We start from the raw sequence: 288358 nt of genomic DNA, 5'->3' as shown, positions 1-288358 counted from the left end.
TGCATTTTGAGGAGAAATTATTTTCTAAATAAATTTGAGCGAACAAAATTCTTCTTCTTTGCTATTATCCATATACACACACAATAAGAGCCCCTCTCGCTCGATTGATAATGACACCACATATTTGCAAGAGTGTTCTAACGTTTTTGGAGATGCCCGTTACCCACCAGCTGACTGCACAGCTGGACTGGCCATTGGCCGATAGTGATTTTTTGTTTTTATGTTTGTTTGTTTTTGTAACAGTATAAACTATGAAGGTTGGTGGATTTGCAAAGGGTCAGATGGACTCTGGACTCAGGCTCCATATCCTGCTGAATGAGGCTGTAGTTCATTGGAGTTTCTTTTTTTTTTCTTACCTTGATTGACCTGATCTATTATTTAAAAATAAAAAAACAAAAAGCTGAATGAGAAAGAACAACACATCGATTTTCTATAAAAGAACAAATAACTGCCTTGAAACACATGAACAAATAAATGCTATTTAACTTGTCTGAGACTTTATTGTTAAAATCAAACAAGACGCTGTTTCCTCTACATTTTTGTGATATTTTAAATATTACTGAAGAACATACACATTTGGAATGAGTTATGAATCACTGTGTGTAAAAGCCCCACATTTAAAATTTTTATTATTACTACATTTTAAACTGATTTTTATGATTTATTATGAGATTTTTAGTTATGTCTTCCCCTACCCTCTTTTATATATCTCAAAGAACCTTCCTTTCTTGCCATAGGGAATCTGGTGGTAGGCAAAAAGCTAACCTTTTTGTTGTTGTTTTTTTTTGGTTTGTTTTTCTTCTCTAACTGCTGGCAAACACTGAACAACCAACATTTTTTGTGATACAAATACTGTTTAATTCATTTGCAATTTACACATAAAATGTCTGCCCCTATAAATCTTTGTGACACATTAAATCCTGTGAAAAAGTTGCACTGTTGTGTTGAAAAATGTTCACTTTGTTTTTTCTTACAATTTTGAACATTAACAAGCTTATTTATTTAAGTATAAGTTTTAAATGGATTGTTGTGATACATGGCATGAAGCTTAGCTTAATCTCTTTACCTTCTTTGTTTTCCACAGATTACATGGATTGCGCACTGCCTCTTGATCAGGATTATGAAGGTGAGCAAAAATTCTAAATAAAACAGAAACACAGATGTGTGTTTATGTTCTATAATTAAAGTGACTGCCTGTAAACACTGAACAAAACATTTCTGTAGCACAGTTACTGTTTTAACTTTTTTGCAACTTTAACGTGAAAAGTTAATTCTTTTTTGTGATATTTTAAATCCTGCTAAAGAACTTTTAGCAGGATTTTAATGACTGTCTAATGACTAAAGAAATTAGTCATTAAACAGTGTAAAAAGTAGAGATGGACCGATCCAATATTACGTATATGTATCGGTCCGATACTGATCTAAATTACTGGATCGGATATCGGAGAGAAATAAAAAAATGTAATCCGATCCATTAAATATCAAAAAAGCACCTCACAAAACTTGCGACACGGCGTAACTCGGCTTATAACCGTAGCACGTCGGAGCAGTGTGGTCACGTGATAGAGCGGCTGTGCGTATTTGTAGCCTGCTAGCAAACATTTCATCTCCGAGGAAGTTTTCCCAGAGAGAAGTAAAGCAAGTGTGTAAGTTCATCTCTGAATGTTTGTAAAGCATTCCCGCGTTAAGCTTAACAACCGATATATAGAGCAACTGCCTCTTCTCTCTCTCTCTCCTGCTGCTACTTCAATCGTGAAACTGCTTAATGATCAGCTGATCGGCTTTTCTGTCGCGAGTCCGTCTCTCTTCTTTGTTTTTGGCCCACTTTGCACCAGAAAGAGGAAACCAGCGGCTGAACAACAGCAGCACGTTTAAGCTTGATAAGCTGTTGTTAGAATTTATTTAATATTACTTTCTACACCAGGATCTTTTTCTATGTAGCTGACGGCTGGTAACTGTGCAGGGGCGGATCTAGCAAAGTTTAGCCAGGGGGGCCGATAGGGCATGAACAGGGAAAAGGGGGCACAAAGACATACTTTTCTTTCTTATTCTCATTTAAAATATCTAGCTTTTAATTATTTAATAATTATCTGAATCTTACACCCAAAGTTTTAGTCTGATGTAAAATGTATAGAAGTCCATTACTGTATATAGTAACTGTTAAGTCTAATATACCCTAGTAAGCTAGTACTTTTTCCTTTGGGAAAGTACCATCTGTGAATTCTGCAATTCTGTTGAAGAAAGATGTTGAATCTATTTAATTATTCTTGAAAAATAATTTATTTCTGTGAATTTTTTTCACCCTGCATCAAATTAAAGTTGATTACATTGATTAAGCATCATGAGGAAGAGGGTGGTTTCCTATTTTTTTTTTTTTTTTGCTGGGAGTTTGCAACCCTATTAGTTAGGTTGCTTAATATTTCTGCTAAGTACTCTGTTGTTGTTGTTTTTTAACTTGAGTATGAACTTATACAAAAAGCAGCAAGATATTAAAAAAACAGTTTTATTGATAAAAAAACAGTTTTATTGATTAAAAAACACACTATATCGGATTCATATCGGTGTCGGCAGATATCCAAATTTATGATATCGGTATCGGACACAAAAAAGTGGTATCGTGCCATCTCTAGTAAAAAGCCACACATTTAAATATTTTCAGACATTTCAACAATCTTATATTATTATAGTATAGTATTATAGTTATTACGTTGAAGTCTCGAAGACACAAAGGTTTCAGTTATTCTAAAATGATGTTTACCTTACTTATCTCAATCAGAAGACATGCCTTGTGCTAAAGTTAAATTTAAAAGCTAAATGCTATAGAAACAGTGTTTTTTTTTTATGAATACATGGCTGTAAACACTGAAATAACTATCGCATTTTTGTGGAACAGTTGACATTTACCTTTTCCTTTGTAGTCATTAACAATTTGCCCATGTTAAGTAGTACTTAAGGTGAATCATTTTATTACCATACAAATCCAGTTTTTAGTAGTTTCATTTCTTAATTCTCATGTCAGAAACATTTACTATTTATTTTAAAACCTTGAAGTGAAAAAGTGTTTTTAGTGTTGTGACAAATCTTTTAAAAAAAGAAAAGAAAAACGGAACAAAGAAGAAAAAAAACCTTTCCAAAGGAATTGTCCTACATTACAAGTTACAAACCATTGCACTGGGTGACAGTTTACTTAGTTAAGACCCCCACATTAAGTGGAATTGGAGGGCTTTTATTTGCCTTGTTTTAGACAGGCATTGTTGCTCATGGTCATGGATGTGGATTTCTGTTTATTGTAGAGGAATGAACTTAATCAAATGTTCATCATATTAAAGGAAGCTCGTATCAAAACACCAAAATTCGATGTAGTATGCATTTAATAACAGTAAATTGATCTATATCAGGGTTTTGTTTATCTGCTCTCTCACCAGCTTGTAGCTACAAACCTAGAAATAAGGCTGACAGCAAGACAGGGGTATTTACTCAGATGAAGAAGATACTAAGTGACTTTTGGAAATCTTGTAAGACGGTGGCTGATGGTGCTCTAAAATCTGTGTCCGAAGGTAATGCTAGATGTAAGTAGATAAATCCAATAAACTATCAGCTTCCATCATTTACAGAATGTCAGACATTTGTAGTTGGCTCATCACATGCATGTGTAGTGTGTGCTAGTGGATTAGGAAAAAGAAAATAATAATGTGAAAATATAGTCAACAAAAACTTGAATGAGGCATTTAAATATATTACAAATGTTTCAAAGTTTATGGTGGTTTATAGATTGCTTTATATTGTAGACTTTATGTCTTCACATGTAGAATAATTATAATTAGGTCCAGCTTTTGTTTCATCTTTGGTTTTTCAGCTTCTGTGTCTGAGCAGCAAACCAGAGATCCTTTGCTGCAGTTAGTCTTCCTCCAGGAGGCAACTGGCAAGTGGTTGCTTGATCCAGCTCTGCCTACTGCACTGGGAAAGACGAACGAGGAGGTGGAGAAGTCAAAGCCAGTATTGGTGGGTTGCTGTAAATTTAAATCATTACATAAAGTGATAATATAAGATTTCATAGTATGAAACCTAATTAAAAATGTTCATATATAACACAAAGTTTTTGGGTGCCGTCATGGAAGGGACTGTACCTGGAGACATTGTGAAAGGAGTGATTGGGGGGAATGGCCTGTTTGCTCTAAATGAGAATGATGTTTTGTTATTGGACTTCTGTACTAGGTACAGGTTGGCCAACCAAACAATATGTTTAAGTGTAAGGTTGATTGTAAGTGTACTTTGTGCCAGAGCAAAAGGTCAGTGGTTGATTTTGTTTTATCTGATCAGAGGCAGTATGTCTTGCACACTTTGGTGGAGAGCAATGCTGTCAACTGACCACCTAATGGTGAGTCAGACTAGTGGGCAGGGAGGACTGCTAGACAGTCCTAGAAAACCTAAATTGGTAAAGAGGGAGGTTTTGGACCTCCCACGGGATGCAAGAGTAATGAGAGAGGCTGTAAAGGTTGAGGAGTAGGCTTTCTAGACTAGGTTGGCCCAGGGATACTCCCGAAGCAGGTATTGTGGGGCCAAATGGGGTTGTGGCTTCAACAGTTGAACAGAACTTCAAGCAAAAACCTGGGTGTGGGATGAGTTCAGAGAAGCTATGGAGGAGGACTTTTGGCAGGCATCAAAGAAGGTCTGTCAAGCTATCTGAGTACTCAGGAGGGAAAAGCTGGGTTTGGCCCAAACCATGTTTAGTTGGGGAGGAGAACTGCTGTCCCGTGGAGGAAAAGGCATGTTGTGGAACTCTAAAACCCAAGCAAAACGTTCCATATGAAGGAGGGAGAGCCTGAACACTTGGGGTAAGTCTCACCGGTTACACTTGCAGACGGTCACCAGGATTGTTGAGAAGCAGGCAGGAAGGGTTACCTATATGTGTTTTTAATGTTTCATCTGGGACAGTGCCTGTGAAGTGGCAGTCCAGGGTGGTGGTTCTCATTTTATTATTATTCTAAGAAATTATTGGGGTATTACGCTGCTTAGCCTCCCAGGGAAAACTTAATTCAGGGTATTTTGAAAAGATGTTCCGTCCAATCATCGAACAGGAGGAGGAGCAGGAAGGTTGCCTGTTGTTTTCGATCCTATTCTAAAATTTCAAGAAGGACATCTGCTTTGGGAATCTCAGAATAACATCTGTTTTTTTGCAAATGAGGTCTGTCTGTCTGTCGCAATTAAGTGATATATGGTTGGTTCTGTATGCTTCATTGGAGCATGACCTTCTGTGTTACATTAGCACACATCTATTCCATTCAACCACTGATACTTTTCACTTCTCGTATCCCATGCTTGTTATTTCCTTTTTTTGAATAAAGTAATGATTAGCAACACAATCTGTCTTGTCTTCCCTCTGTCATTTACCATGGGCCAGCTTGTGACAGTATCCACTGGAGCAATTTGTCACAGTTTGAAATGGTTGGTATGAGAGTCAGCACCTCCAAGTTTGAAGTCATGATTCTTTGTTGGAAAGTGGTGGGATGTTTCCTGGATTCTTGTGGTTAAGAGAAATGCGAGCTAAAACGTGAATCTTTCAATTATCCAGTCCATTTACATCCCAGCCCTCACCTATGATCATGAATATGTGTAATGACCATAGAATATGGTCGTGACTGCAAGCGGCTGAATTAAGTTTGCTCCGTGGGGCTCAGTCTTATAGATAGGGTGAGAAGCTCTGACATGTAGACAAATCTTGAACTAGAACTGCTGCTCCTCCATCTCAGAGCAGGTCGAGGTAATTTAGCCATCTGTAAGGATGCTTCCTGGGTGCCTTCCTTTGTGAATATTTAGAGCATGACCAAAAGGGAAGAGACCCTGGGAATCTGCTGGAGAAATTATATTCCTTGTCTGGTCCTGGAATGCACTTGGATCTCCCAGAAGGAACTGGAAAATATATGGATTAGTTTGCTGCCACTATGACCTACTTCAGATGAGCATAACATAAAGATGGATACAACTATAACATAAACAAATTACATTGAAGTGAGCAAAAATATTTATTATCAGTCAAAAAACTCTTATGAAAGTATTTCAGTGCCTTCTTTCAGATTATTTATGTTTTCAAAGTGGTAGGAAACAAGATCATAATCATTGGGTAGCATTTTCCATGTGAAGGATTGTGTTCTGTCTATATCATTTGATTTTGTTTGATTTGGTGAATTAGGCCAACAAGGAAATTTGGGCTACCATTCTGGCTTTGATCTGGCTTCATGATTTAAAGATGGATTCAAAGAATGAGTGGGATCTTCTGGCTATGAAGGCTGCCTCATGGCTCCGTGCTCAGAATGGTAGTAATCCTTATGAAAGTGCTAAAGTGCTTTTTAACATTGGTTGATGCTACATTCAGCTGTCTTTCTTTGTTTTGTGTTTTCAGCACCATGGGTGACAGAGTGTGTGGAAGCTGCAAATTTACTGTTGGGTTGCAGCGTGACGAAGAAGCTCTGGGACTCTGAGGGATTTCTTATGAACCCTTTTCCAATAGTACCTACTTGATTTGGGTCAGCACGGCTCAACTCTGTTTTTAGCCTTTTCCATTAAGTGATAGTATCTGGTAGTGGATAGTTTTTTAGTACCTCCTCAGCGGGGTTCCAAGCGATCCATGCAAGTAGAAAATGGGACATCAACAGACTGCGTGCCACAAATTGATTGGTCAGTGGTGTCACCGATGACTCATGAGAGCGTCTCACTTAACGACTAACAACTAACTAAACTGTAATTTTTGAAACCTAACAACAAGGGAAACGGCTACACTAAACACAACACTGTGATCACTGACTCTGCCAAAAAGCCACAGACTGAGCAACAGGTTATAACACTACCTTTGTTTTCTGGCGTTCGTGTCACATACAAATGATATTACAGTCATGCCTGCTTACTTGATGAACAGTTGTATGTATGTATGTTTCTTTTTACAGGAGCAGAAAGGTGACAGCAACAGGTTGCATGGGCTTTTGGCCGTGCTGATTTAACCTTTTAATTGCACTTTCTGTGTCTGTGAATTTACCAGCGATGTGTTATTCATGACCTTCACTTATGTATTAATCACATTATTTTGTAATGCCTTGGTGCCACTGGATTTTAACATGTCTGACACTCATACTTAAGACAAATGGTAGGGGGTGTAGTAAGGATGTTGGGGAAACCAGAACTCCACAGGACCAGTCTTTTGTCTCTTTGAGGACTCTGGGAAGTAGCAAGGGAGTGTGAACCTTAAGGTGTGAAACAGCTGTGTACTGCCTTTTGTTCCTGGAGAAGGTATTTAACTGAGAGCCATGCTAGGCTCAGAGAGACTCTGCTGACCCTGCCCCGCGGTCATGTAGGCTCTCCACAAGCTTGGTTATCTGTTCTTTGTGTGTTTTGAATTAAAGAATGTTAGCTACCGCTCACCGCTCGTCTGCAGGCTTATTTAAGTGGAAAACTTCCACAACAATCACAAGGTTTAAAACTACTTATAAACACACACAAATTAACTCCACAGAGTGCCAATCTCGGTCACTTTTGCCAGTCCAGGCCCGGATAAAGGAGCAGGGTTGGAATTGTGACATTAAAAAATAATAATTGCTAAAAGAAATTTAATTTGTAGTTCTAAATAAATTCTAATTCGTTAAAGACGTTTTTTTTTACTCACTCTATGTCTCTTCCACGATGTTATTTCTCTCTCCAACAATGTAGGTTACAATTACATTAGCATGACCAATTACGCAAATTAGGCGATGACGTCATTTAGCAACTTCTAGCGACTTTTAGGACAGCCAATAGCGATTTTCCTTACTGAGGAGTTGGCAACACTGCTGCACACTGACACGAAAACCTTAAAACTAAGGATAGCAATCTGGATGCTGTCACATTGAAGTTCTTTATTACTTTTGTTTATATGTTTTTATCGTGATAAAAGAAATGTGGTTGGGCTGCAACAGACAACCGCATTTACAGAGAGACATTTGGTGTGTGTGTGTGGTTGGGGGGGGGGGGGGGGGGGGGGGTGTTGCTCTTTATTTTTAATTCGATGATGCAAACAACAGGAAGGAAACCAGAAGGTGCTTCAGGCTAGCTGTTACCTGTCATCAAAACAGTGGTATGCGGTGACGATTCCGCCCACCTCACCCACCACACATACACTAAGAAAAACACATTCCTCCACCATGTAACGATTTCACAACATAAATTGGACCAGTTTAAAGCACTATTTATGCTGCCTGTCTGCTTTCAAACATGGACATCTTAAGCCTAACTAAATATCTACTATAATACCAAGATTATTCACTGTTAGCTGACAATGCTGACAAGTGATTTTATTATTATTATTATTTATTTAGGACAGTGCATGTTAATGAACATAAATGTAAAAAAAAAATTACATGAATGTAAACATGCCAGATTATAGCCAAAGCTAATTTCCACCTGTTGTCCTTAAACATAAAGAAATAGACAATAATTCATAAAAAATCATCATTCATTCATAATAAAAACTCCATCACCAAACTACACATACACACCATTCTGTACCAAATAAAACATTAAAATATACAACTCATACATGATCACACACTTGATTTGTCCATACCAGTTTTTAACCTTTGCTTTAAACAAATTGAATGTCGAGCATTCTCTAATGGGTTGAGGAAGACTGTTCCACAGATGGCCACCCTTAACAGAGAGGACGTTCTGCCCAAATGCTGTCCGTCTGTGGGGTATAAACAAGTCTCCTCGGATTGTAGCTCGAGTGGTCCTGTCTGAGCTTTCTTTATGCCTGAAACTGCTTTAGTGGTGGTGGAGCAAGGGAGTGTAAGACTTTATATATTAAACACACCTTTTAAGTTTCACTAAGTTATTGAAGTTCAGTAATTTATGTTTTTTTAACACATGACATGGTGGTGGGAAGTCGGTTTTTTGTCAAGTAGTTTTAAACTTCTTTTATAAATGTTTTCAATAGTTTTAAGTTGTTGGACAAGCAAGTGACCAGGACGTCAAACAATAGTCCATATGAGAGATGATCATTGAGTAAAAATAAGTTTTTGCAACATTCATATTTAAATTATTACGTATATGATTAAAATTTCGATTATTAAATTTAAGTACCTGGGACACTTTATTTATGTGACTCTTGAAGGATAATGTTGGGTCTAGAATGACCCCAAGATATTTAAATTCTGGAGCTAATTCAAGCTCTACTCCATCCAGGAATATGTTTGACTGCTTCAAGTTTAAGGGGCGTTTTGAAAAATACATACAGACAGTTTTTGAGGTGTTCAACATTAGGCATGAGTCCTCCAGCCAGCTATGCATTAATGCTAAAGCAGCTGTAAGATCTTTTGCCCCCTGCTGGACACTATTTGCTTGCATATATATAACTGCATCATCCTCATACATTTGAGCAAATATATTTGGACAGACTTCAGGTAAGTTATTGATAAAGAGAGAGAACAATAAGGGCCCAAGAACAGATCCTTGAGGAACCCCTGTATCACAGTCTAAATATGGAGATTTAACCCCATCCAACACCACACACTGTTTCCTGTGTGAGAGATATGAGGCAAGCCACTGAAGAGCCTGACTGGAGATATTAAACTGAGTCAATCTGGACAACAATATCTGATGGTTTACAGAGTCGAAAGCCTTCTTCAGATCTAAAAATACAGCTCCAACACAGGGACTCTTGTCCAGCAAGCTCTTCAAGTTCTCCACTAACATACACAGGGCAGTATCTGTGGAGTGATGTGCCCGAAATCCAAACTGCAATGGATGTAATGAGGGTTGGGTGTTTTCTAGGTGAGCAGTGAGGAGTTTAACCACCCACTTCTCAGCTATTTTAGATACGACCGGGAGTATGCTTATGGGGTGATATTAGCAATGTCAGTCTTCACACCTGCTTTGAAAATTGGTGTAACTGCAGCAATTTTCCAATCTGTTGGAACAATGGAGTGTTTGAAAGACATATTCAAAACATGAGTTGTTGGACGTACAAGCAAATCCATATGTTCCTTTAGGAAATTTTGTTAATACCATATACATCAAGTGCTTTTGATTGTTTTAAACCTGTAATTAGTTTAGCAACTTCAGTGTCTGAAATACGAGTGATGGTGAACAAATTTTGACCAACATTATTCACATTATCAGAGCATACGACTGAGTCAAAGCTCTGACTGATCTCCTTAACAGATGAAATAAAGAAAGTGTTTAAGTTACTGGCAATAGATAGAGGCTCTCTAACAATAGAGTTATTTACATAAAGTTCAATTGTATTTTTACTTTTTGAATGACGGCCAAGTAATTTATTTAAGTGTTGCCAGATAATTTTACCATTACCTTTGGCTCTTTCAATTATTTATAAAAAATTTGCTTTGGCCTGTCTCAAACTTCTTGTTACTTTGTTCCGCATTGAAGTAAATCTCTGTCTATCCAGAGTTAGACCTGTTTTCAGGAACTGTTTTAGTAATTGATCTCTTGTTTTCATTAAATTCTTGCACTCTTTGTTTAACCAGGGCAAATTAGATGTTGTCTTTATTTTTTGTCGACCTCTAATGGAGTATGTTGATATAACATCCTTGACAATGTCAGTGAAGTGACTGCTGCAGAATTGTGGATCATCACTACACAATAAAGGCTCCCAGTTAACTGATGCTAATGCTTCTGCTACATTTTGTCGCTGACTTCTTGGTATAAATTCATAAAAGGATCTCCTATTAGATGAACTTTGAAAGTCATTCTTAACCCATGATTTTATAAGTTTTCTAGAGAATAATATAAAATTGTGGTCTGAAATACCAGTGATAAAATTATAAGATTTAATAATTCGCTCGGGCTTATTACTGAAAACCAGATCTATTTTAGTTTTAGAGTGTCTCGTTATTCTTGTGGGTTGTTCAATATGTTGCGTAAAGTTCAAAGTCTCCATTATGTCCTTGAGTGTTTTTCTGTCCTTTTCACAGTCCCAGTTGACATTAAAATCTCCCATTACAATTATTTCATTAGACTTATTATTTATAGTATGATATTTAAGTAATCTGTAGTTGTTCATAAAAAATATTCTTTGCGGAAGGAGGGCGATATAAACAGATCAACGTAAATGACATTTCTGGGGAAAGAGTGATTTTAACAGAAATATGTTCTATTTCGACATCTATTGGTGAACTAAGTAAAGAGCAGTCCAGGTGTTTTTTTACATACACAAGTATTCCTCCTCCTCTTGTTCCAATTCTATCCCTTCTGAATACTGTGTACTCTGGAAAGACAACCGCAGACTCAGGAGAAGAACTTGTGAGCCAAGATTCAGAGATACCCAAAATAGAAATATTGGAATTGCTTAGAATATGTTCCAGTTGCTCATGCTTTGGTAACATACTGCGAATGTTAATGTGTCCACATAAAGCCCCTTTGGTTTATTTTTAGTGTCCCAGATTACTTTAGCCTGATTAAATGTCTTGCAGATCTTTGTTCCTCTGTAAATTTTAATAGCAGGATTTCTTGTCCTTTTGTTGACAATGCTATGAGCATTTAATGAAGAGAAACCCTTTACCGGAGACTGTAATTTGGGTAGAGCAGGTGGGGGCCCAGGCAGCCGAGATGGGGGCCCAGGCAGCCGCGTTGGGGGCCAAGGCAGCCGGGGTGGAGGTCCGAGCAGCTGAGATGGAGGTCCGAGCAGCTGAGATGTAGGCTCAGGCAGCCAAGATTGACACCCAGTCAGCTGAGGTGGAGGCCCAGGCAGCTGAGGTGGAGGCCCAGGCAGCTGCGGTGGAGGCCCAGGCAGAGCGGTAGAGGCCCAGGCACGAGGTGGAGGCCCAGGCAGCCGAGGTGGAGGCCCAGGCAGCGAGGTGGAGGCCCAGACAGCTGAGATGGAGGTCCGAGCAGCTGAGATGTAGGCTCAGGCAGCCAAGATTGAAACCCAGTCAGCTGAGGTGGCGACCCAGGCAGCTGAGGTGGAGGCCCAGGCAGCCGAGGTGGAGGTCCGAGCAGCTGAGATGGGGGTCCGAGCAGCTGAGATGTAGGCTCAGGCAGCCAAGGTTGAAACCCAGTCAGCTGAGGTGGAGACCCAGGCAGCTGAGGTGGAAGCCCAGGCAGCTGAGGTGGAAGCCCAGGCAGCTGAGGTGGAGGCCCGAGCAGCTGAGGTGGAGGCCCAGGCAGCTGAGGTGGAGGCCCAGGCAGGTGAGGTGGAAGCCTAGGCAGCTGAGGTGGAGGCCCAGGCAGCCGAGGTGGAGGCCCAGGCAGCCGAGGTGGAGACCCAGGCAGCCGAGGTGGAGACCCAGGCAGCTGAGGTGGAGGCCAGCGGAGGCCGAGCAGCTGAGGTGAAAGCCCAGCTAGCTGAAATGTAGGCCCAGGCAGCTGAGTTGGAGGCCCAGGCAACTGAAATGGAGGCCCTGGCAGCTGAGATGGAGGCCCAGCCAGCTGAGATGGAGGCCCAGGTAGGCCCAGGCTAACTAGGCTAATTAGTTGTAGCCAGTCCAAATCACTGTTGTTTGAATTAGGTCCAGGATTTAGTTCTATATCACCAGCCAAAAGTAGCATCAGAACAAGTTTCAAAATCTCCTGCGACAGTTGTGGTATATTAGATTGTTCATGTTTACCTGGGGGTGGTCTAGCGTGACCAAAATCCAAGAATCTTGTGAACAAAAGATGTTGACTCCATTTGGCTGGGTAAGTGGTATAATTATCCAGTTTTCTTGGACATGTCGAACTCCACAGAAGATAAAAATGTATAAAAACAAAAAGACAAGTTGATGTCAAGATCCAGGGGTTTTTAGGTGGGTTTTTGGCAAACGCACAGGACCTGCCAAGCTGTGTGTCTGCACCCTAGCAGCCATCTTTGATTTCTCATCAAAGGTTTGTATTTTCAAACCATTCCTTTAGGAAAAGAAACAAGAAAACAAAATGAAAACACCTCACTATGAATAAAACTGTATGACTGGAAAACTGTGCATAAGTAATTCAAATTAATAATGCAATTAAAATCTAACTAGCTACTAAGATGTTCCTATTAGCATTAAAATAATGTTCTTGGTTCACAGGTACAAGGATGAACTTCTCCGGTCTGCTAACTCTCCAAAAGGAACGAGGTACTGATACAAAGAGACTTCTGTTTTCTCTCTGACCACTTGTGGATTTTGTAATACTTTAATGTAACTGGTTACTTGTTATAATGGCACATAATATCTTGCTTCACATATCGTTTGTGATAGAGATAATATCTAATTAAAAACAGTATTTGAAAAGAGGGACAAATAGCAGAAATACAGCCCGGAATGTGATACATTTTGTGTTTGTCTTTGTGTAATTATTTAAAAAAATGAAAAATTAAAGTATAAAAACTTTGAACTACAAAAATCTAGTCTTTCATGTTAATTCAGTTTGAATAATATTACTTTTGAATAGTCAAATGAAAGTCTGTTTAAATTCAATGTGACTTCCAGAATAAACATTAAAGAAAGTGATCTTATATAGTTAACACAGTCAATGAAAAGTTATGATTCAACTCCATGAAGGATGAAAGCAGTCTTAACAACATTATACCAGTCCTCATGTTTGGTATTGTAAATAATCTTGGATTGAGTTTATTGATGTCTTTTTCTTCAAAGGGGATCAAAAGATCAGACAGGACCTAAAAACACAAGTATTTCTAATAAAACATTTAAGTCTGTATTGAAAGCATACTGCTCAAAAAATTAGCCAAAACAATTGAATGATTTTTAATGTTGATTGTTGGTGTGAGTTTGAATCCATTGTAAGCCTGCATCGTATGCACAGTTGGGCACACTGCAAAATGTTTGGCATGCAGCATGTCATTGCATTTCTGCCAGACATAAAACACCATTTAAAAGCATATTGTAGAGAATAATATCATGAACATTAAGAACAAACTTTCAAATGAAAAGGGCACTTTACCACTACAATCATAAGAGTATATTTTAAAACATTTTAAAACAGTAGTTTTGACACTTTGACCTTTGTCACTGTCAGCCAAAACCTTTTTTTAAGTATCAGCTGGGTAAACAGGTAGAATTTCCTTGTAAAAAGAAGAAATAATCCACGAGTCAACTCTTTGTAAAACATGTTTAGTTTATGTGTGGCGTGGGTGTGGTCTCTGGCCAGCTGCAGAGGAGGGGTGACGCAGTGAGCTCCCAGGACGGTGCAGGGGCGGGGTGAACAGGTGTGCTGGGATCTGACAGTGATTGTGTCTCTTTATATGTTGGCAGTGACAGTCGGAGGGGGAAGAGCGGACGTGACAGCAGAGAGAGCGGGAGTGTCTGTGTCCCAGTAAACGAACCACAGTCAGTGTTGGGAAGGTTACTTAATGTATTTCATTACAGATTACAGAATACATGTCTCAAAATGTATTCTGTAACGTATTCCGTTACTTTACTCAATGAGAGTAACGTATTCTGAATACTTTGGGTTACTTAATATATTATCATGCTGTTTACAACTACATGAATGTACTATTGCTGTGATTTATTACTGTTACTGAAGGTCCGCGGCTCTGAACCATAGTAAAGGGACCTCTGGCTAATACGGTGGGTTCTGTGTCGGGCTCGTAGCCGAATACTAGCTTTACTTTGTTGTCTGGGTCAACTTTGCTTGCGAGAGACAGAGAGAGGCGTTGAACGGCTGCTCCAACGGAACTTATTGTTTTTGGAGGAAAACACGAACACGGTGTACAGTTGAGTCTTAATAGCGTACTTACAACTGGGCTCATCAGGCACTCTTCTTGGCTGCAGTGGTTATTATTATATTTACATGCTTCCAGCTCCCGTTTCTGCTCGATGACAGCTCGTACTTTTCCTTTTTCTCCCGCCCTCGCTCACAGACACATAACGTGTATGGCAGTCCATTCTTCCTGCAGCACGGACTACACTGCCTATGATGCTACATTCTTTAGAGCTATACCGGTAGCACTCTGTGTAAATGACCCAGATTATTTATCTTATTGATATTTTTCAAACAGTTAAATCCCTGAACGAATTATACCGTATAATATAGATTCGACTCTTATTTTGAAATTCGGAACGGGCAACTTCCAGGAAGATCGTACTGCTACTGCTTGCCATAGAAACGGTTAATGAAAAAGTTACCGTTTTCCATCCATCTTTAAATTAGCATCTAGCTGGAAGGCGAACAGGTATGTTTGTTTGTTGTACTTGTTGTTTACATTTTGGACAATTTGTATATGTATTATTTGATTGTTAATAAGTTTATGAGTGATCTAGCAGGCTGATGCTAGCACCTCCTATGCCTTTTCAGTGAATTAATTAGCATAACGGAAACGTGAATCAATCTATCAAGTGAATGTTTATTTTGTTTTATGTCATGATTACAGCTCTTACGATGTGTCTATGGTAATTTGTGAATAAATGGGTTGGAATACCCCACCATGGTCCATCCGTAATGATCATTGAGTGCATCGTCTGAATAAAGTCTGGCTGGAATGCTACACTCTGCCTATTAGCTTAGCACAACAACAACAAAAAGGCCTTTCTCACCCAGGAAACATGCAGAGAGAGCGTCACCCTGTAACCATGGCAACCGTAATGCTGCCGCCTGGAACAACAGAACATAGCTGTCAAACAAAACCCAAACAGGCCTGACCCGCCACAATATGAAACAGGGAAGTACCGCCGTGTAATCCATTTATTTCAACAAAGTAACTGTATTCTAAATACCACCTTTTTAAACGGTAACTGTAACGGAATACAGTTACTCATATTTTGTATTTTAAATACGTAACGGCGGTACATGTATTCCGTTACTCCCCAACACTGACCACAGTAATAAATAAAAGTTCTGCTGTCATCATATTCGCTCCAGCGTATGTTTCTTGGGTCCAACATTACATTATGTATTCATGGTGATTCTGTATTACTGTCAGTTCCTCTGAAGAGCATTGAGGTGGAGCTGGAGGTGAGGGACCATGTGGCTACAGTGGTCTCCACTCTGAACTACGAGAATAAGGAGGACAAACCATTAGAGGCTGTTTTTGTCTTCCTCTGCCTGGAGATGCTGCTGTCTGTCATTTCAGTGCTAAGATCGGACAGACACAGATTGTAGCTGAGGTGAAGGAGAAACAGAAGGTGAGCTGGACAGTAAATATAACCTCATTATAAGTAAGATTCAAAATAACATCATCTGGGCCTCTCCTCAGCTCGTTTCCCGAGAGAGCAGCATGGTTGCCCCTCCGTTGGTCTTCCTTGGTCTCTTGTGCTCTGAGGGCCTCTGAATGTCTGGATCCTGGATCTCCTCCATACCTGCTTCATGCCCTGCTGGACGGGGCTATGGCCCCCCAGACCCTCTAGCAGATCATTACATGAAGGAACCTTTTAAATACAAGCGCACTTATGCTCACAGGTGTACACACGGGTGCTCACAGACACAAACTACACCCTTTTTGGCTCCTACCTCAAAGCACAGTGTGTGCTGTTGATCCTATGTGCTGCACAATAATCTCAACAGGTGGGATGGTCCATTTGGTCACGTAAAATCCGTTGGGCATCTTTCTTTGCCTTTAGACAATAATTCTGATCAGAAAAGAACCAAACGGGACAGGCGGAGAAAAAAAAAGATTCAAAATAACAATAAACACAGTGAATGTCACTGACATGTGTCACCTGTCCTTCAGGCTCGTGAGGATTATGATGATGCTCTGAGCTCCGGTCAGCAGGCCTTCCTATTGGAGGAGAGTGATCAGAGTCCAGATATATTCTCTCTGAGTGTGGGCAGTCTGCCTCCAAGAGAGAGCGCCTCCATCAGGTTGGAGTACGTGACTGAGCTGTCTGTGCAGGCTGATGATCGTCTGAGGTTCTGTCTGCCTGCTGTGCTCAACCCTCGATACCAGCCTCAGGGTAGGAAAAGCAGTTGACATTTTAAATGTCAAATGTGGAAATGATTGAGATACAACATGGATTTTTCTGCATGTTTACTGGAAAATAAAATTTTTCTCATAATTTTGTTATCGGCTATATAATATATAAAAACTTAAAGCTGCAACAAGTCTGAGTGGTGTCTAAAAAGATGTGGGCTTTATAGATTTATTTATAAATATATTATTTATTATAAACCCCAAAAAGTCACGCCTCTCCTGTAGAGCTTTTAAACCAGCTTCTGATTTGGGAGACAGACACTGTCTCTACGTTTAAGATTAAGCTTAAAACTTTCCTTTTTGCTAGTCTTTTGTCCTGTCTTATTCCCCTCACCCCAGCCGGTCATGGCAGATGGCCGCCCCTTCCTGAGCCTGGTTCTGCTTGATGTTTCTTCCTGTTAAAAGGGAGTTTTTCCTTCCCACTGTTGCCAAAGCTTTTTCTTTTAGGTACTGTAGGTCTGCCTTACAGTATAAAGTGCCTTGAGGCAACTGCTGTTATGAGTTGGTGCTGTATAAATACAATTGAATTGAATACAGGGCTTATTTATAATCAGTGTCATTTGTGTATAGATTTTGAAGGTGCAGGTGTCCAGGTAACTTCTGTTCCAGCCTCTCTTTTGTTTTACCGCCTGTCTTTCTCTGCCCGAGTGTCCTCTCCTCGCCTAATCTCTAAAGTAGAGTCCAACTGTTCCCTGGACCCTCTCCAGTACCTCGACACTGATCAAACCCAGGCCACGGTAGGTAGCATGCTAATGTTTCTGTTGTGTGTGGTTGTTACTTATTACTGAGAATTAAATATGAATGTGTCTGTGGTGTGCCGGTCAAGCTGGCTGCAGAACACAAGTTTGACAGAGATGTTGAACTGCTGATTTATTACAAAGATGCTAACCAGCCCACTGCTGTGGTGGAGGCAGGACAGGCCTCTGCTGAGCCGGGTGAGTGGAAATGAGATTTGCTGTTTTGAATTTTTTTAAAAAAAAAAATCATTATCCGTCTTATTTAACTCAGTAGTTAAAGATGTTGGAGTAAACAGCAAAAACAATTTTTGGTTATTTTTCTGTCCCTAATATTTCTCAGGCTCTCTGATGGGTGATTCAGTGGTGATGGTGAGTCTGTACCCTGAGTTCTCCCAGTCTGTGATGTCTTCAATGGCTTCATGTGGAGAGTTTGTGTTCTTAATGGATCGATCTGGAAGTATGAGTAATACTCGGATCCGCAGTGCCAAGGTATCTGTTCTTACAGTCATACATTTTCATCGTGTTCCTCTCACACGGTGGACTCACCATCTTTTCCCTGTTCTCTTAAGGATACTCTACTGCTCCTGTTGAAGAGCTTACCAATGGGATGCTCATCTATGGTTTTGGGTCCAGATATGAACACATCTTCCTGTAAGGCTCAGATCTGTCAGCCCAACAAAATTATTCCTTTCATGTTTTTGTGTCTTTTGTGTTACATGCGTGTGTATTGGTGTCTGTGTGATGGCAGTAAGAGTGTGGAGTACACTCAGCAGACCATGGAAGAGGCCCTGAAGAGCATTGAGCAGATCCAGGCTAATCTTGGAGGAACAGAAATCCTGGAGCCCCTCAAACATATTTACAGTCAGCCGTGCATTCCCAGTCAGCCTAGACAGGTAACACACACACGGGCTTGGATTAGTTTCCTCAAGACTTCCTTGAAACTTAACCTTACTTACCGCTTGCCTAACTCTGACCTTAATAAAAGGATTGTGAGGACTGCACAGTGTCTCGTCTTCTGGTTTTACTATACTGGCAGTTAAGTTCTGTTTTTCTGACTGTTTATCTTTTTTCTCTTGTTTTTTCTTTTTGTTTTCGTCTCGCCTAACTGCTTCTTCTTTCCAGGCCTGGAAGTATTGTGATTCTTGCGTGCGTTTTCCTTTCCTTTCTTTTTTTTTAAGTCTTTTGTCTCTCCTCTTTAGGAGCCTCCTTCAGCAGTGTTAGCGCTGGGGGGCTGCATTTCCCTTCCCAAGTGGGACATTTTGTTTTCTTAGGATTTCTCCATCTACAAGCACTGATTTGTCCAGCGCCTGGACATTTCTTTTCTAGCCACTGCTTGTCAGCAGTGAGTTGGTGGGCTGATTCCCCATGTCACAGAACTGCAGAGCCTTCTGGTACTAGACTCGGGGGTGGTGGCTGACACGCCCTTCTACTCTGTGCTATTCACGGAGCGGTGTCAGTTTTATGAGGCGGAACTCAACCTTTCCCCTTTGTCACCAGTACGTGGGCTTTTGCAGGATACACAAAGATGGAAGTAGTTCAGCAGTTTATTTGTGCTGTAAAATCAACTTACTTTCAAAACACATATAGACATAGACATTCGGGCGTTTTTATAATTTGTCACGAAGTACTTTCAGCTACTTCTGAAACCAGTCTAAACTCTAAACCCTTGCGGCGGGTAAGACCTACTGCGTTCTTTATTTATACAAGCTTGTGTGTGTACAAAGGTAACAAAGTTATTCTGGGAACTCAGAGCTGAGGTTCCTCTTTTCTAAGTCTGTTCTCAGAAAACAGGAAGCGGTTAGTTGCTAAATAAGTTTATCACACAAGAGTTTATGTGAAAAGTCACGTAGACATGTGGATTGCTTAGTGATCCATAAAAAGAGCACATTTCATGTAGCTGATCACACTATGTACAATTTTCCTTTGACAGAAACCTAACTCAGCTCTCAGAACAAGCTGCGGGTTTCTGGGTCTGATGTTATGTCTTCATGTGCCAACTCTCCACTCTAGCTGTTTGTCTTTACTGATGGAGAGGTGGAAAACACCAAAGAAGTGATAGATCTGGTAAAGAAGCACTCAGATTCCCACAGGTGAAACCACAAACCCAAACTATATCTACACAATACATGTCCTCTGTGTACTTAAAGAAAACTGCTGTATTGCAGGTGTTTCTCTTTTGGGATTGGGGAAGGGGCCAGCTCTGCTCTCATCAATGGGATGGCAAAGGAAGGAGGAAGTCACGCTCAGTTCATCACAGGGACTGACAGGATACAAGCAAAAGTAAGACATGAAACACAATTAGAAGTCACATTAAACATCGCAGCAGATACATATTTGTTATATGTATAGGATGTATATTTGGAGAGTTTTTCATTATTTTTTAGGTGATGCAGTCGTTGCGATTTGCTCTGCAGCCGACTGTGGTCGACATCTCAGTCACATGGGACTTACCAAAGGAAGTGTCTGTCACTGTCCACCAATCACTGCACTTTTTCAGGGTCAAAGGTCACTGATTTATGCCCAGCTCACTGGACAGGTAAGAGCAGCACCTTCTCGTTTTGTTGTTTAGGTATTTGATGACAGTAAATAACGTGACTTCTAACCCTGTGATTCTGTGTCAGTGCTCAGAGGCAGCAGAGGGCTGTGTGACGGCGAAGTACAGCCTGGCGGGTCATCCCTCTGAGAACCAGCTGCACTTCAGTCTCATACCTGCAGAGGACACTGGGTAAAACAGTTTAATAATGACAGCACCCTTTTGGTTTTGTTTACTTTATTTAAGATGCACAAACATATTACTGTGCATATCTTTGATATTTTTATGACCTGGTTTTACCACATCCTTTTTTTCCATCTATACATCATTAGAGACAATGATGAATTACAGTGTATTTCTATGTCTGATATTCTGACAATAGCATTTACTCATTTAATATTCCAGTTGCAGCCATTATCTGCCCAAAACCAACTGGCTTCATTTCCTGTAGTTCAAATTTCATGATTCAGAAAACACAGGAATTAATGAAGCTGTTTTAACCAAAAATTTAAAGGGTAATTTAACTCTAATATCTAAAACATCTATTATTGCTGAGCTTGATGATGAGTGTCTAAAAAGTAAAAACATAAGAATGGGGATACGTCATTGGCCTTTGCATTTTTTTAATTCCACGCCATTTCCACTGTGTTCAATGGAATATAGCCAAATTTTCAAACATGTTTCTTTTTTTCATTTATTTTAAAATTTCAGTCTGAGTTCTTGAATGAGCTTTAATGGCTGAGCTAAAGGCATACATCCACTATCGAACCTCGTGGCCGATTCTGTCCCATTTGAAACCCATTATAAACGCTATTTTTCATACCACCATTATTTTTTACAACGGTTAATGTGATTGTCTCAGTCATGGTTCCATTTTGGAGTCCGGACCTTAAACTTGTAATTTTTTTCATTTGTCCATCAGATGGCGCCCTTTTTTCATATTTCAAGCAATGAACGAACTTCAGCAGCCAAAAATTAAAGATTGTGTCGTGTCGTTCTGCAACACAAAAAATGAAAAGAATTGGTGTTTGTGTGTCACTATCAGTGTTGAATATGATGTTGGATAATAGTAACTGTGCTTTTTTAAAAATATAAAGGCCTTTATGTCTAAACAAAAGAAAAAAAAGAAAGACACAAACACACTTTTTCTTTCAAAAGTATTTCTCTCAGACGCCCACCAGCAATGTAACAAATTAAATAAAAGCAAGGACCAAAAATTACTCAACTAAAAATTATTATTTTTACCTTGAAATACAATTTTTTAAAACTGCTGCGGTTAAAATCACCTATGACCCGGAAGTAGTTACTGACCGGAAGCAATTTGGTGCGTTGTAAACAAAGCGAGCGAGAGACACATGTGGGAGGAGACTGTTCAGAAGCGGTTCACAAATCGGTTAGCGACACAACCACCTGCAAATTGTGAGCGGAAGCGGAGATCCGAGGAACCGTCCACGGTGGAATTTCGAAAAAACTTACGGACAATGGCGAGGCTGGCCAACGTTATCGGCGCGCACAGGTAGCCATTTGGTGACACGGCGCACGGAGAAGGTGGCGAAATCTTTGGAATAAACACCTGCTCGCAGTCGGGACTACGAAAAGTGCTGATCTTTTCGTGAGAAGTTAAACGTAAGTATTGTTACATTATTATTACGGAAAATTATTAATTTTTAAATGTTACGATGGCCGTGAAGTCCTTCCGATGTTATTTCTTTGTTACTATGCATGTAAACAAATAAAATCCTCTAGTTTTATTGTCCTACGCAGCAGATTACTTCTAAACGCTGGTGATAAGGCTGCGCTTGTGATCTTGGGCACCCGACCCCGGCCGTCCGGCTGCCCGGTATCCCGTGTAGTCTCCACGGTGGCGGGCGCGCAGCGCGGGTCAGGCCGCTACTCAACGTGGCAGCATAACAGAGAAGCGCCATTCGGGGGAAGCGTAAGGAACTTTTTTTGACACATTTCACTGCGTGTTGTACACTACGTGTTGAACTATGCATGTGACAAAAAAAGAATCTTGAATCTTACTATTCACATGTGCTATGTCGTGCCAAATTAGACGGCGCAGGTTTAGGCTCGCGCGAAGAAGTGTCTTTGTTTCGCGAGAAGCAAAAGAGTGAAAAATTAGTATCGTTACATTCAGTTTGGGGTTACAACAACAAAAAAAAAATTGTTTTCACGTGGTGTCGGATGTGTGAGCTGGGACACTGACACCAAGACCCAGACCATCTCCTGGCAGCGGGGCAATGGTGCTACTCGTGACGCGCAAAGGTGCGCCTAGTGGGCTGCTGGAGGTGTTGCAACGCCCCCCCCCCCCACACACACACAAAACTTTCTCTGATTCCCCAGTAACATAAATGTTCATGTTCATCCTTCTAAAATAAATGTTTTTCTGATTCAAAGTGATCTTGTATGTTATTTAATACAATTTCTATTTTATTTTAGAACAAAACAAGGTAATAAGCATTTGGTGTATGCAAAAAATGATAAACCTGATATGGCACTATATGACATTTAGTGTGCTCCCTGCCACAAAAAATAATAATGGATCAAAATGAATTGTTGGTGCCAATGTTTGGACCATCCAAAGGCCTAATTATAATAACAATCAAATATTACTTCAAATGTATTTTATGAAAAATATTTACGTTTTTAGTTTTATTCTGTTAAAAAAAACCAGGGCGCTCATGTACCCAAACTGGTATTTAAAGGGTTAAAACAATGAAAATATAATTAAAACATGATATGGATATTTTAAGCAGAAGTAGTTTTAAAAGACTGACTCGTTTAAAGTGAAAAGAAAATATTAATATACAACATTTTTAGAGCACTTTTTGGGGCGGGACCAAAAGGATGGATTTTTTAAAATGTGCTCCTGCACAAAAAATAATAATGGATCAAAATGAATGTTGGTGCCAATCTTTGGACCATCTAAAGGCCTAATTATAATAACAATCAAATATTACTTCAAATGTATTTTATGGAAAATATTTATTTATTTATTTTTTTCTGTTAAAAAACAGGGCGCTCATGTACCCAAACTGGTATTTAAAGGGTTAAAACAATGAAAATATAATTAAAACTTGATATGGATATTTTAAGCAGAAGTAGTTTTAAAAGACTGACTCATTTAAAGTGGAAAAAAATATTGATATATAACATTTTTAGAGCACTTTTTGGGGCGGGACCATTTTCGGTCCCCGAGGACCACGAAAGGGTAGGACTTTGAAGTTTTACAGACGGTTACCTAAAGTTCATGAATGCATGCATTTCAATGTATGTATGTTTGTATCCGTGTATACATTGGATCACTCTACTGTCTTCAGATAAACTTGGTATGCTATCATTGTGATTCTTTCCCAAAGTGGTGGATTAAACTTCACCTCTGTAGGACCCTGAAGAGGATGCAGTGGCATAGACAAAGTTACTGATAAGTTAATCTAGTAAAAGGATAAACATTAGAACAGGAGATGTTTTTTTGTGTCATGTCTGCAGATTAGCAGTCCACAGGTTGGGTGCTCGTACTCTGATTCGCTCACTGGAGAGAGAGAGTAGAGGACAGCAAGATGGAGAAGTGAAGAAAAAGTTGGTGCGGCTCAGTGTCCAATCAGGAGTGAGCAGTGCTTTCACTGCCTTCATTGCTGTCAACAAAGACAACAGCAAGGTGATCCAAGGACCTCTTGTGCGCAGAAATATTTCAACACCCAGTGAATTTATTTTAAATCTCCAAACTAAAACTTCAGAGCTGGCTGAAAGATGGCTGAAAGATGGCTGAACTTCAATGAGGTGAATGTAATGACTGCTTTAATTGCAGAATAATAGAGTTAATTCTAAATCCTAAAAAACTTAACTTAAAAACAAACCAGTTAGGTAGTAGTTGCTTGTTTTCCAAAGTGATCTCCAAAGATCAGAAACTAGCAAGAAGTAAAAACCTGAATGAAAGTACAACAAACCATTTTTGCATTTCTTCCTGTCCGATCCGGACCTCATACCCTCACTCTTTTTTTTTTTTTATCTTAAAATGACACCAAGATTTGAATCAGCATTGCTTGCTCCTCCTATAAGAAGAAGTAAGTACAAAGTAGAGTTATTGGCGTTGGAAGGTACGTGTGTGCATGGACGTTTGCTGCATCCCTGAGATTTAACACATGTATACCTGCAGCTGAGTGAGTGAAAGCAGGGCAGTGATAATGTTAAGAGCAGAGAGACACGGCAATATCGCAGTATTTTAAAAATTAGCAATCAGAAGATTTTAGTTTTATTTTGAGTATGAAGAGTATTAGAGGAATTATACATTTGTTACTACAAAAGCAAAAACTAATTGTCACACACAACCTGAAGACAAAGGCGGATGAAGATGAATAAAAGTACTTCAATGATAACTTAGAGCAGAACATTAGAACCAGTTTAGAGGTTCCTGAAGTCAGAATCCAAAAACATGCCAGTTAAAGCAAAATGTGGCTTGTTTTCTTCAATGTTTTCTTCTAACCCTAAAAAAGAATCAAAAATGCTGATAGGAAGAAACTAAACACAGAAGAACAATGAAAATTAAACAATCTGACAAATCAAGCATGGTGATCAAGCTTTGTAAATACTGCAGGGACCATGGAGGTAGGTGAGCAAGCATCCGGACTGACCACATGAAGATCCCATACATTTAATTACTGTTTAAATCAATGACATGAAAAACGCCCTTTGAAAAAATTCTTATAAAATATTTTAATCTCATTTTTTAACATCCTAGTTGGCTCCCCCAGGGCAATGTGTTCAATACCAGATACGTGTAAGTAAAAGCTGAATGTCAGTGTAACACACATCTGCACATCAGTGCATTTCTAAAAATAAATGTTTTTCTGTTTTTACTCTGTTTAACAGAGCTCTATGGACATCATCAGCAGTATTTGCTATCATAGTCATTGTATTGGGCTGTATATAATGTCTGTTCTTTATTTGTTCTTTTTCATTTACGATTATGAAATTGCTGACTCCATGGTTTTCATCTTGATTTCATGGTAGATGTAAAGAAAAAACGTAATCCGTGGCGTGGGGGTAAGTAAAGAGTGAATGGCAGAACACCACACATCTGCGCAGTAAAATCACAATCCAGTAATTGTTTTTATTTCTTAATAAAAAACTGAAAAAAGAGGAAGATGATCTACATTTTAGATACTATTTATAGTATTTTAATGATTTTTCTGTATCACCAAACAATGTAAAAAAGTCATTAGTCAGTAACTTTTTATGAAATTGCTCACCCCATGTTTTTCATCTTGACTTCACAGCAGATAGTTTTTGCGATCATTCCCTGCATGACTGTAAGTAGAAGATGAATGGAAGTTTAAGACAAGCTATCTAAAGTTCTAAAATGAAATGTGGGATGGGTAACTGGTCAAAACAAGTTAAAGGATTTGAAATGTCTCATTTTTATCTACATTTTAATACTGAGTTCATCTTCCGTGATTCCACCTGTGTGAAAGTCATTTTCTTATTTAGTCATATTTTAAATGTTAAATTGTTATGTCAAATTTAAGATTGTGTTAAAACTGTGATTTCAAATCTGAAACTTGTATTTCCAGCTGCCATGTCTTTGTGGGATTTAGAGAGGATTTAGATCATATGTGTACACGTGGGCAGTAGGAGGTGTTAATGTGTCACTTTATAGTTTGGAACTTTTTTCTGTATGTTTTCTGTTCTTTACGTTTTTTTCTGTAAAAAAGAGTAAAAACTATGAAAGTCCCTTTAATTCCCATTAATGACAAATTCTTCAGCAAATGTCTTGACCCAATTTTAAACATATTTGAACAAATTCAAATATATTTTAAATATACTGTTTTTATGTAAACATCATGGTGATGAACACCTACCTTGCAGTAAAATCTATGTTGGGTACGTGACTGTAACAAAAAATATTTGTTCTATAAATATGGCTCATATAATACCCATAGAGGAAATTATATGATCCACAGTATGTGTGTGCGTCATCTCAAATCTACTTGCTGTTTACATTCAAAAGCTATTGTTTGATAAAAACATTAAAATTATCAACCTATTTGTGGTATACACATTAAAAAAAATAAAGCTATCTTTTATTTCTTTCCAGTTTTAGTCTTTCATCAGTTTCTGTTTAAAACTCTTAATTTGCTGTGTGGAAGCCTTATGTACACTGTTTGTTACATTTTTGCTTTCCTCTGTCATGTAGAATTGTGTTTTCTTATCTATCACCATATTGAGGTCTGGTTTTTGTTTAATCTTTGATTTTCCAGTTGCGTTGCCCAAGCAACCACCCAGAGACCCGTTCATGCACATAGTCTCCCTCCAACAAGGAATCTCCTTGTTAGATTAGTTAGACACCCACAATTTGATTTGCCACTGACAAGCAGAGGGAAACTCCCATGCTCCCTGTTTATCATGAAAACATGATAAAAGTTAAAAACTCGGAAGGAAAAGAAGACCTGGACAGATTTTGCATGTGATATCAAAGAAAATAAGATGCTTTGTAAACCATTTGGAGCATCTCTTACCAGTAAAAACACATCAAAGCTTTACACTTTATTCAGCTGATTAAAATCTAATGTAAACTATATCTACTATAATCTTATAATATTTAGCTGACCAAATCTGAATTTAGACGGCTAAATTATAAATAAAAATAAATGTTTAGTAAAACGACTTACTAAAACTAAAGCTTAATCAACATTTTCTGTCAAAGTTAACACTGGCTGTCAATTTAAGTAATAACACAAAATGATAATATGAGATTTAAAACAAAATTGATTGGATAATTTGATCAAAAAAACATAGGACGCAATTAAAAACATGGGAGTACAATATAACAAACATAACAAAAAGAAATAAACTAAATGTAGCCCCTGCCTTGCTGCATGAAAACAAATCTGTATATATTAGAGGATAAAATATTGGTTGTAATGACTCTCCTAAGTATCTACGGAGCTGCACTGCAAAAAGTGTTTTCTCATCAGTCAGAACTTCTACTGAACACATTTCAGTGCCTTATTTTACTTTATGTTAGCAAAGTTGTAGAAAGTGAGATCATGATTTTCATGTGTTCATTTGATGAATTAGGCCAACAGTGAAGTGTGGGCCACCATTCTGGCTCTGGTCTGGCTTCATGCTTTCAAGGTGGATGCAAAGGATGAGTGGGAGTTTCTGGCTATGAAGGCTGCCTCATGGATCCATGCTCAAAATGGTAGGAACAATGATAATATCAAATAAAGTATTCTTTTAAATACTGTTTGAAACCACAAAAAAAAAAATCATCCCTCTCCTTAATTGGATAATAACTTACGTTTTCATTTTAGCACCATGTGTGTCAGAGTGTGTGGAATCTGGAAATGTCTTGTTGGGTTGCAGCATAAAGGAAGAAGCTCTGGGACTCTAGGTTTTCTCGAAGTGGATTCACCTTCAGGATTGGCAAATTATGCCATATGGCTTTTAATTCATTATTGTGCTATTTACCCTATTGTAATTATTATATAATCAGAATTGTTTCAAAAAACAAGCAGTTATTATGGCAACTCATTTAAATTGTATGTTTTTATTCCTGTTTTCCATCACCATATGGTGATGTCGTTCATAATTTGTTACTTTTTACTTGTTTTTATACATTCCACTTCATGTTGTTCTTCTGAAAAAGGTTCTAATTCAAAATGCTTGTGTTACAGTCCCAAATCAAAGTTAACTTTTTATGCCTACTTCTAGACAAAGTCCTAATTTTATCTTATAGCGCTGTTTATATGGTCACATTGAAATTAAACAATATTGATGACATTTTGTTTCTCTTACAGATTTTTCCTTTTTATCCACAAAATGCTAGCATTGAGCCGATATATGCTAATTGATTAGTTAGGATGATGGAACAACCAGGGGTTTGTTTTTTTTTTTTTATCTGAAGCAAAGGAAAAAATATACATCGCCAACCCACAGGGCCTGGCTCAAGTCAGCAATTACAAAAGATAGCATTTTTATTATTTAGGGGAAAATGGCACCAGCAGTGTTAGTGGCTAGGTGTGGTTAGGTAAGAAAGAGCCAGTGGGCCCATCACTAAAGCTGTGGGGATTATGGCTTACAATTGGAAAGAGTGCAATGCATGTCATATCAGGTGTGCTGCAGTGTCGCCTGTGTGCCTAACTATTCATTTACCAAAGCAGCAAATTTAATGATTATGTGAACATAACATTTTGCTTTTTCCCCTTTTAAGTTGCAAATACTTTTGAAAAGCTGAAAACAGTGGAGTGAATGTTTTATTTACAGGTTTTGTCATATTTTGTAATCTGGTTTATCTGTCTGCTTAATGTTTAGATAGAAATGCTATGAAATCTAATGCAACTCAATAAACATATATATTTCTATAATCTGACAGACTACTAAATGTTTGGGAAAAAGTGTGTATGTTGAATAATAAAAGGTATGCACATGAACATTTTAGCACTTAAGCCATATTGCATAGTACAGGCAATATACCCAATTGCCCAGGTCCTCATCTACAAGGAACTAGCACAGTCAGTCTGTGATTCATAGTGTAAACACTGTTACAAGAACAGGGACCTGCAGTAAAACTGTCCAGATAATCTTTCTGGCCCTGCAGGCCAAAAGCGCAGAATCTTTTCAGTAAAGTTTTAATAAATGGAGCTAATGGATTGAGCTAATATTTGCCATGGGTCCTAGAATAAAGTGTCACATAGTATTGGGTGGGTGCACAGTCACTATGTTACAAGAAGAAATATTGTGAAAAAAAAATTTATAGTAAAGTTTGAACATGTGCAATGTTTGCAGTGAAACTTTAGTTTTCAATAAACGCGCGCGCGCACACACAAACACACACACACACACACACACTATTTCTTTGCACATTCACATCTGCAGCAATGTTTGAACACGAATAGCTCAAAGACCATTAAAGATAATAGCCAGACATTTTCAATGTTCTTTCTTACAAGCCAAACGAGCCTCGCTTGTGAGTTTGTGGTTTCTGCGTAGACTGTGTGGTTGTTGTATTTTCTTATCTAACTTCAGCAATAAAGCCACTTTTGATTTTTACATCTTGTTTTCAAAGTGGCTTAACCTTCAGGGCTAGTCAACAGAAGCAGATCTAATTTCACCATACTGCGTTCAATTCGTGTTGTATTAAATACCCTGTTATGAGTGCTATATAATCAGAATTTACTGGAATTTTCTTTTAAACAATTTCTACATCTGTGAGCCAACTAAATGTTTAGGGGGGAATTTATGCTGATTAAAGATATATAAAGATATATACAGTAAAAATTAATTCTCTTTTTTTTATTGCCTGTTGACTTTATTATCTTTTTGATGTTGGTGTTCTGCATTGTTTACTGTTATTGTATTTTTATTTTTAGTATATATATTCATAAGTAAGAAAAGGAATCAGTGATGTTTCATCAGTGTACATGGGACAAGTAGTTTCAATACTGTTGGCTGTCCAGCGGACTGACGATGCAAGACCACTAAGATTGGTGATATGCTCAGACTCAAGTTCATCATTCGTTAGTTTGCAAGACAGTCACTCAGATTGCAGACCTCACATTCTGATAGAGATTCAGCAAACATTATATAGAATTACTATGATGGGGCTTATGGTCACCCTCATATGGGTACCAGCGCATCATAGAGTTAAGGGAAATGATTATGGCAGACAGAACAACAAAGGAAGCTACAAAGAGACCATTATGGATATGGAAATCAGTGTTAGTAGGACAGCAATCAAGAGTAGAATATGGCACAAAATAAAAGAAAGGTGGCAAAAGCAATGGGAGGAAGAGAGGAAAGGGAGATGGTTTTATAAAATACAAAGGGAAATAGAAAAAAATGAGAAGCACAGGGAGGAACAAGAGAAAGGAGACAGTTATATCGCGATACTCCACACCAGTTGGTGGCGATAATGCACCATTTTGCTGTTTGCCAGCCGCCACTAAACAGTATAAAGAGGAAGAAAACGAAACCTGTCAGGATACACACGTCTGTTTTCTACAGTCATTGGTCCGTCCATTGAAGTAAGCTTCTATCGCACGTCATTCTTCACTAGCGGTCTCCAGCGCCACACTTTCATATCTCACAGGTTTATCTTAACCATTCCGTTCTTTATGAGTTAGTTCATTCCTAATGTCGCATCATCGTTTTTTATTTCCGGATTCATTATTGTCTTTTTAAAGATGTTTTCGGATCACAGTCAAAAACACACAGTATAACCTGTGCAGTTTCACAAAACGGAACGATTAAAGTGTCACATATAATCGGGTGGGTGCACAGTCACTCTGTCACAAGAGCAAAGAGATGCCATTCATCGTCGGGACGAAGTCTTGAAGTTAGCAGAGGGTCGGAGAAGTCCGCGGTGCTGCCGCTTAACTGGTTTTCGTGTTTTCTGGTGGCGTTTTCCAACGTGTAGGCCCTCAGCATGAAAAGGAACCGTATTGTGCATGCCCTCCAAGTGAAGGAAGCTCAAGCCAAACCCAGTATATGTTGGCGAGATTACATTTCTGGGCTGGCATTTATTTTATACTGAATGAATGATTTTGTTGTGTAAAAGATACAAGTTTTATTATAGAAAAATATTGTTTTGTTTTATAAAATATGTAAATTAATTTTAATGTTGCAAAATTAATAACGATTGTTGTTTTTCTTTGGATAAAATTAATTAGATAAGTAAAATAATTTGTAAAGAAACATGTTTTGATGCTATAATAAACTTTCTTCTTCCAATAAATTATTGTTGGTGTCCCCGGGGCCTCAGATCAGTCATCTATGTGATAAATATGTTGTTTGGAACGAGGGTTACATAGTGTGATGTAGATATCTTTTCATCAGACACCAAAAAAGTGGTAATACGTATTTGAGATAAATTGTGTTTGCACAGTTGTTTCATTTGATTGTCTTTGATTTGTTGAATTAGGCCAACAATGAAGTGTGGGCCACCATTCCATCTCTCTATGGCTATGCCATGTTATCTGACTTTCTTTGAATTTTCTTTTTAACTAGTTCTATAATCATTGAGCCAACTAAATGGAGACAACCTATTAGTGCTGATTAATGAAAGCTTGCATCATAAAATAAAGAATAAGGAGGAGGAAGTACAATTATTTTTAGTGTAAGAGTGTGAGCGTGAGACCTTTCAGGACTTCAGAGCTATTGCAAAGTAAAAATGTACACCACAGAAGGAATTCTAAAAAAAAAAAAATCAAAAGAAAAATGTTTTGCAATTTGACGCTCCGCCCACCCAGTGCATATCGGTTGGTGGAAAAAACAAGGAAATGGGACGTACCCGGTAGCAGTGACTTTTTTCTATAAAGTCTGCTGTTTGTGGCGTAAACATTGCTACAAGAACAGAGGAGTGCAGTAAACCTATCACGATACACCCGTCTATCAATAGAGGTAAGCTTCTATTGCGCATCATTCTTCACTGGCGCCCATATTTTCATATCTCACGTGTTGATTTTAACCATTCCATTTTTTATGAGCTTGTCGGTCAGTTCATTGTCACGTCATTGGTTGCTTTTTCAGTTTTCATTACTGCCTTTTAAAAATGTTTTCGGGTCCCAGACAAAACAGTTTCAAAACTATTCAGTGGCACAAAACTGCATAATTTTGTGTGTAGTGAAAAAGAACTATTGCCTTAGATTCTGAAAGTGTCACATACTAGCAGGTAGGTGCACAGTCATATCAGAGCGTAGAAGTCCCCGGTGTTCCTGCTTAACTGGTTTTCGTGTTTTCTGATGGCGTTTTCCAACATTTCACTGCCTGGTAACATAATCCAGATGTTTCTAGTGGCAGATCACATTAATGCGAATCTTTGTAGATGCCAAGATTCATTTTTTTTTGCGATACGTGTGTCGAGTCATTAGAATTATGTTTAGATGATTTAAAGGATGAATGATATTTTTATTTTTAAGTAACTTAAACGGGTTCTAATTGCTGACCAAAACAAGTTTAGCCTGCGCGCTGCCCTGCATGATGAGTCACAGGCACACCCTGTGCTGACAACTACAAGGTGTATTCATTGTTATTTGTGTGCGGATTATCGCTGAATGAATTCAGATAAATTAGTAATGCAGTGTTTTCTTCTTTAAAATGCAGAGCTCATACAGAACGATAGAAACAAAAGAGAACCACTCCCTAAAGCATGCACTCTTTATAACGCACTCTATTGTGTTGGTAAGGAGCAGGTTATGTTCAGAGTTTGCAGTTTTTAAATTCTGCTGCTAACACAGAACGCACTCAAGAATACTAATTTAATCAACACAATGATCAATTTGGTCAATTTTATTGATTGAATTGAGTATTTCATTGATCTATTTAAAACGTATTGATTTGATTTGTTAACAAATCGAAGCGTCTACAGGTTAGTAATGTTAAAATGTTTAATGTTTCAGAGTTCTAATATGCAGATGTGGCGTTAGAAATAAACAGCAGTACTGAGAGCGCACTCAGCATTAAAATAAAATAAAAAAAACTAAAAAAAACCTCAATATTTTAATTTCAACATTGTGTGTAAAATGAGAAGAAATTTTCTGCACAAAGAAGTATTTCTTTATTTCCAAGTATTCGTGTCACTATCATATTCTGATTTTTAATCATCTTCACCTGATTAAATCTCTTAATGCGCCAGCCACCCCGTTTTTATGAGCGCGCACAGAACAACCGCGGTCAAGTCAAACCAGCCGCCTCTTATCCTATCGTAAAGCGTTGGATATCTTCTTGTTCGCTAATCGAGACACCCACACAAACGCACAGAGGAAGTTAAGAGAAATAAAGCTCCAGGACCATTGTTTTCCCCAGTCATGCTGTTTGTTTTTTTTTAATTTTTCTTTTCACTTTCGCTGGTAATGTGCTTCTTAATTCACAATTCAGTGGAATCTTAAATGTGACCGTACCCACACTCAGTTTCATCTCAATCAACTGCAAAATTCCTGAGAAGTTAAAAGACAGTTACTCAAATTCAACCAGGGCTGTAGGTATAGATTATTAATCTATCGATTATTCCATTGAGTAATCGGATAAGAAAATACTTTGTCTTATTAATGAGAAATAATAAATATCGTAAAGAAAAAGAAAATAAGTGTCTATCAAAATGAACTGCTCACTGTTTTCTATTAGAAATTGCATTTTTCTTTTCGTTTCATCCGTCATGTTTCATTTGTCAGAAAAAACAACAACAAAACAAATAATTTGTATTTACATCCCATATTAAGTTTTATTTTCTTAAATGCAAAATTATTTATAGAGCGAAAGTCTCTTTCTCCCCCAACTAATGGCTCCGCTTCTTTGCTCATTCGGTGTGTAAACAGTTGATGTTTAGGATGCATAGAGGAGGTATTTCCTGCATGTCCTACCAGGAGGACGTCTTAGGGCAAACCCCACAGATGCTGGACAGATTGCATTTCTGGGTTGGATGGTTGTGTGTGTATACTTTAGTTCTTTTATGTGGCATCAAAATAACAAAGGGTAGATTTTGTCATAAATACAACATAATTAATATGTACTTGATATTGTTGAAAACTCACATTGTGTTCAGAGGATAGTAAATAAGCTTTTGAGTAAACTACATTGAATAAAAGTGCAAGCAACAAGCAAATTAATTAACATGTTTTATAACTTTGCAAAATGAATGATATTTTGTACATTATGCGTAACATCAGATTTCTGTATGCTTGCATGACAACCTTAGGGTAGTAATATAGATGGTTTCACAATGATTTATATGTATATGATGTGATTCCATAAGCAAAGTCTGTGTGGCTACAATTAACCATTAAATCTGAGATATTCATGCTGTTTTTAAACTCGGTGAGGTTGATCACAGGAAGAAGATAACGAGAGTGAAAGTAATGGTTGGTTCCAACTTGGATTTTTGAGAGGAGGTCCTGCTGTCATTGTTTATCATTGTGATCAGAGGAAAACTAGGTGAAAATTTTAACCCTCAATCAATAAGTATTAAAAACAGTTATAATACTGGAAGTCAGATCATCAAAATTTGTCATGGCCATAACCACAATATTATCTGATGAGATTAATTTGGAAATATTCCTATATATATATATATATATATATATATATATATATATATATATATATATATATATATATATATATATATATTTATTTTAGGGGTGCAACGATACTCGTATCGATATTGAACCGTTCGATACAGTGCTTTCGGTTCGGTACGCATATGTATGAACAATACAAAATTTTTAATTTATTTTATCAACTTTCCTTCTGACGGTGCTGTCTGTGTTGAGCGCTCAGTGGATCTGCGCTCGACAGTGCAGCCTAGGCGGAGTAGTCACTGAGCGCAGGGCAAGCTAGTGAGACAGAAGTTAAGCTCTCCTTGCAACATGGCAAATTGAACCTCCCCCACCCTCATTCAGATCTGGCGTTTGGAACTATTTTGGTTTTCATGTGAGTATGACCCTGAAGGTAAGCGAGTCATGGACTAAAGTAAAACAGTATGTTGGATGTGCCACGCAATGCTCAATTTTTGGTGGGAAAAAATTGGTAGGAACTAGTGTGTTAGCGCAGTTAGCTCGTTAACGTGTTGGCCGTCCAGCCCCACGCACGGGGCGATCCGCGGTAGCTCGTTAACGGAGATTTGCCGTGTTGTGGCGTTAACGTCATTTCAGATTTACGCTGACAGCACTAGTGGGAACACAACAAATATGACTGCACATTTATGCCGACATCATCCTAGTGCAAAGACAAGTGGAAGCAGAGAAAAACAACAAGCAGGCATGCTACAAACTTTACCCGAGTCATTTAGACAGCCGTTAGCACATGATTCTCCTTATGGGGACCTGATATGTTTAATATGCTGCTGAGAATATAGCCCAGAAGAAGCGTATAGTATAGCTTTTATTTTGGAAAGAGCCATTTCTCTGTAATAAACTCTCTTTTCCAAAGATGAGTGATTCCTCAATCAGATACAGCGATTTTTCCAGTCGGGCTACCAAAATCTCTCTGCCCTGCCCGTCGGCCTATCGTAGGAAGGAAAAATCTATGTCAATGCTTTTGCATTCTTTCGGAAATGTAGCTGGGCAATTATGTCATTGGCATCGGTGAGCCACTGTCAATGTGACATATTGAAATCGCGTTTCAATTTGCGCTTGTTTTTTGCTTTCACTTTGCAATCGCGTGAACTGTGTATAGAGAGCGACAGCACTGATTGGTGAGTGATGATAATTTGCGCACCAATTCCTCTGACATCGTCTTATCAATCATTAGCTTACTATGCAAACATGACAAGTGAAATCTCCCGCAGCTTAAACATGTGAGAGGTTGATCGCGCAGAGAATCGCTGAGCATTAAGTGAGTGCGTGTGTAAAAGCAGCAGGATATATATTTTAGTTCTGCTGAGCCAAATAAGACAGGTCAGGGTGAAGCAGTGACAGCCAAAGAAAAGCTTACCACAAGTTATGACAAATCAGACTATAAGGCAAAAAGAAAGTGCAGCTTTATGGTTTCATGGACAAACGAATTTCTGTGGCTGCAATATGACGAGCTAAATAACCAGGGCTGCACATAAGTGGTCCGCAGGTGCACATTCGCTGTCAAAATAAAAAACGCGCACAAGATAAGAAGTTGCAACTCCTGTTTGCGTATATAAGATTTTCAGGAGGAGGACAGACATTTGTTTAGAACTCTTAAAGATGTCGAAGAAGCTCCTTTAAGCAATTACTGTGATGTACCTCCGCCTCCAAAGAAATGTCAGAAGGAGTCCGAACCACAAAAGAAGCGTGTATTCTCAGAAAAGTGGTTGCAGGAGGTGAGCTGGCTTCAAACAAATGATGAACGCACAGAGATGTGGTGCAGAATGTGCCGTGAAAATTTAATAAATGACAAATTAAAAAGGCATGAACTTTTTTTTTTTTTTGTATCAAAAAAATATCGAACCGTGACACCAAAGTATCGAACCGAACCGAACCGTGAATTTTGTGTATCGTTGCACCCCTAATAAATATATATATATATATATATATATATATATATATATATATATATATATATATATAATTAATATAGCTAAAGACTGTCATAGAGCACCGATGAATGTTATTTCAACACTAAGTCCTCAGATGTTTTTGTTTCACAGGTACAATGATGAACCGCTGTGGTCTGCTAACTCTCCAGAAGGAACCAGGTACTGACAGAAAGTAAAGGGGCTTCTGTTTTCTCTGCAGCCTCTTTTCATTCATCTAAAAGTCAAATGTAAAGACTTTTTTTTATTTGTAGTGGCTCATAATAATAAATGATTATTTCCCCATGACTGAGACAATACTCAACAAACCCATTTCAATAGCTGGATGGTCATTTGCTCTTTAGGTTATCAACATGAAAATTGCATTGAGGTTCATGGCCATTTTCACCTTCTGCTGACCAAAGTATACATAAGAAAATCTTGTGCTTCTCCCACACCCACTGGTGAAAAGTTCTGGATGGCATCAAGCTTACTCTGTGAAGTTGATCATATGCATCTTGGACAGTAGTGTACTGCTGCATATGGCTACGATTAATGCAGAGTATAACCTTGTGATACAAAAGCACAGAAGAAAAATGATGGATACAAGAAACAAACAAAATAAAATAAATGAATAATAATATAAATAAACAAACAAACTTTGCAACACTGGACAGTCATGTTTAAGTACCAGCTTGGTTTAATGGTTAACTTTTGTGTGGCTGAAATGTAACACAAGTAACAACCATTTTTAAAACTGTGCATGGTTTATGTATTTATGATTGTTCTGTTTCTTTTAGTTCCTCTGAAGAGCATTGAGGTGGAGCTGGAGGTGAGGGACCATGTGGCTACAGTGGTCTCCACCCTGAACTATGAGAATAAGGAGGACAAACCATTAGAGGCTGTTTTTGTCTTCCCTCTGCCTGGAGATGCTGCTGTCTGTCATTTCAGTGCTAAGATCGGACAGACACAGATTGTAGCTGAGGTGAAGGAGAAACAGAAGGTGAGCTGGAGAGAAAATATAACCTGATTATAAGTAAGATTTAAAATAAAAATAAACACAGTGAATGTCACTGACATGTGTCACCTGTCCTTCAGGCTCGTGAGGATTATGATGATGCTCTGAGCTCTGGTCAGCAGGCCTTCCTATTGGAGGAGAGTGATCAGAGTCCAGATATATTCTCTCTGAGTGTGGGCAGTCTGCCTCCAGGAGAGAGCGCCTCCATCAGGTTGGAGTACGTGACTGAGCTGTCTGTGCAGGCTGATGATGGTCTGAGGTTCTGTCTGCCTGCTGTGCTCAACCCTCGATACCAGCCTCAGGGTAGGAAAATCATCCAACACTTATTAATTTAGTTAAATATTTATCACAAAACAATCATGCTTGTAACAAGCATGAGTCCCAGTAAAAATGTACCACAGTGATTTGCAACTATCTCTAATGTCAAGTACAGGTAGTGAAGGTGCAGGAGTCCAGGTAACTTCTGTTCCAGCCTCTCTGGTGCCCTACAGTCTGTCTTTCTCTGCCCGAGTGTCCTCTCCTCGTCCAATCTCTAAAGTAGAGTCCACTTGTTCCCTGGACCCTCTGCAGTACCTCAACACTGATCAAACCCAGGCCACGGTAGGTAGAGTGCTGCTGTTTCTGCTGTGTGTGGTTGTTACTTATTACTGAGAACTAAATATGGATGTGTTTGTGGTGTGCAGGTCAAGCTGGCTGCAGGACACAAGTTTGACAGAGATGTTGAACTGCTGATTTATTACAAAGACGCCCACCAGCCCACTGCTGTGGTGGAGGCAGGACAGGCCTCCGCTGAGCCAGGTGAGTGAAAATGAGTGAAGTAGTTGGTCTGCAAATACAGATTTTATTATCTATACTCTTTAAGTTTTTGAACAAACAATGAAAAGCAAATTTAGGTAATTTTTAAAATTTGTTTATTTTTCAGGCTCTCTGATGGGTGATCCAGTGGTGATGGTGAGTCTGTACCCTGAGTTCCCCCAGTCTGTGATGTCTTCAATGGCTTCATGTGGAGAGTTTGTGTTCTTAATGGATCGATCTGGAAGTATGGGCTGTCCTATCACAAACAGCAAGCAGCAGGAAACTCGCATCAGCAGTGCCAGGGTATCTGTATTAAGTTATTACAGTCAGAAAATCTTTCATAGTGTTCCTCTCACACAGTGGGCTCACCATATTTTCCATCCCTCACCATCCTGTTCTCTTAAGGATACTCTGCTGCTCCTGTTGAAGAGCTTACCAATGGGCTGCTATTTCAACATTTACAGTTTTGGGTCCGGATATGAACACATCTTCCCGTGAGTCTCTCCCTCATATCGGTCAGCCCAAGAAAGGCCCTTCTGTCTTTAATATCTGAATGGATGTTTTGGTTATGTGTTTATGTGATGGCAGTAAGAGTGTGGAGTACAGCCAGCAGACCATGGAGGAGGCTCTGAAGAAAGTTGAGCAGATGGAGGCTAATCTTGGAGGAACGGAGATCCTGCAGCCCCTCAAACATATTTACAGCCAGCCCTGCATTCCCAATCAGCCAAGACAGGTAACACACACAGTCCGACACTTTCCTGGTTATGGCTCATGTTGGGGATGATCTGGTGGTTCGATCACTGGCTGCACACCAGTGTGTTCTTGAGCCCCAATGCACATGATGCAGACTGAGTATGTGTGCGAGTAAATGCTTGATAGAAAGTGCTTGGATATAGAAAAAGATCCTGGAGCCCTTCAAATGTACTTACAACCAGCCCTGCATTCCCAGTCAGCTTAGACAGGTAACACAGACACTGGCTTACATTAATTTACTGGAGACTTTAGAAACATTAGCTAGAAAAAAGTGCTTTGACATAGAACAAAGTGCTTGTATTCACCCATTTTTGTGAATATGTGAAAGAGACATGTTGTATGAAGAGTTAAGTTCTCAAGCAGAGTAGAAAAAGCACTTTAAAAAAAAAAAAGCACTCTTCTCCATGCCTGATTCATGCCCTGGGGGACGGGGCTATGGCTCCCCACATGCTCTAGCAGATCGTTACATGGAGAAACCTTTTGAACACAAGCGCGCCCATTCACACAGGTGTGCAAACGGGTGTTCACTGTTCACAGACACAAGCTACACCTTTCTTGGCTGCTACCTCAAAGCACATTGTGCGCTGTCGGTCCTGCGTGTTGCACAACAACATTCAATATTTAGTATTTACTGTTATTTACACTTAGCTAGACTAAAGCAATGGTGTTTTGTTTATTATGTTTTTCTCTCTCTCTATCTCTCTCTCTTTTTTTTTTTTTTTTTTTTTGCCAGTTGCTTGTTTTCTCTTTTTTTTTTTTTTTTTCTTTTTCTCTCAACAGGTAATCCAGGAAATTTTTTTTTTTCTTTTTTAAGTGCCCTTTCTCACTGTCCCTCTTCCCCTCTGTTTTTCTTTTCCTTCCTCTCTTTCTTTCTCCCTTTCCTATCTCCCAGCCATGTCTGTCCCGTCTGTAACAACTGAAAATAAAATAAATAATAACAACAAAGGTCAATCAAATGGACCAATATGGCAAAGCCGTGATGATCCACTTGGATAAATCCGTTGGGCATCTTTGTTGGCCTTCAGACAACAATTCTGATGGCTAAAGAATCAAATGGGACAGGCAAAAAAAAAAAACCTCTAATAAGATTCAGTCCAATTACCATATCTGAAACCTAACTCAGCTCTCAGAACAAGCTGTGTGTTTGTGGGTCTTTTGTTTATTATGTCCTTTTGTGCCAACTCTCCTCTCTAGCTGTTTATCTTTACTGATGGAGAGGTGGGGAACACCAAAGAAGTGATAGATCTGGTGAAGACTAATTCAGGTTCTCACAGGTGAAACCACAAAAACACAACTATATCTACACAATTTCCAGAATGTCCAACATGTGCACTGTGTACTCAGAGAAAACTGTTGTATTGCAGGTGTTTCTCTTTTGGGATTGGGGAAGGGGCCAGCTCTGCTCTCATCAATGGGATGGCCAAAGAAGGAGGAGGTCACGCTCAGTTCATCACAGGGACTGACAGGATGCAACCAAAAGTAAGACATTTAACACAATTATGAAGGAGGATAATAACACTATATGAAGGACTTACTAAACATACTTCACCAACTTGTAAAATATATTACATCATCTTATTTTGCTGGTTTGACTAATGGTAATAAACTTAATCCAATATTTTTGTTTGACACCATCAGCAGATTCCTTAATCTCCCTCAATCTGCTTCCCCTGCCATGTATTCCAGTGACTGCATCAAGTCTGTGTGTCTTCAACTGACTCAAATCTCTTGATCAGTTCTCTTCTCAGAGTTTAAACTAATTTTCTCAACATATCTCCTTGACATTATTTCACACACTTTTGTCCCATAAGTCCCATTATTGCACACGTTTTCCTGCCCAGTGGACATTGTCTGTCCTAAATTCATTAGCAGGTTCTACGTGTCATCTGTCCTTGGCTTTTCTCTATTATAAATCATTCCGTTCATCTTACCCAGCGTCTTTCCTCTAGGGAAGACATCCCTCCTTAGATTCCACTGTTTTAGGTCATTATGGGCCAATTTCCAAAGTCTTTGAGAAAGTTGTTGCTTCTCAATCTGGTATTGACAAAACCACAGCACTGAAACAACTTTATTAAAAAAATAAATTAATTAAAAAATTGCTAATGGTATTCTTATGCACTCGGATAAGGGAAAATATTTCATTTTAGTCGTGCTTGACTTATCTGCAGACTTTGATACCACTGATCATGCTACTCTTATCACCAGAATACAAAACTAGATGGCATCACTGGTACTGCTTGCAAATGGTTTTCTGCATATTTAATCAATGAATTCATATTAATCAATGTAGAGTGGTGTGAAAATGTGTTTTCCCCCTTCCTGATGTTATATTTTTTGTCTATTTGTCACAGTTAAATATGTCAGCTCATCAAACAAATTTAAATATCAGACAAAGATAACACAAGTAAACACAAAATTAAGTTTCTAAATTAACCAGTTTTATATTGAAGGGGAAAAAGTCCAAACCTACATCGCCCTGTGTGATAAAAATGATTGTGATAACTGGTTGAGCCACCCTTAGCAGCAACAACATTAAACCCAGTGAAGAGGTGGCAATATTAATTTTATCAGAACAAAAAGAGAAGCATTCCTGATATTTTGTTTAAGGAGTTTACACTTTACATGCATGAATGAGGATTTATCTATGAATGAGTTTCTGTGAACTTTTGTGTTTCTATGTTTTTAACTAGATTTTTGCATCTTTGCGCTCTTTTAATGTTCCTGTACTCATATTAGCTTTTAATTTGTATTTTTTATATTAAGTTATTTGCATTTTTCTGTACAATATTGATTATGTATCATGTTAAGAAATGTTGGGATTTCCCGCCCCTTCCCTTTTAATTTGTAGTGGTTTAGTCCAGAATCTATTTTGGCTGTAGCTTAACCAATGAACCAATACCACCTCGTTAATGTCAATTGGTCAGCTGGTTTATTTGTTGAGTTGTAATTGGTCCACTTGGAAATTCTTTTCTATCTTTTTCTGTTTCCTCATTTTTTCTTTATACATTAACTGTTGGACATTTTGCAACAACCCTGATAAGGCCACAAGACAAAACACGTTGTTCACTTAATAAAGTTGTTCCCTAGAATCTTAAGCGTCGCTGGAGTCTCTGTGTCATCAGATCTTTGTCTTCTCCATGCACTTTGGAAGTTGGTGAAGTTGTGCCAGAAATATTTGTTGCTATCACTGTTCACCAGTGTCCCGTGTTATTGCCATTTGTGGATAATGGCTTTTACTGTGGTTCGCTGGAGTCCCACAGCTTTACAAATGGCTTTCAACACTGACAGATCTAATTACTTTGTTTCTCATATGTCCCTGAATTTCCTTGGATCACAGCTTGATATCTGGCTTCTGAATATCTTTTGGCCTACTCCACTTTGTCATGCAGCTCCTATTTAAGTGATTTCGTCATTAAGAACAGGTGTGGAAACAGAAACTGAACTCAGCTTTCCAAAGATGTGATACACAGCAGATCATTTCTGGGCCGTATAGGTTTTTTTTCCTCTCTGACTTTGAGGTGATCATACTTTTGAGGTTGTGGTGCCCAAACCCTGGAATAGTCTTCAGCTTATCAGGAATTTTTGTAATTGTTTTAAACGACTGATGAAAGCACATTTTTATTGGTTAACTTTCCCTTAATCTTTTCCTCTCTATTTTGGGCCATAGTTTGTATGTTGGAATAAATGTTTGACTGTAAGGTTGATTATGTGTCTGTTTATGTGTATGTTCAAACATGCATAATAATATTTAATATGTGGTTGTTAATCAAAAACTGAAGTGCTATACATATAGAATAAAAGTAATGATGTCAAGTTAAACACTGAAGCAGCAAATTTGGAGAGTTTTTCTTTATTTTTCAGGTGATGCAGTCACTGCGATTTGCTCTGCAGCCGGCTGTGGTCGACGTCTCAGTCACATGGGATTTACCAAAGGAAGTGTCTGTCACTGTCCTCTCTCCACCAATCACAGCACTTTTCCAGGGTCAGAGGTCACTGATTTATGCCCAGCTCAGTGGACAGGTAGGAGCAGCAGCCTCTCATGTTGTTGTTTAGGTATTTGATGACAGTAATTAACGTGACTTCTAATTCTGTGTCAGAGCTCAGAGGCAGCAGAGGGCTGTGTGACGGTGAAGTACAGCCTGGCAGGTCATCCCTCTGAGAACCAGCTGCACTTCAGTCTCAGTCCTGCAAAGGACACTGGGTAAAACAGTTGAACACAAACAGCACACTTCTGTTTTGAAATGCGAGTGTTGAATTTAAAACAATATTTTCAGAAACATAACTCTATTTACCTCTGCTTACTAGAAAACAGTTAATAATACACAGACCTAATGGTTTTTGTCTAGTTTTAAACATGTTTCACTTTTTCTAATCTTATTTTCTTGGATTAGGGGTATCATAATATCTAATAGTATATGATTACTGATCACAAACATTTAGACATGACAGAGGAATCTCAGTCCGCAGTTTCTGGGAAATCAAGGAGACATTTTTTGACCTTAAGTGAAAAAAGTACTGTGCAACAATCTGCCATTTTTACTGTAAAATACACGAAGAGCAAACAGCTTGACCCACACAGGTACCTCTCCAACAACAACTAATTTGTGCCCTCAGTGCCTCATTTTGTAAAGCATGACAGTCATAGTGTTTGTTTAGAGAAGAAAACATAGTCTGTCTGACCTTTAGAGGCAAATCTGTCAGAAGCAAAAAGGAATCTATGCAAGATACTGTTAGGACTCCTTTAGCCTGATAACTGGGGTTAAGTAGAGAAAGACGCAGTACATCTGTCTGGACTATTGATCACTATCCTCTGTCAATGCGAGTGATATAAACAGAAAATATAGCACAAAGGTAAGTGGTAACTTTATTCCATAATAGATCTTGAAAATATAGCCACTGGCAATACTGCTTCATTATCTTTAAAAAGCAATTTTGGACTTAAATAGCAAAATAACACCTACATTTTACAGTAAGTTCAACACACTGTTATCTATGTTTATCAGATTCTCTTTAAAAATCTTAAAATTTCTTTTTGCTTTCTTAACATTGTCTCCATGAAGCCCAGTGACACAAATCAATAGATCAAACTACAGTCATGTCTTTAAGACATCAAGACCTTGGTGAACTCTAATTTCCTGCTTCTAAATTCAGACTAAACTGATGTTATGAGATAGCCTTTATTTGTCAGTTGCAGGTCTTTTGCCCACAACCGAGATGACAGACCTTGCCGACCGTACATACAATACACAAACATCACATTGGGGAGACAGGTCAGGCTAGGTAGCGAGAAAAACAAACAACATCGAATGTGTAACACATTGAATGTTGTTGTTTTTTCCTCGCTACCTAGCCTGACCTGTCTCCCCAATGTGATGTTTGTGTATTGTATGTACGGTCGGCAAGGTCTGTCATCTCGGTTGTGGGCAAAAGACCTGCAACTGACAAATAAAGGCTATCTCATCATCATCTCATCAATCTTCGACTGTGCCTCCAGCTGACCCGATGTCCACATCATGGGGGAGGTAAGCGTTGGAGGTGGCGTTGGATAGGGAGGGTGATGCGTCAGTGAGTGCTTATCAGTATCAGTATATGTATGTGTGTGCGTGTCCATAGTTCAGTTGAGACAGTGTCCTTTGCCCCGCCAGGCTAAGTAAACGGTCTTCCAGCCAACCCAGGTGGCCTTGTAGGGAATGGGAAGGAACAGACTCAACACAGTCGTTATCAGGGAGTTTTTGTTCAGCTCCAGCCTTGAGCCCACAGCTGGCGCCAAAGGGGTAGCCGGATTATGATGGTGATTTTTCTTTTGCAAACAACTCATGAGAATTTCAAGCTGTTTTTAACACTCCGACACTGGTCTCTCAATCTCCCGTTAATAGCTGCGAGTTTCTCCATGATGTTATTAGCCGTCTATTCCGTGGTCTTGTCTCTCTTTTGCTCACATAGCAGGTTCTGAGACCTCACGACCACAGCCAACTGATCCGAGATGTAATCCAGCTTCCGCCCAGAGATGTTGTTCTGAGTTGATTCTTTCCTGATGTAATCCAACATACATACGCTCAGAGGTGTTATTCTGAGCATTCACTGCAGTCGTAAGCGCCTCCAAGCTCTTAACCATGCTGCCTTCAGTGAGCCCTTTCTGAGAAGCCGCACCTGTCGTTCCAATCCCAGCGTGCAGCCTTGTAGGGGTTTGAACAGCCGGTTCCGCTCTCTTAATTCTCTGATAAGCCAGGGCCAAGCCAGCTCCGATCAGCAAGAACCTTGTTATCATGATTCCGAATAGGTAGATATCTTCAGCGTCCTCGATCGACAGTCCCGCCAGGCACACGATCCTCTGCCACCCGTCCATCATGTATCCGGCAGGGAAAGTCCCTCCAGGGCACTCGGGCTCTCCCGAGCCCAGACTTCTCGTTAAATGGTGTCAATAGCATTCAGAGACCAGTTGATCAAATCCATAATTCTCTTTTAGGTTTTAGACACAGACTGTGAGAGAGTGTTCCAGGGAAAGTAATACAAAAAAGACTTGAGACTAGACAAGGACATAAGAACTAGCAGGGAAGATAAGGGAGAGGAGAAAAAGTGCGTCCGCCTCCTCCGAGAGCCAAAGAAAGAAATAGCTTTGTCTTTGACCCTAAAAATCTTTACAACATTGTGTCTGACCAGATATTTAATAGCTTTACTTTGAGCTACAGCAAGGCTGTGAAGAATCCTGGAGCCAGTTTTGATCTGATATATCTTTTAATTGACATGTCAACCAAATATTTTGCACTATTTTCATTTATTTGTGCAATATGTCTAAAATGAGAAACATCCTGTCTCAAAGTGATGCTGAGAAATTTGTTAATGAAAAAAATTAGAGCATTTATTGCTTTAGGTTGGACTATTGTAATTCATTATTATTCATCACTGCAAAAGCTCCACAAAAAAACCTTCAGTTAATCGAAAACACTGCAGTGAGAGTACTAAAAGTACTAACTCTCACTCTCTCTCACACTTTCTCTGTCTGCCTCCTTCTCACCCCCAAACAGTCTCAACAGACGATTGACTCTCCATGACCCTGGTTCTGCAAGGTTTATTCTTGTTTAAAGAAAACTTTTCCTTCCTCCTGTTGCCAAGTGCTTGCTCATGGGAAGCATCTGGTCATTATTTTTTCTCTAATATTTTTAAGCTTATATCCAAATTGAATTAAATTAACTGGCTAATTGCAAATTATAATAATTTATACTGCCTATCAAAGTGACCTTGGGGATTTTTGCTAAGCTGCAGCCTTTCTTTACTATAACTCCTGTTAAAACTATTTTAATTATATCTATATCCAAAACAAATACTACAACACTGAAGTCTAGGAAATGGGTCCAGTTTTTGTTTTAACTGAAGCAAAGCTCAGGGATCTCTTAAGCTGATTTATTCTTTTTGTACTTCTCAAAGTACGAAAAAAAAATGTTTCCAAAGTAACTTCAAATTTCACACAGCCAGTAAAACCAAGCCCAGCTCAGTGAATACATGGGTAACTCCATAAAATCAACACGGGACTTCTGCCTATCCGTCTACGATTTTCATAAAAATGTTATGGTGTGGGCACATATAATGAGTGCTGTGAAAATTTCACTTCAAAATTGAAGTACTACTCAAGATATGTTTCTTTGAAAAATGCTCTGTCAACCCTGGTTTTTTTTTTTTCTCTTTTTTTATGTGAAACGCTTAACCTCAAAATGAATCAGGATCCATTAATCTTGGATTCAGACATTAAAAATGTTTGAGTATGCTCTTTAATTTTACTTTCAAATTGGATTGAGCAAATACGACCGGTTGTACTACTAAAACAAAAATATCACTAATTGTCCTGCACAGATAGAATATATGCATATTTTTCAAGGTCCTGAAAACATGCATACAATAGTATTGTTAATAATCAACTACCAATGTAATCAATGTTTGACTCACTTCCAGCTTATCGTAGCTTTCCTTGACTATAGCAACTTCTGTGCTGCAGCCTGAGCTTTTCTAAATTTCTTATGATCAAATTAAGGCGACCGTGTGGAGTATTTTGCCACAGCTACTTATCTGACTCAAAGGTACAGACTCCTTTCCCTCAACAAAGCAGCAAAGTTAGAGTGACACAGAGACTAAGATACACAGATATGTCTGTGAAGGTTCTCAGTCATCCAGGTCGTCGAAGGAGCTTGCAAAGAAAAGCGTCTGGACTTCTTTAAGTTGCTTGAAGACGTTTCACCTCTCATCTGAGAAGCTTCTTCAGTTCTAAGGTCAAATGGTGGAGAGTCCCAGATATAAACCTAGTGGGAGTATCCCCCCACAGAGGGACAAAAGGACCTCCTGATGATCCTCTAATCGTCTGAGCCAAGGTGTGAAACTGGGTGTGGGTCCCAATCAGCCAGAGTTTCGAGTGAGTTCATTGTGAAACCTGGCCCCACCTTATCATGCGAATTCCTGAGGTCAGATGGCCCAGGATGTGAGTGGGCGTTAAGGCATCTGGGGAGGGAACTCAAAACTGGATTATAGATGGCAGACAGTTGGTGTTGCAAACCACCACCTCTGTTCAAAGATGGTCGCTCACAGTGGACATAGATGGCTTCTTTCACTCCTCTTTCAAACCATCTGTCCTCTCTGTCCAAATTGTAAACATTGGCATCCTTGAAAGAGTGTCCTTTATCCTTTAGATGCAGATGGACTGCTGAGTCTTGTCCTGTGGAGGTGGCTCTTCTATGTTGTCCCATGCGCTTGTGAAGCGGCTGTTTGGTCTCTCCAATGTAGAGGTCTGGGCATTCCTCGCTGCACTGTACAGCATACACCACATTGTTAAGTATGTGTTTTGGAGTTTTGTCTCATAGAGATTTGTCTATGTTGCACATGGCACAACATCTGGGACTCCCCACCATTTGACCTTAGAACTGAAGAAGCTTCTCGGATGAGAGGTGAAACGTCTTCAAGCAACTTAAAGAAGTCCAGACGCTTTTCTTTGCAAGCTCCTTTGAATACACAGATATGGGTATACCGATTTGGTAAATTTTGTTCATTCTTCCAAAAGGACATTTGTTAGGTCACACATCGATCACGTTGAGTTCAGGACTCAGTGCAGGTCAGTTCTCACCAGTCTCGCTCATCCATGTCTTTATGGACCTCGCTTTGTGCACTGTTGCACAGTCATTCTAGAACAGCGAGGGGTTATCCCCAAATTGTTCCTGCAAAGTTGGGAGCATGAAACTGCAATTTTAGGAGAAATTATACTTTTGTTAGCTTTGGCTGGTTTTGTCACATCACAGTACTGTTTGTTTGAAAGGTAAACGTGAGTACAAAGTTGTTCTGAAGTGAAGACTGAGAGATTTGTTTGACTATCCCGACTGGGCGTGGTTTAAATTTTCTTTTGTGGTGATATACTATTTTATCCAGTACCAAGCTGTCTATTAGCAAATGCACTTGCACATTATCTTCGGCAGGAGAGGTCCTTTTATAAAGGAGATAAAATTACAAAAAGAGATATATTAATTACCAAAAACACAGATAAGTCTAGGTAAAATCAGCTACTAGTAGAGGATGAGATAAAGAAGGAACATTCAAGGAACTATGTCAATTGTGGTGATGCCGAAAAAGTTTGTTTGTGTTTTAAAGTGATGAAAAGGAAATGGATGGAAAGGAAATTATTGTGGTTCTGTGCCTTCTTGTCTGCAGGCTAACAGTCCACAGGTTGGGTGCTCGGACTCTGATTCGCTCCCTGGAGATGGATGAGAGAGAGAACAGAGGACAGCAAGATGGAGGAGTGAAGGAGAAGGTGGTAAAGCTCAGTGTCCAATCAGGAGTGAGCAGTTCTTTCACTGCCTTCATTGCTGTCAACAAAGACGACAGCAAAATGATTCAAGGACCTCTTGTGCGCAGAAATATTCCAACACCCCGTGAGTTTATTTCAAAAGAAAAAATAAAACTCTGTCAGGCACAGACTGAAGATGAAGATAGACTTGAATTAAGGGGTACAATGATATATTGAAAAGCAGACCATAAGAGTCACAGACAGTACAAATATAAAGAAAAGTTGGTTAAGGCAAAAAGTAAGATTCAGTAGCAAAAAAATGATGCAAGGAATCAAGATTCCAAAATGGATGTTAACACCAGGGACCCACACAGCGTTCAAACACAGTTAAATTGTCTTTTACACACACACACACACACACACACACACACACACACACACACACACACACACACACACACACACTATTTCCTCCTCTGCAACTTGACCACCAATCCTCCTGTTCGGCACCTTATGTTTTGCAAAAGCTTGCAGCTGGCCCTCTCTCTGCTGCTCCCCAGCATAACTAAAAATGTGAGAGTCTCCGTGAGCCTAATTCCCTCCACCTGGACTTCAGCCTCCCTGGGACTGGCCCTGGAGTCTGCTGCACCACCCTTCCACTGCAGCGGAGCCATAGACCACACCCCTGCCACACAATCCCAATGTCTGACTGAGGCCCAGGCCGCATCTGGCTCCCCCTGTGTAAACGGGAGAGGAAATTGTCCATGACCATCTGTGGCCTATGGACCACCTTGAACTTAAAGGGCTGTAAAGTCAGGTACCACCGAGTGATCCAGGCGCACTGTAGCGGGGCGTGGTCTGAGCAGAGTGCGAACGAGAGCCCCAGGAGGTAATAACGAAGGGAATTGACCGCCCACCGGATTACCAGACAATCGTTCTCCAACATGCTGTATTTTGCTTCCGGCTGATGTAAAGAACAAGGCGGTTAACCCCTCTTACCTGCTGGGACAAAGCGTCCTCCAGCCTTCTGTTCGAGGCATCCGTCTGCAGGATGAAAGGGAGGGAAAAGTTTGTGGAGAAGTAGCTCCCCACAGAGAGCCTTTTTCACCTGCACAAATGCTGCTTGGCATTGCTCCACCCACTGGATCAGATCTGCGGCACCCTTTCAGGTGAGATCTGTCAAAGGACTGAAACTAGGCATGAACTGGTTATGGTACCCCACGAGGCCCAGGAACTGCCTCACCTCCTTTTAGGTCTTGGGGCGCGGGGAGGATACAGTGGCAGTTGTCTTCTCCATCTGTACGTGCCTGCCCACTCCCCAAGTGCTAACCCAGATGCTGTACATCCCTCCATCTAAATGCACATTTCTCAGGGTTTGCCCTGAGCCCTGCCTGCTGCAGAGTCTCCAGGACCGCAACCACCTGCTGCACATGTGCACCCAGGTGTTACTGTGAATGATAACATCATCTAGGTGAGGCCGCCCCACCCAGTCCATGGGGGACTGGAAAGTGGTTGGGGCTTTGGGCAAGCCAAACAAAAGTGTGAAGAATTGGTACAAACCATACACAGTGGAGAAGGCTTTTTTTTCCCCCTTAAACTCTGCAGACAAGAGAATGTGCCAGTAGCCCTTGGTTAAATCTAGCATCGTGCAGAATTTTGGCAGTGCCTAACTCGTCCAGAAACTCGTCGACCCAGGCCATGGGGTAGGCCTCAAACCGTGACATTTCGTACATTATGTGCCGTGCAACTTTTCTATTAACCCCATTTTCAGCATCTCGGTGGCTTTTAAGCACCAACAACTGGGTGTGTTCCTCCTCTGTGCGAGTGTCACGGCTCTCTCGTTCAATGATACAAAGTACGGGTAGGGCCACAAGGCTTTAGGGCACACCAAGTGACCATCAATTACTATCTTGGTCAAAGGCTGAGCGTAGGGTGTCGTCACGAGACTGCTCCAGTGGAAAATCTTCTGTGGGGCGAATCATCCACTCAGGCGGGGCCTCATGAAAAGGACCCACCACTTCTTCTCCCCAGGAGTCAGCGTTGGACAACCCCGCGTCACCACTTAGCACCACGCAGACACTACAAGCTACTACTGATCATGATCACATCCTGACATACTGGCCCAAAAGTTTATTAAATCTCAGCCAATTCATCCCCAAAGTCAGGGATGCGACAGATGCCAACTAACTGCAGCCTTTATTCTATGTGTGTTTCCCTTAACTTAAATACGCAGCGGCACTATGGGATATTTGTGGCTGTCCCCATGCACACATCTAACCTCCACCCGCTCCGCCTCCAACAATGTGCAAGGGGAAACCAGGGCTTGGTGGAGCAGAGTCTGCGTGCGGCCCACGTCCACCAAAGCCTGGCGTATACCCCGGAAGGCTCAGAGCTGCTGTCTGGCCCTGTCGTCACAGTAGTGACTGCCACCGCTGTGGCCCAGAAGATTTCCAAGAACATCTGGGGAGTCATCATCACGGATCCACACAACGTTCGATCACACATGATGCCTCCTAATCAGCAACTTGACCACTGAGCTTCCTGTTCAGCACTTTGTTTCCCAGCGCATCTTGCAGCAGTTTTTAAAATTTTGTTTAGTATGTAAATCAATGCCAATGTATGCTCAAGCAGCCATGGGTAATTAAAAGCATGCAATCTGGCTCTTAAAGGATAATAAACAAGTGCTATAAATGCTGCAGCGACCAATAAGACTAAGCTTTACTCGCAGACACATTTGGGAGGTGAGAGTAATAAGTTCTGAAATTCCACAGTATTGTATTGCATCGCATCACATCACAAATACTGTTTGTAGTGTTTGTGTTATATTTCTACTTCCCTAAAATAACATCAAGTTCTTTTTAACAAATTCTTATGAAATATTTGACTTTTTTTTTTTTTTTTTAACATCCTAGGTGTCCTCGCCATGGCATGTAGTAAGTAGAAGTTGAATATCAGAATAACACACATCTGCACATCTATACATTTCTAACAATAAATAGAAACAAGCCAAAATATTTCTGTTTTAACTTATTCGAAATGTTTTGTTATATTTGGAATATTAGTGAACATCTTTAATACTTACAATACTACCTGTGAGGCTCTGCAGTAATATTATAATCCAGTAGTAGTTCATTCTATCTCCCATGAAAACAGAAAAAAACAGATTAAACACATGAAGATCTTATATACTTTAAATAATGCTAGTATTGTTGTAGTATAGTTGTAGTATTTGTATTATTTTTCTGTATAACTAAACAGTGTAAATAAGTCAGTACTCAACTTTTTATGCAGTTGTTGACCTAATGTGTTTCATCTTGTCTTCATGGGAGTTTACACTTCAAAATAATGGTGAACATATTTTACACTTTAAATACGACTTATTACTGCAGTGCTTCACAGGTAGTATTATATCAGAATTTAATTATTTTACTAGTTTAATTATTTATTATTGTTGGCTAATCCTCTAGGTTTTTTTTTTTTTTTTTTTTTAATTATTATAATCTGGTGAAGTGAGGCTGAGTGATTTTTGTGGCACACAGTGCTTGATGCAGAATGACCACAAAATGAGAAAAAAATTAACTGGAAAAAAAATCTAAACACTAGAGAACAAATTGGAATTAACAAGTTGTATAAACCAAGGTGTTGAGCAAGAGGTAAATACAGCAGGGATCAATCAGACAACAGGATGCAGGTGAGGAAACTTATGTTTCTTATGTAGAAATGTCAGGAACGTTACGACATGAAAACGGAATAACCAGACTGAACAGATAGGCATTGTATATATTTTGAACACTGTTTGTACTATTTGTGTTGCATTGGTATATCAGCCTGTGAATGTTAAAAAGTATGAAATTAAATGTCTGGACCTATTCGTTTGTTTACATAATAGGGAAGATGGCCAGGCCAATGTGTGCTCGAGTGCCCATGAGTAAGTAAAAAGTGACTGACAATACACCACATATTTGTGCGTTTTTAAAAAAAAAAAAAAAAAAAAAGGACTAAGTTGTTAACTTTTTTGAAATATTAGATGTGCAATACTGTATGCAAACAGCTGCAATATTTGCTTGGATAACCTTTGTAATGGGCTGTGTCCCAAAGTGAAGGCTTTTATCTGATAACCTCAGTCTGTTTGATTGACTGATTGATTTATACATTTTTAAAGCAGTGTTGTTCAGACTGTTGTAATCATTCACCCTGATTTTTTTTTTTTTTTGTAAATATAGTGTGCATGGATGCTGCTCCATCCGCTATTAGTAAGTAAAAGCTGAGTGACAACACACATCTACACACATACACATTTCTGAGAATAAAAACAAAGAAACCAACATATTTGTATTTGAACTTATTTGAAATGTTAAATGTCAAACATTAACTACACAGTTGCTGCAGTATTTGTTTTGACAGTTGTTGTAATTGGCTGATTCCTTAGTCAGCAATTAAAGATGTGCAAGCTTTTACAGTGGCTTGCAAAAGTATTCGGCCCCCTTGAACTTTTCCACATTGTGTCACATTACAGCCATAAACATGAATCAATTTTATTGTAATTCCACGTGAAAGACCAATACAAAGTGGTGCACATGTGAGAAGTGGAATGAAAATCATACATGATTCCAAACTAAATAACTGAAAAGTGGGGTGTGAGTAATTATTCAGCCCTCTGAGTCAATACTTTGTAGAACCACCTTTTGCTGCAATTACAGCTGCCAGTCTTTTAGGGTATGTCTCTACCAGCTTTGCACATCTAGAGACTGAAATCCTTGCGCATTCTTCTTTGCAAAACAGCTCAGTCAGATTAGATGGACAGCGTTTGTGAACAGCAGTTTTCAGATCTTGCCACAGATTCTCGATTGGATTTAGACACCAGACAGGTCAGGGATAAAGTTATTGGGAAATTTAAAGCAGGCTTAGGCTACAAAAAGATTTCCCAAGCCTTGAACATCCCACGGAGCACTGTTCAAGTGATCATTCAGAAATGGAAGGAGTATGGCACAACTGTAAACCTACCAAGACAAGGCCGTCCATCTAAACTCACAGGCCGAACAAGGAGAGCGCTGATCAGAAATGCAGCCAAGAGGCCCATGGTGACTCTGGACAAGCTGCAGAGAAGAATGGGCAAGAATTCCAGTCTCTAGATGTGCAAAGCTGGTAGAGACATACCCTAAAAGACTGGCAGCTGGAATTGCAGCAAAAGGTGGTTCTACAAAGTATTGACTTAGGAGGCTGAATAATTACGCACACCCCACTTTTCAGTTATTTATTTGTAAAAGATGTTTGGAATCATGTATGATTTTCATTCCACTTCTCACGTGTACACCACTTTGTATTGGGCTTTCACGTGGAATTCCAATAAAATAGATTCATGTTTGTGGCTGTAATGTGACAAAATGTGGAAAAGTTCAAGGGGGGCGAATACTTTTGCAAGCCACTGTACTTATAGTACAATTTATGACAAGCTGCAAGTCACGATAATGACCTCAGAAGCTTAACTTGACTTACTGATCTAAACAGCAAATGAAATGTCTAACTTTCACAACATTTTCATACAAGCATCATAATCTAGCTGCGATTCCTTCCATGTGAAACGTATTTTTCTGAATTAGTAAATAATTAGAAATCTAACTTATTAAAATGTGGCCCTATTAAAACTGTGACAGATACCATCCCTTTGTGAGATTCAGAGAAGGCCGTATGTGTATGTTTGGCTCCTTCAACAAAGCAGTGATTTCTTCTTCCCTGCACAAAAGAGTAAAAACAATGAAAGAGATCATTTAATAAGTCAATGTGTCCAAAATTTGAATGTTTAAATGTAGGTGATGTTTATCAGCATTTAGATTTAAATACAGTTTAAATATTGTAGTAATGTTTTAACTTGCTGTGAGACTTAGTATGATGTGGAGACATCACATGTTAACATGAAATATTAACCTGATTTTCTCATGGTAATTTGCTTTCCTTAAAGATAAAGACCGATGAATGTGAATAAAAGGACAGAATATCTGAGTCATGTTCAGATTATCTAAAAGCAAAAAGTGAGGTTGACTTCAAAATATTTGTTCCAAGAAATCAAGATTCTAATTAGAAAGGTTACAATGATATACACTTAAATACTTTTATACTATTTGTTTTGTATTTGTATATCAACAAATCAGCAATTTAGTGTTCCTTAGCAAATTCTTATGAAATGTACTAACTTTTTTTTGTGTGCGTGTGTTAAATTCTTTCTTTTTTACATTATAGTGTGTAACTCCATCTCCATGGCGAAGTGTGACAGAACTACCAAGGGTAAATAGAACCTAAATGACACATTTAAACATCTATGTAAATGTGTAGATGTACATGTGGAAAAAAAACCCATCATGTTCTTTTTTTTTTTTAAACTTATTTCACATGTGAAATATGCAGTACTTTATGTATAAGACCATTATTACTGCCGGTTATAATGGGCTGTATCTTTAAAGTGAAAGTGAAGGTTGAGTCATGTATTTTATTTTTTTTAATTTGTGTGTGTGTGTGTGTGTGTGTGTGTGTGTATATATATACGTACGTACGTACGTACGTAGGTATGTATGTGTATATATACATATACATACATATGTATGTGTCACTAAACCTCAGAAGCAAGAAAGTTGATATTTCTTCTTAAGTAAATCAAATGTAATGTCTTCATCTCATGCCATCCTCTTTTGTTTTATGATTTTAACCTTGTGATGTAGAGTCTATCTCTCGAGGAGTTGTACATGACATGGGTAAGTAAAACACATTTCTATTCATACAGTAGTAATCACATAGTGTGTTCCTCCATGTGTGTATGTGTATAAGTAACATATGTATGTAGAGAGAGTACGTAGTCTCAAAAGGGTTGCAAATGCGTATTGATGTACAGATGTACGCATTTTGAAATTAGTTTTAGGTGAGGTCAGATTGCTTCGTATTTGTGTGTGAATTCAAGCTGGTGTGAGTCTTCAAAAGTCACACCCAAGTCATTGTACACACTTGTGTGGTTTAGGCTTGGTTTAGGCTTATGGATCAATCCTTTTGAACACATTTTTCTTCATACATATGCATCAGTTAGAGGAGCAAGCAATAAAAAGAGTAAATACAGAAAAACCAATTTTAATAAATGTAAGAATCGATGTTTTGTACTTGTAATTTAGGCATTTCTGTGAATACACAAACGGTTAGACACAGAGGAAATTATGAGCTGTTACATGTAGGAGTTGGTATGGTGGTCTGGAACATCATGTATATCAAGGTTTGTTTGTGCCTCTGGAAATTATTATTTTCTTAATGTGTGTGAACCCATCAGTTATAATTGCAGGGTTAGAATAAAATAAGAAAAAAAGCATGTATATTCTTGGTAGACATGAAGGGAATTTAACATCGAGTGGAAGTGACTGTACAATGTTTAGTTCAGTTGCTTAGATAATGAGATCCAGTTTTCTGCCATTGAATAATTAGTCTTGTATTCCAATAAATCAGATCAAAACAATTTAATTCATTGGCCATATATTTTCTCTGTTAAGCATGTGAACCGCATACTTTACATCATAATTTATCAAGCTTTCAACTCCCTTACTTTCAGATGGTATTCATTAAAACCTCGGTAATTGATGGCGTGTTATTGCCAGCTTTTATTTTTCTTTAATAAGTTCACACTGTTGAAAACTTTTTATTTGTGATGTTGATCTCAAATACATAAATGTTTATTTGTTGCATAGTTTACAAGAAGGTGGTTTATGCACTGGTTTATAGAGTTCTGTCTTCTCATCTAACACCATAATCGGGTCTAGTTTTTATTTCATTTTTGGTTTTCCAGTTGCTGCCCCCGAGCAGCCACCCAGAGACCCTTTGCTGCACTTAGTCTCCCTGCAGGGGGCGTCTGGCTGCTGGCTGCTTGATCCAGCTCTGGCTACTGCACTGGGAAAGACCAACAAGGAGGTGGAAAAGTCAAAGCCTGAAAAGGTGGACTGTTTTCATTTTAAATAATAACACACTAAATGTTAGTTATTGTAGGGTGGCACGGTTCCCCCCCTTTTGGTGGTCCTCCTCGGGTCCTCGTACTCTGGGGCCTCTGGATATCTGGGGCCTGGATCTCCTCCATACCTGCTTCATGCCCTGGGGGACGGGGCTATGGCTCCCCACACTCCCTAGCAGATCGTTACATGGAGAAACCTTTGGAATACAAGCATGCTGATCCACACAGGTGTGCACACAGGTGTACACACGGGTGTTCACAGACGCGGACTACACCTTTCTTGGCTGCTGCCTCAAAGCACATTGTGCACTGTCTATCTTGCGTGCTGCACAATATCGTTTAATATTTAGTGTCTACTGTTATCTACTGCTAGCTAGTTTATTGTGATGGTGCTGTTTTTATTATGTTGCTCTTTTTTTGTTTGCTTTCTCTTCTGTTTTTTTCTCCATACAGGTGATCCAGGTGTTTTGTTTGTTTTTCTTTCTTTCTTCTCCCTTTTCTCACAGTCTCTTCTCCCCTCTGATTTTCTTTCTCTCCCTCTCTTTCTTTCATTCTTTCTCCCTGTCCTATCCCCCAGTCATGTCTGTCCCGTTTGTAGCAACCGAAAATAAAATAAATTCATAATTATAATAAAGGTCAATCAAATGGACCAATATGGCAAGGCCATGATGATCCACTTGGTAAAATAAATCCACTTGGCATCTTTCTTGGCCTTAAGACAACAATTCTGATGGCTAAAGATCCAAACGGGACACACACACAAAAAAAGGGTTAGTTATTGTAAATCGGATGCTTCGTGCTCATGTTCCATGATTTGAACAGAAACACATGATGTAATTAAAAACACAACAAAAAACAAATGACAATAAAGTCAAACTAAATGTAGGCCTTGAAAATAAACATCTGTATATCAGAAGCTAAAACACTGGTGGTAATCACACGTCTAGACAGAAATTCCTTTGGGATTACATCAGGAACAGCATCCAGTGTAATAATCTGCCAAATCAAATATGCAGAGCTACACAACTTGGTGACCCCTTGTGACTAGTAAGCAGCCAGGAATAACTAATACTACTGGTTGTAGAAAGTAAAATCATGTAGCATGTTTTTATGTGTTTTATTTTATTGTCTTTGATTTGGTGAATTAGGCCAACAGTGAAGTGTGGGCCACCATTCTGGCTCTGATCTGGCTTCATGGTTTCAAGATGGATGCAAAGGACGAGTGGGAGCTTCTGGCTATGAAGGCTGCCTCATGGCTTCGTGCTCAGAATGGTAGTAACACGCTAATTAAAGAATAAAATGTTTTAAAAATTGTTTCATGCTACAATCTACTTCCCCCCCCCCCCATACATTCATTGCTTTAATGTCTGTGTTGTGTTTTCAGCACCGTGTGTGAGAGAGTGTGTGGATGCTGGAAATGTCCTGTTGGGCTGCAGTGTGAAGAAGGAAGCTCTGGGCCTATGAGGGTTTTCTGAAAGTGGATTGGTGAACAGAAGCATTTCTACTTACACCATACTGGATTTGACTTGGTGTTGCTTTGTGAAATCTAACATTTTATAATTGTTATAAAAACAGAACTGTTCTTTGACTATAAAATGTTATTTTACATTTGAGCCAAATTTGACTTTAATGTTCAGAATGATCTGAAAACCCATAATATACTGTAAAGATTAGAAATCTACTGTGTGTGCGTGTGTCCATTCTTTTTCTCTCCCACTAGATCCCACCCACTGCGCGCACAAACACATCCTCCAACCACACACACCCATATTTTGCTCCACTGCGGTTTATTTCACACCTCAAACATTTAGTAAACAATTAAGCAAATACAACTAATCTGCAGTAAATTACAGGTAGTAATAAAATAAACTACTAACTCCTTTACGCTACGTCCACGCCTGCACGGGTATTTTTGAAAACGCAGCTGTTTCGTCCACACGTAAACGGCGTTTCAAATCACCGAAAACTGCGATTTTTTTTTTTAAAACTCATTTTTTGCGGACGAGGAACAGAGTTGGTCACGCAACGTCAAAGGTATGTGCCTTTTTTCACGTCACGCTGTGCGCCACATTGTTTACATGAGATGAATTGCAGAATGGGAGATGGAGACAAAATACTGTTAATCTGACTGATCTTCAGGTTTTACACGCTTACACGCAGTTACTGTCCCTCCATTTAGAAAGGCAGAGGTGGTTTGTTTTTGTTTTTTTTCTTCTTTTTTTTCATGTGTAATAATATTCAACATTGCTATCAATACATTTTTCAAAAAATGCCTCTCTGTGCAAAGTGGGTTTAAAAACATAAACAGCTGTGGGATACTGTTTGTCCGTGATTTGAAGAGCCCAATGCATGCTCCCCGCGAAGGGAAAACCAATTCTGCTGAGGACACCTACCTCGGCACTTGCGCAGGTGAAACCAAAGGGAAGATATGCTTCACCATATTTTCTAGTCTTTGGCTTAGAATGAAGTTGGTTTGGAAACATATTCAGCGATGCTTCATCTCCTGCTTTGCGTTTCTGTGGCCGCCCCGTGCTAGCAGTGTCCAATAGTGATGTGCGGATCGATCCTGAAATATCGATTCCTCCGATACCAATCATTTATGTTCTAGAATCGATTCTCACATTAAAATATCGATATTTTAGTAATTTAGGGTAAATTTGTAGTTTATCATTAACAGGAACACAGTGGAAAGAAACAATAACATTCGGATTGTCTACATTCAAAGGAACTACTTCCTCTTCCGCCTTTCATAGTCATGTGTGAAATACGGCTGTATAAATGTCTCGCAGCCCTTTGGCGTGCGCACTCACAACAATGGCTGAGCGTAATTGTGCGGACGTATTTTACCAGGGCCGTGCAGAGAGGTTTAAAGCGGCGGGTGCTCAAAGTTAAAAAGGGCACATTGAACCAGGCTGAATAACAACAACACACATTCATCAAGAATCTAATATGGGCAACAAGGCAAAGCAAACGTAGCCGATGCTTTACCTGATGGGTACAATGTTGCTGTTGAGGGGTTTCTGTGGATAGTGCTGGAGGGCAGGGCTGTGTTGATCTGAGACTGTAGACATTAAAAAGTCCATAGGAGAGATGGGAGCTGATTAAACAAGTGTCATGAGATAATAACAAAATGCAAAGATTGGTGACAGCGCTTGGAACCATAAGGCAACAAAAAACTGTGAGAAATAAATTAGGCTCTGCCTGTGAATCACTCTTTGCTCTTTGCTTCTCTTCTTCCTTCCATCCCATCATTTCATATATCACTCTCCACTTGCTGTCTATCTGAGAACAAGGCACAACTTGCTATTGCAATAAACTATAATCTAATTATCCACACCTAACAACTCTTGCACTTAATCTATAATAAAATGATGACAGAAAAATGTTATAGCACTGCCTTTAGTAGCCTCACACAGCTCCTACTGTTTCCTCCTCATGTCCTTACCAGCCATGTCTGGACAATGTTATATCATGAGTAATAATTTTTAAAAAATCCATATACATAAAACACACACATGCACGCACACACAGTGACGTTTTAGACCTTCTTCAGAATACGGTATATACTATGGGCATCACGGTGCTGATCCAGAATCCTTACATTATTATTTATTACTAGAGCTACAATAATAAAGCAATGAGGAGGGGGAAGTAATAAATATGAAATAATGTATTTATGATGATTCCATTTGTTTCACTAACCACTCTGTGCAGGAGCAAAGCTTATTACATTTTTAAACTGTAGAGATACAATAATTTTACTGCTGTAAAATCCAAATTTTGTCTTATTTAAAATATAAATCTAAAATAATTTGCTTCTTAATGTATGTTCTTTAAAATACAGTGTGTGTTTTTTAATATATTATAATATAATAATGTATAATTATGTGGACATGCATATTAGATCGTTTTTTAGTGAAATATAATCCCTCCAGAAAGGCAGGAAAAGCCCTGTAACTTACTTTAAAACTAAATATGTTCTAAATACTTTAAAACTAAATATGTTCCCTAAAACGGTGACAGAGCTACAGACTCATGACAGCCTTACACAGGTAGCCAGCAGCTATGACCAGCACTACTTGTGCAGTTAATAAAAGGACAGGTAATGTTTGTCACGCTGTTGCACACACAGCACGTTTGTTTGTTTCAGTTCGTCAGTTGCAACAAGACAGCTTACCAACGTGTACGTAATAAGCTAATACTCCTGTGTGCTATACACTACAGTGTACGCTGTACACCTACTTACTGGTTTTGTCGCATCCGTTTGTGTCTCTGAGTTAACTTGTGTTTCTCCTACAGCTCCGGACCGCTAACAATGCGCGTGCTCTTTGTGAGCTCGTTCCCGGCTCGTAACCAGCGCGTTCTGCCGTCAAGGGCGATCATTGGTTAAATGTGATCATGTGACTGATGCAAGCCAGATCCTTTTATTTAGCAAAACTGTGATTAATAGTTAAATATTATTGTTGAGGGGCACAGACAGGACTCTGCACGCCCACACAGATAAAAACAAAAATAATAATTTTTTTAAAAAAGTTGCCTCAACAAAAGGGCACTTTGGGCACCCATCAGGAAAGGGGCGGGTGCTCAAGCCCCTCTAGCCCCCACCCCCCCCCCCCCCTCTGCACGTGCCTGATGAGGAGTGTATGTTGAGGCGAACTGAAGAGGAGGACAGGGACAGGTGCTGCTAGGGCGAGACAGACGTCTCTCACGGAGTCCTTTAGTGCTGCAGGCAGGCAAGGTGTTCAAATAGGCACAACTTCAGTTTTTTTTTTTAATTTCTATATGATGAACCCTGCATTATTAAGTGATAAGAACAAGTAATCTGTCCTGATGTCCTGTGTCTGATGCCCTGTAATCATTATGACGCTATAATTTGAGATACAATAAATAAAATACGTTTGTGTACAAAGTATCGGTATCGGATCAGTATCGTCGATACCACCCTGAATATTACTTGGTATCTGAGGGAAAGGAAATCAGTGGTATTGCACATCACTACTTTCCATGTTTTTCCTAGTTAAATTCACAAGTCAGTCTACATGGCTCATTCAAATATAAATACAGAGACCTGACTGTAAAAGACTTTGTTTAGTGAAACTACTTCTATCTGACACTCCTCTTGTCAGCTGTTAGTAGAGATGGACCGATCCGATATTACTATCGGTATCGGTCCGATACTGACCTAAATTACTGGATCGGATATCGGAGAGAAATAAAAAATGTAATCCGATCCATTAAATATCAAAAAAGCACCTCACAAAACTTGGCGACATGGCGAGCCGGAGCAGTGTGGTCACGTGATAGAGCGGCTGTGTGTATTTGTAGCCTGCTAGCAAACATTTCATCTCAGAGGAAGTTATCTCAGAGAGAAGTAAAGCAAGTGTGTAAGTTCATCTCTGAATGTTTGTAAAGCATTCCCGCGTTAAGCTTAACAACCGATATATAGAGCAACTGCTTCTTCTCTCCCTCTCCTGCTGCTACTTCAATCGTGAAACTGCTTAATGATCAGCTGATCGGCTTTTCTGTCGGGAGTCCGTCTCTCTTCTTTGTTTTTGGCCCATTTCTCACCAGAAAGAGGAAACCAGCGGCTGAACAACAGCAGCACTATTAAGCTTGATAAGCTGTTGTTAGAATTTAATATTACTTTCTAGACCAGGATCATTTTCTACGTAGCTGACGGCTGGTAACTGTGCAGGGGCGGATCTAGCAAAGTTTAGCCAGGGGGGCCGATAGGGAATGAACAGGCAAAAGGGGGCACAAAGACATACTTTTCTTTCTTATTCTCATTTAAAATATCTAGCTTTTAATTATTTAATAATTATCTGAATCTTACACCCAAAGTTTTAATCTGATGTAAAATGTATAGAAGTCCATTACTGTATATAGTAACTGTTAAGTCTAATATACCCTATACTTTTTAGTAGTAGTACTTTTTCCTTTGGGAAGGTACCATCTGTGCAGTCTGCAATTCTGTTGAAGAAAGATGTTGAATCTATTTAATTATTCTTGAAAAATAATTTATTTCTGTGAATTTTTTTCACCCTGCATCAAATTAAAGTTGATTACATTGATTAAGCATCATGAGGAAGAGGGTGGTTCCCTATTTTCTTTTGCTGGGAGTTTGCAACCCTATTAGTTAGGTTGCTTAATATTTCTGCTAAGTACTCTTTAAAATACCAGAATAGGGAGGATGGGGTAAGTTTAACTTTATTAGATTGATCAGTGTTGCTGATCTATGAAATATTTTGGGTGCAGTGTGCTTTACATACAGGTATAACAGAATAGCTTTAGTGTTGTTGTTGTTTTTTAACTTGAGTATGAACTTATACAAAAAGCAGCAAGATATTAAAAAAACAGTTTTACTGATTAAAAAACACACTATATCGGATTCATATCGGTATCGGCAGATATCCAAATTTATGATATCGGTATCGGTATCGGACATAAAAAAGTGGTATCGTGCCATCTCTAGCTGTTAGTGTCAGTTGTTCTAAACTCATCTGGTTATGACACAAAATGAGTACACTCCTCAGTGACAGCAACACTAATGAGGTCTTAAAATGAGACCTTACAAGCAACTACCAGAAGAAAGTCATCAGTTGCCTACAACAAGCCATGACCACCCATACTACCACCTTTACCTCAGTAAGACCACACTTTGTATATACCGACTTCCAAAGATCCAGAGGAGTCCCACTCAGACCTATTGTTAGCAGTATGAACCAGGCACGTGCAGAGGAGGGGGGCTAGAGGGGCTTGAGCACCCGCCCCTTTCCTGATGGGTGCCCAAAGTGCCCTTTTGTTGAGGCAACTTTTTAAAAAAAATTATTATTTTTGTTTTTATCTGTGTGGGCGTGCAGAGTCCCGTCTGTGCCCCTCAACAATAATATTTAACTATTAATCACAGTTTTGCTAAATAAAAGGATCTGGCTTGCATCAGTCACATGATCACATTTAACCAATGATCGCCCTTGACGGCAGAACGCGCTGGTTACGAGCCGGGAACGAGCTCACAAAGAGCACGCGCATTGTTAGCGGTCCGGAGCTGTAGGAGAAACACAAGTTAACTCAGAGACACAAACGGATGCGACAAAACCAGTAAGTAGGTGTACAGCGTACACTGTAGTGTATAGCACACAGGAGTATTAGCTTATTACGTACACGTTGGTAAGCTGTCTTGTTGCAACTGACGAACTGAAACAAACAAACGTGCTGTGTGTGCAACAGCGTGACAAACATTACCTGTCCTTTTATTAACTGCACAAGTAGTGCTGGTCATAGCTGCTGGCTACCTGTGTAAGGCTGTCATGGGTCTGTAGCTCTGTCACCGTTTTAGGGAACATATTTAGTTTTAAAGTATTTAGAACATATTTAGTTTTAAAGTATTTAGAACATATTTAGTTTTAAAGTATTTAGAACATATTTAGTTTTAAAGTAAGTTACAGGGCTTTTCCTGCCTTTCTGGAGGGATTATATTTCACTAAAAAACGATCTAATATGCATGTCCACATAATTATGCATTATTATATTATAATATATTAAAAAACACACACTGTATTTTAAAGAACATACATTAAGAAGCAAATTATTTTAGATTTATATTTTAAATAAGACAAAATTTGGATTTTACAGCAGTAAAATTATTGTATCTCTACAGTTTAAAAATGTAATAAGCTTTGCTCCTGCACAGAGTGGTTAGTGAAACAAATGGAATCATCATAAATACATTATTTCATATTTATTACTTCCCCCTCCTCATTGCTTTATTATTGTAGCTCTAGTAATAAATAATAATGTAAGGATTCTGGATCAGCACCGTGATGCCCATAGTATATACCGTATTCTGAAGAAGGTCTAAAACGTCACTGTGTGTGCGTGCATGTGTGTGTTTTATGTATATGGATTTTTTTTAAATTATTACTCATGATATAACATTGTCCAGACATGGCTGGTAAGGACATGAGGAGGAAACAGTAGGAGCTGTGTGAGGCTACTAAAGGCAGTGCTATAACATTTTTCTGTCATCATTTTATTATAGATTAAGTGCAAGAGTTGTTAGGTGTGGATAATTAGATTATAGTTTATTGCAATAGCAAGTTGTGCCTTGTTCTCAGATAGACAGCAAGTGGAGAGTGATATATGAAATGATGGGATGGAAGGAAGAAGAGAAGCAAAGAGTGATTCACAGGCAGAGCCTAATTTATTTCTCACAGTTTTTTGTTGCCTTATGGTTCCAAGCGCTGTCACCAATCTTTGCATTTTGTTATTATCTCATGACACTTGTTTAATCAGCTCCCATCTCTCCTATGGACTTTTTAATGTCTACAGTCTCAGATCAACACAGCCCTGCCCTCCAGCACTATCCACAGAAACCCCTCAACAGCAACATTGTACCCATCAGGTAAAGCATCGGCTACGTTTGCTTTGCCTTGTTGCCCATATTAGATTCTTGATGAATGTGTGTTGTTGTTATTCAGCCTGGTTCAATGTGCCCTTTTTAACTTTGAGCACCCGCCGCTTTAAACCTCTCTGCACGGCCCTGGTAAAATACGTCCGCACAATTACGCTCAGCCATTGTTGTGAGTGCGCACGCCAAAGGGCTGCGAGACATTTATACAGCCGTATTTCACACATGACTATGAAAGGCGGAAGAGGAAGTAGTTCCTTTGAATGTAGACAATCCGAATGTTATTGTTTCTTTCCACTGTGTTCCTGTTAATGATAAACTACAAATTTACCCTAAATTACTAAAATATCGATATTTTAATGTGAGAATCGATTCTAGAACATAAATGATTGGTATCGGAGGAATCGATATTTCAGGATCGATCCGCACATCACTATTGGACACTGCTAGCACGGGGCGGCCACAGAAACGCAAAGCAGGAGATGAAGCATCGCTGAATATGTTTCCAAACCAACTTCATTCTAAGCCAAAGACTAGAAAATATGGTGAAGCATATCTTCCCTTTGGTTTCACCTGCGCAAGTGCCGAGGTAGGTGTCCTCAGCAGAATTGGTTTTCCCTTCGCGGGGAGCATGCATTGGGCTCTTCAAATCACGGACAAACAGTATCCCACAGCTGTTTATGTTTTTAAACCCACTTTGCACAGAGAGGCATTTTTTGAAAAATGTATTGATAGCAATGTTGAATATTATTACACATGAAAAAAAAAGAAGAAAAAAAACAAAAACAAACCACCTCTGCCTTTCTAAATGGAGGGACAGTAACTGCGTGTAAGCGTGTAAAACCTGAAGATCAGTCAGATTAACAGTATTTTGTCTCCATCTCCCATTCTGCAATTCATCTCATGTAAACAATGTGCCGCACAGCGTGACGTGAAAAAAGGCACATACCTTTGACGTTGCGTGACCAACTCTGTTCCTCGTCCGCAAAAAATGAGTTTTAAAAAAAATCTCAGTTGCCTGCCCTCCAGCACTATCCACAGAAACCCCTCAACAGCAACATTGTACCCATCAGGTAAAACATCGGCTACGTTTGCTTTTCCTTGTTGCCCATATTAGATTCTTGATGAATGTGTGTTGTTGTTATTCAGCCTGGTTCAATGTGCCCTTTTTAACTTTGAGCACCCGCCGCTTTAAACCTCTCTGCACGGCCCTGCACTTTATACACAGTTTGTCTCAGGAAAACAAATTATTTAGAAAGCAGAGCTGTGTGTTACGAGCCTGTGGTTTAGCTTGTGAACGGGAACATGTCTGTGCTGTGCTACAACAGGAGCTGCGGAAAGCGATTTGACCCGGACAACAACCCCGACGGTAAAAACGTTAAACAGCCAACTAAATTATACCTGAGGATTTTGTGTTTTTCTTTTACATGGGTAGTTTACCTTTATTTTAAATTGCATGGTAGTAACTGACAGCGGGCCATTTTTTATGTTATAAGATAATATAATTAGTTATATCAAAATTGAAAGTAACGACTTATATTCGAGGCGTTTACATGGTGATTTATAGGTATAAGGCTCGTTAGTTAACATTTGAATCTTTAGGTATCTGCGATTAAAGCAGTTTCTATTCATTTGTTGGTCTTATTAAAGGCTCAGTTAAAAGACTCCTAAACCCTGCTTCGGTTCTGTCATCTGTGACAGTAAAAAATAGAGGTGGGAATCACCATACATCCCTCGATACGATATTATCACAATACTTAACGCACGATACGATATTATTGCAATTTTTTAAAATATTTTGCAATATTCAGATTCTGTACATAAAGGTAAACTTTATCAATATTCATTTTATCTAATATCAAAGTCTCACACTCAGTCTTTCTCTCATTTCAGTTTTATTGTTGACAAACTGAACTGTTTGTATTACAGTCTAGTCCAACTTAACTGAACGCAACCATCTGGTACAATTATAGCTATTCTGAACTATGCAGTTTATGAAAACTATGCAGCCCCTTCAGCAACTGAAGAATTTGAAAGTAAATTAAAACAAAATATATTTTTACATTAAATAAAAAAGTTTTAAACTTAATTAAAATAAAACATGTTTATTGCTGCCAAAAAAAAGTTAAACACATTTGGACAGTGAAGGAATGTCAGGATTCTTGCTCAGAAAAAGGATCAACATGCTCTGAAGTCAGAGCATGTTCCAGTCCACGAAAAAATTTGTAACAGAATCTCGATTTCTGCTGTCCCTGTATCGATACATTATTAGCAAACAAAATATCACGATACTACACAGTATCGATTTTTTCCCCCACCCCTAGTAAAAAATTGGTTTGCTGTTACTTTTCATTTTAGCTATCAGGTAATATACCTGTTAAATATTGAGCTCTAACAAAACAGTAGTGCAATTTTATTAATGGTAATTATTCGTGATTTGATCAATAAACATAATAACTAAAGGCCGTTTAGATATATCAGTGCTTGGTGCTTTGCTTTCATTATGACATTGGTGACTTTGTTATAAAATGAATAAGTCGAGGCGTGGAGTGTTCTCATATCTGTTTCTGCACACGCAAATGCTTGCCTCTTCCATCGTTTCATGATGCTCTCAAGGTAAGCTGGGGTCAGCCTCTATGATACTGTATGCTAAATGCATACATGGAGTGTCGATTCTCCATTAGCCTGCTTCACTGTATTCCTGGTCATTTTTTACTTGCAACTGTTATAAGAGGGCAACTTTAGCAACAGTTTTTTAAAATAAGGATGTTTTTGATGCATGACACAAACACAGAGAGAAAGGGTTTGCTGTTGTGTTTTAATAACTTTGTTTCTGTTACAGGGTTGGTCCTGCTGCAAGAGGTGCACCACAGACTTCTCAGGCTTCCTGAGTATTACAGTGAGTACAGTTAACAGAAAGTTGCAACACTGTTCCATTTTTTTCTGTAGGTTTGCATGCTTTGGTGTAGAACCCAACCAACTTCTAAATTGAAGCACCAATATTTGGTCAATATTCGTAATTTGCTGATATATTGGTTTGAATGTCGATGTTGCACAGTTTGTTCACCAGAGGGCACTCTGCAGCCTTGCTCTAATGCACTTGTTTAGAATACCAGAAACACAACAAACCAGTGCATACTATGAATAAAGTTAAACAGAGTCAGGATTTTTTTCTTCTTCTTTGCCTTAGCGGGCTCGACAAAACATAACAAGCTTCACAATGGTGGTTATAATTATTTTCTGTTAAGCAGGGCTTTCTGCTTCAGGCTCTGAGCACGCTCACGCAAGAAAACCAGGATGTTTCACATTGTCTGAATGTCTTATGCCTTGTTTTCCCCACCAAATGATCCCTGTCAGTGCCACCTACTCCAAATGGAAATGTTATCAGATGATAATGATAATATGGTCATAAAAATCTATAAAGAACATGAACAATACAACAGTAAGTTCCAACACTATCGCAAATAAGATGAGAATAATGCTGCAGAAAATCCATCTGGGGATTCAAGTTCAACTTAATTATTTCAGTATTTAGTGCTGCTGTTTATTCACACAGTTGGTGTTCATGGTGTTCTAAAACTTTGAACCTGATACATTTAAACAGTAGAGGGTTACCGTTCCACAGCCTAATAAAAGAGATATGGAAATCACTTTAGTTTGTCAGCAGATCAAAGTGAGATAAATTTTATTGCCTGAGCAGGTATTCCTGGTGTTTGTTCTGTGTTCTAGTAGCTGCAATTCCAGCAATATAAAAGAGACTCAACATCAGATTAGAATCTAGTAAAACAGCATTTATATAGTTTCTGCATCACCAGATTAATATGCATATTCTGGTGACAATGCAGTTCACAATTTGAAAAAAAAATCAGGAAGGTACAGTTTAACAACTTGCACATATGAAGCATATTTCACCAGCAGAGAGTCTGTTTTGCACTTAAAATGTGTTCTAATTGAAAGAATCAGTCAAATCGTGCTCTTTCCAGGTGATTTTACACCACAATTCTGAACCTGCTCCCAACCTGGCTATGTGTTCAGGATAAATTATGTGTTCAGGAAAAACTTAACCTTAATGGCACTAAATATTCTTAAAACAAAGGTAAAAAAAACAAACAAAAAAAAACCTACTTTAGTGACACATAAAACTCTTTTTAAGGTCAGCAGAGCTCACCTACCCATTAATCTCACTTCATAGTACACTCCTTAGCTGATCCGAGCAGTCAGGCAAATTGTAAACAATGTATAACAAATGTTATAGAAGTCTTTTTATGTTTAAGGAGAGGGGAAAGGAAAGAAAAGGGGCAAAAATAATTAGATTTTTATCCAGGCCAATCTTAAAAATCCTGTATTCGCCCTTTGTGTGTATAAAAGGGCTGCAGCCGGGGCCCCCACAACAGTGACAAACCAGCAGAGGTTTGTCACGTCACCTCTGACGTCAGCCAGAGGTGAAGACGTCATGAAAGATGAAGGAGATCGGAGAGGAGCTGAAACCTCGAGGAGACCCTTACATCATTCAAGCTCCTAAACCACAGGAGCAGGTCCACAGACCGAGGTCGGCAAATTTGTTTCTCTGTCATCTCTAATTTGCAGAGTAAAGAGTCCCTCCTGCAGCTGTTTTTGGTTTCCTTGTGTCCAAAACTAACTTCCTGTAAAGTAATTAATACAGATGAATATTACGGAAATATTCACTGCTGGTTGACTAGTACTTTTAATTGGTGGCCACCTAAAAGTTTTTCAACTTTAATCAAAGTTGACTGATCAGAAGGAGAATCTTATCATTTTACTTACCTGTCTGCTGTGTTGATAATGAATCACTTACACTTTGTTTGTGTGTGTTTATTTATTTCAGAGATGAGACACCGCTGGTCAGATTACAGCAAAAGGTGTCCCCTTCACTGAAACAGGCTCTTGAAAAACCTAACCTTAATGGCACTAAATATCCTGAAAACAAAGGTACACACACAGATTTAGATGTTATTGCAGAGAGTTAAAAAAGTGTAAATGGTTTTTGAAAACTAAGCTGTCTTTCTTTTTTCTATACAGAGGAAGAGGGAGAGGAGGTGAAGATTGGTACTTCTTGTTAAAATGGAGGATGCTCTAAGGTATGCTGCAGATTTATCTACCAGGCAGTCTCCTGTGCATAGTATATTTTAGGCAGTTATATCTTACTGTGAACACAGTTTTCTTTCTTCTATTCTTCTCTATAATGTGTTTTGAAATATTGTTTGTAATGGTAATTGATGATTTTAGAAAAAAGGTTGTTATGACAGTTACATGATGTCTGACTGACTGTTCTCTAACAGTCTTACTTTGGACCAGCAAGTGATGAGGAAGTCTGCACTCACCACCCTGGAGTTCCAATTTTCCATGAGGGGTAAGAAGACACGCAACATGCTGTGTTACATTTAGGAAGGTGTTCATTCGGGTTATTTTATTGTGGAGGTGCTTTTGATTGGCTGATTATAAAGCTATATTTGTCTATATTTCTGCAGTATGAAGTACTGGAGCTGCTGCAGGTGTCACGGTCGGACGGTCCTTCCGGACGACTCTGCTTGTGTGTATGTTTTCTGTGTGTGTTTGCTTCTCCCTCTCTCCCTCCCCGGTCCTCGGGGCTGTTTACGGAAGTGCGCGCCGTGGGAGAGGCGTGTCCTGGCGACTGTCGTCATTGGGAGTCCCTCTTCGCTGTTGCCGGCCACCTGCAGCTGATTACCTGACCAGCCGTTGGTAATCATTCCTCCCGGCTAGAAAGAGGTATTTAACGTGGACTCGCAGCGACAGTCGACGTGGGATTATTACTCCGAACTGGTATAGTCCGTGCGAGCAATGTGAGCTTGTTATTCGGCGAGCGTGTGGCTAACGGTGGATTTTCCTTCTTCCTCCAGGAGGGGCGAGCGGAGAAGCGAGTTGGGGAGCACACACACTAAGGGAGTTACAACACGGAACGCACTGGGAGCAAGGGATGAGCACGATTGGAAAATTGCACTTTTGAGTGAATTGTTGGACTTGCCTGTCTGTTTCACTGTAAATAAACGCACTGTGTTTCTGTGAAGAAGAACTGCGCCTGGGTCCCTCTTTTCCGTGACAGAAGGAGGAAAACATCAGACTTCAACAACTTTCTGTCCCTGCAGGGCTGCACTACAGGAAGCCACCTCTGGAAGAAAAACAATCAGGTCTGTTAGGGAATTAGATCAAAGTGCAAAAATATACAAATATAAGAGCACATTATTATAATCAACACACAGATCTTCACTCCACTTCATGACTTATGTATTGCATGCACAGAAAGGGCATTTGTGTCCTGTTCAATCCCCTCTTTAATTTTCCTTCAGTAAAAACATTAACGTACTTACATTTTCTTAAAGGGGATTATATTTAATGTCATTGAAAATGTTGTGAGTAGTGTAAGGCAGAAGAAGCCTTTTTTCTCATCTTGTAGCCACTGAAATGTCCCATTCTTGTCATAGTGTAATTAACAAATGTTATAGTGTCCTGATGATGATCATCTTGTCTTTCTCTGACTCTCTCTATCTCCAGGGGACGACGGTGATGCCGTGTAGATTTGACTGGCACCAGACCGGCAGTCAAGTTATCATCTCCATCTATGCAAAGAACTCCTTGCCAGAGCTCAGTTATGTCGAGGCCAACAGCACCATGGTAGAAACCACAAAGACATGTTCTACCTCTCACATATACACCCCATCATATCTCTAATTATGACTAATGTTGGTAATAAGTAATTCTCTGATTGTCCCAGGTGAACATTCATGTAATGTTTGAAGGAGATAAAGAGTTTGAACAGAAGATCATTTTATGGGGGGTAAGTGACCACCTTGTGTTTCATTATAAACTTTGTTTGTGCTTTAATATTAAGCTGTATTGCATGATCACTGTTGATTTTACTTTGACTATTGTTAAATGATTAATATTAATATAGCAGCATGTGTTTTTGGAAAGTTAGGCCTTTGGCACCCTCCAGTGGTAGTAACAATATAAAATAGAATTAAAAGCCTAAAAGACGCCATCCCTTTTCTTGATCCTATCAGGCGGTGGAGGTAAAAAAAACAGTACGGTGAACCTGATGGCTTCTAAGATGGAGGTGTCTCTTAAGAAGGCTGAACCAATCACATGGGCCCATCTGGACCCTGCCACAGAATCAGGAACAGGAGGACAACAATCACACATACCACACTCGGATCTCACTTCCAGCTTGTTCCCATCTTTAGTCTTTTGTCACCTGTGTGTCTGTCCTCCCCTTCAGTAGTGTCACTGTGGCAAATCTGATTTCTTGCACTTGACCTCCTTTTAAATTAAATGTTTAATGTCAGACCTTTTATTAAAAGTAAACAGATGAAACCTCAAACCTTACACAAGTCTGATACAGGCACTAACAGTGGCAACGTACTGTAGCTTTAATGAAGGCTTAAGGGATATAACTGTGGTTAGGCAGCTTATTTATGTAGCTACATGGATGAATCAATTTTAGTCTTAAGTTATCTCTTTGATATTTTTCTCTAATCCCAAAAAGGTTGATTCTGTTCATCTGGATTTAGCGTTTTTAGTGGCAGAAACATTTCAAGTCACTTGGATAAGTGACTTGACACTTATCCAAGTGACTCGAAATGTTTCTCCCACCGGATTTCCTTACCTGGATGATTGAGCATGCATCAAGACATTTTTCTATAATGAGTATGTGTTGTTGTCAGCCTCCACAATATGGAATTCATGTGTTATATGCATTCTCTTTAAGTGTCCTTATATAAAAATCACACAAAGAAGTCACAAAAGATATTTATGTGTGTAAGAACACCAATGTTGTTTCCAGTTAACACAGTATCAGATTTATTACTATAAATCTGTATGGATTTTATTTTTTATTATTATTTGTGAAATTATTGTCATATTTTTGCCTTTACACTGTAACTTTTCCTGGGAGCTGGAACACCTGATTGTCACTTAAGCTTTTTTTTTTTTTTTTTTTTACAACTGTTGTTCGAATGTCTGGGCTTCATTGCCTCGTAATGTCATTCCTTGTATGTCATAACTTTGACAGCTCAGCATTTTAAACATATAATAAATGTTTGACAGTGTTTCCACAACATGAGATCATTTTATCATGCATTAAACTTTGCTGTGTACCTTTCATTTGATTAAATTTGTCAAAAAATCTGCGTGCATAACTAAAATCTGTGATCTTTGTGCCCACATGTGATGAGTTGAGTGGACTTGTAACCACAAATATTATTACAAAACATTAAAAAAACAGATTTATTTGTGGAGCCACATCATAAAACAGAAACCTGAAAAAGTACAAAGATTTCTCAAGATTTGATGAAGCATTTCACATTGTTCTGCAGGTCTAGATGTTCTGGAAAACATCCAGATAAACATGGATTCTCATGTGTGTTGAACTGGAGATCTTATAATTGTCAAATTAATTACATATTTTTATATTGTCTTCATGCAGGCGGTGTGAGGGTCATGGCAGCAGCGTGGACAGTGAAAGCTGCTATGCTGATCTGACGCTTGACTTCCTCCCAGGCCTTTGCTGGGTCAGCTGAGTTCTCAATGTCAAATAAAGCATCATAGATCCCAGGGAAAGACTCCCCTGCATATTTATTGTGGCTGCTGGGAGCAAAAATCACATGCCTGAAAATAGAACAGATGAATTAAATGGAAGTGTATCGTTAGGGGAATGCACACACTGGTATTTCAAGAGAAATACATGTGTGCTATTTCTGAAAAAAAGAAGTTCAAGAGTGGGAACAAGTAAAGAGGACAAGAGTCTTGACATCTAGTGCCTCTCACAGTCAGCTGTGTTTTCAAATGTATAAATCTGAGAAGCAGTCATGCATACAGTTTAAAAGGATCAAAATAATATTTAAAATTTGTTTCAGGAGCCAAGAGTCTGAAGGACACTGTAGTTATCGTGTAATTATTAAAATATAATTATGAATGTTTATAAAAAGAGTGACAGCTGTCTGCACGAAAACATCACATGACAGAATTTATAAATACTTCTAAAAAATCTAGAAACTACTACACAGTATTTGTGCCATTTAGCATTTTCTTTTTACTGTTAAATGCACACATAGGATGACTAAACCAAGGTAAACTTGGCTAGTCTTGGGTTTAAAATATCACATTTAGAAAAGAGTAAAATTTTCTAATGTACAGCATAGATAGAGAATATATTCAGTGACAAGGACTGCAGATGAAGCAGTTTGAAAGATTATCTGTCTTGTGAGGTACCCAATAGCACAAGTGTTTTATTGGAGACTCATATGACATAGGAGCCCATCCCAAAGTGTACTTTGAGACTGGATCGGTAAACTAAAGAGCTGAGCTGCACTATGTTTAAATTCACAGAAATAGAGGGTGAAGTGGACATCCTAGAAAGCCCAATGAGATGCAATGAGTGTTACACTTTTCTCATAATAGCCGTTTTCTCAATTTAATGCTTTGTAGTTTCACATGTTATGCCTTGTAAATGTAAACCAAAGAAATAAATCATTCTGTTCTAAGCAGCCACAGTAAGGTGGCGACAACACTAACAAGGCTGCTCAATCTTGAGAAGCTGCAACTTAAAAACGTTGCTACTGCTTTGTGATGTATTAGTTTTAAGAAATCTTCTTTTGGCTGCTTCCTTTAGGGGTGACAACAGCAGATCATCTGCCTCCATCTGCCTCCATCTCTAGTATCCTCATCTGTCACACCACCTCACTGCATGTCCTCTTTCACTACATGCTTAAATCTTCCCCATCATTCCTCTTCTCTCCAGAGCATTGCGTCCACCTGTCCAGGTATTCTCAAAGAATAATACAACGCTACAGACATGTTTTGCAAAATTTGTGAAATTTAAAAAAAATGAATTAATCTAGATCAATCTTACTGCTCATAATAATGCTAACTCAGTCCATGCTGCTAACTAATGGGCAGTATGCTGAGGTGTAGCTGTAAAACAATACAAAAAAATAGAAAAATGTTTTTTGTGTATGTTTGTGAGAAACTAACCTGTAGAAAGGTCTGCCAGGTAAGCCCAGAGGGTCTATAAAGGCTCTCTCCAAGTACATAAGCTGATCATTCATGATCCGTAGCTGAAGAGGACTGCACATACACAAAAATACTATTACACCTCCATCTGAATTTCACTACTATTTCAAGGAATGTATACAGTAGAAACATGCAGATAAGTATAGTGAAGCTTTTGTTTAAGACGCCTGAAACTTTTAACACGTTAAACACAATTCGTACTCCGCTTTGTTGAGAGTCTGAAGGCGCTCGTGGAAATCCCTGGCTGCAACAGTGAAGTTCTCGACTGCAGAAAAGAGGGAATCTAGAGAAAATAGATAAAATTAAAAAGTGTGCACCACATATACTGTGACAGCACTTCTGCAATCTTTGGGTCATGACATTATTATATTAACAGTGACCATAACTCACCAAATGACACCTTATACGTCTCCATCTCCCTCAAGTTCTTCTGGGCCAGCTGTGCTATGCTCTGTGCATATTTTCTCAGTGAATCTGCATACTCATTAACATCCAGAGGGAGCAGCTGGGAGTCAGCCAACAGGAAGATGAGTGCACCTCTCACCTGGGCCACCGCCTGAAGCCTCTTAAACGAGGGGTCGTAGAACTTCTCCACGATCTCGAAGGTTTCATACACACTGTGATAGACTGGATAGCTACTGTAGCGCTCTGTTTTCTGAATGGACACATAAAATACTTCACCATGAGTCCATGCTTGCTCACAGTTACTTAACCTCTACAATAAAGACCCTTCAGTCTGTTATTCTTATTCGCCTCTTATTCTCACTAAGATACTCCACCCTTTGGTAAAGCCAAACTTTCAATAACATCGATCTTGAATAAAACACAGTAGATTTACATTGTAGTAGAAAATAAAAATGCAAATATAAAGAACTCTGGATATACAAACGCTTACACTATGAATACAGCAAAAGCACATAGCCATATACCTTAATTGTGGTAAAAACAAATAACTATATGGATAGATGTGGGAGTGCAGCATGTCTCACCGCGTTCTTGGTGTATCGAGCTCTGCCTGAAGCAATTCCCAGACGGATAAAATAGGCCTCGAAATCACTGCCTGACCCAAGTTTACTGATCCTACGAAACACCAGGATTGAGCCATATAAGTGAAAAATGAGCGAGACTCTTCATATTCAAAATTTAACTTAACCTCCTAAGACCTGAACTCTTCCATGGCATGCATTTTTTTTTAATTTGGGCATATTGGGACCCAATGTATGTAAAAACAAAGAATCAGCAGATTTTTTTTATCCTGATTTTTGTTTCTAAGAAAAATAAGAGCCGCATATGAGGATATTTGTTTTAAATTTTGATAAAACAGAGGCAGTATAATGTCCTTGTAAATGGATATCAGGCCCTTGTACTGCAAAATTTAGTATTTTGGTCTAGACAACCAAAAATGTGATGTCCACATATGTGGTCCTAGGAGGTTAAAGCTAACTTACAAACACTAAAAGACTGGACTGAATAGATACGGCTCTTAAGTAGAATGCATATGCACTCGTTGGACGTTTTATAAGGTACACTTTGCAAAGTACTCAGTTTGACCTTCTGTCTTCAGAAAAAGTTGCTTTCTAACATGGAGTGTTATCTTTCTGGAATCAACCGTCAGAATCCCTTTTTTTATTAGCATGATCAATACTCAGGTAGACTGTGGTGTTTAAACGATGCTCTGTTGGTACTGAAGACCCCAAAGTGAAAAATAATGTCCCCCACATAATTACATCATCACCAGCCTGAAATGTTCACAAAAGGCCAGATCAATCCATGATTTCATGTTTTTAATACCAACTTCTGACCCTACCATCCATCCAAACAGCCAAATTTAGACTCATCAGACCAGCAAACGTTCTTCCAATCTTCTATTGTCCAATTTTGGTGACCCCATGTTGTTAGCTAACATGACTCACATCTGGTGTGGTCTTCTGCTGCCGTAGACCATCTTCTTTAAGAAAATGGTTCTCTGAGTAACTGTAGCCTTCCTATCAGCTGGAAGCAGTCATTCGCCTCTGATCCCTGCAATCAACAAGGCACTTTCTCCCAGAGAACTCCTGCTCAGTACATATTTTCTCTTTTTGGGACCATCCTCTGTCCCCTAGAGATGGTTGTGTGGGAAAATCCCAGTATATCAGCAGTTTCTGAAATACTCAGACCAGCCCATCTGACACCAACAAACGCACCACATTCAAAGTTAAACTTTGGAAGGTTGTCTACATGCCTAAATGCATTTATTTGCTGTACCTGTTCTGGCCGGTTAGTGCGTCTTACACAATGTGCCCAAATGGCAACATTTTTTACTGTTGCTTATTAATAATAATGCTTATTATCCTATTTTGTCTAACTTTGTAGCTTTCTACCTGGGTGCATCACGGTCATTTGTCCAGTTGTCCCTCTTATGCCAGCTCTTGTACAGAGATACTCCCTCTTCACCTTCTTCTGGACTGGGTATCTGCTCCAAAACATGAAAACAGATGACCTCAGGGTCGACAGAAGAAGATGCTTGGACAAGCACCATATACTCAGATCTGTGGTAGTTTAAATCTGCCCACCTGCTTCGTGATGTCATACACCAAAGTATGCAGTGATGGAGTGCAGTCAACCCTCAGAGTGTACATACCTGGAGTTTAAAAAGACATGCACACATACAAATAAAACCCAAAACAACCTGGCACTAAGTAATTTTTTCAATATGTGCACAGAAAAGCATTCTCACCCTCTATTGCAGAGTCTGCATTGATGTAGGCCACAGCTCTCTCCTGCAGAAGCCTGGCATTATCCTGACGAGAAGGGTGAAGTGAGATAATTCTGTGTGTGTTTTAAATATAGTGTGTGTACGTTTGCATATATGGTACCTCTGCCCATTCTGTAGATCCCAGCAGTCCAAACTCCTCTGCATCCCAGCTGGCAAATATTATAGTCCTCCTTGGCCTCCAGCCTACACACACAAACAGATGTCAATGAATCCTGAGTATTAATACAGATATTATTTCATTCACTCACTGGGAAAATCATACCTGTACTTAGCAGCCTGCCAGCACTCCTGACAGTTTCATGGACCACTGCTGCGCCAGACATGGGATCGATTCCTCCAAACACCCAGGCATCGCGGTGCCCTCCGAGAATCACATACCTGTCTACACAAACCCACCAACAGCACATGTAGCAAGAGATGTTAAATAAAAAAGACACTAAGACACTGTTTTAATGTCTCTGAACAGACAAACAAAAGTCAAGCTGCATTTTCATTCCTATATATCGTACTGTATGCAGACATCAAATTTGTTTGTGTATCCACGCTGCAGTCTGCACGTCAATGCTAATTGTGTGATGCAGAATGAAGGGTTTCTGGTACCTGGCTCCTGAGCTCCTCTAATCTTTCCAATGACGTTGTAGATTCTGGTTACCTGGTTGTTAGTGTGGATGTTCATATGCACCTTCCTGAGATAGGCAGGTTGAGGAATGAGTGATCCATGCAAAAGTATTACGACACAAACAGACCAAAATAATTTAACAGGAAATGACTGGTGCAAAAACCTGGGGATCATGCCTGGGGTATAAGTTTCAACACACACAAAATGCTATTATTTAAGTTTGTTTTATAATGAATGGCCTCAGAACAACTTTAAACTGCAGCTCAAAATTTAGGTCTGCTAGGAACAGCTGATTTGATTTGTTGTGTGCATTTAGTTATGTCTCTCACACACAGGCGGTACAAAGGCCTCCATTGTATTTTAGTTGGCTTGATGCCACTGGGTCACAGAATGTGAACAAGAGCAACAAAAAGAAGAGACAAACACTAAAAACAGACTGGAGACTGGACTGAAGTGGCAGAGGAAGAACAGCCAACAGGAGATGAAAGGGGTTTAGTATGAAAATGTGAAGGATTTAAGCTTTAGACAAGAACTTACTGGCTCTTAAATTCATTTGTAAAGCCTGGGCCAATCCTATAGGAGACGTTCAGAGCTCCCTTCCAATTGTTGGGTGGAATCTCTCCTCCCATGTTACTGTAACATGAAAAAATATTTACAAATTCACTAGCAATGTCATCCAGGGGCCTCCAGTGAAATGTATTATTTGTTACCTTAAACTCCAGATGAAAGTGAAAGTGAAAACAATGCTCTAATAAATTGGTCATTATTACCAAGTGTTTGAAATGGAATTTTTTTTTTCATACTTCAGAAGATGAATAGCATCGTGGAAGCCAATTGGATGCACAGGGATGTTGGGAAGTCCTACTCCATCCTCTGGGCTGAATCTGTAGGTGTACTCTGTAGGAGAGGAAACTATGTTGTTAGGTAAACTCTATGTAGAATAGTGGTCAGAAGTTTACTTATAGTCTTCATGGACATAAATATTATGGTAATTTGGGGCTTTGAATGATTTCTTTGAACAGTTAACAAAAAAAATAACTATGCACAAGTTTTAAAATATCTTGGATTTTTCTAATCTAATCTAATCTAGTCATAAACTCAAATTATACACATAGGGTCAAAAGTATATATGCATCCCCACTAATATTTGGTTAAATGTTTCTTAGCAAGTTGTTCCTCAACCAGATGTGTTTGGTGGCCATCAACAACTTTCTGGTGTAATTCTGGCTCGATATTGGTTGATTTCTTGGCACAGACTCTGCCTTTAAGCATAGCCCATACAAGAAAACCAACTAATTTAACTGAACTTGATCAGTTCTGATAAGAGAGTGGTCAATTATCCAGTCATAAATATGGCAGAAACTTGTTGACGGCTACCAAAAGTTTCTAGTCAGGGTCCAACTTATGCAACAGTTAATATATTAAATACTTCTGACCCTGTACGTGAAAGTTTGAGTAACTGTGTGAATTAGAGAAAAATTCAAGATCACTTAAAACTTGTATACCTAATTCTTCTTCTTTAAAGTCATTAAACGTGCTTCAAAGAAATCATTAAAATCCCCAAATTACTATGACATCCATGCTCATGATGAGAGTACAGACTCTAGCGCATGGCAGCGCCCACCTTTAGCAGGGTACCCTGGTGTGAGCGGGTCTCCTGCTCCATTCAGGTTGAGAACATTTCCTCTCTGAGCTCCTCCGCCAGGTAGGTTCCAGCCGTCGGGGTAGGGCTGCAAGTAAACAAATTTTAAAATGATAATTGTTCCATTTTTGTCCTGACGTACCAGTGGTCAGGCTGTGATTTCAAGAAAAGGTTAATCACAAATTAATTGCAGTTGTTTGTAGATACTGTCACTGCATCGTGGCTTTTTAAAATTCCCACCTGGATTCCATCAGCCCAGTAATCTGCTGGGTCTGAGAACATAATGATCCCCTTTGCTCCGGCTAACACGGCGTTCTTCACCTGGCAGACAGAAGGGTGAGAGGGAGCTGTGGGTTATTTTGAAGAAAAAGTGTCATGTTTGTTCTCAACCAGTCATCACATAATCAGATGACTGATGTGACGCTGACAGAGTGCATTAATCGCTTAAAGATGAATGAAAATGTAAACATTTTTGGCATATTTTGAAATTTACCAGGAAAGACACTTTTCTTACCTTATTGCCTCTGAATATTTTTCCATATCTGACAATGACAATCTTCCCTGTCACATTGATTCCCATCTCCCTTTGTAACTGAGAAAAGTCTTCTGTGCGACCATAATTGACATACACCAGGTCCCCCTGAGGAGAAACAAACGAGAAGCAAAGGCCTCGGGTGCCTGTTTTAATATTATAATTGTTCGTGTGTACACATGTTTGTTTACCTCAGGCTGTCCTTTGGCAGAAAAAGCACTGTATGGAGGTACGATGTTGGAAATATCTTCATAACCCTGTGGAACCGGCTCAGCCAAGGAAGTGTTAAAAACCTGAGAAAGTAAAGACAGACGAGGCTAAACTAAACTGGATTAGAACAACTGAGGAAACTCTTTCCTCGCTTCCATCAGAAGCTGGTCAGCTGTGAACTCAGCTTTGATCTTGTCAAAAAGTAAAAACACACGACAATGGTTGTCTGGACTAGATTGCAAAGCATCTAAAAAGGGCAGAGTTAACCAACACAGAAGCAGAAGCCTCCCTTTGATGTATACCATAAGCAAATACACCAACAGCAGAAAATAAAGGATGACAGTATAAACTGGATGCTTTTGGGTCCTTACTTATATAGAGCACAGGACCACACGACTCCTGCTTGTTATGGTGTGAAGCACCTCTGTCGTATGCGACCAGCCTACCTACTACACACAGATCCCCACAGAGTTGAGCGAAAACATTCAGCAAGCTTTCCATTATATACTGCCTATTAAATGTCTAACAGCCCCCTTCAAGGCCAGTCTGCTGTGTGAAGCCACCATATAAACATAGAGATACAGCTTTCCCTGAAGTCACACAGAGTTCAGTTCCTAAAGCATGGGGTTACACTCACTAAGGCACAAAATAGCAGTAGTTTTTTTTCCACTCCAGTTACATGCAGCATATTGCATGAAGTTCAGGTCACACTGAAGAAGATTATCCCTGGCATATAAAATTAAACTTCAGATTATACAAGGTGGGATTCATATATGTGACCAGGTTAACTGACAGTCGTTCACTCTGGTGTATAAATCTCAATTATTCCCGATCTCCCTGTCATAAGTGTTCTGACATGTGCAGCACTGATTTTAATTACAGATTAAAGGTACTGGCACTGCATTGGAGGGAAACACTGTTTTAATTTAACTACATCTGATAGCCAAATCTACTTTATAAATTAAGGTTAACTGATCGGTTACAATACTGAGAAACCATTTTTAAGATTTGAAGTTTCTTTTCAAGTAAAATGCCAAACACTAAACTTCTTCTTTTCTCATCTGAGTTTGGGGGGCATGCTATATCTGTGTGATGAAATGCAGCTCAAGCTGACTTCCTGAAATAATTTCCAGGCTTCAGACATTTAGCTGCTCGGATTGCTTTTAAACTCCTTAATGCATCCCAACCAGCTGATATACAACAGTGCACCAATACTGTTTTTCTGTGTTGTATCATTATCAGACACTCACAGAGGTTTATCTCACACGAGACCTTAAAAGGACCTTGGACTCGAACAAGTAAGTCTTGCATTTCTGTAGTGAAGACTATCAGAAGGGTGGGGGAGGAGGGGAGAGGAGAGGGGGGTTGAAGTAATATGTTACTGTGTGTCTTTTCTACATACAGTCAGCAACTTTATTACCTCTCCAGATACAGTGAGAAGTAGTAAGAGGTCTGAACGTTCAAATGCATGGGAAAATCACAAGAGGCTTTTTATTCTTGAGGTGGTGAAATGGATTAGTGTCACTAAATGTGTCCCACTGTGTGAAGTACAAATAAATCCAAAGTGGTTCCACTATCTGAACACAAGACATGAAAATGGTTGTTTTACAGACTATGAAATGACATGGTTATGACTTCCATCCTAATGCTATAAAAATATTGCACCAGACACAAGTAGAGGTTTGGGGAGGTATGCATCATATAGAAAGGTTGCACAACAATTTGCATGCTGTCTTTTTGAATCAATGTTGCATCAACATGCACTTTCAGTACACATTTTTCCAGCACACTGTACCTCATTGCCAAGGTGATCAACAATTGAGATGTAATTTGGTTGTGACTCATTGGGATAGGACAAGAGGACATCATACGGCACCATCTCCACTGAGTCTATTCCAAACATCTGCCACTCTTTCATGATCTGCTCCGCATACTTCAGGTTCTGCTCTGTGCCTGCCAGGTGAGGAAGTTGTGTAAATTTCCTGTGGAGAGGATGCTGATGGTTACAGTGGCACTGTTATGTGAAGAATAGCACCTTGAACTGAATACATAAAAAATAAATGTAAAGAAAATTATTACATGCATTCAAGGCTGATACATGATTTCACTTGAATGCAACATGATGCACATGCCCAGATGTTTTCACTCAACTGAAACAGTTCATGTTGCTATAGTTCACCTTCAGGTTCTTTGGATCAAAACTAGACTTTACAATAAAATCAAAACTAAGTATTTAGTAACCAGCATGATTTCAGTACACTTTGCTGGAGTCCTCAGAGGTCTCAACAAACCACCTGGCACACCATGTTAGATTTGGGTGAGTCAGTGGGATGTCAGCACCATGACTAGCACTGCTGTGCGACTACAAACATTGGAGCAGAGGGGGTCAAAAAGTCAACAGAGACCACTCCAATACAGATTTACACAACAGATTTAGTATACTGGTGATCACTTTTTACCTGAGATGTTCTCTGATCTTATCTGCCTTCATTTCCTCCAAAAAATCCTTCAGGTAATGGCTGGAATCCTTTTGGTTTTGTGTGTTTGAAGGCTTTGCAAACCAGCCTACACATAGACAATAGAGCACAAACAACCATTGAGTGAGTTGCAACGGCATCACTTCTCTTAAGAAGCGAATTGTTACCACACACACTGTTATGTGTTTAAAATTGTTATTTTAAAGAGGAAATAGCAGGCAATAGATGGACTATACTGGTTGTATTGGTGCTTGACAAAAGGTTGCCAATGTTATATTGTAAGGTTCGATGGGTTTATGGAGTGAGTGTTAACCTGTTGTGAGCATAAAGACGTGAAATCTGTCAGTATGGTGACACTCAAGCTCTTCAAACTGTGCCATCACGAAGGGCACTAAGTACTTTAACAGTTCACATTAATCCTTTTAGAGAAATTCACAAAAACAAAACAAAAAAAGCTTTATCTCCTTAAGCAGTGTATTTATTTAAGTCATTTAATTAACTCTCTCTGGTTTCTTCATTAATATACATATCCAGGACAGCTATGCTGTTGTTCCCCCAATACCATTAGAGACTTCATTAAAAAGAAACAGAAAAGCACGCAGGCAATATCAATCAGTATACAGATAAAGCTAGGGTTGGCTTTACACGCTTACCTATGCAGAAGCCCAGCACGAACAAAACTGTCACAATCACAATCCACTTGATCCACCGAATCCACCTGCTCTCTTTCCTCATTTTAAAACGGCACGGCTCCAACTTTTCCACACGCAGACACAACTGACTCCACAGGGCTCGCTTGCAGAGATAGTGATAGAGAGTAATTTGTTTGAGAAGTGCACAGCGGGGGAATGGCAGAGTGAGGTGGAGTGTGATACACAGAGAGGGAGGGAGTGTGGTGGCTGACTGAAAGAGGCGGCGAGTGAAAACTTGGACAGGAATGCAAAGAAGCAACTAGTCATTAATGCTTGGCTTTGCCTGTGAGCTGATTGCTGTGCTGTGCACCTTGGCTGTTCCAGTGCTGACTCAGTTATTACTCAGTATAAAACAAGATAGCCACTCTGGATACTGTTTTCCTAGTGGGGGGTGGGGGTTAATGACACTAGTGGAGAAAAAAAGCAGAGGTTGGGGGAGTGAAAATGGAATAGCAGATACTAAATCACTTTCAGTCATGGGGGAAATTTGTAGGGCACTGAACACTTCTAGTCAGCAGACACTGATCCAGCTGAACAAACTTTAGCCCAGCATGCTCTTTCTGAACTCTCTCATAACCTCCACCAAAGCACCAAACCTGAAAATGTCTGATATTGGCCTTTTTAATAATAAAAATGTAATTAATCTCAAATAAAAGAAATAAAAGTACATTTCACCAGCTACAGAGGCTTTTATTTAGAAAGGAGGGATCTAACAAATCAGGTTAGTGAAACCCATTTCTGTTACACAATCAAAGGTATGATAGCTTTAATCCCTTTTCTACACATTGCTGAAATGTGAGCCGAGCTCCTACAGAGGGAAGCAGGTTATTAAGCTCAAGTTTATTTACTTTAAGATCCATATCAGCTAAAATTTCATGATTTCCTATTAGACCACTGTCTGTTGCTATTGATAGTCATGCATGTTTTCCCACAGCAAAGACTTGCATGCTCTGCTCTGCTTGACCCCTCCTGGCTCTGTGAACAGCTGTGTGGTGTATAGGATAGCTCTTTCATGCAGTTGGCTGAAGCGTGAAGTGGGGAGGAGGCTTTCTGCCCTCAGGAATGTGAGGAGTTCACAAACCACAACAGTGACTCCTCAACAAGCTGTTTATCTGGGAATCAAATTTAATTAAGTTATCAGCATTTAGATGTTGATTTTTTTTTAAATTTAACTTGTTTTTCAGGTACAATTAATAAACTGTAAGTAAGAAAGTTTTATTTGTATAACACATTTCAAGAAAAACATCACAAAGGCCTTCACAACAAAATGCTGAAAAACTGAAAAACAAAAAGTCTAAAAAAAACGAGTTTTTATCTGTTTTTGAAAGCGTTCATCAAACCCAAAGATCTCAAGCTCAGAAGGAGTTTCAGAGTCTTGGAGCAACTGTTGCAAAAGCGCTGTCTGCTTTAGTTTTCAGCCTGGTGTGATACACAAGGACCTGATCACATGACCTCAGAGACCTCTGGGGACCTATAGGGTGTAAATGTTCTCTGATGTATGCTGGTGTTTGTCCATGCAAAGATCTAAAGGTCATAATCACAATCTTAACATGGACTCTCACATGCACCTCCCCAAACAGCAATTCTTAGTTTGTTAGCAAAAATTCAAATCAAACATCTAATATCTTTCACAGTGATTAAACAGTTATAATTTTAGCAATAATTTCTCTGTGGTCAACTGTCCTTTGGTGTTGGGTCAGGAAGGCCATCCGGTGCCAAATCAAACATACAGAGCTACCCGATGTGAAGACCCCTCGTGAAGAGGGAGCAAGCCGAAAAGTAGCTTCATCTCAGTGGTTTCTTATTGCATAAACAGCACATTAATAAGTTAATACGTTTAATTAGTCTGTGTTAATAATTTTCTTGGTAATATAAAAGTTATTATTATAGTTCCACTGTGTGTGTGTGTGTGCTAAAGCGTAAAATCTATAACTATTTTTCAATTATTGCACTGTTAACGTCATGCCTGCTAAAATTGTCATAAAGACTACAACACATTAATTGTTTACCTTCAAAAAATTGTCGTGTATTTTTTTCCAGACTGTTCGTCTGTTATTTAAAATGTTTGGTTTAGTTAAATTGAATTTTTTAAAATAAAATAATTGTCCTTTAAAGTCAGGCAGGTTATTCGACCTACCAACCCCACTTCAGATCAGACAAAAGAAATAAATAAAATAAACTTCAACTTGTGCAACTCTTTGTAATTAAAAAACACAATTAAAAATGTGTGATTAAAAGTGTAAGTATAATTTTTTAAAAAGTACCTGATAGGAGTCAAAGATTGAGACTTCACGGGGATACGCTGGTCTATAGCGCCCTCTAGTGGGCCAGAAAGACGCAACAAGGAGGCGATTAATCGAGTTTATTGTTCCCCCCAGTGTGTTTGTATATTTCAATGAGTTCGGTCCTGTGTATTTTTATAAATTCACGATAGTTTTAGGGGAAGCTGCTGTCCTTAATGTCCTTGCGTGTCGTTCATGGGGGGGGACTGGTGAGAGGGGCAGAGAGAGAAAGAGCTGTGGTGGCTAAAAAAAGTGAAAATGCACTGTGAACGGAGGAGTTCACTGGGAGGTTGACTGAGCAGGCACCGCTGCTCTGTGGACACTGCAGTCTGGCCACAGACTGAGGCAGAGCTGCAGGGAGGAGGACGAGTCTCTGAGATCTTGACCGCACCGGAGCTTTGGGTGAAAAGTTTGGGCATCTGCTGAGCCCCTGAAAGGCATCATGGTTGTGTCGGCGCGGAGCTGGGTGGCCACGAGGAGGGAAGCACTTCGTCCTGGTGGGGAAAGTTTTTGTCTGACATTTGAAAACCTCCCATCTCCACTTAAATCTGTTAACTGACTCGTTAATATATCTGTTATTTATCTTTAACTTACACAATTCTCCAAGAACGCTCAAATGAATTTGTTGCTGCTCAGTAGTTACTCTGTTGAGTACATGTTGTATCCATGCAGTCTGCTTGGCTATTGTAGAGCAGCTGTGGCCTGAACTCAGATACAGATGTGCACGAGACTTTTACAGGCAGTTTTCTTGTGCTGTTTGTGATGATGTGTTTCGTGTGTGGTGTGTGGTCGGTGTGTGTGTGTGTGTTGTGTGTGTGTGTGTGTCTGCGTGTGTGTGGGGGTAGATTCTGTGGCTGGGCAGTTAACACCTGGCTGTTCATCAGCACCTTCCTGCTCTACTTCACTGGACAGCAAATACCACTACCTCTACAAAGATGCCTCGGGGTGAGACCTGATACATTTACATGCACTTTCTAGATGTGTTGTGTTTGAACCAAGCTTAAAAGAGAGGAAACAGACCCTTTACTGAGCCCTTACAGTCAAACCCTTTCTTAGCTGCATATGTTTGATTAGACATAAACAGATTTTTCAAGATTTTTGTTTTTGTACATCTTGACATGTGAGACAGGAAAAACTCATCAGTGACCCTGAGGGTCATGATATTGTTGATGCCAGCTAACCTTTACAAAAGAAAACTGAAAATAACAAGGTCACTCTTAATGATATAAGTAGCAACTGTGTTTTGACCAGCTGTGAGAAATGTAGTGACTTTCGTCCACCATATCATTTGATATTAGTTATAAATCATGTACCTTCATAAGGCCTACAAAGTTTAGCTCCATGATGTAGTGATTCACATATTTTGGCTGATAAGTGAAAAATTCCTGGTTCTTTTGAATAAGGGAACCGCTGACAGTAGCTTTATTCAGTAGACCTACAGTGCTCTTCATAATTCCACAAATAAACAAGGTTGTGTGTGACTTTTACACTATTTTCTGCTAAAAAAATTGATTCTTATTGTTGTTAAGGAAGAAATAAAAGCACCACTTATAGTGGCTTGTGATTGTGACCTCCAGAACCAGGCAGCAGGGACATGAGCTGGGTCAACCAGTCACACACACATAGAATCAGGTTTAGATTTTAATGCCTGCTCGCTCATGTGGTGTAATTTTTGTCACAAGGTCTCAATGGTGTCTCTGTGGGCGTGGGTGTGTGAATCTCGATGCATGCTTGTGTGAGTGAAAAAGTTCCTTGTCTTTGGAAATAATAATTGCAGTCATTGCTTCTGCACCAGATCTGTGATTTTCTCCCAAAAAGCACATTTTTATGCAAATATAGCAAAAAAAAAAAGAAGCCCTCACCTGGATTCTGTGTTTAAAAATATATCAAATTGTGCTGAACAAACTCCAAACTGATAACTGAAATGTGCCAAGAACAAAGTTTAGCACATATAATGCAGTACGAGTATTTGTAAATGAAGTTGTTAAAGCACACAAAAAGCTAGTATGAAAAGCCAGCAGATGAAAAAAACAAAGGTAAAGCTGGAAGTGATAAAATTAGATGTGGCAGCGAGCAGCATGTGCGAGCTATTGCACTGCGTGTACAGTGGATAGCAAAGGGGAGAGAGGGGCAAGTGTGGGCACGCTGCTGGCTTGACTGAATGCCTTACCAGAGGGCTTAAGCTTATGTGTGTGTCTGCACGTGTACGTGTGTACATGCAAAGACGGAGATGTATTTTGAAGGCAAACTGAATCCAGCTCAAACTTCATATATCCAAATTTTCTCCTTCACCTGTGTAACTCGGATTTGGGGATGTACAGAAAGCAGGGAGGATATCAGACCTCCTGCTTGGTTTTGGCGTCAGCTGTTCTTAGTAAGGTATGCTGAGTGAACGTGTGTGTGTGGGAAGTCTTTCAAAGGTGTAGGCGTCTGATTTATAAGCATGCTGGTCTTCCCCCATCATCTGCTATATGTCGATTTTAACTCTTGACCAGTTGTTTCACCACATTCTTATATTTCAGCATCTGTTGTACAGCACACTGTTACAGCTAATCACTTGAAACTGGTGACTGACCAGAAGCTGCTGCCGCCTTAAGAAATCGCATTGTTTTAAGCGCACTTCCTATATTATGTTGCATCTCTTACAGCCATCACAAATCTTTACCGCTATTTAAATCCCCCATCCCTTCAAAGGCTGGACTCCAGTTTCAGACGCGCTCTCCGTCTTTGATCTGTGCTTACCTTCATCTCTCACACCAGTCATTTCAGTTTCTTGGGGATAATCAGAAGAGACGGCACCTGCAGCGCACGCTCAGGCTGCCAAGAAAGTGTTTAAATGTGCTGTGTTTACAAGATGCCAAAGGATGTCCAGCTTTTAAGCTTGAAAACAGCTTCGATTGTCGAGCTCTAAGATTAAGATTTGTAAAACCACATTACACAGACGTCCCCCCTGTGTCGCTTCAGGTAAACTGTCCACTTGTCATCAAGTTGTTAGGGGCCTCTACTTAACCTGCTCTGTACTGAAAGGATGACAGACTGTAAAACTTGCAAGTGGTGGCAAAACAGTGGTGTAGTCAGAAGAGTCTTTGAGTGTATACTTAGAGAATAAACAGCGTTTTCCAGTCTTTTTAAATCCCTTTTTAAAGCCAAAAACTGGATGACTTCCAAAATAAATGAATGTCTTCCATTTAAAGACTAACAGACTCCTAAAGGGGTCCTTAGCTCTCTATTCTGAGAAAGACAAAGATAGTTTTATCTAGCACTACGAGCTATTCAATAGGCCATGATTGAATAGCTCATATCTGAATGGGAATAATCAAAAATGTGCACCTTAATCCACCAGGCCACTTTACACCCACCAAATGAGGCCCAGTGTTGGCAATTTGCCTAACAATGTATGTGTGTGTGTGTCTGTGTGTGTGTGTCTTTCCCAGCTAGGATTGTGCATCAGCAGGGCATCTGCAACTGTGCTAAACCTGAACTGCAGCTTGGTGCTTTTGCCCATGTGTCGCTCTCTGGTGACCTTTGTACGAGGAACACGGATGGTAAGAAATACTACAGCTCGGATGGATCATTGGAGTTTTTAGGGACGGGAAGAAGAACTTCCAAGTGGGTTTGGTTGTATCAGTGAAAACAGGTTGTGGGGCGTATTCTGTAAAAGTGACTCATATATTGTAAAAGAACTGCTGAAAAATACAGAGGCAAATATGAATATAGAAACATAATAGGATTGCAGTCTTGATTAGGGTAGAAGGAAGAGGATTAGTTGGTGTTTTCATTACCAGCCACGTGAATAATACTATTGTCTGTGTGACACACACACTGATGCAGATATCAAGCAGAAAGACACGCAGACTGCTGGACAAGTCCAAGACCTTTCATGTGGCGTGTGGCGTTGCCATCTGCATCTTTTCTGGTAAAAGCTGTCACTCGTCACCCTGCCTCATATTCATTCATGTATCACTGTGTGCCTGTCTGTGTTAGTCTGTGTGCTGAATGTGTACACATGAATCCACGCTGGCTCAGCATTTCTGCTGAACCAGCTGTGATGCTCTTCTTGCTGTTTGTGTTTCTTTTTACTGTCTACGTGTCTGTGTGTATGTTATTCTTATGGGTCTCCTCCTATGACATCATGGGAGCCTCAAGCAGCTGTGGGTCCAGTGGCTCTCTTCTTTGGAGGGGTCTTCCTCTTATTCATATGTTTCTGGGAAGCCTGACCGGCATTGCTGTTTCCTATAGTTACTTGCATGTGTCACAAAAAGCTGAACCACAAGTGAAGTTAGTGGTAAGCCACATGCTGTGAGCTTTCCTGCAGCAGAGATTCAGGCATTGTAAAAAGGTCCTGCCTCGCTCTAAATATCTGACTAATTAATGTGATTAATGGTGGTTGCGGAGAAGAGCTGGCCAGACGATGATTGTCAAAATTATGCATTACTGATTACTGATAAAGTGATAAATAAGGCCATTCATTCATCAGCTGAGAGTGTTTAACCAATCAAACTGCGTTACTTGATTGCTTATTAAGCAGGTTCATCTCCATGGAAGAGAAAGACTGATGTTCACCAGCTTACATTCATACATCAACATGCTAACTTGCATTAAATAGAAACAGAATGCCTGTATTTTCTTCAGAGCACATTGTATCACGGCCCATATAACAGTTGGAGTGACATTTTACTTAAAACCAAAATGGTCAGCAAGAAGCAATCCATTATCTGGGGACTGGGAACGTCGGTTAAAATCTTCCATTCTGTGGTTTCACGGATATTCTAGCCTGGGTTGATCGGCTGAGATTTTGGCATCAGAATGACAGAAATTAAAAAAATGAAAAAAAAACTTCAAGTGCTGGCATCTGTTCTTTGCCATTGCATCACCTGTAAACTTAAGTTCTTCTTTTATCTTCATCACCACTCACCTCTCAACTCATTAAACATTACTCAGCAGTTCCCTACGCCTACATATGCGTCACCCCGCCCCCAACCCCGGGGCAAAGTTCTCATGTGCTGAAAAACAAACCTCAGAGACAACAAATGACAACAAAGGGAGGCAGCGGGAGAGACAGAGACGGAGAGGAGGAAGAAAGAAAAGAGAGCGATAGAGGAGGCAGTGGGAGTGACGAAGGATGTGAGTAGGGAAAATAGGACCCTTGTGTCTCATGATCACACCCTCTAATTCCATCAGCTGTTAAACAACTGCGTGGTTTGGCCATGATGTCAGCTAGGAGTGTGTGTCCTGTGTGCGTGTGTGTGTGTGCCAGCTAGTAAGTGGGGAGGTTGTTTTGCTGAGTTTTTGCTGAATAGACAAAGAAATGTTTGTACGAGTTTCTGAAGGCAGTTCTTTTGAATATGTATAATTAAGTGAGAGCGTGTCTGTTTGAAGTCTTGTATGTGCGCACTAAATGTGTTTTAAATCAGCACAGTGTAACGCTTTGTTTCTCCTCTAGTTATGCACGTTTCTGCCCACCTGGTTAATGTTGTCAGATTCAGTGTGAGATACTCAGAGGACTTTCCGGCTCTCAATTTGGCTCGCTACAGAGGAGAGGTGAGACTCAAGCACACCCCCATGAACTCACCATCACAGTGACACTGTCAGGGTTCCTGGGTCATCGACCCAGTGCTTTCGGTTTTGTTCATGTTCAGTTTATTTTGTCACTTCCTGTTTGTTCCTGTGTCAGCTCGTCTCGTGCCATTAGCCAGATTATGTTCAGCTGTGTACTCACCGGTCTCTCATTATCATCCTCATCAGTCTGTGTATTTAAGTCTTCTGTTTCTACTCGTTCTTTGTCGTGTCATTGATGTTTGTGTGATGTTGTCCTCCCCGTGTTCTCTCAGTCAGTCAGCCATTCAGTGTTCCAGCCAGTCAGTGTCCGTTCACCCTCTGTTCCTCCACTCCTTATAATAAACCTCCACCAGTCTTCACCTACCTGTGAGTCCTGCGTTTGGGTTCCTTGTTCCTCGCCTCCACACAACGCCTGACAGACACGTCCCACCGCAAATCCTGTGCTTCCAGTTTCAAGACATGCTTGAAACCTGTTGTCTGACCACATCTGGAGCACATGAGCAAAACAGTCCTGCACACCTGGTCATTCACAATGTAAAACATCCACTAAAAGAAAACATAATTGCTGGATTGCCAGATGTTCAACTGTCTTTTATATCAAAGCTTAAGCTACTGTTATATAATCAGAGAAGCATTCATTGTGAAGCACACTAATCTCTAAATCTGAAAGCATCAACCTGTTTGAGCAAGTGAGGGAAATATCCAAATATGTCCACACTTTTAGCCAAAGCTAGTCGTCTGGAGATTTTGTCTGCTGATTAGCTCACCTTCAAGAACATTCTAGAAAGTCACCAGCTAAAGTGATGTGTTGGAAAGAAGCCTGCAGACAGTTTTCTCTCCAAAGCACAGACTTGGCTTCCTCTGTGAGATCAAAAACTCTTCATTGGTCCTCACAGAAACGGATGCAGAAGAGTGAACACAATTCTTATTTTCTGCTTTCTTTCCTAGGACCCCATGCTGATTATTCTGACCACAAGTAAGGACTACTCTTTGTCATGCACTATGGTACAGATTAGTGGCTTTAGAAAGAATAGGAAGTCATGTTGTGTTTTTGAAATAACTTCAGTTTTTATATTAAATTAAATGGCAAATATTGCTTTAAACATGTGAGCAGACAATTCCCTTATGTGTATTTTTGTATGTATGTTTGTGACCCCCTAAGTACTTTGTTGGCTTTGTCTCCATTCTGTAACTGAGTTATTGTCTTTAGTCCCAGGAGTCACTGGTGTGCTGCTGGTCCTCATCCTCTTCCTGATGTTCATATCCTCCTCCTACTGTGTACGGTAGGCTAAATCAGACCACCATTATAATAGTCATCATAGTCTTTGTATCAATAGAAGCGAGGAAAGAACCCTCATAGGCTTGATGAGCAACTGTAATTGGGATGAATTGGAGCCCGGCTCCACGTCTCCGCTCCTCAGTACAAACATGATTTGTATTTATGTCTGTCTGTCAGACAGAAGGCGAGACATCAGTATCTCTGTGTTGTGTTTCTTCGCTTTTCTCTTTCTGTCTGAGCTCATGACTCAGTTTGTGTTAGTCAAAGTGAAATGTAAGCTGGAGACCATGAGGAGGCACAATAACAGAAGGTTGTGGGAGAGAAAATCACAGCTCTGTCCTTATTCAGGTCATAGTGGGTCACTCACTATACGTGTATTAGTCTTCCGAACGGCCTCCCTGATTTCCTCGGTAATTGAACAGGGGATAAGAGGCTTTTCCAGACCACTTAAGGCTTTAGATAAGAATTTGGCTAAGTGGCTGGAGTGGTGGGATGATGGCGGCTGCACAGCAGAAGAATACCTGCTTAATGAGTCAGTGATCCACGGATATGAACTTTAAAGTCTCCAAGGTTATTTATGTTTTACGGATTGCAGTACCTTCATGTCTGTTCCCTGTTGCCTTTAACATTAGAAAGTGTTGAGTTGTGAGAAACTTTGCGTTACGAATGCCCATGGAGGAGAAAATGTGTGCTCTATGGGCTCATCTAAAGACTTTGAAGAGAAGCCCACTTTTACAGCTTAATGTATAAAAAAGAAAAAGTCACGGGCCACAGTGTTTAATTTTTTTCAAGTAAGAATATGCATGAAATGAATTCTGCAATATTTTTATGTATTTATTTTTTGAAATGGAACTTTCCTCTCCAAAAATTCCTTCCACTTTCCCAGGAATGTTAGATTGGGATAGCTTGAGTAATCTCTTCTAGCATTATTCCACTTCATGATCAAGTACAGTTAACTCAGAGAAACAAAAGAGCTTTATACTACATGCCAGAGAGCAATACGTTGCTCTAATAGTTTCTCTTTTAAGTTCTTAAAAGAGATTTATGCTGTGTTTAGTTGTTGTTTCTGGAGAATGATTGACAGATTAAGCTATGTTTTGGTTAGTACAGAACCAGAAGAATCATATGACATTGTTGGGTGTAACAGGATATCTTAGCCACGTTGTGTATATCTTAGCTACCATTAAAAAAGAGCTGCATTCGAAAAAGGAGAATACAGAGCTTGGTTGTTGTTTGCAGTGTTTATGGGGGGGTTGTTCTGTGTAACGACCTCTTTACTGATCTTTGATGTTCTCCTCACTCAGGCTTTGAGCTGGGAGTCTGTACATCATGTCCTTAGTAAACTCTGATCGTCTTGTAATTTATTACAGCTTGTCCAACTATGAGATCTTCTGGTACACACACAACCTCTTCATTGTTTTCTACGTCATCCTGATGATACACATGGTTGGGTAGGTAGCACTAACAGTGCATGTGGGTGTTTGGGTTTCCCCTCTACACTTATGCAACACACAGAGTCATTTCTTTTTCCAAGGAACTGAAAGTCTTTCAGGTGAAATTCAAATGCAGGTACTAGTCATCCCATTCAGCCAAGTGCTTGTTCGCGCCTGTTTTTTCTTCTGTGTGGTTGAACTCTCAGCCCCTAGTTTTCATTTTAAACCTATTTTGCCTGAGTAGTCTTAAAAGAGTGATGAGTAAATGTGCTAAAGTGTGACTGATGAAAACATTATGTTGTTTTCATCAGTGGAGCTCTAAAGTATCAGACCAACATAGAGGCACACCCCCCTGGTTGCTTCAGAGCCAACCAGAGCAGCACCGAGCAGCAGGGAGATGAACTGGACACGAGTGAAGAAGAGGAGAGGCGATGCAACGAGGACGCTCACTTCCAGCCACATTATCCCCAGGTCAGAGTGTGTGTGTGTGTGTGTGTGTGTGTGTGTGTGTGTGAGTGGTCCAGGCATGTGTGTTATGAGCATATTTACATGTGTTTGTGTTTCAGTTTGAGTTGAAGGAAATGTTTGTTTACGTCTTTGTCAGCATTTTGGGGTTTGTGGTTGGGGCTTTTGGGTGAATGCGGAGTATTTGGGAAGTGTTGGTAGGAGCTGGTCCCTTTGAGCAGGGGTGTAATACTGCTAGGGAGGGGCTGCATCCTTTCTCTACATCAGGGCCTGTTTTTGTGTGCGTTTCCTCCTGCGTGTGTGATGATGTGTTTGCACTTGGTCGTTAAGCAACGAGCTGGTTCCATAAATCCCCCCATAAGTACAGTTGTGCTCCCAGGGCTTTACTGAAGCTGCGAGCAATTAGTCTGTTACAGGTAACTGCCAACAGAAAGGAAGAGAAAAACCTCACACTGTGATATCAGTCGATTTAGTATTTATTCTTGTGAGCGTACTCTCTCCTTTCAGCTGGATTTGATTCAGAGTCTCCTCGGGTTATTGTGATGGGGAACAGGCTGATGGAATTACAAAGCTTTGATAGAAAATACCTGGTACACATTTCTGTACTAACATTCGCCGACTTACATACATTCCCGAGGGAAAATTCGGCTGCTGTAGTTTGAATGGCCGTGATTATGCAAAGTTTCAAATCGCCAAGCCTCATGATTCAAACCACTTTTCAAATACTGATGCCACCAGAACAGCAGCAGCAGTCATTGGTTTGCTTACAGTGCTGCGCGAAAGTATTTGCCCCCTTTGTGGGAGTAAATACAAAATGCACTTTTTAAATAAAGACTTAATTGACTGGGCAAAATAAATGAAATCACTCTCTGCTTGTTAAATCGTGAATTAACTGCAATAAAGCAGAGTTTCTGGAAAGCTAGCCTCACTCAAGCCTGATAGCTCCCAGACCTGTTGAATCAAGAAATCACTTAAATTCAGCCTGTCTGACAAAGTGAAGTAAAGTGAAAGATTTAAAAAAAATGACACATCATGTCATGATCTTAAGAATCTCAAGATAAACAGCAAAGTCACTGATATCTTTCAGTATGGAAAGAATTACAAAGCAATTTCTAAGATTTTGAGAGTCCAGAGAACCACAGTGGGAGCTATTATCTACAAAAAAGACCAAACAAACTTGGAACCAACAAAACTTTTTCTTTCTGTAGTCCACTCGTTTCAGTAACCAGGAACTGTGATGGATCATGAGCCACATGAGCTATTAAGTCATTGATTTGTCAGATCTTTCCTTTTATGTGACAGTGTTGGGGTCACACCAGAGTAACTGCTAAGATCTTGTAACATAGTGACATCGCAAAAGAAATAAACTCAGGAGAGCAACACACATGACATAAAGCTGTCTTTGTGAAACTGCTTTCATTATCTATCCCATATGCCTGGTTTGTGCTGTGTTGTTTCTGTGTGTGTAGACGTGGCTGTGGGTGTCTGGTCCTCTCTGTCTCTACTGTGTGGAGCGTTTCTACCGCTACATCCAGAGCCGTGACCCTGTTACCATAGTGACAGTCATCAGGCACCCTTGTGATGTTGTGGAGTTGCGCATGCTGAAAAAGAACTTCAAAGCTCGACCTGGACAGGTGAGTTGGTCAAATATCCGCTGCTTTTTGGAGAGAAGGGAAATTCCACTCGTTTGATTTGATCTGATGATTTCTTTCTCTCGACATACCCCCACTCTAATCCCCCCGTCCTCCTTCTTTTACATCCTGCTGTCTCTCTGCGACTTCCCGTCCTCCTCTTTTTTCTCAGCATATTCTTCTTAACTGCCCAGGTGTCTCCTCATTTGAGAACCATCCCTTCACGCTCACAATGGTAAGACCTACTGCAGCTCGCTTTAACGCATTCCTCTGTCGTGACACAGTGCAAGCACACATATATTCTGTATACACATGTGAATGCAGATGTTTATTAGTAGATACTCAACACACCCTCTGCTGATGACTGGCACTTGACTGACACCTGGGCTGTGCAGTAATATTGTGTTTCACGCTGTGTATTGATGCTTACGGGATTAGTTCAGATTCCATGATACAGTAGGAGAGGATAAAGAAATCCCTGTATGCTCGCACAGCAGGAAGGGATGGAATCATTTACACACACACACACACACAGCCACATACAAAACCCACTGATTCCCACAAAGGAGCACAATAACTGTGCATGCCTATGCCTGGTGTGTTGTAGAGCTTTGAGGAGGAGGGTAGAGAATCACTCTGACAGAGAGCAGACAGACCCCTGAGGCTAGTAACACTGTCTGCCAACAGGAAGGCCGTGCGTGTGTCCATCAATGTGTGTGTGTGTGTGTGTGTGTGTGTGTGTGTGTGTAGATTGTTAAATTTAGTGAAAAGAGCTGTAGCTATGTATTGTATATGTGCTGATCCATGTGTTTGTGTGTATGCCAGTTTTTCTAGTGTTAGCTGCACGTGTCTCTGTGTGTTAACGTGTGTGTTTGTATTTTGAGTAACTGTCAGCCCTTTAACTCCTCACAGTGTCCCACAGAGAACAAGGAAACTTTGGGCATCCATCTGCGAGTTGTGGGAGACTGGACTGGTGGGCTCACACACACACACACACACACAGAAAAGAGTGACACACAGTTTCTATTCCCTATCAAAGCTGACAGGATGGAAGCTGTTTTGTTTTGTTCTCTCTGCTGAGGACACATTTCCGAAGAGCTGCATTTTGATGTGCGTAATCATCCCCTGTTTTTTGTGTGTGTGAGTGAGTGTGCAAGACTCCCTCTTTACCTCAAGGCCAAGATTGTTCCCACAGGTTCATCATCTTTCTAGAAGACCTTATTTAATGGAGTTCAAGAATGTTTAAAATGGCAAGAAGGCAGTTTTTACCATTCTTGAACTCCATTAACTAATAAAACCAGAACGAGGACTTGATGTCACTTGGACACAGTATGTGCAGTCTGTTCAGGAAAAAGGACTGGTTTGCAGCCAACTTAAAGGAAATATCTTTTAGTGGAAGTTCTGGCTAAAACACTTACTGTCCGAATACGAAGTTTACGTCAGTCGGACCCAACCGGTGTTTTTGAGTGGAAAGATCAGTACTAACATTCATGAGTTAGGACCTGTAGCCTATGATGCTGGAAATGTGTTAAAGGCCAATTAATTTTCAAAAATTTATGAACTCTTACTGGGAATTTATGCTTCAGTAGGAAATTCATGCCGTAGCTACTTTGTAACTGCAAACACTTCTAAAACCCTATAACCCTACCTGCAACCTAATCTGACGTGCAACTAACAACTATTGCAACCATTGATTCTTCCTGTCCATTTCTGCCTTCTTATTCTCAGTTTTTGAATAAATCGGTGAAAGAATAAGGATATTAGTGCATTACAAGGAATAATAATCATAGCATCAATATAAGGGTTTCAAGGGACTCGAAGGGAGCTGTGATCCCTTAGAGACAGGATGAGGAGGTCGAACAATTTAGAGGGCATCAGAATAGAGCTGCTGCTCCTGCACATCGAAAAGAACCTGCTGAGTTAGTTGAGGGATCTGACTAGGATGCTTCCTGGACGCCTCCCAGGTGAGGTATTTGTAGTATGTCCTAGTGAGAGGAGACCCCTGGGGGCAGAACCAGGACTCACACAGCTGGCGTGGAAACAATTCTGTGTCACTCTGGATGAGCTGGAGGAGGCTGAGGTGATGCAAGTCTGGGCTTCTCTGCTCAGACTGATGCCCCTGCAACTTGGACCCAGATAAGCAGTAGAAAATGAATAGATGGAAGTTACATTGACAGAAGCATTATGTATCTAAATATTCTAATAGGCTTGAGAGTATATGTGACCATTAGGAGATCCCTCTGGTTTTTTCACAAATCACACCATGCCTGAACTATCTCCTCTCCTCTGTCCTCAGAACGATTCACACAGCTGCTGCTTCCTGAGCCAAGGATAGACATGGAGATCCTTCCCATGGCCCAAAAGAGGAGATACCCCAAGTACGTTTCTGTGTGTGTCTGCTTAAATAATGTGGCTGACTTGATTTCTCATGAAGGCTCAGAATCCCAGAATGGCTTAAGGTTTCAACCTTTTGACCTCTGACTCAGTGCTCTTCCTGCTCTGTGTTTGATAGACAGTCAGATGAGTTAAACAAACCATCAAAGGGCCAAACCCCCTTGGTCTCCTGTGTTGGAACAAATTTCATTTTTTTAAATAACGGAATATATTTTGACCATGAATATAAATATTTCAGAAGTGTTACAGATTCCTGTATTCATGATTATGTGACAGTAATGGCAAACCACGCCTCGTGTGGATGGCCCTCATGTTATTTATCTTTTATGTAGTTTCATGTGTGATATCTTCTCAGTATTCTGTGTTACGTTGAGTTAAGTTTGTGTCTAATTTTTTGTGTGTGTATTCTTGATCACACAAGAGAGCGAGCAGCTGTTGTGGAGATATTTATGTATTTGGGGGATTGCTGTCTATTTGTCAGTTCACACACACCAAAGCACAGACAGACAGACAGACACACACACACACACACACAACTGCACCCAGACTAGGATTTCAAATGCAGGATGTTTATGTGTGTTTGACCCAAGGGAGAAATATAATTGCATATGTGTATATTTATCTTGGTAGCTTCTCAGCCAACGAGCTTTTGTTTTCTTTGTGGTGTTATTTTTTTTGTCCGCATTGTATGTTCAGAGTTTATGTTGATGGGCCATTTGGAGGTCCGTCAGAAGAGGTATTCAACTATGATGTCAGTCTTTGTGTTGCCGGCGGAATAGGAGTCACCCCGTTCGCCTGTGTGCTGCGGGCGCTGCTGTGAGTTCTTACAAAAATATATTATATGCTTATAAATGATGCACACACTGGGCATTTATTAATGGACTTCTTCCTTCCTTCCTGCTGTACACCTAGTGATGGCTGGATGGGTTTCAGGTTGCAGAGGTTGTATTTTGTGTGGGTCTGCAAGGAGCTCCAGTCCTTTTACTGGTTCGCAGAGCTGCTGTGTGCTCTGCATCACAAGGTCAGGACAAACTCTGGCTGTTAGAACCTTCATGTTATATTAATCATGCTGGAATTAAATGGCAAGCTATAATTCAAGTTTTCTAAATGTTTGTGGCATTCGGCAGACGAAGGTGAGAGGTTTATGTGTCTGTGAGACAGCAGATTTATAGTTACAAACATTAGAAGTTGTAGACTTGAGCAAAAAGCCTCTGTTTTTGGTTTGCTGGGTTTTGTCTCACCTTTGTAGTCTCACCTCTGCTTCTTTATGTCAGAAAAACCTAGAAAATAAACGCTGCATTTATATCCTGTATCGTATTTTATGAATGAAATCAAATACACATCAGCAACACTACAAACCATGTTTTTCATTTAGCTCTGGAACGAAAACAGACCGGACTACTTTAATCTGAAACTGTATATCAGTCAACCAGACAGCTTGCAGGTAATTGTGGCACACAAACACGCACACACACACACATCAGTGTTTCTCTTTGCTAATCTTGTAATTTTGTTGCTCTTCTCGGTTTATCTTTTGTTAGATTTTAAGAACTCCACCCACTAGAGGGCGGTGCTTTACAAACAGAGAGAAGCTACAGCGCACAGTTTTAAGTGTATCTGTTGCATGTTTTCCAGACTGTTCCATTAAAGCAAACGCTTTTGTTCTTTTAGGCGATGTAACAGCCAGCCAATATAGAGAAGATAATTCTGTTATATTAGTTTATTGAAAACATTTTGAGGAGTTTTGAACGTATTCGTGCGACTCTCGCGGTGGACGTCTGATTACGAGATTTACGTCAATCGGACCCTTGCTTATTTTAAACTGTCCGGAGCCTCGAGTCCTCTGGGGTCCTCTCTGGTCCGAGTAACTACTTCATTCATTTTTTAAAATTTTGTGACCTCGGTGACTTGTGTGCACCGAGAATTTACATTACGGTATAGAAACTAAGCGTGCGGCCCGAGCGGCGAGCTTCAAAGACGTATAACAGGAAGTAGTTAGCCGTCGATTCTGAAGCTAGCCGTGTCCGCTACGGGACATATAATCGACGTATTGCCATAAATATACATTACAAGCAGGCATAACGTCACATTGACCGACTTCTGTTTTTGTGTGGCATACGCCGAACTCTCGCTATCTCCTCGTTAGTATAGTGGTTAGTATCCCCGCCTGTCACGCGGGAGACCGGGGTTCGATTCCCCGACGGGGAGAAAAAGTCTTTTTATCCGTTTAGCGTCACACAACATCGCTGGGTGTTCCCATCAGCGTTGGGGTTACTCAAAAATGTTTGGCACATTATTCATTGCTTTTCTCAAAAATAACAGGATACATTACTTAACTACTTAGCTATGAAAGTAATTTGTTAAACTACTCTTTACATTACTGTGGACTGTGGTTGTTGCTGTCCTGGACGCAGATTGCATTTGAATTGTCCTTTGTTGCAATAAAAATAAAATAAATGTCCAAAAGCTCCAAATTTCCAACTGTGTTAAGGTTCACCAAACCAGCCAGTTTATTGGTTGATTCCCATTTCATTTACATTCACCTTTTTGTGACTAAATTTCCTTTGCCCTACTAACAGTAGACTAACACAGCTATGTCCAGCACTGGTGGCCCTTAAATTTGATACCACATTATTTTAGCCTCTAGGAGAAAATAGGAGAAAGAAACAGACTTTTTCACTTTTTTGATTTAGAGAGATGTACACTTTATCTGATAGAAGTCTCAAACAAAAAATGTTTCTCATAAACAGCATAAATGTTTCTTTGTTATGTTTTTTTCTGTAGTAGTAATAGCATTAACTTTATGTAACATCTAATGCAAATGTGAATTCAAAGCATCCTAGTTTTTTATGCTTTTTTTGCAGAGCATGTCTGAGGAGAAGTACCGCCCACTCACATCAAGGATGCAGATTGGTCGGCCCAGGTGGAAGTTACTCTTTGATGAAATTGGAAAATCCAACAAACAGTGAGTACAGTGGGACTATCCAGTGAGTCTCGCAGCTGTAGAAACGTGTGTATAACATTGTTGTTAAAATTGATTTCTCTGTGGTTTCAGTAAACGTGTTGGTGTTTTCTGCTGCGGACCGAAGGGCATCTCCAGGACTCTCCACCGACTGTGTAACTCACCTCAATACAATGGAACAACATTCGAATTCAACAAAGAGTCGTTCAGCTGATTAAACTTTAGAGCTGGTGCTACACTGTCAGGGCATATCAGTAGAAGTCATCTACTTTGGGGTGGATGGCTTCTCATTCAATCATGGGAAAAGTTTTTAGTTAAATTAAAGTTCTTAGTACCTTTGGACAATCATGGTTGCTTAAAAAAATCTTGGATGGATTTTCATTTGATATAAATACTGACTGTAAAGTTAAATAATGATAGACTATATTTATATTCAATCTCTGTACATGTTTTCTAAAGGTCCGGCACATCGAAACAGCCTGTTGGGTGCTTTAAATAAGCTTCAACTTTGGTTTGTGACCCAATCAACATGTGAGAAAAGCTTGGAGTCTCCTGAAGCTGCTGTATCATCCCTGCCCTGTTGCACCCCTCTGTGGAGTAAAATTGCATTCTCATGTTGGAGTCGAGTGTGAGGAAAAAGGTGTGACTCAGCCCTAAAATGCCCTCAACCACAAACACAACAAGGCATTAACCATGAGGGAATTGCTCTGCAGACCAGCGCCTGAAACATCACTCAGGGATGAAACAGTTTTTATTTAGGAGGTGGCGGGCTGATAAACGCAGCCCAGTGAAACAATGTAAGCAAATCAGCTGATAATCAAGGGATTTCGTTTGTTGTCAACTTCCAGCCAGACTTTATTTGACCTTTACTCGACTGCAGACTCACACAAGTCAAGCTTGATCTTATCACAGTATTAAGAGACTTAAGAGCCAAACCCCACCTAGTTCTAAATATCCAAAATATATGGATATCTTCTACATCCAGAATCAACTGGCCCAACATTTGTTTTGTCAGCATCTAAAATATACTGCTTTACTATTTTTTGATACTTTTGTAAAGCAATAAACCTGAAAATGAATGGATAATAACAATAATTATATTTTAGCATTAAAGGTATTTCTATTAAAGAAGCTGTGCATACTGGTGAATCAACTATTACAGCAACATAAAAATGATTTTAGTAATTACCAGTGCTGTTAATTTAGGGCAACTGTGGGCTAAATTTACACTGGGGCAATGGTCGAAGAAAATTGTCAAGCACTGTATGTTTAGCACATTTAAACGCTCAGAAAAGGGGGCAAGGATTTTAGGTCTCTGCAGATTGTTACGGGTCTATGTGTTTCTCTCACTGTGGAAGGATTTGTAGACAGCCTGGAAGGAAGTGTGACATTTGACAAAACTAAGAGGCAGAAAAAAGTATTACAACACTTATCTCAGAGTCTGAGACAGTGTGGTTTAAAAATGGGCACACGATGATGCAGTCTTTACACCACTACACCTCAAGCTTTTTTTTTTTTTTTTTTAACTTTTTTTTGTTGCTTACTTTATTTATATTGTTTAACATAAATTACAATCTGACATGTCAAGGTTCTGCAGGATTTTGGCAATCTCATATAACGGAAGCATATTTCAGGTTATGATGATTTACTGGTTTACTTTAGTATTTGTCATGTTTACAAGCTCTGGTTTTTTTTTTGAGTGCCACAAACTGGAGAATGGAGGTTTCTACAAAGAATAAACATCTTGATTTTTTTCTGATCAACTGAGTAAACATTGTAATTATAATTTGAAATTTTTGACATTTATCTAAATCTTTAAGATCAACTTTCTTTTTTGGCACAAGTATGAAATAAATGGTTTATATTTATTACATCTTTATTAAATGTACTGTTTTCAATCATTGAGTGATTTAGTTTTACATTTATTTATAATTGAAACAATACATTTCTAGTCTTAATGACCACTCAAACATCGCACTGCAGTGCAGTAACTGAACAGCCCAGTCAATCAGCATTACATGCAGATTTCTGCCACCATGCTGCAAAACACACAATCTCCTAGTCATTTTTAAAAGTGGTTATCAACATTATTGCATAAAAAATAAGCAGCAAATTTGCATCAAGTTAGATTTTTAATGAAGCATGTACAGACTCATGATTCATCTTTGTAAGCACTGTAACAACTACAGTTAATTTGCTTGTGAGAGGATTGCAAGCAAAACTGCACGCTGTCTTTTAGCATCAGTTCAAATACAGTACATTAGTACAATAATACAGTACATTAGAAATTTAGTCAGTGTTTTCTCTGAAATCATATTTTTAACCACCCAAACTAAAATGTGCATTTTTTACATTTATCGCATTTTTCACAAAACCCCGGAAGTTAAAACTACATCAGAAAAACTACTTTGAGCCTTATTTCCTCAAGGAATCCCAAAATAATTTTTCTATTCCGAATGTTTGCCGACTGAATGCAAAACATTTTAAGGTGATCCTCCCAGTGGCAGCTCCCTGCTGTTTGCTCATAGTCTCTTTTTAAATGGTCTCAAATCTTAAAGGTTTGGTTCACCTGTCCCCATCACGCTAATACAAAGGAAGTTGCTTCTTGTTGTCTGCCCTAATTAGATTAGACAAATCCTGCAAACCCATGTAAAGTTATTTTTAAAACCTGTAACTGTCTGCATGGACAGCTATGTTGCTAACGTGGTGATTTATCAGTGCTATCACCACTACCCACTTCCTTTCTGTTGATTCCATAGTAGATACCTGCAAGACACTGAGGTGTAAATATGTTTTTTCTTGTTTGGATGAACTGCATTTTCCTTTTTTTAAAAAAAGTTGCTTCACTGGCTCATCTGTACATGAATATATTTAAAAAAAAACATAATCAGATTCTTGTTTTTAATTGGCTTCATAACCATCACAGGGTTGTGCAGTATCTGTGTTACAGAGTGGTCTGATATGAAGATGATCCTTCCTCTGAGCTGCTATGCAGTAATGGCTGTCTCTCCCCGTAGCTTGATGCTCTCTTCTTCCTCTGATTGCGCTTCCATTTCCGTCTTGCAAAAACAATGATTACTGCAATGATTGCAGCAATCAGAGCTCCCAGAATCCCGGCACCCACGAGCCACTGCCAGATCTGTTGTGCCTCCTGGAGGTAGGGGTTCAGGAACTCCTGAACAAACCTCTGACCTATGGTGAGACAGATAGGATAGGACAGTAAAGCTTAAAGAAAAGGTCATTTAGGAGGTATGTTTACAGTTATGCACTGACCTGGGTCCAACAGATAGGCATATTCATATCCAAGAGCCTTATTGGACAGGAAATAATCTCCGTTTCTATAAAGAGGCAGGAAGGGAACCATATAGTAGCCATCATTGTGACCAATAGGGGCATTGGTACGTGGGTAGCTGTTTCGTGGAGGCTGGTGGTTCCTGAGCCAGCGCTCATAGATACTAATGAAGAGAAGAAGTTAATAAGAAGAGAAAAGGGACAGAAAGAAAAACTTGCATGAAAAAATTGAATATATATCATGATTCTACATGATATGCAACTTTTCATCCTTACATCTTCTCTAGGTCTCACTAGTTTTATCTTTCTCACTGCATTACACCCAGTGTGTGCAGTTTACCTTTTGCCAGTAATATGGGCGGATAAGTGTTACTATACCTGTCAATGAAAGCATGATGTAGCAGGAATATTGGGTCATTAGCTGAACCCTGTACTGATGACATGGAACCGTTCATGAACATATGCAAGGCGTTGTGCAAGGTGCTCTGGCCTGACACGGCCATACCCGTCTGTGGACTTGCAAAACCTGCAGAAGGTGCATGATACAAGAATGGCAACAATGTTTACACAAGAAGATAATGCTCAGGGATGAATTTAGTAGTAAACAGTTTGTAGGTTTATATGAGAAAAGTGTTTGTGCAGAGAAAAATGTGAGCTTGGTGGAACAAAAATGAGAAGGAACTGAGATATATTACGACTTAAAAGTCTTACAGCTCACCTGTGCGACTAAAAAACGTAATTTACTATAATTAATTTCAAAAGTTCTCTGAGACAACGGGGGAATCATTTTCATATTAAATACATTTGAAGTTTTAACAAAATTGATGTCCTGATGAAAGAATGTCCTCTTTCACACCTCGTTCATATGCACTTGATATAATTTAATTCAGGACTCCTTCAGCTTAAGGGACAGCCTGTGATTTACAACAAAACTGGAAGCACGTCTAATGATATAACGTGTGCAGGATGTGTTAAACTCCAACAATAAATACATAAAATAACTAGCAGGTTTTAGTGTCGATGTCTGCATTAGAGTTTGCAATTCCTTGTACACACACTGGTTTGTATCTACCTTTTGCTTGTGAATTGTGCTCATTCACAAGCTTAGTAAGATTAAGCTGGACTTTGGTGATTAAACATGAAAGAAGAGAGGACTAACACAAATGTAAGTGCGTGTCTGCCTCTCACTCCTACCCTCTAGGACATTTCTAAAGCTCATGTTGGCAAATCGGTCCATGGGTCCTGTCTCGTACTCGGGGAGGCCCACAGCGAACTCCACATCATCTGAATTGGGAAGTCGTTGCACACGATTGGTATCATGGTTGCCGGGATTACGTAACAATGGACCCTCCCCCGTGGCATTACATAATGCTTCTCGGCTGTTATACTCCTCTGACTGGGTGCAGATAACCTATACAAATGTATAAATGTAAAAGTGTAAACATACATGTTTTCCTGGGCTGTTATAGTTCACAAACCTGCAGGCCTCCATAAGGCTTTAATATGGCTTTCTTACAAATAGTGTGGATCCTCTGAGCAGCTTTGAGCATTAATAGGCATTAGTGAAAACTAATGGAACTCTCTGAGTATTCAGAACAATGCTGCTTTCAAAAATCACAACTTTTTAATAAAAATCTCTCAAATAGTTGGATTAACAGGATGAACCAACTTAATCCTGTGGGCTTGTTTTTACAAGAAAATGAACATTCAGTGAGTTAATGTATAAAAACTGTTTAAAGGACCACATATAATCAAATATGGGTATTTCCACTCTAAGACACACTGAAACCCAGGGCATGAGGATCAATTTTTCTTACCTTCCATGATGAGAAGACAGAGGCAGGGCTGATGAGGTTGGGATTAAGGGAGTTGCGTCCACCCATCAAGGCATCGGTACACACGTCACAGGTCTGGGAGTTCCTCCAGTCCCAGTATGGGATGGTGAAATTAAAATCTCCTGTTAGCTTCCTGATCTCATTCTCCCAGTGAAGCAGGAAGACTCTGTGCCAGGGCAGAAATGCTGCAGATTCATGAGCAAAATCGATATCTTGCCATACATTCCCTGGTCCCCCCAGGAGGGCGTCTCGGGACACATAGTAGTGCATCCACACAAAAAGGTCATAGGTGTTGATGTCAGAGAACATCGGGTTCTCACCATTTTCTCCCATCTGTGCCCTTGTACCAGTGGCGATGACATAGTCACGATTGATGGTGTTTTTACCCAGGTTCAGATAGGAGATGAACTTCTGCTGTTCAGCAGTCGACATAGTCAGGATGTTCCTGCGCACTGATTCCCTGTACTCAGCACAGTTTGAACCCCAGTAACCAAACCTACACTCGCCACAGTTAAAACCTCCATAGTTTCCAGCACAGCGGCACGTCCGGTTGAAGAAAGCTAAAGGCCAACGCTCTCTGTCATCGATCCCACTGTGAGGGTACTGGGGTCCATGTGGCTCGTCTGAAATCACCACGTCTGTGCAGAAACCGCGGCCTGACAGGGCACCGCAGGCTGAGCCATCTCCATCCCACAATGGACAGCACTCTTTGGTCCGCATTCCTTCTGAAGTGGCACAAGGGCGAGGAAACTGGCTCAAACAAGCCCCAATCAGCTGTAAGAAAACTAAAGACATACACAGTCTTCTCATGGTGAAAAGTCAAAGGCACTCCACTCAGGGGGAATAAAAATTCTTGTTAAAAGTGTGAGAACCTCTTGTCCTCACAGACGGTTAGGGAGAGCAAAAAGCAGCACCAGCAAATAGATTCACTTACAAAAAGTTACTTCCAGTTAAGCAGAGAAATACAGGATCACACATTTCCAACTTTTGCTGTTTTCCCCCCTTTTTTCTGTTTTGTAATATCTACTCCTCTAACCTGCCATCTAACTAGCTACCAAACCTCGCTCAACCCTTACACTCATACACCCAGCAAACAGCCCCTTGTTCTCTGCCTACTCATTGAGCTGTTTTAGGGGGCTGTCCTCTGAAAAGTGTGTGATCTCACACAGCATCACATGCTCAGGATAATATTCTTATTTCACTTTGTCTAGAGACCAGCTGACCTCTACTCCACTTCACCTCGGGCAGAAATGTCTGCTGTGTGTGTGTGTGTGTGTGTGTGTGTGTGTGTGTGTGTGTGTGTGTGTGTGTGTGTGTGTGTGTGTGTGTGTGTGTGTGTGTGTGTACAGTACTCCCCTCCCTTGGGCAAAGCCCCTCCAGGAATTTATGCATGATCAGATGTGCTACAGAAACGTGTGACAGAAAGGAGAAGAAGTTGAGGAGGTGGGAGAGTGATACCGGACAGTGTATTAATGAAAGCCAGGCTTGAATTTAAATATTAACAGTGTGTTAGGGTGGGATGAGTTTGTGCTTCTACTTGGTCTTTTTATGATGTTAAAGAAAGCAAAAGTGTAATCTGCTACCTTCAGCGATTATGTTTAGTACTGTCTCAGAATATCTCAGAATATGTGCTCTAATAAAATGGGTACTATTAAAGTTTAATATATTAAACATTACATTTTATTCAATCTGCCATGTTATACCATGACACATCAAACCTCTTTTAGAAAAGGTTCGATTGAGCTTCACTATAATTCGACAAAATAATATAACGGTCTCTGTCACAGAAGGTGTTTTAAACTCTTTTAACTCATAATGAAGAATGGGGGAGAGGGAGGGGATTATTTCCTTTACAGACCATTATGAGTTAAACGTGATAGGATTAAACATAATCATAAGTGTACTTTGTGGTGGTTAAATACTTTCACACACTGATGTGGCAGGTAGAGCAGTAACATTAAGGACTATGTTGACATTTCAACCTACATTAAAACCAACACTAATGCTGAAGAAATCCTTGCTATTGTTTAGGATCTGATAATAGACTAATTCTACCCTTTATTTTTAGGAAACAAGGCCATTTTTGTAATAAGCATACAAATAATATTTTTTTCTAATATATAAAGATTACCTCTGTGACTGGAATTTTAGTTCAGATGCATACAGGCTGCATAAGAGTCATGTGTGATATTTTATTTTGACCTAATTTCATGCCCCATCAATAAGAGTGAAAGGGGTGAATTGTTTTTCTGTTGCACAAATATACAGGTTATTACTGACACTGAAAACACTAGTTCATCCACATGGAATCATGAATGAAACCTTTAATGCTGCTGCTGTTTAACAGCAATCATGTTGAAAACTCAACCTTTTAGTCAAAAAGAGAAAAAGTACAGTAAAATTTTTACAGTTGCTTTGCTTTTCAAGTCTTTAATTGCAAATGAGATGGAAGAGTGAATAGATATGAAGTTGTAGTCATACTTTCCACCAAATGATTAAGATGCTTTGTGTAATAAATACAGCGTATTAATTGTTAATATATTGACAGTGCATTAATAGTATGTAGAAGTTTATAGCTGATAAAATACACTTAAAGGCTAATTGCATAAGAAGTGAAATGTAATAACGGGTCTTTGTCAGTACACCACATGGTACACCCCACATGGTGCATCGTGACGATCAGCTGTACGTGGAAACTTCCAGGAGGAGAAAGAGAGAGATTTTTTCTCCACAGGTTCCGTTCAGACTGGTACAGTACTCAGGGTAGAAAGTCATCTGCGCAAGCTTTAGGATCACAAGCCGGTCACATGCTACCGTAGCCAGGCACGGGATGCAGCTTATCTCGCCGCAGGAGCGCAGTGGAGCACACAGGAATGACCATCACAGGATAAACCTGCCCGCAGGGCTCCTCTGAGAGAGACAAGGGCACACATAGAGTGTTTGAAAAATTACTTTTATTTGAACTTACCAAGAATTTAACCTGAAATTACAACAGTAGGCTTCAGTAACTCCTGAATAACTCGGAAACCACGTGACGTCGAGTAATGGTTTCGGATTGAGACGTTCCCATAAAACTTTTTTTTCCCCTGTTTCATCCAGACACAAGAGGGCAGCATGAGCCATTTGAAGATAGACCACCAGGGAAGTTGCCTGTCACAGCACGATTACTGCACGCAGTCAGAGTCCTCCTCATCATGCGTAATGAGATAACAGAGGAGGTAGATGACGGCTGATTTGTCTAGCTGGAGGGGATTCTTACGGTTGTTTTACGTTTGACATCTCACAAAACTCCCGCAGGCTTTTAAAAGCCAACCTGTACAAAACTGACCTCCACAGATCAAAGAGGAAACTGTCTTTTTTTTTTTCTTTTAAAGACATCTAATGTGAACTTGAAAATCTGTAAAAAAGAAGAAAAGAAAATTACAAGAAGAATTTCAGCTCAGTCTTGACAACAGACCTAACTGTACCTGTCGCATCTCATCTGTGTGTGTGTGTGCGTGCTTGTGCAGAAGAGATACTCAAAAGCTATTATTTTCATGAACTATGAGCTCAAGCTTCTAATCTTTATACAGAAACAGTTTCTATAAATGAAACCTCAAGTTGTGGAGAACCCCCCCCTCCTTTTACTTGTCTTCCTTTTTAAAATGTGATATATTTTTTTTAATATCTTTTTATATTTTATAAGTTTTATTTTATTTCTGCAGGGCAAAGCTAACACAGAGCTGCAGTCTCCCCAATCTCTGTGCCATCCCTGTTATCACAGCGTCCTGGTAGTCAGAGACACTGTGACAGCTTGTCAACCTGTGCTGACAGTTTACATCGACACTGAGGCTGCTTTTCAGAATGTACACACCCAGTATCTGGAACAGCCTGCCTGCAGACTTGAGAGCAACCTCCTTGAAACCCTTTAAAATTTAAATTTACTTTTCCCTTGATATATTATAAAAAATATACACACCATTTTGATTTATTGCATTACCAAACCCACAGTGACTGCAGTGAGTTTTTTCTAAATAGATCTGCCAATGATGTGAGACTTTTTCTTTCTTACTGGTTTTTCACTCGTTTCAACTTTTTTGCAGAACTTCTCCACGATGTGTAAAGTACGTGGACAGGTCTGTCTTTTGTGCTTTATGTGCTTGATGACAAATCTGCAGTCTACTTAAGTCATATTAAAACCCACTCTCCACTTGTTCAATGAAACAGCAGCCACATTACGTTTCATAACTGACGTCCTCATTTCTCTTTTGGCATTGTGCAATTTGTAGGTTTTTTTCCCCTCTATTTGTCCTACTTAGAGTGGGAATATCACAGAGAAGTGACAACCCTGTAAATCAGCTATGTGTCTATGGCAACCACGGGTATCCACTGTTATTTTGAAATGCCATTCAATAATTGATTTTCCGACTGTGACTGTGAGTCTGTTGTGCTTGTGATTTGTGGAGGAGTGTCGTTAAAAAGACTTTTACCCTATAGATGTTATATGTGTCTAATGCACAGTATTACACACTGATTACACAAACGCACATACAGAGTGCAGGTGTGTTTTGCAGGGTGAATTTTTCTTGGGATGATTAATTTGTCACTCCAGTTATATTTTCTGTCTGCTCTGTGCACCCACAAACTCTGTTGAACAGTATCAGGGTCAGAAAAATGCTCCAGATGATTCAGTGGATGATTTTTCTCCATCATATCATTCAGTCCAGTTCTCCATCATTTGACACAGTTCATCCTAACACATGTCATTGATTTGTCTCAGCTTCATCAATATTAATTCACTTATTGATCCAATCTTGCATCAACAGGTTTTAAGTGTCTCTGCGAGTGATTAACGACTTTAATCTCTCTCCATATGTGCGTGCGCGTGTGAAGGAAAGATTAGTTGGCATCAAATGAGACAAGCTGAACTGATCAATTAGATACTTGTTGATTTTCTGTTTTACTATAAAAGTGAAGGGTTGCTATGGAAATGGCATCTGAGATCTGCCATCCATACAATTAAGTGTGAGATCCAGTGTTCATCTATCTTGAACAGGTCTGTTAACCTATTGAGGTGACCCTAACATTAACCTTATGAAATCAGAATATCGACACATCTGGTATGTGTGTGCCCAGAGTTCATTAAATTTAACATTTTACATCAAAATTGGAAATTTTGAATCCAATATCTTGTATCTTGGGACATTTTTTTTTAGTGTGCTTGATTTTAATTGAGTGCTACCCGAGGCATTGGATATTTTTGTTTTTGTCCCATTGTGCACAGAGATTTATCCAAATTCTCTGAAATTATTTAAAATATTACGTACTGTCGATGATTTGACGAATAAAGTATTTGCATTCTGAAATTGTTCCACAATTTGCAATCAGTTTATGAGGGTTTTTTTAAAGAGATTGGCAAACTGTTGTCCATATTTACTTCTGAGAAACTCTCTAAGATGCTCTCTCTATACACAGTCATGTTACTGACCTGTTGCTAATTAACCAAACTAGTTGCAAAACCTTTCCCCAACTGTTTCTTTTGTTGCCCCAATCCTAACTTTTTTGAGACATTTTACTTCCATCAAATTCAAAATGATCTCATATTTTTCCTTAAATTATACATTTTCTCAGTTTATAAATCTGACTGTTGTTGATAAAATAAGGGTTTATGATATTTGCAAACCATTCTATTCTGTTTTTATTTACATTTTTACACAGCATCCCAATGTTTTCACAACTGGAGCTGTGCATACAGTTATTGCAATCTGTCTCCCATAGGCCTTTTGCACTTAGTCAATTTCTTAATGCTGTATTCAGTGATTGGTAACCAAGTGGTGTTTATCACACTGGTATCAATGCAGTAACTGGAAAATGTATGACACATCTGGTATGATTGAAAAAGGAGCAAATGTTGGACCTCAATTGCAAATTGTTATCATTAAAGAAGTTTACTAAGTGGTAATTGTATACAGCAGAACCTATTAGACACCTGCTTGGCTAATTGAATAGCCTGACATCCACATTTAAGAACCCAATACAAGACTAAAAAAAAGAAGAAAGAAATGTGACATCTTCCATTTTTATTTTCAGTGACAGATTTGATTTTGGTCATGCATAGATATTCTTCCAGAAACCGTTTAACTAGGTGCAGCAGAACCTTCCCCAAACTGCAACCTCTCACCCAGTTCACTGGTCCTCAGCTGCCCATCATCATTCTGGTCTGCACCTGCATCTATAAACATTATTTACACATTTGGGGTTTTGGTCCTTGTGCACTTATAAATGCCATCTGTCTATGCCAAATATGGCCTCACATCAGAACACTCCTACCTTTGTGTTTTGTTCTTGAACATTAGCCATAAAGGTTGAATTCATGCTGAGTCCTTTTCCCCATTCAGAAGCCTGCACTTACTCATCTGTTTTTAATACATGCATGCACAGAAAATTGTGTTTTGTGTCATTTTTATAAGGAAGGGCAAACACCACATCTGCTGCACTGCTCTTCCTGTACCTGCTACTGCTGCAACTGTGAAGTCTCACAGACTTGTTTCTCACATATTCAGACAATTTCTTATCATTTGTAAGCCATGCTGCATCTGTTGCATTGCTCACAGGTACCTCCACTTTTAAAGGTAGCCTCCTTCACTTGATTCATTAGATTAAGCACACATTTTCCCAACTTGAAAATAGAAACATTGTAGTAGACAAAGACACCATGCAGTTTTTAAACACATCTACAGTGCTACACAGCCTTGTAGAAGCTTTGAATAAATTATATATTCACTAGTGTCAATGGAAGTTTGCATTCGAGTCTTGAGACAGTTGTCATTTATGGGGAGTTTTACCCATTTTCTGATCCTTGGAAGACTACAAACACACATAGATAATGTGAGAGTCTGTTCATGCGTGCATGTGAACTCTTATGTTTTCCTGTCAGCCCATGTGCTCATGTCAAAGCAAGCTTAGAAGGGTGAGGAGGAAGTGAGAGATAAAAGTCAGTAAGGCTATCACTGCAACATCTAAAGCCTGTCCAGCCTGCATGTGTGTGTGCATGCTTGCGTGTATGTCTATGTGCTTTTAATGGTCTACTAATCCCAAATGCATTTGGCTGGCAAACTAATCCAATGCTTGTCTAGCCAAGCTCTAAAACCCACTTCTATCCCACACTGCCATCTCCCTGCCTCTCCCCTCGATCCCTGCTTCTCTCTATCAACATCTATCTCCAGATGGTATCTTGGAGGTAGGTGTGATAGAGAAAGCGGGAGAGACAGACAGACAGAGAAAGAGAGGGCGGATGACCTCAACGGAGCCTCCTCATTGGAGCGCGTGGCGCGCTAGAGAGAGAGAGGAGAGGGGGTTCATTTGTTGCCATAGTGAAAAAGTAGATTAACCACCGCGAGCACAGTGCCCTGACGGACTCGTGAGGGATGCTGTGTTTCTCTGGGAACATACACCTGTCCCGCAAGCAAAGGTAGGCTACAACTTCTCTTCTCCTTTCGTGGACAGAGTCAGACATAGTGGCACGAGAACGGCGTGGATTACCTCATGAATTCTCGTTTTTTCTCCCTAAACCACACGACTTTTGTGTCTCAAAGTGCGAGGAGACGTTTCCTCAAACGACCGGCTTTCACACTAATAGGCCCATTTATGAGAGGAAAGCCAACACGAAAAGAACAGCAAACCTGTCTTTTATGTGAGAAAGAAAGAGCCACATTATCAGATGCATTTTATTGTTATTGTATTACCTACAAGCATATATTGATGAAATCATAAAATTGGGTTTTATTTTCTATAATTTATTGAATCGAGATATTTAAAAGGACTCGCAAACTTAATTTAAATTCAAAGATGCCATTACAAATACAAAATTAGGTTTTCTCTCTAAAGCTAAAATCGGTTAATGGCAGTGTCCGTGTTAAAGCCTGTGCCCAGAGACATTTGCAGGAGAGCGCGATTTTTCTTTTACATTTGTATTGATTTAGTTCTAATTTTTAAATCTTTAAAAATTTGATCTCCGTGGGTCTTTTAGGTGGACGCCAGCCAAAGCAGTAGGTTAATGGCTCTTTACTCATCTGACCGCTATGAAACTTCAAATGCTATCGATCTCATCCAGAGTGCCGTCGTCTCAGCCCACAGTGTCACCTCTGAAGTCTGTTTGATCAGAGAGGAGACAGACTCTCATAGTCTAGCCCATCTTCTTCCTACATTATGTGGCAGTGCAGCTCACGGGGCAAAGCAACCCAACCGGGGTTTTTGTGTTGCCTACTTTTACTCTACAGTATCCGGGTCTAATTTTTGTTTGTAGGTGGGCAATTAGAGATGCGTGGGAGTGAAGGAATTAAGAACGAAAATAGCGACACACGGAGAAAACACGTAGGCTACATGCGACATTAGACAGTGGGCTCACAAAACCAGTAAGCTCCATCATCGCACTGATCAGTGTTGTACTCGTGGATTTCACTCGGTCACGTCCTCCCCGTTGCGGGATGCGCGCTTTGGTGAGAACAAAGTTGGACAGTGTAGTTTAAGTTTTAAAGAAAAACGTGTGTGTGTGTGTGTGTGTTTGTGTGTTTGTGTGTTGGGGGGGGGGGGGGGGGGGGGTGGGGGGGTCAACTCTTCTTTGATCTGCTGGATTACACTCAAACCTACAAGGGTTTGAGTTTTCCTCTCAAGAGTGTATTTCAGTAACTTTAGGCATTTTGTAACTGCTTATTTTGAAGGTGAGGCTGGACTGAACATCCACTGTCACCTGTAAAGGTTGTTGGTGGCGTGTGTGTTAGGGAAGGAAGAAGCTGGAATCAATCAGTTGCCACAGAGGAAATAAAACAAATTTTTTAATGCACTGTTTTATACTTTCATACTGAGCTCACTGAACGCTGCTGTAGTAACAACAGACATTTGATTGATTTATTCTGGTTTAATTCTGGAATTGTGAGAAGAATGTTGAATGCTCACGACAGACACTGATTAAATAATCAGTGTCTGTCTTTGGACATTTCAACTTTAAAACTGAACTCTGAGGACCTCAAAGGTGCTCAAACAATACATTGTTGGGTAGTTTTGCTTATTATTCATAATATTACTTAGCGCTAGCAAACCAATAGATAAGAGAACACAGAAAGGATCTCTTTGGGAGTGCCCAATAGAGTTTACTGAATGCTTTAAAAATGAATCAAAACATCACAATGTATGGAGCAGGAGAATGCCCATTGGATGGATGTTAAAATGAAACATGCCTGAACAAAACTGTCATTAGCAAAATTAGTTCAGATCTTTTGGACGTCCATGATTTGGGCTTGTTCCAGTGTATCCCAAAGATCATGGTCGGATCTGGTCAGTTTTCGTTGTCCTGTTCCTGATTTTTCCCTAGCGGTTTTTGCAGTTTCTCCAAGCATATTATCCTGCTTGGGGAGACTGCTGCAACATAACCAATTCTGTTTCATTCCAGCTCAGAGGATGGCTTGTTTTTGGTGGGATATAGCGTTCATGCCTTGCTATGGTTACACAGGGGCATTGCTTGTGTTTTAACCAGTGTTGGGACTAACGCGTTATTAAGTAACGCGTTACAGTAACTACGTTATTATTGTGGTAACGAGCACGGTAACTAGTTATTATGCCAAAATCAGGAACGCGTTAGTCGTTACTGGGATTTAGATACGGTCGTTACTCGTTACTTTGTGTGGTGGCTATCGCGGAGCTTCCACAGATTCTGTAACATTAGCAAGTGGTGGAGGCAGCAGGTGGATGAGGGAAAGGGGACGCAGAAGGAAAAGAGACCCGAGGCGGCCGCCGGTCCAAGTGTGAACTGAACTTCAGGCAAGAAGTTATGACCTGCAGTCTATCTGGGTCAGATATAAACCAAGTTTAGGTGGAGTTTATTTTCGTTATTCTGACTTTTTCCGTACTGCGTACTAGCTAGCATGACGGAGTTTCTATACAGCTGGGTGGGTGCTATGAAGTTAATGATGTTGAACTTTATTTTGTTCATAAGTTATTAGAGTTGGCAACCGTCCCGTCTGGTATTCAGAGAAAATATTACGCGTTTCTTATTGAGGTGAAAAGGAACAATTTGTCCCGTAATTCAGCTACAATGAAAAAGACAAAGCGGGAGTTATTCTGTGTCTTTGCTGCACAGCTGCCTCTTCTTCTTTCATTCCCCTCCCTCTCCTGTTTCTACTTCAATCATGAAAACTGATCAATGATCAGCTGATCGGCTCTCTTGTTTGTTTATCGCCCACTTTGCGCCAGAAAGAGGAAACCAGCCGATGTCGCGCTAAACAACAGCAGCACGTTTAAGCTTGAGCAGCCGTTGTTAGAATTTATTTAATATTAATTTCTAGTATCAGCTGATGTTTGCTGGAGCCACAGCTGCAAAAAAGCTGCTGGTCATAATATCGGTTTGGTGATCTGGTGAGAGGGAAACATGAAGATGAAACCAGGAGATGTCCTTACTGAATCAGAGCTGAACAGGTGATGGAGAAACAGGTTTACCTTTTAGGTGACATGAATGAGTTGAAGGGAACTTATGAACTGATTCTGAGAAACAGATAACACCAGGATCCTTTTCTAAGTAGCTGACAGCTGGTAACTGTGCAGGGGCGAGTCTACCAAAGGTTTGCCAGGGGGGCCAGGTAGGGCATTAACAGGGAGAGGGGGGCACAAGGAAATACTTTTCTTTCTTATTCTCATTTAAAATGTCTGGCTTTTAAAAAATAATTATCTGAATCTTACAACAAACGATTGATAGATTGGTGCATATATACCATCAAAACAGTGAACATCACTGTCACAACAGCGTTTGTTTTCATTCAAAGGCTTTATGATTTTTCCTATAATGGCGGGCCAGTCTCAAGTCAAAGTGCCCGGGCCAATTTTCTGTCCCAGTCCAGCTCTGTATGCAGCTCATCTGCAGTCTGGTGTTGCCTACATCTTCCTATTCAGAAGGCAGAATTTCCGAGTTCTGAGTACAATCAAAGCACCACGACTGCAGTTTTTGTGTTGGATGTAAAAGGCGCACATGACGCTGTGACGTAGGCTAGAATCATGGCATTCTCTCGTGGAAATATGCACATTATCTTTCCTTTCTATTGGTAGGTGGCACAGTGCACTTGTGGCAAGTAAGCAAGCTAGAAGACTGGCAAAGTTATGGAAGCAACACATTAACAAGAGAATTCTGAGTAAAACCAAAGTTACTTTCCCTAGTAACTAGTTACTTTGAAAGTAACGAGTAACTTGAAGTAACTGAGTTACTTTTGATAGAAGTAACTAGTAATGTAACTAAGTTACTATTTTAAAGTAACTTACCCAACACTGGTTTTAACAGAGCTTTGCTTGTTAATCTAGGAAATTTCCCACATTACCAAAGTGTGCTACGCCCGTCAGGTACAGTACAAACCGTTCATATTTTCAATTATCCAGGGCTTGATTTGTTCCCATTCCAGTTGGAATAGCATGGACCAGGACCACTGTGCATCAAAGCTGGGCACATGCCAGATCCACTATGTTAAAGCAAAAACAAGAAAATAGTGATCAGAGACAGTCTTAGCGGCAGTTTTACAACCATAAGATAACATAACATTTCAGGTTGTGAAAATGTTGTGTGCAAATATGCACAAACCTCTTAATTGGAGGACGACCCCCCCCCCCCCCACACACACACACTTTGGCATTAAAAAAATACTACCCTGTGATGTAAATGGATTAGCCTAACAGTTGTAGGATATTGTCTTACATGAGAATGAAATAAAACTATAAAGCTTTGCAGATAAACCCCGACACTCGAAGGATTACTCTACCGTCTACAGTACAGCTGTACAGTATGTCTATTATTCACAGCAAGACTTTTGCGATTTGTCTTAATTTTCTCCACATCAGGTCAATGGGAGGAGGGGGCAGGATGATGTGGTAAGATGGATGAAGTGAAGAAAAAAACATGAGAAAAAGAAAGTGAATGACCCATGGGCACGCTGTCTCAATCATAAACAGCAAAGGGATGGGAGGGGGGAAAGAAAAGTGGAGGGAAATGGGGAAGTGGGTGTTTAAGTACAATTGGATATAGGGAAAACTGCAGAAAAATGGTGGCTACATTTACAAAGATGGAGAGCAGGAGGGGGCAAAGAAAGTGGGGTCTGCGGGGGATGAGATACGGGGGAGAGAGGCTGAGAAGAGGGAGGAAAAGGGGGCGGGATGAAGAAGAGGTGTTTGGAGAGAGGCTCAGGTGTGCGTGACTGGAAAACGGAGGAAGCTCGGAAGCTGCACAGCGACCAGAGGCAGCTTGACATTGGACTCCACATTATTAGCCGCGTCTTTGCTCCACGGTAGGAACTTGCACACCGGTTATCAAACGGGACCGTGCCAGTGTTGTCGGAGGGGCACGTAGGCTCCTATAGGTAAGGCTTGATATCCAGTTTTTGCATGCACATAGCCTGTATTCTGCTCAGACTCATATTGTCGCACTTTGTTATAACCCACTGTTCTTGCAGTATTCCTGAATGGACTTGCAATTACACGTGGCTTACTTATCCTTGAATTACACGGGTTCGCTGTAACCTAGTTAAAGAAAGCAGCCAATTGCGCTGATGTATGGGAGAAACAGGCATGCCACTGAGACAGAGGACGGCCAGAGAGGCAGTTTTCACCGGCGCGTGTTGTAGCTGTGCTCATTTCAGACCGTGTCTCTTTCATGTTTCGCACCTTTCGATCTCTTTTTCGGATCTGTGCAGATGATGGACTCTCTCTCTCTCCCCCCCCCCCTCTCTCTTTCCCCCCCTCTTCTTGCGGTTAACGGATGCAGCGCTGCGCCAGTCGATGTTGTTGTCTCTGGATTTGATTTCTCCTTGGAGAGACTCAGTTTGAGCAGACGCTGTACGTGCCTGTCAGCGATTAAGCACTTGCAAAGCGTCACATCATTCAATTAATTACTTTAAATTGATGGTACAGGAAGACCAACGAAACCACAAAGGATTAAAAAGGACATAAATAAATAAATAAATGCACCTGGCTGAAAACTGCCGATAGTCTTACTACTAATGGAGACTGCGAGTCCCAGATAAGTGCTGTAAGGTCACATCTTGTTTTGGGGGAGTTGTGCAGGCGCCTTGTCTCATGTGGCTGCAGCGGTTTAAGTCTTTACTGTCTAAGCCTTGTTGGCGTGACGATGCATGTGTGATATTTGTATCCCATTAATACCGGGAGCTTTTTGGTGATCCGTCCTCAAAGGCAGGCCTGCACTGACATACCTAAAATGCCCATATAAGCTATGTCACTGTGGTGCACTGGAGTTATAGAGGTTTAATCCTGTTTAGTGGTTCTTTTACTTAGTGGGTGTACTGGATGTTGCAGACAGGTGAAACGTAAAATCAAAAAGAGTGTTTGTGTCTCCAAGCCTTGGTGCTTTTCTTCATTAGAACATCACTCATCTGTGGCACTGAGATGATTCTATAGCAAGGCAGCAATTACAAAAATAAATCTTTAGTCTTCTTAAAACCTGCAGATGCACATTGTGTCAAAGGGTTTGTGCAGAAAAAACTAAAAAAACAACAGCAACAATAATGAGCATCTCTTTAGCTGGGAATAGGAGGCACATGGAGAGAACCATTGTTACAAGCCCAATCAGCAAAAGCCTTCCTTGCATAAGTGAATGTGCACACAACACAGAAAAACAACATGACCCATTTCAGATACCAGCAAGTAATTTGAAAAAACACCATTATGCCAGATCATTTGTCCGTTCCTGTTGACAGTTTATGTTTCATGTTATTATTTTATGTGGTATGTTGCAGTATAGTATTGCAGCTCCTGTTTCTCTCGGTTGTATAAAAACACCTTGCGAGCATTGAAGTAATTCTTTATTAATGTCAGGATTACGTCTGGTGAACATTTCGTTTTTCATACAAAATGATTCAAATTAAAGACTTCTGATAACATTTCAGACTTAAATGTCATGTTTACTCAAACCTTTTATAAAGGCTGCAAACACCCCAAAAATATTCCCCTCAAAATGTTTTACAGGGGGATATTTTGAGAGAACCTGTCAAATATTAGTTTTCTTTGACCACCAATGTGCTCAGAGAAAAGGCAACAAAACATCTTTTGTGTAGATATCCATTTATCTTGACACATGTCACATGACACATGTCAAAACTTGTATGCCGTTAAATGAGCGCGCTGGAGAAATAGGGTATGTGGGTAAACGCACATCCATTTGTATTTGGCACACTTCATTTGACATGATATGTGTCTCTCTGTGGGATCGTGTGTTGTTAATAACGGCGGTGAGCTTACTGATGTACATCTGTCTTAGGATGCTTTCTTCTTCTCCCCTCATTTAACCTGTCAGAATGTGCAGTCAGTGGAGAGCTTTTACAGTCAAACGCAAACTGCTCAGATGATGGAAAGCACAACTATAATCTGTTCTGAAAACTCCAGACATCGCCCCCTCACCCCATCATTAAATGCAAACACAAACGTCTGTGCGTCATACAGGACAAGATAAAGAGGATAAATGCATTTGTCTACAAGCCATGCGTCTAAATTTAGTGTAATTCTTAACGCCCCTGTTTAATACGCAGTAAATTAAATGCTTTCTCAACACATAAAGCAGTATGCGAGGCGCGGAGGGGGAGGGAGAGTGTTTGTTACTGCCTGTGTTGTGTGTTTCTGTCTGTGTAAGAGTTGATTTGGATGGTTTTATAATGCCCGTGTGCATAGTTTGGATGGAGCTAGAGATATAAATGCCTAATGGCGTGAGCAAGATGTTTGTTTAGGGAATAAGGATTTGACTTTCTTTTCAGTTTGGCCAACAAGAGAATGATACGGGGGGAGGGACAGACAGACACAGTGTATGTGTCTGACTGAGCGTGCAATGCAGAAGCAGTGGATCATTCAAAGGAGGGAGAGAAATGATGAAATGAACGTGGTGAAGCGGTTTTGGTGTGGGGGTAATGTGTGTCTGCTGTGCAGTGAAATTCTAGGGAGAGATTCTTCTATGAGGATTCTTCATCTTCATCTTTGTATTAACGTGTCAGTAGAAAGACAAAAGAGGAGGCCAAGAAAGAGACAGAGTTGCGTCACTGATGGAGAGGGAGCGCATGTGAGACAGAGCAGAGTTTTGTTTGATTTGTTCATTACTGGAGCAGCAGTTAGCCCTGTTGCCATCCTGACACTGTCACGTTAATTACGTACAGAGAGACTCTGTCCCCTGGTGCCTCTTTTTTTAATTGTTCATGCCTTCTTCCTCTATCCCCTACTCTGTCTCTGTCTTCCTCTACTTTCTTCAGCATACACTCTGTTTCTTCCTCCTCATTTCCTCTCCTTGCAGTGTTCCTCCATCTGCCTTTTTTGTTCGCTCGTTTTCTCTCTCTTCCCCCAAACAGCAGTCTGCTAACCGCCCAACATCCCTGCCATGACCTTGATCCTGTTTTGCATAAGCAGTGGATGCCATCCTCTGCTGAACTGTCCCAGCTCCCCTGCTGTTTACGGTCAATTAAATTTCTCAGTTGCAGTGAAGGAAAGTATTTGTGCAGCTTCAGGGTTAGGCAAATTACAAGTCTTACCCATTAATGCAGAGGGATGGCTACTTGAAAGTTTACCCAAAGGATGAAACTGATGCCCCCGCACTTGGCTGACTGTTAAACACAGGGCGCTTGGTGTACATCGCTTAGCTAGATATGTCCCATATGCTGTTTTGAATCATCCACTTAGTAGCTGACTTGCCCACGTCTTGCAAAAGGGGATTCTTTGCTGTTGCCTAAACTCTGCACTTCATTAAAGGAATCCTTTCTATAATTTATAATAACAAGACACATGGAGTACTCAGCGTTCTTTGCCAGAACAAAAGGAATACAAAATACCCCTGAAAGCACTGCTTTTTTGCCAGAAGGATGTATAGCAGTCTTGGTACAGTTCGAAAACAATTTAAATTGTAATGATAAAAACACAACGGGGGCTTAGTTTAGAGAGAACACCCAAAATTCACAATTAGAGTAATACCATTAAAGCAGCAAGAGAATTAGCTATAACATGCCCTCAAATTTGATTTGGAGAGAGTCGGGGGGCAGACACTTGAGGATTGACTTGTGGTATGCTATGTTAATGGTTTTACTTGGTACTCATCATTGGTTTCAAACAGTGCAGCTAATCTTCAAGGACCAAAAACATAAAAAGGAATTAAAGAGAAAAAAGGGACCTCTAATGGGTTTATGTACACTTGTTGGCATTGTGGTTGTTGTGCACTGTGTAAAACACCTCACAGCAGCTGTGAGGTGTGACACAGCTGCTGGCAAATGCAGTGATCAATATTTTGATTTTATTTGCACAATTTCCATTTATATTAGCGACGAAATAATTAGAATGACAAAAAGTGAGGTAGATAATACAAACTTAGGTGCTAATGTCCTGTTTTCTGGACTTTCCCAACAGTAGCTGGAAAAAAGCACAACATCACTTAACATGTGTCATTCAAAAAATGCAATATTCAATCTGAGCTCAAGGACCCTGAGCCAGTACTTGCATGTTCAGTGCTGTGAAAAAGTATTTGACCCCTTCCTGATTTCTCACGTTTTTTCTTATCTCACTTATATATTTCAGATCATCAACCTAATTTTAATATTAGACAAAGATAACCAGAGTAAATACAAAATACAGCAAATCATGATTCACCTGGCTCTGCGTAAAAAAAAAAAAAAAAGTAATTGTCTCCCTATGTTAAATCGTAATTACATACCTTGGAAAGTTCAAATTCACAAGCCACACCAAGGCTTTTCCAGGCATCTGTTGGTCTGGAAAGGGTTACAAAGCCATTTCTAAGGCTGAATACTAACTTAACATAACCATAGTGGGAGCTGTTATCCAAAATTGGAAGAAACTTGGAATAGTGGCGAGCCTTCCCAGGAGTGCCAGGATGACCAACACGACTCCCATAACTCATGCAGGAGGTCACAAAAGAACCCAGAACAAGATCTAAAGAACTACAGGCCTCACTTGTTTAGGTTAAGGTCAGACTTATGGTTTAATAATAAGAAAGACATTGGATAAAATGGCATTCATGGACGAGTTCCAAGGAGAAAACCATTGCTGACCAAGAAGAGCACAAAGGCTCGACTCACATTTATCAAATAACATCTTGAAGATCTCCAACACCTTTGAAAATATTCTGTGGACTGACGAGACAAAAACGGAACTTTTCTGAAGGTTTAAGTCCTGTTACATCTGGATAAAACTAAAATCATTTAATAAAAGAATACCATACCAGCTGTCAAAGATGGTGGGGGTAGTGTGATGGTCTGGGCCTGCTTTAGTGCTTCAAGATCCAGACAACAAGCCATAATTATGCTCTCTACCAGAAAACCCTGAAGAAGAATGTCTGGGTTATGTAGCAGAACATGGATCTAAAATATACAACAAAGTCCACCCTTCATTGGGTAACGCCCCCCCCCCCCCCCCCCCCCCCCCCAAACATAACAAAGACTTTTGAGTCCAGACTTAAATCAGCTTGAGATGGTTTGGCATAACCTTAAACACGCTGTTCATGCCTGCCTTAGTTTTTAGGTTTAGAAGGCAATTACTTTTTGATATGGCTGTAGGTAGCTTTGGATGGCTTATTCCTTTTAATACATTCAATTGTATATGTTACAAAGAAATGGTGCTGTCGTAAAGCAAAGAAATGTGTCGGCAAAGCTCCTTGGCCTAACCATTGTTATTTAGTGAAGTATGGCAAGTGTGGAGTAATGTATGTGTAATGTGTTTGCCAGTAAGAAGGCTGTAAAACTGCCGATGATTCAGATCTCTAGGGTGAAATAAACAGTTCAGACAACCACTCTCATGATGTGAAGCATTCTTCACTTTAACACAGTGCTTCCTGGTACAGTGAAAAGCTCCTATTTCTGTCTTTATTCTGTGCAGTTTTCTCACTTTGCAAAACTATCCATTTGTACCAGGTTGGACCATTTTTGTCACCCATTGTAATTTTATTCAACCACAAGTTTTATGAATACATATTAAAGACCCAGGTTATTATACGTGATGCTAAATTTCTAGCTATATTTTATGCCCATAGCTTTACATAAACATGTCTGTCTATCACTGATTCCTCTGCCTTTTAATTTGACGATCCAGGAGTTATTACAGTCAGTGGGATTTAACCCGAATTTTCTTTTACATTTCCCAGGTTGCACCGCTGCACCTATACCAGCCATTGCAGTGATGGTCCCACCTTGAAATCCAGACGGAGCAAAAACGAGTCAGAAGAAAGGATCGTTCTGAGATCTTCAGTTTTCGTAAACTCCTCCATGCCACAAGCTCATGCCATGGCCAGGAAAACAGTTTCTCGGAAAAGTAGTTCCCTGTGACGGATCCACAATACAAAGTTGAGGTCTGCTTCTTCTTAGTAACCCAAAAGGACCAAGATGATGTTTTGGCTGCTGCTAGTTCTGTCCATTTGGCTGGGTCCCAATCAAGCCGACTCTGCTCAGTCCAATGAACGGCGAGTTGTAGCACACATGCCTGGTGACATAATCATCGGAGCATTGTTCTCTGTCCATCACCAGCCTCCTGCTGATAAGGTAAACTGAAGTGGTTGTGTGGTTAATACTGGTATAAATGAATCATCTGTAGCTAAAATGATTACATTTTACTTCAACTGACCTTGTGTAATTATTGCTGGATTTCAGAGAAACACCATGAAATGTGGAATGTCACCTCTCTGGTGGGGAAGGAGCCTGAGTTAGTGCGTGAGGTTGAGAGGTACCGGCTAGATATAGTCGGGCTCACCTCTACGCACGGCTTGGGCTCTGGAACCAGTCTCCTGGAGAGGGGCTGGACTCTGTCTCAGTCTGGAGTTGCCCCTGGTGAGAGGCGGCGGGCTGGGGTGGGTATTCTAATATCCCCTCGGCTTGCTGCCGGTACGTTGGGGTTTTTCCCGGTGGACGAGAGGGTTTGTTCCCTGCGCCTTAGGGTCGGGGAACGGGTCCTGACTGTCATCTGCGCTTATGCGCCGAGTGGCAGTTCGGAGTACCCAGCCTTCTTAGAGTCCCTGGGGGGGGGGTGCTGGAAGGTGCTCCACCTGGAGACTCTGTTGTCCTGCTGGGAGACTTCAATGCTCACGTGGGTAACGACAGCGAGACCTGGAGGGGCGTGATTGGGAGGAACGGCCTCCCTGATCTGAACCCGAGCGGTGCTTTGTTATTGGACTTCTGTGCTAATCACAGTTTGGCCATAACGAACACCTTGTTCGAACATAAGAGTGTCCATAAGTGCACGTGGCACCAGGACGCTCTAGGCCGTAGGTCGATGATCGATTTTGTAATCGTATCACCAGACCTGCGACCATATGTTCTGGACACTCGGGTAAAGAGAGGGGCTGAGCTGTCAACTGATCACCACCTGGTGGTGAGTTGGATCAGGTGGCGGGGGAGGACGCTGGACAGACCTGGTGCACCTAAACGCGTAGTGAGGGTGTGCTGGGAACGACTAGCAGAGGCCCCAGTCCGCGAGATCTTCAACGCACACCTCCGGCAGAGCTTCAACAGCATTCCGAGGGAGGCGGGGGACATTGAGTCCGAATGGACCATGTTCAGCGCCTCCATTGCCGACGCTGCTGCATTGAGCTGCGGCCGCAAGGTGGTTGGTGCCTGCCGTGGTGGTAATCCCCGAACCAAATGGTGGACACCAGAGGTGAAGGGAGCCACCAGGCTGAAGAAGGAGTCCTATCGGGCTTGGTTAGCCTGTGGGACTCCGGAGGCAGCCGACAGGTATCGACAGGCCAAGCGGAATGCGGCTCGGGCAGTGGCTGAAGCAAAAACTCGAGTGTGGGAGGAGTTCGGAGAGGCCATGGAAAAAGACTTTCGGACTGCCTCGAAGAGGTTCTGGCAAACCGTCAGGCGTCTCAGGAGGGGAAAGTGGTGCTCTACCTGCACTGTGTATAGTGCTGGCGGAGCGCTGCTGACGTCGACTGAGAAAATTGTCAGGCGGTGGAAGGAATACTTCGAGGACCTCCTTAATCCCACTGACGTGTCTTCCAAGGAGGAAGCAGAGTCTGGGGATGAGGGGAATGACCCGCCAATTTCTGGGGGCGAGGTCACTGAGGCAGTTAAACAACTCCTTGGTGGCAGAGCCCCTGGTGTTGATGAGGTCCGCCCCGAGTTCCTGAAGGCTCTGGACGTTGTAGGGCTGTCCTGGCTGACACGCCTCTGCAATGTTGCGTGGAGATCAGGGGCAGTACCCGTGGATTGGCAGACCGGGGTGGTGGTCCCCATCTTTAAGAAGGGGGACCGGAGGGTGTGTTCCAACTACAGGGGGATCACACTCCTCAGCCTCCCCGGGAAAGTCTATGCCAGGGTGCTGGAAAGGAGAGTTCGTCCGCTAGTCGAACCTCTGATGCAGGAGGAACAATGCGGTTTTCGTCCTGGTCGCGGAACACTGGACCAGCTCTTCATCCTCTCGAGGATACTTGAGGGTGCATGGGAGTTTGCCCAACCAGTCTACATGTGTTTTGTGGACTTGGAGAAGGCATTCGACCGTGTCCCTCGGGGTGTCCTGTGGGAGGTGTTGCGGGAGTATGGGGTGTCTGGCCCATTGTTACGGGCCATTCGATCCCTATACAACCGTTGCAAGAGCTTGGTTCGCATTGCCGGCAATAAGTCGGACTCGTTCCCGGTGGGTGATGGGCTCCGCCAGGGCTGCCCTTTGTCACCGGTTCTGTTCATAATTTTTATGGACAGGATTTCTAGGCGCAGCCAAGTGGCGGAGGGCTTTCGCTTTGGTGGCCTCAGGATCTCATCTCTGATTTTTGCGGATGATGTGGTTCTGTTGGCTTCATCGGGTGAGGGCCTCCAGCTCGCACTGGAGCGGTTCGCAGCCGAGTGTGAAGCAGCGGGAATGAAGATCAGCACCTCCAAATCTGAGGCCATGGTTCTCAGCCGGAAAAGGGTGGAGTGCCCACTCCGGGTCGGGGATGAGGTCCTGCCCCAAGTGGAGGAGTTCAAGTATCTCGGGGTCTTGTTCGCGAGTGATGGGAGAAGGGAGCCGGAGGTCGACAGACGGATTGGGGCTGCAGCTGCAGTAATGCAGACGCTGCACCGGTCCGTCGTGGTGAAGAGGGAGCTGAGTGTAAAAGTGAAGCTCTCAATTTACCGTTCGATCTACGTCCCTACCCTCACCTATGGCCACGAGCTGTGGGTAGTGACCGAAAGGACGAGATCGCGGATACAAGCGGCGGAAATGAGCTTCCTCTGAAGGGTGGCTGGCATCTCCCTTAGAGATAGGGTGAGAAGTTCGGCCATCCGGGAGGGGCTCAGAGTAGAGCCGCTGCTTCTCCACATCGAAAGGAGCCAGCTGAGGTGGTTTGGGCATCTGGTAAGGATGCCCCCTGGGCGCCTCCTGGGTGAGGTGTTCCAGGCATGTCCCACCGGGAGGAGGCCCCGGGGCAGACCCAGGACACGCTGGAGAGATTATATCTCTCGGCTGGCCTGGGAACGCCTTGGTGTTCCCCCGGATGAGCTGGAGGAGGTGGCTGGGGAGAGGGAGGTCTGGGCCTCTTTGCTTAGGCTGCTGCCCCCGCGACCCGGCTCCGGATAAAGCGGATGAAGATGGATGGATGGATGGACCATGAAATGATATAGAAATTAATACTTTTAACACAGCGACAGAAAATTGATGCATTTTGTCCAATCTCCTGTACCAAAGGTTATAATGTTGCTCTGGTTCTGAGACCCAAAGAATGCTTTCAATTTGTAGAATGGGTAGCTCTCTGTGAGTCCATCGACATTTAAGTTCCATTAGCTGCCCCGGGAACCAGAAGTCACCCACTGACATTTAAGCTTTTTCCATCTCATTAAGGATAATTGCAAACAGGAAAAATCAGAACAAGGCAGCTATGTGAATACAAAACCAATATTATTCCAACAGTGAAGCACCTGTGTATTAAAAAGCATGGTCTCTTGCATTCATATGGGTAAAAATAACCATTTATAATAATCTAAATGTCACTTCACTTTGGCTTGATTCCTATCTCCTTTGTGTTGTCTAATCAGGTGCATGAACGCAAGTGTGGTGCGGTGCGAGAGCAGTATGGCATCCAGAGGGTGGAAGCCATGATGCATACACTGGACCGCATTAACGCTGACCCGCACATCCTTCCCAACATCAGCCTGGGCTGTGAGATCAGGGACTCCTGCTGGCACTCGGCTGTGGCTCTGGAGCAGAGCATCGAGTTCATACGCGACTCGCTGGTCTCCTCTGATGAGGCCGAGGAGTGGGGCGGCGGAACTTCTTGGGGAGGCGGAGGAGGGACCCTAAAGTGCTCAGACCCCTCTGCCACTCCAATGCGGGGAAAGAAACCTATTGTGGGTTTAATTGGACCTGGCTCAAGCTCAGTGGCCATCCAGGTCCAGAACCTGCTACAGCTATTCAACATACCACAGATTGCCTACTCTGCCACCAGTATGGACCTCAGCGATAAGGTGAGCTCTGTTCCTTGTAGACGAATGCTACTGAAGCTCTACAGATGCATACAAATAAATATTATATAAGAATCAATTACAGAGAAAATCTATTACTGCCACATTTAATTATGCGAAGTTATTCATTACTCACCGAGTTGAATGCCCTGCATGCTCCTGCAAAACACAGCTTGACACTCTTTTTGTTTCTGTTGTTCCAGAGCCTTTACAAATACTTTATGCGGGTGGTGCCTTCAGATGCCCAGCAGGCAAGAGCTATGGTGGACATTGTCAAGAGATACAACTGGAGCTACGTGTCTGCAATACACACAGAAGGTACGGTCACCCACGCAGACTCTTATGTTTTTCTTTTGTCCTTTTCTCTCTTTTTCTCTGTGTTTGCCTCATTATACTGTGTTCTTGGCTCCTCTTTATATTTATTTGCCTGAAATACCTTCGAACGCAACCATGTCCAAGCTGAAAGACGTCTGAAATCTGTGATGCCTCAATAAAAAAATAACAAAAAACCAGAACTTTCTCATAAATTCCAGCTAAAAAGAAAAAGGGGTAAAATTGTCTTTGAAACAAGGCAAGGAGTTTTATCAGCGCAAGGATGTGAAGGAAGAGGGGAGTTGACGAGATCAGCCACGGCGTAGCAACGCTGCAGCAGAGAGCGAAGGAGAAGTGGTTATTACAGAGATGAGGTTTTGACTTATGAAAGGAAATGTAGATGGGTTAAAGCTACCTCTATGCCAAGAAGCTGATGGAGAGTAGATCAGAAGGTGATGACTGGAGGACAAAAGGGTCGTGAGAACTAAAAATGATGCTAGAGATCGAACTCTCAAAATAAATGCCTCCATCCTCAGTGGAAAACAACAAGGGAAAAGCACGTGAAAACCTGGAGGAGGATTGTGTAGTACAGACAGAGAGAATACTTACAGGATTTGTGTGACTCATTCATTCACTCTCTCACCCTGAAGTTATTGGTGAGTTGAGTCACTTGGTTCACTGGTGGAAGATGCTGAAGATAGTGCAACAGCTACCTGAACTGCAGGACAATGAGTACCTCTGTGCCCGCTGAGAGAACAGCTATTGAACCTGAAAGTGTACGATAAAGAGCGATAAGCACACGCACACAAACACATATCAAGGACTGTTGATCCGGGCCTCTGGCTTTGCCTCCAGCTGCTGCAAGAGCTTTTGAATTTAGGTGTAATGAGTCTGTGTGTGTGTGCGCGTAGGTGTGTGTGTTAGTGGTGTGCAATTATCTAAGAGTATATATGTGTATATGCATATAGGTTTGTGTGTATAAGAGAAATAAGTTTATGTGTGTATGTGAGAAACAGCAGATCTGTTCATTTGAAGAAATAAAGCTGCTGAGTGTTTTGTACCCTGAGATTTGCTAATAAGTGCCACAAGTCAGCACGAAGTAATTTGCGCTAGTGCGCCCAAATGACTTTCATACACTATAAATTTGTCTCACAAACGCTTTCACTGTAGAGCTGTGCGATAATAAATGTTTAGTTAAAACTGATTGAGCGTGAGTGAGCATATGACTCACTGAACCCTGGTAACATGGATTGATTCTAGTAAAACATTGTGAAATTAAATCCTTATTTGCTTTAATTCTCCTCCGGTGAAACTGAGAAAGGGATTTGTTCACAGATGTTGAGACATATTTATAAATCTTGTCTGAATTTGTTTATTTAAATGAAGAGCTACAGAAAGATCAGGTCACATATTTAGAACAATATAGTGCATATGTGTGACATTTTTGTTTTCTTTGTAATAAGAGTGTGCCTGTGGGCTTACCTATAATGTTATAACAGCATGTATACAGAACAGCTACAACATTAAAACCACTGTTGGTTGGATCCCTGGCTGTTCTGCATGCTTAATATCCTTGTGCAAGTCAAAAAGGACTAAAGCATAGAAAAAAGTGCTTGTTTGGCTGTGAATGGATGATTGAGGAACATAAAGTAGGAAATCACTGTGTAAGCACTGTTTTGTGCAGAAGCCTTGGGTCCTGACATCCACATGGACATTACTCAGGTGTGTACAACTTGGCAGACTATACAAGAGCCCCTGATGGCAATGGTCTTCTCCAGCAGGACAGTGTGTGTCTCCACCCTTAAGCACAGGGCAGGGAATCCAAATTCCAGCAAAACATTGATCAAACCTCCAAACTGCCTACACCCTGGATTTATCTAGAATCTACTGAATGGACTGTAATAAACCCACTTCACAGAAGCTCGACTGCGTGTTCCACAGGACCCAAAAGATTTTCTTTTGGCATCCTGGTGCCATACGATGCATGACACTACCAGAGTCCTGACACTTATAGCAGCACATGAGAAATGTGCATGATATTATCAACATTTCTACAGAAATATATGCCTTAGAGTATTTGTCTTAGCTTAAATGTTCAGAAAATACTGGTCTTTTCAATTACAAAGACTCAGCTTAACCTTGAAACAGGTTTTCAAGGTCAGATTCTGCCTTATCAAACGCAAAACATGGCAAAAACAATTAGTGTGACAGAGAGAATGAATTAAGATGAAATGTAATGGATGGAAAAGAAGTGGAGACTGAAGGGAGAGGACGTATAAGGTGGGGGTGGGGAGAGAACTGTAGGAAAAATAAGGGAAATGAAGGATTATTTTTTTTATTTATTATTTATTTTAAAAGAACCAAGATAAATTGGGAATGGGGAACAAGGAGAGAAGAGAGAATGCAGGGAACCGATGATGATAATGCCAGAAAACAACAGAAGACAGAGTACAAGGTGTGTCTGTGTGTGTATTAGGATGTGGAGTGCTTGCAGTAGATAAGAGAGCGTACAGGAGCTGAAGATTTGGAACAAGATTGGTAGTGGTGGTGCTGCTGCTGCTGCTTCTGTTGCTGCTGGTGGTGGGGGTGTTACAGAGACTCATTAATTCTCTGCATTAAAATTTTGCATCTGGAGGCAAAAGACGGGGGAAAGTGATATGCAAGATACTGGAATACATGGAATATCAGCAAAGTCATTACACTGAAGTAATGAAATACTGTATTATTTTTTTCACCAGGAGGATATAAGGTACATGCATGCAATATGTTGATGTTATTACTGTTTCTTGGTTGTGTAACGCAGACTGTCTGGGCCTGACAGAATATCTTTTCAGCTGTGACTGCTAAAATTGATGCCTGAGATGGACGTAAGAACTCTTGAGCCAAGCACTTTCCCACAACCTTTAATGCAAAGTAATAGGTTCTCTCTGTAACTCGCAAATATGTCAATGTCTAATCCTCAAAAAATCAAAAGTCGATTTAAATGTATCACATAGGCCACTACTATTAACAGAGAATTAGTAGAATATCATTATATAGCTTTCCTTTGGTCACTTTAACCACAGATGCTAAAGGTGAATTATGGCAGGAACTGTAACGTAATGTAACACCTCAGATATATCATGTTCCAAGACATTTGATAAAATTGCATCAAGAGAATTGAAAGGTCAGTTGCATGGAGCATATATTAAAAAAAAAAAAAATCATAAATGACCTTTTAATTTAGGTGATGTCTGTGGGACAGTGGCAGAAACACTGACAGTTCTTGGAATAAAGCCTTTGTAGAGCACCTTGGAGAGACCTGCTTATAGCTGAATATACTTATCTGCATCACTAAATGCTGTGGAGGGAAAGGGACCCTCTCTTTACCGTCAGCATTTTCCTAATGCACCATCACGTGTTTCTACCACACGGTCGATCACAATAGGTTGCGAGTCCAACAACTCACTTACTGTTCATTGTGCGACTTTAATCAGCCAGAATCATCATTATCATTCTCCACCACACCGAGTTTACCATTTCTTTGTTTCACTCTCTCTCTGTGGCCTTCCTCTCCCATTTCAATCTGTGTTCCTCTGTTCACCTCAATCCAATTCAGCTGAATGGGATTTATTGGCATGATATTTGACATGTGTCGCCCCAGCATGCTGAAACAGAAGTTGATCAATGTCTCAATAAATCAAGATGTCAACTTTCCCTCCACACTACCGTTTTGTCTTTTCTCATTTCTTTCTCCTTTTGGTCTTTATTGACTCATTTGATCCTAGCACTGCAGATTCTCCCTCTGCCTCTCATCCTCTGCGTTTTGTCTTTCTCTCTGTTCTCGTCGTCCTCCTTTCTGCCATTGTGTCTCACACTCAGACTCTGGGACAAAACATGGTCCTTGTCTATTTAACTCCTGTGCCTTTTTAGGATTGAGGAAGAGGAAAGTAGGAGGGGTTAGAAAGGGCAGTGTAGAGAAAGGTTTAATGAATGGACAAGAAGGAAAAAAAAGTGTTGCCTAAGGGTGAAGATTCAAAGAAGGACAGTTTCTGGATGGGTCCCCAAACAACAACAGTGGCTTGTGGTTTAATGAGCATGGGGTCACAAGACTGCATCTCCTCAAATTGGCTTGTCCTCAGGTTTCAGAACTCATGTTCGGGGAATCAATTTAATGGCTTCTGTTAAGACAGATAGTAGTTTGCCAAACATCCTGCAGACCAGGCGCTAGAGGGACTAACTGCATGGTCATTAAAGGGGAGACATGTCTGACCTATTGTTATGCTTTTAATGGGAATTAATGATTGTTATGTATGCAACAAAATGAAGCTGTGTATGAGGGAAAAGATGCATAACATTTCCACTGACCACAGGCAGACCTGCAGACCCAGATTCCTGATGAGAACAGCTTTTCCACTTTCCTAGGTCATGTTCACATGTGGTTTCTTCTTTGCATTATAGAGCTTTAACCTGGAGTGTGGATGCCACAGTGAATTGTGTTTAGACAATGATTTCTGGAATGTTCCATAACAGAATCATCCCTGTTTTTTATGCAGCGGTGCCTGAGGGCCCAAAGATTATGAGCATTAAATATGGATTTTTGGGGGTTTGTCCCTTGTGCACAGAGATTTCTTCAGATTCCTGGAATCTTTTGATGATATTATATGCTGTTGATGATGAGATATTATAAGTTTGTACAGTTTTATATTGAAGATTATTATTCACAGTAGGCACAGCTGTTTGCAGATTGATGATCCTCTGTCCATCTTTACATCTGAGAAACCCTGCCTCTCTAAGATGCATTTTTAATCATGTTACTGAACTGTTGACAGTTAACACAATTTTTTTTTTGCACTATACAATTGTTGTTGCCCCTGTCCAAATTTGTGTTGCTGCTATCAAACATAAGCTCCATCACTCCATCAGAAGTGATGCTAGGCTTGGAATCAAAATGCATGCCAGTGATGGCCAGAAAGTTTCCCTGACAGACAAATGAACTTGGGAACCAGTACAGAGGAAGAGAAGACTGCTACCAGTTGCAGCCCTTTTATGCGTGTGGGCTGGCTTTTGTTTAGGAATGGTGGGAGCAAAAGTGTGTTTGTTTGACAGTGTGTTAGCATTGTTGAGTAGAACCGAGAGAGTGAGAGGCAGAAAAAGAGAGATAAAGAGAACCACGGCAACTTTACTGAAAGAGAAAAAGTGAGAGAGGGCGAGATGTCTCACACATAAATCCCTGTTGAGTCCTGAGTGAAGTAGGTTACAAGCTTTATCGATTTTGATGATGGTAACTGTGTGTGTTTGTGTGTGCGTGTGTGTGTGTGTGTCTGTGTGTGTGTCAAAGGATGGTCTGCACCATCTGTCTCCCACTCCTCTCACTGAGACACTAATTACAGGACTTTACACTTCACTCCACCACACTGACTGGCCTGACTGTAGACAGAAACATGCACACACACACGCACACACACACACACGCACACACACACACACACACACACACACACACACACACACACACACACACACACACACACACACACAGAGCAAGATCCACAGTGGTCTGGGACTGTGGGACCGCTTCTAATTTCTGTATAATTTTTCTCTTCCTCGTTTCTCCCTTGACCTCTTCTTTTTTCCTCCTCATCAATTTATGTGCTGCACAGATCAAAGATGCGTAATTAGGTTGCATTCTGTTACAAACACACAGGAAGAAACAAACATTAGATAAAAAGAGGGGGGGTTTGATCTTTTCTTCAATCAACATTGAGAAGGGAAAGAGATAAGAGGAAAGAGGAGGAAAAATTAAAGAGGGGAATCCTATCATGTTCTTTGCCAGTGTGTACAACCCTTCATTAGCATAAATTCCAGGTCACCCACTTTCTCTGGCAAAGAAAGGGGTGCCACAGTGGGGAGATGCTTTCTCTGACACAAATTTCAGCATGCAGGCATCTATCTGTCTACAGTTAAGTCCACAATTTGTTGGACAAAGACAATTGTTGTGATTTTGACTTTGTACACCACCACAGTGGATTTTAAATGCGACAATCAAGTTGTGAATGACAAAAGTGAAAACGTTTTTAATCAGGATGTAGCATCAAGCCAGTTAAACTAATGCAATATTTATCTGGTCAGTTAAGAAGGAGGGGTAATTACTTTCAGCTGTTGGTGTTAATGAAATTAAGAGCAGGTACACTAGAGGGGCAACGGTGAGACAACCCCTAAAACAGGAAAGGTGTTACAGCTGGAGGCCACTGATGTTTTTTCCCCTCCGCCTCTTTTTGGACTGGTTTTTCACTAGTTTTAGCTTTTAGCTAGAGTCAGTGTCACTACTGGTATCACAAGGCAATACCTGGATGCTACACAGGTTACACAGGTAGTACAACAAAATGTCTCTGACCAACGAATCAGAAACGGACTTCATCCTATAGGGAGCCCTGTACTCACTGACCGGCAGTGTGGAGTCTGATTAGCATTTGCATAGAATACCAGAAATGGCAGGTCCACCGCTGGTGCCCTGTGCTTTTCAAAGATGAGAGGAGGTTCACCCTGAGCCATGGAGAAGTCGTGGAGAACGTAACACCGCTCAGCATTGATGGTATATCAGTGATGGTCTGGGGAGGCATATCCATGGAGGGACGCACAAAACCTTTTCTAGCTAGGCAACGCTACCCTGGCTACCATTAGGTATTGGGATGAAATGCCTAGATCCATCGTCAGACCCTATGGTGGTGTAGCAGGTCCAGGGTTCCTCCTGGTGCACAACAATGCCCGGCCTCATATGATGAGAGTATACAGGCAGTTCCTTGGGAAACCATTGCTATTGACTAGCCCCCATGATTGCCTGACCTAAATCAATGTTTCAGTCTATTCAGTACCACCGGACTGGACCTCAGACTGGAACAGGGCACCAGCGATGCCATTATTAGTCTAAAAAGCCCAAAATAAACCCATCGGATAGACGGGAAAAACTTAATGAGTGGGAAAAATCAATAGTCTGGTACATTTTTAAATGGAGGCAATGAAATGGCCAGCTCAGCAACATCAGGTCTGAAAGGTGCCAAACTCTGTCTGTCTGCTATTGAATCCGATATTAAGTGATCTTTAATCATCACTGATCTGCCGATTCCCTACCACAAAATCTGTGTGATGGCTTACTCTGTCCATGCAACCCATTATTTCACTTGGATTTCCAGTAGAGAGAAACTATCAGAAGTGGACTCTCAACTGCTGTGAGATAAATGTGAGAAAGGGCAACTTTGGGCAATGTCTAGACTTGATTCTCCTGACATTTTCCCAAGTTCCTGTGTGGAGCAGTTCATCTATCTCTCTATGTGCTTCCATCTGTCGACACAGAGACATTTTCCTCTCCTTTTGAAAAAGTTGTTTAAGTAATTCTGCCTCAAAACTGAACTAATTAAAAATGTCACCTTTTTTGTGTGTTTCTAGGGAACTATGGTGAAAGTGGGATGGGGGCGTTCAAGGACATGGCAGCCAAGGAGGGCATCTGTATCGCCCACTCTGGTAAGAGACGCAGGTCAAACAAACCACAGTGAAGTCAACTGTATGAGTCATAAACATTGTTTAAAAAATATTAGATGGGAAAAGGCTTGCTGGAATTTTAGTTAGTATATAGTTTAGTACTGATTCAAAAGCAATAGAGCAGAAGTGCATTACCCACATAAAGTGCTGCTTAGCATTAGGAAGGGCATTACCATCTCTACTGTGTCGTACACCTAATGCTGTCAACACAAACAGCCTGTTAAACAAAAGTTAAAATTACTTTAAAGTACAGCTTAATTCTAAATAAACAGGAATAGTATTTTTTTTTAAAGAAGGTGAGATTGTAAGTCATTGTGTTGTTCATTTTTTAATTTCTTCTAAAATGGTTACATTGTGAGTACCACATGAGAATCACAGAACTGTGTTTCGATTTGTGTGACAGGGAAAATCTGGAGCAATGCCGGAGAGCAGAGCTTTGATCGGCTGCTGGAGAGACTGAGGGCCCATCTGCCTAAGGCTAGAGTAGTGGCATGTTTCTGTGAAGGCATGACTGTCCGAAATATCCTCATGGCTATGAGGCGCCAGGGACTGGTTGGAGAGTTTCTTCTCATCGGCAGGTTAGTGGGGCTAAATATGTACTCTATAACATGCAACTCCTCTGTGTTTTTGGTGCTGGGGGTTCAATTTGTGCGGTTTGTATGAAAATAAAAGCCTTAGGCCACAATGCAAGCTCAAATGAGAGTGATATTGTTTTTCATAGGCCTTTTAGGTTTATTTGCATTCACAAACTGACCAGTAGACCGATGAGGAATTTGTGAAAGAACTACATGAAGGCTTAAAATAGTATCTGTTTTCAGTCAGCAGAGTAGCCAGTGGGTTTGCAGATTGCAGTGTTATTAAATCAATTAAAAAACATTAGCTGGAAAATAATGAAAAAAATCTGTCCTTACAAGGCAGATGCTGTGGCTTAGTGCTCTTCTCTAAACTAACCCTCTCAGTCTTTGAGAATTGCAGACACAGCTATTTAGTTGATCAGTCGATAACTGGATCAATGTTTATTTAAACATTTTGTTAAAAAATAATATTTTAAAATGGTAAATGGTAAATGGCCTGTATTTATATAGCGCCTTACTAGTCCCTAAGGACTCCAAAGCGCTTTACATATCCAGTCATCCACCCATTCACACACACATTCACACACTGGTGATGGTAAGCACTTCTTTCTGGAAAAATGCTTAAAATCTGAATTTGAATTTGTTTTGTCTGCTGGTAAAAGAAGACATTTAGTGATTTCATGTTGCACTGTTGGATGGTTTTGTGATGGTTTTTGCATGTTTGGAGGTCAACTGACTGATGTAACTGAAACTAAAAAAAATAATCAGAAATGTAAGTGTCAATAACAGCTATTATAGCCACAGTTATGAACATTTAATAAGAGCCCATCTGGTAAATATATACTTTCAGCTAGTCTCTGCTCTGTTTTTTGTTTTTGTTTTTTTTTGCATAAAATGTGCATGCTGCTGCTGATGAATAGACTTCAAAGCCCAGTCTGTGCTTCAAAGTAGCATCAACCTGGTTTTTGACTAGCAGTGCTGCACACATCCCCAGCTGGTTGTGACTGATTGAACTGTATTTGTTGGATATATCTATAATAATAATAATAATAATGATGATAATAATAATAATAATAATAATAAATGAATGTGTCCTTTGCAATTTTGAAACATAAGCTTAATGGACACACCAATTGCTGTAAACAGCTGAGCTGAGTTGGACAAAGACTTCGTTATAAAATTCTAGAAACTGAAATAAAAACTGATGCATTTCATAAATGGAGATCTGTCTCTGCCACAGATGGGGGTGAAGGCTGCAGGAAATGATTAGATAATGTAACAACCATTTTCTAAGTCTTGTTTGAGGTATTCCTTAGAAAAACTGCCTTCATTTTTAAATAAAATAATATCTTCGGTTAATAATGAATGAACGGACAAACCCAAAAAGCCAGTTTATGGAAAAGCTACATTTTTTGCATCAGGAGTGGTGATAAACACTCAGTATTACAACTAGAGACATTGTCGTGGTACAGTATGCACTAACATTTGGTTATATGAGGTCGTTTTCACATAAAGCTCCATTTCTGTGTGGATGAATTGATATGCAGAAAGAAAAACTTTCCAAATCAACAGTTTTTACCTACATCTGTGTATATATGTGTGTGTGTGCGTGTGTGTGTGTGTTTGTGTGGCTACATACGTCTGTATGAAAGTTGCTTCTAAACCTCTCGAGTTACGGTTGCCATGCCAACTGTTGATTAACATAAGATGAATAATGATTTTAGCACCTATGCCAGCCAGCATGCGAAGAGGAAAAACAATAGCTTTTTGCATATACTGGAAACAACATGATGGGATTGCCTTTAAAATGGCACAAGTGTAACTGGTTCCAACTCTGTTCTACTTTTCCCCCCAGTGATCTCTGCTGTTTCACTAAATCATCATGCCCTGCATCATATTTGTTGTCATCACCACCTTGATGCTCATTACCATCTTACTCATCATCATCATTATCCTCCTCCTCAACATCATCATCATCATCGCTGTCTATATGAGGTAAAGTCTACTGTACTCAGTCTGCAATTAGAGATTGAAGTGAGAGAGAGAGAACGATCATGAAGTAGGCAGACATTTTCTGTCCTCACAGAATTAAAGGACTTAATCAGTCGTAACTTTGATGCACTGTCAGGGGAGAAGTTCTTTGTTAGGTCTGACTATGTATGATATAAAGAGTTTAATGGATAATTTCCACAGAACCTCCAGGGGAAAAAATAAAATTAACAGTGACAAAAGGCCTCATTCACAAACTGTGCATGCAAAAGTTTTACATACAAATTTGTGATTCATCAATGTTTCCTTGCCTGAATTTGGTCACACTCTGCTGGATATCATGAGTATTCACAAATGATAAAGTCAAGCTGATTCACAAAAAAGGTCTGAATTAAACCACCTCATTACTAGTGCATTAAATAACAATGAAAATGACCCATTAATCCTAGCGGGATGTTGTCATTGTGACTATCCGGTTGTTAAGTGATGACGTGACGAGTCCTACTTCCGGGCCTAAAGTAGTCTGCGTTTAATATGGCTTTTGTGTTGTTAACATGTTTAATGTTTTGTATTTTCTTCTATTTAATCTCAAAAAGCTCCTAAAACAGTCAGTGATCACTGTTGACCTCCCTCGGCTTTTATTACCGCTAATCATTTATTTAAGCTCAGTTTTTAAAACCTTAGGATGTAACTACAGCCCAGCCCATGCAGCAGTATAATAATGACTAACCTCGTATTGTGGATGGATTATCTCAGTTGTTCTCCTGGCTGAAGTTTGGTCCTTTTACAGCATCCTGCCATGCGATTACATTTGTTCCTGACCACTGAGAACACTCACGTTAACTTTTATCGAGTGGAAAAAAAGTTAACTTGTTTATCTTATGCTAACATAGCTGTGTCGCTTGCGGTCACGTAGCACATCATTATATACCAGCTAGCCAAACTTCAGTAAATTTGCACAGTTATTTTATGTACAAAAAACAAATTTCTTTCCACATTAGTGAATGAGACCCATCAATTGCAATGCATAATGAAGTGTGGGAAAAAAGTTAGCTGTGGGACATCACTATGTGTCACAATTACATTGTCGTCATCTCCGTTTTAGTAACGAAAACAGAAGAGTTATTCTTCACTCAGCAGAAGTTATCAGGACTAAAAATCAGCCAGTCTGTTTTGATTTGGTCAATTAATTAAAAACCAGCTTTCCTTAGGAATCACTTTCATAAATGAACTGTAGTTGTAAATTGGAGATGGTCATGGGTGGGCGCCCTGCTAACTGGAGGTCTGTGAAAGGAGCTTCTGATTAATCCAGTTGGGGAGACAGGTGTATAATGCAGGATAATTAGATTACCGCAGAATCACAAAGATGATGATAAAGCAGGTTTATGGAGGGCAAATGAGCATAGAATACCACAAGATCTCTGGATCTCCAGGGTCCATATTTATACTGTTTAAATAAGCCAAGTGCCACATGAAATACAAACATTTAATCTGAGTAAATTGGTGGTCTGTAATTTATCACTCACTGTGCCCTTCACATTTTAAGACTATTCTACATCTAGGCTCGGCTCCTACATTAACAGTGTAACAGTGTTGCACGTAACATTGTATTTGTTACATACTCCTCAGTTCAGTAGTTTTGCAACAACTTGAAATTTAGATTTTGCTGATTTTATGAACCCCCAATGGTTGCTTTGTTTAAGTGCTTTTCTGATTTTATATTTTTTATCTTCTTCCCTCTTGAAATAATCTTAACACCCAAATCAGGTCCTGGGGCTCACTATCACATCGCAAGAAAACTAATGTCTTACACACACGGACCCATAGGCAGCATAATGTAGACCCAGAGATTCTCCTTCCTGCATCTGAATATGTTTATTGCTTCTCTTCTATAATTCCTTATGGTGCCAGAGGGCTACAAGCCCATTAATGAATAGCTGGGCTGAGATAAATATCTATATCCACACGGGACACGTAGATACCCCCGCACACTCAGTGCAATAACATAAATGCAAGTTCTGTCATAGCACCAGTTTTTCTCTCTGTCAACTTAATAGCCTCCTATTTGTCTTCAAGTGAAACACCATCTTCTTTATGAAGTCTGATGAAGTCTTTTTAGTGACAGCGAGAGATAAATCAGTTTCAGTCGCCACTTTAGTGAGATTTTCTGCATTTTATGGTCGGCTATTATACTTTGATATGTCTCCTGCTCAAGCACTGCTTCTCAGTTACCTGTTACGCCACATTTCAGGGACGCGTTAGTAACAATGTGCACATTATTTCTCACAAAGTAAATGTATTAAAACCCATAGAGAACATTGGTTAGAAAGTAAAAAATGCAAATGCTTCAACTACAAAATGTGTTTAAAACCAGTAGATGGAAATTTTTGAAGGCTTGCGGTGCTGCAGGGAATTACTGTGTCAGCCAACGTGTAACCAGTGCTGGTTTGTCTGTATTTCCATAAGAGGCAGACTCTCTGACTCTGCTGAAGAGGCTCATATACTGCTGAATGAATTGAAAGTGAATAGTTTGAATCAAAAAGTCAAAAAGCAGAGTCTCTCTGGAGATCATCCCGCATGAGTCTGCACCCCTTCTGCCTGCTGTTGCCATGGAAATATCCCCAGCCATATTTGGATGAATCCAGCATAGCAGCTGGGGTGATATGTGGCGCAGGCGCATGTGTTTATGTGAATGGCTATGTGAATGTGTGGGTGCATCTATATATGTGTGTGTGTGTGTTTGACTGTCAGTAAATGTGTTTGTATTCTGAGGTTTTCTGTGGCCCGACATCATCTCTGCCTCTGTTGGAAGAAGGGCTTATATATATGTATTTATGGCTATTTTAGTTAATTTCTTACACACAACGCTTTGACTTCCATACATCTTTTGTCCAGATCTGTCCCCACAGGTCTAAATACTCTTTCTCCTTTCTTATCATCTCTCCATTCACTCTTTTTGTACCACCAACTTATGACTCTATCTTGTCATCTCTCGTTCTCTGCTGCTTTCTTTTCTTCCCATGAATCCAGCTGCTTGCATTTTTCAGAGATTAACAGCGTGATGTATACCTGTCAAGCAAAGCATTGTAACCACCTGCCCAATATTGTGTACCTCCCACTAGAGAACAGCACTGACAGTGGTATCCTTTGATATCCAGCACCAGGATGTTGTGAGAGGCGTGCATGGTCTGCAGTCAGGTTTAGTTGGGTGCTGCATGGTGCTGGTAACACCAGGACCCAAGCTTTCAAAGCAGAACATTGCTTTGTAACAACATGATCAACTATAAAAAGTTTTCAGTGATTTTTATGTTGTGGCTTATCAGTGCATGGAGGCCCTGCAGTGTCACACTTCACACCCCAGCTGTGGGTTAAAGCCCGACATGCCTGTGTTTTAGACTGAGAGAAATTGGAGAAAAAAAAATCTCATGGTAAAACGTTTCAGTGACTCAAAGCAGCCTGCCTTCAGAATTGGTTTTTAGTGGGTTGTGCACCTGTATAATCGTGAGATGAGGCCAAAGACATAGTGAGGGCAGAGAAAGGAATCAGACCGAGGAGGGGAAAAAGCAATTCAGAAAGAAGAAGGGAGACTGTGATTGAAGAGAGGAGAGATTAGCAGATCAGGGCAGAGAGCAGACAGTGTGTGTGTCACATTCGCATATCAGGGTATAAAAGATTTGTTGTCGCACATAAGAAGCAAATCTCTCAGTAGGAATGTAATTTACGCATCACTGCTGCGCTTTGGATACATCTGCCCTTACAAACGCACACATTTACATGTGGACACCCGCAGGTGCCGATCCGCACACTCATACCGTACAAGTGCAGGTTTCAGTCTGTTAGTGGTTATGGAGCTGTGTAATGTTTTCTAGTATCATGTTAATTAACCCTTGATTAAAACAAGAGCCGTTTCATGTAATTTAATTGGCAAAATGATAGAAATGAATTCTGCAGTTTCTTTTTAAAGCTTTGCAATAAAAGACGGATGACAATTAGGCACGAGGGAATATGTTGTAATGAATGATCGGAGGATGAAAATGGGGGAGAGGGAGAGAAAGAGGGACCTTTTGTTTTTTCGTGTGATTATGCGTCGTTAGTGTTTATTTTCCTCCGCTGTGTGTAAATGTGCATGCGTGCAGCTGCGTGTGACAGTGAGTGATCTCCCTGTGGTGTACTGACGGTTTCCGGAGGTTCACTGATAGATGCATTTTAACTGAATATACTGTAGGCATGTAAACACGTACTGTGTGTTCTTATAACCCAGTGTAAACTGTTGGCATGGGTGTAAATTGGATTTAAAAATTTAACACTGGAAAGCTGTGCTAATGACTCAACATTCGAGGCATCAGGAGCTTCTAGCTTTGAATTAATCTCTATCAGACACTTTTAATTAAAAGAATAAACTGTTCCTTGGAGCAGTGAAGATGTCCATCTGTATATGAAATGTGAATCTTTAACCAGTGCTCTAATTTCAGTAATTTGAATTTGCAGAAAACACTAAAAGCTTGTCTGTAGAGAGCTGAGGCCTGGTTCTCTCTTCCATTAATTTGTTATTTTATGCAGTTTGTTCTTGCTGAACATTCAGTTCAATAGGTTTTCTTAAAAAAAACAAAAAATCTGTGCATACAGTAATGTGTAAAAGTCTTGAGCCACCTTTCATTTCTTTGTATTTTGCTAGTGTTACGGATTCAAATATTGAGGATGGATATGGGAGGAAAACCAAAAATAACAACACTGGTCCGGCCGGGTCAAGTCAAACGATGATTTAATGAACACACGCGTGGGAGATGGACACCATACAGCAGACAGCATCAGATCTCAAAATGGTGGAGCCTTGATCAAACTCTTATAGCCTCTAGTGGCCCCCACCTAATCATAAAAGCCTAAACATTCACATTCTTTCTCACACACAGCGCCTAAGCTACGACCTTGGCTCCCTGTTTATCTGCTCCTGGTGAGATGGGGCAGTATGCTCTGTTCTCTTCTAACCAGACAAATAAGGCGATGACTTTCTGCAAACAGTATTTCTTATAACTCACAGTATAATGCATCATAAAACAATATCATTCATTCACAATAAATCAGCAGTCTAATGTAATGCAGATCAGTTTACCAAATGTAATAGTTATCACCTTCTTCTAATTCAGGAGAATAATGCAAACTAAAACTACATAATAATTCACAATCTTTAATTAGGGGTCTAACATGGCATAAAATAATATTATAATCCGACACTAGGAAAACGAGAAATGGTTGCAGTGATTCATTGAAATGCAGTAGATAAAGCAAAAATAGAGATGTGGAATTCTAATGAGCTTGAAAGTCAATATTTGGTATGAGCTTTTGTTAGACTTGGGAACATGGCGTTGTTTTTGTAGCCATTTTTCTAGTTTTAAGGTTTTAAAAGTGGCAGTTTTGATTTTCGTAAACGAGACGCTCTCATGACTCATGGAGTGACGCTACTGACCAGCCAATTGGTGGCATGCAGTCTGATGACATCACATTTTAGAACCCACTCAGATCGCTTGGAACTCCAAGGAATTAAAAACGTACCTGCTACCAGGTGGCTGAAAACCGTGGCAAAACGTGCCGGGTCAATCTGAGTAGATAGTAATGGAAAAGGGGATACAAAGATCCCAGATTGTTTCCATAATGTTGAGGTTTGGGCTCTGTGAAGGTCAATCCATGACTGATAGTGATAGAAATTAAACTGCTGTCAATCAGATGCTTTCCAGATAGTACTGCATAGTGGTTTAAAATCTGATGGTATTTTTCTGTGTTCATAATTCCATCAAATTTGACAAGATTCCCAACACCATTGGTTGAAAGACCCATCTTGTTTTACAGATGACTGTAGAAATCCACTGTTGTACCTTTCTTCTGACCTCCTCTGTACTTACTGAGCGATTGTGGCTCAAGAGTTGGCAGTTCATCTTGTAATCGGAAGGTTGCCGGTTTGAGTCCCGGCTCTGACAGTCTCGGTCGTTGTGTCCTTGGGAAAGAGTCTTCACCCGTTGCCTACTGGTGGTGGTCAGAGGGCCCGGTGGCACCAGTGTCCAACAGCCTTGCCTCTGTCAGTGCGCCCTAGGGCAGCTGTGGCTACGATGTAGCTTTCCATCATCAGTGTGTGTAAATGGGTGGATGACTGAATGTAGTGTAAAGTGCTTTGGGGTCCTTAGGGACTAAGTAAAGCACTAGATGCATTTTATGTCCAGTTCTCGTGTATGTTTCCCTTCCTTAAGAATGGCTTCTTGACAGCCACCCTTCCACTGAGAAGTGGGAACAAATGAGGTGTTTTTGCAACAGGCTGCTAATAACAAACCTAAAGATATTATTTAATTTTTTTCCTAAGTTGTCTGTTATGTGCAGACATAACCCTGCTTCACTCCTCATGTCAGGTGCCTATTATATTAAGAAAAAACTGCTGTCTTTGTGACTTTTACATTAACAGTAGCTAGCAATGGTTCAGGTCTAGCTAACAGGTATTCCTTTAATACCACTTAAAAAAGGAATAACAACAATAATCCACACAGCTTGTTATTGGACAAATATGCACATTTGTAGAAACATCCTTCACGATATTTGAATTTTTTAAACAAGCATCCTGTTTTCATCACTGTTCCTGACATTCTTTTGTTGTACCACATCAAAAGTTTCCTTGTGAATTTGACAATGGAAGAAATTCATAAAGCAAAGAGCCTTGGATCTTTTCATTCAGTGGTGTCAAAAGTGTCAACTACATATCAAAGAGTTCTGGCAGAAGGTGTATGACTTCACTTTATAAACTCCAATAAAACTCTGCCTTAGCTTCCATTTTCTGTTGTCAGTTTGGGTGAAGTCCGCTAAGACAGCCGATCAAAAGGCTGTTGCATGAAACTACCAGACATCACAGAATTCTTTATTCATCTCACACACTGTTCCCTGTCTTTATCTGTCTGTCTCTACCTGCTTCTTCCCTTGGCCGACTTGCTTCCTTCCCTCTTTGTCATGCTCCTCACTTTTTGACACTTTCTTTGTGCCCTGCTTTTATATTCTCTGTCTGGGTCTTTCTCATGAATGAATTTTGTGAGTTGAGTAGAAACACTTAAAGCCATATCAAGGACAGCAGCTTCATTGTTGTTCAGTATGACACCTGAAATTGAAAACCTGCCATTCTAGGGACATTTTGCAGCCACAGACACACCCAGCCTATTTGCAGTTATTCGGCTGTGATGCAGGGTGATGCTTCTACAAAAACAAACTTGACAAGATTGAATTTTTACTCGTGAACTAATTCTGATTAGTGACAATCTACACTTTCTGCTTTTACAATTTCACCCACTGAAAATTACAGTCTGCACCTGCTAAAATCAAAAGCTGTCTGAAGACTTTGCACATCGCTCTTTTGCTAATAACAGAGGAAAAAAACAGAAATTTACCACACTAGCTGATTTTCCAGCCACTGTGTCAAAACAGATTAATTTACTACTGCATACATTTTCACACTAACATTCAAATGTACAAAATTCTTGAAGTGTATAGCACAGGTGTCTCCAACAGAAAGAGGGAAAATATAGTGACATACCCTGAACGCACAACTTGTCTAACCTTGATGCAGGTGGACTAAACCAGTGGAAGACCACACCATTCCTATCAGTTAGAGGAATTGGATTAATTCAATAATGCAGACTATAATTTACACGGTCTCACCAAAATTAGACAATAGAAGATTGGAAAAATGTTGTCCTATCTGATGAGACTCAATTTCTGCTGCAGCATTCAGATGGTATGGACAGAATGTGGTGCAAACAACATTAAAGCAGGTATCCATCCTGCGTTGTATGAACAGTTCAGGCTGCTGGTGGTTTAATTGTTTGGGGGTTTCTTGGCACCTTTTGGCCTGGTCTGTTCCAGCTAAGCATTGTTCAAACACCACAGCTATACGAGCAAATTTCTGGGGACCTTGTTGAATCTATGCCATGAAGAATTAAATCAATCCTGATTATAAAAGGTGGTCCAACCCAGTACCAGCGAGGTGTAACTAAAAATAAAGTGTCCAGTGAGAATAAACTAATCAGAAATAAGAGCAAGACTAAAACCACAAAAACCCTTTAAAGGATCCCCAAGAGAGAAGAGGAAGTGAAAGAGGAAAAAGACCTAAGGAAGCAGCTTTTATTCATCTGTGGTAATAATTCATAAACATAAACCACATAAAAACATAAAACACATACATAAGAGCGTGTTATGGGATTTGAGTAGAACATGGCAGCAGCTCTTCGTGGCAGTGTGACGGTATGAGGGATTAACATAATAGCAACTTGTTATTAACAGTAATAAAGAATTCAGTATCTGTGACTTTTGTATATGTTTCAGTTTTAGTGCAGCATTCATAGGGATTGGTGCTATTGGCACAGCTGTTATTGTGCTCACTCCCTTCAGGTCAGAGCCTGCAGTTAGATTTTAATTGTGAATTCTTCTTGATGTGATGTCGAGTTTGCTGAAATAGCATTACATCATGCATCACCAAAACCTCGTGCTACGTCTAATGCTGCACTGACCTTGTACCAGTGGTCCATGGCAATTTAGCAGTAGGTTATTTTTAGCAACAGAATTAAACTCCAACAACAGTAGGGAACAATGGGTGTAACATCAAGTAAACTATCACCAACAGTTGAATATTTGTGCCTATATTTTAGGTAATTTGCTTGTCTCACCTTCAGCCACCTTTAAGAAAATTAGGTAGAAAATAATGGCTCTCAGAATTTAAAAAATGTTATATCCCATTTCCATCCTCAGGCTGCCATTGCTTTCAGTCTCCACAATTTCAGGTGGTTCCCAAGACAAGTGACCAGTGTCATTAAACATATCCCATGACACCAAGCTTGACATTGGTTAAATCAGTACAACAGCATTAATCCACCCATGATGCTCACTTGTTAAATTGTTTGCCCTCTTTTGCTTTTTAGACTGAATTTTTAGTTTTTAATTGACTAAAAGCTCTTCCGGTGCCAGATAAATCAGTCAGTTCAACTGAATCAAGCGTTCTTCAAAATATAACCTAAATATAAACTTTCCAGTCACCATCAATGTTTCTGCTACTATTTCTGGTTTCATAGTAGAAGTTTTGAGTGCATTAGACCGTTCAGAGGCTTCATGTTTCGTATTTTCTTTTCTCTCTGATCTTACTGATTAATGACTGCTAATGATCAATGTACAGTTAGAAAAAAGAAAAAAAATAAAAACATTAAAGGATTGGATACAAAGAAGAAAAAAAACAGGAATTGCTGTGTTTTTCCAATGCGTTGCATCTCTTTCAAGCGAATGAAGAGGGTGGAGCCTTGGGCATGTTGATGCTCACACAGACACATCAAACATAACAGGAAAAAATGATATTTCACGCATAAACAAGCACAGATGGACAGCTGTATACGTCAACATCCTGTGTCAGTGGTGCATAGATTGACCAACATGTGCAACATACAAAAAACACACTTCTATGTACACACAGTCACGGGCATAAGCAGACACACAAAGAACACCTACACACACATATTCATCCTCTTATTGCTCTCCCATGGAATGGCCTTATCCTCTTACAGCACTCCAATGGGAAAAGTGCTTGGAATTAGAGAGGCTAGGAGGGGAAGACAGACTGACAGACAGGGGAAACAGGGAACGAGTGATAGTAGGAAAGGGAGGGAGAAAGAAGGTAATCCAGAGTTGATATATATCTGCCCTTGTGTGTGTGTGTGTGTGTATGTGTGTATGAATCGGTGTGTTGGTGCAACAAACAGAGTTATTTGGGCTGTTAGTGTGTTATGAGCTCTCCGTTCTGTATTTTGCTGCTCATTTCTGAGATTTACACCGAGGGATTAAACCAAGTGTTACATCACGTCCGCTCATGCACAAATACACACACACACACACACACACACACACACACACACACACACACACACACACACACACACACACACACACAGAGCAATACACACAAAATCCTTTTTATGGTTGTTAGAGTAATCCACACTGGAATCTAACAGGTTTTCCTCTTCGTTTCTTTAATTTCATTTATGTGACTGATATGTGACTGCTCTGAATATTCATCTAACTATGTGCCTTTTCACACTGCTTGTCACGATGACACAAATCAACACCAACAAAGATCTCACCGTGACACAAAAAGCACTAATGTTATCTCTCTGTATTGTTCATTTCATTTCTGCACATTTCTTTTGTTCTCTCTTGACTTCATTTCCATAATCAGCAGGAACTTTGTAACCTCCTCCTCCTGCCTTTCCATCTATTCATCACACATTTGAAGGGCTATCTGTATATGAATTGCCTTCTATGTCCTGAAGTGCCTGGACAGGAAATTAATTGGCCCTTAATTTAGCTCAGACTCTGAACCAGGCAAAGGTAATTAAGAGAAATCTGAACTGAGATTTCTCTGAGAAATGGCTCCAAACTCTTGGTGAAACGTAATGTACAGAGTAATAAAACAAAATCTAGAGAAAGTGAAGCTGTTTAGTGTTTTGTGTGATATGACATGTCTTTTTTTTCATGGTTTGTGTGAAGAGAATTTGAACAAATGAGAGCAATTAAAGAAACTGGATTGCATAACATAATGCAGCTCATCCTTGGCATTTCATGAACTGTTCTCATTTCGCATTTTATTCAGCTCTATCTCATATGTTTAGTGAAGCAGATGCTTGTATTGATTTACCACATTTGTCAGTTGGTTCCGTTGCCTAATGTGTTAATATGTTACAGCAAGAAATAAGCCATCAGATTAAATGGAACTGTTAGATTTGTATTGTTGATTGTCATTTATGCTTAGAAATATCTACTCATATATGCTTAGAGTTGTATAATCAATGTCATGTTGGTAGAGGTTTGCTCCTTAATAGTCTGCAAAGACTTTGTGTGCATTCCAGAGTGCTCTGGCATTCACACCCACATCCTGGGAGCATGGGAGAGGTCATACCTTCTCTTATTGTTTTGTGGTAGGATAAACGTATCTATATCTGTTTTAGGCTAAGTGCCTTTTGTTTAGATGAACTGCTGGACTTCCAGGCCAGCAGGTTCACTTTAATATGTCACTCTGCTTGAATCTACTTATCATTCTGTTTAGAGTGTCACCAATTACTGATAATGTACAGTCCAGTAATGATTAAGACAAGGTTAATCATACCATACTAAAGCAATCGCTATTATCATACATAATCAAGCAATATTTAAAATGCTCTGACTCATGAGCCATTACCGTGATCAACAATTACGCTTTTGTTGGGGGTCTTTATGAACGTGTCAGATGATCTGATTGCGCTCGATATCAAGCCTTTGTCAGACAGAAATCTGCAGGTGGTGGCCAGGTTTAGCATCCACCAAAGAGGGGGCCAGATTACAATAAAGTTTGCAGTCATTACCTATTAAGCAGACTCCGGCAAACACGCGCGCCAGACCCTCATCGCCCATTTGTCTCTGTCTCTTTTGCTTTCCCCTCTCTTCCGGTGAGCTCAGTTCGATGGGTGTGATGTGTGCCGCATCATAGCCCCCGCACAGCTTGTTACCACGGCAACAAAGGAGACAGAAGGCAAGAAAATTATAGAATGGCAGAGACCGAGTGTGTGAAAGAGAACTTTGCAAGAAAGGGATCGGGATGTTTACTTGTGTACTATATATACACTGTTTTTATTAATACTGTAAACCAAATGCACAAAGCAATACCGAGACTAGGACTACACAGTATATGACAATTCTGCAACTACATTTTTATAAACTTCCTTAAGCACAGTGAAACACTGTTTAATTATCATTGTAAGCCAATCAGTCATGTCCATCACATTTTTTTACATGGCAAAAAGTGCAGCTAAACCTCTAAAGAGAATTGCAGGAGATATCAATAAAAACAAATGAAACAATAATGATAGCTTTTAATAATACTAAAAACACACACTTGACAGACACTGACATCTGGAAAAGTGTTAGAAATACATAATTTGCCAAAACCAAACAGTGGGTGAAAGTGGAGGTGAAAAGGTGAAAAGTAACCAAAAACAAAGTTAAACAAAGTGCAAAACCAAGCTCCCAAATGCGACACAGAGAAGAGTAACCTGGCAGAGAAACTCCACTAAATTGCTGCCACTCTGTTTTTTTTGTTGCTCTTTAAAGCAGCGCTGTTAGCTCACATTCTCCAGTATTGCTACAGTTGGTGTCTTAAGGCACCAGTGACAAAGGACACCTTTTCTCCAGGACACCAGCGGCTTTTGACAGAATTGCAGTATTTGACACCCTTGGATAAAAAAGTACTGGCACTAAAAAAGCCAGAGAATGGCCCAGAGGCTAGTTCTCACACAACAGCAACAACAGCACTATACACAAAGAAACTGGCACCGGTCTTAATTTCTAGTTAACAGTGGCACTTATTAATTGAACTAATAAAAATCCATAAACATGCACAAACACCATGGACATTATCTGGTTTTCTGTAAACTGGCTGCAGAAAAACATTGCTACCCAGAGACCAGACTTCTTAAATATTCATAATTAGGATATGAAGGATAAGCAGTTTACTCTACTCTGTTCAATACAAACAGGGCAGAGACTTAAGTAAACTGTGCACATGGATATCTGCATAAGCTTACATACATAAACAATCTATGTTTGTTTGCACACTTACAGTTAGCTATTGATGTTTTGCAGACACATGACTGCTAACCATGTAACATTAACATTATTGCTAAAGTTAAGTCACACAGGCCTACAGACTGGTCAGTGAGCCCCCTTTTTTCCTAGTAACCCACCGGTCACTAGGAAAAAATGAGTTTTCCCTAACCAGATGGGCAAAAACCTCCTTGTGATTGTTTTGGACACTAGCATATTGCTGTGTTTGCCCATAGCTTGCATGGAAGTGACGGACCTGTATAGAAATACTGCAGAAAGTTGATTGCGGCTCAGAGTCACAACTTTTGCATACAGCCCAAATGATTACCATCTCCACTTTCTGTTTTACTTGGCCTGCTCAGCTAGGAGTTAGCAAATATATGCAGACAAACATGAAAAACTACACACAACTGTAGAAGTCTCCAGTGTGAGCAATCAACTACCAGGAAATCAGTTGAGCAATATACAGATTTCCATAGCAACCAGTGGTGTCATGTCCAATATGGTGGACAAATCTTGAGCAATGTCCGCACGACCTTATATAAGAAACCTCAACATTTTCAGTTTAATAATTTTTCATTATTAGGTTTGTCAGCATTGTCAAATTGTTCAAAATGCTGGTTCAAATTTGCAAAAATGGCCAACTTCTATGAAATAAGGAAACAAAGAGGAGAGCACTGGTTATGGCATGGGGTACCAATGAAATGGGAGAAAGTCATTAAAATCCACAGTAGTGTGCAGCTAATTTACTGTAGATCCATCTGGTAATCTCTCCCTTCAGCTCTCTTTTTCTTTGATACACACACACATATGTGTGCACACACACACACACACACACGATTCTGTGGGCGATAAGCTGGATGTCTCGTTACTGGGCATTAGCTGCACCTCTCCTCACTAATCCCTGCTGTCAAGCAGACAGACTGGTTGTGTATGTGTGTGAGCGCGTGCAGGCCCAACCAGTATAATTATCACCATCGTGTAAAGCAGCAAAAACTCTGACTACTGCTTCTAAGCCACAGGCCCATCATTAGGCTACACAAGATTGTCTGTTAATGGCTGTGTGTCCGCATGTGTGCAGGGAGGAGTGTGCATTTTTAGAAACTTGCAACCTCTCTTGCAGAGTGTACCTTAAATGTCGGTGTCTCAAATAAAGAACCACATTTAATAAATATTAACAAAATGAATGGGTATTGTATGTTAGACTGCTTTTATTTTTCACTGTAGTTAAATGTTATAATCCAGAAAAAAATGGCATGTAAATCTAAGTCCATGTTCATGTTATACTCACAAGTCATATGTGCATTAAATTTCCTCAAATGGAGTTTTGTATTACTACTGTCTTTTACAATTTAACACTATTTCAATGCAAAGTCACTTCACGGTATGGTCTCTGGCTGGGCAATTGCTGTTAAAAGTCAGTTAAATTCCTTGGATTTTGCACAGATATCTTTAACGTAGAGCTGGAGACCTGGAGGGAGTGCTGAGGAATAAGAGAAAATGATAGAGAGGAGTTTGGAAGAGCAGAGACGGAAAGGGGATGAGAGAGCCAAAGACCAAAAGGCCACCGTGGTGATAAAGATAAGCAGAAATAAGAAAGACGGAGAGGTGGGGGGAGTAATGTTACCTTGGTGGTGTATTACCTCAGCAGGTGATATTACAATGTCTGCGGTGCTGAATATGAGAGATGACACTTTTATGTGTGAAGCAATAAAAAGTGATGAGGTGAGACCAGGAGGAATAGGCAGAATATACAGCCTCTGTTTTTCCTCTATCTCTTTCACCCTGACACCATTCCCATATTTCTCGCTCCCTCCTTCTCCTTCTCTCTCTTTCCACCCTGCTCTAATTCCCAAGGACCCAAATTCTGCTGTTGTGTCAAAGTTGCTGAAGTCTGAAAGTCCTTTTGTCTTTAGTGCAGTGTTACAGGGTCACTGCAATGGCAAGATTGGTCAACTCATCACATATAGATGCTCTTTCAGAACTCTTGCTGTCACATTTGAATGCACTGGATATCCTTAAGCATCATTTTTCAGGATGTGGGGTTTATTTTTAGAAGACCTTACTCAAACAAAAATCTTCTTCTGAACCTTAATAAAAAATAATTTGCAAGCAAAAACAAAGGAAATCAGACAACCTATGGCTTGCCACCTCCACCTTTCCTGCCTCCCATAAAGACTTTGTTCCTAAAACAGGAATGCTGGTTTTCGGTATCCAACCTGGCAGAGAAACTCTACTGCCACTGCCTTTTCCTTGTACAGTGTTTAAAGCAGCACTGTTAGCTAATGTTATCCAGTACCACTGCTGCAGGTGCATCAGAATGCAAACGCCAAAGGGCATCTTTGTATTTCTTTGATAGCTTCTCAAAAAATTGCAGCATTCGATGTCCAGGGATGAGACTTTCTCCACTGCACAACTAGGGATGGGTACCGGTGGCACCGGTTCTGACATAAACGGTAGTAACCAGACTGAAAAGCAGCGCACATTTCGGTGCTTTATTTTGGTGCTTTTTTTTCGTGAGACGTCACACACTTTGGATTTTAGCCAATCATTTTACCTTTCCAAGGACAGTAGGTGGGCCCAGGTACGTACTTACGTTCTTTTAGAGCAGAGCTACAGATTAGAAATGCCCAAGGCGAAGCGGTCAAAGTCTGGCTGTACTTCACAGCAAAAGATGCAAACTCAGCAGCCTGCAACAAGTGCTTTAAGGTGATACTGTGATACTGTCAAAGGAGGTAACACCTCGAATCTGATGAAACACCTGGCGACCCATAGCGTTTTTTTAAAAGCTGAGAAATGCACCATATTTGATAGCTTGCTGCGAGACCTCACACTGAGCACATCTACTGTGGGTGTGGTGCCTGTCATCGGAGTTAGCAACATCCCCCAAAAACCCGAAGAGGAGAGTCCTGGCCCCTAGCCCTGCCAGTGTAGCAGAAATGATGACGGATGATGATGGCAGCAGCAGCCGTTCTTCTCTGTGTGAGTAGCGTAATGTTGTTCGTGTGTAATTTATGTTGAGTAGGCTAACCACGTTATTAAATTAATGCACGTAAGGCGAACTAGCAAACACCATCGTAGTTACATGCAGCTGTCTTCTTGTTTGATGGCAGATACTCCCTTCACCCTGGCATAAAAGACTAAAATGACCAAAGAAAAAGTGGAAAACAGTTAAACATGAGAGGTTTTTGGACAAAGTTGGTGTTTTTTTTTTCCATTCCTTAAGCACTGCTTCCAGCCAAGAGTGATACCATATATGCCCCATAGCTGCAGAAAAGGCTAACATTGTTATCTTTTTACAAAAAAACAGCTAAAAATGAGAGGCTTTAGGACAAAGTTTGTGTTCTTCATTCTTTAAGCATGGGTTGGAGCACCATTTAAGCACCGGCAACAGGTGTTGTGCCAAAAAGTGATTGTCTGCCAAAAACTGATTTCTAATGTTTCTGTGTATTTTTTATGTGTAATATCTTTACGTATGTTCGTAAATAGACTTCGGTGAACAGGGTTTACAAAGGGGTTATATAGAGAATTAAAAAATTATTCGTTTTTCAAGTATCTTTACAACTCTGTGTCTGTGAAGGTTCTCAGTCATCCAGGTCATTGTAGTCAAAGGAGCTTGCAAAGAAAAGCGTCTGGACTTCTTTAAGTTACTTGAAGACGTTCTTGGGCCATCTGACCTCAGGAATTCGCATGATAAGGTGGGGCCAGGTTTCACAATGAACTCACCTGAAACTCTGGCTGATTGGGACCCACACCTAGTTCCATACCTTGGCTCAGAGGATTAGAGGATCATCAGGGGGTCCTTTTGTCCCTCTGTGGGGGGACACTCCCACCAGGTTTATATCTGGGACTCTCCACCATTTGACCTTAGAACTGAAGAAGCCTCTCGGATGAGAGGTGAAACGTCTTCAAATAACTTAAAGAAGTCCAGACGCTTTTCTTTGCAAGCTCCTTTGTTTACAACTCTGTGTTATTGTACTTACATTATAACCAATCCGGTCCTTTATCCCCACTTAAAATATTTTTACAGAACTATTGTAATATTTGCTGCCATTTCTTCTGTCCTCTTGGCCAACTTACTCTTACAAAAGACATTTTTAATGTTAATGAGATTTTTTTTTAACTGCATAAATAAAGGTTATATAAAAGTCACTGCCAAAAACTGATTGCTACCTTGTTACACGAATGTTGTTTGTGGCTCAAGATGACTTTATGTCATCCATGAGGGATGCATTTGACATATGTTTCACATATTATAGCCCAACAACTTACTTATAGCAGTTTAAATACGAGCAATCAGCTTTTGCCAAATACCGAAAATCAGTTTTTGGCAGACAATCACTTTTTGGCACAACACCGGCACCGTTTCAAAAGTACCGGTTTGGCACCGGTATCGGATAAAACCTAAACGATACCCATCCCTATGCACAACTCAACTGTTTTCACCTCAAACATTACTGCTCTTCTTCTTCATAACCTTGCAAAGCACACACTTATCCACCTTACAGAATGCTGCTAGCTCCTTTTTGATCCTCTTTTCCCTCCACTCATTCTAGCTCTTCCCTAGAGATCATATCTGTGTCACTTTATCCCCCCACCTCTCTCTTGTTCTCTTTCTCAGCTCAGTGGATTTTATTTTTTCACGCCTTCTGGTATTTCAATCATCGGTCTCATTCTCTCTGGTTTGCTGTTTATTGCTCCCTTGTACTTATTTTCCACGTTTTATCTTCTCTGATAAAGTTTGGCAAACAATACTGATTGATAAACAAGAAGTAGGTGATCATCCCAAATACTGAGATTTCCAAAAGTCTTTTTCACTCCTAGTTACATGCGTGCACACCTTTCACAGCAGATGAGATTTTTAGTGAACCGGTAACTATGTACATCTCTTGACCAACTGTGTGTGTGTGTGTGTGTGTATTGCTCTCACACCTGACTGCATCCAGACAAAGACCACAGCTGGAGGGGAATAATTTCTGTTATCTGCACTCATCCATTTTCTAACCTACCTTGTACTCTCATTCTGTATCTGTCTCCGTTCATGGCAATGCTCCATTGCAAGTTATTTTCACTCTTTGCACCTATTTTCACTGGATCTCCGGCTTTTTTTTTCTTTTATGTGTTTTTATTCAGTGTTTCAGTTACTAGAGCAAAGAAAGGAAAATATTCTTCTTCTCCTTCTTCTTCTCCTCCTTCTTCTTCTCCTCATTCTTCTTCTTCTTATTAGTATTATATGCGCGGACACACCATGGTGCAGTGGTTAGTGCTGTAGCCTCACAGCAAGAAGGTCCTAGGTTTTAATTCACTGGCTAGCTGGGACCCTGGAACTGGCTACAGGCTCCAGTGTGGACATTAAGCTGACTAATAGGAATCCATAGGTTCCATGGTTTAGATTACCTTAATAGTAACCGAACCGTGTAGCAACATATTAATGACTAACCTCACTTTGTGGATAAGTCATATCGGATGCTCTCTTTTTCATCGACCAAACATCCCATGTCGTATGATGGTATTTCAGCCTCAACAAATACTTTTAATAAGAAAAATTTAACCCTTATCCTTTAACTTCCCTGTGCTATTGTGCTTATAACCTAGTCATCGCTTTGTTTCTATTATATGTAAGCTATCCCCTATATAGTTTTCCATTTTTGTTCACATCCAAAGTTATAGCAGCATATTGTACTTAAAATCTTTCAGTTAGAACATGTTGGAAACTTGCTTGCTAACTTCCTCTCTTTTTCATGGATTCCTGGACTTTAAACTTAATTGCAACACTGGGGAGAGAACAGCCACACTGATCATTTTAATATAACTGAAAGAATTTATACAAAGTCTCAGTGGAGCCTGAGTTTGTTTAATTTTGGGAAGTGAACCAGCCTTTGGACCCAGCAATAGATAATGAAGTCAGACTTAAACAGGCAGGATGAATTACAGTTAAAATCTGTACATATGTGGACAGAGACCACAGTTGCATCCAGATTTAAATATTCAAAATGTAATTATGATGATGTGTTGGTCCTTACACACACACACACACACACACACACACACACACACACACACACACACACACACACTGTACTTAATTTCAAGAATTCAGCAGAATATTTCTAAAAATTTAGGGCATTAGTAGAGTCATAACTTAATTAAAACTAAAATAAAGAAATTAAAGTAGGTATATAGAATGTCTGCCAGTATTTAAACTGAAATACAGTGTCTACTTAAATTTGCGTTTGCACTCTGCAGCACAGTTAAAGTCAAGTAAATTAAATCAAAGCAAATTTGAGAAACCTTTTGTTATAATCACACAACAAAAGAGCTTGGTGGTGTTTCTATTGTTATTATTTTTGAGTGTAAATGCAAATGTGAGCTGTCATTTGAATTTTGTTTTTCCATGTTTATTCTGCACACATTTGTTGCATTAGATTTTTTGAGATTTAGTTGTCACCGGGGATACACTGATCAAAAATACACAAACTCGTAGTGGTGGATTTTGTGTGGTACAGCAGTGGTTTGACCTTGTGTGCTGGGTATTCGCAACACGATCAAAACATTTCTTCCTTCCTGTTGTTTTATTTCTAAGGACAGCAACTCGGTGACAAACGGTATTGGAGTACGTTTCAATAGGTCCAGATGGTCAGTGGTATTGTGGACGTTAACATGCTGGAAAATGGATAATACTGTCGTACTGCAGTAACAGATTTAAACCTTCATTTTTCTCCATTATGAAAGTACTTTTGGTTTGTTTCCATCACTTCTCCTTCTGTCCAAGTGACCTTCTCTGAGCTATAGTGGCTGCAGTGTGTCGGTCCAGAATGAATGAGAGTGAGCCAAATGGGCTGTCTGAACATCACTTTCCTCTGTAAAAGCAACAATTGAGGCATTATATGTCCAGGTTGTCTGTCTCCATGTCTCGTTCTCATGAACACAGTCTTACTTGAATGCATTGAGGGAATATGTCGCTGTGTCACACATCAAATCAAGGGAAAAATAATGTTGCAAAAATCTATATGCCTTTGGTGCTTCTTTCTGTGTCTTTGTAGATATCAAAGGTAATTAATTATACACTGTCAATAACATAATATATAAAGTTGTGACCATTGTCTGCAAATGCAAATGGAGTCTATATATTTTTCTTGTGTTTATGAATATGAATCTTTTGTGCATGTGCTTGGGTCTGTATCAGGCATTACTTAATTGCTTCTTCTGGAAAAATATTGGGAATAATCTCTCAATTTAGTTTTATTCTTGTAAAAAAAAATACAAATGCTATCAACTGAGAGACATCCCTCAGCAGTAGAATAAAATGGAAATGTGAGAAAAATAAATAAATTGTAGTGCTACAGTATAAGGTTAGGATAAGTTGAAAGTCCACATGTAGTAAAAAAGGCAAACAGGAAAAGATGAGAGGCAAAAGAGTGTCAAAGAAACAGAGACAGAGGGTAATGAAGTGTGGCATGAATAGATGAGTAAAAGTGAACCTGCTGCCAAGATAAGCAGGTGTGTGTCTGTGTGTGTGTGTTATTGAATGATGGGCGTGTAAAGTGGTCCGATCACTCTCAAAATTACACAGTTGGGCACACACATGGAGACTGGCCTCGCATCTTTCTCTTTGTCTCAAACACATAAACACACACACGCTCAGACTTTAGCGCCGCTGTGTCTATGTGTGAGACAGTTCTGACATTTGGCTTAATGAGTTTTGCTGTTGTAACTGTGAACTTTGACCTCCGTTTGGCTGAGGCCATTAACAGATGAGCCGGCACAGCTCAGGAGTGGCTACCGCTTTCAGTTGAAGTCATCAGAAAGACCAGCCAAGGGACGTCATCTCCCCAGCGAACCCTGGGTCTACCCCAGGCTCTCCTCCAAGTGAGACGTGTCTGAAACGCCTCATTTAGCAGGCATCCAGGAGCCAACCTAGTCTGACTCCTGAACCACCTCTACTGGCTCTATTCAACGTAGAGGAGCAGTGTTTCTCCTCTGAGCCCTTCCCAAATGACTGGACTTCTTGTCCCCTCTATAAGACGGAGTCTAAAATGGGAAGCTTATTGTTCTTTTCTTATTCTATCCATAGTGACCCAAAGTTTTTAGGTCAGGTTATTAATGTAGATTGATGAGTAAATTAGCAGCTTCACCTTCAGGCTAAGCATTTTTTTTTCTTTTTTTCTACAACACACCGGCACAGCGTCACTGAACCAATCTCTCTCTTTCCCCAGCCTTTTCCAAGCGCATGCAGGCTTTGTTGGTTAAACTCCCATTCTACTCCATGCCTCTTTGTTTGTTTGCTTTCTTCTGATAAATCATACCAATAATAATGGTGGAGTCAAAACTATACCTCTGTGGGGAAATTACAGCTATCTTGCATCCGCTATTTAAGTCCTCACACTTAAAACTTGACGTGAGAGACATAGCTGCTACTTTTGTGATTTTCCTGTTTGGTTGAAAAGTCTCAGATTGCTGTGTGTACTGACAGAAATTGACACTTGTTGCTGTGTTATTGTGCATGGGGAGCCTTCAACTACAATAGCAGCAGCATTTTAAAAAGATGAAGCGGCCAAATTCAGTGACTTGGATCCTTTTGACATCTGCCTTGTTTGTATTCTTACTTCAAAATTAGTGAATGTAAGGCTGTCGGATGTTGGACCACCAGCTTCCGTTTTACAATTACTTTCCAGTTGTAAGCATCCACAGTATCTAGGTGTAGTCACGTGCTCAACTTGTCTGTCCAGCTAATTAAAGCTGTCATATGTTGCTGGTGGACCACTGATGTGTGTGTGTTTCTTTCTTTATGCGTGTGCGCACTCTTTATGGTTGTAAGCAGCAGATGCTCATCTAGAATCTTTGCCAGGTTGCCATGGCAGCTAGAGAGTGGGTGGGTTGGGGTCGCGTAGCATGTTATTATTGAACTCAGACATTAATTACTAAAGTGACCTATTGGCAGCACAACCTCAGATCAGATTCAAGTATTTTGCCAAAGCAAAATCTCTGACCTTATTTTCCTGAGCCTAACCAATTTTACTACAATGATTGGACTGATATCCAAATTTCTATATTAATAAAGTGAGACTGGGAATTAAATTCGGGCCCCATTGGCATCCATAGCTGTATTGTGACCAACTGCAACCACAACTGAGGTCAAGAAGAAGCAATAGCATGGATGAATTTAAAGTTGTGGAATCACAAATGCTGTGTTCCATTTACTCATTTTAATTTGGATGAAGTGATTAACAAAGATATGTTTTGGGGTGCAATGATACAGCCAGGTCATGATTTCACTCACAATAGTTTCAGCTTTAAACCTTTCCAGTTTCACCATATCTCAGTGAGTTTGTACAGTCCCTGCAGTTTAGTGCAGGGCTGCTCAATTATGGCATAAATGATAATCACAATTATTTTCACTGAAATTAAGATCTCGATTATTTGATGATATTTATTTAACAATAACAATGTATTAAATAATGGCTTTAAAGATTGTCAAAAAATAATATAAAATAGTGTGCAAATACTGATAACAGTGCAAATGTTTGCAATATAAAAAATAAATGAAAAATGTAAACATCTATGTTTAGTTGCTCTGTGGTGCAGCTACAACACCGTAGAAAAGTTTACGAGAGAGTAAAGCACGAGGGAGGTGCTTATAATCAGCTCAGTCATTTTTAATGATCGTTGAAAACCCAGATCGTAATTTAGATTAAAATTTGATTAATTGAGCAGCCCTAGTTTAGTGTAGAAGTTCATTCATCACACATGTTGTGTCATGCATTATGCAAATGCACCTTTCTGCTCTGCTGAAATCCTGTGACTTACACTCATGGCATCTTTGTTAATTACTATTGTCTGTTCGTAAATGCAAATATCAAATCAGCCAATCATATCGCAGTAGCTCGGTGCTTGGGTAAAAACAATCCACTGAAGCTCCAAGTAAGCATTTCCTGCACATCTCTAGGATTTACAGAGAAACTGTCTGAAGAGAGTAAATATCTAGTGAGTGTCAGTTCTCTGAGTGAAAAAGCCTTGTTGAATTCAGAGGTCAGAGGAGAATAGCCAGACTGCTTTGAGCTGACAGGAAGGCAACAGTCTCTGAAATAACCACTTGTTACAGCCAAGGTATGCAGACAAACATTTCTGAGGGTCAAAGTTTGCCATAAACAGCATGAAAGCGTCGACTCATCCTGCCATGTATCAACAGTTCAGGCTTCTGCTGGTTTAATAGAGTTTTGGATATTTTCTTGGCACAACCTGGACTCCTTAATACCAATTGATCACCATTTAAATGCCACACTCTTATTGAGAATCATTGCTGATTATGTTCATTCTATTGTGATTACAGTGTAATCATGATGGCTGCTTCCAGCAGAATAAAATCCACCATGTCAGAGAGCTCAAATCATCTCAAACTGGGTGTTTTTAACATGAAAGTGAGTTTATTGTAATCAACTGGCCTCCACAGTCAAAAGATCTTAATCCAATAGGGAGATTCACATCATCCAAGTACAGCTGATTAATCTGTATCAACTATGTGACGCTATCATGTGAATATGGAACGAAAGGAATCTTTCCAACACCTTGATGAATCTCTGAAGGCAAAAGGGATGCCATATCACAAAAGAACCATCTAAAATCTGTGATTACTAGCCAGAAATGAATGACTATTGCTGTTTCGGGTGATTAATAGACATATGTGTATCTCAAATGACCAAATAAAGATAACGGTTCAGGATCAAAATGGGCCAGATCATCTTGTCTTTCTTGCACATCTTTTCACATCTAAAACTGAATTGAATTTGAAAGATAAGAATGGCTGAATTGAGAGAAATCAAGATGCAACAGATGGAGACAGCAAGTAGAAACAGGTTTTTTCTAGGTGCAAGGATTACATACATGTTGCTCATGCGTGATGTATTTCTCTGTAAATATCCATTTGGAAAAGAAACACAAATAATTTAGAATGAACTATATTTAAATTGTCTCACGTAAACATTATGTGTTACGTTACTTTTTTTTTTTTGGGGGGGGGGGGGGGGGGGGTTTGAACCTCCTGGTCAGCTGAGCCCCCCTTGTTCTCAGTCTGCCTTCATGGGTTTTTTCTGGTTTCCATCCACAGTCAAAATCATGCAGAATAGGTTCTTTGATCATTCTTCATTGACTGTAGATGTGGATATGAGAGTGTGGTTGTCTGTTTCTCTTTGTGTTTGACCTGTAATAGACTGGCACCCTGTCTAGCATACACTAGACAGGATGTGTGTCCCTCTCTCCTGCTTTATGTCAGCGGAGAGACGGCTTCAAGTTGATCGATGGAAGGGTAAATTGCTTTTCCACATGAGACTATTTTCATAAAAATCATTGTTAGTGTGATGGCAAGGGGGAATACATTAAAAATATTTTTATTTTCATTTGCTCATTGTGCTTGGTCCACCTGGAAGACCTCGCCTGGAACTTAAAGAGTTGGAAACGCCTGGCTTAGATAGATTTCATAACCAAGAAAGAGCCGACTGAAAATTAATAATAATTTGCAAATGAGTTCCAGTTTCTATTTATACTCTGAATGAACAGAATGGAAAGGCAATTGCCCCAGGCCTCTGTATGTAGAATTGGTTTTTAAAAGTTCTGCTTAAGGTGGTGCAGTGGCCTACAACACTGGCATACTGTACGGTTATGCAAATAGCATTTCCAATATTGGTAGAGATGGGGCGCCTGATGTTAATTGAATAGCGAATAGAAAAGTGTGTGTGTGCGTGTGCGTGCGTGCATACACATAAAATCCAGTGTGCTTCTAATGAGACACAAAGTACAGACGGCAGGTTGAGCGTGGGCTGGAAACCATGGCGACGGCCTTCGGCTCCTAGACATGTGGAGAGAGGCAGAGCGAGGATGTCATGTAAAACAGCCATTGTGATCAAAAATAGAGTGATTGATCTGCCTGATGTATGATGACACATACTACTGTGTACAATTACTGTCTCTTTACAGATACATCTACAGGTATGCACATAATCAGTTTTTACTCTTCATATGAAGCACACACATATATATATATATATATAATATATACTCATACTCGTAAAAGTTAACCGATACCATGAACCGATACCAACTTATTTCATTAATCAGAGGGTGGCATGTCATTTCTGTTGTAGTTTGTTAGATTGGCCACTAGGTGGCTAATTATTATTTTATTTATTATTTATTTTGTAATAATTATTTTGTTTGTTTGTTTACAATATGGACACTCTGCAATAATTTAAAAGTTTAATTTATTCGCAAACCTAATTTGTATTTATTTTATTCCAAACAGAAGTGTTTATTTATTATTCTGAAAGCTTGAGACAGTGCCAATAGTTCAGGGATATTTTGTAAAATTACAATGTGGAGACTCTGCAATAATTTAACAGAAGTGCTTATTTTTCACTTGAAATTTTTTTGTGGTCATTTTTATTAAGATTTTACTTTTTATCGGCAGGGAATATAATAAAACCTGTCTTCCAATTCATTGCATTTGTGTGTGTGTGTGTGTGTGTGTGTGTGTGTGTGGTAGAAGTATCGTTTTTTGTACTCTGTATCGGCAAGTACTCAGATCCAAGTATCGGTTTGGAAAAATTGGTATCGTTGCATCCCTAATATATATATATATATATATATAAATCTCAGGGTTCGGATCAATTTTCGGATCAGCAAAAAAAAGAAAAAAAGACAAAATTTTAACATTTACTTATTAACTTATTTAAGTCTTTTTTGCCTATTAAAAACATTCAACTCAAGACTCATTCCACGCAATTATATAAAAACAAATTAAGATGCAATATAGGGCAGTACAGGGCTTTGTATCTACCACTCCACTGTGATATAACGAGCGGTCACGGTCACGTGGCTTTCCGCTGACCTGGAGGTCCACCCATTTGTAGTTGGGCAACAGAAGATGCCTGGGACAGTTCAGCCATAACTTTAAACTTTTCCTGTTCATACATGCCTGTGTACAATCTTGTCACTAAAGTGGACGCGGAACGAGATGTCATAGCGTGGCTCAAGCACGTTCATCACAGTTTAAACTCCTTGTTTTGCACAACGGAATACGGCCTCCCGTCTGCAGCTGAACACCCCAGTAGCTTTTGTAATAGCTTTAGCCCGATCGGACTGGGCAGCAAAGGGCTGCTTAAATGCCGCAAACTCCTCTGCTCCTCCACTTGGACCGCTAGCGCTGGCCATAACTATCGCTTGACAGACTGACCACGCGCACCATAGACATACTTTTTTTCCTTCTTTTTCGAATCTTCGGATCACGTGCGTGCCGAACCGTGGAGTAGGATCAGTTTTGGATTATGGATCAACCGTGATCCGTTGCATCACTAATATATATATATGTATCTATCTGTCTATCTGTCTGTCAGACACAGACAGACAGACTTGTGACGCCACCTGCACAGTTGCATCCTTGTGTTTTTGTTCAAAACTGTAGGCTTTAATCATTTTTTGGCAAGAAAGTAAAGAGTACAAAGCTTCTTTAAATGCATAGTGATGACAAACCTCACACACCTTTGGTGGTTTTGTGATTGGAAGCATGCAGCTTGCCTGTTGTGCTCTCACAAATGAGGTGGGAACTGAAATGAATCAATTACCATACATTAGCAGTGGGTGTGCTGGAAACTAGTGTCAGTCATCACATATCACACCAACTTTCAACTCTCATGCTTTGTAGAACAGTGTGGTCCATGCAATGAATCGCTGGCACTTTGTACCTGAACAAAGTGAGTTCACTCTATTAAAGGATCCTAATATCCTTGTTGAAGATGTGCAGGTTTGCTTCTTTGCATGCTGCAGCTCCTTAGTAATCAGGACTCCACAAATATTTAGCAGACTGTGAGTAATTTGTATTTGAAACATTCAGATTAACACATTAATTATATGTAGGTGCTGTACAGTCATTTAAAAAAGAGCTATTTCTAGCACGTCCTTGTCAACAACGTTACAGTTTGCAGTGTGAAAAAGAACCAAGATTCCACCCCGACTGTGCCTCCGCCTACAGCCTACCTTGATACAAACAAGTCACCAAGATACCAAACAGGCAGTGTTACAAAAGTATCACTGCACCACAGTAAAATTGAATGTGACACATTTCACATGTAAGGCACCTTAAAGCAGTCTAATGCAGGCTCTGTATGTGAACTCAGTCCTTTATTAATAGTCCCTACTTTCAGATTAAAAAATGCTACTTAATACATAATTAGCTAAGTGATATTGCATATTGTTTAAAGAAACGACAGTTTGCACATGAGCACAACAGTGAACTGCACGTGTGAACAGCCGTAAAACGTTTCAGTGAAAAACTAAAAATAGGAATCTGGCATTTGGATGAAAATGTGTTATTTGTGGAGACAACTTCCATTTTCCAAAATGTGTGGGAGTCATCTAGCCATCTGAGAAACTATTATTTTATTTATGCAAGACAGAGAACAGAGCAAATATCATTTGCAGCAATTGTACTGGAGAGCTCACAAAACATATTGCTTTCTGAAGGGCCCAATTAGAAGTTTGTTGATAAATCACTGCAGATCTTTGTTTTCTATTTTTCCTCTGCAGTCATTAGTGTGAGTGTGAAGCCAAAAGTTAGGCTGGTAGAGCAATGAAAGGCTGGAAAAGTTGTGTTATCCTATTATTAACAGGTGAGCAATGTGATTGAGTATTGGGTATGTAAAAGGACATTCATGAGGAAATAATGAGTTTAGCAGTTTGAGGATAAAGTGTGATGCAAAACAGCAAAGAATTTAAGGGTTTTCATGAATTACAGTATTCAAAATTCATATTTGAAATTCAGAACAGAACTCAGCACTGCGTTAAACCAGACAAGTTCACTCATCAAAATAGTTGAAAGCAAGCAAACTTTTCATTTTACATTTTAGTTTTCCTCATTTTGGTGCTAGCAGATGCTAGAGCACATTTGCAGTAAACCATAGGAGTATGGAAAGCCAGAGATTTTCCATTTTTGTTTTGTAATACATGGAGAATGTGGACGGGTATTTTCTGGGCCAAATTAAAAGAAAAAAAAAAGTTGTCATCTGGATGGCACCATACTTTGCCCCAAATCCTGGATTTATTATTCAGCATTAATGGGTGTGCTACCCATGCCGAGGGGCATTAATGCACCCCCATACAATCATGAATGCTGCTTTTTTTCTTGCTTATAAATATGGGGTGTATAAAAGAGAATCATCTGATTTCAACGATTTAAATCCACAGCTGAAGCACGTCCTCTTAGAAATAGGGGATTTGTGAGTTTCACGTGGTTGGCAGTAGGTAGCATAACAACAACAGTGGCTGCAGTGAAACTAGACATGCTACCAAAAGCATAGGGGAAGTTTGACTATCTATCATGTCTGGATACATGCTGTGCACTCGGAAGGGGAGACATTGAGTATTTGTGAGCATTGTAAGTTTTCTACGCAAAAACCTTTAAAATACATACTTAATTATAATTAACCACAAGTTTCCATGTCCATTACTTAACATTGGAGGATGATTAATGGAAGAGTGTGCATGTTGCAAATTTTTTTTTGGGAGCTGCAGGTGTGACCTGGAAAGTTACCAAAGTGGTGGCAAGTTAAAGAAGGAAAGGAGGAAAGTATAATTGCTAAACATGAAGAATAATGAGAGAAATGTGCCTGTGTATTAACAAGTAATTATGTATTGAAAGTATGGGCGTTATCCATGGAAAGAAAAGTAAGAAAATGAAGTCGGTGAGGCAAAAAAGGCATAAAAAAGAGAGAGTGAGAGGCACATAATTACAGATGGCTGCAGTGGAATGTGACAGAGCTGGAGAATAAAAAAGAACAGGATAGAAAAGCAGAGCAAAGGGGCTCAAGGGAAAGCTGAAGGTGAGGCGATAATGAGAGGAGGCAAGAAAAAAAAGACAGATGGGGGAAAAAAAAACCTGTGTCAGAGAAAAAAGGAGAAACCCATTGATGAGATGAGGATTAGATGGTGCTGATTAATGATCATTGATTGTTTACCTCGGCATGTCTCTTTCTACTTCTGTGATTTCACTCGCCTGCCTGTCAGTCTCTTCTTTCTTTCTTTCTTTCTTGCTCTCTTGCTTTGGAACCTGCTGTGTGTCATAATGTCAGTACAACACTATGTTAAACAAAGTCCAGGAGGAAAAATCTCACATAAATATCCCAAATCCTTTCATTTCATGCTGCAGGGGAGCTGTTCATCGATCCCTCATCCTCTGCATGGCACCATAGACAAACATTTACTGCAGTCAGCGGCCAAAATTTTCAGCTCCACTGACTTTCACTTTTTATGGAGTCATTTTAAAGACACATGATCTCAAATAAAGTTAAAATGTGATGTTTACAACAATCTGGTATGAAATTGGTAGATATTCCATGGCTGGTTATTCTGTGCTTCACTGGAAGTTTGATTCATTTATTTATTCATTTATTTTGATAAATGAAAACCAACAAACCATATTTCAATGGAAACGGACATCAAACAAACATCCATTGTTTTGGTTAATGTCATATAACCACAATAATAACTAGAACAACTATAATAAAAGCATTAAAAGAGGTTAACAAGCTTTCCTCATAGAAGCACATCAACCCCCAGCCCTTTCATGCCAATAGAACACCACACATTGCACCCTTGTGCACTTATATTTGTAAGTTTAATGTCATGGATTGCAATCTAGAAATGTTTCTACCTTGATTTATAACAACAGCCACATGGCAGGAGGTGACAGCAACAACAGAGAGAATAAAAAAGGGGAATGCACTTGATGACAGACAGACGCTGCAAGGAATGCTGTTGGAGAAAATGAGTTTTGTTCTCTGGAGGCTCAGAGAGAGAAAGAAATAAGAAGGGAAGAATGAAGGAAGGAAGAAAGAAAGAAAGATCGTTGTCTTGCTTGAGGCCTTGTTGGGTGTAGTTGTGAAAGGACGAGGGAGGATTTGTCATTCACATCCACTTCTCTCTCTTTATCTTGCTCTCTCACACACACACGGACACACTCACTTTGCCATCTGTTCCTCCTTGAGGAACAGTAAACCCAAATCTCCTCCAAAAAATGCAAAATGCAGCGATATGTCTCCACAGTTTATGCATGTGCATTGTGAGGAAGTTATATTCGTCTTGCTGGTGTCTGACGAGGCATTGCTGCTGAGCTGCAGCCAAAATACTCCATTTGACCTAGATCGTCTCTGAGCCCGGCTAGCGTATGCATGCGTGTGTGTTTATGTGTCTGTGCATCCTAGTTCTGTCTATTTCTCAGCAATAAAATGACTTTTGGACATTGTCCATAATGATATAAGCTTTCCCTGCCTCCCTGTCATCTGTCTCTCTGATAATCGTTGGGTTTGTGCCAGCTTTAACGGCAGTTCTCTTTTTTTATTTCTGTTTCTCTGACTTTAGTTTGATTTCCCATCACTCTGTTTCAGTTTTTTTTCTTTTCTTCCATTCCTGCAAGGGAACTGGGAAACTTGTCATCTACAGTGTCTGCGTGTGGATGTGCGAAAAAGGGTTTATTTGTTACAGTGACATAGTGCTGACCCTGCGCTTTACCTCTCAAGCTAAACCTGCACACCGCTAAGTGTTTCCTGTATTTTGAGCTGTGAAGATATAATAAAACTCGAATGGCCCACTTTGCTCTGCGGTTGCTGTGAAAAGGTACCTTGGATTTTAAGCAAACCCAGACAATCCCACAATTTGACCCTTCTTCCCACCTTAGTGAAAGTGAGAAGAAGAACTTCCTCTTGACAGGAAGAGACTTTCAGCTGAACCACGCTCAGACATGGGCAGCCATTTACTGTGAACAGTCAGCGGAGAGAAGTTAGAGGCAATACAAAAACTGAGGGAGAGAGTAAACAAAATGAAATGATGTAGGCTGAGTAGATGGGGCACATTTGGGAAGTTGACATAAGCTGACAAGAAAGACTGTACTACAGTTTATTTGTTGGGGTAGCGTCTGGTGAAGTCAAAAGCCTATGGTGGAGGAGTTTCTATGAGGATGTCAGTCATGGTTCTATTCGGCATTAAAAACACTAGAGCTTGGTGCCAGTTTAGCTCAGTGCACTAAAAGGGTGGCCACATGCCGTACAGCTAAGAGCGGCCGGCCTGGGTTCGAGCGCAACCCACAGTCCTTTGCTGCATGTCTGCCCCTGCTTTCCTGGCCTCTCCTCACTGCGTCCGACAAATAAAGCTGAAAAAGGCCAAATAAATAAATAAATACACAGGAGCTCAACTACGAGGGGAAATAAAGGACCAGTATAAGATTTGTAGAGGAATTTCTTTCACTAAGGTATTAATCACATTATTTCATTGTTTTAACATGTCTGACACTCATACTTAAGACAAATGGTAGGGGGTGTAGCAAAGATGTTGGGGGGAAAACAGGAACTCCAGAGGACCAGTCTTTTGTCTCTTGAGGACTCTGGGAAGTAGCAAGGGAGTGTGAAACAGCTGTGTACTGCCTTTTGTTCCTGGAGAAGGTATTTAACTGAGAGGTTGACTTTGGCTCAGAGAGACTCTGCTGACCCTGCCCCGTGGTCATGCAGGGGCTTCACAAGCTTGTTTGTATGTTCTTTGTGTGTGCTTGGAAATAAAAGAATGCTAGCTACCGCTCACCGCTCGTCTGCAGGCTTTATTTAAGTGGAAAAACTTCCACAACAAAATGGCGCTGCGAGCAGGGTGGTCCGTGTGGTCGCTGAACAACGGTTCCGTGAACGGGCTGATCACCCCTGAGGGAAAAGGTACCTTTGTCCTACCAGCTGTTGAAGCAAAGGAAATGGAGGAGTCACGGAGCCGTGTGTTTCAGTCACCACCGAGATCATCGATTTTGAGGGGACTTCTGCAGATGGGTGAGTTGTAGCTAACTTGTATACAGTCATGGAGAGTTTTTTGTCTGGCCGAGGGGGAGAACGCTGGCCGACCCCGGAGTTCGAGTCTCCGGGAGGAAAACCTGGTGGTTTGAGGCCCCAGGCTTGTGTTGGGTACGGCTCATCACAAGGACAGTGGCTCGCGCACGTTGTTGGGGAGAAGCCGGCCCAGACCTGTGTTCAGTCCAAGTACGTCACAGGAACGGCGGTTCGGGTACACTGTCGGGATCCATCTCTGTGTACTATAGTGCACGGAGTGGCGGTGTTCGTTCCTTGGTCCGTAGAAGGCAAGGGCCTCACGGGGGACGCCTCGTGTAGTAAAATGGGATCTAGATCCAGTAGATCGGCAGACGTTCCACCAGGCGGCCAGAGACAAAACTCAATATGTGACTGTGGTAAGAATTGAGTAAATGTGTAGTGTGTAAGATTGCAGAGAATGGTTGTGTGGGAAAAGTTGATGTGTGTGTAAAAAAAACAGTGAGAAACGGGGTTACAAAATGTTGGAAATGGGGAACAAAGAAAAAAAAAAAAAAAAATAGAGGAGTGTAGAAATGTGTGTAACAGTTGTTTCCAACTAGAGGGAGAAGGTGGTACTGCAGGCCACCAGCTCCCCTAGGGTGGACACACACAAAATTAGCAAAATTGTTGATAAAAATAAGCAAAATAGGAAGAGGGTTTGGTGTTTTTCAACGTAGAACAACTACAATCTCTCTGGGTTTTTAAGAAAAGGGAATTCAGAACCAGAGAGGGGAGAGGTGTTGTTTTAAGCAATGAGAAGAATGATCAAAATGTCTCAGTGTGTCACTTGCAGGTGAAGAACAGACCTGGATCAATTTTCCACGTGCAGCAGTCGGAAGAAAATTATAGGTTAACACCATTAGAAACACTCAAGCCAAGCTTTGGCTAAATTGTTTTACAGCTTAACTTCCATGTGTTTGTCACCCTGAGAACACAAGCTCCAAGAATCTCTCCCTGAAGACAAGAAATGCAGTTCCAGAACAACGAGATGGATCTCAAGAGCTCACAGCAGCATCCTGAGCAGTGAAGAAAAGGTCCAGCAGCAGCAGCTGTGCAAGACAGCGACAGCAAGGAGAAAAATGGCATCATCATGACTGGATGGATGGATGTGCATTTCCAACGAGCTGCACCTTCACTGTGTGTGAATGGACTTTTGAAAAGACTGCCTGAGTTGGACATTTGCCACTTTCGGCGCAAAAATGGCAAAATGACACAGTGGAAAACAAAGGACAAAGCTGAAAGACAACTGACTCTCACTGGACTGCTGCAAGGGGGAGAGATGAGATGAGACCACAGTCAAAGGAGAAGGGGACAACATGGAGGAAGGCTGTTGTAGTGTGGGAATGAAATTTGGGTTTAGGAAACTGGGAAGGAAAAACGACTGCCTTGCGTGGAGAATTGAGAAGTGTCTGGAGCACCGCAAAGAGGAGAGGTACACAAAAAATAACACAAACAGAAAAATGCATTAATCCTACTAACACAAACACACATGCAATGAAGCTCATGAAGACCAAATAGCATTTTAAGCATTTCTGTTACCATCATCTTGTCCAGTTAGCTTAGTAGGTTAAGAAGTGATACATAGACTAGTGAACTAGTATTATTTTTGGGGAAGGATGATTGAATCATTGCAGGGGTGAACAGAATGCTGCGGGAGGGTCAGATGAGTGGGGACTAATAGATTATTGAGTTTCTGGTTTCTGATGTGTGAGGGAGGTCTTATCATGACACACATCTGGGTACATGGGGAAAACAAAAACTCATTTTCTAGTAGAATATTGCTGTTGTGTGAGGTGTGTGACTGGTGGATGAAAGTTTTTGGGATTTACTGATGCATTTTCTTTTGGTACCACTTTGAACCTGCCAATTAGTTTTGTTTTTTCATCATTCTAAGGAAGTATGCTTAGACAACTTCTAAAACTAGGCCTTCATATTTTTTGATTTTTAACAGTGCACTGAGATTTTTTTTGTTTGGCAATTTTCTCTTTTTCAAGCAGGCCTGCAAGATCGGAATCGAAAGCGCTACACAACATGTTGATCAATCGCAAGTGAGCTTCTCCAAAATTAAAATGGGCTCAGGAGAAAGCCACTTATTTGGGACAATCAGAAAACAAGTCCCTGGCAAAAAGGATTCAGCGAGGTAATCCAGTCTAAATTCTTTTTTTTCCTTTTTGAAATTACGTCATTGCTGGCAGTAGAAACTTATTGCGACACAAGAGGTTCTGCTATCAGCAATAAACACGGGGATTGACTGGACTGACAAAAACCTGACTGACTTGACACCAATATGCAAGATTGCACCTCCACCCAGAGAGACAAAAGGGTGGATGTATATATGTATGTTTCTTTTACAGGAGCAGAAAGGTGACAGCAATGGGTTGCATGGGCTTTTGAACGGTGCTGACTTAACCTTTTAATTGCCACTTTCTGTGTCTTTGTGAATTTACCAGCGGTGTGTTATTCATGACCTTGTATTGTTTACAGTGCAGAGGTCACTGTGAGAAAGTGTGCATACAGACGCGCTGCGCTAACATCTATATCACTTTCTCCACAGCAGAGGGCTAATCATATGATCTAATCACATGATTTACAGCAGGACACACCACTGGCTAATGTTTTTTTTTCCTTACAACAGGGCCTGGAGTAAAGCTACTTCAGGGGAGAAGCCCTGAGAATTTTTAAGAGACAATGCACAACTTTATTGTGCATGTCTAATTGTGTTAAGCTAACATAGGGCAAAAGAGGGTTTTTTCCGGGGAAGTTTTCATTTTTAAATTGCAGGAACCGTGACATGAAGGATATGGAAGGATTGACTGAGGCGCAGATGCAAACTGTGACTAGGAGAGAACGCTTCAAGTGGACCAGTGAGAAGCAGGGACCATCTGCAGGACAACAGACAAACGACAGTGGGCTTCCAAAGGATTATCACGAGGAGATTTTGAACAGCAAAATCTTAAAAATAAAATGAAAGAGTTTCGACGTTGACGCTGAGGAAGACAACTAAGGTGTACGACGTGCTCTGCCTTAAATCTACAGCTGCGTTGGAACAGAAATCGAGGGATGGAGAGAGCGTGCTAAGCTCCAAAAGTGACAGCGCAAGGAAGATCAGCGTTGGAGTTATGACTCTGTAATGGCACAGACGCCAGGAGCCATGACTGTGACAGAGAATGACCACCTAATGCTGTTTCACTTTGCCATGCAAAGTACTTTGACACTCTGGAGAAGACCTTTCCTCTGTATCATTGTTGTTTCCATTTGCATGTGAGAGCTTAGATTGTGGGGAAGATTAAAGATGAACAAAGGGTGGTGGGAGAACAGTGAAGTGTGGATACACAGTGTGAAACTCCTTTAAGTGTACAATAATGTTGATGTAATATGCAGAATGTCAGGAAAGAAATTCTGGTTTAATGTGATTCTTGATTTTAGAATCAAAGGGTGGGATTGTAGAGGAATTTCTTTCACTAAGGTATTAATCACATTATTTCATTGTTTTAACATGTCTGACACTCATACTTAAGACAAATGGTAGGGGGTGTAGCAAAGATGTTGGGGGGAAAACAGGAACTCCAGAGGACCAGTCTTTTGTCTCTTGAGGACTCTGGGAAGTAGCAAGGGAGTGTGAAACAGCTGTGTACTGCCTTTTGTTCCTGGAGAAGGTATTTAACTGAGAGGTTGACTTTGGCTCAGAGAGACTCTGCTGACCCTGCCCCGTGGTCATGCAGGGGCTTCACAAGCTTGTTTGTATGTTCTTTGTGTGTGCTTGGAAATAAAAGAATGCTAGCTACCGCTCACCGCTCGTCTGCAGGCTTTATTTAAGTGGAAAAACTTCCACAACAGATTCATTAGAAGCTTCCTTGATAACACATGTATATACAGTTAGATTTATACATTTTTGGGCAGTGAGACTTGCCTCTGTACACCACCACACTGGATTTTAAAATCAAACAATCAGGATGTAACTGTGCAGTGCAGAAATGGCCATTCACTGTGTGATTTAATGGAATTAGATGACATGAAAAACTGTCCAAACTCCAAAGTGATTGTGGGAAATAACTCTGTGGTAGTATTGTGATAATATCAACTACTGACATTATTTTCATTTCTCCTAATATTTCTCCTGCAGTCTTGCATACTTGAGCTGCATTTTGGCTGTCTTGGCACAAAAAAATGCACCAAATGTGGAGATATTGTACTCTACAAGAACTCCTCCTCTGCTTTTGTGCAGTATTGTGGTGTTCCTGCAGGGCCTTCTTGCTTGTCTGTTTTGATTTTGATGTTTGACGTTGGTCTTCTCTCATATTATTGACATCTGTTACCCAAAAATTAAATCCTGTTTGGATGTGAAAAAGTGGGGCACAGATAATTGGACTGAATTAATTCTAGTCATCATTTTATTTGTATCTCTGCAGTGATGGATGGGCGGACAGGTATGATGTGACAGATGGCTATGTTAAGGAAGCGGCCGGCGGGATTACCATCAAGCTCCAGTCGGCTGACGTGAAATGGTTTGATGAATACTACCTTAAACTTCGTCCAGAAAACAATCACAGAAACCCTTGGTTTCCAGAGTTCTGGCAGCATCGTTTTCAGTGTCGACTAAAAGGTCACACCCAGGAGAACAGCAAGTACAACCGCACCTGCAGCAGTAAGTACAGACAGAAATAGAAATCCAGTCAAAAATAGACTGCCGTTATTGCACTTGAACATTTTTAATGGTAGAGTTACTATAGTTTACATTAGGTTTGTTATTGGTCAAGTCCCTTTACTCACATAAGAGATAACACCAGAAATTAACAGCTGTGCTTGAATACTGAAAGAAAAGAGGCTGACAACATATATTGTTTTGAGTGTGCATAACAGGCCACAGTACCAATCTGCATTTCTATTGATAGGTTTTTGTAATGGCTGCTGTTAATGCAAATAACAAACAAAGAGAATGTGTGAACACACAGTCACACACCTACACACAGATCACATGGATGCACAGAGCTTTCCAGTTCATCTGCAGCCATCTCGTGTGGCTGTGAGTGAACCCACCCTTTATTTTCAGCTTCTATCCGCCCCCATGTCTTTCTCTCTCTGTTCCTTTCCCCCCCATTCATAGGCAAAACAGTGTGTGAGCGTAGCATCAAAGGGACCCGTGTCTCATGTATTCTAATGAAATGGGACGTGAAATACAAATGAACAGGACACAGACAGAGACAGAAAGAAAATGAGACACGGAGGTGGAAAGTAACTGATGAGGAAGAGGAATGACAGCGGTCTTTGATGTTTGGGGGGGGGGACAGTTTTTTCATAAAACCTAAAGGGGATATTAAGTTCTCTGATATGTTTGCCTTTTTTCTACCTACTGTTCCTCACTAACCCAACTGTCCATTTCCCCCAACTCTACCCCTTCACCTCTGCAGAGCGAGAGTCACTTCGGCAGCAATATGCACAGGACACTAAGATGGGATTTGTCATTAACGCCATCTACTCAATGGCATATGGCCTGCATAACATGCAACGGGCACTCTGCCCAGGTTACAAGGTAGGTGCTGCTCTGGTGGATGAATAAGGAGGGGTACACTAAGACATGCTACAGACAAAATGAGGGTAATGAAGAGATGGAGAGGGAAAATAGCAGGACTTACAGAGCCTAAGTATTGATGCCATGGTACAGTCGCCACGCGGCCCATTTTTGACTTGTTATCACATTATGTAAGTTGGTATCCAAAAGTCTGGGAACACCAGTAAAGATCCTTCTCCAAGGTCTTGCTGAGATTTCTGAAGGGTTTCAACAGTGCCTGTGGAGCAGCTACTTTACTATTTTCAGACTATTTTTTGAGCTCATTATCTGTGACAGCTGTTTTCCCCAAACATATATTTATTTCCGCTGCAAAAGTAAAACATGTTACAGGAGCTTTCACAAACTCCTGCAGGTTAAACTGGGCTGATCGAGCAGTTTCTATGGTGATTACATACAAGAGACTCTCAGCAAACTCACCAAAACAGACCACCAGCTTAGCAAGACTAATGCTAGGGAAAGAGGGTAAGAATTAGATGTAAAATGGTTACATTTTAGGTCCTGTCCTAGTTTGCATTTGATATAAGCTCTAAAGATTTGTGCAAAAAATCCCATACTCTAACAGGTAAAGAAAATTAATTAATATATTAATTATTTCCTGTTTGCATCTCCACACACAGCACTGTGTTACTGTGATGAAGTTACTTTTTCATCTCTTAGCAAACAAAGCTTGTTGTGCTGATGTTCTGACGATGATGTCCTGATTGTGCACTGGACAAGACAAATCCAGTTTCTGCAAAGCACTGCCATACACCCCCTCTCAGACCTCAGGTCTAGCCATAATCTAATGCACACTTAGTCTTTCTTTGCTTACAATAACAGTTTGACGTCTGACGCTATCACTTAGTTCTGATGCCACGATTCCAACTTTCAGCACACTACTTAGTAAGTAATGTTTTGCTTGAAAATTGAGGCGCAGCTAATAAAAGGTGAAAAAAGCAAGTGTATTTCCTTGAGCAAGCCTCTAGCTGTCATGTTTCAAAGAAAGGAAGAAACCGAACAAGGAAAGCTGACCTTTTTGTAAGATTTTATTTTGGGGCTCTTTTTAGGCTTTAGTTTTGACAGGACACTAAGTGGATAGGAGAGAAGGGAGGGAGATACTTGAACCAAGGCTCCTGCAGTAGCATTTCAGAATTTGGCACAGCTGCTCAAACTTGGGAGCTACATCACAACCCAAGAAAAAAATATTTTTTAAAGAGGTTTACACGGAAATATAATAGACATTGGACCCCGCTCCCAGGGGGCTGGGAGGAGGTGCTGGCCGTCAGATTGGGGTCTGGGATGCGGGGCCTCCCTGATACTGCAGATAAGGAGGTGGTCTGCTTGCCTCCACCCCAGAGAGAAGGGTTACATCTCCTGGGTTTAGGTGCGGCTTGCCCCTCTGGGGGCGGGGGTACCTGGACCTGGGATATAGAGTATGTTTGGGGAGTGCGGCTGTCTGTGCAGTGTCTATTTGTGTATGTCTACACGTTGGGTGAGTGCTGAGTATTTGGTTGTGCATATGGGGTGGCAATGCACGTTTGTGTCCGCGTGCGCCTGTTCGTCTGTGTCTATATGTCAGGTTGGGTCTTAGACTCAACCTCTCTGGGTACATCTCAGGCCCTCCAAAGTACGGAGGCCTATCTCCCCTCACCACACTCCCTGCCGGTGGCTGATGCCCTCAGACGTTGGTGTTCCTTGTCGTCTGGGGCTGGGCGCTCATGTATGTACCAGCTCACTCCTGGTGGCCGATTGGCGGGGCCTGACGCCTGTGGCCCGGCTGGGCCCCTTCCGGGGGATGGGATGCCCTCAGGCCTCTGGCCTCTGGGCCTGAAGCTCGGTCCTCTCTAGCACAGCTGGCTGCTGGCAGAGCCCGCGGGCACGCCACTGCAACCCCCTCTGGCCTCTGCAACCCCCTCTGGCCTCTGCTCCGTAGCTGCTGGGTGACCTCTTGTTTGGGGCTCTACTCTTCCCAGGAGGGTGGCACGGTTCCCCCCCTTTTGGTGGTCCTCCTTGGGTCCTTGTACTCTGGGGCCTCTGGATATCTGGGGCCTGGATCTCCTCCATACCTGCTTCATACCCTGGGGGACGGGGCTATGGCTCCCCACACTCCCTAGCAGATCGTTACATGGAGAAACCTTTGGAATACAAGCATGCTGATCCACACAGGCGTGCACACAGGTGTACACATGGGTGTTCACAGACACGGACTACACCTTTCTTGGCTGCTGCCTCAAAGCACATTGTGCGCTGTCGATCTTGTGTGCTGCACAATATCGTTTAATATTTAGTATCTACTGCTAGCTAGTTTATTGTGATGGTGCTGTATTTATTATGTTGCTCTTTTTTTTGCTTGCTTTCTCTTCTGTTTTTTTTTTCTCCATACAGGTGATCCAGGTGTTTTGTTTGTTTTTCTTTCTTTCTTCCCCCCTTTCTCACCGTCTCTTCTCCCCTCTGGTTTTATTTCTCTCCCTCTCTTTCTTTCATTCTTTCTCCCTGTCCTATCCCCCAGTCTGTCTGTCCCGTTTGTAGCAACCGAAAATAAAATAAATTCATAATTATAATAAAGGTCAATCAAATGGACCAATATGGCAAGGCCATGATGATCCACTTGGTAAAATAAATCCGCTTGGCATCTTTCTTGGCCTTAAGACAACAATTCTAATGGCTAAAGATCCAAACGGGACACAAAAAAAAAAGAAGAAAAAAAAGACATTGGACCCCACTTTGCATTTATTCAGGAAAATGTAAATTAAAATGATGCCAAACACTGATAGTATTTGTCAAACTTCATATTTACTTAGAAATTCAGGAAAAAAAAAAAGCTAAATGTAAACCATTTTAAGTATAGAGCAGCACGATTCTGTATTTTTGGCACCAAACCCCCGTTTCTGCTTCACCTCTACATACTTTGTGGGGATGACTTAAAATTCATTAATGCAAAAATGTCAACATGGGCTTAATTTTAACTAAACCTTATGAGATGATTGTGAAAATGTTGCACTGTTTGGCTTGCATAGAATAGGCACTGCATAGGAAACCATACTGCCACGCTGTCCTTCTCACTTTTTCTAGAATGTGGCGAGCCGACTCACCTCAACAGCTGATTGGTTAAATTTTATCTTTACATTGTGTTGCTTCCAAAGTACAGTGAACATGTTTTGAGAATAATAATTAATTGAAAGGCCAGTTGTACACAATTTATTTCCATAAAATTATGGAAATTTATGTTGTTAAAGCTGATGGTCATAACTGTTTTTCTGGGTGCGACATGACCATCTATGCGTTTTAAGGGCCTGTGTGATGCCATGCGACCCATTGATGGGGCTAGACTTCTGGACTTTTTGATGAAAACCAACTTCACCGGTGTGTCAGGGGAAGGAATCTTATTTGATGAAAACGGAGACTCACCCGGCAGGTAGGTGCTTTAAACTGTGCAGAGACATCATAGATCTCTTTGGAGTGCAAACAACCTCTCACTGTTGTTCAATGTGCACCTTTTGTTTACAGGTATGAAATAATGAACTTCAAAAAGATGGGGAAGGACTACTATGACTACATAAACGTCGGCAGTTGGGACAACAGAGGCTTAAAAATAGATGATGATGAAATCTGGCCCAGCAAAGAGAGCGTGATCAAGTCAGTCTGCAGTGACCCCTGTGACAAAGGGCAGATTAAGGTAAGATGAGTAATTTTCACACAGTAGACCCGGAATTAGATTAAAATAACTGAATAATAAAATTATTAGTATGATGAGTGTTTGAGGAATTTTCATTATCATCACAAACTGATTTGTATCATGTTTACGTTACCAGCCTACACCTCTTTCACCTCAGCCTGTATTCTACTTTTATACCAGACCTCTTTGCTCCTCCTACAGATCATTTATGTGACATGACTGAAAGTAAAGCTTCACATTAATACAGTGGCTTTGTTTGAACTCTGCTTATGCCGTGAGTGCGTATTCTGTCTCCTTCAGGTGATCCGTAAAGGTGAAGTGAGTTGCTGCTGGACGTGCACCCCCTGCAAAGAAAATGAATTTGTGTTTGATGAGTATACCTGCCAAGCCTGTGAGCTGGGCTCCTGGCCTAATAATGACCTCACAGGTCGGTATCTTTACCTGCAATCTCAGAAATACCCCAGGGATCATAAAAGATATAAAGAATATTCACATGATGGATTTTTTTTTCTTAATCCAGCCTGTCAGTGTGTATTACATATTAGCATCACACAGGAAATCCTAGAGAGAGAAAGTGAGAGGCATCCATTTACCATACCCTCCTCTTCCCTCCTCCTAGTTTTTTCTTCTCCACTCCCGTTTCCTCCCAGCCACTCCCTCTCTCTCATATCGTTAATTTGTTACCAACATGGTCACTCGTGTTTTAATTATTCTGCAACGAGAGCGGCTTGCCATGCAAATACACTTCAGTTGCAATGAAAATTTATTTCCTCTCCATTGCGTTCGAAGAGGTTGCCTATTGCCTTGTTGTTCTTTCAGCTTCTCATTATACTGCACGCTAGCTCCTCACCAAGCTCAATGATTAAAACATGAATTGAGACCTGCTGAAAATTCAGAGGGAGCTTCGCTGTCTGAGACAGAAGAATCTTTAAAAACTGAAACAGGGAGTAAATCAGTGCGAAAATGATCACCAGAAAGCTGACAGTGGAGAAAGAAGATAAAGGAACGGAGGCTTAATTGGGGTTATCCGTGTGTTCGTTAGTGTTCGTGAATGTGGGCTCAGAGTGTGTGACTACATGCATGTGTCTCGTTTCATCAACAATAAGTGCTGCGTGTCCCCCTACGGGGCTATATGGAACAGTAATAATGAGGTGTAAACAAACTGCTTGCCCTGTTCCACCAGCAGACATTTTGATCTTTCTCCTTGAGGCCAAAAGAAATCTGAGGAAAAAAAATATTAAAGATAAAAAGGGGAGGGGGAAAAAGGTAAAGGAGCAGAGGGAAAAGGTAAAGCAAAGTCTCAGCTGACAAGGACAGAAGTGGGAGCGAAAACCATTGAAAGGATGTGGAATAGTTTTTCAGACAGCAGTGGAGCAAAAACAAGAAAAGACTGGGAGAGGAAAAAGACTTAAAAAATAAAGTCATGGTGAAAGTGGGATAGATGATGAATAGAGGCTCCATTGTGAGCAGCAGCAAGGGAGAGTGAAAGAAGGAGAAAAAGGGAGGATTAGCTATGGGATTTGAGCCTCTTTGCTGATTGGTAATGTTCCACAGTCTGAGTCTGAGATTGTTTGAAAAACTTTATTTTCACTCTTCCTTTCGTGCACCAGTTTGGTTTACAGTCAAGCGTTGCAGCATTTCCTGCAGGTTCCATGAACTAACTAATTATCAAATTGCTGACTTTGCAAATGCTTCCTGACTGCTCTGAGAAAGCCCACGAGGAAAAACACTGATCTGGGATTTCCCACCCAGCATCTAGATTAATTGGAGCTAAATTTCCACCCACCTTACGTTGTCATTAGTGGGTGGTCTTGAGCTTGTATGACTGGAAAAAACAGGTACTGTAGTTATTGTTTTTGAGTTTGTTTATTATGTGGAACAGCTGTATAGGTATAGATTTAACAGCATAAACATAACATCATAAATATTCTTAAGATGAGAAAGAAACAGATATGGATACATTAAATTATTTTAAATTGTATTTCAGAAAGATTTTAATTTGTTTTCATACCATTAATATTTCACTTTGGGCTTTTCAGTCATTTCAGTCTGAAAGTCCTGCCTGACTTTGCTTCTCTGTTTGTTTACTGGCCCTTTGGCTCCCATTTATGCTTTTGTTTACGCCCTTAGACCTAATCTCATTACTGATTTAATAAACTTTGTTAACCATGTTAAATACAAAGTTTATGGATTTCTTAAGTTATTTCTTTAATGATCTTTTTCTCTGTTTGCATGCAGAGAAAATGGAAGAAACAAAGGTTAAAAAATAAAATGTACAGGGGGCAGAAAGATAATTAGAAAGAGACTATTTGCATTTCTTCCCTCTAAAGTATGTCTAGACTGACCAATAATTCAGCAAGCATTAAGACGGCTCGTAATTAGAACTGTCCCTTTAATTAATGACACTTTATCTCCTTGCCTATGAGGAAGACAGAGATGGAGGTAGAGAATTACAGGAGTAGGTGGGAGGTATGAGGATGAGGAGAGATAAGGAAGATATTCAGGGAAATAGAAGCGGGCAGAGTGATGGATGGATTATTACAAAGAAATGGTGAGCAACAGGAGACAGACAAGAAATGGTGAATGACAGGGAAGGAGGAAGAAAGACCAGGAGGATGGATAAGAAGAAAAAAGTGAGGTACAAAGACGTATTTGTAAAGTATTATTAGAAGTAGTATTCCAAATAGCAGGGAAGGAGGTGCAAGGGAAAAAAAATAAAACTGTAATTTGTGATAAATAAAGGTCCCATAGTTCAATAGTGGAGAGATTTCATACTGATAGTAATTAAACAGTCATAATCTCATTTGGGCACCTACACCAACAACCCCCTTCCTTCCTCCCTGTTTGCTTCTCATGCTTTTTATACTAAATCAGATCCACATCTGTATACAAAAGTTGCATACTTTGCAGGCAAAGCTCAGCACAACGGATAACTCGCAAGCGTTTCTTGCCTGGAGGTCTAACATGTACAACTCTAACCACGACCTGTGCGAGCTGTTGGACCTTTAGAAAGCAACCGAAGTCCAATTTTATTCAGAATGGTTAAAACTGGATATAAGAAAAAGAAAGTGTGAGAATGAGCATAAAGTAAAGGCTGAACAATAGTTTGCCATTGTTACCTAAATCTTATTATCCATATATATTCCTGTGTGTCACATGTCAAATAAACTGATGATCAGTGAATAATCTTTTCTGAACAAATACATTAACAAACTGATGTCCCCCACGTCCCCAGGCTGTGACCCAATACCAGTGGAATACCTTCGATGGGGAGACCCCGAACCCATTGCTGCTGTGGTATTTGCCTGCCTCGGTCTAATGGCTACATTTTTTGTCACTGCAGTCTTTATTAGGTAACATATCCCTTTTATTTCTTAAAATCATTGAATTTTTGAAATTGTTTTCCTTCCTGTTTATTTAAATTCTTGCTTGCGTGTGTTTATGAATGTGGATATTCAGATTCCGGGACACTCCAGTCGTGAAATCTTCCAGTAGGGAACTGTGTTACATAATACTGGCAGGTATCTGTTTGGGATACCTGTGTACCTTTAGCCTCATAGCCAAACCCCACGTCATCCATTGCTACCTCCAGCGACTGGGAATAGGCCTGTCACCTGCCATGAGCTACTCTGCACTTGTCACCAAGGTAAGGCCTGAGTGAAATGGTGGGTCCACAAGTTGTGAAAAGTGTGCAGTTAATGTGTTTTTCATTGATATGACTGCATAATAACAGTGAGTGCTCTGTAGGAACGGAGAACGCAGATTGCAGCATATTCAGTATGTACTATATGTCCTGACGATGTTTGGAATCTGACCCCAGACAAACCGCATTGCTCGGATCCTGGCAGGAAGCAAGAAGAAGATCTGCACAAAGAAACCTCGCTTCATGTCTGCCTGTGCTCAGCTTATCATTGCCTTCCTCCTCATACTGCTACAGCTGGGCATCATTGTGGCTCTCTTCCTCATGGAGCCCCCAGAGGTAGGCTCTGTGTGTTTTAATAGAAAAAATATCATCAGAAGGAGGAGAGAAACCAGAAGATTAATAAAATAAAACAAAATAAACAATAAGCAGAGGATGTTAAGTTTGAAATATAACAGATTGCAGATTTGCCCTATTAGAAATTAGGAGAGTGTCTTATTGGATTTTTGTATTTTGAGTTCTGTTAAATGTGTTAAACTACTTCACCGGTTTCACATGTTTCCTCAGGTGTTACACTGAGCATCTGAATGTCAACAGAAATTTCACTGTTAATAAATTATTGATTTGATTGGCAGATAAAAGGCAGTAAGAATTCAAACAAGACCAAAGCTTAAAATGTTAGTGTATACCCCTAAATGGATGTAGCCTAGCTGCATATTGAGACATCTACTTGTAAGTCTGTAGTTGTTCAATTTAAAATTTTCTGACAGCACATATAATTTGTAAAGTTGATTATCATCACATTTGATTCTTATCTGCTGAAATGCCTGAACTCCTTTTCAATAAACCAATAAATATTGTGCATCAGAAGTGGGCAGCATAAACATGAAATGTCAGTGAAATTACTTCCATAACTGTAACGTTACATTGACTTACTACGGTTAAAGACGTGACAGCAACAGTGTTGTCACACTTTGGATCACACGCATGTCACATTTCCTCTGGTGTCTGCAGGTCATCCACGACTATCCCAGCATCCGCCAGGTCAACCTCATTTGCAACACCACTAACCTCGGCGTGGTTGCCCCGCTGGGATACAACGGCCTGCTTATCCTTAGCTGCACCTTTTATGCCTTCAAGGTACGAAATAGTGTTTGTCACTTTTTCCCATTACCACTTCAATATCAAAAATACCTGTGACAATTTTGCATTAATTCTATAACACAGTATCGAACACGACGGAAACATGATGTTACAACTGGTAAAGCTGCCAGTTAGAGGTGGTTTAAAATCCAAAACTCTAAGCGCTGTTGACATGCAATAAAAGTTCAGTGTGTTGTTATCCGTAGAGAAACTCTGTATGAGTGTCTCTACATATGAGGAGTTTACACAGTCATAATGCAAAAAAAATTATTAAGCCACTGTGGTTTTGTCTCTCTAAAATCTTTTGGCGGCAGTAAATGAAATTATGTTACCCCAATCAAATTATAAAGTCAATGTTGTGATTATCCATGACCAGCGGCCATCCATTTTCTGCGGAGTATGAGAGCAGAATTGTAAAAAGAGACAGAAGATAAATGCACTGCACTTCAAACAAATAAATTAACCGAGTTTTAAACACAGCAGCTGAGTAAACCAATTTAACTTTGGAGGCTGAGGGTAAGGACCAAATGCCTCACCTAATTCACTTTAAGAGTGTGTATCGCTGTATATACTGTAAAGAACGTCTACATTTGCTTTATTTTTCTTGATCACAGCGAAATGCACATCAGGAATTGGGAAGGGAAATGAAGGAATGTTTACTTATGCTTCTCTTTCTCTTTCCCTCCAAGACCCGCAACGTCCCAGCTAATTTCAATGAGGCTAAGTACATTGCCTTTACAATGTACACCACCTGTATTATCTGGCTGGCATTTGTACCCATCTACTTTGGCTCTAACTACAAAATTATCACCATGTGCTTCAGTGTCAGCCTGAGTGCCACTGTGGCTCTGTGCTGCATGTTTGTACCCAAGGTAAGGTTGCTTTGCTTAAATTGCTTTTCATTTCATTCTGATTGCTTGTCTGTTGTTTTTATGAATATTACCTGAAACCGACTATAGTTGTAATCTAAATCTGTGCATAAACTACATTAAGCTTCATTGCAACCATTGCAACAGAGCTCACTGTTGGTCCCCACCAGTTGTGAGAATTTGAGTCAAATATTTGAATAGATAAATACTAAGATTCAAGAGAATGTCTCTTTTGATATTTTAATCACAGATGTTTCAGCACTTGTAATATCAGGATCTAGATTTTCTTGTACACTGTCACTACAGTAAAAAAAACAAACAAGAAATTCAGTCAATCAAAACTTAGCAGAAGCTTCTTTTGAGAATTTTCTTTTTATAATATGTTTAGAATATTAAGGTGAGTCATGAGAGGCTTGATTATTATTCTAAAAAAAAAAAAAGATTAAAAGACCAATTTGTGTAGCCAAGGCAATCAAAGTCTCTCCAGAAATTTGCATAGTGCCGTTTATCTTTGCAGTAAATGACAACAAGTAGTCACTGTTCATATCTAACCGTTTCCATCAGGTGTACATCATTCTGGCTAAACCAGAGCGTAATGTGCGTAGTGCCTTCACCACTAGCACGGTGGTGCGCATGCATGTGGGCGATGGCAAATCATCCTCAGCTGCCAGCCGCTCCTCCAGTCTGGTTAACCTGTGGAAACGGAGAGGCTCCACTGGAGAGACACTCAGGTATTTCTGCGTGTGTGGATTGTGTGTACCCAAGAGGCTTGTTGACCAGGTTAATGCCGGGTTGCTCTTCAGTTATATTCCAAGGCACCATTTCTCCAATAGCCCACTCTGAGACTATTTATGGTGTGTGCATGTACGTGTGTGTCGGTGTGTTTAAGCTCTCTAAGAGATTGATTCTCTGAACTCCATCGACTCTGTCTGACTGTTCTTCTGACCCTGACATGAACTGCAGACAATTGCCTAATGGAGATACAGCAAAGGAAGAGATTGGAATGAGCTGAAGAAGGGTTAAGGAAAATACTAAAAAGAGAATTATAAATGGAGAAGAAGATGCATAGAGAGAGAGATGAAGAGGGGAAGTGATAAGAAAAGAAGAAAAGAAAAGGGTAAAGGAGTAGTTTGATCAAAGAGACATAATAGCTTTCACACCCTGCTTAAGGCCATCCACAAGTCATCTACAGTGACAAGGAACCAATCAAAAGACACAAAGGGAGTGACGCAAAGCCACTTGCCCGAAATGAAAAGGGGAGAAAAAATAGACAAGAAATATTTTTGTTTGTCAGCAGGTTCCTCCAGCACACCCCGCTTGGCAAGCAAGATTTCAATCACACTCTTATATGAAATGTCACAAGTGTTTCCTTCTTCATTTGCTTTATTTTGCTCTTCCCCTTTTCTCTTATGGCCCTGTCATCCTCTGTGGGCGGTGATAATTGGCAGAGGGCTGTCTGTCTCTTCGGTGCAGGGCTGGAAACTGTTGCCTTTGAGGTGCTGTCATTGTGTAAACTGAACAGACACATACAGACATGAGTCCAGCAAACCCGAGGAAAAAGAAAAGACATGTTTGACTGATGTCTGAACTGTGGAAAAATACTGGATTTACCTTCAGGACATTCTCAGAAATTAAGGGAGTAAACAGACCTTAACAGGGTTCATCGACTTGTCCCCATACATGAATCAGTTTTGTTTTCTGGTGGAAACTTTTATAAATGTTCTACCTGGAATCTGTTCAGTGGGTTCTGATAAATAGTGATAAACCTGAAATCTTCAGTGAAAGGTTTAAAGTTTGGAAACCAAACATTAAAAGTAAGAAACAAATGTGATTTGAATTTTATTCGTCTCATTTTAAAAATCATCACAGGAAGCTAAATCTGGCAGTGGCAAGCAGCAAGTGTGTTGTGTGGTCAAACTATTCCTGCCTTGTTCATTGCACTGAGAGCAGGTGCATGATGGCTTGTGGTGTTATGGGCCAAATGTTCTTCCTCGGATGCCCACAGATATCACAGTAGTAATATGTGTGGTGAAAGTGACTGTAAGAGTCGAATTCAAGGTGATTATCCAACAAAAAGAAGATGAGTACATTCTAGGATGTGGTCTTTATCCAGTGCCCTTTCTTTGGAGGCTTGGACACAATGGACTATTCCAATATAAACTGCCGTTACCTCTGTGGGTAGTAGTGTGAGACCCAGCTCTCATCAACAAGCTGATTCCTTCATAAAAAAAAGTCAGTTTCAGATAAAAGTTGATGTTTGCTCTCAATCTTTAATTTAGATTTTTTCTAATTCATTCTGTGAAATTTGTGATCTTTCGTAACTTCTTCTTAACAGATCAGAATTCATATGTAATAAATTGATCTGGGGTTTTTGAATTTAAATTTAGATTTCCTAATATTTCAGTGAGTACCCAGTAAAGGGTTAATGATAGATGATCACACTTTTAGACAAATGTGTGAGTAAGTGTGTGAACAAACCTGTAAGGGTGTAGGTATTGATCATAATTGAATTGCAAATTCCAGCGGAGCTGCAAACTTCACTTGCTTCAGTGCAACATCACCACTGGTGATGCTCCACTAGTTTCAAAGCAAATATTTGTCCTTTTGGTGGCATGGATGGATCAACTTCTGTTTATGATTCTTAAAGTGGTTTCTCTCTTCTTGTACTGGCTCTGGTAGAACCGTAGCCCCTCAAGAAGCCTTCCAAAACCCCTATTTCTAATAGGATCAAATTTAAGATAAGATAATCAACTCTTTCTTGGCTTTGTCAGGTTTGCTCAATCAACATGCATGGCGTATGGTTTGTGTGTGTGTATGTGTGTGTGTGTGTCTGTGTGTATGTGAGTGTAAGCATCACAGCCTGTGTGTGGGTTTGTGTGTCTCCAGAGTGATTTCAGTTCGTTTCACTCCCAGCCATGGCGGTGTGACTTTTAATCAGGAGTTCAACTTTAGATTAATCACACTAATTAACCTGACAAAGGGATGGAGGTGGTGGTAAGAGGGTGGAAGCGCTGTGACTGATGTGAAGCGGGGAAAAAAGTAAGCTGGAGGAAGAAATAAAAGCAGGATGAAAGAACCTGACAGAACACTGAAGAACAAGCTACTGATTTTATAAGCTTTAAATTACTACGCTTATAAAGTCAAACTGGTTTCTTTGTCCGAGTAAAGGCTCCATTTGGATACGTTTTTATATATAGTATTAACTGACAGTACTAATCAACATAGACATGTGATAAAGAAACCTGTGAAGTACTAAATGCACTCTATGATTCAATAACTTCACAATTTTCTATATGAGTTTTCTCAGATCGTCTTGTGATTTGTTCAGATGCAACTTTGTAAAGTTGTGCTTCTATGTTGTTTTTAGAGAAGGCAAACCCTTCCAAACAAGCTATACTTGTTCAGTCTGTTTCTACTTGCGGTGTGATTAACTTTAACATTTAACATGTTAATTGAGGCCTGTAGAGTCTGAGATGTAGCTCTTGGATTTTGGCACAGATTCACCTTGCCAGGGCATTTATTCCTGGGAAGACTGACAATTGTTTTGAATGTCTGTTAGTTCTTCTTCACTGTGGAGGACTTCAAATTGTTTGAGAATGGTCTCTTTACCATCCCAGATTGAAGGGCACCAACAAATGTACAACTAAGAGCATTGCTGATGATATTTTCCTCCTTGACAATGTGCTGCCAAGACTTCTGTTTTAAAAGAATTGTTCACAATGGTTAATGATCAGTTAATCAAGTGCATTTGATTAGCAACACCTCACTGCTACTTATCATCTTAGTTCCTGTGGAAGCAGTAAGGGTGTACTTAGTTTCATACAAGATCTACCTTTCTTTTTCACATGACTGTTAACAAGAAAGACTTAAAATATTAATGAACAGCATAATGAGTCGAACTGTATTGGATAAACAAAAAATGAATTTAGCAGTACTATCTTGGGTTTGAAATGATATACAGTGTTGTGTGCCATACAGTAATAACAGAACCACAAGCAAATCCTCTGAGTAGAATATTAAAATACCACTTATAATGCCAGAAAAATGATCAGTTCAAAGAAGTAAGAGAAATGTTTGTAATCCGTTAGACAGCCTTATGTCAAACTGTGTGCATGCACAAAATAAATGAAATCTTTCCTCAACACTCTCTTGTCTCTTTTTCATCCTTTTCTGTAGCTCCAATGGTAAATCAGTGTCGTGGGCACAGACAGAGCGCAGCAGTTCACGTGGGAACCACCTGTGGCAGCGTCTGTCATTCCACATCAAGAAGAAAGAGAACAATCAGACTGCTGTTATTAAGCCTTTCTCCAAAACCCCTGAGGAACATTACTGCAGTGGGGCTGACCTGCCACCACATGTCCCTCTGCCCTCACTCCCGTCCATGTCCTCTCTCCCCACTCATCCTGACAATGTCACTGACAAGACCCTGTATGAGCTCTCAGAAGCAGAGGAGCGCTACTCGATCACATACCGACCACAGACGCCTTCACCGATCAGCACAGTCAGCCAGAGAATAGGAGCGACTTCGGGAGAGGAGCCTCAGATGGGCAGTATTCCAAAGTATCCGAGCAGCATCTGCAGCGCCGGCAGCGGCAGCAGTTGCGGTCCTCCCAGCAGCGGCTCTATTGTTACAGGGAGTGACGGTAGATTGGTTATTGTGGACGATCGCCCAGGGGAGCCCCAGAGTTCACTGATGGATCAGATCAGCTGTGTGGTTAACCGCTTCACTGCCAACATAACGGAGCTCAACAGTATGATGCTCTCGTCCTCCCCATCACACTCACACATGCAGAAACACACACCTCCATCTCCTCATCCCACCGACCCCTATCTGTTACCCCGTGAACTCCAGATGCCCCCGACCCTCACCACCTACGCTGATGTCCAGCCGCTTCCTCCTGTTGAATCAAGCTTTGGAGGCCGGGGTGGCTGTCCCATTCATTCTATGCCTCATTCACCATATCCCCTACCACCCCCTCACCCCCAGGCCTCCCCGTCCCGCTCCCCCATGCGAGGGGATCGGCTCACCTGCCTCACCGACTCCCCTCTGAGGAGGGCAGAGTTGGAGGAGGAGCTAATTGCTTTGACTCCTCCGTCACCTTTCCGTGACTCTCTGGCTTCCAGCAGTGGCTCACCTGTCTCTGAGACAGGTCTTTGTCTCCCTCCAGTCCCGTCCCACCCTCCCCCCTCACCCCCTTCGCCCAGATACACCAGACTGACACTCAGAAACTACAGCCAGAGTTCATCCTCACTGTGAGGCAGAGATGAATCACAGAAATGAAGAAAAGCACTCAAAAACAACACAGCTTGTAAACAGAAGAGATAATGGGTAGACAAATCCATTTGCCCGAGAAATGTAGGACAAGTTTGGTGAAGACACCAAACTGTGTTTGTGTTTACATGTTTGCAGTGAGTTGCGAGTCTAAGAAACTTGCCCATGTTGTATTTTCTTGCCATTTCTCACGAATGTGGATGGAAAACTGCAAAATTGGCCACTATAACTTTGAAGTGTTTTGGCACCAGTAAGGCCAGGGATCATTTGTGAGGGTCTGAGGCTACTCATCATTGAAGTTTGGGTAGTGGCCTTAAGGTAACTTGGCTATCAACTAATTAGAGAAAGAGTGTGTGTGTGTGTGTGTGTGTGTGTGTGTGTGTGTGTGTGTGTGTGTGTGTGTGTGTGTGTGTGTGTGTGTGTGTGTGTGCGTGCGTGTGCATTTTTACTGTATCTTAGTTAATCAGATGTGATGGCAACATGACAGCAAACAGTATTGATGAATAAAGACTCCTTCAGCCTATAAGAATTGTCAGAGGCTATCAAGAGCACATACATTGGCTCGTAGGCACATTTACACAGGTGCACATTGACAAACACAACTGTGGGCACATTGATACAAATACAATGTAAGGGAAACACTGTAAATATGTATGAGGTTACAGATTTTTCTTTGATTATTAAATCCAACACGCTTCTGACAAAGTGCATTGCATCAACAGTGTTAACATATACAGGCAGTATGTTAAGAACCACCTTTTCATTTATTCAGCTTCCCAATCTGCTCCAAGCTATTTATGTCCCTGGTCCCTCTCTGTCTCACGGCTTTCTTTTATCCTGTGATCATTTCAGTATTTTCTACTCTTCCAATTAGTTTTCTTCAGAAGTTTGAATGTATGTTTTCTACATGACTCCTGAAGCTGTTGGGACCAAACCTTTTGTAGCTTTCTGTGTGTGACTTGAGAAAGAGGACGACAGAGGGACTGAAAAGACCAGGCCTTGTTTTACCATAAACATCTTAGTCATTAAATGAGGTTCAGGTGGATCATTGGCAAACGTCTGATCTCAAAGCTGAATGTTGATGTGTGACATTTAACACTGCATTTTGCGAGGCTTAGCTGGATCCCAGTCATGACATTTTCTCTATACAATACGTCAGCAAGACACAGTCGCTCTGTTTCATCACAGACAGCACTCTGAATGGGTTTAATTGAAATCACGGCAATCTATAATGTCAGTGGGTACAAACTGATCGATTCAAGCTGGGGAGCGTCCTCCTCAGCCACTATGAGGTCCATCTGTTGCTCAGGTGCTATGATTTTTATTTTTTTAAACAAAGGTGGCAGAACAACCAAAGATGTTCACAAAAATTGAGCATTAGGTAGATTTTTTTAAATGTTAGGTTTACTTAATACACTGCTGCCACATAACTGTTAGTCTCACAAGACCATACTAGTTGACTGTTGATGATGACTGACATCCAGTATAGCCAAATAAAAATGTCAGTGATGCAGATCCAGGAAAACACAGACTTGAAAATTACCCAGACCTCAAGTAGTATTGACTTAAAGGAATACTTCCTTATTGTGGAAAATTGGCTGCGGTTACAAGAGCAGGCAATCGATACCACTCTCATGCTTTATCTGTCAGGTAAATGTAGGAAGTCTCTGTTAGTTGCCTGGCAACCGTGTGGTGATGACAATACTTCAGGAAGTCATGGTTAAATAGAAGCAAGATGCAAATGATCCCCTACGAAATAGCAATGCGTTTTTGAGATTTGACATTTTAATTATTGAATTAAGACCAAGACAATAAGGCTGGTTGTTTCTTTACCGCCTATAGCTTCATGCGGTCAGTATTCTCACTTCAGTAAGAATTTAAGTCCATTGGTTTAGTCTTTAAAGTCTGGCTTCGTGCCATATATCCTAGACTGAGGAAAATGTGAGTGAACTCAAAGTGTTTGGCAACAGTAGTTCATATATTTGTAGGAGATCAGATTTGGCTTTTTAAGATTTTGGGTATGCCTTTAAATAGAGTGTTCTTATGTATATGTGCCAACGCCTGTACCTGGAGGAAAAATGTGCCACTGAATATATTTACTAAGATGCTTTTGAGAAACAAGGCCTTGGCTTTGTTTCAGCTCCTTCAACCGAGAAAATCAGTTTTTGCAAAGCAAAGCAAAAAACACAAATACAAAAAAAATTAAAACCAGGAGGTTTTCAGACACAACACGAGCAGTTTTTTAAATACATTTTATTTTTATGTGGCGTGTATACAGTGTGCACATACCATTAAAGCGATTACTAATTGAACCGTTGATAAACACAACACACCAAAAATAAGTGCTGCATTGTTGTCCATCATGATAGTCCACAGTCTGGTTCCTCCTTTTTGAGTTTACTTACGAATTTGTGCTCTACAGTAGCCAGCAAGAACAAACTCAGACAAAATGACTCTGTAAATACTAAGGGCATGCAATGACAGTTCTGTTTTGTTTCAGATGAAAGTACGTTTATTTACATATCAGCAAATGTTAAAAAAGAAAAAGAAAAAAGAGATCTTTTTGAGCTATCTTATAACATACAGTACCAATATGTGTTACGACTACAGAAACTGTGTTACTACTCTGAATGTGTGAGTGACCATTCCTATTCAAATGTCTTGTATACATACGATATAATAATATTAATATGACTATTGTGCCAAAGGGGTTAGGAAGGGTCTAGCTTACTCAGTTGTGGGTAAATACGTGGTTTCTTAAAAAATATGTAAATGTAAAACTATTTATATTGTTTTGGATATTTTCTATATAAATACTCCACATTTTCCAGTGTAAAAGCAATATTATCCATCTGTACACAAGGTGCATATGTTAAATCAAATCAAAACACTGTTTTCTGGTTCTTTTTCATCATTCTTTACTCGGTGGAGGACAATTGAACCTTGAGGAGGGTGGAGAGATTAGTTGAACATTTTCTTTGCATTTTGTAATCTATATTGAATGAAATTAGGACATTTGTTGATTTCAAATAATCAACAAATGTGGGGTAATTTCCTATTTTTGCAATGTTACTTACTCAGTTTAGAGTCCAGTTTGTTTAAGACATGGCTGCAGATTTAGATCAGTAAGGACATTAACTGTTGGTGCCATCATTTGTTGTACTTTTTTGCTGCTTTTTGTGTGGGGTGAACAGGTTTATTAAGTCATAAACCTGATGTCATGTCTCCTTAGTGGTATGCATCCAAGTCAAAACAAGAAAAAAAAAATTTCTTTGGTTCCCAAATGGAAAAATACACACATGCACACAACAACAATCTCAGATTATTGCTCAGAGGTTTTTGCATATGAGAAAGAATAAATCATCTAAGATTTTCTAAATATAACTTCAGACAAAATTCGCCCCTCTTCTTCTTCTGAAACTGCTGCATCACTACTGCTATAACTACTCATTTAATTTTAATAATCTGTGTCCTGACCTGTTGTTAAAAATTAACCTGCCCTATTGTTGAGCATTTATTTGGGAGGAGCCCGTTAATATGCTGTATAATGCGCCGATAGGGTAACATAGAGTTTGCTTCAGCACTTCAACTGCGTGTTATCCACCCCCCTTGAAAAAGGCAGAAGAGCTACCCCTGCAGAAAAGACAGGATCAGTGCTTGCATCAGTTGCTATCTTATTCTTTTTAAGTTCTGTGACATCATCTTAAATCTACAGACGTGGGTTTTAAGAGTATGTTGTAATTATTACACAGTAGGAAAAGTTCGCATCATGGGATTTCTTTTTCCAGGTGAAATTGGGAAACTCTAATTCACAACAAATGCAGAGCAAGCAACAGAAAACTAGACCTGATCCTGCCTCCTGAATCCCAAACATGATGGCTCATAATAATCTAGCATGAACTCAGTTAATGATTGTTCTTATGATAATGGTGATGACCATGTTCAGCAAAATCTTGATTTCCTGTTGATGTCCCCCCAAAATGTGTTGACTAAGTCTGATAAATGCACTTTATAGAATTGGACTGATAATCCCTGCGCTTAAAAATATCTTTTAATCCAGATGCGGTCAGCTGTTGATCAAAATGACACACAGTCATTTTTCATGCCTTTTGGATGAAAATATAAAATCAGTCGACCTGTTATCAGGATGATTCCTGTTGCTTCTCAACCCATATATTCTGATATAGAGCCAGATATAAATATATATATAATAATCTCCTGTGATGCTTATTTTCCTCTGTTGATCATAATGTGAGGAAAGCCTCGATTTTAAACGTTTGCTACTCTACTGAATTGCTACTGAACGGAATAAGGCTATCACTCTATGAGGTCCAAGAGTGGTGCATTTAAGCTGACCCTCACCACTGACTCTTGCAGAGGGAGGGATGAGAAAGAGCGTTATTTCTCCATTAGGGATGAGTTTGACTGGGAGTGCTGTGTGGCGGAGCAGCCTCTCTCACTGCCTTGCTAGAAATGTTATTTAATTTGGTAACAGGGGGGAAAAAATGAGTAATGTTTACTATGTAAACACCACACAGACTTTTGGTTGTGTACTCTGACAGGGCATGTCCAGAGAGGTTTGCTTTGTCATTATAGTACTTATATTGTATCGTGATGACCACCCGTCTGAGTGCAGTTTAGTGGATGTTATAAATAATTTAACTCCTAAAAGTGTTGGTGAAATCTTTTCGAGGCAGAGAGCAACAAAGCCCTCTTCTCTTTTTCTCATAAGCAGTTATATAGTTATAAGTAGTTCTATCTGCTCTTTATTTTAGCTTTCTTATTGGAAGTCAGAGATATAAATTGATACTGATTATTTCAAGATAATTCTCAGGCCTGCAGTAGTGTTGCAAAAAAGAAACATTCCTCAATATGACTGTATGATCGACCAACTGAGTTGAAAGCTAGATTGCATTTTCAGGATAAAATAACAGCATTTAGACTCTAAACTGTGCTGTACAAAACATTACAAGATGAATATCATCATCCTGAATGTTGGCTTTTTGGAAGCGTTTCATGAAACTACTTTTGCTGCAATCGGCTTACTGAAAACCGAGGCGCTGAAGGTGGTAAATTAGATGTCTTAAAAATCAGTGACTGTATTTTTGTATGTTTGTCTGAAGCTGCTGGTCTCATGCTGCTTTTGTTCGTTTGTCTTTTTTTTTTTTTAACTGGAGGATGTGCATTTTGATATTTTGGTATTTAGGTAGTCAGTGTGGGTAATGTTGTTCCGAGTATAGAGGAATAATTCATACTAAGAGGTTAGGTTGTAATATTATACTGATAAGAAATGAAAGAGAAGTTTGAGTATTTATTTATGTGGCTTAAAGATTTGTAAGGAAGTGAAATACATTTTTAACCAGGTCAGTGTTGTTTTTAGAGCATTAACGTTTTACATGCAGAGCAGGAGGCTGTGGAATTTATGAAATATACTTCTTTACACCCAGAGAATTAAACCAAGCTCTGAATAGCACACCATGTGACGGTGACTTCCTCTGTAATTATTGTGTTTTTTATATTCCTCATTTGTGTCAATCTAAGCTTGGATCACCGCAGTGGACATGAAAACACAAGTAAAATCCTTGTTAATGCCCCTGCTTCAAATTCTGATGAGGTTCTATTTGCAGTAGAGTGTGTGACACTAGAGCGTTCGTGACATAAATAGGATGAATGTTGCCTACAGAAGTGACGTTTACATTTTTACTGCTCACTTGAGATAGTTGAGGCGTTGGTGTCTGATTGCTGACTGATTTGTTGTAGTGACTTTTTACAAGCTTGTAATCCAGTATAAACATTTTGTGTTTTTCTGGAACACTGAGTCTGATATTCTGAGCAAGAAAAATACATTTCATTTACTGACAAAGGAAGCTCATCTGCATATAAATGAAGGGCCTGTGTTGCGCTCAAGTCTCTTTACATCCCAGATTTATCAAAATCATTATTCAGCCAAGCTCATCGGAGCAGTCTACTTTAATCTTCATTTTGATAAAGAAAGATGATGGGTTATTATAAATGGAGGAGCCGATTTATCTGTACTGAGTATATAGAACCAAATATATTTTTTCTATATATACTGAGAGGTTTTTAGGTAGTCAAGATGAAAAAATAGCTACTAAAATTAAGATTTATGATGGATGTAAATTAGTTTTCTTATTTATTAACAATATATGAAGGAAAAGTTGAGCTTCAGTTGCAATGTAACCCCAGGTTCCTCACAGCACTATTCATTTGAGCTTCTCCACTCAGTGCCAACTTTTTCTCATTGTATTTTTTTGAATGGGTGGACAAACACTGCGAAAAATCTGACTAAACCACAGTTACATCTGTCATTGGAAAAAAACACCAAGAAAAGTTTTGATAAGCTCTGTACCTGTGCCAATATCTTGATATGATAACAGTGGATCAAACTGATCATTTCCTAATGGAAAATGGCAGTGTTTATCCTCCCATGTGGTTTCGATTGTTAGTGGAAAACTTTTAAGTGTGACTTTATTTTTGCTGTTTTGTTTTCATTTAACTCGTGGTGTTAAGAACTCTAGAATGTAATTCAATGCTATGTATGTAATGAAAGATGGTTTTATCTTTGGATGGTTGACTATCATTATTATTATTTTCATTCAGTTGTGTAAAGTGTCAAATATAAGAATATGTGGTTCAGGCTGTTTGGAAAATACAGTTTGTTTCTCAGTGGCTTTGTTGTGGGTTAGCGAGAAGTGATGTGAGGAGTTTGTTCATGTCTGCTTATGGCAGATTTTATTACTCAATTAGTTTTAGCCCAGCCTCAGACGCAACAAACACAAAGGTTTGTGGGACTGGATTCCACACTTGTTTGTTGCTGACACTGGAGCTTTTTTCATAGGCTTTTTAGAGGATCCCAGAAGACCTGGAATAGATTTAGCCAAAGTGGAGTTTTTCTCATCTCCCAATTAATTCATCTTTATGTCTTCTTCCAATCGGGCTCACGATTACTCTCATGAAGGCCTTTCTCTGGGCTGATCTTTCACCACTGGGGAATAGAAAAAAAAAGAACAAGGAGAGTGGGAGTGTTAATCAGTTGTTTCTTGTATTTTTTTTTTTAATAGAACAAAAGATTTTTCGTTAAAGGGTATAGCAAAAAAAAGAAAACCACAATAAGGGAGGTCTTTTTTTTTTTTTAAGAATAGCCAGGGGGAGAGAGGCTTCAAATTGACATCCAGTGTGGATGAATTTTGTTGTTGTTTTTGAGCAATAAAAAGCACAGTTAACATTATTTGATCGAATCATTAGCCAGTAAGTTCCATTTCAAAACCACTTAAATTTGGCACAAATCTGGACACACCTCCTTAGAAATATGTTCACATTATAGGTGATCTGTGTTTTAAGAGCACATGCATCATTGTCCTGTGCCTCCAATTTTTCACTGCCGTTTTGCTCTGCTTACTTTTTTTTCTCCTTGGTGCCATAAGTGGGAAAAGCTGAAGAACAAAGATGAGTTGACAGGCAGGAAGTGCAGATGCATTAAAGGGATCACCGAAGAATCACAAGCATTGAAGCCTGTGCTTCCGGGAAGCGACGTGAGCTCTAGCAGTTAGGTCAACACAAGGCAGCTGTAAACTCGCTGCACGTCCACATACCAGAAAAATATCTCTTTACTTTACGTTACTGATGGAACGTACAAATTCACGTTTTTGTTATGCATATCTCCTCTCGGCAGAAACACTGTGCTGCCACAGTACTTTGGCATTAACTGGTCGATTTTTAAAAGTCACCAGTTTGACTCACTGTAGTCAAACGCCCACCAGCTGGGCACCAAGAGACAGCCTGAGTAGCCAGTTCAACATGGAAAAAATGCACAGAGCAGTCTTTAACTTGCACATATGAGTCACATATGGTTTGTTTGGTTTTTTCACTGGGCTATAACACATGTATTTTGGTACCTTTCAGAAAATGTGACCACCATGCAGCAGTGCTGTGGAGTCCAAGAGGAGAAGGGTTGTGGTGTGTGTGTGTGTGTTGGGGGGGATGACAAAAAAAAAGTCTTTCTTTTTATGCCATTGATAATCATTGTGTAGGTGTACTACAAAGTACCTTTGAATCAATATTGAAATTGTTATTAAAAAATATGACTGACTTCCTTGTATCCTCACATTTTTTTACATATATTATTTTGGATTTACAGTTTGTACATATAATATGAAAGATGTGAGGGAAAAAATAGTTGTGCATTAAGTGAAATAATTACTTTTAATTAAAGGGGTCACTGCAAGATAAATAGTGAAAAGTCAGCAGGCCTGTTTTTGAAGATAAAATAATATACCAACAAATAGTTTTTTCATTGGTTCAAAGTGTCTAGAAGGTTCCAGGTTTGCACCGGCATGGTGCCTGTATGTTATGAGTGTGCATGTTGTTTCCAGGTGCTTTGACTTCCTCCCGCAGTCCAAAGACATGCATGCTGGGCTAATTTAAGATTCTAAATTGGCTGTAGGTGTGGACGTGGGCACAAATGGATGTTTAATCATATCGTTTATAGACTTACAATACTCACAGCAGTTTCATCGATTTTACAGAATTTGTTGTGAATGTGCAAAGTAATGAAATAAAAAGTAATGAATGAAATAAATGAATGATCTGATAAAATGGATAAAAGGACAGCAATAACCTCAGGTTTAATCTTCTTTAATATGAAAGGTGCACTAAAACTGAATCTCAGCATCCAGCAAATATGGAGCAAATTTATGACAAATAGAAACATATTCATATTATTATGATTAAAAGCAGATTGATGCAATATCAGTAGGTATTCTGACTTTGTTAAACACATCAAATATCAGTCGTGACATAGTCAGCAAACATTACATAAAGGTCTTTGGTTTTTTTGTTTAGTCACTGTTTATTTACTCACGCTTGGCTGCCAACTTAATGCAGTCTTACATAAACGTCCCTAATGAGTTCCTCTCGGTGAGGTTGTAGTTTTTAAATCTGGGGAAAATAGAGCACCGGTATTGGATCATTGCCTCCCAACTTGTAAAATGACTATCATTCTGTCTGCTCATTGCACTGCAGTCAAAGTATTAGGTAAATAATAAATATCATAACAATAAAACAGAAGAAGTAAGGATCCGTCTTAGCTTAAGTAGAGAAATTATTTGTTATAGTGCACATCTGAGTTGGACAACCAGAGTTTTTACCAGTCCGCATTAATGTGCCTGAACTACGGTGGCCCCTAGAGACAAAGCACGTACAAACTCCAAAACACTTGCAAACTCCAAAACACTTGCAAACTCCAAAACACTTGCAAACTCCAAAACACATGCAAACTCCAAAACACTTGTAAACCCCAAAGCACATGCAAATTCCAAAACACAACGGAAGTGCTCCAGGACGCTAGGGGCAGTGTTGAGCTTTTGTTACCTAGTAACTACACAAGCCAGGATGTAATGACCGGATTTGGGGTCTGCAGCCTTAAAGTCCGCATTTTAAGGCCGATTACGTCACAGCGACACGACGAAGCCTGTCCCAATTCAAAGGCTGCTCGAAATGCGGCCCTCAAATGCGTCCTTAATTTCCCTGAATTTTAAGAATGGGTCGCTGTAGCCTTCATGGCCCAACATATCCCAGATTTCATAGCTCGCCTGTGGTGTGGATAATTTTGCCGAAAAAAACGGCTGAAGCGGAGCCGCCAAGAGTAAACTTTCAGAAGTAAGTACTGAATATTATGTCACTTATTTATGCGCAAATGTTTTTTATAATGAAGAACATTAAAACATTACTGTTGGCCACATGTCGGGAAAGTTATGTGACATTAGCGATGTTTGTACTAACTTGGTTTTAAAGCCTTTACTCCAAAATATACACCGTTCAATAGTTGACTTTAATCTTACAGAGAATGTGATGATTTTATGGATAATTAAAGTCAGTCATATATCCACAAACACAACAGGCTGAAAGTCAGTGATGCTGCTCGGTTTGCAGTCCTGAATATCATGGCACAAGCAGGATTCACTGCACTGTTAATGTTAGCTATGTTATATTGCTGCCACTGTTCGGTGGTGTCGAGCCAAACGGACTTTAACGTGTGTTTGAACGAGCTGACGGTTCACTCGTTAAGCTGAAAGAAAGGTGCTTTAATCACAGGAGTCACACACGTGTCCACTGTACCATCTGGGAACTCTTCTTGTTTCGTAATAACACAATCCTCCTTCTTTTGTGCTGTTTTGTAGCAGTGTATACACATGAGGCTGTCACCTGTCTGTCTGTCCTGCACTCTCTCTCTTTTTCTTTCTCTCTGATTGTGTAATAAAAGTATGAACATGTATTTATAAGTTACATTTGTGTTTGAATCCTGCAGCTTATCACGCATTTGATTTCCATGTGTGACAACTGCAAGTGTCCAGAGTGAGGACAGACTGAGGGACTCACTGCTGCACATCATCTGTGAGGCTTTGCACCCCTGATGATCCACCAGGACTCAGCAGTGTGTGAGGAAGAGGAGGAGGAAGAGCCAGCAGCAGCTGACAGATGGAGAGAATAGACAGACTGTTCCCTGTTTGTGAAGGACTGCTAGGAAAGTTTAACATAACTAATTGTCTGTCCTGAATCAGTCTTATTAGGTAATGTTCAAATAATTTTATCATTCCAGTGTTTGCAGTGTGGGAGAAAGTACTCAGGGCCTTCAAGTTACACACTATGAAAGGAAGAAACAAGTTTAATATTCAGAAACCTAAAGTATGTATCAGCAGCTGAATGGACCTAAAAATAAATGTTTGTTTCAGTTCTATGAAGCTTTGAGTATTTTGGATTAGTAGCAGTGCTGTGTTTGTTGCATCATATTGCTGTAATTGTTTATATGCTTTATATATTCTGAGGTAAGTTGATCTATAGTGTTACATCATATTCTATAATGATGCTATGTGTTTTGTATACTTTCTGCCCAGTTTGACCCATTTAGCAGAAGTCAGCCTGTTTAAGGCTCTGATATCTATTCTGTATGACTTAAAGCAGTTATGACATGGTCTGATTTTCTCACCCAATAAAGGAATATTCAATATATCAGTCTACTCTTCATTTTATCAGAAACAGTTATCACAGCTCATATAATTTCTTTTTACACACGTATGTAAGCAATGAGCCAAATTTAGTAATGCCAACATACTGAAGGAACAACATTTCTCTCTTATATATGATACACCTATATATGCACTGTCAAGATACTTGTCTTTGAGTGAAGATTTAAGGTGATAAGACCTATAAATAACTGCAACTTGAATCTGTACTGTGGCTCAGTATTTGACACAGAGTTCATGTTCACTGCTGTAATAGCTAATAATGATTAATATAATAACTATAATATTGGCCATATTATATTTACATTACCAAAGTGATATGACTTTAGTCTCATGAACAACATTAGCTAATTGTTATTACTAACTAATCTTAAATGACTGTTCAGTACAGAAATGAAGCCCAAAAAACCATGTTTTACTGTCCTGTGGTCTCAACCTCAGATACTTATCAAATCACACAAAGCTCTTGTAGAAACAAACAAACAAATGAACAAAATATGTTTTCCTTCATTTCTGTCAAACAAAGTTGTATGACACGTTTCCAGCGGTTAGTATCATGGTTGCTAGGCAACCTGGGAAGCGCGACAGAGACTAGACCGTCCCATACAGACAAACTTGCCGTTTATTTTGCAAATCGAGCTCAACACTGCCCCTAGCGTCCTGGAGCACTTCCGTTGTGTTTTGGAATTTGCATGTGCTTTGGGGTTTGCATGTGTTTTGGAGTTTGCAAGTGTTTTGGAGTTTGCATGTGTTTTGGAGTTTGCATGTGTTTTGGAGTTTGCATGTGTTTTGGAGTTTGCAAGTGTTTTGGCGTTTGCATGTGTTTTGGAGTTTGCAAGTGTTTTGGAGTTTGCATGTGTTTTGGAGTTTGCAAGTGTTTTGGAGTTTGTACGTGCTTTGTCTCTAGGGGCCACCGTACTGAACAGTTTGTGAGACTGGCATTAATTTTGAACACAAACAGTGGAAGCTGCTAGACAGCACCTTGACAGCTTCTGTGATATTTGCTTCCCCTTCCATATCCTTCAGTGTCACATAGCAGCCAGGATGGCTAAGTGACACAGTGCAGCTATGAATCAGCCTCCAAAAACATTTTATTCATTTAACTGAAGGCATGCAGGTCAAGGCAATGAAATTACCCTGCCACCTTTCATTCTTTCTCAAAATCTCCTCCAGATCTGCCCAGTTTTGTCCTCTGTATTTCCTTCTGTCACTCTTCTTCACTCTCTTTTTCTTTCCTTCTCTCTTGGCCTCTTAGCGTAGAAATTGCTGTCTCCAAAATGAAATTTCCAAATTGCTGCAAATGGCTTGCTATTTGTGTAAATGGATGGGATGAAAAGGCAATAATAATAACGGCCAAAATACAAAAAATGGGCAAATGAAAATGGCCAAAAAAATAGATTATGGCTTGTTTTACAATGGAGGCAGTTTAGGCTGAGGCATGTGCGTAATATGACAGCAAAAACATTTGTGTGCTCCGCTCAGTCAAAGATGCTTTTAAAAAACTATCATGAACATTTCCTTCTATAAGCTGCTTGAGATGCTCTTATATGTGTTTACAATAATTACAAGTAATAAGTAAATAAAAGAATAAGTAATAAAAAATGAAATTTGAGACATACAGACATACAGATGCAAAAACAGGATGCTGTCATGCCCGTGAGAGCCTGTATTATTTTCTATATTACTATATTTTAGCTGCTCTCCTATTCACAGGGAGTCTCCACAGTGGATGGCTGTGGGGGTTCCTGAAGCAACCCCCAAAGGATTTGTGTCTCCTCCAGGTCTCGACCAGGGGATCTTTCACAAGTTAGGGGAATGTGTAAACCACTACACGACACCATTATTAATAACATAGTGTTAATAAACTTGGAGTACAGTAAGTGCATTAGTTTGGGCATGACATTAAAAGCAACATAAACAAATAAATAAATTTTAGTAAAGCAGCAAAACCTAAATTTACTGTAATCAGTGTTCTTAGTATATTTGATTTGGAGAGACAAGGATAACATTAGAAACAAAGCTACACTGAAACTGAAGTAAACCTTTGTAATGTGGAAATCTAGTGTAGTGTATTAATCTTTGAGTGCCGCATAATATTTTATTGAAAAAAAATCATGTTTTAAAAACTCAAAGAAACAAAGTGTTTATGTCCCCAATGGAAACAAACTAAAGCTTTTCCATAATTCATGTGACCATGACCTTTGACCTACGACCTTGAAGCGTTATATACCAAAACTGTGTATTGTATTATCTTTACCCATATGATTGGAGCAGAATTAGCTGAAATCTTTGGCTTCTTAAGTTGTAAAAAAAACCTTGCGATTTTAAGATCTATTCATGCCGTGCGGGATTTTGTGAAACTTTATTTTGATGTCATATTGAAAAATAAAAACCATGTTGTACAGCTCTTGAAAAATTTTTCAAGGCCAACTTTGATCTTGAGAGTTAACAGTGACAGTCAAGGTCAAATGCTTAGCCAACTCAGATACTGTCACAAAAAAACTGTCAACACTAGACTGCTGACAAACAGACAGATAGGCAGGAGGAAAAGAGGAACATCTCAAAGAGGTTTCATGGATGTGGTGTAGGAGGACATGCAGAGGGGTGGCGTGACTGAGGAGGACGCTAGTGATAGGGTGAGATAGAGGCAGATGATCTGCTGTTGGACCCTCTAAAAGCAATAAGCCAAAAGCAGAAGAAGTAGTGACATTTTGTGGTTTCGGCTTAGTCAGATGGTCCCCACATGAAATCTATGTGGGCAGGGTGTCATGATAGCGTGTTCATGTCTGTGCTTGTACATACAGACATTTGCTAAGCATATGCATGTGTGGGCATGGACATATGCACTAGGAAGGTGGTAACCTGCTTTTGTGTGTAGGTGTGGTAACTGATTGTCAAGCCACTCCACAGGACTTGCAATCTAAATGCAAAGAACTTAACATTAACACCACCAGGCCTAAAAAGCTAACCCCACTCTGTGATGGGAGAGGCTCCACCCACACCTCCGAGTTAATGAAATACTTTTCTTGCATCCTTTTTGTGACTCGGTATCAACGCACAAAAGCAGCTCTAAGCTTCTGCTAAGAGACGCTATTAGGCACAATATAAATAGTAAAACCCTCTTAGCTGATCAAATTATCATCAAGCTCCCATCAAGTGGAACTAAAACAGCGGTAACACAAGCAACATTAGTAGCCTAATAGCGTTCAAACAGCATATATATAAATTAGGGAAATATATATCCCTACATATATATAAATTATTTATATATATATAAATTAGGGAAACTCTATTTAGATGTCATCAGGTACTAAACAGCTTCAGAAATGACTTAACCATTCTCAACTGAGAACTGGACCAAACATTACATTTCAGAGTGTATATTTGCATAAATTTAGTGTCAACTTTTACAGTAATTTTTTTTAAAAAGTAGGTCTGTGAGAAACAGTGCAGGGAATGTGATGAAAGGTTTAGCTCGAGGCATGCATAGGCTCACGCATGCTGCGTACCTGTTAATACACACACTTGCAAGTGAGGCAGATTTCAAATGAACTAAATTATTGTTTATTAATTCTATTTTTTATGATATTCTGTAGTCAAAAAGAAAATCAGGGAATCAGGAAATACACTGGAATTTTTTTTTTTTAAATGAACGCACACAAGCACGAAGCATGTAGAGCAGCAGCCAGCGGATGGGAGACTGAGAGCAACATACAGAGACCGTGAAAGCATGGCAAAAGAAGAAAAAACATGATCGAGGGAGCGAGGAAACCAAGCAAGCAGAGAACAAATTTGTGGGTGCCAATAAAGCAGAACTCTAAGTCACTTGAGTTTTAATTTCCTGCCAGGGGAAGCGAGAACAATATCAAGATTGAAACACGACTTTCAATGAGTCACTCTCAGAGGCAGCTCAGTGGGATCAGGCTGTTAACATTCGAAACATCATCCCTCCGTCTCTCTTCTTCCTGCTCCTCCATTTGCGTTATTGCATAGGAGCACATGCACACAAACACACTGGTATGCACCACCGCACATGGGCCCATAAATGTGATAGCGTACACATGAGCCCTCAGTAACACGCACAAACACACTCACACACAAACACAGTGCAATGGCACTAATGAGAGTGCATGACTAATACCTCTTCAGTCCTTTCTTCAGATGAGTGCTTATTATGGTCTGTCAAGGAGATGAATCAGTTTATGTCACGGTTACTATGGTGATCAAAGCCTCCAGCACTTCCCTTAAGTGCCTGCTAGCTAAAATAAGCTATTTTAACCCCTTTAACTACAGGCCTATCAGTGTACAGTGACACCCACACACAAACATGTAAATAGGCGAGCTGACTCTCTGACCTCTCTGGAGACAAGTGAAAACCCACCTGAGGGACTGTTTGAAACCCCTTTATACACACAACAGGCAAACAAGAACTAAAAAAACAGACTCAAATTAAGGCAGAAATAAAAGATAAACATGATTTTATGACATAAATTAACCAAAAAAGGGTGACTTTCTGGAGCAATGCATTTTTTATTAGGATCACCCCAGAGATCAAACTGTCATTAGATGTTTTTAAACCTTACCAACTTTACTGCGAGTATGTGCAGCCATAAAATGTAAATGCGTTAAGCAGACTTGACAATCCTATGAAATGTACCCAATCTGCATTTTTAATGGCAGGCACTTTTTTTCAGAATCACAATTTGGTTAACTCATTCTCTAACAGCACTTCTGAGATATCAGATAATAACTAGTTTTATCAGTGCTTTCTGCTCATTTTATGTTTTGCTAGGCCTTTATTTAGTTCTTTGAGTTCCTCACTTTCTGGGATTCACAGATTGGATCTCGCTGTAGCTTTCAGAGTTAGTATATTTTTTTATAAACTTTGTATTTCTCTTTCTTGTATTTGTTGACAGGTGTTTGTGTTTAGATTAAGATTGGTCTCCTTTGCTTATTTTATGTTTTACTTTGTGAGTTTGTTTTCAGTTGTATCTTCTTTCAGATTTACTTCCCGTTGGTCTAGCTTTGATTCCCTTACTATGTTCACTTGTTGTTTATTGTGTTCAACTGTGTCTTGTTTAGCTGTTTGTTCAGTCCCTCCACCAGTGTGTATAAACAGTCCTGTCAATCCATTTGTTCGGTGCTGTATATCCCTGGCTATGCCTGCTTTGTATTTTTGGTTTCATGCTCTTTGTGCATTTTAGAGTCTCTGTCTTTTTGTTTATGTGTACTCACATAAATTCAAAGAGTTTGGACTTTGTGTTTATGCCAGATAATCAGCAATAAAAGCATATACCTCTTCCTTTTGTGTCCTCAAAAGCAAAGGGTCACAGATGAGTTATATTATATGGCAGGAAATACCATTTTTTGTGTTCCATTACAATAAATAAATAAAAATATTTAAACAACTCTTTTTGGGGGAGGTGGAGGGTTAATCAGTAATGTTTATGATTAAATCACCAGAAAGATGCATCAACTACTGTTTTTTTTTCTGCCTAATTAAAAAAACAAATGCAATAAACAAAACACAAATCAGGTTCTAACACAGAACGCATCCTAAAACTGTGATATTATTTCTTGTCAGTGTTAAAGATTTAAGTAGTTTAAATATTTTTACCATCCTTTTATTTTATTACTTATCTTTTTGGCATATTTCTAATATTCAAGTAGCAATGTTATGAAAGCACAATTTTTAGCAACAAAAATAACTGTGTACTCACGTGGTTTTCCCCGCTAGTCTTTCCAATGTCTACTGCGCATGCTCTTAGCTAGGTCATATGACAAGGAAATCGAAACTAAAGAAGTGGACTATGAAGCAAAGATCAGTTCAGAGCAAGAGATTCAGATGCAAGCAGTTCCTTGTTTGTTAGACTAATTATGCTGTATTAAAGTCTCGATAAGCTACTCACAGCGTAATTACATCTTCCATGCGTGTTGGTCACATTGATAGAAGATGAGCTTATGTTTCTGGAATGTGTCATATGTTAGCATTGATCTAAAAATAAGAACAAAACTAACATGTTTGTTTAACTTTAGCCGATTGGCTGTAGTGCTAGCTAAATCTGCGCGTGCGCATTGTGCTGATAGCAGAGCGCTATCTTGACACGGCAAGTTATAAATCTGCGTCTGTGCAGAAGTTTCAGTGTGGATAGGTAGCTCTTTGGGGACTGGTTCGCAGACAAATCGTAGTGGGACAGTTTGCAGTTAGTCAGGGTAAACTTTTATCTTTTTAAGAGGAGCTGCTCTAACTGCGTAGGTTTTATTTGTGTGGTCCGGTAAGCTAGCTGTGTTTGAAGATGAGGCTGAGTGGAGTGCTCGTGTGTTTGTTCCTGCTTTGTGTTGAGAGATGCTGGAGTGACACACCAGCAAACTGCACCTACGAAGACCTGGTGGGAACATGGGTGTTCCAGGTGTCCAAAGGAGGACACGACAAGACGGTGAACTGTTCCGCTGAAGGTAACCCCCCCCAAAAAAGCACACCATATCTAAAAAAAAAACAAAACAAACAAACGGTCACACAATATGGGGTCACATGAGGAGGAAATAAAATAGTTAGCTTTTTGGAAATCATGTGACAGTCTTATGATGAGGCATGTGTTAAGTTCCAGGAAGTTGTACTTTGTTTAAATTGTATTTTTAAAACTTGCAGTATTGCACAAGTAAAACATACATTAAAGAAAGTAGTAAAAATGGTCCAACAAAAATTTGGCTTAACTTTGTTGTAAAGAGTTGATAAAGTCAATCTAAAGGTCGACTTTGTTCAGGGGATTTTTGCTGCCTTTCATTGTGTGCCGTGTTCCTCTACAGCTGTAGGTGAGAGCACTGTGACTGTGACTCTGCAGAAACTGTCTGTGGCCACAGATGAGCTGGGGCACACCGGCTTCTTCACCATCATCTACAATCAAGGCTTTGAAGTGGTCATTAATGGGTACAAATGGTTTGCCTTCTTCAAGGTAAAAGATGGCTGCGACTAATTTGTGGATTTGAGTGATGTCTTAAAGTTCATGCCATGTTAGAGCTGCACATGCAATCTCCCAGCTTGCTGAGTTTTCCAACCATTATTGAAGTCGTGCTGTTTTTTAAGTATTTTATGCACTGTTCTTTTCTGAAGCCAGTGATAAAAGACTTGATATGTCAAAGTTTGACTCATCATTTAAAGCAATTAGAACTTGAGCTGTAAATGAATTTCAATCGTCGGTTAACCTTTATCTAAATATCTAAGAGTTAACTCTGTCTCAATTTCCTCTTTCTTTACCTCATTTAATCTTTGAATTTCATGTTATTTAAAAGCATCAGTTTCAGACTTCAGAATCTTTTGGCTGTGTGTGTGTGTGTGTGTGTGTGTGTGTGTGTGTGTGTGTGTGTGTGTGTGTGTGTGTGTGTGTTTCTTATCAGTCACATGACAGTGAGCTCAGAGACATGTCATAGCCACAAGTGTGGTCCACTTCGCTAATGACCATTGTCTGGTTCTTGATTTATACTGTGTAATTAAACAATCTAATTTAATCTAAACACTCTTGTACTGTATTTTCAAACTTTAACATCAACGGTTACCTGAATAACTTAATTAAATATGAGTTATACTAGTTTAACTATCTGATTTTAATTCAGTTGCTTTTAAAAAGGTTCTTTTTATTGGAGTAGAACGATTTGACTGAATTGTTCACACGATGTCCAGCTTTAATCTGCGTGTCTCTTCAAACTTTCAGTACAGTCAAGAAGGTCCTAAGGTGACCAGCTACTGTGACCAGACCCTACCAGGGTGGGTCCATGATGTCCTGGGGCGTAACTGGGCATGCTTTGTTGGAAAGAGGGTAAATCCAGTACCACCCCGAACAGAATACAAACCAGTCTTCAGCAGCAGGTACATAACTATACAAACCTTTTTTTGTTGTTTTTTTTTTTTTTTTCTGTCACAAGATCTTTAAGATGATTGGGTATAAAAAGAAGTTGTCTGAGAGGCTGAAAGAAAAATTGGTGTGCAAATGGTTCAAAGTTTTAAGAGCAAAATTGCTAATAAATTGGATATGTCATCATCTTTGGTGAGTAATAACAAACCATTCTCAGAGTTGTAAGTAACCTTTGTATGGCAGAGACATGATTTAAAAACCAGTACAGCTATTTTGACCCGGCATTGAAAATGGACTCCACTCTGCGTTGTAAAATCACTCCCTAAAGCTGCTGTTAGTAAAAACAGTTTGTCACTGAAAACTCTGTCAACCAAAGAAGTCCAAACTTAAACAAGATATAAACATGCAACTTCCTTCCTGAAAACCCTGCACAACTGTGCAGACACCAATAATTTTGAAAAAATTTTACCCTGAGGGGTGAAAATTAACCGACCTACATTTAATATTTATCACCCATTGGAAATTCAATTCAGTTTAGTGCAAATAAGCAGGCATTATTTAAAAGTACAATTTTACTATTGTAATATTTTCAAATATAATATAGTGGAAAAATCATTAGGAAATTATTGCCTTTTTTCCCCCTCACAGCCAAGATCCTTATGATCATGTCTTTTTACTTAGTAGTAGTTATTTGTGGGTAACAGGTTCTTCTATTGTGAAGTGAGTGATTTGAAACTTAATCGATCATTTCCCACACTTATCACTGCCTTGCTCTAGTATGTGGAAGTGCCGGGGTTTTTTTGTTTTGTTTTTTTTCTTTATTTGAGAGTTGTGTAACCAACCAACACAGCAATTCTTTATTTTGCAACTTACAGTTAATCAACTTGGCTGAAGTGGCATAAAAAGACCACACTGATTGACTGCATCATTGAAAAAAAAACAAATTGATTCAGGTTATGAATTAGTAAAGATGCATATTTGGTTGAAATGTTATTGAGCAACAACATCCCATACAGTATTAAAAAAAATCAATAAAAAACATCAGATCAACATTGTAAACTTATAAAAATTTATAAAATGTGGTTGAATTCCACAGAGGTATGGACACAAACATGCGCAACGTTGCATTAACTAGTTTCCTTTCCTTTTTGTCAATTGCCTCCTTATTTAACAATTTAGTGTTGAGGCGGTCAGAAAAAGGGGAACAGTGACTGTAACAGCTGTCTGGTCTTCCCCTTCACTATACTGCTTCTGCTTTTCAGCATTAATTACCAGATGCGTGCATTTAAAATAAATAAATAAAATCTGTACATTTTAACCAACTTTCTATCATGTTGTGATTTCACTCAGATCTGTTTCAGTCAGTTTCTCTCTCTGTTTGGGGCTGAGGAGTCTCCTTGAAATCTTTTATATTTGTACCTAATTAATTGTAATGTACCTTTATTATTTCTCCAGACTGCCACAGAAGCTCTACAAACACAGCATGGACTTTATTGATGTGATCAACTCTGTTCAGAAATCCTGGAAGGCTGCCCCCTACCCACAGCATGAGATGTACACTTTACAGGAGCTGCAATACAGAGCAGGCGGGCCTGCCTCTCGTATCCCTGTGTGAGTATTTACTTGCACTTCCCGTTGTGTACTCCGGGGTCCGGACATAGAAGCAGACAAAAGATGTACACATAGGTAATATGTTTGCAATATTAGGAGCTAGTCTGTTGATTTGTTTGGGAGGTGTTTTCAAAAGGGGGAAAAAAAAGGTTAGTACACGTTTGTGTTTTTTGTCTAGTTAAGCCATGACTGCTTGTCTTTTGTCCCGTCTTCCTCCCAACACTCCCAACCAGTCGTGGCAGAGCAAAAACTCCCTTCCTGTAAAAGGGAGTTTTTGCTCCCCACTATCACCAAGTGCTCGGTCAAAGGGTGTTGTTTGATTGTTGGAGTTTTCTCTCTGGTATTTCGGGGGTTTTAACATGTAAAATATAAAGCTCCTTGAAGTCACTCCTGTTTTGATTTGGTGCTATAGAAGAACACTCAACTGAATTTACGTGTGGACAGTCCCTGCACCCTTATCTTGAAAGGTCAGCACTACTAAACTAAGGCTGTTCAGTGTGTCATTGTGGCAGTCCTCCATAGCATTCAGCAACCCATCCTGGGAGTTTCCACCCCTGCAGTCGTTTGGACTCCAACACACCAGCTGAATTTATTGTCATGATTTAATAAGTCAGTAAAGTCTTTTCTCCTGCAGGCAAACTTTACAAGAAGCACCATAAATAGTATATAATTCTCTACCACAGAGGGAGGATGTCCTGCCACAATGAAGAATGGAATTCATCAGTTGTATATTTCGTACAAATATCACTTGGACTAACAGATCCATCTTACTTAATATGGATTTACACACATTACATTTCCATAGTTATGGTTTTGTATAGGACTGCTTTTCAGTGCAAATGTGTTAAGTAAAATTACCCCCTTTTACATTTTAGGCGCGCTCGCCCAGCACCTGTGAAAGCTGACGTAGCTAAGATGGCATCAGCTCTACCTGAGCAGTGGGACTGGAGAAAGGTTGACGGGGTTAACTTTGTTAGCCCTGTGAGAAACCAAGGTACGCAATATAATAAATTTAATACAAAGTTCACTCAATACGATATAGAAAAGTTAAAGGGTCAGATTCAGACAAAGCCATGCCTTTCCTTTTGAGCAGTTGTCACTAAGTCAGGCACTGAACAACTGCTCACCAGCTACCCTGCTTCCCTCTTTGCAAGCCAGGGTGTCCTTTCTGCTTTCCTCCTGTGTTTCTGCACAGCCTAGTGTGTGAGTGGAGAGATTATGCATGCTTAGTACTTTAAGTGTCTGAGAGGGCCTCTGTAGGATGGGGTTTAAGGAGCTGGAGAGGGTTGAAGTGTTTCAGTCAAAGCGCACTCAGCCACTGTGCAGAGTTGCAGAGCTTTTTCTGCTTCAGTGTTATAAGTCAGGTGGATTCTTAAGGTTCCATTTCAGTTCACAAAAATTGGCAGGCTTGAAAGTAAATTGGTGTGGGTGGTCTGGCAGAGGGTGCAATGCAAGGAAAGTGCCCATACACTCAATCAGAGCCCCCATTACTTTGAAATGCAGTGTTTTAGTGTATTGTCGTCACCCCGATGGGCGAGCAGGTGACGTGGACACCCAAGTTTGTGAATGTGAGAACTCAAGAACGAAAAGACATAGGACTTTCAAATTTCTAACATAGGTGTATCTACTAAATATCTCAGATGAGTTTGAATCTCAGTGACCTCGACCTCAAGGTGAAGGTCAGAGGTCAAGTTTTCTGAAAATCTTATGAATGTGGTAACTTTAGTACAAGGTGACAATGGATTCATACAAAAATTTATACAATGGGTGCATCTAGCTGGAGGCTGAGTGCTACCTCCGGCCGCTGCCGGTATTTTTAAAATTTATTATACACAGTCAGTATTTTATAAGGTGCCTGATTTATCACTGGGAATTTACCAGAAGTAGACATTAGTTGGTTGAAAAATTGCATATAAATGTTAGCAGTCTTCCATCTGTGGGTACAGTTAATGGTGTTGTAGAGGAACATTTGTATAGCGCTTTACTTAGTCCCTAAGGACCCCAAAGCACTTTGCACTACATTCAGTCATTCACCCATTCATACACACATTCACACACCGGTGATAGCAAGCTACATTTTAGCCACTGACAGAGGCGAGGCTGCCGGACACTAGCGCCACCAGGCCCTCTGACCAACCGACCTTTTGGTTAGTGGTCGACCTGCTCTGCCTCTCGAGCTGCAGCCACCCCACATGATCAGTGTTCCTAATGTTAGAGCGTTTATGACTCTTTATTAATGTTGCACCTGGATCTCCCTTGCGTGTCAGCACTGGAGGATTGCAGGTGCATGTTATTTTAGCAAAGTACAGATTTATTAAGTCCTGTGAAAAAGCTTTAATTTTTCTGTCTTGGTCATACAAATGTTTGTCATCACAAACTAGACCAGCAGACGTTTTTCCAATACTGTAGGAACAAAGTGTTTGTATAAGAGTTAAAATTAGGACCGTTGTAGCTTTACAAGTTGCCATAGTTTGCTTGGAAACCAAACGAGAAAACAACAACTATCACAGGTTTTGCAATGTTGGGATTTATTGAAGTGCTGCTGTGTTTCATAGTAGTGTTTTCTTAATGGAAATTTTGGATTTTCTGTTTCAGCATCATGCGGAAGCTGCTACTCCTTTGCCACAATGGGAATGCTGGAAGCTCGTATTAGAGTCCTCACCAACAACAGCGACGCTCCCACCCTCAGCCCTCAACAAGTGGTCTCTTGCTCTGAGTACTCTCAAGGTAAACTAACTGTGAATCTGTGCGTTTGTTATTTGACTCCCAGTTCAATTAATATTAAAACAGTTATTGGCTATTGCACATTTATGCTACAAGTAGAAAATTGACAAAACATAGTGAAGTGAATAATATTTAGTCGATGTAAATATCGAATATCACAATACACTGTAACGATGGAAGGGAAAAAAAAAAAAAAAAAAAAAAAAGGAAAATGTTTGTATTGAATTTTTGTTTGTTTGTTTGCTGAAGTATTTTAATAGCGTGTACAAAGTGGGATCAAGATGTTCTGTAAAGTATATGAAATCACAAAAGGATTTCTAGGGTGCAGACTATGAGCAACCATGTTAGAAGAGGTCTACAGGTCCAGAAAAAAAGACTGGTCAAATGTAAATTGGTTACAGGTTTTGCAAATGCTGTAACTCCTTTTTTGAAGAATCTTTTTGCATTTAGTATCATCGGTGGCTTTATAAAGTCATATTAATGCATTTTCAGTAATGCCCCCCCATCTTGGATCACATTAAGTTTTGCCCTTGAAAGGTTTTTAACAGGTTTAATATGTTAAGCAAACCTTGTTTTTCTCCTCCTATTTTTAAGGTTGTGATGGCGGGTTCCCATACCTGATTGGGAAGTACACACAGGATTTTGGCATTGTGGACGAGTCATGCTTTCCATATGTAGGAAAGAACACTCCGTGTGGTGTTCCTCAGAACTGTAGGCGCATTTACGCAGCAGAATACAACTATGTTGGTGGCTTTTACGGCGGCTGCAGTGAGGCAGCCATGATGTTGGAGCTGGTCAAGAATGGACCTATGGCAGTAGCTTTCGAGGTACAACAGCTTCTCCCTGATCTAAGGCTTGATCTGTTAATGCAAATTCAACCCTCACCATAAACTAAGAGATAAAAAGAATTCTACAGACCAGTGTTTTTGAAATGGGGGGGAAAAAAGAAGATCAAAATCAAATGATCATACTTGCTGTTCACAGATATTTCATTTTCTTGAGTTTATTACTTTGTTTGGTGTTGGATGAGGCTGTCCTTGGAGGGTAGCTCACCTCAGCTATAAAACACTGACTGAAAACCCGATTCAGCAATGTCTCTTAAGGGTTTTGAATGTTACAGATTTTCATGAATTTTCTAAATTGCATTGTTTCAAATCACCACATTCAATATAAACTGTCTTCTAAATCTTTCTAAGCACAGGTTTAAATTATTTTCTTAACCCCAAACACATAAGTAAGCCAGCGGACAGAGAGATGAGCAGAGCAGCAACCCCTTGAACTCTATATCCTTTATATCGGAGTGTATTTGCTTTCCAGTTAAAAATAAAATGATCCCATTCTGTTCACAGGTCTATCCTGACTTCATGAACTATAAGGAGGGCATCTACCACCACACTGGCCTTGCAGACCCATTCAATCCCTTTGAGCTGACCAACCATGCCGTGTTGCTGGTGGGGTACGGCCGCTGCCACAAGACTGGGCAGAATTACTGGATTGTCAAGAACAGCTGGGGCACCGGCTGGGGCGAGGAAGGCTACTTCCGAATTCGCCGCGGAAATGACGAGTGTGCCATCGAGAGCATCGCTGTCGCAGCCAACCCTATACCTAAACTGTAGAGGCTGAAACCTCAGAATTGACATAATCAATGATAATTGACATAACCAATGGCTATGAGTCACAGATTTTAAAGCACAAATATTCCATGGTTTTTATCAACATATGCATTGGAGATTGACAATTTAAAGCTAAATGTATAACTTTTCACCAAAGAATTGAGTCACAGGGTGGCACTAATGAGCAGAGCAAGATTAATTAAATGAAAAATTATGGATTTGCGCTGTAATGGCAATCTTCCTAATGGATATGCAATTTGTTTAAAAGGGAAATCAATCTGAAATCTTAACATTGTTCATTTATATTTTTCATAAACTGCCAGCTCTCAGATCAGGAAGTACGGTGCATACAGTAGGTTATCCACATAACTTCATACGTTGCTGTGATTTTTTTTTTTTTTTAAATAGTTTTTGCTCCCAAATGTAAAAATTGAGAATTTGGGTATGAAAGATTTTGTTTGTATGAATTACACATGTTTACAGCTCTTAAAATGGATTTTTAATTTAAGGGAAACCGTAATGCTGCTCTTTTGATGCCACTCCCCAACACCACCACTTTTTTATGTTTGCTGATTTAAGCAGTGACTGATTAGCTGCCTTTTGAATATCCAAGCTCTAACTGCCAGTAAGTACTTGAAATCAAGTACCTACCACTTTGGATTAGGACATACTGCTTGTCTCAGTATGTCCTAAGTTTTACTTGTCACGCTTAAAGGGAAATCCAGATGTGTGTTTTGTTCTTTGACTCAGGAATGCACTGAACAGAGTTGAAACCTATTTTGTCCTTGCTACATTGAAACCAAAACTGCCATGTTTTCCTGTTGGATGATTTTTAAGAGTTCCCTGTGAGAGCTGTGATTGCTGGATCAGTTAATAAATGGATGCAACTGATTGTAGTGCCTCTTACTCCTCCTCCATCCCCTTTCTATTTCAATTTGGAAGTTTTTAAATTATTTTTTTGCGTGTGTGACAAAATGTAATGCAATTTTCTATAAATGAAATAAAATAATTGGAAAAAGCATAATATAAAATTTAAATACTTCCACTGGTCACTTTATTAGGTACATCTTGCTAGTACCAGGTTCTTCTCTTCAGCACTGCCTTAAGTCTTAATGGCAAAGACTCAATAAGATGCTGACAGATCCTTGGTCTATATTAACATGATCATGCAGTGATTTGTCTCTGTTGGGTTTAGATCTGGTGACTGTGGAGGCCATCTGTGCAGAGTGAACTCAGGTGCATTTTATCCTCCTGGATGCAGCCGTCATGGGATTGATGTGCTGAGGTCATAAAGGAATGGCATGATCAGCAACAGTACACTGATGGACTGGTGTTAAAATGATGTGCAGCTGGTAGGGAACCGAGTTATGTCCTTACCATCTTAATGTCGCAGCAGAAGAGATGAGTCATCAGACCAGGTAACATTTTCTAGCTTTCTGTTGTCCAGCTTGTCAGTCTGTGATAATTATAGCCTCAGTTCTTCCTGTTTTTGGTGACAGGAGTGGCAATCAGTATGAACATATGTTGCAGTGGCACATCTGCTTCAAGGTTGAACTTGAACTTCAGTAGGTCGTCTTGACCACTTCTACAAATCTAAATGCGATGAGTTGCTTACATGCAATTGGCTGATTCGTGTTAACCTCCTAGGACCTGGCGTCCACATATGTGGACATCACATTTTGGGTTATTTAGACCAAAATACTCAATTTTGCTCTACAAGGGCCTGCTATCCACTTACGAGGACATTATACTGCTACTGTTCTATCAAAATTTTAAACGAATATCCTCATATGTGGCTCTCATTTTTATTAGAAACAAAAATAAGGTAAAATAAAAAAATAAATAAATGAATTTTAAAAATTTGGTAAAACTTTGTTTTTACATTCATCGGGCCCCGATATGCCCACATATCAAAGAGAAATTAAAAATGAATGCCGTGGAAGAGTTTGGGTCTTATGAGGTTAAGGAGCCTATGAACACGTGTACCTAATAAAGTGGCCGGGGAGTGTATATAGGCCATTCCGTTCTTGCGCTCTGCTTCGACGAGCTGCGAAACCAAAAAATGTCACCAGTGCTGACGTTTCGGTAATGATAATTCAGTTTACATAATGCAGACCTGTGGCAGGCACTGTTAGGCCCCATCTTTTTTCATTTTGATAAAGCAGGTTACATTTTGCTGACTGCTTTTCTCTAAAAAAGTAGTCTGCAAATACAAAACAAGCAGTAGTAGTCAGCTAGTATAAGAGCAGTGCTGCCTCTCCAGCTTGGAGCTGCCCATCGTGAGTCACACACTGCAAAAACCCACCTCCTTAATACTAGATAAATACACTTATTTTTGGTGAAGTTTTGCTTAAAACAAGTGAAATTATCTGCCAGTGGGGTAAGTGTTTTTTTCTTATTAAGATTTCTTGAAATAAGAACAATATCCAGATTTAAATAAAGCTAAAAATAAGTATTTTACACTTATTCCAGGCAACAAATCAGAACATTGAAACTTAAAATAAGCTTTAACCACTTATTCTAGGGAACAATTAGATAGTTAAATCTTAAAATAAGCCTTACACACTTATTCCAAGCAACCAATCATGGCAATTGAAACCTAAAATAAGATTTAACCACTTGTTCTAAGCAAAATGTTGAAGAAATTAAATCTGAAAATAGGCATAAAACACTTATTCTAAGGAACAAATCAAGGCAAATAATCTAAAAACTAGTACATTAAATCATTTTAAAGATCTTAAAATAAGTTAAAAAAATAATAGATTGTAGTCTAAATCTTCTTAAATTCAGTGAAATAATCTGCCAGTGCAGTAAGATAATTACACTTGATAAGAATTCTCAAAATAAGAAAGATAAAGCCAAATTAAAGCAGGCAAAGTATACTGTGTACATGACCTTTATTGGAAACAAACTCTCCAAACAGTAACAAATATTTCAGTGAATCATAGTACACAAAAATTTAAAGACACATTGTAAGTGTAACATTGTTATTTTGTGTTCCTTTTAGAAGTGCTAAACCAGTTAGCTACTCAACATATAAAATGTAATAAAAAGAGCATTTGCAATTTTAAACACAATTTGCAGAACAGATGTGTTTAAAGAAAAAAGTACTTTGTATTACATTAATAAGAATAAAAAAAAAGAATTCAAGTGTAAATTGCAACTTCAACGCTATCAGGCCCAAACCTTCCAACACAGACCTAAGTTACATCTTGCTCAAACAGCTCTACGTTTCAATAAACATTCCTACAGCCTGCCATGACTTTTTTGTATGAGCCTGTGGTGTCTTGCTCATGGATTTTGTCCTTTAACACTTCAGTCTAAATGACAGACAGAAGCGTTGCCACACATTTAGGATAGGTGAGATGCAGGGTGTAGTAGTATGCCATAAGATACAGCAAACCTTCTCCAAGGTCATCTGTGGTCAAATGTGGTGATGAGAGTGGTTCCAACTGCAATAAGACAGCGGGACCCTTCAAAGAGCAGAACGGGGCTGACGCTGGATCTTCTGTTGGCAAAAGAAAAACAAAGACAAAAATTGTACAATGTACGGAGAAACTCCAAAGCTATCAGGGTAGTTCAAGTATGTATTAGACTTAGACTTCACTTTATTGATCCCTTTGGGGTGCACCCTTCGGGTGATACATGAATGATGACAACCATAGATCAGATGTGCTACAGACCATATTAATGTTATTTTTCTTTAGATTGACAAATACTGTATAGAAAAAAAATAAAAATTATATATATATATATATATATATATATATATATATTTATTCATGCCATTGAAAAATGTAATAAATTCTGCCTCATCACCGTTAGGATTATGTCTTTACACACTTTAGGAAATGACAAAGATACGGCACCTGTGATAGTTAAATATGTAATTATTTCCATTTTGTTTTTAATTTCTTTATGATTTTCTTTATTATTTTTGTTGAAATTTTTTTTATCTCAGTGTTTGTGCCATTTCAGATTTCTGCACACCTTTTCCAAATATAAACTACATTGTTGGAGGACTTGGCATGGATAAAAAGGCCATATGCCAAATAAACTGTTAAAGTGAAGGCTTTATGGGCATTATTTGATAACAAATATGAAGAAACACAGACCTGAAGGACATCAATCAGTGCTTCACTGGCATGTCCCATCTTCTTGGGTGGTGCAACTTGTGATGGGAAGAAAGTTGGTAGTGTCCTGAACAGGGCTATGAACAGAACAGGAAAGAAAGAACTAAATCAAATTTCAGTTCAATATTCAATATTATTGCCATAATTGTAATCTTTCACTTACAACTGTTGTCACCAGAACTGCTCCTTGGTGGCAAAAGCATGTTTGATCCACCACTTGAATCTGCATCATAATCTTCTCCCTGGTCACATGGTGAGATGTCCATGAGACGCCTTTTCTTTAGTCTCATCCTAAATAAGAAGACGAAAATAGTTATATTACAGGAGTCCTAAACAAAATGTGTCGTGCTAAGTGTTTTTAAATCAAAAGCGGCAAAACTTGCCTCTTTGTGAACTTGAGCCCACAACTGTTTCCTCCTCATAAAATTTTCAGGCCCTGGAAGCAGGTCCCTTAAATCGTCCCTACTGAGGGTGTGGAGCAAGACCTCATCTATGTCTGCAGCTGTAAATAAAAGTCAGTAACTTTCAGAAATGTAAAAGTTGTACAACAATTCCAAATTGTCATTTTGTCAAATACATTTAAATGTAATTTAAATATTTTATTGATCTGACAACATAAAACTGATTCTATGTACGATCACTGTCAGTGTGTGCAACACAAAATTCATTTAGACATTAATTTGCATAAATATGCATATGCTTGGCCTACCATTTAGAACCGAAAGGCTGCAATCATCCAAACCCTCCATGATTTACTGGTGTAGCTTTTGTCAGAACTTTTCCCTGAGGAAAGAAAAACATATGTTTGGGTCAAAAAGAAAAACTGAGTCAAGACACCACCTGCCATGGATCCAAAGTCTATGCAATCAGACACATGGATAAGGTGCAAAAGACAGACCAAGTAGAGCCTGTGTTAATTCAATGGTTAAGTCTTATAAAATTGCTTACTTAAAATTTATGACAAGGCTATTCCAAACTAGTTTTCAAACTAAAACTAATAGTGCCCAACTGCTTGTCAAATCATTCAACAAATGACCACAGCTCAGATTAGGCCACTTCATCCATAAGAAAAAATGTTACCTCGGTTCAGCAAGGTTAAAGTGACCTGATTGATATTAATAGTTTACAACATAAATAATTGGAAGCAAGTTCACATCTTCTCCAACTTACAAGTTTATATGATTAATCATAATCTGTCGGAAATGAGGCTTAAAGTAAATCTATAGGTAAAGATGTCTTTCATAAATGTGCATTATTTTTATTCCCTTGTGTTATCTTTAATTTCATTACCCAAACTGGACTTGCAAAAAATAGTAAAATAATAAAATTTGAATAAACTCATGTTGGTTAAATGTAATTTTGGTCATAAAACAGTTAACTCTTGATGACTTAAGTAAATCCTCATTTAAGTTAAATATAGATCTGTCCAACACCCCTTTTTCATAACAAAAAACAGCATTGTAAAGTTATGAGCCCGATTGCGAGATTTGTCTCAAACCAGTATCGGTCCTCCCAAGTTGCACACACAAACACACCAAGCACAGTGCAGACAGAGAGCACGCGGCTTAAGAAGGAAAAAAAAACACCGCAGCTTTTTATTTTCCGTGGGTGGGAAACACAAAACGGACTTTTGCAAAGGCGGATATCAACTGTAGTTCTTTTGTCATATAGCTATGTTAAGTATATTGAACACGAAGCTAAATTTACCTAACTAGCACCATTAATAATTTTAAACTATCACTGCATGCTAACAATTCAGCATACTGAATGAACTAAGCTAGCTAGCTGGCTGGCAGTTTTGGCTAACTACCCATTGGTAGTGAACTGATAATACTGCCTCGGTAAAACTTAATATTTGACCACGACTGATGTTACTACAGTAAGTCAAAGCTAAAAGAACCCGAAATGTTTGTAAGCAAAAGTTAATTACCTCAACAGAATCCAGTCCGAACCTGCTCCCTCGTGTCCTCCGATTCAAACAGTGAGATAATGGACAGAGCCACTTGAGGGCAGCCAGGGGGAGGTAGTGTTACACATTTTCGTCTGTGTAAAGCTTGTAAAACGTGAACATAACATGCATAATGAACCTGCATTCGAAAAACTAATTTTAACAAATAACCCATCAATTACTATGACTGTTGTAGTCGTCTTTACAATTACATTACTACACAAGTTAAATGCAGACTTGGTATAAACCACCCCTTCAAACTTGGTATTGACCTCTACTACTCTGCCCGCCAAGAACTTCTTTCAGGTCTTTTCCCCAAACAAGATGGCGTGTTGGAGGTGTGGGATTTGTTTTGTTTTTGTTGCCTTAACAGTAAAGTCTCTTTTGAGCCATATTAATACAATTCATAGCAGTAGTCCAGACTTTTGTGTGATATGTGGGATGGTTGTACGGAGGAATACAGGAACCTAATCTAGTGCTAATACATTATTTAACTTTTTAATATGAACTAGACTATGGAACACCAAAGTGTTAAAACGTGTCATTTAATTTTTATTTTACATTGTGTATTTTTATAATATTTTATTAAATATTTATTTCACTACGATTCTTTTTTGTAATAATAGAAACATTTTGAGACACTTTAATTTTAAGCACCTGTTTAGGCAGCAGCCAATGAGCGTTCAGGTCCCACCCCGATTGCCTGAATAAGAAATTCAGTTGTTAAATGACCTCAAATAAATACACCATTATGAAAAACCCCATTATGAAACAAAAACAGACTTTGGGAAAAAGAGATTTTGGAATATAAATTCATCGAATTTAATAAAATGTCTCAAAAAATGTTCTATAATTCATAAAAAAAAATTTAATGCTACTTTAGCTTCAAGTGACAACAGATTAAAACAATCCCCTGGACAAATGCTTATATTGATCAAGATTTTGCCATTCTTTTATCAAATTTATTTTGGATTTAATTGAAATTGTTAAAATACTTTTTGCCCCAGTTGTGTCTTTACAAACTGTGTCCAAACTAAAAAAAATGATAGAAGATTACATGCTGCATCTTCCCTCTCAGATTATTGCCCTGGGACCTGTAATTTGTCATACGTGTATGAAATAGAGTCTAAACGCAGTTTTTTTTTAAAAAACAATGGTCAGCCAAATTAAACTTTAAGAATGTGTGCAAGTCTCTTGTAAACCACAATCAGCTGCTGGAGTGTTGTCAAAGTGAAGCAGGAACTGAGCATCCGATATTTGTAAATGAGAAAGGACTAGGTCCTGTATCAGAGGTTGCTAATATGGAGTTTTTGGTGATTGAAGATGCTATACATTATGCCGTTAGAGTAAAGTGGCTTATTTTACATGGTAACAAATACATCTGTGACACGTCTCAGGTCTAAATATACCTTCCAATGATTGACTTTCTTATTTCAAGGAAAAAGGTGAATGTTTCTTATTTTAAGATAATTTTTTGTTTTACACTCTATCTAAAAGCTATTTTTGCTTGAAATAAAGGTGAAATGGTTCATTTTTAGATTTACAGACTAAATAAGAAAAAAAAGGAATATATACTTAAAACAAGTCTAATCATCTAACACATGAGACTGGAAACTAGTTTGTAATGTTCAAAACAAGATGGACAAGATAATCTGGCTAAATTTAAGACAATAAATCTTGTTAAGCTACAAGAAATTTGCAGTGCAAGGTCCAGACGTCTCTGCTTCGCTTCCCTCTGTGGGCCAGGGCGTACCTTGCCGCCCCTTCTCATTCCCAGCTCTCCCCAGCTCTCTCTGCGCTGTCTTGTGCGTCTCCCTCTATCATCCCCAGGTCTTCCCCATACGGTGGATTCATGCTCGACTCTCGCCCTCCTCGGTCGCCATGCAGAACAACCACAATAAGGAGCATCTCTATAAGATTCTTGTGATAGGCGACCTCGGGGTTGGGAAGACCAGTATCATCAAGCGATATGTCCACCACAACTTTAGCCCCAACTACCGAGCCACCATCGGCGTGGACTTCGCACTCAAAGTGCTCAACTGGGACCAGGAGACCGTGCGCCTTCAGCTGTGGGACATCGCAGGTAAACCAACTTTTCACTCACATTAAATAAGAGGAGGTGAAACAGTTCGATAACACCGTGGGGATTGTGAGAAACGAGGATTTGTGCGATTTGTTTCCTTTTTGCCTAAAAGTGTTTTAAGCATGTTACATTTAGAAGTTATGCAAAGCAGATTATTATCAATTTATAACTTCTTTGGAAATGTGTGATTTTCTTATGCAGAAAACATACTGGAGATGGTTAATTAGTCTTTTAAGTGAAATTACCATAACATTTGAAAACTCTTTAATGAAAGTGACAAGCTATAATCGTAAAGAAAATTCAGTTTACAATTATTTAGCCCGTTATGTCTTCATTAAATGACACACAATCACACAATGATTGTCGTTGTAAAAACCACTTTCTACTCCTCAGTAAGTGCTGTGCTAAAGCTTTCCAAACAATTAATGAAATGCTTATAAGAGGTTGGCTGCTCCAGTAGAAACGACATGTTTTGTAATTTCAGGAAAATGTGTGAGCTGTCTGATTATGGACTTTAAAAATATTGTTTATTTTAGATTAAACAAATCATAGGTTAATAAGGAAACAAAACCACACCACTCCAAGAATTGTTTTTCTTTTTACAGTTCACCCTTGTTTTTAACACACACACACACACACACACACACACACACACACACAGTCTTGTTCGTCATTTGTACCAGCTGACTCCAAATTCCTGCCTTCCAATCGCTTGGCTATGCACTCATACAGTCACATGTTAAAAAGGTTAAAGTCATATATAAGATGAGCTTTTGCGCCATGTGACCTTGATGAAGGAGCATCACAATGCTCTCATGATAAATCAGTGTTGTCATAGTAACGGCGTGCCACTCTAAGATTGTTTCGAGGTTTATGCAAAACCTTCTGCATCAGCTGGTCTGTTGAGCCAGAAAATTAATAATCTTATCTAATTTGGAACGAAACATTGAGCTCATGTTCCAGCTGATGACATAATAAAGGCATGTTTATTATATCACCTTTATAATTTGATGTCATGCGGCCCCCAGTACGGAGTTTTTTGCTCTAAATGCAGCTGTCTTACACACACACACACACACACACACACACACACACACACACACACACACACACACACACACACACACAGTGTAACTAAATAAAGTGTTACCTCGAGTAGATCCCAAGTATCACACGCCTTCACTATACTTTGTAAATGTAGTATTATATAAGTTGAATAGTGTAAATTGTTGGTAGGTGTTAGGATGCCATGTCATCAGGGATGAGGAATGGAAGTTTTTTATTTGCTTTAAAATCAAAAGTTAATATAATAAAAATTCTAAAAATGTTTACTTGTCGGTTTTCAGTTTTTAAATTGCTTCTGGCGACGACAGAAATCAGAAATAATACCGGCTTTTGACTGGGGTGCTGTTGGTTAAGATGACAGAAAGACTACAACAGCCTCATGTCACATGAGTGTCTGCTGAGGTTTAGAAGAATCCTCAGACCTGGTGCTCTCTCCCCTCCTGTGCGCTCTCTCTCCAGTAAGCGCAAGCAGTCATGTGTCTCAAACTCATGTGAGGGAGATTTGAGGCCCAAGCTCCTGTACACAGAAAGCTTTTTATTATGAGCCAAATATGAGGGTCTCCCTCAGAGAAAACTGCCACAGGTCTCGCACTGTACTCATTGTGCTTCTTACACTCACCTAAAGGTTATTAAAGCCTTCAAGATGGAAGATTATCTCAAGTAAATATGCTACGTACAAACTTTTTTTTGAAATATTTATGACTGCGTCTCACTTTCATAAATCTAAGAAAAAACTCACCCAGCTCTGTTATGGGATTTGGTAATGAGCTACAGTTTTCTCATGCAACAGATGTAATAAATCACTCGCTGTTCTGTGCATTTACCAAGATAAACAACTTCGACCTTTCTATTTTTGTCTCCCATTTTTCTATGCCATGCTGCCAGTGTAGCAGAGCTAACTTCACAAGCCTAGATCATGTACACATAAGAGGAAAAACCTTTAGGGTTTTGTTTCTTTGTCTTTGACTTCAGATAATTTTCAGTCTTTTGAACTTTCGTGGATTATGTTGAACTGCAGAGTTACACTATTTCTGCCTTTCTATAAGCCTAAAAGGCCCCTAAGTAGTACCTATTTTGAGGAGTGAGGTTAAATATTAGCAAAGATACAATATTTGCAAACAGCTACACAGAGACATGAGTAGAAACACCCAAAGATACCTGATCTGATCTGTTGTAAAGAGATACTTACATTTTCTAGTGGGGCTTTTTCAAACATCCTCTATAATGTACTTGCCCAGAAAGCAGTGTGTTTGAGAAGGCCAGGGGCATAATTTTCTGCTCGACATTCTCCAATGGCCGACCTGTTTCAACTAGCATCTGCCCCTAGATAAGTCCTTGAGCAAACCTTTCTGCCTCCCACCTGTTCTGTATCTGACCTTGTGGTCTGATCCATCTGTTCAAAAAAAAAAAAAAAAACAACACTGCTGTGGGACTCAAAACCCTTTTTCTTGGCATCTTCTCTTGGATGCCATGATGAGTAGACCAGTTTGATTTTTGGTTATTCCACAGTGTGGAAGTGTCTTGATTTTATTCTGCAGCTGCGCAGCTGAATCTGATGGTCCTTCAGCAGAAATTATGGATGGGAAAATGTGTGTGGATACAAGATTCCAACAGGGCTTATCAAATTAATTTGACCCTCAGGAATTTTCTTTACAGCCAGTTTCATAAGCAGGCACGCACAGACTCCAGAGCAATGTTTCTTTCTCCCATTCTGCCTCTTTTCCATCTGTTCCTGCTTGTCTTGTAATGGAATGGAAAAAAAATGTGTGTCTGAAGTATCGGATGCAGGTGAAATATGTAAAGAACGCATCCATAACAAAATGAGAAAATGGTAACATTGTTTACATTTTGCTGATAAGGTGACAGCTGTGATAGACCATTGTTATACTGGTCTGTCGAAAATTTCACGATGTGCTTTAATAAAGTATGAAAAGTTTAAAATGCATCACAGTGACAACAAGCAATAATCTTATGTGTGTGCGTGTGTGTGTCACTTTGTTTGCACGTCTTTCAGGTCAGGAGAGGTTTGGCAACATGACCCGTGTGTATTACCGTGAAGCCATGGGTGCATTCATCGTGTTTGATGTCACACGGCCTGCCTCCTTTGAGGCTGTCACAAAGTGGAAGGAGGATTTGGATTCCAAACTGACACTTGCCAACGGGAAGCATGTAGCCACTGTTCTTCTGGCCAATAAATGTGACCAGGGTCGGGATGTACTGACCAATAACGGAATAAAGATGGAGCAGTTCTGCCAGGAGAACGGCTTTGTGGGATGGTTTGAGACTTCTGCTAAGGTGAGAAAGATGACAAACAGACACACACACGAATACACATACACACACAGTGTTTTAACTACAAGGACACAAAGAGCAGCCTTCAACAGAGCTCTGAGGTTCAATCCCCCTGTGCCAGCAAGTCTCCTCAGATGTCCTTGGGAAGCAGCTGACTCCTTGACTCTATCAGACCTAGCACCTGATTACTCTGTGGAGATGCCACCACAGAGGCACATTCAGGATGTGAAGAGATCCTTTAAAAGTGCTGAGTTTAACAGTCCCAGACTGTTCAGTATTTGCATATCAATCACAGAGCCCTGCTGCTTTTGCACAAGAGTCTCACAGTCGATGTTCCTTCTGTGTTATTCCAGGTCAGCTGCACTTGCATCAGGTGCTCTGTTATCCAGACAGGATGTCCAGGAGTGTTGAGGGAATATACTGGCACACTTTTTTCCACTGACTGCACAAACCATAAAAAAGTGCTTATTCTTAGGCTCGCAGAGACTCTGATGCAATTTATAGAAATTATATTTTTAACCAAAACGTAACTTTCAGCTAAAAGACCTAAACTGCTTACAAAATATACTTTGTTACGTTTGCTATATTCAGTCAGTCTGAAGCCTTTGTAACAAATTTTAGACTGGACTGACAGCATAGCAATAATATTTAAAGATAAACAGAAGAAATGGGATAATATATTTAAACACTGAGCACAAATAAGAAATAAAAGACAGTAAAAGTTTGATTCAAGGCTCACTCATGACGACAGAAAATAAAAATGCGGTGGGTGTATTCTGATTGTGAAATGAGCAACACACAGTGACACAGTAACACACTCAGACCAGAGTATGGCTGCTAGGAATCTCACAGCTGGGTGGTAAGAGGAGAAAATAGACTGAGGTGTGAGAAAGCTTAGCCATATACGGCACTGAAAGTTCAAATAAAACTTAACAAAAACACTCAGCCACTTAACCATATACAAAATCTGTTCTTACTTTTGTTTCTTTATACAAATATTTGTACAAATCTGTGAGGTCCACAGCTGCCACAGGCCCGAAATAGATTATGCTCAGTGTCCTCAGCAAAGCATTATTGTCCTCTATAATTTTAGTTGTTGTATAAATGGCATTTATACTATTAGAAAACAAAATACAATCTCTAAAATATTGTAATTGTATAAAAAGAAAAGAAAAAAAAGACCACCAAACAAGTTAATGAAGCTTTATAAAAATAATGACGATAATGGCTACAACAATAATTGTTTCAGGGGAAGAATGATTAAAAAAAACACTCAGAGATAAACTGAGTATTAACTTTGCTCAAAGCCTGACATTTCAAAACAGTCGCACCTAATAAATCATCTGTCATCTTTTTTTTCCACTAACCATAAATATAAATAATAATCCATCACAAATGTTAAGTAGTTCAGAGCTTAATGCCTCGAATGTTAATTGGAAACACTATATTTTACTCAGCTGATAACTGACTTTTTTGGAGCTCAGTAACCTCCAAAATTTGCAACAACAGTTTTTATTGTGAAAAACTGATATAGAATACATTTTACTTGAGCGGCACACTGCTAGATCATCAGGATATTAAAATATTAAACACACGACTGCTGCTGCAGTAGACTTTACATGTTAGAAAAATGCATCTTTCTCATCTTTTTTCACGCTCAGCAGAACATTTGAGTTGTATTCCTGTGGGTGGAGAAGCTTTGTAGATGATGACTTTCCTTAGAGGATCATTTAGCTCTGGAATGTTAAAACTAGGCATCCCAATTCCTATATGAAGAAACATTTTGGTATCATTTGTTTTATTCATCAAACTAAGGTAAAATTCCTCCTAACTAAACTTTGATAACCGGATCAAAAAAGAAAAAGAAAAATGCAGCTTATTTAAATTTATATTGAAAGAGTAGAGCAGGGAAGGGTGAGAGACACTTCTGGAAGTTACTTCTGTTTTTATTAGAGACCTCATTTGACTACGATGACATTTCCTTTCTGAGCTACTGCAGTATCCATCAATCAAAGACACACACTGTGTCATCACTGAGTTCCTCTAGGTTTTTTAATTCTTTCTAAGATTAGGATAGAAAGACTCTAATGTTGAGAATTTATATAAATTAGAATTCAGGCCTGCATAATGCAGGTCTTTCTTGCATATGTAAGTATTCCATACTGTGCAAATTGATCATTCCAGTTTTACCTATTCCAGTATTTTTGCAATCATCTCCGATTGTCTGGGCTTTCTCTGTTTTCTCTGTATTATTGTAGAGTCTTTACTTTGCAATATAAAGTACCTTGAGGTGACTGTTGTTGGTATATGGTATAAATACATTACATTGAAAAATATATATATTTTTAGTGTAATCACAGGTCTCATTAGGTTTTGCTGTGGATGCTTTCGTCGTCATTTTTGTGTGTAAAAGAGGGATGCATTGTCATTTGTCAGTGTGTCAGACCAGAGGCAACCACTCAGAGTAAATGCAAAAATCTCTTTCCAGCTTGTGTTCACATCGTTGCTGCTGACTGTTTTGTTGTGTTTCTTCCACCTCTTCAGTTTAGTGATGGTCCATTTGATTCACTCAATTAACTCCACAGGTTTTTCTTCCTGCAGGCACTTTTTTCTATCTTGTTTAGTGCCTTATAACATTGATTGATCTTCTGTGTTTTCCTACCTTTTCATATTCTTTGTCTTTCTTTCCCCACTCTCCTCTATCACCCCCCCCCCCCCTTTCCCCCCTCTCTGCTTTCAGGAAAACATAAACATCGATGAAGCAGCCAACTGCTTGGTGAAGCACATCATTGCCAGTGAGAAAGACATGCTCCAGTCAGAAGTCCCAGACACCATCACGCCTCAATTAGAAAAGGACAAAGGTGGGACATGCTCCTCATGCTTCAGATCCCAGTAGGACCTGGTAGTTGGATTCTCATTACACACAGTGTTCAGTTTATGTGTGAGAAAGAGAACAAGAAAGAGCTCCTTTTGGCTCTTTTCGAGGTAGACGGTGTGGGTGCCAACTCCTTTCCAGTCTTTAAGCTTGGGTGGGTTGGGTGTGGGGTTTGAGTGGACAGAGAGGCAGCTGGCTCAGGAAATGGATGGATTTGAGCAGAGGCAGAAAGAGAGATGGGTGCAGCTGTGTGCTCTTGTCAAAGACAAGGTCACCCTCTGGGTGACTTCAGGCCTCGACACTGCCACTTCGGCTACCATGGAGACGGAGTTAATGAACACATGCACAGAAAGGTTGTGGCAAAGCACAAAATATCTGTACTGGAGGTGTGTGGAAGTAATCACTATATAGAAGCCATGGTCGCTGCTCCTCTTTCTCTCTTCTTACTGTCGTCTCTGTTCTTTTCCTCTGCACTCATTTTTCTCCTCTGCTTGTTTGTAATTCCTAACCCGTACCTGACGGCACTTTTGGTTTGTCACGTTTTTCATGCTTCGTTCACAAGCAAGCAGAGAAAGCAAGTTAAGAATTTTTTCTCACCAACTCTCTCCCAAGCAATTCCTTCTCAATGCTAATAAGACCACAGCCACATTACATGGCTTCTTCAAATATGGCTTCATTTATTTTTAACTTTTCATGTTCATCCACTATTTCCAGTGAAGCACTGTAAAGCAGATTATTGCAATTAAAGTGCCTTTTTAAAGCATTTTATTTAATATCTGCAGTAGAGATATTCACTATATATTATTTACAAGTCCTCTTAATGGTGCACATTTCTCTTTCTGTTCATCGCTAATTAAGAATTGAACTCATTTCAATTTCAGCACTTTTAAAAATAATGCTGAATGTGTGTTAATGCCCATTGTATCCCTTAATTCTATCCAGTGGTTTTCTATTAAATTTCTATCCCACTGTGATTTCTTTTATTTGTAATGTTTGTAATTATGGGATGAATGCAAACATGTATACAACTATGTACATATTATATACAGCAAACTGAGGCAGATTATACAGTAGAACCAAAGATGTATCCAGTTTTCAAAATGTTCATGTGAATAAACCGTGGCTTTACTGACGACTAGCTGTTTCCCATTTGTCTTCTTATTATAACATTAAAAAGTCTGTATACAACCACAAACATGGTTTTAACATTCACTCTATGCACTATGATCAGGGTATAAATGACTGGATCCTAACAATTCAATAAATTAAGGATCGTGAGGGAGATGTCAGTTAAGAAGTCTGCTTATATGCTTAGCCTCGCAGTCCTGGGAGGAGGTATAACCAGACAATACAGGTTTCTCTACAGAAGGGTTAGGTGGCAGTAGCCTCTTGTTGGCAAAACAAGAAGCCTGGGCTGTGTCTAAGCAGCACATCTGACAAACCATCACTGTCAGCCTGCAGCAGTGTTTTGCTGACTATTCACATAGCCACATGAAGTCAGCCAGCCAGTGTCCTCTGGTCTGATGTGAAGAAGGGTAAATATTTGCTGTGCCACAAGAAGAATCAGTCATCAGCACTGGTGATACTTGTCTTTAGTGACAATGGTGAACATTGAGACTCCCCCCATCCTGCTCCACAAGGCTCTATCCTTCCTCTAAAGCTATTTCATACAGCAGAACAACACCTTAATGTAGCTTTTCTTTGTGTTTATTCTTTAAAATGGCAGATACTACAATGATTGACATGAAACCAGAAATTCAGAGTATCTGGAATCAGAGCATGCTGTAATAGATCACCGTGCACTGATTCCACCGGAGCCTATCCCAGCTGAAGTCCTATCAGGTCGCCATCTGAAATTAAATATAACAGCATGACAAACCTGGTGTCAAGCAACTTCAGTATTTAACTGATGATACGAATTTGTGATTGCATTTACTCCCCTTTGTATCATGTCTTGTAGTAAATGAAAAAGAGAATTATTGGTCATGCAAAAACCACACCTGTACTCTGTGTGTCATTCAGTTCTTTTGGTTTTAACAGTTTCATGCATTATGCTCATCTAACAGAAAAAGAACATTTTCCCAGACATCTAATGCAGATTTTGTACTAGAAAAACTGGGTTTACATTTATAGAACAGCAGCTAAGGCGGAGCTTCACAGGACAGCAAGCAAAAGAACAGAACTTGCTTTAAAACATCAACTAATGAGTTTATATGCCATTTTACTACATGATTAATTAAAGCTGATGTACATTCTGTGTTGTTCATTTGTACTGCACTCTGACAGCAGTTTTCAACAGCATAGCATTTTAAATTCACATGTTTAGTGTATCAAATCAAATCAGGATCACTGATGCAGTTCAAGCATAACTCATAACTACGCTTTGAATTGTATTTGTCACACTTTAACAGGAGATCACAGACATTTCTTCTGGAGCAAGGATTTACACTGTTTATGTAACACCCTGTGATAAGATTTCACAGTGAAAAGTTCAAACTGGGACATAATAGTTCTCGTGCATTGTTTTTGACCCATCACGTGACTGCTGCATACACAGAGGATTCCAATCCTCAGAGACGTTAAAGGAACAGTTTTTAATCAGATTACAGCATCTGGTCAACAATGGGCAAAGAGGGGCACTGATAAGAGAACCCTCAAAACAGGGGTGTTTTTATAAGTGGCAGTCACGGACATTAGCATTGTTCAGCATGATTGGTTTGGTGGTGGGTCAGTGATGATCTGGGGATATCCATGGAGGGACACAAAGACCTCTACAGGCTAGGCAACAGAACCCTGACTCCTAAGTAAAGCGCTATACAAATACAGGCCATTTACCATGAGGTAGAACACCTCTGGACATTATGTTTCAGACCATCTGATGCTACCAGGCTGCGCCTTATTTCCTGATTACTGCATGCTGCATGTGACTGCATGGGAGTTGTTCCTACCCACTTTAACCCCCTTGGCCATAGCTTGTGAAACATTTGCTTAAATCTTATTAAATTCAACTGAAAAGCCAAAAGAGCAGTGGCAGCACAAGTTGGCTGATCACATGCTTTACAAAAGGGAACATTTTACTAGAGCTCACAACGCAAGTTGTTCGGTGACTTATTTCTAAATGAGCCTTTAACCCCACAAATCTAAGCAACCATAGAGTTGATGTTTGTGGTTATTTTTCATGAATTCATTTTTCAGCACTTTTCTCCTGAAACTCACTGTCTAATTATCTCCCTCTAAAGATAACATTTTGAGCCTCGTTTAACACTGTGGTTTCTTCTAATCCTTGGGAGACAAAGATGCCGTCTGTTGTCTAGCGCTTCTCTTTCCATTGCATATTGGTTTAGAGGTTAGGCCGCACGCTGCAGGAAGATGGTGTCACTTTCTAATTTTCAATAATTAGATCGGATTTTCAGCATTGATGTAACAATTTGAGAGAGAAACCACAAGGAAACGGAGGGGAGAGGTTAGGCGCAGGGTAGAGTTGTGTGAGAATTTTTTTCTTCTTCTTTTTTTTTCTTCTGACTCAGAAGCCAACCCCTTCTCTGTACACCCACACAGACACAGTCTTCTCTCTCTCACACAGTCAAACACACACATGCCCAGATGATCAGAAGATTTCACAGCTTTATCTCTCGCTTTCTGCTAGTCTCTAAGGCAACAAGCTACCAAGAAAGTCATAGCTTTGTTTCTCTTTACAGACTGACTCTGCCCTTGTAGTTCTCCTCTATTTCTTTTCCAATGTTACACAAAAAGGAAAAAGTAGAGGGAATAAGGAGGAAAGGATGAGGAGGAAATGAGCTGCATGTGATTTCAGGTTGGCGTAAAGTCTCTCTTTAGTCGTGTTATTTACACACTCACTAACACAAACATGCACACTCTTTTTTCACACCAATACACCAACCTGCTTCCAAAAAGTAGTGATGCTGTGTCAACTGCATGCAAAACGAGAACGCAAGAAGTTGCATAACATATATACGTATGCAATTTCTAAACGGAGATTGATTTATATAGTTAGTTTGTTAGTTTTGTAAAACATGTGCTCGTTCTGGATCAATTGCTGGAAAAGGTTTGGGCATGTTTGCCACTGTGTTACATCACTTCTTCTGTTAACAAACCTCTGTAAACATTTGGGAATTAAGTTGAAGTTTTGAAAGCAAAACATTTTCCCATTCTTACTTGGTTTCAGCTTCTCAATAGTTTCAGATGTCCTTTTTGGTGTTTTCCAATTGGTACTGTTCCAACTGTTTTCAGTGAATGACAGGTGAGGTCTGACTCTTTTGCTACAGAGCCATGCTGCTGTCAGCAGGATAATGAGCAGAATGTTTTTTGGCGTTGCCTTGGCATGCATTAATGCGCACATATATTTTCACGGATAGTCCAAAGGATCCACAATTTGGATTGAATGGCATCAGTCAGACTTTTTTTTTTTGCGGGGGGGTGGGGGGGGTATTTTATTTTGTTTTATTTTATTATTGTTAAGTGTTTGTATTGTAGCCTCTAGCTTAAGTTTACAGGGATTTCTTCTTCGGCTTGCAAAGCAACAAATCCCACAGAGGTCTAAAAAAAACTATGTGCATTCCACTTAGCAACGTGTTCTCAGGCGAAAAATCCCCCTGAAGAGATAAAGGATATTCATACTGTATACAGCACAGCAGTATAAATAAATTATAAATGCTGCAATAAAGCAGCCACAGAACAAATACGGGCATAGAGCTCAGTTGTAGTGCTACTACATAATCGATAAACACTGAGAGAGGTGTTGGAAGTGGAGGCTGTGGCAGGCTTACTTTGGCTGTGAATTAAACACACAGTAAAAGAAAATCAATAGTAGGAGCCAGGAGAGACTCTGGATGAATGAAAATAGTGGCTGCACCTCCAGCTCTGATCTTTGTGTGTGTGTGCCCATGTCTGTGTGACCTCACAGTAGCAAAAGTTTCAGTGAATTTAAAATATAGTGCTATGTCGACTCTCAAAGACTTGCTCCGAATGACTAATCATTCACAACCAGTCCAGCCTGAGAGTGAATCTGATTCAATACTAGACTTAGTGCACTCTCCCTTTGTCTCTCTGTCTCTCTCACACACACACACACAGACACACACACACACACACACACACACACACACACACACACACACACACACACACACACACACACACACACACAGCACAACACAACACAATTGATTAAACTTGAGGATTTGTTTACACATCATAGGATAGCAGATCCTATTTGAAACGTCTGCATGAGGTTTGTCTGCGCTTTTCCTCGCCAGCACTCGTTTCAGTGCTTTTAGAATTGATGACATTTTTAAGGAGTTGTTTTGTTTGCTCTTCATAAGAGCATTCGTATGTCAGTGAAAAACAGAGGATGGTCTCTTAAAAAATTGTCATTTGTGCAGCAAATAGGCTGAATTGATTCATCTGACATGATTGCGTTAAACCGAAGCTATGAAATATGTCAAGCAGTTGGGGAGAAAGCCTTTGTCTGCACACAGGGTAAAACAGTGGTAATGTGGAGAAATGCATTTTCTGTCTGTAGCAGTGGAGCTGGCTTACTTGTTGGTCAACTGCATCATCAGTCCACAACAGTATACTCAGACAAATTGCTGCACTCACTACACAATTACCTGGCAGCATGTTTTGGAAAATGTTGGACTTCACATTGTTGCTCTGCTCTCTTTGTTGAGATAAGAAGTAAAGGCCACTTAAATGACAATGCACACAAGCACAGCCAGAAGTACTGCAGGAATTTTTAGTTTGTGTGACTTTGCAGCTGGTCAAATACAGAAACAAAGCCTCTAATATTGAGCCAGCTAGGCCAAAAATAAATAATGCATAGATAAAGTAATCCATGCCGACCAGTCTGTAACTGAATAGAAAGCTTGTTCAGACTGCAAACAACTGCCCACTGAAGGCTTCTTTTGTTAGAGTCATAAACCTGGACACTTACAGAGGCCACAGAGCTCTGTCTTAGCAAGACAAGTGCTCAGATTGTGAGTACAGCAAGCACCACATCAGCCAGTGAGCAGGTCACCTCTATATATGTTATGAAATATGAGATTTTTTATACTGTCACACCAAACTCCTTTAGCCTCCTTAGACCCAAACTCTTTCATGGCATGCATTTTTAATTTCTCTTTGATATTTGGGCATATTGGGACCCGATGAATGTAAAAACAAAGAATTACCTGTTTTGTTTTGGGGTTTTTTTTAACCTGATTTTTGTTTCTAAGAAACTATGAGGATATTCGTTTAAAATTTCGATCGAACAGTAGCAGTATAATGTCCTCGTAAGTGGATATCAGGCCCTTGTAGAACAAAATTGAGTGTTTTGGTCTAAATAACCCAAAATGTGATGTCCAAATATGTGGACGCCAGGTCCTAGGAGGTTAAACATCACCGTTTATTGATTTACAATCTGTGGCTTGAAACAACAAATATTACTTTTGCTGGTCTCTTCTCAGACAGCTTACTATGCAATTGGATCAGTGCCTGGTTTGGAAAGCTGACAATTTTCTCTAAGATGCAAATTCTGTCTGCGATCCATCCTAACTCAGAGATCACCACAGGGACTGACAGAGCCTTTCTGTTTAAAAAAAAGAGAAGCTTTGTAAAGTTGCTCAGAGATTAGGTTGGTCAACCCACAGCAGGAAAAAAATCAGGTCCTTCTTGTGCTGTTCAATTCAGCATTGTCCTCATGTTTCTACCTACGTTTCACTTTGATACTCCATAGTCAGGTAGAATGGCCTCTCTCTACAGCCCACAGATGCGTAAATGTATAAGGCTATGCTGCCTTTGTAGATTACTGACTTCTTCTGGGTATTTTGTTGCCTTTATTCCCAGCATACACTGTTTCTCATGCGGAGAAGAAGATTTATGGGAGAAAATAACACTTTCAAGGATATTTGTTTCTCATCCAGAAGTGCATTAGTGGAGTGATGACGTGTCCGACGTGTCTCATTAATCCCGGAAAAACAAAATAAAAGAGAGAATAAAAGGGCCCCTGATAGTTCTTGCTAAAAATAAATGCATTGTACATGCATGACTGCATTTTAAGAGGCATTAGTGGTGTTCAAGACAAGTAAGTTATATATTGCCTTTCCCTGAGATAGATTTGCCATCACTACATATGGTTCTGTTACGCAGAATTTACTACTCCACAGGCAGTCCGAAATCAGCACCTTGGACAGCAACCAAGGAACATGGGGCTGTCTGAGAGTGATGCTAGTACATGTATTATGCTGTTATGATGTATTAATTTTAAGTATATTAGCAATTTAGTATATAAATAAAGTGTTTTTGTTCCTTAAAGTTCTGAAATGTCTTTAATTTATGTCAGAATAGATTTATTGCTTTTCTCTTATAATTGCAGGAAGTTAATTGCTGCTGCTGCTTATTTGTCCATCAGATTCTTCTCTGTGCTACTGCATTTGTCATTCAGTTTTTGCAGCTCTGTGTGTGTGTAGCTGCAAAGTGTTTGCTGTCTGTCTTTGCCTTGGCAGGGAAAAGACTAGGTGGAAAATTGGTCAGCAGTGCCCTTCCTCTCTGTGCCAACTGTGTCTCCTCTAGTGGATGTGTACAGAACAGCATGTGGACAAAATCTCCACATTAATGTGACCTTGTGCATGTGTGTGTGTGTGTGTGTGTGTGTGTCTGTCTGTCTGTCTGTCTGTCTGTCTGTGTTTGTGTGTCTGTCCATATTTTTACATGCATGAAAAACTCTGTTTATAGTTGTACTCTGGAGTCACTGTGTATGTCTGCAGACAGAGTTCAACAGCTGCGGTCCTCTCTGGTGCCTTACAGCGCTATCTAGCAGTGCATGTGCAGCACTGCATACCAACAAGCACACTCCCAACTCATGGATTAATCTAACGACACAAAAATGCAGGCATGCACAAACAGAGAGGAAGCCATGTTAATAAAAGGGTTACGGCTGTAAAGGTTAGGGAATTGAGCAAAAAAAAAAAGAAAAGAAAAGGACATTGAAAAGATTCTTGCATATTGCACTTTTAGCACTTGACATGTATATCTGATATTTCAACCTAAATTCTTAAAGCATGGAAATGACTCACTTGATCTTCTTAAAGGTAGCAGACAGAGTACAAGGAAGCGCAGATGTTGATGTGATAGAAGGTGGACTGCATGGATGGACGGATGGATGGCGAGTGGGAGGATAGAAAGGAGGGAGGTAGGTGGATGAGAGGTAAGTTGCCAGGCAGCGTGGGAGTTTGAGGCCATGTTTAAGAGTTGTGTCTGTAAGCAAACGTGTGCGAGTGCATGTATGTGTGTTTGTGTGCGTATGTGTGCGATTTCGCTCTGTGTGGGCGAGCGAGCATGGGACGAAGCGATGGCTCACAGAGAGGCAGTTGTCATGGCAACAGAGGATGTCGTCTTGTTCTGCGAGATCTCAGCTGTCCCAGAATCAAACAGACCTCGCTCCTCTCTCGTCTCTCTCTGCAATACTTAATCTGTTTCTCCTGTTTTTGAATACTTTTTTTATTTTAAAAAAAATGCCAAAACACCCACTCTCTCCTTTCTTCCTTGCCCTCCTCTTATCCCCTTCTCTCTTCTGTGACGTTCTCTATATCCCTTTCTCGCTGCCTCTTGCCCCATTTCCCTGCATTCTCCAGTCACTAGTTCTCCTCCTCCCACTCACTTTCACTCCTCCTCTCCCACATAGCTGTAACAGATATAAATAGAGGTAATAAATTGCAGTGAAGGTGCTGGGGTGTGCATTTATATGTGTGCGTGTGTGTGTGCTGAACTCTATACATGTTGCACACATGACACATTAATTTACAGCCATGCTGATTTCCAATTACCAAACAAAAAACAACAGCTGATACTGATACAAAAAGTACTGATGCAACTTTACTCAATCTCAAATTTCACTGTTTTTTCACTGAGGGGTAAAAATACTGCACATATAATAACAGTAACAATTTAAAGAACAAAAAACATCAAAATGCTGTCGGGTTTCCTTACACAAACATATAAATATCACACATACATAAATTATTAATATTATATATATTGGTAATAATTTTATACCAATTTTGTGAGAACTTGGTGGAGACCAAAACAGAGCTGAAAAAAGACTGATTGTGATGTGTGTATTTATTGCACATTGATTTTGTGTAAAGGGGCAACTGGAAATTGGTACATTTGGTTCCTCCCTTATTTCCCAAATTTCCACCCCAGTAGAGGATGCATTCATTTGATATAACACAGATGTGAGATGCCCTCACCTTCCAAGTGTCAAAGTGGGGATTTTTTTGTATGAACAAAAGAATCCATGTGGATTGCCATTATCACACCAGAGGCAACTATTATTGCCCTCAGACCAGCCAGAAAAGCCATTTAAGTGCATATATACATGCTGACTGTATCGGCTTAAAGACTAATGTTACACAAACTACATTTCAGTATTCACTGTTAATGATTCACTGGTTTATAATTATACTATATAAACTGAAAGAACACACATACATAAAAAACAGGGGTGGGAGAGCTACAGGGAGTGAGAAACATAGTGGATCGTGGTCATGTGATCTGTACTGTGAATTACATCTAAGGTCAAGGATTGTACCTTGGTCAGTTAAAAAATCGAATCTCTTTTCAAAGTCTTATCTTTTATAACTGATTTGTAAAATATTTGGATTTGGATTTGTTACTTGTATCCACATTAAGATGAATGTTTCAGTTTTTCATGATAATGTGACAACTCTGAAAGTCCACAAAAGTCCTCTCACAATTATGTAATGGCACAATTAGAATAATACTGCACTCTGTATACAACAGGATTCTTTTGATAAAAATCACAAAAGGTAAAAACATTCAAAGGAACTTGTGTATCTTTAACAGCAAAATTGAGCATTGTGATTGGGTGGTGAGAAGCCAATAAGAGCAAGAGGGGGCAAACCAAGGAGTCACAGAGTCAGACAACAATTTAAAAAATGTTAATTTATTTAAAATAAATATTAAATTCCTGCCCACTAAAACACGAATCTTATGAAAAAATAACAAATAAAGGGTTTTGTGGGTTTTTTTTTTACTACCCAAGGCAGTAAAAATAAAAAAATTATGAAAATAAAATTGCACAATGTCCCAGAGTAAAACCCATCTCAGCAGCTCAGCAGTGCAACAGCAGTACGCTCAGTCTTTCATGTTCAGTTCTCTATCTTTCTAAATCATCTATTACTGCTGGCTCCGTCTCCTCCTCTTGGCCAGATACTCATCCTGAAGAAACAACTCCATGACCTCCATTTCCAATTGAAAATTTCCATTTTCTGTGGCCATTAAGCTGTGCCTCTCTGCCAACCCCTTGCTTTGCTAGTATGGTGGCCTCCTGTCTCCATTTAAACACAGTAGACTAAGCATTTGTGAACTGTTTTGTTAACTTGGAAGATGTGTGTACAAAGTAAAATGCCAAACATTTTTAAAAATGTAAAACATGCAAAAAAGTCCACACCAATAAAACCAAACAATAAATCACGGGATAAAATACAAAAATGACCTCTGCTGGGTGACACACATAACTGCAACTGTGCAAAGAAAAGGTCTCTAGGAAGGTGTTATCAGATTCCTCTCTTAGCCTTAAAGCACAAGCACAAAATAGATCATAAAATAATTAATCAGTATATAAATGACGACTAATTAATGTTAGACAGTATTAATTAGTCATGATATTAATTACTAATAAAGTAGTGCAGCCACCATGACAGTAAGTTCATTTTTATACCACTCTATTCATCTTTCATTTACACTGTATTTAGTTACACAGCGTTTTTATTGAAAAGTTTTGGGTGACATCCACATCCTTGCCACATGAGCTTCACCCTATGACAGCTGAGACAGACTCTCTTCTATCCAGTCCATCGAATCTCTTCTAAAAAGTGGATGAATGTACTTAGGAAGCAAGACAAATAAATACTTCTGTACAACCTGTTTCCCACATTTACTTTTCCCTGGTGGCTCTTACCTTATATATTTCTTAATCACCTCTCAGTCCTTTACTCACACACAGAGGCAAGTAATATGCCATGTGATTTATGGCTGTATTAGCATCAGTATGTGTCCCTGGGTGTGGAAATAAGGTGAAAAAACAGAGCAAACAAATGAGCCCAGCTGAGACCTGACCCTACATTCATCTGTCCATATCCATTGGGGGAAAGAGATAGGAGAGATAATAGAAAGGCATTAGAAGATAAATGTGAAATATATGACAATTTCTAATCAGAGTTCATCAACACAAGACAGGAATTCCCAAGATTTATCTTAAAAAGACAACGCTGCCAACTGAGGTGGTCTCAGGTTGCCATTTATGTCCCAAGGTCACTCTGTCTAAAAGGTTAGAGGTTTTACCTGAAAACTGGAATATGACCACATCACGTCTATCAGTACTAACAAGTGTTAAGCATTTCATTGAAATCAACATGTACATAATGAATGTGTATCCATACCATTATCGTAACAGCCTACGCAATATCATGGTCGATGTTTTCGATCAGCTACAAACAGAAAAAAAAGTGGCATTAATCTGAGTATTTAACCTTGTAGGAGAGGCTAGTAAAAAGAAATCAGTGAAATGGAGCCGTAAGCTGTGAGTAGTTCTAGAAGAATAGTGAAGCTGAGGTGTGATGAGGATGTGACGAAGAGATAGCGATGATGATGATGATAAATGGAAAGGGGAAGAGAGAGTACCATTGGGGAAAGGTTGGATGCGCTTTGTGAGTCCCAGTGTGTTGGTATGGCCTCTCCACACATCTGTCTCCTCATCCCATGGGGTGGGGCATTGCAAAAGCAGTTGCAATAGGGCATGTGTGTCCTCACCTCTCCCCTCCAAACACAAACATCTGGCTCATCACACAGGCCATATGCCTTGTAAGCCTTTACTCATCTCTATCCTCCTGCCTCACTTTCATGTCATTTTCTCTTTCTGTCCCCCATCTCGTTGCCTTTGATGAAGTGCCAGGAGCTGGCACATGCTCTTTCTCCACAGCTTTATGGGCACACTGTCTCCCTCCGTAACTGTCCACACTTGCACACACACACACACACACACACACACACACACTGAGGAGACAAATTAGCTGTCTAATATGGTTTTAAGGCGCTTTAAAGCATTTATTAGAGTTGGATGTCTCGAGACCGGTCATCTCGAGACCACTTTTACGTGGTCTTGGTCTTGTCTTGGTCTCGGATCCCTCAGTCTTGTCTTGGTCTCGCTGTCTCAGTCTTGCTGTCTCAGATTGACATAGTGGTTGGGAGATTTGGAGTCAACAGTATCCATGACACATAGCGTAATGTTCGATAATGTGTCATGCGCAAAAGCATCAGCTCTAAGAGCCGTGCTTAGAGAATGCTTTCTAGTGAATCAGAAGAGTCGACTCCCATTGAGCGAGAGCCAGCTTCTCACTTAATTTTTTTTCGCTGCTCAGCTCTCACACAGTAGCTCAGCTATACTCCAATCCCTCCACATTGTGGCCAATCACATGCGAGGATATAGGATAATATCATTATGTGAAAAACTGAGATGGTGAGAGACACGACAGTCAAGTGGAGCATGCGTCTGTCCTCTCAGTAAGTGCGTGAGACAGTAGACAGCGGTGAGGAGGGCCGCAAAAACATAAATATGCCTCACACCCGTAAACGAAGCAGCATCTGGCTGCAGTTTAAAGACTTTCTTGTCTTGGTCTCGATCTTCGTCTGGTCTCAACTTTGTCTTGGTCTTGTCTTGGTCTCGATACCCTCTGGTCTTGGTCTTATTTTAGGTGGTCTTGACTACAAGTCTAGCATTTATCTCTTACTGCAGGTAGCAGCATACCCTAATTATTGTCTCACTGACAGATGAGAGAATGCTACTTATCACTATAGTTAACTAACTAATGTAGACCACATTAACAACAACAGTCTCTTCCACATCGATATAAAGCAACAGCTTGAAGATAAAGAGGTTGGTAGAATTAAAAACATGAGGCTTCTTTATCAGTAACTCAATTTGCAGAGTAAAATCCCACATGCTGTTTTTCACTCAGTATGGATTTACTCAGTTGCTAGATTTTGTTGTAAACTCACAAGGATACATCTACATGTCCTTTTATACTTTTCAAAAATATATTATGATGTTTATGTGAGACATCACATTAACATCAAATTTATTTGTTAGCTGAATTTATTGAACACGTTTTTTTATCAAGACAGTGTTCTCACTTGACTTCTTTGTCTTTCATCCCCTCAGAGTCACAGCTCATTGCTGCAACCAAACAGCTAGATCAGGGGTGTCAAACATAAGGCCCAGGGGCTAGAATAGGGCTACCAAAGTCTCCAATTTGGCCCACTGGACGACTTTGGAAAATGTGAAGGAGGGACTTCAACTGTATTGTCACAAGTCCAACACCTTTTCCTACTGATAAAGACACTACTTCATGGCCATTCATAATAACCAGATGAATTAGGTAATAGATAAACAACTAAATTACAGAAAATTCCTGTTTTTATTAACATCTACTATAGAAATTTATGACTTTTACAGAGGGTTTACAGTATCTGTAATTTTACACATTTATTTCTTGCTGGTTGGGCCCAAAGCAGCATCTTTATCATGTAGAAAAAAATGAGACGTATTGATAAAATTGCACTTATATTAAAATATTTCCAGTAATACATACATAGTTAAACTTCTTTACACCAACAGAAGGTTGATGTAAAAAGTGGTCAGGCCCACTTAAGATCAAATCAGGCTGTACTTGGTTGACATTCCTGGTCTAAATAAAGCAGGGTTTTTTCCTACCCGGGACTTCTACCTGTGATTCGATGTGAACACGTTTCCTGTTATTTTCCACAAATCCTCACCCAGTTGTGCGTTGTGAGCCCATTTTTAATGAATTTAAGAGGAAAAGCGGATTGGTTATATAACTGAGAGTTTTGTGAATGAACAAAGACAGTAAGCTCAGTGCATGGGATCACTCAAACAGATGAGTAACAACAGTGAGCTCACTGACGGTCACAAGTTTGTCTCCAAAACAGAACACTTCTGTGTTAATGTGCTTAACGGTGTCCAAAAACATTGTCGGTTTGTGGGCTGAAGTGTTTTAATACCAACATACTGTATGCCGTTCTGCTGCTGAAATGTCAGGCAGACTAACTTCATCTGATCATGCAGAAATACGCAATGCACCTGCTTTTTAGTTTTTGTAGTTACTGGTAGTTACAAAACCCACGCAGTTTTACTCTGCGTGGGTTTTGCTTTACCGTAGTTACTTTTAGAATGGCTCATCAGTTGTATGCATGGACTGCAAAGTTCACATCTAATTAAAAAAAAACAAACAACAACAACAAAATTGGCTCACAAAAATGGTATAATCAGTGTGAGCTTTAAATATCATATGTGTGAGAGCTTTTCACACCTGAAATTAGCTCTCCTCCTGCAATGCCTAATGGAATAAATTATACCACTCAGATGAACAAACATGCAGACACATATTTATCAGCAGGCAGATGGACTTGAAGGGAAAAATGAAGATGTGCTTGAGCACACACATCTCTTATATATCTCAGGAATCGATCTAAGCCATGTACCTGTCTAAAAGAGGATTTAAACCACAAGTCTACAAGCAGTCTGTCACGCTGCGCTGCCCAGCACACAGACGTTGGCACACACACAAACACTCAAACTGTCTATTCTTTACCGTCATCCACATTCATCCATAATGCATGAAACCTGTGTCTGGTTATTGGAAGTAGAGAGAGAGAGAGAGAGCGTGTTTATCCTATCCTGTGGGTGTGAGCCTGTGTGTGTTTGACAGAAAAGGGCAGCATAACAAGAAGAAAAAGTTTCACTCGTCTTAAACGAGAACTAGATATACCTCTACTACGTTCACATGCGCTCTCTCTGGCTCTCTGTTGCGCACACAATCTTTCAGTGACTGCTTCCTCCTTTTGTCCTGTCACTCCACCTGTCTCCTGCAGCGGTTTCCCTGGGGACCCAGCCAGCAGTGACCATTAGAAAATAGATTATATCCTTAACACTTTCCCTGCCAGTGACTCAAGACCTCCCAGAATTTTCTTGTTCAATACATACACATAGGCACATTGAAAGAAATTTAGAGTTTTAACACCACTGCATGGTGTGAAATTACTCATTGCCAGAATATGTTGTCATCGATGGGGATAGTGCTAACCAGCCACGATGAGAAGATGGGAAGAAAACTGAGATTGAGAGAAGAGCGAGCAACATGGCTGAGATGGAGGGACAGGATGAAGCAGGCTAAGTGTAGGGGAAAAGGTATAAAGGAAATATCAGGTGAAAAGAGGAGCAAGAAGAGTCATCAATGAAGAAGTGGTAAAGGTCTTGAATGGTTCATTAAAACTAGCCTGAACTGTGTTAAAATTGGGGAAAGATGAATGTGCGAATGAGAGAGAATGAGCAGAAGAAAAGTGAGGATAAGGGAATAGTCAATACTGAAAGTGTAAAGTTAAGGAACCATAATGTGGTCACTTTACCTTGTGATACTAAAGAGCTCCACTGTAATTTGTAATATTGCTTTAGGGCTACCAGTATTATAGCTAAAAATGTAAAGTTTGAGGGAAACAGGCCATGCAGCCATTAAACTCTATGGTTAAAAGAGAACTTCACCGATCAGGTATTGATTTCCTAAAACATTAGAAACAAAAAAAATGTATATAGACGAACCATGATGTGGACGCATCTTTCACGCTCTCCCTCCCTTATCTTCCCTGCTGCTGCTTCTATGTCTTTGTCTAGTCTCGTCTAACTCTCACCCTCAAAGAGTTTCTCAGCCTTGTTCTCTAAAACCTTTAGTTTGCTACCGGACGCTCGATGGTCGGTTGCGTTTTGTGCCTGCCAACACTCTCGATGGAGGACATTGAATGACATCTACCAATTCAGAACCACAATAACAGAGTTCTGGCTGATTGGAGCGGGCTCGGACCTGGCTTATCTAAGAACAAGAAGCAGCTACAGCTGTTCAAAACCCCACAAGGCTGGCCAACATGATAGACGTTGGGCAGGTCTGTGAGTACTCAGACTGTTTTGAACGCAATATGGATAAGATCTTGGAGAAGAAGAATGGGAATTGAGCGAATTGGTGACCAGTAACGGACATTAGACGAACTGTATAAACTGGATGCAGTTGTTCGCACTAAACCCAAACATTCACCATCTTCACTCATGCGGCTATCTGACTGGCGCCAGCTGAAGGCCTGCCAAGGTCAAAGCTGACTGGAACAACACAAATTCTCCATGATAACAGGACTGTTGTCAGAACTCTTTGTACCTCCTTCAAGGCCACCTGGGTCCACTGGAGACTGTTGATCTTCGCTTAACGTGGTGACACTTTCTCTCAGCTGAACACGGGATACACACCCACACACGCATGAAGCATGTAGACTGATACTGATACGCCCTCACTATCACCACCCCTCCCCTGAATCCAACGCCTCCACCCATGCTTACCTCCCAGCGGATCAGCTGGAGGCGCGATTGAAGATTGCAGCGGTCCCAGATCAGCTGTACACACTGGAATATTCTCCCATGTTGCTTGTCTGTATTTTGTCGTGTTATGGTGTGTTGATATCTGTGCATTCCTGGATTATCCTTTTGTGTTACACATTTCGATGGGTTTTTTTCCCCCCTTGCTACGTAGCCTGACTTGTCTCCCAATGTGATGTTTATGTATTTTATGTACGGTCGGCAAGGTCTGTCATCTCGGCTGTGGGCAACTGCAACTGACAAATAAAGGCTATCTCATCATCTCATCTCGAAAAGTCAGGAGATCACCAAAAAAAGATGAATCTTATCCTGAAAATTTTTAAAAATTGGTACAAAATGAATGACAAACATGCAGATAACACCTACAATATTTTATCAGTTAGTGAGCTTCTCAACAGGAAATTGGATCTGTCAATATTGATTACTAAGGAATCCTTTGCCATTTTCCTAGCATAAATGCAAACGTAGGTCCATCTGACATTGTCACGGCGAGTGAAGTGAGCCGTGTGAAGATAATGAAGTAGGATCCAAACGCAGGCACTTGTAAAGGTGTGAAGGTGGTTTATTGAAAATAAAGTACAAAATAGAAAAACGGTAAACTGGACTGCAGACTATCTGAACTGGGAACAACTAAACTACAAAACACGAACCAGGACACGAACATGAAGAAGGATGGGTGGAGGTAAGTGATGACGGACAGCAGGAAGAACACACGGATGAAACACGATGGATACACAGACGGACCAGCGACTACAACAACAGAAGACATACACTCAGAGAAACACAGGGAGATTATACACAGGTGGGGGACACAGCTGGGAGTAATTAACGAGACGAGACAAGGGAGGTAAAACTGAATACACTCACATGAGACGCAGACCTTCACAATAAAACAGGAAACAAGAGATCACTACACAAGGACGCAGACTAGACACTGATGCTGTGTCCCATTTCAGGGTCTGCACGCTTGAAGTACGCATTTTAAGTGCGGTTACGTCACCGCCACGCGACGACGGCTGTCCCAATTCGAAGTGTACTTGAAATGCATACTCCAAATGCGCCGTCGATTTCCCCAAATATCAAGCGTGGTCTGGTGCACGCTTTGTGGTCCCATATATCCCACAATTCATAGCGCAGCGGTGGGTGTGGATAATTTTGCCGCAAAATACAGCAGAAGGGAGCAGCCAAGAGTGAACTGTCAAAAGTAAGTACTGAATATGACGTCACTTATTTATGTGCGAATGTTTAATAATGAAGAACATTAAAACATTGCTGTTGGCCACATGTCGGCAAAGTTATGTGACACTAGTGATGTTTGTACTTTCAGCATGAATTTGGTTTTAAAGCCTCTACTTCTAAATATACATATAGTCGACCTTAATCTTACAGAGAATCTGATGATTTTATGGATAATTAAAGTCAGTCATATATCCACAAACACAACAAGCTGAAAGTCAGTGATATAGATTTTATATATATATATATATATATATATATATATATATATATATATATATATATATATATATATATGTATATATCATAATAATCTGACAATACTATAATATTGGCCATATTATATTTACATTACCATAGTGAGATGACTTTAGTCTCATGAACAACATTAACTAATTATTATTTACTAGCTAATCTTAAGTGACTGTTCAGTACAGAAATGAAGCCCTTGAATCATGTTTTACAGTCCTGTGGTCTCAGCCTCAGATACTCAACTAATCAAAGTGATGTCATGACAAAAATGAATGACCAACAAAACATTTTTCTCCTTCATTTCTGTCAAACAAAGCTGTGTCTCGCGGTTAGTATCATGGTTGCTAGGCAACCTGAACAGCGCAACGAAGCATATACCGTCCCATTTCACAAGCCTCTCACTTCCGCGTACTTCAAGCGTGCAGACCCTGAAATGGGACACAGCCTGAGAGACAGAAATAATATAACACATGGAACTCAATGCTAAACATGAGACACAAATCCTGAAACACAAATAAACAGAAACATGGAATTCTAATAATAATTATAATAATAATAATAATAATAATAATAATAATAATAATAATCATAGTGTAGCTGACGCTGAAATGTTTGTGTGGGTAGCCATGGCAACACCAAAGTGAGATCGTTATTGTTTTCTATTTGTTTTCTTTATTTGCTACTCATGCTTGTGTACATTTGCAGTAGGAAAAGATAGTCTATGAATCCAATGATATATCCTTCTTATAAGAAATGTTTCTGTTAAAATATTATTGTGAAGTAGTCACTTCCTGTGAGTTGCGGGAACCGGAAGTTGTGCGCGGGAGAGACAAGACGGAACGGTAACACGGCGGACTTTTCGGAATGTACAACTTTTCTACTGCTGGTTTTACAAGGCGTACACGGTAAAAATCATTATGCTGTTATTTGTTTAACACTTGTGCACTTTGTGAAAGGAAATAAGTGGCTGAGATGAATATCATATGTGCTATTGATATTATTTTACTTGTTTCTAGTTTTCACGGTGCTCCATGATTGTGAGAGGAATAAAAGAATTGTGGACATCAGTACGAAGCGTGGATTCTTTCGACCAGAGTAGATACAGTGAAAACGTGTCCCAATCCATCTGGAGGCCACGGTGTATAAAGCTCTTCTCATCCTGCAGCAAGCTACAAGTATCGGTTTGCAACGCGCTTCTCCTCCTGCAGTAAGCTACAGGTCTCGGTTTGCAACACGCTTCTCCTCCTGCAGCAAGCTACAGGCTTCGGTGTGCAAAGCTCTTCTCATCCTGCAGCAAGCTACAGGTCTCGGTTTGCAACGCACTTCTCCTCCTGCAGCAAGCTACAGGCTTCGGTGTGCAAAGCTCTTCTCATCCTGCAGCAAGCTACAGGTCTCGGTTTGCAACGCACTTCTCCTCCTGCAGCAAGCTACAGGCTTCGGTGTGCAAAGCTCTTCTCATCCTGCAGCAAGCTACAGGTCTCGGTTTGCAACGCACTTCTCCTCCTGCAGCAAGCTACAGGTCTCGGTTGCTTCTCATCCTGCAGCGAGCTACAGGCTTCAGTGGACACGTTGCTTTGCATTTTGTAACAACCAATCGGGAGCTGCAGATTCAGCGGACACTCCAAGAAGCGGTTTCAGCTAAAGCGTGAGTCCTCAGGCTATATTGCGCAGCCATTATGCCTTATGAGTTGATGGATAGAACATGAGCTACAAATTTGCTATAATGGACAAGAAATTAATAGTGTTCAAATTTCAGATTGTGTAAAAAAAAAAAAAAAAAAAAAAAGATAATCTGTGAAATATCTGGAAATTATTGTTCTTTCTTACCTATTGTTTGCAAGCTTCATGAAGGCTGAAACTGAAGATTTATTTGCTGTCGTACGTAAGAATCTAAGCTAAGGTGCCTTTGTGTTAATTTTAATAATTCTCTGCCTATTACATCCATTCCATTCTTGTAATTACCTTAGATATCTTGTCCTCTTCATAAGATACCTGAAAATGTCTAAAGATGGTCATAGTCACCCTGATGTTATGTCAGAAGTACAAGATGCAGTTGATTTGGAAGAGGAAAAAAGTGTAGTGTCTGAGAAATCTGAGACAAAAACAAGAAAATCCTCTCGTGAAAAAATGCAGAAACTGAAAGATCAAGAGTTAACTCAAAAGGAGAAGAGGTTCAAAGCAACATATGAGAAATGGAAAAGCAACGTAAGAGACATTCGCACAAGGTTAAAGCAAGTATGCTCTGAGAGTGACATGTATGATATGATGGATGAGGCTGAGAAGCTAGAGTCTGAATTAAAGGAACAGTATGACAGAATTCGACTCCAAACCTCACCAAGTCAAGAAATTCGAAGAAAGATTGATGCATGCTCAGCCGTGACCGCTGACTTGCTGCAGCTGATGAGAGTGCGTCTGACTGAAGATGAAGGTGAGTTTGACACGGTGGCAGAAAGATCAAGGTTACGCATGCTACTTGATAATGAATATGCTTGGTCCATATATGGATCCACAGCCTTCAGAGTTACTGCACCCAGCTGTCACAATTCTAACCATCTCTCAGAGTCACCTAGCATTTCAGCTATGAGGGCGGAAGTGGCTGCTCAGCTGGCTGCAAAAAGAGCTGAAATTGATATGGAGGCTGCCATCGAAGCTCAACGTAAGCAGTTGAGAAAACTTGAAAATCAGAGGGACATTGATGTAATTCAGGCAAAGCTAAATGTCTACACTGAAGAAGAGGGAAGGGATGGGACACGCACTCCTCAATTCAGCAAAGTGAGTGATGCACACCCCTTCGCTCACCACATCCCAGATCAAGAACGGCAGGTTGTGCAAAACGAGACATCATTGGTACAATCTCTACAAGAGTCATTAGCTCTCACTCGCTTGCCAACTCCAGAACCTTCTGTATTCTCGGGCGATCCTCTGAAGTTTACAGAATGGAGCATAAGCTTCAAAGCCCTCACAGAGAGACGATGCTCTGACCCTGCAGACAGGCTATTCTACCTGCAAAAGTACATAGCAGGTGAGGCAAAATCTTCTCTTGAAGGCAGCTTCTACAGAAAAGATGAAGAAGCCTATCAACAAGCATGGGATAGGTTAAATGCTAGATATGGCCATTCCTTTGTAGTGCAGCGGGCTTTCAGAGATAAGCTAAATGGGTGGCCGAAGATTGGTGGAAAGGAATATCTCAAGTTAAGAGAGTTCAGGGATTTCCTCCAAACATGTAGTAAGGCCATGACTCACGTAAAGGGCTTACAGGTTCTTAACGACTGTGAGGAGAATCAGAAAATACTAGTCAAGCTTCCTGATTGGGTGACATCTACATGGAACCGTTATGTCACAGAGCAACTAGATCGGGGCAACGACTATCCAAGCTTTCATGAGTTTGCTTCCTTTATCTCTAAGGAGTCACGCATAGCATGCAATCCAGTGTCATCCTTACATGCCTTAAGGCACTCTGCAGAGGCACCACCAAGAGAGATGAAGCGTTCAAAAGCAAACACGTTTGCCACAAATGTGAAACCCCAAATTCCATCAAGCTCCACCGCCAAATCTGACCCTGGTGAAATCAAGTTGGGAGATGCAGGGAAACCAAAGAAATGGAACACACCAACACAAAATTCCAATAATGGCCAGTGTATTTGCTGTAGTGAGAACCATTCCATACATAAATGCAAGAGGCTTGTGGACATGTAGAGGAGATCACGTCTGTAGAGGATAAGAAAAAATGCATACTTGAAAATAAGTTGTGTTTTGCATGTCTAAGAAAGGGTCACAATTCTAAAGATTGTAGGAACAGGGCCATGTGTGGCATATGCAGAAAGAGTCACCCAACGCCATTGCATGAAGATCGTTCTACAGCAGCATCAACACAAGGCGCAGTTGAAGAAAGTACGTCGTCATTATCATGTTGTGTGAGTGGAGGTGAAGGTGGGAGTACGTCGATGATAGTCCCAGTGTGGATCTCAACACTTAGTGCTCCAGATACTGAAACCCTAGTGTATGCACTATTGGACACTCAAAGCAGTCACACATTTGTTGATCAGGAGGTGTGCGAAAAGCTACAAGCAACAATGGAACCACTGAAACTTAAACTTTCCACCATGATGGGGAGAGACTCAGTCGTAAAGAGTCAAAGAGTATGCAAGCTCAAAGTTAGAGGATTTTCCTCTAATGTTTCCATCAGTTTGCCTCCAGCCTACACAAGGAACTTCATTCCTCTTGACCACACACATATTGCCACTTGTCATTGTCCCACTTGTCCCACTTGCCTTATGCTATTGAGACGGACCTTGGTTGGAGCATCGTGGGAAGTGCACCACAGCGTGTGCAGGCTAAAGATGTGACTGTTTTTTGCCATCGAGTGTCTGTCAGAGAGGTGCCACCCATAACACCATTTGCTGTCATCAAGGCCCTCGAGTCCGATTTCGCAGACACAAAACCTGGTGACAGAAGCATATCTCAAGAAGATATTTCCTTCCTGCAGATCTTGAAAGACAGAATCCAACAAAATAAGGATGGTCACCTGGAAATGCCTCTCCCTTTTAAAGCACGTCCGCATCTCCCAGACAACAAAAGGCTGGCGTTAGTACGGCTGAAGCATCTAAAGAGGAAGCTGGACAGAGATCCCAAATTCAAAATAGACTACGTGAGATTTATGGAAGGTGTCTTCAAGGATGGAGATGCAGAGAAAGTGGAAAACCAAGCAGAGCTGGGGAAGGTCTGGTATATCCCACATCAAGGAGTTTACCACCCCAGAAAACCAGGCAAAATCAGAGTGGTTTTCGACTGCTCTGCAAGATATGAAGGCACCTCCTTAAACGACCATCTGCTAACAGGACCTGACCTCACAAATAGCCTAACAGCCGTGCTGTGCCGCTTCCGTAAATATCCCATCGCAGTCATGTGTGATGTGGAGAAAATGTTCCACAGGTTTCATGTGAGCGAGGATGATAGAGACTACCTGTGGTTTCTCTGGTGGGAAAATGGAGACACAAACTCTGAACCCAGAGAGTACCGAATGAAGGTTCACCTGTTTGGAGCATCATCCTCCCCTGGCTGGGCCAATTATGGCATGAAACACCTTGTGGGCCAGTGTGAGAAAGAGTACCCCTCCGCAGCTAGCTTCATCCAGAAACATTTCTATGTTGACGATGGTATCATAAGTGTAGAGTCGGTGGGTAAGGCAATTGAACTGGTCAAAGAAGCCCAAGCTGTGTGTGCCAAAGGAAAGCTGCACCTTCACAAATTTCTCTCCAACAGCCGAGAGGTCCTTGACTCTGTTGATGTTGTAGAGCGTGCTACGGAGGTAAAGAATGTTTATCTTAATCACGATGATTTACCAGTTCAAAGAGTGCTAGGTATAAGGTGGAACATTGAAAATGATAGCTTCTCCTTCAAGGTTTCACTTGAGGAGAAACCAGCAACGCGTCGAGGAATTCTCTCAATTGTGGCTTCCTTGTATGACCCTTTGGGGTTTCTAGCCTCAGTCATTCTTGAAGGGAAAAGAGTGCTGCAAGAGATGTGTCAGAGAGGCACAGGGTGGGATGAGCCACTACCCCAAGGCTTGAAGTTAAAGTGGAAGACTTGGATGAAGGATTTGGAGAACCTGGAAAGAATTGAAATTCAAAGATGCTTCATACCTGACAGCCTTGGTGAGATTCAGAGAGCCGAGCTTCATCATTTCTCTGATGCAAGCAGTCAAGGGTAGGGCCAGTGCTCTTACATCAGAGTGGTAAGCAGAGAAAGGGTATGCTGCTCCTTGGTCATGGGCAAGGCGAGGGTTGCACCAACTAAAATAGTTACCATACCGAGACTTGAGTTAACTGCAGCAGTAACCTCGGCATCTGTGAGCAGCATGTTAAGGGAGGAGCTAGAACTCAAGATTGATGACGAATATTTTTGGACAGACTCAAAGGTCGTGCTTGGTTACATCAATAATGAAGCAAGAAGGTTCCATGTGTTCGTGGCAAACCGCGTTCAGAGAATTCGAGAAACCACCGATGCACGGAAATGGTATTATGTTGACACAGGAGAAAACCCTGCTGATCATGCCTCGAGAGGCCTCAAAGTAGCTGACCTCATCAAGTCAAATTGGTTCTCTGGTCCCAGCTTTCTATGGGAAAGAGAGATAGCCACAAAACAGGCTACTTCAGATTTGCTGGTGGGAGACCCAGAGGTGAGGACTACTCAGGTGTTGAAGGTTGATGTAGCAAGGCAGTTTGACATCCAGAAGCATCTGCTGCGGTTCTCAAGATGGACTACAGCTATCAACGTCATTGCTCGTATCCAGCGGCTGGCAAAGAGGATCAGGACCGCTGAGCCTTTAAACGTGGAAGAGAGGAAACGAGCTGCACAGACTCTCGTCAAGCTTGCACAACAAGATGCCTTTCAAGAGGAGTTTAACACACTCAGCCAGAAACTAGGAAGGCTGCCATGCAACCACCAACTCTTTCAGATTGACCCATTCCTCCAAGATGGCATAATGAGAGTAGGAGGAAGACTGAGGAAGGCATCTGTGCCTCTCGAGTTAAGACACCCAGTGATCCTTCCTAAAGATGGTGCTGTTACAAACCTCATCATTGCACACCATCATACCAAGATACAACACCAAGGCAGAGGACAAACCCTCAATGCACTGAGAGCCAATGGTTACTGGATCACTGGTGGAAGTAAGGCTGTAGCCCAATACATCAGGCAGTGCGTACAGTGCAGGAGAACCCGCGCGCCACCAGAGGAGCAACGGATGGCAGATCTACCTAGTGACCATGTTGATCCCACACCACCATTCACTTATTGTGGTATGGACTGCTTTGGTCCTTTTCACACCAAACAAGGTCGCAAAGATCAAAAACGGTACGGCCTCCTCTTCACATGTTTTTGCTCAAGGGCAGTGCATGTAGAGATGTTGGAGGATTTGACGACTGAAGCGTTCATCAATGCTTTGCGCTGCTTCATTGCCCTTTGTGGAGCTGTTAGGCACATTAGGTCCGATCAGGGAACTAACTTTATGGGGGCAAGAAACGAGATGGTAAAGATTCTGAAAGAACTTGATAAGGAAAGAGTGAATGCATACCTAGCAGAAAATCAGTGCGACTTCCAGATGAATACGCCCCACTCTAGTCATGCTGGAGGTACATGGGAGCGTCAAATCCGGACAGTGAGAAGCGTACTGAGCACGGTCCTTGCCTGCAGTGTGGGAAGGTTGGATGATGCCTCATTAAGGACATTCCTTTATGAAGCTATGTGCATCGTGAATAACCGCCCACTCACTGTTGATAACATCAATGACCCCAAAAGCTTGGAGCCACTCACACCAAACCACTTGATCACCATGAAATCCTCAGTCCCACTTCCACCTCCAGGTAAATTTGTCAAGGAGGACCTGTATGCTAAGAAACGGTGGAGAAGGGTCCAGTATCTGACTGAGCAATTTTGGCACAGATGGAGGGAGGAATACCTGGCCAATATTGCTCTGAGACAGCGATGGCATACACCAAGACGTAATGTGGAGGTGGGTGACATTGTGATTCTCAAAGAGGAAGTTGTTCCTTGCAATGAATGGAAACTCGCTAGGGTTGTGGAAGCACATGAGGATGATGATGGACTTGTATGGAAGGTGACAATCCAGACTGGTGATCGGAAGTTAGGAAAGGGAGACGAACGCCTTGTCCAACCCTCCGTCATTCAAAGACCCATTCAGAAATTAGTGGTCCTGGTGAAAAACAGCTAAAATTGGGAAAATGTCATTCACTGATTAGATTTCCCTTTTAAAATAGAAGTTGTCATTATGCTGTACTTCATGCACATGTTATGGAGATGTAAATTCTACTGTTCATATTGTTGAATTCATTTGTTGAGAAAAGAATATTGTTTATGTCAATGCAAGAGTGTTTTAAAACAACAACATGGTGCTTGGGAATTACCATTGATTTGCAATGGCAATGCAAGTGTATTTACGTTCACAATTGTAATAATCAAAGGTAATTGGTGGGAGTGTAGCTGACGCTGAAATGTTTGTGTGGGTTGCCATGACAACACCAAAGTGCATCTGAGATCGTTATTGTTTTCTATTTGTTTTCTTTATTTGCTACTCATGCTTGTGTACATTTGCAGTAGGAAAAGATGATCTATGAATCCAGTGATATATCCTTCTTATAAGAAATGTTTCTGTTAAAATATTATTGTGAGTAGTCACTTCCTGTGAGTTGCGGGAACCGGAAGTTGTGCGCGGGAGAGACAAGACAGAACGGTAACATGGCGGACTTTTCGGAATGTACAACTTTTCTACTGCTGGTTTTACAAGGCGTACACGATAAAAATCATTATGCTGTTATTTGTTTAACACTTGTGCACTTTGTGAAAGGAAATAAGTGGCTGAGATGAATATAATATGTGCTATTGATATTATTTTACTTGTTTCTAGTTTTCACGGTGCTCCATGATTGTGAGAGGAATAAAAGAATTGTGGACATCAGTACGAAGCGTGGATTCTTTCGACCAGAGTAGATACACCTAGCACCCGAAAAACACAACAATCATTCAAAAATAACCAAAACATCAGAACTCAAAATACTGGGTCAAACCGACCCAGAACCATGAGAGACGTTTAAGGCAACAGTAAACATTAAACTGTTTGCCCAACATATGTATGAAAAATGGATGAAGCAACTTTTAGAAATTAGTTTCTGGACTGTTATTTTGAAGGCTTGCATGCGGTTTTTGGTTGTTACTATCTTGATTTTTTTTAAAACTGCTCTGTTATTGAGTGAAGACGGGGTGATGCTGCTGCTAGCTAGCTTGCATGTTAATTCTAGCTGCATCTATATTACGTGAAAATTGAACAGCTGACTCCAGCATTACAACTGAATGTAGTAGCAACTCTTCAACTGCAAAGTAACTCTGCTATTTAAAGTGGACTCCAAATGTGACCATAGTTTACAAATAAGTATTATCCAGTTTTAAAGAAGAGTTGGAATTAGCTTTCAAAACCACAAACTCATCAGGAAAATGCTTACCGACTCCAGTGGTACAGTGGTTAGCACTGCTTAATGGCAAGCAGGTCCCGGGTTTGAATTCAGAAATTGGCTGGGACTTTTCTGTGAAGAGTTTGCATGTTCTCCCCATGCAGTTAGTGGGGTTAATGTGTGAATCTAAATTGCCCATGAGCATTAATGGTCTGTCTCTCTGTATTAGCGCTACTGCCAACCTGTCCAACCTCTCGCCTTGTGGATGGCAGCTGGGATAAGCTCCCCAGTAACCCGAATTGGATATGCAGAAGAGAATAGATAGATGGATGACTAAAATTCAGTGAGGAATGAGTATTTTTGTCTTGGTTTGTGTAGGATTGCTCCCAATTTCCCATTGGACAAGTTTAAGACGCTTTGCAATTTTTTCAGTTTTAAAGACCTGGAGTCTTTCTTTCATATCCAGTCTATGGCCCATCATAATATGTATTATGTTTTGCAAGCATTTAAAGATAGCGTGACTAATTAAGAATGACAATCAATGTCTATTGTATTGAATGTACAGAATAGATTTATAAGAGAAATGAGAAGTAGCCTAAATATAAAAGAAAATGCACGATGTGCTTGTAAATGGGTATGTGCATTTGTCTGTATGCATCCATTTTTGTTCGAGTGAGTGAAAGTAGGTTTCTTGACATTTTACTTATACTGACATTAAAGACTCGTCTGACATTTAAATTTCCCATTGATTTTTGCAGACAACTCCACCGCTGTTGTACAATAAGACTGATCACCCACCTCAGTATGTGCTTTTGCTCTTAAATGCACGACAGCGATTATGTATACCTACAGAAGGCCAGAACCAGATATAAGAGTGACCTAATATGTAACATTTATTGTTGCTTCTGCTTGTTAATCTTTTCTTTTCTTTTTTTTTTCTTTTTTTTGTGTCCCGTTTGGATCTTTAGCCATCAGAATTGTTGTCTTAAGACCAAGAAAGATGCCAAGCGGATTTATTTTACCAAGTGGATCATCATGGCCATATTGGTCCATTTGATTGACCTTTATTATAATTATGAATTTGTTTTATTTTCGGTTGCTACAAACGGGACAGACATGACTGGGGGATAGGACAGGGAGAAAGAATGAAAGAAAGAGAGGGAGAGAAAGAAAACCAGAGGGGAGAAGAGACGGTGAGAAAGGGGGGAAGAAAGAAAGAAAAACAAACAAAACACCTGGATCACCTGTATGGAGAAAAAATAACAGAAGAGAAAGCAAACAAAAAAAGAGCAACATAATAAATACAGCACCATCACAATAAACTAGCTAGCAGTAGATAACAGTAGATACTAAATATTAAACGATATTGTGCAGCACGCAAGATTGACAGCGCACAATGTGCTTTGAGGCAGCAGCCAAGAAGGGTGTAGTCCGCGTCTGTGAACACCCATGTGTACACCTGTGTGCACGCCTGTGTGGATCAGCATGCTTGTATTCCAAAGATTTCTCCATGTAACGATCTGCTAGGGAGTGTGGGGAGCCATAGCCCCGTCCCCCAGGGCATGAAGCAGGTATGGAGGAGATCCAGGCCCAGATATCCAGAGGCCCCAGAGTACGAGGACCCGAGGAGGACCACCAAAAGGGGGGGAACCGTGCCACCCTCCTGGGAAGAGCTGAGTAGAGCCCCAAACGAGAGGTCACCCAGCAGCTACGGAGCAGAGGCCAGAGGGGGTTGCAGTGGCGTGCCCGTGGGCTCTGCCGGCAGCCAGCTGTGCCAGAGAGGACCGAGCTTCAGGCCCAGAGGCCAGAGGCCTGAGGGCATCCCATCCCCCGGAAGGGGCCCAGCCGGGCCACAGGCGCCAGGCCCGGCCAATCGGCCACCAGGAGTGAGCCGGTACATACATGAGCGCCCAGCCCCAGTCGACAAGGACCACCAACACACCAACGTCTGAGGGCATCAGCCACCGGCAGGGAGTGTGGTGAGGGGAGAAAGCCCTCCATACCTCGGAGAGCCTGAGATGTACCCAGAGAGGTTGAGTCTAAGACCCAACCTGACATATAAACTTGTTAATGTTTTCAATCCAGTTGCATACATGCGTGTGTTCATCATACTGGTGAATGATATTCAAACTACTTATTGCTTTCAAGATCATACCCTTAACTTAAGTTTCATACTTGTATCCTAGTACCAGAAGGAAAATACAGTTTTAGTTTGACAGAAGGATGAGGAAAGCATCTACAGAGTTTGAGCAGAACAGCATTAGATGAAGCAGAATATGATGGTGAACATGGTCACATAAACTGGCTAAGAGGACATAGTATGCACTTTGCTTTGTGGAAAAGTGCCTACATGCAGAATGTCATGCTCAGCGTGCTACTGCTGGACCACACAGCACTGGCGGTTTATAAATGCAATTAGTGCCAGAACTCCTTGAGCTGGTGATTTACTTTGCAGTTGTTTAACAACACCTGAAGCCATATGTTGTGGACACAGGCATGAATCACTGTAAGAAATGTGAAGCACTTTCCATTGATCACCCTTTGGTGGCGAGTCAGTTCAGACAGTTGGGAGGCTGCAGGTTGGAACCTATCAGCGATTTGTGAATGAATGAGCATGTTCATGTCGGGGATTTATTCATCTATGTGGGTTTCATGAAGCAGACACTACTGTACAACCAACAGATGCTCACTTGTTTTTTTGAAGGTGTTATAGACCTGGGTTCTTTTGTGAAGTTCAAATAATATACATTAGAATTCATTCATATCTATAGACTATTCATATGTTTGTTATTCTTCCTGTATTCTTTGGCCATTTTCTCAGCATGAATAACAAATATGCTGCTGCAAATTCAGCAGTGTCAGCGTTTATATCAGAGAGCTGTCAGCATTCCTGTATTTAGATGCTGCTACCAGATAAACCCAAACCAGGAAAATGCTAACAAACTGAATGATTCTCATGGAAGTATGTTAGTATTTAAAAATAAATAAATAAATAACAATGATGTGGGAATCCATTATTAAATCTAGGCTGAGTAGTCAGTTAAGTGATTGATGAAATCTATACATTATTTGTTTAGGCAATACTTAGTTTCATGTATGAACTATTCTCCACTCATGCACAAAAAAAATACAAATATTATTATTTTATTTAAGTTTTCTGAAACGGACGCCATGTGATGGTCTATACCACAGGATTTATTCTATAGCAACACTCGAGCTACATTTTTTTTGTCGCACACTGCTTTTTTTTTCAATTAAACTGACACAGAAATGCTCCATTAATCTTATACATTGTATTGTTCACCAGCAGAGATCAATCACTGGTTGCTGGAGGAGCAGCGAAGTTATATGAAAAAGATGGTGAGACCTCGGGTTACTCTGTGCTTTTTTTTTTTAAAAAATTCTTTTTTCTTTCTTCTTTTTAGCTTCAGATGGGATGATAAAGGTGAGTCAGCCTACATGGACAAAACTATGCACTAATTGCTGCAAAACATTTTGTTCAGAGTGGGTAACAAACCAAACCAAAACGAAGATCAACATTTTTCTCTGCTGTATAATTGGGCTTCCACAAAACAGCATTTAAATTTACATTTAAAACCATGCTTAAAGTAGAGTACACGTGTTTTGTTTTGTTTTTCTTATTTAAATGTGTTTACAGAGCACTGACAATTCACATTTAAACATCTGTGTTTAAATTTTAAGTTACATATTGAATAAGGGGAAACTGAAAAGCTGATAAGTGATTGGCTGAGTCTTACAAAAAGTTCATATTTTTCACACAACTTACGAAACTGCTCAAAATATTTAATCCCTGCAAGGCAGCTTCAGGTCTTTGGCATCACATTGTTACTGTAGAAAATGAATTCCCAGCATTTCCTGAAAAACAGGACCTCAGTGTGCTCAGTTGTAGTAACACTTCCCGTGTCCCGTGTCCCATGTGAATATTTGTGTGATAACTGGGTATGCAGTCCTATACTATTTCATTTCTGTGGATCATTTATAGCTCTAAATATATGAAATGTAAATAAAATAAATACTTTTTGCATTTCATTGCTGAGGTTGTAAAAGAATCCCTGTACACGAAGAAATAACCAGACATTTAGTTACGTAGTACAGGTAAAAGTATTAACTGTATTTCTTTTTTTGTTTTGTTTTTGCAGCAGCTGTCATACTCTCCTCCCGCTACGCTCTATATATCCACCCAGATGGCAGCAAAGACTTTAAATGCTGCAGACTTCCTCGTGTGATCATAATGCATATCATTATGTATCAGCAATGAAAATACCACCTGAAGTAATCCATCCATCATCCATCCATTCATCCATCTGCTCATCTAATTCATGGTTGAGCTGGAGCCTATCCCATAATGTGTTTTTCTAAAGTTATGTCACTACACTGTAATGTGAGACATTTTATTGCCTCAGCATCTTTGCATCGTACTGAAAATAATGTGGTTGGGAATGTTGGTGGATTATTGTTTTTACTGTCGCTGGTTTGACATCGAACACCTCAGGCTTTCTCCTAGCAGGAGTGCAATGAATGGTCACTGGGACAAAGTACTCTGTGGTGTTGTCTTTGAGCTAGAAACCTTTTCCTCCTGGACAACTCCATAGTTGCATTGCTGGGGGAAGAAAGAGCACTGAAGCTCTCACTTGTATTGTTATATTTTCCCAAAGTCACTGGTGGGAAGTGTTTATGGTTTTATCACAGTGATATCAGTGGCTTTCTTGGCCTAAGAACACACCTTGTATGTGTCTCATATCACTGTACTTCCAAAGGCACAAGCACAGGCTTGTACTTAGGGATTGCACGAAAGAGTAGGATGAAATATATATATTTTTATATTTATACTTCTGTAGGCAAATGGTTAATAATAATTACAATACTTAAATTAATGCAAACATAAAATATTATTAGAGATAAAATTTCTCATTTAAGTATATCTTTTACAGATCAAGCAAATTAATCAATAGCAGTAATTACTTATTAATTGATAATTTTAGTAAAAAGACAAAAGTGCCTAAAAAACCTTCAGTGCTTTTTTTTTTTAAACTCCTAAAACAAAATCCATCATTTCTTTCACCAGAAAAACGGCAGCTCTGCATCCATACTTACATTAGTGTTAGGGTTAGTGTTCAAAGCCCAAATCCCTCATATTTTCTATATTTTCATACATTGTAATATTTTGTACCACTGAACATAAAAAAAATGACTCCTTTCTTTTTTTCTCCCTCTCAAAAAAACCCCCATTCTTCTCTTATTTACTGTGGAATTGAGGCCACACAGTGGCATTATATCCACTGACAGTAAACAAAGAGATTGTCCATTACCTGGCCACAATGGCCCAGCTGGTTTCTGGCTGAAAATATATTTTTATTTATATTTTTTTGACAGCCCACTAATAAGAATGTTGCCAGCTGTGATATTTGTGGGAAGACAGTCTGCTACAGTCATAATACCACAAATCTGATCAAATATAATCAGAAGAAAGGGCACAGCAAACTGTTACCAAGCAGAGAGCAAGAAGAAGCCACAGTAGGACCAAAATTAATTTAATTTAAATTCAGTAATTTATATTTCTAAGAAATAAAAGAATATCGAGGGCTGAATGGGAAACTACTGCAATCACTTATCAGATAGTTTGCAATGACACTTTTCATTTTTGCATGTCAACCATCTCTAATTTCATCCTGTTATTTTAATCTCTGTTCGGTCAATCAAAGGCTTCATCAGCGCAAACTAACATTTGTAATAACTAACCAGATATATCAGTTGGCACCAGATATAAACCAACAGTGTTGGCTAAAGGTAAGTGTTAAAAGAGGGTGAAAAGAAAGAAAGAAAACCAGTAAGCACTGAGGAAACTGACGAGTACATTCTAATTACCAATAAATTAAAAACCCTCAGACCCCTGCAGCATTGCGTTTAGTTTAAGAAACCCTCCTGACTATACCCCACTGAAAAGCAATTTGATCGTGTTGTATTCAATATAATGTGAGACTAGCCACTGATGGGGGGACTTTGGAGCTGCACTCTGGTTTTTTGCACTTGTACTGCCTCTGTGAATGTCTGATAATCAGGCAAATTATCAGACATTGTTTCCTCTGCACCACGTCAGATTCACATACACTAAATGTCATGACTCTGACATATTCTTGCCTTTTGCTCTACCCCTGATGAGTCCACTCAGAAATGGCTCTTCCTCAGTGAGCACCTATGGAAGTAAGCGATGTAAGCCACATGCAGAATTATACAAATACAATTGTTGGGCATCACATGCTTTTAAATGGGAATCCACCCATCTTCTGCCATTTGTCCAGGTTTGGGTAGCAGGTGCAGGAGCCTAAGCAGAGACTTGCAGACTTCCCTCTTGAAACACTTCACCTAGAAGGCATCCAGGTGGCAGTCTAGTCAGATGCCTAAACCGCCTCACCTGGCTTCTTTTGATATGGAGTAGTGGCTCCATTCTGATCCCTTCTGCAATGACCCACCTCCTCACGAGTCCAGCCATGCAATACCATGGCTAGGTTTAAAATTAAAATATAAAATTCTCAAATAGAATTTGTAAAAAAAAAAAAAAAAAAAAAAAGTGTCCTGCAAAAAAGGCGTCTGTCAAGTAAGAGGCCAAAAGAGTGTTTGAGCTTTAATTAGGTCTATCTTTGCTCATCCCCTGCTGGCCAATTTAAAGAATGCAGGTTTATGGCCCTTCTGCACTGAGCACACTTCTCAGACCCAGAAGTGTTGTCCATAACCTTTGTTCTTTGTGTAAATGCTAAAAATCAATGTTTCATTATAGCAGTCTTGTGAGCTAACTGATTAATTTACTCTAAACACAGTACACAACCTTAACATCACACTACCTAGAAAGCTTACCTGTAAATATGTATGGAGTATGACCTACTATCTACCATCTGCCTCATCAATCTTTGACTGCCTTCCTCCACTGTACTCCCCCCCCCCCCCCCCCCCCCCTCTCTGGGGCATTTTATGATCAAGTGATTGTTTAACTTCAGATTAAACATTGTAGATGCAGGTGTTTCTGTATAGAGAGATGCCACTGCTTGTAATTTCACATTACATGTGAAAATTATATTTACAAGCCTCGCCTGCTCAGTCCCATTTAGTTATACATGGCTCATCTTTTGAAGCATTTACTTGCAGCTGATGTCAATTATTATTCATGAAACTTTGAAAAGCTAAGATTTGTAATTGCTATTCTGCAACCCACAGACCGACTCCACAGACCCAGAAACAGAATCCTTTATAGGTGATTGATTTGCTCACTTCACAGGAAACATTTGGACCTTTCTTAGTGGTAAAAGGACAGATGTTACTAATAACAGCAATGACCTATTCAACTGTTCCAGCACATGTTTTTCACATTAGACTTTGAGTAGAGGAGGCACAGGTGTATTAATGAGGCCTCGCTACATTTGCTTTGGGGCGGTCTGGCTTTTTTTTCAGTGCTGGGCCACTGTTGAGGCTTACTGGGTCAATTAGTGGAGCTTTGCCATCATTGGTAACAGCTGTGCTTTTATAACTTTTACTGAAGAACAAGCACGCTGAAAAATCTAAACTGTAATAACGGTATTGTTTTCACTAGTGATGTTGACAAGAGGATATTTAGATCTAGATTGTGAAGAGCAATGAAAACACAGCAAGCATACACTCTGTATGATGTGGATCCAAAATGACTTGGTTTTTGTCTGTTATTTGTTGCCAATAGCTACATGTAATACTGCATTCAAATACTTAGTGTTGTAGCTTTGGGTGAGTCGCAAGATGCACAAACTGCCATCATATAAATGACTGCAACTCAGAGACAGACTCCAAAACCTAATTATGTCAATCACTTACACTCGTGGTTACACAGTCACTTACACTGCTCAGTAAATACTTTGCAGAGCACTATTTATGTGTAACATCTATGCCAACTAAGTGGATTTGTGCTGGAATATTCTGACTAATACATGATGATTTCATTAAAACTATTTTTTCCACATTATTTCAAGTTGATCTAATCATGGTTTTTAGATGGAGCTTCTTTATTAAATGGCAAACTCTCGCTTGACATCCAGCAACATCAAAATTCAGTTCAAGATATGTTCATTTCCTTTTTAAGAATCGCGTAGCCCGAAGCAGCTTTTGAGACATTTTCTTTATTTATCCTGAATAAAATCTTTTCAACACAGAGTAAAAGCGGTGCCCTTCATGTAAGTTCAATTAAATGCTTTTTTTTTTTTTCATTTTACCTAGTTTTGTTGCCATTTCAAATGAAACTGCCATTAATACTTTGACTGCTTTACCTTAGGCAGTTTTTGTGACATACTTTTCACATTGACCTGTTGGATTAATGCCAAGGAATAAAAATAAGCCCCATAAATGTCCTCAATTCTTTATTTCACTTGGTTTTTGCTTGGTAGTTTAGGGATATGGTTAGATTATTATTATTAGGAGAATTCATGAGATTTAAGGCCTGTACAATTTACAGATCCTTCTTTGATAAATCAGTGGCTTTAATAGCACTTTTACATAAACCAGGAGAATATGATATATCCAATCAAACATTTCTCTGGGATGAAAGGTCAACCTACTTTAGGAGGATCACATGGATTAAGCAACAGTAATTATACCAGTTTCTTTGTTATAGCAAGAGACTTTTACATGAGGAAACGTCTCGACTGCATGCCAAACTGTCCCTTCAAAGCATATGTTACACTGCTGTAGCCCATTTTCTGTTGTAACTGAGAACAAACACCAAAAACAACAACAAAAATAACCTTTGACAGTCCCTAACATATCAATAGTACCACTATAGCAATAGTGCCTCTCAGCTGGGGGCTGAGAGGCAAACAAAATTAGGTGCTTCGTTGCACTTAAAAAAGTTAGATGTGCAGTGGAATAGAACAAAACTAAAAAACACAAATTCAGAGCAAAATGGGATATTTGTTGGATTTCTTTCTTAAGTACAAATTCTTGGAAAGAGCTCATGTGTCCATTAGTCATGTGAATGATAAAATGCATTATGGCTGCTTTCATCTTTCTTATCTGATTGTGTTTGTTTTGTGACTGTAGTGTCTTTGAGTTTTAATCTGTCTGTGCATGGTCCCACATTTCCATATTGGAGTGACTGGGTGCAGCTGTACTGTGTTAGACCAGTTCTAATAAGCAGGGCGCAGCAAGTCCCGGATCATAGGCTTTAGATAATTGTCTCCTTCCTATGCGGGTATCCAACGAAGTAGAAAGGCTGCAGCACAAAGTGGGTGACCCATGAGTGAACAAACAAACATACACACCCACAAATGCTGTCAAATATGCGACGGTATAAAGCTTACTAATACAGCCCGACATTCAGTCACATAAGCTATTCAAACCGGATGAAAGAATAAGGGAATTAAAGGTTTACAGTTGAGAGAACACACACGTCTGATCCATTTCATTCACTAACTGTTCAGATGTTCCAAATTGTACTTTAGGTTTAGTTTAGAGTCTCTGAAGGCACATCGGAGTCATCTAATTAATATGTAGAAATGCTAAGTCAAAATTTATAGTTGACTTTACTGTTAGCTTGACTTTTTCTTAAGGGTCAGATTATGAGCCGTACCATGAAGTAACAGTACGGCCTCATCTAAAAAAAAAAAAAAAGCACACTACAGATGTGATGATTGCTTTGAGACTGTTGATGGAGAAGTATCGAGAAGGCCAGAGGATGTTGCAGTGCAGAGAGAAACTATGATGCATGACGAAGTCAGGAGTGCCAAAGAAGTATGTGAAGATGGTGTGGGACATGTATGAGTACAGCAAGACAGTCATGAAGTGTGCGGTAAGGGTGGGGGTGGGATTACATCAGGGATCAGATCTGCACTCCTTTATTTGCAATAGTGATGGACAGGTTCACAGATGAGGTCTCTGTGGATTATAATGTTTGCAGATGACACTGTGATATGTGCTGAGAGCATTGAGCAGGTGGAAGAGAGGCTGGAGAGGTGGAGGTATGCTCTGGAAAGAAGACAGAATACAAATGAATGAGAAGGAGACAGGTGGAAATATGAACGTCTAAGGAGAAGCTGTAGTAAAAGTGGATGGGGCCAACCATTGAAAGCAAAAGACATTACACAATAGAGATGAAGAAGAGAGTGCAGGTGGGGTAGAGTGGATGGAGATGAGTGTCAAGGATTATATGTGACCTAAGGATAGCTTCAAGAGTGATAGGGAAGGCTTAGGAGTTGGTAGTGAGACCTGCTGGTCAGAAAAACTAATAGGAAACAAACCCTGACAGGCTCTTGAATTTAGATTATGTATGAGTCATTTCCAGTCAGCCAGTCTGCCAAACTGACTGTCTAATTGACGAAAGCAACGGACTCATTTTTTGGTTTTGGTTTTCAGTCTTTTCGCTGCATTTTCTTCTCTGACTTTGTCTTTAACACTGCCCCTCTTTTTCTCAGTCAGTTTCCCCTTCTGTTTCATTTCCTCCCCTGCTCTTCCATGTCTCCCCCATCATTTTTCAGTCTGTTTTTCTGTCAGATATTCCCTGCTGCCCCACAATCCATCAGTGTGAGCGTGACTGAATTGAACCGTTGACATTTCTAAAGTTGACAAATGTCCTACTAAAATAACACAGAATCATTCAGCCTTTCACCCACACGAGACCACTTTTTTTTCCCACCGTCACACATTTGCTTCTCCTCTCATACAAAAACCACTGTACACAACAGATTACACCTCTGAGGGTTCATTATGTGCATATTAGAAAAAGTGCTAACACAGTTGCTTTCTTGTCTAACAGTCATTATCCTCCTGATTACATTGGACCGGTGAAAGCGTTCACCCGTGTGAATTCGCTCACTAGCTCACTAGTGTAATAAGGTAGGTAATAATATGGCATATATTATTCTGATAAATCCCTATAAAACCAGCCATTTAAAACACATTCCCAGTCACTGAAGCGTTCGGGCACATTGAAGGGTAAGTAAATAATTTGTACAGTTCAAATTTTGGCACATCTAATAAGGATTTAATTTTTGTAGTTATTATTTTATTAGTAGCAGTAATTGTAGTAGTAGTAGTAGTAGTAGTAATATTGTAGTTATAGTAGACCATGTAGTGAATGAAAAACCTAGACACCAAAAATCCAAGTTTACATCTTAACAACTTTATTTTCACGTTCAATTGATCCTTTATTGGTTGCAAATTTTCTTATTTCAGAAAGAAAATCAGAAAATCTTGATTTTTTCACTATTTCATGTTAGCAGACAATCCACACAGCGCCACCAGACAAGACTGCTGTTAGGACCAAATGGAATATAACCAAGTACATTTACTCAAGTAATTTACAGATGTGTATTTTATTTAAATATTTCTAATACTACTTTCTGCTTTTACTTAAATACTTACTCAAGTTTCTACATATTTTAAAGCTTTATTTTGTTATTCATTTTCAAATTAACTTGCATTAACATAACTCAAGCTATCAAGCATCCAATAATCCAATAATATAACATGTACGATTCTGAAAACTGCCATCCTGAGAATGTTTCCCATACGTACTTTGAATATATTTTAGTTATGCAACTTCTGCTTTACTTCAGTAGGTTTGTAACTTGTGTATAAGTTAAATCTCTAAATACATTGGAAAACTATAAAAACTGTTATCCAACATGTATATAAAATTATGCCCAGTGTTGCCCGTGTTCTTTGTTCTTCTGCCACAGCATTTAATAAATCCTAGAAACAGACCTAGATCTGTACAGACCTTTAAGTTCAAGTCGTTCATTTACACACATTTAGAGAAACAAGCAATAGCGACACTGAGAAAAGTGACACTGACAGTGGCACAGTGACATCTAGTGGTGAATGATGGTTTGACATGAAAGCAGCACAAATCACAAATCATCAAATGTGTAAAGAGCAGATTTTATGAAATCTGGTACTGTGTCAGATGTTTTACAGCTTAAATGTTATGAGATGTTATCACTTTGTATTATTATATTGATATTATCACAGGGCAGTAAACACTGAAAGCCTAAAGAAAGACTTTTTCTGTGCAAAGTCAGTGACATGTATGAAGGGTCTAAATAAGAATTTAAGCGCTCTTTAGGATGAATGTAGTTCCATCAGCAAAAAAGAATACTTACAATACTCTACTGCCAGATTATTATTGACATTACAATAAAAAATACACTCTATATGTTCCAATTTCTGGTCTGACCTTAATACACAGAGTACGGTTTTGTTAGCCAGAAAAATAAATTCCAATCTTTCACACTCTTTGCCACGTAAAAAAGAGCTCTCTGTTTCAGCTTGATGGCAAATAATTTGCCAATCTGCCTCCTGGCCAGGCTTTTGGATTTCAGTCTCAACTCGTTAGCATGTTTGGCCTGAAAACCAGGATTTACAAATTCTTCTTGCATCGAATTGGCTCTTAGGCCAGGACACCTACGTCACCCAGAATCCCCAGGAGTGGCCATTACTCAAAACTATTCATACAACATAGATGCTCGGTAGAATGGGAAAATGATTTCAACATTGCTGAGAGTGAACAGCTGCAACCTTCTGCTGCTGGACGATGACAGATTTCCTTTCCTCTCTTTATCTCGCTCACTTCCTTTTGCGTTACTCTCTCTTCTCTAATTTTGTCAGTTTGATGTCGCTTTTCTTTCACTTCTCGCATTTGGCTTGTTTTTCCTGACCCTGACTTCTAACTTTAGCCTTTTTCTCCCTTCACTTTACTGCGATTTCTTACCCCTTTTTACACACTTACACACACACACATACTGTACATACACAATTACACACAAGGGAGCCCGACTCTGAAAATACATCTCCAAGAATAATGGCTAAGGAATTTTATTAGGGCCCTTTCACATTTCATGTGGAAAAGAATTCTAACATGCTGTTCGCTAACATAGTGTGTGTAGCACTCGGTCTGTATGTATGGTTATTTCGTCCAAATGTCACCAGGAGAGTGGATATACAGAAAATATGCTCTAGAGCTGTCACTTGTGAGAAAATGTCACAGTCAGAAGTGTAATTTCTGTTATTTTAAGGCTTGAAAATTAGCATTTAGGGTGAGCTTCTCCCGTTGCAGAATTTTGCTCATGACAAGCTGCGGTGTCTCTAAACAACCAAAGAAATGTGGAAACCAACGGGTAGATGGAGAAGCGTGGAGATTGAATGACCTGTGGCATTCACTGTGGGGAAAAAAGAAAGAGAAAAAATTGGGAGGTTGTGTGCTCGAATGCACCCTCGAGTGAGAACACACACACACACTCACTATACAAAAACCACCATATAGGGTATAAATTTGAGAGAATTTAACTCCTCCTCTTGCTTGTCTGTGTTTGTGAATGCACATGTCAGTGTGTGAACATGCATGTGCGTGTACTCTCACTCTCCCTGTCTGCATATACCGCCGTGTGTATGTGTGTGTTTTAGAGGAGCCACATCTGGAAACAATAGAGAAGGAGATGCTGTCACTTTCCCTTTACCTCAGGCTTTCGAGTGTGTTCTTAAAGAAACACTCAGTTCACTCACAGTAAATTACAGGAAGGCAATCTGAGCTTCAGACTTAGATATTTGGACTCTCTCGCTTGCCGACGCACACACAGATGCTCTCGGGCACATACACACACTCATTCAGACAGTCTAACATGCCCAGAATTAATCAGTTTCTCCAGATGTAATTTTACCCCAGCACCAGTAAATTACAGCCTTGCTTGTATTAAGTGTAATTGTAAAGCCAAATTACAGCTAATTTTGAAGTGAGAGTCTGTGTGTGCTTCTGCAAATACTCCTGTGTGTGCTGTAAACGTGTGCGTGTGTTGGAGGGGTTGAAAGTTCATAGCTGATAAGATGTGATTGATGGTAAAGTCGTGTTTACACAGCATAATCACCATGTTTACACTGTGGATTCAAATGGAATTTAGTGGATATAGAGCATTACTTATCCTAACCCAGAGTGAACGTTAAAAAGAAATGCAAACTCGATAAAAGACCTAATAGGGTTGCGTGCCGGCAAATAATTGCGCAAATTGTAAATGCACTTGTGTCTGAAAGACCATTAAAATTGAATTTGCCTCATTAGACAAGAGGTGGCAGCATTGTTCAACCCAGTAAGTAAACACATCCCAGAGGACGTGCAAGGATGTTACACTGCATGGGCCAAAAGCAAAACAGTAAAGCAGTTATCCATGGGTTCACTCATTCACACCACTTTTAGTGGCCTTTATGAGTCATGGATTGTCTGTTTGTTTATACAAAACTACAATTTTATATGATAACAATCTTACATTTTGAATGTCTTACCATTACAATAGTATGCTCACTAACTGCACTCTATGACCAAACTCTACTCTTCTGTACATAATACTTACTTTTTTTAGTTATTTGATTCACAACAGACAGGAAAGCATTTTTCAGTCACCTCAAATATAAAAATCTGCTTTGGCTAGTCGAGTGATGACGATTTGAAAATAGGAAATATTTACCGTTTTACTTCTTTTGTCACATTTGTCTGTAATTTGAGTATCTTTGTGTTCAGGTAAAGGTTTACCTTTAAGCTTTAAAGAAACTGGAGGGCAATTTTCATTTTTTCTCCCGATATGCAACGAAAAATGTCACTACAATGAAATCAACACTCATCAAAGTCAGAGGCACACATATAACCCCGTCAGCATGTCAGAAAACAATTTTTTTTTTATTCTTCTGATACAAAACTGTTTTAAATAACAAACACATTTTAAAATTTGTTGTCATTTTTTTTACATGGATAAATTAGCAATTTCATTATAAAACATTGACGATATTGACTTTTCTACACAGGGGTCAGTCCAGACCTTAAAGGCTGCATTCAGTGCTGGTGAACTGACTTCGGCAGTCATTCATATCTGGGTTTCTGGCAAACATTTAACAAATCGGTATAATCAGTGGTTCTCAATCTTTATTAAGCTTGACACATACGCACTGGGTTTCAAGGCACATTCTGTGATTGTTTGGAAATGTTACCTGAAGCTCAGTGTGGTCATAGGGTAGACCGCCAAAACATTCGCAGGGAAACTACATTAGCTCAGAGGGGAGGTGGTCAGAGGTTAATTTAATTCACTTTGAGTGAATGTAATGTTTGTTTGACTTTGGAAATGTAATAAATGTGCCAGGCTAAGCTGGTTTAAAAAACACTTTCTTGAGGGAGTTCTAGGTTTCACCACAACCATTAAAAGTTGTCTCTTAATGTTTAAAAAAGGCTCATATTTAACATATTTTGGGGCAATTGAATCCCCACAATGATTTTCTGTCCAATTCCAAACATTAAGCCAAAAACAGGGGTACGTGTGAGGCACTACAGTTACAGAGGACACACAGGAAGACAAAGCTCCAGGTCTTATACATTTCAACTGTTTGAAACAGACATTTCCTTATTCTTCTCAAATATGGAAGGCAAAATGTGACAGATATCACATATACTACAGATATAAAGGCTCGCAGAAATGCAAGAATGTTGCTGGGAAGATTGTCATGCAAATATACGGGACACAGGACAAATTTCAGAATTTGGTAAATACAGCTCCAATCCAATTTGAGAGACAATAACTTGTTTTAGTCATCCATGAAAATGTGAAACACAATGCGCAATAATCTCTTACTATGAGGGTTTGATTGTCTGGGAAATTAGCCTTATAAAAAACACAGTCTAGGCAGAGAGAGGGAGAGAGACGTGATGTGACATTTATAGAGAAAGAAAATATACACACCAACAGACCAGAAAAGAAAAGCACACAAAAGAAGATGTTTGATTCCTGATACTGACCAAAATATAGTCATAAGTGAGCTGATGAACAAGATTTGTGGAAAGAGAACCATGAGTACACTTCATGTACAAAGGTTTTGGACACTTTAGATGTTCAGATGAAGAGTAATGTCAAAATATCATGTCAGGCATTTACTGGTCCTACATTCAATCTGCAGCAGCACAACGAGAATCAGGAAGGACTCTCATCAGTGGCTAAAAGAATCGCTCTAACCTCCACATATCTGTGCCATTCAGGGATAATGTGATTAAACAGGAGGAATAAAAAAATTAAAATCAATCGGTTTTTTGTAGGTACACTAACTATAGCTTGCCCACAAAAAAACCACATGGGGATTCAAAAGGGCAAATCTGCTATGGGCCCAATATAAGCTAGCCGTCATGGCCTACACCTGGGTTATTTTCTGGTCAGCCATCGCTGGGATACCCACAGAATTCCCTTTTTTGGGACCCAAAGGGGCAAATGTCCTATTGGCTCCACGTGGGCTTACTTACATTTACCTCACATTGGGGGGGGGGGGGGGTTTGTGGGCCACAGCGCGTAAAGCTGCTGTGGGCCCTGCGTGGGCACACCCACACGGGGCCCGTGGAATAACCGTGGTTGCTCTGCCCACACAGTTTACCCACAGCTACAGTCCACAATTCACCCACTGTGGGTCCACACCTAATACAGACCGCTTGTCTTCACTTTACTTTTATTGCCAAACATTTTGACAGTGATATCTGTGTGAGCACAGGCATGTCTCTGTGACGGCCCTTTGCTGCTGCGTAATGTGTATTATGGCAAGTGATTGTCTAATAACCTCAAATTCTCTAACCACTACCCTGCCATAGAGACAATATTTGGGTAAGAACAGAGGGAATAATTTAATTTCCTGAATTTCATGGCGACTCAAGAGCATATACGGATTCCCAGGAAAACCATACACATCACTGGAAGTTAGCCGAGCTCCTCGTAGAAAAGCACAAATTCCTTCATTTCCCAGGACATCTTAGCACTTACAAATTTATGGGGCAATAAAAGTCACAGCTGGTATTTCCAGGATTCACTGTGGTGTGGTGACTACCTCAAAATGTTTTTTTTCTTTGCACCTACATCTGACCAAACTCTCCCCATCAATGAGGCTGTGCATATAAATGTGTTGTATAATGATTCACTTTCAGTCTTACCAATGCTTTCCCAACCCTTCACATATTATATCTCTATAGTGCATAAAACAGCTTAGAGCTGGTTTCCCAAAAATTCTGAGAATAAAATTAACTGTTCTCTTGAACTGAAAAAAGTATAGTTCCCCAAAAAAGCAGAAAAATATAACCAAACTGTGGCTATAAGGCAGTGTATCAGATTCTCAGTACACTTTGTCTGATACGCTCAATGTGGAGGGGGTTTTAAAGGTATCGGGTGCTTCTTGGAAACTTCAGCCCACACCTATATGATACCTGCTCCAGTGTAAAATTTAAAACTTGAAGGAGACCCTAAAAGGACACAATGGCGTTAGGGTTATTTGTATTCAGCAGGTTCAGTCTCTTCTGCTGAGGCTCTGGAGAAAAGAGAGACAGAGAGGTAGACGTGGTGCTGTACAGCTTATTGGTGTCCGGTCTGCATGATGATGCTTTAGTTCTGCCTTTTCCATCTCTCTTTTTCCTTAATTTGTTTTGCTTTCTCCAGCTCTCTGAGCAAAGGAAGTCTATCAAGGTAGAGAGACTATTGTTGCTACTAATGTATGCCTCTCATCTTGTCTCCTTCATAGAGGCACATGGTTAAGGACTGTCTTTACTTTGATGATGCAATTACATCCAGAGGCTGTTTTGGTGATATTCCTGCAACGTTCCTGTGCCACATTTGCAATCTCCGTGTCATCTATTGATTATCTGACCTCCTTCATTCGTCAGAGTGAGTTTCTGTACATGAGAGAGAAACAAGCAGAACTCCATTCCTGTCCATTCTCTCCTTCTTTCTCCTCAGACCACCGTCTCATTGCCTTTCCCTGGTTTGATCCAGCTCTCGCCCGGTGCCCTCTTGCCACCTCGGCTCACTCGGCTGTCCCTGAGCAGGCGCGCAGAGCAGCGCTGCCAGGTGTGGAGGGTTTTTGCTGACCAGATCCACATGCCCGACGTGATGCCCACAAGCAGTGACATGAAGATTCGAAGCATCTCTGATGCCACATATGAGTCCTGGGTGCTGGCCCTGAACTCCCCCCAGTTAGAGAGTTGGTAAAGATAACAGCCAATAACGGTGGATGCTGGAACGGTGTAAAGAACAGAAAACACTCCAATCTTCACCATTAAACGTTCCAGCTTGTCTGTTTTGGCACCGTCCTTCTGCAGATTGGAGCGAATCTTGAAAAGAGCCACAAGGCCAGCACAGATGAACAGAGTGCCTGAGGAGGAGGGAGGAGGACATGTGAGGACCACCAGATTGAAAATTGTAGTGAGAAACTGAGTATGTTAAAGAAACGCTAAGGAAGAAGAACAAAGTAGAAAATAAGGAAACCCAATATAAGCAGATGAATGAATACCAATATTATGCTGTAATTACCTATAAGCAGGTACGTGGCCAGTGGTGCAACCACAAAGCCTGTGAGTGCTTCCTGCTGCTGGTTGCCAACATAGCAGAGCCCAGTCAGGTCATCTGCATCCACCAGTCTCATGATGAGGATGACAATGGTTTTAACTGCTGGAATGGCCCATGCAGCTATGTGGAAGTAGGAGCTGTGCATTTCTATAGCCTCATGGCCCCACTTTAGTCCTGCAGCCAAGAACCAGGTGAGGGTCAGAATTACCCACCTGGAAGAGAGAGCAGACAAAGGAGCGATATAAGCAACACATTTTCCTCATGGGTACACTTATCAGATTACCTTTTTCTTTTTATAGTGAATAGAAATAATCTGTTTCCATAGGCTCCTGACCATAGCCATGACCATAGGCTCCTGATTACTGTTGGAACGACACATAATTTTTCATTTATGTAACTTTTTCATAACCAATCAGGTGGACATGGCCAGTCTTCAATTATAATTAAGTTATCCTGACACCGGCTAGCCATGAGTTGCATAATAGAGGGTTATGATCATATTTTAGGAGAGAGTGAAGTCATTGGTCTCTTGCTTTTCCAAATAGGGAAGAGTGTAGGCAAACAGGAAAGCAGGGCCCAAGCAAAAAGGAAGAAAAACAGCTGTAACAGCAGTGTTTCCAGTGCAGGACAGATTTAAGAAGTGTCACTTTTACCTTTGCATGTGTCGGAAATGAACCCAAATGGTACATGGGTTATGAGACAGGGCAGTAAAACTTTAAGGAAAACAGGATGCAAGTCTCATATTCCAATTGTTCTAGCAAAAGGCATTCCCAGCTGCTGATGACAATGATTAAACTGGGGAAAAGAGATGAAGGATTTATAAAGCAAAAAGTCTGTAAGTCCGTGTTTATTTGCACTAACCAGAGAGAGGACGCCATGCCAAAGAAATAAAGGAGGAGGAAGACTATGGAACAGCCGGTGCTCTTTAATCCTTCTTGTACCAGAATTGGCACTGCTGCAGCATCCAGATCGCAGGAAACACGTTCCCTCCCAAGAGTCAGTCGTACCTGTTAAATGACATAAAAGAACAGAAAGGGAAAAGAGGTGAGGCTGAATTAATCCCAGAAGAAATTAAAAAGAGAACGAATCGTCTTTCTTTCTAAATGCAGAGAGGCAGAGCTGGAGATTACCGAATTATCTCAACGCAGTGATGAATCAAAAAGTGCTTTTAGTATTTAATCACTGATGTAACATTTTGAAAACTCAAAAACAAACTGTACTCTTGTTGGATTATGTTCAACTGCTGGCCCTGGTACTCTATTTATCTTTATTGATTCTCTCACAACAAGTGAAATTAAATAGATTGAAATTAATACTAAACCTTCTGCTTACCAGGTAGGCTACGCTGTACAGGTTACAGCACATGGAGAGAAAGATGATGGGCCTTTCTGGGTAGGAGAAACGCTGAGAATCCAAGAGAAAGGTCAGGACTGTCAGAGTGGTTGAGAGGAAGCACAGCACAGCCCACACTGCCATCCACGCGTCCGTGAACACTTTGGCCCCTCGCCTGTAGAGCCCGCTGTCGTAGCCGCACTGCAGCGTACAGCTTTCAGTCTGTTTAAGCCAAGTATATTGGTCAGGTGCAGATCCCAGGGCGTGACACTCCTCTTGGTGGGGAGGATGGCGGACGGGCTGGTATGGAGGGTCTTCATCCCCTGGACCCTCCATACACATGTGGTTGTGGTCGTTTTGAGGTGGGAAGAGGCTGCAATTGAGCTCCTGGGCAGAAAACATAATGAGTAATGTCAGTAATGGATTTAAATGTTTCTTGGTTTTCCACATTGCTAAACTATAACCTGAACTCGTATTTTTTTAAGACATGCATGATGTCTTTGATGATGATACGACTCACCTCAGGCCATATGAAGCCAAACTCGTGGAGCACGGGGAGGCATTTTTTCTTGACCGACAGACACATGCTGCCACATGGACCAATAGGGATGGGAACCTTGTCTGTGCACATTGGCACATAAACTGAGCACAAGAAGAACTGTTGGAAAGTGGAGATAAAGAAATACATGTTTAACATTTGATCCTTTGTGAATGTAATCAAGTTTGGCAAACTATGCATTCTGTGATGAGATTTAAAATCATGGAGCAGAGAGTGACTGCAAAGCAACTTTTGAGAGAAAAAGCAATGTCACACGGACAATATATTAGTCTAATAGTAATATACTGGCACATATGCGCTTCTCTTTGGGGAGATTGTTCACAATACTCTCATCGATGTCTGCAGTTGTGTTAGGGAACCACAGCCAAGTAGGTGCAGGGTCAAGTTGTGTCTAATTTGTCAAACACATTGCCGGAAGTTCAGGAACAATGGCCACTCATCATTTTCCTGTTCAGCACAACTCTAACATAAGGTATGGGCAGAAAAATGAAGGACAACCAACTAGAGATGGCACGATACCACTTTTTTATGTCCGATACCGATACCGATATCATAAATTTGGATATCTGCCGATACCGATATGAATCCGATACAGTGTGTTTTTTAATCAATAAAAGTTTTTTTAATATCTTGCTGCATTTTGTATAAGTTCATACTCAAGTTTAAATAAATAACAACACTAAAGCTATTCTGTTATACCTGTATGTAAAAAATACACTGCGCCCAAAATATTTCATAGTTCAGCAATACTGATCAATCTAATAAACTTAAACCTGCTCCATCCTCCCTATTCTGGTATTTTAAAGAGTACTTAGCAGAAATATTAAGCAACCTAACTAATAGGGTTGCAAACTCCCAGCAAAAAAAAAAAGGGAACCACCCCCCACCTCATGATGCTTAATCGATGTACTCAAATTTAATTTGATGCAGGGGGGAAAATGCACAGAAATAAATTATTTTTCAAGAATAATTAAATAGATTCAACATCTTTCTTCAACAGAATTGCAGACTGCACAGATGGTACTTTCCCAAAGGAAAAAGTAGTATAGCTTACTAGGGTATATTAGACTTAACAGTTACTATACACAGTGATGGACTTCTATATATTTTACATCAGATTAAAACTTTGGGTGTAAGAGTCAGATAATTATTTATTAAAAGCTAAACATTTTAAATGAGAATAAGAAAGAAAAGTATGTCTTTGTGCCCCCTTTTCCCTGTTCATGCCCTATCGGCCCCCCTGGCTAAACTTTGCTAGATCCGCCCCTGCACAGTTACCAGCTGTCAGCTACATAGAAAAGGATCCTGGTGTAGAAAGTAATATTAAATAAATTCTAACAACAGCTGATCAAGCTTAATAGTGCGGCTGTTGTTCAGCCACTGGTTTCCTCTTTCTGGTGCAAAGTGGGCCAAAAACAAAGAAGAGAGACGGACTCGCAACAGAAAAGCCGATCAGCTGATCATTGATCAGTTTCAGATTGAAGTAGCAGCAGGAGAGAGAGAAAGAGAGAGAGAGAGAGAGAGGCAGTCGCTCCATATATCGGTTGTTAAGCTTAACGCTGGAATGCTTTACAAACATTCAGAGATGAACTTACACACTTGCTTTACTTCTCTCTGGGAAAACTTCCTCGGAGATGAAATAATGGTTTGGTAGCAAGGCTACAAATACACACAGCGGCTCTATCACTTGATGCATACTGCTGCAACTGCTACGGTTATGAGGCGAGTTATGCCGTGTAGCAAGTTTTGTGAGGTGCTTTTTTGATATTTAATGGATCGGATTACATTTATTATTTCTCACCGGTATCCGATCCAGTAATTTGGGTCAGTATCGGACCAATACCGATACGTAATATCGGATCGGTCCATCTCTACAACCAACATAAAGCTTCTTACTTAAGGTGTTGGTCCATTACATGGCTGTCAGAAGTGCTTCAATAAGCCTTGGCACTGATTCTTCAAGTGGAGGCATAAAAACTACTCTTCTAAAGGATTTTCACTCATTGGTTGTTTTTAATGATGCTAATGGGGAATGCTGTCTAAAACATCTGTCCAGAATCTCCACAGATGTTCACCTGGGTTGGCACCAAGTGACTCTAAACTCACAGTATATTATTCAAATCATTTTCACACTAATCAAATTATTCAGATACCCTTTGTTCACTTGAAAAGGCCAATATTATCAAGATAGAAGTGTTTCATCATAATATAAAGGGGATCCCTCGGAACAACTCTGAGTTGGAGTGACCCTCCATCCAAGGCCTCTGGCATGCCACACTTCAGAAGCAGGACAAAAGCTAATGCTCCACACCCAACAACAGTTAATAACTTATAAAATGAATACAAGTTGAACTGTAGTGAAATAAGAGCCAGCATGATATCACCTGTAAATGCGTGTTTATTTTCAACCACAATAATCATTATCATTCAACTTGGCCGTTTTATAGTCCAGCTCAAGTGGGCCTCTTTGGGGTCCGCCCGACAGTTCGAGAACCACGGCTCAAAAGTGGACAAGTGGGCGCTAATGATGCCAGCAGCACTCCTCCCATAGAATTCTCAAAGCAGTGAACTCTAAAGGGATTTTTCATCCTCTGTGCAGTATAAGGAATATATATGAATATGTATATATGAATATCAGAAGTTTTTGCCCATTAAAAACTGGCACTAGTATTGGCCCCAAACCCCACTAGCAGGCTCCAATTCATCTAGAAAAAGTGAAAGCAACAGTATACTTAAGCCAGTTTCAATTAAACACTGAAATTGCAGCAGGAGAGCAACAGTTATCCAATCTTATGTCATAATTTTTAAGACTTTGATCCACTTCAATCAAACTGTGAAACACAAGGTAAATTGTGTCATTTGTGTGGTGTATTTTAGAGGAGTGAAAACAGTGCTGTGGCCCTGCAGGCTTTCTGTATATTACAACTGGATTACAGCTGCTAACTGTACAGTACTCCCACATGTGGCTCCTCCAGCTACTTGCATATACGTCTCGCTATCCTGCTGCTTTTTCTGCTCCGACTTTCATTACATTGCATCACCTCTTCTATTAGCGGCTCTCTATTTTCACCTCTAATAAGGAATGCCACATCTTGAGTCAAGACAGAGAGAGTCAACACTAACCTGCTCCAAGGTTACGCATACAAATCCGTACCATCAAAAACAATCTGTGGTGATTACAGCAGCAAGGGCATGTGCCGTGTAATGCTGCATGATCCCCCTGATCTAAGCCTAAGTTTTATTCTGTCCCATGGCAATAGTTTTGAAATAGATATCTAAGTCAGTGTTATAAAGATAGTGAACAGTCTGGAGTCACATTTGACTGTGTGCAGACATTCTAGCAGCAGTGAGGTGAGCAGTGAGTGAAGAAGTACTCTGGGGTTACAGAGGGTAGCAATTTTAAATGATTTCATGCATTTATAGTGAAATCTGTTTGAAGCCAGAGTGTAAAATTGTACCAGGCTCATGATATGAAAACACACAGAAGCAGAAAGTGCATTTCACTCAGCTACCATGAGATAACGGAAACAAGCTCTAGGCACTTGGAGTGGTTAAAAAAAATGTGCTGGAGTAAAAGGTTTGATGCTGTTTTTCCATTTGAAAAAACATCAAAATATGTATTGGGCCACAGCAGGAACTACATGTTACAGAACTGCAGCCTTGATCCAGTTATAAACAAATCGCAGCTTGAAATTGGCCCTTGAACGGAGCCCAAATGAAACATGAATCCAACAAGGGTGTCAAGGTTGGGAAATAAATAATCAGGGAAATGTTATACAACTCTTAGTGTCTGTGAGAATTTACTGGCGGGGAAAAGTTAAAATTGTTGCCTCTGTGCACTGAAGCATGTTTGAGATATAAACCAATTTAATATACATTGAATGATTGAGCTACTGTTCTGCTACATATCTACAAGCAGACAATGTTGACTTGTCTTCTGATAATGAATCAGCAACTCGTTACCACGGCAATATCAAAATCACTAATCTGAGTCTAAGAAAACGTCCTTTAAACTCTCAGCTTGTTCCCTGCTCAGCATCTGGGTTATCATGTAGTTTCACTGGTCTGGCCCAAAGTGGCCTTTATGTGGCCAACAATGTAAAATGAGTTTGACATCCCTGTTATAGAGTTTCTCACCAAAAACAGAGAATGTCTGTTCCTGGAATTTATTGAAGACCTGCTACCCTGAATAATTGTGACTTGATAAAATGCAGTCAACCCAAATGTTGTAATAGTGTCTTGGTTTGACTAAAGCATTCAAAGAAGTTCATGAGACATACAACACATGTTATACTTCAAATAATTCTCACGGTGAGCTCTGCATACTCAAGCGGTGACAGTAACCTCACATATTCTGGGTGTTTTCCCTGACTGTTGGTAACCTGAGTCCTGTCACTTCACTGCGAAAAGCTACTCCGGTTACTACTCAGGAAGCCTCCCATTAGAGCAAATGTTAAATGATACGGTTCCTCTTTCTCCTTTCTCCCTCTTTAGCATCTGTGTGTGTGTGAGAGAGAGAAACTGGGTTGTCAGCTAAACTCACTGGACAATTTACAACTGGAGGAGGACAGTTTGGCTTCATACTGCAGTTGCTTCTTGTTCTGTGTGGTTGTCTAGTACACACTGTATGCTTCTTAAGCAGTGTATTAATTTAACATGCCAAAATATTTTTTTACCCCTATTTCCCAACAGCTGCACACAGCAATAAGTCACTCTAATGCTGTAAAAAAAAAAATCACATGCCACTACAGACAGGGCAGTGGACTTAAAATAAGGACCGAGGGAGGAAAAAGCACTTGGAAAGGTGTGGGCTTGATTTCATGTCAGTGTACGGGGATGTCTAGACGATCTGGACATGCTTGCATGCCTTTGAAACTGGGCGTCTCTAAATAAAGGGAATAAAAGCAAATTATAGAAAAATGTAAACACCATTTGTCCACACTGAAACTTGCCATCTCTAAAATAAATCTCTGATGTGCCACCAGCTGCTCCAATAATTGAAAATGAAATGACACATAATTGGACCAATCTTTTTCTTTTTTCCTTACATGGTGCAGGAGTCAAACAAGCAGCATTTGTTTTATGACACTGAGGGCATCATTGTTAACAAGACAGTGCAGTATATAGCACTAAAGACTCAGCTGTTGCTGTGAGGGGCATGAACTCAGAATGTCAACAGACAGAGGGGGCATTTTCAATGAATTTAGCATGACAGCCTGGCACAACAGGAAAGGAAGGAAGGCTCGGAGCCCCCTACTCCCGCCCGCTCCTCTTGACTTCGTGGGAATCAACCCATGTTATGGCCCTCATTATCACCGGGGCCATCAGTCTGATCAGTTCGCAGTGCTGCAGCTCTCTGTCATGCGCTTTGAGACAAACACACTGCTTTCTCTCTTTGACGCACGTAAATAAATATAGCAGAGATTCCAGACTGAGCCGTGCTTTTTTTAGACCAGGCTTGTTCCTAAATTTGTGCACGTTAATGGTGTATTATTATCATCATTATTATTATTATATTTGCATGCTGGTTATTCTACTTTGTTGTGATGCCTTGACATAAGTCGCTACGATTCGCATGGGTCCACTACCTTGAGTTGACTTGAGCAGCCGTACTGAATGAGCGGCGTGAACGTGGTCAGTTGCAGCTCTGCGTCAGACTGCAGCACGTTGCCGACCAGGTTGGGCATCTTGGTGACGTTGTAACCGAGACCCTGGCACATGCTGATCCGGATCGGGTCGCAGGTCATCTCCTCCACCTCATCGCCAAAAGCCCTGACCAAGCAGAGCGGAGCGACCAATCCAGATAAGAGAAGCACTGCTGACCCCGTGAGCGACACCATCATCCCGGGCATGGTCACCCTGATATTGAGCGGCTACCCCTCTGTAAATGTTGCCACAGTTATTATCTCGTCAAACACAGTCGGGTTAAGTCGCCCTGGAACCTAGAGCGGCGTTTGTAGTCCAGCTGGAGTGCGTGTTCGTCCGTGCGCTCTGGGAGCTACACAATCCCACTCTGAGCCATTCAATAGATTCAAATATCCTGAACGCAGCAGTGGATCATTGCGATATCAAAAGCGCGTGTTTTCAATTAAAATAACGTGCGCACTTGCAGTTTGAGAAACAAACAAACAAAACTGCATCTTGATAAATCCTCAAGTCCTTCTTATGACGTCTCCCGTCAGTAACTCCGTGTGGGAAAGCGCAGCGGACCGACAAAACATACAGCGGGACTGATTTTATGCCTACTGCTTCCAAGCGTCCAGCATTAAACTTTATTGTGTCTGTGAAGGGAGACTATTTTCCTCGTCCAGAGAAAAGCCGACCAATCCAAGCACGGGAGTTGGGTTTCCCTGACCAACCCCTGGCCAGGTGGGCGGGATCCAAGAGAAAAATAGAAGAGCGAGCTTCATCCACTCCCCTCTCCCCTTTATACTCTCTACCCCCTCTCGCTCTTTCCTTTCCTTCAGCATTTTGCCTTCTCCCGACTCATTTCCTTTTTCATGCTTTTCTTTTCTTTTCTCATTCTTCTCACTGTGTTTCCTCTCCGTTCCCCCTAAAAAGAAAATGAGAAGCATTCCCCAGCTAATTCTGACAATATCCAGAACGTGTATTTTGACCAGCTGATGTGGTCTACATATAATTTTATTGGCTGTATTTTTAGAAAATATGCATCTGAAAAGTAGATTTATAGTGTGTGTGTGTGTGTGTGTGTGTATGTGTGTGTGTTTATATTTAAAGTCCTTAATTGTCTTTTAAGGGCATCTGGCACGTCACCACAGGTTCCACTCCCCTTCTCTAAAGGCCTGTCAGCTCTAAGTGCTCATGACATTGTAATTGAAAATAGGACCTTAAGTGATGCTGAAGCATTGGAAATCTGTTTTGCATTGCAGTGAATGCACATACGGGACAGGTTTTGTTTGCAAGTGGCACCCAGGGATAAGGTTTCTTTTCTTTTTTTACAGCATGATACTAGCAGTGAAGAGTGTTACTTTGGCTTTTCTGTGTTGTTAAGTGGCCTTGGGTGAGAAAGGGCTTGGATATGCTTGCAAATATTTTGGGAGAAGGGATGCTTAATGTGTGTGTTCTTCAAAGTAACGTGCAGAGTTATGACAGCTTAAAGAATCTCCCAGATGTAATCCAGCTCAGAAAATTCAGATGCAATTGCAGACTAGCAGATATGCAGTACTCAGGCTTTTCTGCAAAGTTATGATTCTCTAGTTAAATTCCATCTATTCTAAGGACTGCTGTAGTTCTGTCATTTAAATATGTACCACGTCCAAGCATTATTTATCAAGGTTCAGGAGTTAACCTATTGAAACAACTGAATACACACCCTTTCATGGACACAAACATAAAAGTCCGCCCTGACCCCAAACATGTGTCTGTTTAAGCTCTACTATCTACGCACACAAAGTAAACATTATCAACAAAAACTGGAACACACAGGACGAGGAAAGAACAGTAACATTGCACAGATAGCTAATTGTGATATAACAGACTTGAAACTTGAACTAGAAACACTTTTGCACATCAGACTGTTTCTATCATATTTTATGAGATTTCCTGTCTATATCAGAGAGTTGCACACATGCTGAAAACATGTTCAAATCACCAGCAGTCAAGTTGACTGGTGTCATTGTGCTGCTATTCTGGCTCCCTCTTAGATCACCCCATGATAGTTTTGCAAATCCAGTGTGAAAACTGATTGGCAGCACCAATGACCTCCCCAACCAACCACCCCAACCCCCAACGCAGAAACACTCACACATTCAGAGGGGCACATATTCGCATATGCACCTTCCCCCTCTATTGCTCTTCGTTTGAACCTGAGGTCAAGACCTGAAGTAATTAGCACTGAGCTGAAACAATAGCGTGTGCCTTGGAGCTGATGGTTATCAGGGGAGTGGCTTGTGTGCATGAGAGTGTGTGTACTTGGGTTCAAAAGAATGAAGTGAATGCATGGGAACTTAAAACGAAGCAAACTTGGGACCAACGTTCTCGAGCAAAGCTTAATTTAGGAAATTGTGATAGTTCAAAATGAGATTGCTGGAAAAAGTAAGTATCTGTGAAAGCAGAGAAAAGTGGCATCAGCACACACACACACACACACACACACACACACACACACACACACACACACACACACACACACACACACACACACACACACACACACACACACACCACCTCCCTCACCTTCCCAACAGAGTGTGAATAGCAGAAGTGAGCATGTAACATGTTTGAATGGATGAACTAATGACTATTACACTGGGTAGATAATGACCACAGTTACCCTTTAAGCCGTAAAACTAACACATCAGACATTACACACTTATACATTCCTGAACTGACATTCAGCTGCTCAGCAAAAAAAGAAAAAAGTAGTCCCATTTAAATATGTTTATACATGTAACTTGTATTTAAAAGAAACAGATGTGCATTATAAATATTAATACAGCTGACTGATTGCATGGGACACAGATGTTCTGGCTGTTCATAATAAATTATTTTAGTACTTTGACAGTAGTTTTTATGAATCCACATGGAGGGTATTTTTTGAGCCATCCTGCGTCTTAGCGCCAACCACGTTCTAACCAAACCAGCAATCAGCTTTGAAAGGAAATAGGTCTGCCAATACTTTGGTCAGGCTAAGCATAACATCAACATTTACACTGAGTAGTTAATTTATAGTGACTGTACAGAACGCAGGATTTGAAGGCTGCAGAGGTGGGACCTGGTCGAGTAAATATGTAATCAAAATCTATTAAATGCTTGTGTGGATGTGGGAAGGTGAGGAATTTCAGCCATTCAGGTCACCAGTGGCAGAAGTCGCTTCAACAGCAGCATAACAGCGCAGTTCCGTTTGGTGTGTTTTTACTGATTTTGTAACAAGAAGGAATAAACCTTTAAATTGATTTTCTCAAACATACCGCATGAGGTCTGTGTGCGGTTTGTTTTGCAATCCAGTAATGCTGATTTCCACTGCTGAAGGCCAAGCAAAAATAGTCAGGGCTTTCTAATTATCAATGCCACACAGTTTTCTCCAAGACAGCGTTCATGTGACTCTTTTTGCATGCTGATGCCAACAGAAAGGACTCGGTGGTGTGGTTCTCATCCCCAAATTACCCACCCCTGCTAACATTTTGATGGTTTAATGCCTAAAGAGCCCTGCCTTTGGAAGGACATGTGCCCTGGTTGGCCCGAGTTCAAACTTCCCTGAGGTCTTAACTTCCCCTAATCCCTACTCTGCACCACTGCCACCTTTGTTACTTCCACAATAACAAAAAAGTACATGTGCAGAATTATAGACACCACAGGAGGTAAGCTGGTTGGGCAAATATAATAACTGAAATGCCTCACCCACTCCCACTCCTACCAGTTTAATTCAGCTTTAGTCTTTGGTTAATAAAGGGAGAAGTGAGGGAGAAGAGACAAATTAAAGAAATGTCTTGACAGAGTCGAGTCTCTGCATCTTTTGTTGAGGTGACTGCTGGTTTTAAAATGGTTGTGCCAATGCTGAGCTGATTTATGATTACTGGTAATGAAGCTTCACTTGAGATGACAGCTGCTAAAATCAGATACAGTCTGTGAGTGGGCAGGGCACCTGCATCTGTCCTAATGATTTAATAGCAGATGTTCAGAGTGAATTAGATTTTGTTACTTACTTCCTCCATGGTTGCTCTGTTTATTTTCTGGGGGGGAAAGCACATTATAGCAGCTACACTCTCCTTTCAGTTTTGTCCAAAGGCGCACCATTATGCCACATGAAACCTTTAAAACAGCACTAAAACAAAATGCTTTTCCCTAAAAAAATATATTCATATACTAAAGACATCTGAGATTTGTCACAACCCTGTGAAGGCCAACTGGGTCTTACTGTGGGAATGTAACCATTCTAACCTTTCAGCTTGGCAGGCGGAGTGAAAAGCACTACCCTGAGGACAGAAAGAGAGACACAAGTGTGTATCTGTCACCAGATAGCATCTTATGGCTCCATGCCCGATCCCTTAGTCCTTGAAGTGTGGTATTAATAGGCCTGCCAACTCCTTGGAATGGTGTGAGTGTGCATAACTGAAAATGTTCGACATAGACTAGTGTGCTGCTAATGATGTGCGGCTTCGCTTCCATGAATTTAGTATTTTAAACTCATTTGCATGCAAAGGTTTGTGTAGGATTGGTGCTACGTGTTGATGATGCTGAAGTGAGTTGTTATGTCAGTACGGGGTTCGGGGCGTTTGACACAAGAATGTTTTTTTTACCAATTTTTTTCTTTTTCCTTACAAGTGATCTGTCCCCCGTAGGATAGTAGGTTCACATTACTCCATTGTATAATGCTATATACCACACATTCTCTTTCATCAACTCTCCTCCATCGTAATCTGGCTCCTGACTCCAGCTCTTTACTGCCTCTCCCAGCCTCCTTTTCAAGCTGTCAGTCTTCGCCTCCT

The 288358-nt window shown here is 40.1% G+C and overlaps 10 protein-coding genes, 1 long non-coding RNA gene, 1 other non-coding gene and 1 pseudogene across 18 annotated transcripts in view; 9 read left to right on the top strand and 4 right to left on the bottom strand.

Moving 5' to 3' along the window:
• Window positions 1–7964, top strand: part of LOC146504083 (uncharacterized) — a 9053-nt gene extending 1089 nt beyond the window's left edge. Inside the window, exons 2-6 of the mRNA XM_085131192.1 lie at window positions 1085–1126; window positions 3426–3569; window positions 3857–4002; window positions 6191–6314; window positions 6401–7964. Of these exons, the coding sequence (XP_084987318.1) occupies window positions 1085–1126; window positions 3426–3569; window positions 3857–4002; window positions 6191–6314; window positions 6401–6519 (575 nt within the window). The 3' untranslated portion in view covers window positions 6520–7964. The remainder of the gene's footprint in view (window positions 1–1084; window positions 1127–3425; window positions 3570–3856; window positions 4003–6190; window positions 6315–6400) is intronic.
• Window positions 7965–12855: 4891 nt separating this feature from the next.
• Window positions 12856–26028, top strand: LOC146504082 (von Willebrand factor A domain-containing protein 5A-like; annotated as a pseudogene). Its single transcript, XR_014868774.1, has 15 exons — window positions 12856–13076; window positions 15884–16085; window positions 16631–16853; window positions 17441–17607; window positions 17697–17805; window positions 17948–18096; window positions 18177–18258; window positions 18356–18500; window positions 19618–19697; window positions 19773–19887; window positions 19992–20143; window positions 20229–20332; window positions 23633–23801; window positions 24882–24920; window positions 25154–26028. The product of XR_014868774.1 is annotated as a von Willebrand factor A domain-containing protein 5A-like (transcript).
• A 4120-nt stretch (window positions 26029–30148) lies between these two features.
• On the top strand, window positions 30149–58100 carry LOC146504081 (von Willebrand factor A domain-containing protein 5A-like). Of its 4 annotated transcripts, XM_085131175.1 has the most exons (23): window positions 31390–31543; window positions 33961–34072; window positions 36258–36305; window positions 36923–37125; window positions 37221–37443; window positions 37574–37740; window positions 37824–37938; window positions 38063–38238; window positions 38341–38429; window positions 38524–38668; window positions 39883–39962; window positions 40053–40167; window positions 42550–42708; window positions 42786–42889; window positions 48373–48593; window positions 51361–51381; window positions 52335–52376; window positions 52672–52701; window positions 54686–54730; window positions 55162–55194; window positions 56265–56410; window positions 57572–57695; window positions 57808–58100. In XM_085131175.1, exons 3-23 carry the CDS (start codon window positions 36263–36265, stop codon window positions 57885–57887), a joined length of 2361 nt encoding a protein of 786 aa, XP_084987301.1. In that variant the 5' UTR covers window positions 31390–31543; window positions 33961–34072; window positions 36258–36262; the 3' UTR covers window positions 57888–58100. The 4 variants fall into 4 exon arrangements, with proteins under 4 accessions (XP_084987300.1, XP_084987301.1, XP_084987302.1 ...); XM_085131174.1 differs by lacking the exons at window positions 31390–31543; window positions 33961–34072 and adding an exon at window positions 30149–30168; XM_085131176.1 differs by lacking the exon at window positions 33961–34072 and having other exon boundaries at window positions 52338–52376.
• A 7767-nt stretch (window positions 58101–65867) lies between these two features.
• On the top strand, window positions 65868–70882 carry chordc1a (cysteine and histidine-rich domain (CHORD) containing 1a). The gene is made up of 7 exons (XM_085130997.1): window positions 65868–66199; window positions 67673–67729; window positions 69199–69379; window positions 69677–69780; window positions 69871–69929; window positions 70131–70632; window positions 70710–70882. Exons 3-5 carry the CDS (start codon window positions 69291–69293, stop codon window positions 69909–69911), a joined length of 234 nt encoding a protein of 77 aa, XP_084987123.1. The 5' UTR covers window positions 65868–66199; window positions 67673–67729; window positions 69199–69290; the 3' UTR covers window positions 69912–69929; window positions 70131–70632; window positions 70710–70882.
• Window positions 70883–72546: 1664 nt separating this feature from the next.
• On the bottom strand, window positions 72547–84159 carry naalad2 (N-acetylated alpha-linked acidic dipeptidase 2). Its single transcript, XM_085130996.1, has 20 exons — window positions 83766–84159; window positions 83095–83200; window positions 82431–82617; window positions 80617–80718; window positions 80408–80533; window positions 80134–80214; window positions 79876–79981; window positions 79055–79148; window positions 78789–78884; window positions 78233–78318; window positions 77895–78014; window positions 77733–77815; window positions 77594–77657; window positions 77430–77497; window positions 77238–77329; window positions 75867–75957; window positions 75268–75532; window positions 75079–75160; window positions 74839–74931; window positions 72547–73473 (listed from the first exon to the last, which is right to left on the bottom strand). Exons 1-20 carry the CDS (start codon window positions 83845–83847, stop codon window positions 73284–73286), a joined length of 2214 nt encoding a protein of 737 aa, XP_084987122.1. The 5' UTR covers window positions 83848–84159; the 3' UTR covers window positions 72547–73283.
• A 2105-nt stretch (window positions 84160–86264) lies between these two features.
• nox4 (NADPH oxidase 4) lies at window positions 86265–103194 on the top strand. The gene is given in 20 exon segments (XM_085130602.1): window positions 86265–86557; window positions 86559–86583; window positions 86932–86949; window positions 86951–87031; window positions 89521–89631; window positions 89918–90002; window positions 91530–91627; window positions 92594–92621; window positions 92856–92928; window positions 94295–94375; window positions 94669–94828; window positions 96292–96456; window positions 96626–96688; window positions 97366–97426; window positions 98750–98831; window positions 99544–99663; window positions 99760–99868; window positions 100223–100291; window positions 101712–101812; window positions 101903–103194. Coding segments are annotated over 20 exon segments (1680 nt in total). The 5' UTR covers window positions 86265–86528; the 3' UTR covers window positions 102024–103194.
• trnad-guc (transfer RNA aspartic acid (anticodon GUC)) lies at window positions 100984–101055 on the top strand. Its single transcript has one exon. It is a non-coding gene; the product is annotated as a tRNA-Asp (tRNA).
• A 113-nt stretch (window positions 103195–103307) lies between the features above and the next one.
• tyr (tyrosinase) lies at window positions 103308–108082 on the bottom strand. The gene is made up of 5 exons (XM_085130601.1): window positions 106918–108082; window positions 106295–106511; window positions 105479–105626; window positions 105083–105264; window positions 103308–105001 (listed from the first exon to the last, which is right to left on the bottom strand). The coding sequence occupies exons 1-5, from the start codon at window positions 107743–107745 to the stop codon at window positions 104754–104756; spliced, it is 1623 nt and encodes a 540-aa protein (XP_084986727.1). The 5' UTR covers window positions 107746–108082; the 3' UTR covers window positions 103308–104753.
• Window positions 108083–113980: 5898 nt separating this feature from the next.
• Window positions 113981–199433, top strand: grm5b (glutamate receptor, metabotropic 5b). 2 transcript variants are annotated; one of them, XM_085184164.1, is made up of 18 exons: window positions 113981–114385; window positions 125081–125474; window positions 128943–129371; window positions 129572–129686; window positions 137106–137180; window positions 137602–137776; window positions 175698–175933; window positions 176697–176818; window positions 180127–180251; window positions 180344–180512; window positions 180813–180939; window positions 183748–183865; window positions 183972–184158; window positions 184333–184491; window positions 185167–185292; window positions 185985–186167; window positions 186729–186895; window positions 190341–199433. In XM_085184164.1, exons 2-18 carry the CDS (start codon window positions 125319–125321, stop codon window positions 191419–191421), a joined length of 3750 nt encoding a protein of 1249 aa, XP_085040290.1. In that variant the 5' UTR covers window positions 113981–114385; window positions 125081–125318; the 3' UTR covers window positions 191422–199433. The 2 variants fall into 2 exon arrangements, with proteins under 2 accessions (XP_085040290.1, XP_085040291.1); XM_085184165.1 differs by lacking the exon at window positions 113981–114385 and adding an exon at window positions 118932–119303.
• Window positions 199434–208529: 9096 nt separating this feature from the next.
• Window positions 208530–217168, top strand: ctsc (cathepsin C). The gene is made up of 8 exons (XM_085184166.1): window positions 208530–208934; window positions 209286–209431; window positions 210188–210342; window positions 211784–211939; window positions 212815–212933; window positions 214535–214666; window positions 215258–215490; window positions 216013–217168. Exons 1-8 carry the CDS (start codon window positions 208775–208777, stop codon window positions 216277–216279), a joined length of 1368 nt encoding a protein of 455 aa, XP_085040292.1. The 5' UTR covers window positions 208530–208774; the 3' UTR covers window positions 216280–217168.
• A 1663-nt stretch (window positions 217169–218831) lies between these two features.
• Window positions 218832–224046, bottom strand: LOC146504073 (uncharacterized). 2 transcript variants are annotated; one of them, XR_014877858.1, is made up of 6 exons: window positions 222340–224046; window positions 221119–221192; window positions 220793–220911; window positions 220573–220700; window positions 220392–220486; window positions 218832–219784 (listed from the first exon to the last, which is right to left on the bottom strand). It is a non-coding gene; the product is annotated as an uncharacterized LOC146504073 (long non-coding RNA). The 2 variants fall into 2 exon arrangements; XR_014877857.1 differs by having other exon boundaries at window positions 221119–223015.
• Window positions 224047–224067: 21 nt separating this feature from the next.
• On the top strand, window positions 224068–235094 carry rab38a (RAB38a, member RAS oncogene family). The gene is made up of 3 exons (XM_085184167.1): window positions 224068–224440; window positions 227520–227800; window positions 230538–235094. Exons 1-3 carry the CDS (start codon window positions 224239–224241, stop codon window positions 230691–230693), a joined length of 639 nt encoding a protein of 212 aa, XP_085040293.1. The 5' UTR covers window positions 224068–224238; the 3' UTR covers window positions 230694–235094.
• A 37216-nt stretch (window positions 235095–272310) lies between these two features.
• Window positions 272311–284470, bottom strand: fzd4 (frizzled class receptor 4). The gene is made up of 6 exons (XM_085130822.1): window positions 283499–284470; window positions 277872–278009; window positions 277352–277738; window positions 276881–277026; window positions 275984–276231; window positions 272311–275825 (listed from the first exon to the last, which is right to left on the bottom strand). The coding sequence occupies exons 1-6, from the start codon at window positions 283760–283762 to the stop codon at window positions 275407–275409; spliced, it is 1602 nt and encodes a 533-aa protein (XP_084986948.1). The 5' UTR covers window positions 283763–284470; the 3' UTR covers window positions 272311–275406.
• Window positions 284471–288358: the final 3888 nt, after the last annotated feature.

This window comes from Neolamprologus multifasciatus, chromosome 14, assembly GCF_963576455.1.
Source record: "Neolamprologus multifasciatus chromosome 14, fNeoMul1.2, whole genome shotgun sequence".
In the NCBI taxonomy this organism is placed as follows: Eukaryota; Metazoa; Chordata; class Actinopteri; order Cichliformes; family Cichlidae; genus Neolamprologus; species Neolamprologus multifasciatus.
The sequence above is the reverse complement of the archived record's forward strand: the minus strand, read 5'-3'. Positions and strand labels throughout refer to the sequence as shown.

Coding starts and splice junctions, on each gene's coding strand:
- grm5b (XM_085184164.1), top strand. CDS start 125,319: ATGATGTTTTGGCTGCTGCTAGTTCTGTCCATTTGGCTGGGTCCCAAT. Junction 137,777..175,697: donor GAGTTTCTTCTCATCGGCAG/GTTAGTGGGGCT, acceptor GTATCTCTGCAG/TGATGGATGGGCGGACAGGT. Junction 185,293..185,984: donor GCACCTTTTATGCCTTCAAG/GTACGAAATAGT, acceptor TTTCCCTCCAAG/ACCCGCAACGTCCCAGCTAA.
- chordc1a (XM_085130997.1), top strand. CDS start 69,291: ATGAAGGAGATCGGAGAGGAGCTGAAACCTCGAGGAGACCCTTACATC. Junction 69,380..69,676: donor GAGCAGGTCCACAGACCGAG/GTCGGCAAATTT, acceptor TATTTATTTCAG/AGATGAGACACCGCTGGTCA. Junction 69,781..69,870: donor TAAATATCCTGAAAACAAAG/GTACACACACAG, acceptor TTTTCTATACAG/AGGAAGAGGGAGAGGAGGTG.
- rab38a (XM_085184167.1), top strand. CDS start 224,239: ATGCAGAACAACCACAATAAGGAGCATCTCTATAAGATTCTTGTGATA. Junction 224,441..227,519: donor TCAGCTGTGGGACATCGCAG/GTAAACCAACTT, acceptor CACGTCTTTCAG/GTCAGGAGAGGTTTGGCAAC. Junction 227,801..230,537: donor GGTTTGAGACTTCTGCTAAG/GTGAGAAAGATG, acceptor CTCTGCTTTCAG/GAAAACATAAACATCGATGA.
- tyr (XM_085130601.1), bottom strand. CDS start 107,745: ATGAGAAGACTGTGTATGTCTTTAGTTTTCTTACAGCTGATTGGGGCT. Junction 106,512..106,917: donor CTGTCTTCTCATCATGGAAG/GTAAGAAAAATT, acceptor ACATTTGTATAG/GTTATCTGCACCCAGTCAGA. Junction 105,002..105,082: donor TGCCTATCTGTTGGACCCAG/GTCAGTGCATAA, acceptor GTCTCACCATAG/GTCAGAGGTTTGTTCAGGAG.
- fzd4 (XM_085130822.1), bottom strand. CDS start 283,762: ATGCCCGGGATGATGGTGTCGCTCACGGGGTCAGCAGTGCTTCTCTTA. Junction 278,010..283,498: donor GCTGCTCAAGTCAACTCAAG/GTAGTGGACCCA, acceptor ACTTTCCAACAG/TTCTTCTTGTGCTCAGTTTA. Junction 277,739..277,871: donor TTGGCTTCATATGGCCTGAG/GTGAGTCGTATC, acceptor TTTTCTGCCCAG/GAGCTCAATTGCAGCCTCTT.
- naalad2 (XM_085130996.1), bottom strand. CDS start 83,847: ATGAGGAAAGAGAGCAGGTGGATTCGGTGGATCAAGTGGATTGTGATT. Junction 83,201..83,765: donor CGTGCTGGGCTTCTGCATAG/GTAAGCGTGTAA, acceptor GTCTATGTGTAG/GCTGGTTTGCAAAGCCTTCA. Junction 74,932..75,078: donor CAGACTCTCAACAAAGCGGA/GTACGAATTGTG, acceptor GTGTATGTGCAG/TCCTCTTCAGCTACGGATCA.
- LOC146504081 (XM_085131174.1), top strand. CDS start 36,263: ATGATGAACCGCTGTGGTCTGCTAACTCTCCAGAAGGAACCAG. Junction 37,741..37,823: donor CTGATCAAACCCAGGCCACG/GTAGGTAGAGTG, acceptor TGTGGTGTGCAG/GTCAAGCTGGCTGCAGGACA. Junction 42,890..48,372: donor AGTCCTGCAAAGGACACTGG/GTAAAACAGTTG, acceptor TCTTGTCTGCAG/GCTAACAGTCCACAGGTTGG.
- ctsc (XM_085184166.1), top strand. CDS start 208,775: ATGAGGCTGAGTGGAGTGCTCGTGTGTTTGTTCCTGCTTTGTGTTGAG. Junction 209,432..210,187: donor AATGGTTTGCCTTCTTCAAG/GTAAAAGATGGC, acceptor TCAAACTTTCAG/TACAGTCAAGAAGGTCCTAA. Junction 210,343..211,783: donor AAACCAGTCTTCAGCAGCAG/GTACATAACTAT, acceptor TTATTTCTCCAG/ACTGCCACAGAAGCTCTACA.